Source organism: Poecilia mexicana, unplaced genomic scaffold (assembly GCF_051168715.1).
Source record: "Poecilia mexicana isolate PSO_F unplaced genomic scaffold, ASM5116871v1 scaffold_9, whole genome shotgun sequence".
Classification (NCBI taxonomy): Eukaryota; Metazoa; Chordata; class Actinopteri; order Cyprinodontiformes; family Poeciliidae; genus Poecilia; species Poecilia mexicana.
In genome coordinates this window covers 24,838,819-25,060,682 of record NW_028263378.1, presented here as the reverse complement: position 1 = coordinate 25,060,682, position 221,864 = coordinate 24,838,819, and the positions used below count along the sequence as shown (strand labels likewise).

Below are 221,864 nucleotides of genomic sequence, written 5' to 3'. Positions count from 1 at the left end.
CACGGATACTTTGTTTCCTTATGAATGATTCCACATCTACTATTGGCTGGACTCCAATGGGTTACACAAGTAAAGTGAGTGGTAGATAGTTTAGTAAGGGTAAAAGAAAGCTCACATCAAAATACTAGGGATTACATTACACTGCCATGCTATCTATCCCTAAGAGTCAAAATTAGAGAAATGAATGAATGTGGAAAATGACAGACGCATACCAAAACTCTGTCTTATCTTTTAAATCATCTCAGCACTTTTCTCTCAAAGCTTCACTGAGTTCCTGAGTCTAGGGTATGTAAAGGTGGAAAAACAGAGGCCCTTTCATCGCTGCCCCAGAATATCACTATAAATTATTTCTGGCCATACAAAATCCACGGGAAGCGGCTACTGTGTGAAACGATACAAACTAAAAACATAAAAGATTACATTTCACGTCCAACCTCAGAGTGAACCTCACATCTCCAAATATAAACAATCTAAGTAAGTGGAATTATTGTCCCCATCCAGAAATGTTATTTTTCAAAACAGACTTTAATCTCTTTCGGTCTTTGTCCTGTTTGCAGTAGGGATTAAATTCTCCTGATTACTTTTAGCATTTCTGGCACACTTCCCAGCTTCCAGTGAGTTAGGAAGTAAGAAAGTTATCCTCACACAAGAAGAAATCCCCAACAGAAACTCTTTTCCTCCAAATGATTTTCTTTTTATCCAGCCAGTTCCCTCTATTTATCTCAACATGCAGTGAAATATCACATTAAGAGGAACTAAACAAATAAAAAATGAGCTCCTGTGAGTCTATGGTTTTATAGCCACTGTTGTCTTGACCTGTGCCTAAAGGGGATCAGATCAGGTTAAAATGAAGCTGAAGAATCTCCAGATTACATCCACCAACCAAAACTTCTCTTCCAGCAGAGGTTTGCTGTAAGTCTGGCCTTACCCATAAGTATCATAAGTATGTCTTAATCGAGCCCAGAGCCTGTCCTAGTTTGAAATTCATCTTTTATGCAGAAACCAAAGAAATGCTTTCTCTTGAACACAGGCATGAACTCAGAAATACGTGATGCCATGCAGATGGCGGCGAGGGCATTGGACATGAGCCTAAAATGTCTCTCTGATGGAAAACCAATAAGAGCGAGCAGTTAGGGAGTTAGGTTTTCTTTTTTAATTTTTTTGCAACTTCTTGGCAATTGTCACACTCACTGAGATCAAAAGTGAATTTATGTCATTTTTTAAAAATGCGTCTCATCGGTATAGTTACTGGATTTCACACAGAACTTTTTACAGAGGCACAAATGAAATGTGGGCACATCACAGCCCGTCCCATAGGGCACTTTTCTTTTTTTTTTAACTCGGTCGAGCTGCCAGCACAAACACTTCTCAGGTTGTAACAGTTTTACAGTTTTTATATTGAGATTGGCAAAGCCAGTGCCTCTACAACTCTGAATACCCAATTTAATTTTCCAACACCCTTAATTTTATTAGCATCTGCCTATAGAAATACAGTCATCAATGTATCATTGACAGTAACATGGAGTGGCAGGATTAAGGTTTCTGCTGCTGTGAAATGATTGCGTTTGTATGGTATAAACCTGAATATGTAACGTGGCCTTAGTGCTGAAAAGGTGAGCTTCACTTTTAGCTTTGTCCAGGAAATTTTTGAAATGCGTTTTAAAGTGCATTTATTCTTTAAATGCTTTCTAGCTTCATCATAGAAAAGCTCCCAGAGTCTCAGCGTTGTAAATCCACCTCCAGGCAAAACAGCATCAGAGATGTTCCTATTCCCAAATTCTGGATACATTTCTCACTTGACACAGCTTAAAAATCTGCAACAAATGTTCATCAAGCCATTTAATGTACAGAATTATTAAGCAACAGAAGATATCACATAAAATAAAGGCCAATCTTGGAAGAAAACCTGTTGGAGGCTGTAGAAAAGTAAAAATCAATTCAGGGGTAAAATGTAATGGTTTAGATCAAAAGCATAATCATTTAGTAAAATGGTCCAGTTAAAAACCCACATCTGGCAAGACTTGAAAAGTGTTGTTCACGTCCCGTCTTTCTCCATTCTGACTGAGCTTGAGGTGTTTATGCCAAAAAAAGAAAAAAAAAAAGAAAAATTAGGATGCGTTTCAGTCTCCACAAAGTCAAATCTGACACAAACTCACCGTTTAACATTTTCAGCTTTAACTGCAGCAAAAGGTACCTGTAGTTTTATAGAACATGAAGATAAATGCATGGCACAACATTCAGGTAAAGAAGTTTTGCAAAAAAAATCTTTTACTTTATTTAATGCAACGTTTTGTGTTGACCGGTCATTAAAAAAAAAAAAAATCCCAATAAAATACACAGAACTATATGACTGTAACATGACAACATACGGAAATATTTACCCTTATGCTTATGAATGCTTATTATTACGAATAGCTTTGCAAGATATTGATTGATGGCTCATTAAATTTAAAATAATTCATTCTTATTTATAAGCTGCTACTAACGGGACTTCAAACCCCATAAATCAGGTGAAAAATAAAATGATAAAATTAGTGGAGTTGGGAGGGAAGGCACTTCGATTAAATAGGAATACATTTCTCTGACACAACTTCATGCCAAAACTATATAAACTATAGGAAATTTACAAGCTGAGAAAGCAAAGAGAGGAAATTAGAGCCAGCATGTTACATGTTGGGATCCTGATGGACAGCCCTGCTGTGGTGTAATTGCATGCCTGCTGCCAAAATGTCTCTGCCTTTATTCTGGTAATGAGGCCAGACAGCAGGAACACAGCATTTTCTACGCAGCTTTTTTGACAGCCCATGGAGAGCAATGGATTTATTGCAGCTTAAAATTGACACATTAATTACAAAGTGCTAATGAAGCACTAATATCAGACTTTGATGTGGGTAAAACCCAAGGTGCCACCTTATGCCAAGAATTTTTACCAGCGAGATCAAGTGAAATCATGAGGCTTTACAGCACAAAGTCAAAACAGTTTAAGAAAGATGAAGTCTGTCCCAGATTTCACCAAGGCGGAGACAGGATGCACACTACAGACAGTCCTTCAGATGGACTTTTTACCTCAGAATATTACTTTTAAGATGTGAAAGTAATGTTGATCTTTTTACACCAAATTATTTTTGACAATTTTAAAAAGAAAAAAAAAACTTCAAGTCAAAATAATAATAATAATAATAATAATAATAATAATAATAATAATAATAACATAAACTGGAAAAGTTTTATGGGGTTTTCTGGAATTGTACTAAACTGGTTCAGATATTGTTTGATTATTGAATACTACAACATATCTTACTATATCTGAGCCTTTGACATACAACTTTTTAAAAACTGGCACTTAACCAGACCTGAAGAAGCAAAAGACTCCCAAACATCCCAAAAAAAAAAAACCTACATGTGATTATAGACATTTTAGTAAAGTCTCATGGAAAATCAGCTTATTACACACACACACAAAAGTGCAAGAACTAATAGTTTCCTGTCAAAACACGACTCAGAAAACTGGCACATGCTTTTATTTTCACTAGGCTACTTTATACCCATGGTGTCTAAAATGAACTAGGTAATTGAAACGGATTAATGCTGCTGCCACAGTCCTGACCAACATTAGGAATAGGAATATATTATTGATATAATGAATCACATTATGTGGAGTCACTCCCTATTTGTAAAAGGATACAATTTAAATTCTAGTAGAGGATCTGTAAGGCCTCAAATGATTGTGGGCCTAAATGTATTTTAAAGTTGATGATCCGGTACGAACCACGTAGATCCTTCAATTAATCACAGACCAACTCTATCAGTCTCCAGAGGACGAGAACCAGGCAGGATTTAGTCTCTATGCTCCACAGCTCTGGAATCAATTCTCTGAAAACTGGAGCTGTGCAGAAATATTTGCTTCCTTTGAATCCAAACTGAAAACATCACTGTTTTCACAAACATTTCCATAAAGATTAAAAGATAGTGTTGTGGGTTCGTTTTCATCATCACTTATTCCTGCCTTCACCTGGCATAATTAATTTAACCTTTCAGAGTGTGAAGCTCTAAACGTTAGGCTTCATGCTGCAGGGGTTAAACACTAGCTGCTGTTCATGCATCCTCCACATGGATTCCAGCGCCTGCGTGATCTCCTGAAGCCTTGGGCCCGCTCCAGTCAAGCTGGCCTACTCATCCTTTAGAGGTGGACTCCAAATAAAACAGCGCGGCTCGGCCAAGCAAAACCCACTACAGAGCTATTTTCCACCGTTTGTGTGGCCAGGCAAAACACGAGGAGACCATTTTACCCCGCTCCTTCCCCAGATCAAGAAACACTAGATCAGTGAGACTGACGAAAAGGTCCAATCAAGACACTATCGGGGCCTTTCCTAAAGCCTCCCACTTCCTCCGTGGCTGTAGGTGAGGAGCTTTACCTAGTCCTGCTCCTTTCCGAGTGGGACCGCCGCTTCATGGCCTCGGCGCAGACAGGGTGTGTCGGGTGCGAGCCGCCCGAACTGAAAACATTTGCTTTTCAGCTCGTGTATTTTATTTCCTCCCACTGTCTCAGTCGGACACATTTCCTCCATATTGACAACATCCTGTGTTCCCACATGGTGTCAAGACGTTCCAAGGGACTTGCCAGACATTCTCCTTCGCTCCGGCGCTGCACTGACCTGTTGCCAGTGTGGCACAGGGGCCTCCGCTGCTCATTCAGGCTGACTTTTCAAACAAGGACATCTCAGTAGCGGAGTCCTCAGGGCCTCATGGAGGGTCTCAACTTGACTATCTTCTTTCAGAGAGGACTGAAGGAGGCAGCAGATGACCCTCACCCAGCTGCTGGAAACCCCACACCAGCTGGCTGCTGTGAGAGCACAGGAAAGCCGTGGATTAAAACACCGGCAATGCAGAGTTCTCTGTGACTTTCAGGCCACCTATGCTGAATGAAAAACTCCTCTGCAAAAAAGTAGCATAATGATGAACATTATGTAATATAAAGAACATACTGCATTTAAAACTCCTGGATCACCCATAACATCTATTTATCCAGTACAACATAGAGGATTATTATAATGTGAAAGAAAAAATATAACATAGTTTATTTAAGTTTATGTGGGACATAACAAGTAGCGAAGTTATTCACATTTACCTCAAAATCACAATTACATTTTTCATTACACTTTATATTGAAACATTACAGCAGGCTAGGTTCACTAAAAGACTTGCTGCCTGAAAGCTGCAGTATGTAACTTTTATGAAGAAAAATGTATTTTTTACATATTTGTTGAAACTATCACTGTGTTATAACAGTATGAGACAGACGGAAAAAAAAATCTAATTCCTGTCCCTATACGGTCCTGCTGTCATCTGGGCAAATACACTGCTCTGTCAGAAACAACCAATAAGAGCCAGGAGGAGGGTCTTATTGCTATCAATAATCCGTGTGTATATGCTGCTCACTCCCTCCCCTTTGCGCTTTGGTACCCTGCAGCTGGTCCACTGCAATGGAACTTGTCATGAATGCTCAGGCAAGTTAGCATGGCCACCGATGACGGTAGATAAATACTAAGTTATTTCTCTGCTATCAGCACATTGAGCAGTGGGTACATGAGCATGATTGACAGTGCTAAGACCCTCCTTCTGGTTTTGGTTGGTTGTTTTTGACCGAGAGTGATGCATTTCTGCAGATGGCAATAGCAGCTCACTGAGGATGCAGAGGAGCTTTATTTTTATTTATTTTTTTTTTTTTTTGGTCACAAATTATGTCTCAAATATGTAAAAAAAAAAAAAACATTTTGTAAAAATTTCATGCTACAGCTTTAGATGCTATTTCTTGAAGGCAAACTTAATAAAAAAGGGTTTGTTCATCATCTTCTGTACCTAATTTAAAAATCAGATTTGGACTTGCAAACAGAAAACTTGAGCAGTCTATTTTAGAGCAAAGCATGTGTCAAAACGGCCCAGTCAAAGTCCAGACCTAGATCCAATTGAGAATCTAAGGCGAGACTTGAAAATGTTCACAGTTGCTCAAAATTTAATCTGATTTACCTTGAACTATTCTGGAAAGAAGAATGGGAAACACCTCCAGCCTGGATGCGCCCAGCTGGTAGAGACTCGCCTTTAAAGACTTGAAGCTGTAAATCAACGGCAATACGCAACATACCTCCAGATGTTTTTAACAGCTCTAAAAGTTGTCCCTATTCCTTGTAGTATTCTGCAATTGTAGTGTTTATTAAATCCCGATTAAAATGCGTGCAGTTTAATAAATCGTTGACTTGCATTCTACTTCCACGTGGACTCAGATTTTCATTCTTCGCTTAGATTTCAAAACAGCCACACAAACCTAAGACTGAGCAGAGGAGTCTTCCAGAGCATATTCTGCTGTTCAGTGGTAAATGTTATTCAGAATTTCATTCTGGAAATTCTTTCCATGCTATATTTTCATTCGAGTACGGCTCTGCCTTAAAAACTCATGCAGGCCCCGCTCCACTGCCCCAGTGTGCGCAATGAAAAGAGTCTTTATGAACCACTGACTGACTCATTCTTGAGAATGTCAGCAACACCCAAACAAACAAACAATTTTAAATGTCTGTGCACATTATCCACCACAAAGGATGCCTTTTTTCTTTCTTTTTCTTTTTCATTTTTTTTTTTTTGGTTTTCCATCTTTCTGTCTCTGGTGGAGCGTGCAGCAGATTCCACAGAGGCAGTAATTTTCTTTAGAGGTTTCATTTAATTTTCCTCACTAATAAACACACCTTGAACATAAATCACTTCTCTGCTTTTCTTGCTGAAGCAACGGGGCTCTTAATGAATCAAGGGCTTGGCAACATCTCTGGGGTTTGATAGCGGTACGGTGAAATGACGCATTGTTCTGATTTGCACCTCAAAATGCCCCACGGTCATTTACTAATCCAAATGCATGAACCTTGAGGTGTGCAGGGGGGAACATTAAAGCAGGAGTTGGCAAATGGTGCAACAGCAGCAGGGTGCATAATTTGGTTGCAAAGCGAGCCCAGCTATGGAGTGAAATAGTACAAATCGCTCCACAAAGTGCAGAACTGTGACTTTCTGTGACCGCACATCTGCTAGCTGAGGTGTTTGATGAGGGAAATTACGCTGACAAACGTGGCATGCATGAAATATACTGCCATCAGTTGATGGAGGGAGAAACTGGAGTTGGGGAGGGGCTGTGTAAACTAAACTGGTGTTGGCTCTCCAGTCAGCGAGAGGGTGACCAGCCTTCTGAGGGAATAGTAAGGGGGAAAAATAACAAGATATACCGACACAGCTTCCACTGCAAGAACAGAAACTAGAGAAGGAGCGCGAGTCTGAGTCGACGTTTAATAACCCTACTCCAAAAACTATTCAAATAAAATTATTCCTCAGAAATTGGCATGACGAAAGGATATCAAAATTGACAATGCTGGAGATGTTTTAATCGTTTAACATATTTATTTGTTTATTTTCAAATGTGCATTTTAAAGGGGAAGTATTGTGTATTTTTCTGGTACATAGTGCCATTTGAAACACAATCAAGCAACTGTGTTATTGTCAGTTGTTATATAAATGCTCTATATATCAAATATGACATAAGAGAAATTTCACTTCATAATGTAACACCTGGAAATTTGGAATCTGTCTCTTTAAGAAACTCTGGCTATTTTTGACATTCCACCTCTAGGAAGACATCACAACATGGCTTCTCTATTAACCCTTTAACATTTGTACCAGCATTTCTCTGAGAAGTAGCTCATTTAAGAAGCTCAGCAGTTGTGCAGTTCCACCAGATGTTTGCTAATTGCTACTGGCTAGTCTGAAGGAGCTGAGTGTGAGTCATGGCTGCTCTGTGAGGTGGAAGCTTGAAATCTGCAGCTCCCAGGAGGAGCTTTGCCTTGAAGGCGGAGCTAGATCCAACCTGGCGTTTTGCACAGCTGAATGGTTACCGTGGAGATTAAAAGATTTCTCTAACATGAATGAAAGAATCAAGGCAACACTCCATGTATGTTTTTGATGAGGGAATCATAGCATGATGTAAAGCTCAAAAAGAGTCAACTTTACAAAACACAGCACCATTAGAACAAGCTAAGGAGAAATTTTAAAGAGAAATTTTGGCATTGTTTGCAGTAATGTTTGCCCTAACTGTTGTTGGAGGTTTTCAGTAAAAAACAATTTGTGGTACAGATTTTACACGGGGTTACCCATACTATGTCTTTCAACTGCAATCTCCGGATTTTTCTAGACTCAGGATGACTCGAGCTCAGACACAAACAGCGGAAATGAGTAGAAACAATAAATTATGACTGCTGAAATAAATAACTAGAAATACTGTTTTGTGCAAATCGTTGTTCTCTTGTTGTTGTTTATCTTGTCATTTCATTGAATTGTACAGACCACTGGTCAACGTCTGATGGTTTTGTGCACATGAATGCATTGACGAGTGAAACTGACAAATTGGTAGAAAATAAATACAATTTTAAAAAAATATAAAATTTGCCCTTGAGGGGAATTTAAAAGTTGACTGAAGGGTCGCTCCCTAATCTTCCCTCTCATTTTCCACTCTGCCTTTTGTGTGAACCTGCCTCAGTTAACATACAAAAAATCTGAATTAGCTGAGAAAATTAATCACACGTAGCAGTGAAAGTAACATTTGTTTCTCATTTCATAATATATCTCAAACTAGAAGTCGTTTTTGCACACTGCGCCAGAAACGTCTGTGAGCATCTGCTTTGTGGATGTTATGGGCCGAGGCTGACAGACTGATTCCTTGTCTTTCCACTCTATATGCCAAATTATGCAAACCAAAAGCTTGATTCAGCAAACAGATTTTACAGTGTAGTTCTCTTCAAATAAATCTCAGCCTAATTTAATTATATGTATCCTTCCCGGTGTCTATCACCACCTCTTTGGGGAGTTGGAGTCAAAAATCTTAGCCTAAAGTAACATTGGGCATTAAGAATATTTGACCCTTCTTTCAAATGCACTTGTTAGATGAGATGCATTTATTGTCTTGGATTTCTCTCCTTCTCCCTCCCCGTCCAAATATTCTTTTTGATGCCACCAAAAGAATTTGTCAGTGTTTGTAAAAGCAGTGGAGCGCTCGTACTCAATGAGCAGGATCGCTATTTTCTCCCTCTGGCCGATGCGTCACGCTCAGTCGATCATTTCCCTGCTCCTAATCCCACCAGTAATCACTAAGAACTCTGGGAGATTCACCTCCTGGTGGTTTAATGTTACACATGCCTCGCTGGACAGCATGAAGGCACAAAAAGTAGCATGAAGACATATAATTAATTTAGAACCGCTCCATGATTAATCACTTTGAGAAGCAGGAGTTTAGTGATCTGTGTTCACCTGCTGGTGGGCTTGAATTTTCAAACAGAGACAGAAATCATTCAGACTGCAAAGGTGTGAAGTGTATAATCTCAGAGTCGTAAAAAGCCCACACAGAAGTTCAGTATGCCTCTTAATTCAAACTTGAAGTGGAAGACATTCAGTTTCTAAATGAGGGAAGTAACCGGAGAAAGGCAGCCCCTGGGCATTATGGCGTCATCGCCGTGGCGATCTTTTGAAAATGCTTGGTGTTGCTTTTGTGTGCGACTTTCCCCGAAGGATTAAGCTTTGGTTTCGTCAGACAAAAACACATTCTCTCATTAAGGTTTCAAAGATTTTAGCAGAGCCTAAATGTTTTGCTTGGAAGAAAAGGGGTTTGTCTCGTAAATCTTGGTCGTCCGTGGAGAGTAAACACAAACGTCAAGTTAAAATGCAACCAGCATTTTACTGAAATGGCCAGAAATTCCTGCAGCCTTTTCAGTGTTGGTCTCTCAGCCTCTTGGCAGCAGGCCCGACCAACTTCTGTCATCAACGATGAAGGACTTTCCAGTTCTTTGTTACTCTGCCCTAATCTCTCCACTCATTCTCATTGACTGTCTTTATTATGCCACACAGTTTACAGTCATGTGAAAAACTTTGAATACTCCAATCAAACATTCAGTGGTCTCAAAAAAAATGTTTACACGTCAACGACTAATCTTTAATTATCCTTTTGGGGGGGGGAAATCTGATATGTTTGTAGATAAACACAAAAACATAACCTGGATTTTTCTTTATTAAGCAAAAGATACCAATGAAAATGCATATTTTTGTCTGACACTTTACTCTTGTTTGGTTGAAACAACTTCAGAAAGTTGCTACTTGTAGCCATGAACCAGTCTCTTGGTTGGTCCAACTTCTTACTTTCAGCTTTGAGAAGTCTCTGACTTGGTCCAGGAATTTCCTTTTTTTTTTTTTTTTTATGCTTATCCATTTTTGGATTTCTTTGTGTCCATTTCTTCTTCAGCTTAAATTTTTTCACAGCTGCTCTCACATTTATTTTCTTCAAGTCCCCTCTGATATGCTTGAAAAAGGGCCAGCTCTTTGCTGCAGAAAAAGAAAAAAAATCCCCAAACCATGACACTTCCACCTCAATGATTCACTGTTATTAAGTTCCTTCCCAGAATGCTGTAGTTGGTTCATTCCAAACAGGTCTTCTGTTTTTGTGTCCAAATACTTACCGATCTGTCCAAAAGAAAATAAAACATTCAAAACGTCCCAATCTTTGGACACATTTTCTATCGACATTCTTTCTGTCAAACTTTATGGCCGTTTAGTTGAGCCTGTGATGTCCTTTGGCTTCTCGGAGAAAGAGAAGAAGAAAATAACTAAAAATAAATAAATGATTATAGATAAACAGATATTGTTTAAGTGACTGAAAGTACTTTCACTGTTCTGTATTTGATTCATATACTTTTAGTCATCTCTGCTTCTACAGTCATTGTTTGCTTTAATTGACTTTCTTTAGCACTTTTCTACTTGTAAAATTGGATTGTTTAATTCCTCTCAGATGCAGCTCAGATATTTCCATTTTTTCCCCACACCAAGTCAATCTCTGAACCAGCGGAGACCGAAAGGACACATCTGCAGCAGACATGCAGACGCAGAGCTGATGATTACAGCAAGTAAAATCACTTATTACTGTTCTGAAAATGAACAGCTGCAGCCGGCAGCAGGGACAACAGTATTTACCAGGATGTGTTCTTGTTTTTTTTTTTTTTTTTCTGTGACTGGAACGGTCCAAACGTTTCTCAAGGTCAGCATATTGATTGTTCTTTAATCAAGAAAAATAAGTGTGACAGTACACAACTGGCACTTTTGGTCTAAGTCTGCAAAATTTAACAAGCTTCACTTTTCGGTGAACCGCTTTTTGACCAAAAAAAAAAAAAAGGTTTCTGTCCTAGAGAGTTTCAAACTAAGCCAACCTCTTTAAATGAGGTATTTACCTTTCACTCTAAAAACAAGGGGGAAAAACTGGGGGGGGGGAAGCCCAACACCCGCCTGTTTGCTCTGCAGCTGTTTAGTCAGGTGCATAAGCTCTAATTAGGTCTTTTTCTGCTTAGTCTGTGTGTTATTTGTACTATAATAGAGCTATAAACTGTTTAAAGCTGTAGGAATATCACACTGCCTGTGCTCCCAACAAGAAAAAGATGTGACTTCAAATTGGATGCCAACTAATTTGCAAAGCTGACTGGTGGTCTGACGGATGAAAAGATGCAGAGTCAGAATCTTCTCTTAATAATTAAAGCTCCCTAATCAACTGGTTGCCATAAAGACTTTTAATGAACCACTTTACAGTAATTTTGCTTTACAAGTTTGCCTCAATGAGCAGAGATGTCGAGACAGGCCTACCCGTCCGGTCACGGGAAAAAAATCCCACAGAAATAAAGGCACGTTTTATGAGAACAAGCTGAGTCTTAACAGGCAAGCTGTCAGGGACATTTCCCACCCAACGCACGAAGCAAAACTCACAATGAGCATTGCGACAGCTGGTAGAGTTTTTGGAGGCCAGCAGCAATTTATTCATATGTTAAAAGACAGAAATTTCGACTGGAGATCAGAGGGGGGGCATGCTCTCAATGCAGACGGCAGATGTGGGGGAGAGACAGTCGGGAAGCCACCTTTTAATATTCAAGGTCCTGGCAGATCAGAGAAGCAGCGCCAACTTGTAAAAAAAAAAAACAACATTTTACGTGTTGGTGCAAAAGTTGTTAAAAATCCCAACAAATTCCTGCCAATCAAGACTGTGATACAGTCTTACCCTCGCTGAGAGTGATTCAGCTGGGTTTTTGAACTGAAAGGCACCATTAGTTCATTCACAAATCCCTTGCTGAGAGAGAAAAACGAAGCCAGCAGCACTGAGACGGCCTGAGTCACAGCAAGCGGACTGGTTTACAGCCACTCTGTGGCTCCAGGACTGATGTTCAGAGAGATGCTGCGTTCAGAGACGCTGCTGCAGACTGACCAACACGACCTTCTCTCTCTCATTTGATCTTCTCCAGACTCACAGGCTTGACAGCAACGCCCGTGTGTTTCTTGCAGGGGTCTGGAAGCCATCAAGAGCAGTTCTGTTTGGGTTACCTTCTGCATTTGCCTTTCTTGTGATGCTGCGGGAAACGAAAAGTTCAGTCTAATTCTGTAACGAAACCCCTATAGGCACCGTGCGGTCTAAACCAGGACAAAGTTGTGCACAGACAGAAAACGTGTAATCTTATTTGTCTGTCATCTTAAAGTCCCTTGCAAAGCCTTAATGGCTCTTGAATTATTTCACCACAAACGTCAAAGTATTTCAATGGGATTTTATGTGACGGACTAATACAAAGGAATTATTAACTGTGAAGTGGAAAAGAAAAATGGATTTTAAGTTTGTGCTTTTGTAATCAATCCCTTCCACTCTGATTCCCCTAAATAAAATCCACTGCGACCAACTGACCTTATTAAAGTCACGTAATTAGATTGAAGTGCCATTAAGGACATAGTTGGTCTAACCTAACAGATGTTTCCTGGTCACAAGAAGACGTGTAACTGGGGTGAAAGTTCAACTTTCCAGCAGAACAACAACTCTTAGCATCCAACAAGAGATTCAAAAGTGTTGTTGTTTTTCAATAAATGGTGGACAAGATGTTAATTTGTAGATGCTCAACAGCCATGCAGCTGAAGTTGCATTGCAATGTGTTTTTTTTCCCCACTTTGCATTGATAAAGCCACCGCAACATGAAGTTTTTGATCATAATGAAACAGAGGATTTTAAAAAGTACAAAGGGCATGGATATGTTTGGAAGGCAATGTACTGTTTGCATTGAAATGCTTCTTTTCATCAACTATGAAGCGAGATAATTTAGCTAATTTAGCACCAGCCTCCACATCATGCAGAAACAAAGCATTCCAGGGCTCAGCTCCAGCCTCACAGGGGTTTTCTGCTACGTCTGTCAGATCTTAAGTTGCTTTTACCCGCTTTGCTCTGGAAGAACATACTTCTAAGCAAGTCGATTCTTGTTGGTTGAGCAAAAAACACTTTCTTTTATTTTCATAATTATTTTTCCTTTGTGCCCTGCCAAGCAGGCCTAATGAGTCACTCAGGAAACAACACCTGCCATTTGGCTGTGGCTTGCTTCCCTTTCATCTGAATGAGTCCCCAAACGGCTGATTCACTCAAATGCTTTAATGAACCTTCAAAAGTAATGGCTGGACCTATGAACAGTTTGACACAAAGAGGCCAATAAAATATCTTACCGCAGCGTTGGCTTTAATGCAGTCCTTGTTCAGACTCGGGCAATAGCGAACACAGACAGCTATGTAAAATATAAACAGAAATGTAATAATTATATAGATTTTTTTTTTTTTTACAGCTTTCATAGTATGAATTGTGCAGGGTTTTTGTGTGCCAAATGAAAGTTGCTCAGTTGGTCATATGGGAGCTTTATTCTTAACTTAGATGCTTATTATTTTTATTTTTTGTGTGTGTGAATACAAATTGGGAAGGTGTTGCCTTTACTGCTCTCTGCAGTTTTCTCTCTCCCCTGTATGTTTGTCCAGGTGCACACGAGGTGTACGTATTAAAGCCACTTTTATGACTGAGCGCTCAACCAGTTTCAGTTCTTGGCTCACCAGCGCTGCCGCCAGAAAAAGTTTGGGACAGAAAACAAACCAAAAAAAAAAAAGGGTTCTGAGCAGCGAATTGAGTCAGTGAGAAACTCAAACGATGGTTTTCAGCTCGACTGGAGTGTTACTAAGTGACTGTGCCATGTGTTGCAATATCGAAACATCAATTCACTTAGAGCATACAATTGAATTTGCAGCAGATGTTTTGCTGTTTTAATTTGTGGCTTGAACTATTTACTACTTGATAAGAATTACAGTGTCTTGCAAAATAACTAATACTTTGCATTGTATATTTTACACAACCACGGACTTTGCTGTAATTTTGTGGGACTTTAACCCTTGTGCATGCGAGGACTGAGGCAAACGTAGAGGACTGTGGCAAATGATACAAGTTTTACGGTTGTGGGGTCGCTTGGACCCCATTTCTAAACACAAGGGTTAAGTGATGCAACAGCTCAAAGACCGTCAGATGAGATGGAGTGCTTTTGTGAACAGCTATTTTCAAGTCTTGACCCAGGTTGAGGTGAACTTTGACTGGGCAATGCAGGCTAGATTTCTAAAGTGCAAGACTAATGTCTCAGCAACAGATTCTCTCACTTGGGTTGTAGATATTTGTTGCCCTTGACAAAGTTATGAGCATCCTGTCTGAATATTGTCAGACTTTCTTTCCTGTTTAAGGCGAGTAAACAGTCTTTTGCAAAGTGTTCAATCCTTGGGATATTGTTTTATAACCTAATACTGCTTTGTGTATTTCTTGGTTGGTTCGTTATTGTTCTCTGCCAAACACAGTTATACGGTTTCGGATTGCAGTTGGATCGAAGTACAGACAGAAAGTTGGAATTATCACTGAACACGTATTTAATAGAAATGAGGACTGTGGAGCTGCAGCAAACAGGCCAAATGATTGAGGGAAATATCAGAGTAGATCACTGAATACCATGGAGAATAATCCAAACGGAAGAGCTTACATAGAGTGGGAGAGGTTGAAGTGACAAAGAAACCAGAAGAGCTAATTATAGGTGAGTAGGGGCAGCTGAGGAAGATAACAGGCAAAGTGAAATTGGGAGATATAAACCAGGTAAGAAAGCAGGCTTGACTGGTGAAGATAAATAGAGGAATGAGAGTAATGAGCATAAAAGATCTGAAACTAACAAACTAGTTAGGAACAGCAATAACAGGAACTTCAGTTAAAAGAATAAACCAAGAAGCAAACGAATAGATGAAAGAACTGATCTAAGAGAAATCCTAAAACTTTAGCATTATAGCACTCATAGAAAAAAAATGATTAAATTTTTTCCACCTTTTAAGGCAGCTGGTTGCACTGTAGATTTCATTTTAAGGTGTCTCTGTTAAACGGGCTGATTGGAAATGCATATCATACTTTTCAGATTTATCGATAACACGCATTGATAATTTGCGCCTGTAACGTGACCAAAAAAAAAAAAAAAAACACACAACCTGAAAAAGTTGGGGTGTTTTGTCAAAACGCAAGAAACGCTGACAGAAACCATCGGGTCGGTGACTGTCTGCGTGAACGGGTCTGGTGAGAAGGTGAACAGAGGCGTCCTCTCAGGACCATAATAAAACCCGACCTGTGGGCCCAGCTGGGGAGCCTCTGTGCCAATCCAAACATATTCACTTCTAGAAGTGTGTCAGCAGGTTTGTAGTACACCTTCACTACGCCGCATTCCTGTTGTAAACGAGCTTAAGGCTGAGGATGTGGACTTATCTTATAAATTTTAAGTATAATATTGTCAGCAGGTAATGATTTTTTTAAAATTGTTTATATTTCAATAAAGTTGTAGATTGGGGATATCCGAGCATGCCAACCAAAACACCAACCAGCGCAGCTCCTGTTTTGGTAAAGGTCTACTGGAGAAAGCAGAACATGGTTTCAAGAGTAAACATAATTAAATCTGAAGCCTCCGAGACGAGACTACGAGGACAGGAGGCGAGAAACGAGGAGGAGAAACTTACACTGACTCCTAGAGGTCAGAGCAACATGCAGGAGGTGCACACATCTTTTGCAAGTTTAATTAATTTAATTTCTTTGGTCTGTGGTGACTGGAGTTTAAGCGACGAATCCAAACTGGCCACTAGGTGTCTCCTGTCACTGCTGACTTCCACAGAAAGAAACGCTTGATAATTCTGCCAAGACCTAAAGTGCCCCAAAGTGCAGTTTGACAGACGAATGAGAGACAGAGATGCATACAAAACTTAGAAAGGCTTGAGAAAAAGCAATAAATAAATAAAAATAAAGAAACAAAGAAATTATCCTAAAATTATGAAGTAAATTCTTTTAAATTTGTGGGGAAAATAAAACTTCTGCTTTTCCTAAATTAGCAAAACAGCCATGGTCTTCAAAAGACTTTCCATATCTCTTTGTGCAGTTGTTTCCAAACTGCTGCGTGGTTTGAACTGTTGTGTGCAGGACCACATTCATCCTTCATCTAATTACATTTTGATAGTCACATAAAATATGAAAGATGGCAGAAAAACCAGAGAGCCTACAGCAAATAAAAATGCATACTTTTTTATTTATTTATTTATTTATTAACTATTCTTCTGTGTGGTATTAAGCTGAGATTTTATTTTTGTCCATATGTCAGTCAAAGGAGTGTTTTTGTATGACTGCATGAGTTTATATTTAAAAAATCATTTGTTGCAGGCGTATGCCACTGATGCTGTCGGACGTGACCAAATGTAGGAGAAAAGTACAAAAACAACAAGTTGTGTTTGACAGGGTCAGACCAGTTAGCAGCATTTCTCTATCCAACCCCACCAGGCCTCTTATTGAGAGTTTCTAATCAGGATTGTGCTTTGTGTGACAATCTAAATCATGAATTGCACGTCTTTCTCATGTCCTCTTGTCCCGTTCTTTCTTTTAGTGCTGCTCTGCACAGCCACGTATAGTAAAAAACCATCTTTTTCACTGCAGCCAATCCTTCTGCTCGTTCCGCTGCCAGGTCTTAAACAAAGCTAAGGAAATACCAAAACCTCCGGCTCTGCCAGTCGGGATTCTGTTTCATGCCTATCCAGTTGTTCCTGAGTAGATTTCTGTGCAAATGTCACGGGCAAATACAAACTCACAGGAGCCAGTTCATATATTGATGTCTGACCCACTCAGTCACAAGCTAGGTGAGGTGACTTTCAGAAACGAGTCCGGGCTGTGATCCACCTCCACCCTCCTTCTGGACGGAAAACGTCCAGGGCGTGGTGTGAGAACCTGTCGCCCTGCCAGCCTGCAGCCGCTTTGCACGGCTCCTGCATCCTAATGGCCTAAATTACAGCTCCGCGCCTCATGCCTGCTTTGGCAGATGAGGGCAGGGTGGCCTCAGACACCTGAGGGAGGCTGATCACTCCTGGCTGCAGTTAAACCGCTGGGTAGAGAAACAATCCTTCTTCTTTCAGGGGGCTGCTTTGTTCACGAATACCAGCACCGCTGTCATCTCTGGAACCGGGCCAAGCATTTAGGGTGTGGACTTGTTTTCATGGCACTAAATAGCTTTATTCTGACAATCTGGCATGTCTACCCAAAACAAAGATGGTGATGAGCTCATAAAATGGTTGGTGAGGGGTGATGGGGGGATGCTAGGTTTTTAGTTACCTCCCTTTAGGCAACGAGTAAAGTCATCAGACTTCTAGATCAGGGTGGCAGTGATACTGGGTGGTGAGTAGAGGTGGTTTTTATATTAGTGGTGCTGTGGGCAAAGCGCTTGTTCTCCAACCCTTCCCCTCCCCCCCACCTCACAGAAGCCCCACCCTCTGCCGACCCACTCATAACCAAACACACACACACACACACGCACACACACACACACATATGCACGCACACACTCCATTGACAAAGTGTGTTTGAAATAAAAACGGTTTTCTGGCATTTATGAGTAACTCACCAGGGACGTTAAGAGACTAGACAGAGACAGGCCGACGACTCACTGCATTAATTAGTCAGCCTGGTCGTACCTCGGCCTCAGTCAGCGCTTGTCCAGTCTAAGAATTTTTGATTTTGAAACAGAGGTGATTAAAAATACTCCAAATTATTTTAGAAGAGTAATAACGCCCTGTTTAAGAGGATCAGATCCTAACCTCATTGTGCAGACCCAAATAAAGTGCTAAATGCACACACATCGGATAGACATCCACTCTATTGACTCAACAGCACGACTTGAAAATTACTTCTTTTTTTTCAGAGCGCTCTTGGTCTCCCTCCATGCTGCACCACTCTGGGTGAAGAGCCTCATGACGCACCACAAGCCACCAATTTTGTTAGTACATTTTGTGTATCAGTCAACACATTTGGGTCACATCAAGATCATGAATGTAGTCAAAGGGCTGCCTTGTGACAGAATGTATTGACGAAACTACCCATTAAAAACATGTTAAAATATGAATAAAAAGCTGTTTCTGCATTTGGTGAGTACTTCTTGAAATTAGATATTGAACATCTTTTCATATTGAAGTAATTTGGCAGCATACAGAAAAAAATCCCTTTTTGATTTATTTATTTAAGTTTATTTGATAGGGACATAGACAAACTGAACAGAAAAGCACCTCCATGTTTGGTCACAGTGCTTATAGCAACAGCTAATTGTCCCTATGGGCTTTTAAACTGAATGATAAAACTATATTTAAGCACACAGATGTTATCTTGTTACGTGTTCCTAGAGTCTAAGGCCACATAAAAAGCTACGATGGGCCAGATTTGACCCTCAGGCCTTGAGTTTGACACGTCATTTAATGGGTCGGTGGAATAGATTTTTTTTGCTTTTGTTTTCTTGGAGTAAGTGGTACTGCTTCAACCTTTAACAAAACCTCTTCATGAATGGATAAAATCAAAGAAATGCATATTTCTCATGCCTGGCTGTATTTTACTGACCTTGTTCAGCATCGTTGACCATTCCCCACAAACGTGATGAAAACACCTGGCACAGCCTGTGATGTGGATAAAAAGAGGGTTGAAACGTTTTTAGGGCCCAGACAATATGTATGTTTAGGAATTTTTATTGCTCTCATATCTGATTATCACCCCACACTTCTGGTTTAGCATTTATATGAGTTAAATCTGGAAGACTGGTAACCAAATTCTTTGTCTAAATTAGGTTTTTCATGTCGCGACAGCTACTCCTTCTGTAGTCCTGCAGCAGATGGCCGTCTGGACTGTCCCACATGCAAGATGCCCAGGAAAATTGGCGGCAGCTGTTCAGATCCTCACCGATCTGGAGCAGATCTCAGACACTGAGTGGGTTTTATTTTTTGTTTTGCTTTTGGTGTTTGAGCAGTCATTGCTCAATTTGTCTTTAAACATGATCTGTCTCTTCGTCACTGCGTCACTTTGGAGAGGAATACGGACGACTGGTGTGGCTTAAAGATTGCATGTTGGACCACAAGCAGGCCTTCTTCCTGCCTCTTCAGGATGTTGGTTATCCTGTGTGGAAGCAGCTGAGAAGGGTGCTGGGCTTCACAGGCGGGGGGAAGAGGTGAGGGGATGGACAGAAGTCAGCAGGACAGGATGGAGGGGGCTTACCAGACTCTAGAACGAACGGCCTTCTGACATATCAAACCCTGTAAGACCTATAGATGCTAATGAATCATTTTTCACAGATCTCTGCAGACAGAAGTAAAAAAAAAAACTTTTGTAATTTCAGAAATTCAATGGACACGCGTACAATGTGCAATTCTTTACTCTTCTGAATGTCGAGTGGGTTCAGTCTCCTCCCTACAGAGCCTTGTTCTGTTCACAAGGGTGGGAGCTGTCTGAGAGACACTTGCAAATCTTGACTTGAGAAGTATGTGCAGTTGGTTGTGGGAGACGTCCCCTCTTCCGCTGGCATCTGAGTCACGGCATAGCGAGCGGCAAATGTGTCGAGAGGCATGCATGCAGCACACACGCGCTCACGCAAAGAGCAACCAGACAAAGAAGCCAAACAGATCGAGCCAAATGGAGAGATTAAACGGCTCAAAGTCAAGCGTGCGTCCGTGTGAAAGTAAAAGAAAAGTTCCAAGAGGAGAAACCTGGTAATTATCGCTTCAGAAGAAGAGATGTCTTTGCATGTAGTGCAGAAAAGTCCTTTCCTGTCGTCCACATGTGTTTGACATTAGCCACCCTGTTGCCAACGTTGGTGGAGACTTTCAGAGACCACTTTGGGGGCCTTGTTGAAAGAAGCCCGAAGCACAAGAAAGTCTATTTATAGACCCCGGATCACAGCGGGCTGCTGCTTATTAGTTGGGTTCGTTATGAGAGGGACAACATGAGAGGAGGACACAGTGCTCTATAAAGTAAAACCACCCACACTTTCTGTTCACGTGAAGGCCTCTAGTCTAAGTTAGACACTTATAAAAAAACAGTGGCTTATCAGAGTAACTGCATGGGATGCAGCAACCTGGTTAAAAATGATTTTATTAACTAGGTACAGTTTTGTTTTAACATGTTACTCTTGCTTTCTAGCCATAAACGATTGAAATTACAGTTGATTTTGGTGCTGTAAAGTTTGTTGCTAAGTTTTGTTAGATCAATGGAGACATTTTAAAATGATTGGTATTGTCTCTGACTAAACTTCTCGATTCCTGCTGTTTGTGATTTTGCCGTGCACGCCGCAAACTGTGGAGTTGCAATTTGCAATGCAAATATTGCCTGCCTTTTGTCGCCACTACGGCTTGCAAAATTGTATTGTAGTTGGTGCAAATTGTTTTGTTCAACTAACAATTCTTCTTGTGGGAGAGAAACACAGCAGATGTGGTTTTTAGAATAATTTAAAGTTTTGGATCCTGAACAGATATCTTGTATCCTAGAAATGAGAGCAGTTCATGTTCTTTGGATTATATATAACAAACACTGTACCAAGATCTGACGTCACTAAACTGTGCAAATGTTTGCGTGAACCCCTGACTGTTTCCAAGCAGATGCATGATTTTAATGTAGCATCATGCTTAGACTCTGAAACTGTAAATACTCTTAAAGTACTACAGTATCAGTATTTGGGACAAATTATTGCTCAGAAAATAATTTAAAAGTGAAACTCTGCGCATTTAAGAAATATAAAATGCTAATTTATCTCTCACATAACATGAGAAATCATGCAGCATCATTCTGGTACAAAAATATAATCTGTGATTCAATACCTTTCAAATTATATTTGATAATAGTACTTTATATGTATATTGAAATAGTTGAGTAAATAAATGACTGGTGTAATTTGTATGAATGTATTACAGTACAGATGCATTATCACAGCATACAGTACTGATCATAGTAATAGCTAAACAGGCTACATCAGCCATGTCAGCTGTAAGTTAATATTTAAAATAAGCTAAAGAAGAATGTGTTGTGGGGATTAAAGTGCTAAATAGTCTGCCATGAATCGGTCTGCATAATGCCAGATTAAAATATGCAGTAATAACATGTAATACGTTTTTGTGATTTCAGATCTAAAGTTTACCAATGTGATGTGGTGCAGCTGAAATATTTGTCTGAACTGTAATTTGTCTGTGGCTCCAACATGGAGGAATACTCTCTCCAGCAAAAACCAAAGAATAGCAAAATACTCCCAGTGTCAGAATCTCTTCGCAATCTAGATCCTTCCAGGGTGTCAATATGGCTCACAAAAATGTGCTGAGCTCTGCTCTGGCCAATGAAAGTGGAGGGAGGAGGGTGAATGTGTCTATGTGTGGTGAAACGTTTTCTGTGTGAACATGTTTCCATCTGTGGGAATCTCTATCTGTGTCACAGTGGGGGCTTAGGATGAGTCAGTGAGACCAGAATGTGAAGAAAGGTTGGAGACAAAACAGGAAGAGTTCAGTCTGAGCAGGCTTTCCCCAGGAAGCATTTAAGTCTGTTATATTTTCATTCAGGGCTGCAGGATTTATCTGCCTACTCATGCAGCAAAATGAGACCATTTTAAGCTGTTATATTTGCTCTGCTTTGTGCAGGTCACCCATCAGTCCACCATAGGGTTAGGGTGACTGTGTAATGTTTCCTCTGGATCAAGATAAATACATTTATTTGCATTATGTAAATCACTTCTGAGTCCTGTCCCTGAGATCTGGGAGTGGAGATTAATAAGCCCAGTTTTGTTTTGAAGGTTTTACTCAGAGCAGCAGTTGTTCCTGCCCAAGGTTTCTCCAAAACCAGAAACGTACCAAAACAAATAAACCCCCATTAACTCCCATTAGTGAACACGCCATACCTAGGTACAGCCAAGGTGCTATTACTGAGGAAAAAAGTCTCAAATTAAGCTCTGAATAGCTGCTTAAACATTTTCAACAACATGTCAAAACATAAGAGACTGAGAGAGAATCTGACCTTCAGAGGATAACAGAAAGGCTAACAGTGTTACTGCGGAGCTATCATAGAGGTCCTGTATTTAAGAATATTGGGAGAATTTTAAATGGAAAATGGCCTTTAGTTGAAAAGCCCTCTATCAAGTCCAGAGGACTCCAAAGCACTTTACCCATTCACACACATATTCACACTCCAGGAGTTTTATAGCTAACTGTAATAATCGCTAACATCAAAGACAGTTTGACATTTCAACTCTGTAATCATTTTGCCCTTTTTCTTATGTAAATAAAATCCTATTTTACAGCAGTGACTGTATTTTACTTTGTGACATCACTTCTGCTTATTGTAAAAATTATTTGAATTGCTAGAGCAATGTTTTACATGCTGTTCTAAAAAAAATCAAGGTCTTCTGCCTGCTCATTATGGACCTGCTCTGCCAGAAACAACCGATCAGAGCTAGGAGGAGAGTCTTAGCGCTGTCAATCACCCTTGTGTACACGCTGTTCACACTCTCCCTCTTGCACTCTGCTATGCTATCGTTAGACCTACACAATGGAGTCTGTCATGACTGCTCAGGCTAGCTAGCATGGGTAGCGATCACTGAGGATAAGCAGTTTTCCTGAAATGGTAAGTTGTTTCCTTGTTGGTGAAAGGTGCTATACAAATGAAATTTGATTGATTCTCTGCTATTAGCACATTTTGCAACACATACATGATGATGATTGACAACTGCTAAGACTCTCCTCCTGGAGGAGGTTGTTTCTGGTTGTTTCAGACCAGGTGCGATGCATTTCTTCAGTCAGTAATAGTAGTACTGGAAGGAGGAGCTTCACAGATTATCTGTCTCATATTAAACTGTCACGACATGATGACAGTTTTAACAAATATGTAAAATAACATATTTTTCCAAAAGTTACATTCTGCAGCTTTAGAATTAAAGAGGAATCCACTATGATGCTTCAAAACAGACATGGATCTCCATCAAAAACCACATCAGCCTTCACCTTTAGGGAGGCTGCTGCGGTAAACTCTACAGCCATAATGCCCCATCGCAATGAAAACAGGAAAATGTTGACTTTTTCAGTAAGAGAAAAAAAAACTTGTTTGCATGTAATTCTAACGCTCACCGATGCACATAGCATGTCCGTCTCATTAAATGTCAAGGAGCTTTCATTCACGCGGAAATACAAGACAAGGTCAGTTTTTGTCTCAAGAGGGGAAAAAAATAAATAAAAAAAAACAGCGACTGCAATCAGGGATGCTGCCGAAAGACACAAAGACGGATTCACGGGGCGAACGGAAACATGTGCGCAACACATGGCAGAGCTTGAACAAAGTGAGAGCCATGGGCTGGAGAGGCCCACTGAGACTTGGCTACAAACAACCACCACACATCACTTACATACAAGCACACCAGGTTCCTTGTATTCTCGCCCCAACCCTTCGAAGATTCACACTCTAATTTTTTACAGGTGCTCCTCGATGCGCACCCCTGATTGAGTGCATGTGCCTGATGTGGTGATAAGGTATATCCGGCGCCTGCGTGTGAAAGTGCCTGCAGAACACCCAGAGAGCTCAGAGGACCCATTACAGCTAATTGCCTAAATAAAGCACAAACAACAGGAACTACATAGCTGTCATTCAAAGACAGCAAACACGGAAACGACTCTTTCTGCGCGGCAGCCTCGCTCCGCTCCCTCGTTGCACCTCATTCTTTGTTCCTCTCTGATCGCTCAAATGTTTTAAAAGCTGGCTCTGGATCTCTGGGCTCCTTGTAAGATGACAGAGAGACTGTTGGAGTTGATTTAAGCTGGCCTGAAGTCAGACTGCTGAGGCTGCTTTTTTCAGCTGCAGGGTTTCCCCTCCACCTCTTCTTGCTGTGGTATTGATGGAATCTTAAAGATGCTTAGAGCCAGATGTCTCAAACACAGAGGGGAAGAAAGCAGAGAGGAAAAGGCAGACTAAAGGCCCACACAGGGCCTTTAACATGCTTCAGCTCTCTTCAGGCTCGCAAAGCTGTGAAGCATGTGTCCCGCTTATCAGGGAGCTGAAGCTGAGCTCAGGTCCATCCAGGCAAGAAAGAAAATCTGGATGTTGTAGAGCCTAAATCTGGCATTTTGCAGTTTGGGATAGATTGATTTAGTTAATGCACGCACACACACACACACACACACACACACACACACACACACACACACACACACACACACACACACGCATGCACACACACACACAAAAAAAATCAGTGTTTGTTTTGTTTACTTGCAGGGTTTGCAAAGGCCTTCCATAAGGTACCAAAAGGCTTTTTATGTTTTCATTGGAGTTTGAATGTAAGAAATCAACTTAAACTAGTTTATATCTGTGAAGTGGAAGTGAAGTGGGACTTGGTTTTGATTCCCCCCCCCCCAAAAAAAAAAACCTCACAAAAACAAAAATGGTGTGGTATGTAATTATTACATGCCTGTTACTTTGATACCCTTAAATAAAATCCAGAGCAACCAATTCCCTTTACACATCACATAGTTAATAAATGGAGTATTATTATTTATTTTTTTGATCCAGCAATAGTGCGTAATATAATCTCAATATGAATCCAGCTGTTGAGGCATCAGAGGTTTGTTAGAGAACATCAGAGAACAAACGCCACCATGAAAACAGGAAAACAGCAAATCTGTCAGGAATAAAGTTGAGGAGTTGCTAGGCTGTGAAAAGAATATCCAAAGTTAGTTTTCAATCTATAATCTGAAAATGGAAAATTAATGGCATTACTGCAAACCTATCAAAACACGGCCTTCCTCCTGCACTGACAGACCTGGCAAGGGAAGCATTTATCTGAGAAGAAGCCGGAAGAAAATCATGTTAAATGCAGATGAGGTGAACCAGACACCTGTAAGCTGTGCTCCTCAAAAATCTGACCTTTATAGACAGGAAGCAAGAAGAAAACTATTGCTGGATCAAAAAAAATAAATAAAGAACATTTTTGGAGTTTGCCAGAAAACATGCAGGTGAAAGAACAATTGTGTAGAAGAAGATGCTCCTTTAAAGTTAGACAAAAATTTTGCTTTTCGGCTTCCAAACATGATGTGTGTTTCAGAAAGCAACTTTCATCGGGATTCTTTTCCTAAGCAGGAACAAAGAAGCTGGTCAAAGTAGATGAGTTGGGTTGGAGCTCCATGCATGGCAATCCTGGATGAAAATATGTTGGAGGATAAGAAATGTTAGAGTGTGGGATGAATGCTCACCTGCAAGGCAATGACTCTAAATATGCAAACAGAGCTACATTTTTCTGCCAAGTATTTGATGGGCTACACTGGCCTAGTTAAAGTCCAGCTCAAAATCCAAGTGAGAATCTGTGACACAACTTGAAAACTGAATTCTAAGACAAGCAAAACTGATTCTACAAAATGCAGACTGAACACACATATAGACCAATAAAACCTTAAAATCCTTTTAAGTTCCCATCTACATTAAGAATAAGCACTACTTTGTGTTTGTCCACCACATAAAATCCTATTATAATACATTTTGCACTTGCAGTTCATTTCAAGTAGAAGTCTAATCTTCCTGCTCACCCAAATCTTTCCTAGTATCTGAAAATGTTCAGAACACAATCTGGATATTTTAAGGTTTTAAGGGAGCAAAAACACACAGTCCAAGTAAAACACAAGATTTTTTGTTGTCTTCTGAGACTACGCCTTCTGAGTCTCCTCTGATCTTTTCTTCCCTACAGCAGCTTTGATTGTACAGGAAGTGCAGCTTTCTTCGGATTGGCCTAACATTAAGGTGTTTATTGTCCTAACCCCAAAAGAATCAGCATTGTAGACACTGAGGAGGACAAAGTCCAGGGCGTTGGACCTTGGGGACACGGGAAGCAAAACAGAACCGGAGTGGATTGTATATTTGTTTAGTGTGGGATGTAAGGCTGCAGAACGAGACGATCAGACGGACTGAAGGGAAGGAGACTGGTTCCAGTGGACCGATGGTCCTCCACTCATGCCTGGGCACCTCATCATGCTTCTCCCAACACTAGACTTCCTTCCCTAATTTAGGAAGTATCTGGCTGGGGTTTTGCACAGGCATTCCGATGGCTTTCACACACAATGCAACATAAAATCTGCTCAGTGCTAAATTCTCCGAATTGCTTCACCATATGTGTAAAAATCAGTTGGCACGCAGAATGAAAAGAGCCCGCACATGGCACCTTCCGTGCCTTCGTATTGGAGCAATAAAAAGGAAAGTTAACAGCAAATAGTGTGTGTTCCTCTTCTGTAAAATATCTTGCAGGGACGTTAAAGTTCTCCTCCTCCTCCTCCGCGGCAGCGGGGAGCAGAAGGCTGCAGGAATGTGCTCTGTGCACACACAGGCACAGAAAGGAAAACTCAGACGCACGCAAAAATATAATAAAAGAAAAAGCTCAATATTTTAATTACATTTTTGTGCACAGACAACATATTTGTACTTTTATGTTCTCAGAAATGAGAGTGCACCTGCCAAGATACACTGTGCTGCTTTTGACCGCAGTTTAAAGCAGCAGCCTACATGCAGACTGTGATAGAGTTTATATTATTGCTGTAAAAATTGCACTTTCTTGGGCTTTTTGAGCAATAAATCTAAATTCATTAACCTAATTTCTTAGTGACATTTATTTGATACTAAATGCTCTTATTTCTCACATCTCAGCTTTCAATAATTAAAAACCCTGCAAATAAAAACGATGAATTTCACATTTTAGCATGCCAGCCAGCATGCAATTAAATGTATGCAATCACAGTTTGCATAAACATCTGAATATCATTGTATAAAGTTATATTTTGAGTGCATCATATGACTCAGGTTGCGCTGTTTACGCTTGCTTTGTTAAAGTTGCATGGAGTCAGATGTGCTGCATAGGAAGAGAGGATAAGTGGAGGATGTTGAATGAGGTGAAGTTGAGGGGAAGTGCGGTGTTGGGTGACGAAGACCCTGCGGACGTCTCGCGTTACTCAGAGCGCTTTGATGCAGAGTAATATTTGGTCTGTAAGGAATTTGCTCATTTGTCTTTCGTTACTGTTTTAATTGCTGTGTCTCAGAGGCTTTGTGTAGCATATAACAGGACAGTGCAACGTCAGTCTGCAGGCTTTCCTACAGCAACAGCAGACAGTCAGCTGACAGAGGAAACAGAGATTTGGAAACAAGAACAACAAACGTGACTGATCAGCCCTTAATATAGCACGGTTCCTGTGTGAATCAAGGACCGAACTTGTCCCAGACAGAACTAGTGTGTGAGCGCTGATGAGGTCAGGTCTAGTTTTCTAAGGTGTTCCACAAGGATCTGTTCTTGAGCCACTTATGTATTAAACAGTTTTTTTCCATTTTTATGCTGTTGGCACTCCATTTTATCTACACATAATCATGCACTTTGTCAGATCTAACAATCTTTTAACAATGTTTAAACCCTTGGACGTTATTAAGATAACCACTCTTTATTGTTTTCCAACTCAAAATTAAAGTCTTTGCGTCTCCCATCTGTAATGTTTGTCAACAACACAATAAAATACACACATTTCTTTTAACTGTGTATTTATTTGTGTTGTATTTGTTGACGCCTCTCTTAAAGTAAAGGGTGAAAAGGAACTTAGAGCAATTGATTTTCACAAAATGACCCAATGATACCAAAGATGCATCATGTACCTTCTGGTGTTGAAATATTGAAACTGAAAGGGAAACTCACAGCTTCACTTACTTTCTTAGTAATGCAGCTGATAATTCACTTGAAGGCTCTCATAGAATATTGAAATTGAATTAGAAGATAATTCACAGATTTTACAGAGAGGATCTTTTCGCACAAAGTAAATAAATCACTGACGCCACAAAGCAGAACTTTGTGAGTTGAACACCACTGGTGTCAGGATAGCTGCACTATTCAGAGTAAAACCCCATCAGACGTGATGCACACACTCCAAAGACAGGACAAACATTTATGTTCTGAAATAATACTCCTTCCATTCTGCACATCAAAGTTGTTTTTCAAAACTCCAGCACCCACGGTAGTTTGGAAAGATGCACCGTCATACAATTGCACATCTGTTTTGCATAAAAGTGACAGAGGCTCTAAAGCAACTCGTTCTGAAATCAGCTCAACACGGCCAGAACTGAGCAGGTGAAATCTCATTATCTGAGAAGGATTTTGTGCAAAAAAAAAAAACCCAAAAAAAACTATCCTTACTTGTTTAAAAAAAGCATAGTAGGGTCCCCTTTAATTAAAATAAATGAAATTCAAACCCACTCTGTAAATAAAAGCGCTGTGCTGAGTCGCTGCAGGTGGAATTAATTGTAATTATTTTGAGACCACATTCAGCCCGAGCCAAGGAATGATCTGTCTCATTAAGCGCACAAAGGCCTCACTTAGTGACCGAGTACAGTAACGACTTGAAAGAAAGAAAAAAAACCTCAACGGGCCGAGCTCCTGTGTTGCTCTCCTGCTTTTCTCTCAAATTAAAGCCATTTGTCTTCCTGAAGAGAACCAGAGTAAGATTGACAGAGTTTAGCGTTGGAACAACAGCCGTGCCCAGATTTGTTTCGCAGGCCGCGGCCAAAAAGAGAGTTAGACTTTTAATGGGAAAATTCTCCCTGTTATATTGAAGTGGATTACAAGTGAAGCCAATGGGATAACGACTGTTTAATATATTTATCGTCCATGTCCAGAATAAGATGGAAAAGGGGAACATAAATAAATGGATTTATGAGGTGAATTAAAAAGTCTCAACAGTGCTCCGCCGTGAACATGTGTTTTGGTCAGCGTCAAAGGAAACGGGGCACATAAATTCCCCCGGGCTGCTGTCCAACTCAGATATAAACCGACGATTTATGCATTTGCCTCCAAAGTTGCTCTAAACACAAGCAGGGCTACAAAACACGAGTGCAATCAAACTTAAGGAAGAGAAAGCTCGCTGTGTGTCACCGACAGAGACTCGCTGCTCGAAGATTAGAGCCGTGGCCGCTGATGAGGAGCGCAGCGAGGGGAGCCATGCATGACGAATCCTGAAAGCAAGGAAGACGGACAACCAGGAGGATTTAGCTGCTCTGGAGCAAAACAGTCTGAGAGGAAAGAGGTGGGCGAGAGGGGACTTTACAATCCACTCACTTCTGTTACATTAATCAGGAAGATCTTGAATTTCAGAACTTGAGCCCAAGCCACGGCCTTTCTGATGAGGTAAACCAAGGTGAGGCTTTAATTAGACCTGGGACTGACAGTAGAAATGACAGACTTCTCCAGATAAAGGGCCTTTTACTCCCTCTATCTGATCAATCAGTCCATGTTGCTACATGAGCTTGTGTGAGTTTCCAGCTTTTGATCCGGCTGCCCCACCGCTCTCAAATCTCTGCTGAATTTCGGGCTCCGGATTGAGCTGACGTTTCTCGATGCTTTCATGTCGGAGCTTGGAGACCAGAGTGGAAGTATTAAAGCTATTCAAAACATGACCTCAATTTATTATAAGTCATCTGTTTCCTATAAGAGCGAGGTAATTAATGGCTGTAGCTGGGGGAAATGAGAGGCTGAGCAGATGAGAGGCAGAGAGAAAACGGGGAAAGCGGAGAAGCGTTAGTGCGGCTTAGGCAATTAGAGGCTAGAAGGGAAGGAATACCTACTGGGACTTGTTTCACATGGGATTACCGCTCAAATCAGATAAGGCAGCCGCCTTCAAAAATCGTTTGCACTTTCGCGATGTTTTGGATTTAGATCAATTTGCGGCATTTGTTTGGTGACGGGGATGAACAGAAAGAGAGAGGGAGTTCCCTCTGTGTTTACTTCAACCTGGGAAGAAGAGCATGTGTCTGTGTGCCTCTTATGACGGTAATTTTCCTCAATTCCTGCGAGATGCATGGAAATGATTAAAGGAAAACTGGCCTCTGTGGTAGCAATCAGCAGGAGGAGGTCTCAACTTTCTTCGCCTGACATTTTTCTTGCACCTGGTGCATTTTGGGAGCAATTTTAGACAACAAAGATGTGCAGTGAGGGACGTGTGCAGCACTCTGTCTTTATTCGCATATTTTGTACATACATGTTTAAGCTGAAGATGAAGATAAAGAGGAATAGAGGCCAATAATTTCAATTTTGATCTCATCTTGTCACAAACTTCCATGTTGGCTTAACTGCGACCAAGATGTTTTGTGACTTCTTGGATTTAGAAAGTTAAATATAAATGCCTGCCACACTGTTTAGATTTTTAATGGGAAACGTTTCTAAAAACAATAAATAGTTTCCCTTCCTATTCGCTACTTTGTATTACGTTGTGTTACTATTTCACGTAGAAGTGCGAACCTTAATAACCTTAAGAAGCTCAAGGGCTATTAAGACATTTGCAAATCACAAGAGCTGGATCCAATTCTGCAAGGAAAAGTGTGTCATACCTGGAGACTTTGGTTCAACAAACAATCTGCCAGCTCTCTGGAGGAAGTCTTTGTTCTCTAACGATTTGTTCACCAGCTAAAGTTCAGAGGAGCTCATAATCGAGAGGGAGTTAGGAAGCAAAAAGAAAAGTATCTAATCTTTGTCCACATTTGCCTCAACAGACCTTTAAAAACCCACAAGCTGCACAGCTTTTCGCAGCTGCAGCTTTTTCAGCTATGAATGCTGCCTTCCAGGTACTGCGGCCAGTCTTTGGTTGTGGCGAACACGGAGGCCGAGATCCCAGACGATGACTGATTTACCAACTGAACGGCCAAACATACGTTTTTACAGCTGGATCAGACAGAGGTGGAAAACTACAATAAATTTGGATGTTTGGTGAAACTGTTTAGTAAAGAAGTCTGAGGGCGTTCTTGCTAAAATAACATTAAAGTCCTTTGAAGTTTTGATGATTTCTTATGTCCCCCGCCAGATGATTTACTATTCCTGATGTCAGACTTAGTAAATTTCCACTGAAGAGCTGAAAGTTAACGCTGCTGCCTTGATGCATCATGTGGTAACGTATCTGAAAGTCAGTGCACTTATCAAGAGGTACAATTTCAAATTTTCAATTTGTCGTCAATTTTTTTACTTTCTGGACACTATTTGAAAAATAGCTACATTAAAAAAAGTATCCTCATTTCAAAAACATGCTTTGTAATCTGATAGTCTGGGCAATTTTATGGCAGTTCACTATGAATGTAAATATTGTGCACAGCAAGTATCCAAACCCTTCAAATTTGACACAAACTATGCAGAAGACTTTGCAACTTGTGGACGACGGTACTCTGGTCAGACCTGACCAGAAACATAACACTTTTGGCATAGATGCAAAACACTATGTGTGGTGGTGGGAAACCAACAATAAAAATCACCCACAGTGAAACATGGTGGTGGAAAAAAAACAAACACAGGATTTGGGAATGTTTATGGGAAGTTTTGGCCATTCTTCCAGAAGCACATTTGTAAGGTCAGACACCGATTTTGGATGAGAAGACCTGGCTCAAAGTCTCTGCTCTAATTTATCTCAAAAACTGTTCTGTTTGGACAACAGTCAGCCCAGTCAAGTTATTTCTATGCAAAACACTCTTATCCATGCATTTTATGTCAAGGTTTGAATGCTGCTGCCCTGCCATGGAAACCCATTCCACACTGGACAGGAAACAGGAAGTTTTGTTTGAGAGATATGTGTCCTTTCAGGAAGAAACATTGAAATATAAAGATTTCTTCCAGTTTCTGTCAGGAGCAATTAGTCTCACCGAACACAGGACGTCTCATGTCCGGGTTGTTGGTTTCAGTGCAACCACAGAAAACTTGAGTGTGACATATCACATGTTTAAATCAATTTAAAATTTTAGCACATCCAATATGGAATGTGTGTCTGGGTGAGATGGTTTTATTCTTGAGTTTTATACTGTGTGATGTAAAGATGTACCTTTGTAAACGGAGAATTCAGCAGTAACCACGTTCCACCTAAAGAGGTCAGCACCGAGATGTTTTAAGGCAGAACTAAACAAATTTACACTAAAATGCCCAAAAATTGAACAGAAATATAAATATATAACCCTAAGAGACCCCAAACAGCAAAAAAAAAAAAAAGATTTTAAATACAGTATATAATTTATTGGAACTACTCTGTAATAAATAAATAAATATGAAGGTCAATTAAAGTAGGAAGCATGAAGTAAAGCTCTACTGTTGTAAATTCACTGGTGTATTTTAACTATATTGATTTATTTATTATGCTATTTATATATTTCTGTCAGTTTTGGTCCTCCATATCCACATGCTTTTATGCTTCAGTATCACCGTTTTTTGTCATTTAAAACATATTTAAAAAGCCAAAGTTTTACACTCTCATTTCAGTAAATCCCACATGTCAGTTCTCATTCTTTTTTTTAATATTTAAAAAAATTTTGGACTCATCAAAAATACAAAAAAGATCACTTTGGTATCAATTGTCTTCACTAGAAATCAAAAACAGGCATATATAAGAGCTGCTGAAGCTGTCAGGGTTGGGTTAGTTTGTTTATTTCGTCACACACAGATTCAAGGTCACAGTGAGATCCGGTTTCTCTAACAGTTGACATTGTTGATAAGAAATCTGGGAAATGCAAACAGAGTTTCACTCCTACCCTCACCTTTTAGTCACATATACACAGAAACCCTCACATATCAGCAGCAGCAGCAGCACTACCACCACAGCTGCCACTATAGGTTTACACTGTTTCTACAAGTCAGGTGAGCTGTGAAATTGTTATGAGGTTTGATTTATTGTCTGTGTAAATGGCGGATTCCCATGTTTGCTCGAAGCTCCCTCACAGTCTCTTATCGCAGAACGGAGGCGGTTACACATCCGTACCCACCCAAAACACAAAGTCACACTTATAGCAACCCGCTGCCTCCTCTCACGCCGTGTGTGTAAAGTATTTTTGGTGAGAGCCTCAGGTCTTACAGTCGATGCACATGCAGGATATTTTTTGCACAGGTTCCCCGTCGGGATTTTCTGTTTTGAGCCTCTGGCACCAGCGTGTGCCAGTCAGTCTCTGGCTCTCTGGTGTCTGTTGCTTTTGGTTTGGCTGCACCCACGGACAGCCACATGGGTGTGGTAATAAAAGTCCAAAATTCACGGCAGACTGGGAGCTAATTTTAGCCCTCTCGAGTTGGCAACCAGTAGGGAGGCCCAGCAACAAACATATAGAGGGAAATGAATGTTACAAAGCAAGCTAACAGTTGTCTCGTGTGTGATAGACACTGTGTTTACAGTTCCTCGCAAAAGCATTTGTCCATCTTTAACATGTTCACATTTTGATCCATGTCAACTATTTCATGTAACTGAACAGAACAAAGTGGTGCTTAATTGTGAAGTGGGAAAAGAAAAAGGAGATACAATTTTGAAAGTTTTTTTTACAAGTCAAAAGCTAAAAGTGTTTTAAAGTGACACTCCTAAATAAATAGCACATTTGTTTGCTTTTAAATGTCACCTAATTTGTAAGTAAAGTACACCTGCGACTATATAAACTTTTCTTCAGATTGTTAGCAACACTGATGAACAAACTGTGGTGAAATCAGCCAGGCAAACTAATAATTAAGGATTCACAGATCTGCCCTTTATGGAAGAAAGCAGAAAGTTTTTAGAAGCTACATTAGCCATGGATGTGGTTCGGACAACGCGACTAAAAGATGCTATGAGACCATTTGGGTTGAACTCTACATGCAAAATATTATGTTGGGTGGAAAGTTAACATTAAACATCCTGAGCACACCACATCCAGGAGGAAACATGGTGGTGGTAGCATCATGCTGTGGGGCATGCTGTTCCTCATCAGGAACAGGGAAACTGGTTAAAGTTGATCTGAAGATGGATGGAGCAAAAATCAAGTGAATAGTGGAAGATGGTTTTTCAAAATGTGTGCCCAAAGCTACATTAGGTCCCTTAGGTTTACATTTAAATATATGCATGTGTTTGTATGTCCTAGTTAAAGTCCACACTTAAATCCAGTCATTTATCTGTGGCAAGACAGATAAAAAATTTGATTTGTCTGTCTTCTCTGACTGTCCATTCATGGTCAGACATTGTGCATCCAATGTGACAGAGCTTGAGATATTTTGCAGAAATTATTTTTTTTTTTTTTTAAAAATGGCTTCCAGTCGTAACTGCAGAAAAATGTGCTTTTGCAAAATTATTGACTCACAAAGGCTGAAAACAAATGCGCACCCCACATTTCAGAACTTACATGTTGAAAATGTTGAAAACTGCAATATCAAATATTGGTAGTTACAAAGAAAACTGGGGGGGAAATTCATCAGGAAGAGACATGCTACAAAATACCTCAAACATTTCCAGCTTTATTTACAGCAAAGTGTAGTTGCAATAAAGTTGCTCCACAAAGTATTGACTCTTCTTTGGAGACCATGGTTCTGATGCTATCACAGTGCATATCATCAACAAAATGCTAAAAATGTTAATTTTACTGCACAAAATGCACAACAGAGATAAATATTAGCCTGTTTGAGTTCAACGTCTGCTGTTTTCTTGCATTTTACCAGGGTAGCTTCACGTTTTGGTTTCTGTCTCTGTGTTAGACTGCAGTCAATCTCCCAACTGTGATCTAGAATTGGACAGCCCACTGTCTGCTGACTGCCATGTTGATCCCATTTCGTCTCAATGGGAGTTGCTTTAGCGATTGTAGCGGTGACTAAACTTTCACTCACTTACATTTAGCGCCCTTCTTCTGGTATTTTGACACCAGATAACACGGATCGGTCTGAACAAACGTTGTACTCCTTAACGTCTTTTGATAATCTGTTGCAGGTTTGCAGCTTGCAGCGTTTCTGTCCATCTTCCATTAAGGCGTCAGTCGCTTGATCAAAGAAACTTGCGCTGAAAGTGTAGCAGTCTCTTCGCATGTGTAAGTGGCAGAGGCTCATTTCTGGTGGCTTATAGGCGCCAGTCCTACAGCCACGTGCAGCCGTTAAGATTTTCTCCCCCTGCAGCAGCCTAGCCCAAGCTTGTGTGGTGAAAAAGCCGAGAGCCAATATTTAATAACAAGTTATGTACCGAGATGGAATAAATACAATTTTGGGATTTAGCGCCAGAAACCATCATGGCCCCGAAACGAAGCATTCCTCTCACTGTTTTGGTTTGTGGGCTGTCAGCGGCGGTGGGGATCGGAGCTCTCTGGTGAAGCCCACTGATTCCCATGATGCATAGCAGCGGTGAGGATGTTTACAAAGCTGGTGTTTCTCTTTCCTTACCCCTTTTCTTTTCAATATCTCTGTGTCACACTCTTTCACTTTCTTCCTATCATCTACCACCCCCACATACCCTCCCTCCATTTCTCTATCGTTGAGCTGACAGAATGCAAAGTCTCTGCCTCTGACTTTGCGGTTCTGCTCTGAAACCCAACACTGGCACCAGGTGTCACTTTCCACATGGCTCCAGTACCCACCAACATCTCTGAGCCATGCAGTCACGGGGCCGGGGTGAGTCGGGAGGTCAGGGTTTGATGGCAGGGCTGTAGCTGGGGGCCGTGAGGTGGACCCCCCACTCGTGATGCTTACATAACTTAAGAGATTGTAAGTATAAACTGGAAGGGGGGGACGTATCCCAGGGCAGGCGATCAAAAGGCGTCTCAGTCTGTTTGATCATGGGTTGGTCTGTCAGGTGAACCCTATTGTGAACCGACGTGACCTCCTTCGAGCCCCGCTCTCCAACTCCCCGCTGCAAGGATTCGATTTCAGAGAAGCTCCTGGTGTCGATTCTTGTTAAACACACAGGGGCCTATTAGAGAAGCGGTGGGGGACCAGGTGGGGGTAGGGGAGGAATGGCAGCAACGAAGGACTGCACGAGTGAGAAGAGAGGGAGTAAAACGATGTCAATCAGGGGACGAAGTGAGTGTGAAGATGCCATTCAGTCAGCGTGCTGCTCCTTGTTGGAGCTGCAGACCAAAAAAAGTGACACTCTGATGGTTAATATGTTGAAGGCTGATCTTGCAACAGGATACAGATCCATATAAGGTAATGCGTAAAGCCTTCACCTGTCAGAGAGATGCCCTCATGATAGAGCCGAGCTGCAGGTGGTTAAATAAAATAAAATATCTTCAGAAAATACACAGGAAACTGTGAGTACTTCAACATCGGTATTCTGTTGTGATTCTAGCCATTTCTACACTGTTTTTTAGTGTAACAAAAAAGTTACTCTACCAGCAGAATCGGCTCAACCGAGCATGGAAATGTGAGCTAAACGATCACAGTAGTTTCACCAAGCTGAACCAGAAAAGTTTTCCCAACTGTAGCTCAGATAAAAGTTGTTTGATTCCAGCTTCTTCCTGTTGATGTGCCTTCAGGCAAAGTAATTCACCCCAAGTCACCTATCTCTGCCAACACTGACTAAAGGGAACTAAGTATTCACATTGCTGAACATTTTTGTAAGGAAAAAAAAAACCCCTCCAACTTCTAAATTATTGATCAGTATTTTGTTTTGGTTAATGTCATGTAATCCAAATATAATATATTAAGCTTGCGGTTGTGTGGTGACAAAATATGGAAAAGTTCAAGGGGCATAAATGCTTTAAACAAACACAGATCATACATAACCCACTGTTTAAAACTTCAAAATAGACAAATAGTCAAACTGTGAGGAGTAAACAGAGTGTACACTTGCACATTTAGATGAACAGACACATGAGAAGAAAGAGAGGCCTCCTTGTTTGGAGTCCCAGAGTGCCAGGGTGTTGAAATGCTTTACTAAACCCAGCTAAGAGCAGACCGGTCTGAGCAGCAGTCTGTCTTCAGCTTGGAGCCGCTGCACTGCTGCTCACCTCTTCCCACCACCAACATTTTGGAGCCAGTGGGAAATTTCTCACATCGTACGAAGCACATATGTATAAAGGACGGAAGAAGGCAAAATCATGCAATAAATACTGTATCTTTGTAGGCTTTTGTCCATTTACAACAGGTCTTACCCCCAGTTTCACAAAAGGAAAATCAATTGCCATTGTGACGCATTCAATGGAGTTTGTTCTCGTGACAGAAAAAAAATGTTTGGAAAGCCTTCAGAAGGCCTTCATTGTTCAAAGATCCTGTTGAAGTCCAGACAGTGATGTTGTTAAAACAAAGGTGAGGTGGAGTGATATTGGTGAGATTTTAGTCAAAACGTTGAAAGTGGGTGAAAAAAGTTTATTTTTACTTAAGAGGTGTGAGTCCGCTATGAAACATTTATACATAATGTAGCAATGCAGTCTCTGACACTTTTGTCAACCAATCTTTTCACTTTTTCTTGAATTTTCTACTTAGAGTTATTATATGTTTAGTGTATTTAGCAGTGAAAAAAAATGCAGTAATTATTTTGTGGTTTTAGAAATGTTTTGGGCCTTTGAGAACTTTTGACGTGACGACATTGGCCCACATACCAAAAAGCTTGAACACCACTGGTCTGGTGTGTCCTCTGCTGCAGGTAACAGTGAAAATATGCATCATCAAGATCATCCAATGAACAGACTGCAAGGATTGACATTACTCAACAGGGTTGCACAATTACTAACACAGCCCAGGGGAAGAATACAAAGAACTAGGGCTGAAACGATTCCTCGAATGGTTCGAGTACCTCGATTACTAAAATTCCTCGAGGAAAATTTACCTGCCTCGAAGCTTCGTTAATTTATGTTTTATTAGTTAGCGCACCGTGTTCCGGCCGGGACTTCATTTGCGTTGCGCGGAGCTCTCACTTCCGCCTCTGAGTTGTTGACAAAAGCTAAGTCTCAGCGGCATAAAGTCCAATCTTCAAGATTGGCCCGTGGGGATTTTATTGATTGATGATAATGCCCGACTTTTTATCGTTTTTGGGGAACCAATAAGCATCCTTAAAATGACTGGGGGAATGCCTGGAGTACGGCAGCATTTCTCCTCCGGGGCTGCTGGTTGAAAGCGAACGGCGGGAAGAGCGCTGAGGTGAGCGGATAGCCTGAGCAGGGCGGGCGGCTGAGTAGCTGATGCTTACCGTGTAAATGTAGCTTTACCGACGAACCGCACAATAAATTTCATATCCCGGTCTGAAGAAACGGGTGGCGGAGCGCATCGTACATGGCTGGTAGATGAGTTTCTGAGTGTGACCAGTGAAGGTGTCGTAAATATCCCGTATTGCTTCCCCCGTGTTCGTCTCCCGGTCTAACGGTTCGTCAGTCCGCTGGTCTATTTCCTCCCCTCCACCCCATGTTCGTTCATTCGCCCTCTCCTCCCACTCCAGGCGGCATTTCCCGTATTTTCAAAACCAAAGCGTGACAGGTTAGGTGGCAAGGTGAGTTTAATTAATCTATTAAACTCACTGAAGATGAATACATAAACTAAAAGCTGGATTGTAGACATTTTTTATAAGCATATTTGTGAGCCTGCCTCTTTGTTATTAAATTCCATATAATTTCAGATTTTTCTATAACTTTTCTTCTGGTTAACTTAGAAAGTGAGCTATTATTGTTACAGGTTAGTTTTCTAAACTACAAAAAAGCAACTGTTAGGGATGCTCAAATATGAAAAATTGGACTGATATTGATATCTGATAGTAACACCGGTATTATGCCAGATTTACCAATATTTCATTTTATAATTTTTTTTATCCGATTACTCGATTAATCGTAAGAATAATCGATAGATTACTCGATTACTAAAATATTCGTTTACAACAGCCCTACAAAGAACATCAACAGCTTGCTCAGCGTTTACTTCACAGGAATTGTTTTTGTTGGGAAGAGTAATGATTAAATGATCCAATGCTACTGCAGCAGTTCATCAAACCCGACAGAGAGAGGCCTCTCTTTCTTCAAAAGAGAAGAAAGATGATGTATTTCAAAAAGAAAAGATAAGGATCTGATGTGTTGTCTGTGGAGCTTCCAGTCTGGCGATTACAGAACAGAACAGCCGGTTCAACCAGTAATATGTTTTATCCCACTTTTCTCAGATCACAGGAAATAATTTACTTTTTCCTCTGGGTTTGAAAAAGTTATCAAAATAAACGGAATGACTTACGAACTTTTTCTGATCTGAGTTTTTTTGTCCTTAATATGGACAAATGTCTTAAGTCGAGACATTTGTGGATGAAAGTCTTGTTCCAATGTTTAATTGTTAATGTCAATGGACAATTGAAACCATGAATTAAAGAGACATGCAACCTTCTTGTCTCTCTGTTTGATAATAAATCAGAACAATCATTTCTGGGTCTAGGTTCTGTGTTAAGATAACCAAACTTATTTAAATTTTAAATTTGGGTGCCTCTTTTTCGTGGACGACCACAGATTAAAGACAACTATGATTCTAACAGGGTGGCACATTTATGCATTGTGTTGAAGTGTTTTTACTGACCGATAGACATTTTTCCCTTTCTAATCTCAAGCAACTGAAAGCCACAGGCTGTTTTTCTCCCTCAACATAGACTCGAATCCAGAGGAATATCATGTCCAATGGTTCATTTGAGGCAACGTGGCAAGACAACAGCAGCATATGACATGTGCTATTAAACCTATGGCTTGGATCCAAATTTTCCGAATAACTATGTTTCAGAAAGGTGATAACAGTTGCGCCCCCCGGCATCAGGAGTGACACCCCCCTCCACCCCCCACGCTCAGCAGTGCTAGTTGTGTCGACAAAGTTCACCTCCCCTCAACTCCAAACACAGCAGCCACATCAAAGCAGCCGGGCCGGGCCACTGTGGCCCCGTGTGCTGGTTTGTTATTCTCCTCCTAAGGTTAATTACAGCTGGGACTCAGGGGCTGCCCGACCATCTGCAGGGAGTTTGAAAGCTGAAGTTTAAAATTCCTGCCAGGCAAAATGAAAAAATAAACAGACCAATCAATCAGTGCGCTGCTAAATTACACATCCCTGTGGTGTGGTTTGCCGAGGCCAAAGGTGAGTTAATGTCTTCCCCAGAAACTAGCCTGACTCCGTCAAGGAGCGCCTCCGACGCACCTCCAGAGTCCAACCTGGCCATTTTTGTTTAACGCCATAAGGTTATGCAAGGCCAATTTAACTGTATGCATGGAGAAATGCCGCAGCATATATCTTCGTCACCTATTATTTTGACTTTGCAGATCTGATGGATGGTGCAGAGATTTACTTTACAGGGTGGAGAAAAGCAGGAGAAGAAAAGGACTGAGCCGTTTAGTAAAGAGATTTTAAAAAGCACTCAATGAGAAGGTGTGACGAAGAAGGAAAAGACTGAGAATGGAGGGGGTATGGAGGAATGCGCTTTATGTCCCAGGCTTGCTTTCTATACCCTGAGTCGTGCCATTAGTCTGCAAGTGGCGACAGCGCTAGGTTTGGTGTCTGTGGAGGCTCTCATTAGGGCTAAGAATAGACTGCTATTTGTGTTTGTGTAACTGAACTGCAAACCTTTTTGGGGGTGGGGGGTCTGTTTACCATGGATGGGATTTATGGTGAGAGCACAAATGAATACCACACGTAAATAATATTCACTGCCACCGATAGGTTGAGTTATTTCTTCAAACATGTCTTTGTCCGCTCTTCCCCTTAAATCCTCTGTTAAACAAAATGCAGCATTTTGTCGTTCTGGTGCCCCATACCTTCACCATCTGAAATCTCCAACGAAATGTCTTCTCCAGGTTTGGCGCTCTCGTACTGTATAAAACTCAAGCTGTTTTGGAGTTAAACCAACCACAAGAAGTGTGTGTGTGTGCATGTGTGTGTGAATCACTCTGAAGCTTGTGGGTCTGTGTGCCACTCTTCAACTTTCCCAAACCACCTCTGTTTATTCTAATAAGGCACAGCGAACCAAAAGAGAAGCATTAACAGGGTACAGAGCTGAAGTACCCCTCAGTCTGTATTTATCGTTCCAATATGGAGAACAGGCGTGTCTAATTGCTTGAACAGCTATATGTGTGTGTGTGTGTGTGTGTGTGTGTATGTTCCCGTCTTGGGTCTGTGAGTACACTGGCTGAATTGAGAAGCGAGTCCCTTGCAGAGCACCAAAACCAGCCTCACATGGTTTTAATGCTTCCTGCTTGTTGTTTTATGTGTCTGCAATAAATGAAGCCACATGCTATCACTAGACCTGTATGCATGTGAAGAAAGTATTTGTCCCCCCGATCAAGCTTGGCTCATTTGGATTGACTCACGACCAGAAAGATCAGTTAATGAATCAGTGGAAACAGAGGCATCATCCCTGCAGCCATTGGACCTCCTGGGAGCCTCGTTGGACCAAAAGGTCTCTCGGCGCCTTCAGGAGTTTGGGACCAGGATTCACTTCGAGTCTTGACGTCAGAAGCGGAGTGTGTTTTTGTTTTGTTTTTTTCTGACGCAAAACGGGGTGTGCCTCGGTGACACTAGCTGCTGCAGGTGTCACGGTAGCGTCGTGAGTCACAGTCTGCGTCCTTTTCCAGGTAGACTCCCTAAACCCCGCGGCTCAGCTGGGCTGTGTTTCTGTGTCGAGCTCCCGTCAAGAGGCATCAGGCTCGCTGAGTTGCCAAACTCCCTCTGTTCTTGTGCAGACATGTTTAATTTTGCACACTAAGAGTGCATTCACACCAGCCCCGATTAGTCCGCTTTAATCGAACACTGGTTTTGTTTGTTTGTGGAGGTGTGAATGTGTCATCAAACTCTCGTACACCTACAAATCTAGGTCTCGGTTTGAACTCTGGTGCGGTTCAAATACATACGTGGATCCAAGCAGACCGGAGACAAAAAGCAGGACTCTGTTACGAGGCATTCTGGGTAAATATGACCAAAACAAATGAGTGAGTCTAGAGCTAGCAGGAGAAACGGTTCGTGGTCTTTTACCAACGACAGAAGAGAAATCCTACAATCGCGAAAATTTGTCTCACCTCCATTTTGTTCACATTTTGTGAACAAAAATGTACTCGGTGTCTTCTTCAGAGGTTTTTATGTTGCTTCCTTCAGTGGTTCTTAGTGCAGTGCCTCCACAGGCCAGGGGGGGAAACAGGTTTTCAAACCGTACCAGCTGAAACTGTGACAAATCTTGCAACTTTGGTCCCCAATTTAACTAATTGGTGTGAAAACTCTCTAAAGTACCTTCTAATATCTGCACAGACAAACCATCCAACTGAACCGCCAACAGTAAAGGAAATCATAAATAACTGGAAGAAACACATTTAGAGAATAGATGTTGCGTGATTGCCTAAAACTGAAGGGCTGGATTTAAATCGGCTGAAGTGAATCAGATATATTTTCAAGATTTTACTGTAAAATATTGAGAAGAAGAAGAAATGATTTGCTTTCATCAAGACTTGAGTTATTTAAAATCGTCCTTCACTAATTTATACTCGATTTATACTCACTAATTTATACTTATCATTCGATAAGAATGATTGCATAAAGTTTCCCGTTTTAAAAAGAAGGTGTACAACTCATGTTTTAAAATCTGAAGTTGTAGCTGTCGTGTGAAAGCTGAAAATGCTGGCCATTTGTAATTTTAAGACAGATGAACTAGCACGAAAAATTATTTTATTTTATTTTTCAGAGTGCAAGACAGCTACTTAAACGGGCCTTTGGTTGACTTCTCTTACACAAGTCAGAGTTTTTCAGAAAAAAAAAAAAAAAACTCTTGTTCTAAAAATGATTTGTCCTGACAAGTTTATTATGGTCTGATACTTTTGCTAAATGCTTTTGGGGCCAGTCGTTTCATGCATGCAAGCGCTTCACAGTGTGGTATTCCACTGATTGCACGAGTTGTGCACCAAGAACGATAAGATTAATCTGTGGCAGACAGTCGTTCTGCTCTCTGTGGACCCTTCGTCAATCATCGCGTTGTGGGCTCAGTTCAGATGAATCATCACACACACACATGCACACACGACATCCGACTCACTCAGCTGCACCCCAAGGAAGAGACTCCAGTGTCTTGGCAACAGCAGAGTGATGGCTTTAAATATATCTATCAGTAGCATCAGTAGTAAATTCTCATCATGTTTATTGCCTGTGAGTGTCGAAGGAGCAGACGGCTAAAAATGCGTCTTTTGAAACTCCTTGACTCATCAGTTTCCCACCACGTTGCTCTCCTGCTCTGCCTCAGTCATCCAAAAACTAATAAAAGTTGAAGTAAAATAAAACACCGACCTGTGTCACCTGAAAGCTCAGGAGCCGCTCTTCTCGTGACTGTTTTATGTGACGATGAATTACGGTGCTTTTCAGTATTTAAACCCCTTGAGATTTATCACATTTCAAACTGATTGTGTTTTATTGGGTTTTTGCATGACAAGGACTGCAAAGTGGGAAGTAGATGGTGGTCAACACATTTTACAAACAAGAAACTGAAAGGTGTGGCATGTGCTTACTTTTTGCCCCATTTACTCTGACACTCCCAAATATGATCCAGTGCAACAGTGTGTGTATAATGTCCTCATAAACAGAGCTGCTATAAAAGCTTCACACTGATGACTTTTGGCATTAATGTAGATCATTAAATGTAGCAGGTGTGAAGGCTGTTTAATTATGCTTATGAAATGTTACATCTTGTCATAAAATATAATTTTCTGTTTGTCTTGAATTTATAAAAAAATCAATCTGAAGAATTATTTTATTAATCATTTTAAAATCCCCTAAGTCCTAATTAGATTTAGAACCAAAATGGGAAGTGATACTCTATGCAGAAAAATGAGCAAAATAAACGTTACAAAGTGTCATTTAAAACTGAAGTGTCCGTTTTAAATTACACTTCATTTAAAACTGAATGAATTTATTTCTAATAATATTATATTTCAATGATAAACTATGTAGCAAAACAAAAAGTAACATAAAAACCCCTAACATAAAACTTAAGGCTAAATTGTAAAGGAAATAGAATGAATTTTCAGTAATAGCTGATTCTGGTTGGTTTCTCTGAACCAGCTTAAGCTCCTGTTTCATGTTCTGCCATTTGTCTCTCGTTCTTTGGCTGCCTGGATCGTCCATTTCAACTTCAACTTCCTGGAGACACTGGAGTCTGCAAAGTCTTAACATCTTGGTGGTTCAGAACCAGAGGAACAATTTCACTGGATAAACTGGATTCTGGTCTCTGCTGCAAGTGCAGAAAGGCAAAACCAACTTAGCTGTTTTGCTTGCTGAGAGTTGCAGTGATGTGGCTGTTCAGCATGAGCAGAGGAAGGAGATGTCTGTAGCTGCTTCGCTAGAGAAACCAGTACACAGTGTGTGTGTGCGTGTGCGTGTGCGTGCGTGTGTGCGTGTGTGCATGTGTGTGTGTGTGTGTGTGTGTGTGTGCGCGTTTGTTTGTTTGTAATACCTTGTGGGGACGATTTTCCTGACATATACTACGTTGTGGGGACCAATTGCTCCTTGTGGGGACCGGAGCCTGGTCCCCACGAGGGGAAACCCTGTTTTTGGGTCAGGGGTCAGATTTAGGGCTAAGGTATGAATTGAGTTTTGGTTAGGGTTAGGTATGTGATGGTTAGGGTTAGGAAAAGAGTAAAGGTAAGGTTTAGGCTGTAGAAATGAATGGAAGTCAATGGAAAGTCCCCACAAAGATAGCAAAACAAACGTGTGTGTGTGTGTGGGGGGGGGGGGGGGTGTGTGTGTGTGCGTGTGTGTGTGTGTGTGTGTGTGTGTGTGTGTGTGTGTGTGGCAGCGTCTCTTTTTGGGAAATCTGTTATCCAAAGATTCTGTCTGCAGAATTTCAAGGGTCAACGATTATTCTGCTGGAACACAATCACCAATTTCCCAGACGGTAGACCGACTATATCCTTCGGATCCAGGGCTTCTTCAAAGATGCAGTACCTCACTTCTCCTCCGGGGGACAAAGGTGGTCCCTTCTTCGTCATTCTGAAAACTTTTTCCAGTGTTGGTCAGAGAAGATTAATAAATGCACATACATGTGCATTTGTATGTATAAGGTCACTTTTCTACCAATCACTGAATGTAAGAATGGCTCATGACGCATGAGTTGTTAAGGTGAACTAAAAGCATTTAAGTCTTAATTGAATTATTAGAACTTTGTGTACTAGTTCCTATGAGACTAAGCTCAGGTGCAATGTGTTCCCTTTTTTAATCTTTTTACAATCGTGAGGTATCTGGACCTAAATGGGACCACCAGTAGAGATAAGTGGTACCACATCCTTTACTTCTCTCCGCAAAAGCATATACATAAACCTCAAATTACACGCAGGTTACAAATGAAGCATAAAATGTGGAAAAAGCCAGCCTCTAGGCTACTGTAGCTTTTTCAACATTTTATGATGCCATACCTATAAACGATGCACGAATGTAAAGAAAACCCAAGATGAGGGGAAAAAAATAACAAAAAGTGTTGACCTTTGACTTGCTGGTGTCTGTCTCTCGTTTCTGCCTCTAAGTGTCGCCCCATAAAGTGCGCTCCACTGGAACTCAGTGCCTCGTAGATAATTTCTTTACACCCGAAAGGAAAATTTCTCTGAGAGAAAGTTCCTGAATAGTCGCGGGGAGGCAGAGTTAAGCAACAAAATGTCCGCATACATCTCTCATCTCAAAGGCCCCGCGCTCTGCCATGATGGCTCTCAATCTGTCAGCGGTCGGCCCGCGGCTCCGGTGGCTTCAGGTTACCCGCTGAAATGCAGGATTTCATCAGCAGCGCTGCAGCCGTAAATTGATGCAGATGGGAGGCAGACGAGAGAAACTAAAAATCATAATAAGATGCCCACATGACAAAACAACCCACACTCCCTCTGCAGCTATAAGTCACTACTTTTTAATCAGCCATAGAGAGGGAGGGGGGGGGGGGAAATGAACGTCCTACGCCAAAAGCTGCACATTAAATTCATTAGCTGAGCTCTTTGAGCATTTCAGTGCATTCGGAGTGGTATTTAAAAAGTCATTTCTCATTGAGTCGAACATAAAACTTGAGGGCTGTCGTTTGAACTCCGCCCCATCCCCATTTTCTCTGCGGTATTTGGGCTTTGTGGAGGATAAAAGCGCCCTGTGAAAACGGATCGAAGAAAATGGACCACTTGGCTCGCAGCTCAGAGCGGCGAATAGCAACGCATCCCTCAGAATGCCTCCTCTCCAACTCAAACAGAGCTCCCGGTCGAGCGGCAGAGCTTCGCTTGCCAGAACATGCAGGGCTCTTTTATAGCTTACATATGCAAAATCCTCGCCACAAATTCCATGTCTGGATGCTCAAGGGCTAACCTGAAAATATTAGCTTTTGTTGAGCGAAAAAGACCCTTCGAGTGGCCTCTTCTCCCTCTGCCTCCGCCGCTATACCTGTCTGACCACTCTGAGTGGGCTGAAGGAGGCACAATGTGTTTGCTCTGCGTGTTGAAGCCTCCCCGCATGTCACGCGGGGTCACAGTGGACCGGTGGGACAATGGTCAGAGTCCAACCTCAGCTCCAGGCCCACCCAGCTGAACAAACCTGCCGCACAAATCCAGGCTGAAGTTCCAGTTTGGGTTCTGTTCAGCGTCTCCTTTAATCGCAGCTGGAAGGATTGTAGGAAACAAAAGTGCAGCAGCTTGCCTGCACAGAACTCCACTGGGTAAACAGTATTTTTGGCTTTTCACATCGAGTACAGCTGAAGGGTGTGCTACTGTGTGTGAAATGTGTTATATTTTAAAGGGATAGTTTGACTTTCTAAGGGAAGTTCTGTTAAAACCTCGTGAGAGGGAATTACCTCGTAGGGAACGGTTCTCTTAGCACGTTCCCTCAGTGTAAATTCAGATTAGTAGGTCAATCTACAGCTAGATTTAAGTAACCCCAGTCCATAAACCAAAGCAAACCTTTGCCACTCTAAAACAACTCTAATATCAAAAACGTAATTTTTCTACTTTCTACTATCACCATGTTTGATTTGGACAAAAACATAAAAAGAAACGAATTATGGTTTACATGGAAAATGGATGTAGGAGGTAGAAGTTCACTTAAACTCTATATCTATATCTATCTATATATATATTTTTTGACACCACTTTACTTTTAAAAAATCAAAACAAATAAAATTATGAGAATAAAGTCATAAAATTGCAAGAACAAAGTCATAGCAATACGATAAAGTTGTAAGAGAATGAAGGCGCCCTGCGACAGACCGGCGACCTGCCCAGGGTGACCCCGCCTCTCGCCCTCTACTAATATTAGCATCTTATCCCAGTTTAATTTGCGAATTTGGAACAAAAATTGGGCAGGGTTTTAGACTTCCATCATCCTGAGGATTTATCCACCTTTCTATACACTTACTGCTAAATGACATGTTTCTCTGTGGTTAAAGGAATTTTACTTATAATAACTTACTTATAAGCTCACTTCAGTGTATTTGAACTGATAAGTGGCGGAACATCTTTGTCAACATACTTGTCTGGTAAAACAAGTACTTCCTTTGTGTCCAAAACAAATCAAAGTTAGGAACCGGATCATTTCTTCAGTCAGAGTGAGTCAGAGGACTCCATCACAAATATTGTGATTGCACTGGTTGACCTGCTTTTTTGGAAATACCTTCCTGGGACGTGGTGCGTTTGTGGAATAAGTTTCACCAGATTATTGTCTTCCATCCTGAAAATCCTCAGCTATCACCAATTACCACCAGAGACACCTGTTTGTCCGCTGCTGGCAGAATGAAATCAAACCGCAGTAAACAAAATAATTCTAGTCAAAGTAGTGTGCAAACATTGAAGGTGTTAACCATAGTGCTTAACTGAGCTGTGTGCAGTCATGTGGGGACTGCGCAGTTGCCTTGCAGCGAGAAGGTCCATGTCCAGCACGCACCCCGCCTCTTTTAAAACACATCTGTTGGTAAGACTGAAAGAATTTATTTTTTTCTTGTAATCTGACTCATCATGAAACTGAACTCAAGCTGAAAATCTCTTTACGATTTCAGCTTCAGCATCTTAGCTCACTCAGTGAACTGCACTGCTTCCCGGCTCCTGCTCGTCTTTCCTCGTCGTCTTTCTTTTATGCAGAACAGCAAGTCCACGTGTTCCCTTTCCATACTTACACCAACACACTTGCATGACTAAGCTGAAAGCTACAGAGGTGCCTTCATGTTGTTACACTGAATGGGAGTGCAACAGAGCAATTTCACTCAATCGTACAAGTCGGGGCAAGAGGGATTTTTTTGTTTTTTTTTTGGTGTGGCACTGCTAATACACCCATTCCACACATCCCGGTTTGTTTCTTTGCTGCAAGTGTGTCCCTGTGTGTGCACAGGTTGAGACACGGGGATCTAAACACAGCCTGTTTATCCACAGCTGTGTTGAGCAACAGCTCAAAGATGCATGGCTCTGAAGGCCTGAGGCCAGACACCAGCTGCACAAAACAACAGCGTGTGTCACTGCAGACGTGTCTGACTAACAAGCCTCCGTCAACGGGAGACCGAAAGCTCCGTCAGCACTCTGAGATTCTCGAATCATTTTTACAATCCATACTTATTGCGGGCACTCGTTCTAAAGTGAAGCGCTTTCGAATGGGATGGTCTGATGAATACTCCCCCAAACGTCTGAAATGTGTTTTTGTGGATTTTACGGGGCAGGTTTCTTGCATATGTCTGTGCAGCAGTAAAATCCGATGTCGTTGACAGTACGTTAATTAGCTTCATGGGAACTGGAGCCCACTGGTGGACAACTGACAAGACCGTCTCCTGAAAGCCTAATCCTTCTCTTTCAGCTTAGTACTTAATAAAAGCTTCCACTTGTTAAGTAGAAGTTAGCTGCATGGCTGACTTTGAAATGAAGACAAAATCCATCTCTTATCTTTAAAATCCAACAGGACTTTCATTCAAAGGTATTAGATAAACACAGTTTGGTGATGCACTCTCTGTTTGCCACTTAAAACTACCCCTGCACTTGACCCAGTTACCCAGACTCCATTATTGCTCTGTGTTTTTCAAAGACAAATGTTCAAGTTTCCAAGAAATTCACCTAGTCAATAAGTAATTGTGTGCCTGTCCAAAGATCTGCTTTGACATGTTGACTTAAAAGCTGTTTACATGCAGAAACAAGGAACAGAATTCCAAGAACTTATCTGTTTCTGTTTTGGTCTGTCAGCTGCTGTTTCACGTTTCTTAAAATCTAGCTTCACATATTACGAGAATCGTTTTTTTTGCGAAAAAGTAAAGCGTACGGCCGTCACGGGTCCGAGTGGCGGCTTGAACCTGCTTTCCAGACTGACAACTGTTAAATGAAGCCCACTAATGCTGACAAAACCTTTAAAATTTTATTTTTTTTTGCTGAGTTTAATCAGTAAACAGGTTGGAATGTCTTGCAGCTGCAGCCACTTCAAACAATCGGGAGGTGAGTGATTCTGAGTGAGTGATTCAGTTGATTTAGTAGTTTTGGAAAATGCTGCGACGTTTCTGTTTATTTGAATGAATTTTTAAAACAGCGCTGTGTTAAGAAGCTAAGTGTAAAAAAACTGCTTTAAATCAGATTTTGTAAGTTGCAGAATCAAATGCCAAGAAAGGTAATGATGGCACATTTACGTGTCGTTGAAATGCAAATTAGATGCATAACGGTGTGAAAACAAAAATCGATGTTGATTTATTGTTTAAAGAAGAAGTGAATGCATCCAAAAGATCATGCCATCCATCTATTTAAGGTGACGAAGCTGCAGCGACGCGGGACAGAGTCTAGTACAAGTTCTGTCACCAGAGTGCATCTCGTTGCGGTTCTTCTGCTTCCTGGGCAATGATTAGTTTATGAATAACTGTCCACATGAACTTTCCAACCACAGGCTCAACCTGGATCTTCTGTACTCTGTTTTTATTGTTCTACATTTTAGAGAAAAAGGGAACTGCAGAACTGCTGATTGCTCAGGACGGATGGCAGATCTTCGATGCAGCGTCCAACGCTGCACCCAGTCAGTGAAGAGAATTCAGCAAGACTTTGTCTACATGCACAGATCAAACTTGCACAGTTAATCCATAACAAGTCGGGGAATTCCTCCTTAAGCAAAAGATCCAATCAGGTAAGTGATGGTTAAATAGATTAAGCAGCAGAGCTGACTCATTCAGGCAGACCTTTCAGAAGATTAAGTCAAAGGAGTAAAATAACTTTTTGACTTTTTGCCTGCGGCCTTTTCCAACATCTCTTGAATAAATATTTGTTTAAGGTAAGGGGGAAAAAATGGAGTCAATTATCTCTTATTACGATGTCAACCTTTCAGAATTTGGCTCATCACGCTGGCAAGCATGCATTTGTAAACAAGAGCTTATGATTTTACACACACATATACTGAAGCTGGAGAGAGTTTTTTTTCCCCATCCCCGTTGAAGGCAAAAGCAGACATGGGTGGTCCACACTTGTCATTCCATCCCCGAAAGGCAAAAAGGCAAACACAAAGCACTATGGGAAATATAACCCTCGCTGATGGCAGAGCACAAGGGGTGCTGTCTGCTTGGCAGCAGCACAAATCACTTTGGATGTGGGAGTTTAAAGTGTTTCCCAAGCAAGAGAAAAGATACTGCAGGGAATAAATCCCCATGTCACTCAAGAGGAAATCCCGGTTTGCTTGATATCCCTGTAACCGGGTCCCAATCGCAGCGGTTCAATCCCAGGGTAATAAATATCGCGTCTCTGTGGCGAGCTGCTGTCATGTTTACATTCACCTCAGATTTGTTGGATCAGATTTGGTGCCCTTAGCTACCTGCGCAGAGCTAACACTCACAGCCTGAGCAAACACGCAGAAAGCAAACAGGCTGGGCTGCTCCCAGGAATAGAGTGCGGGGCTTGTTTACACCGCAGGAGCACAAAGAGCGCGGTGGAAAGGCAGCAGCGTGTGGACAGCATCTGAAGGAAGACGAATGGGACAGAAACATAAACAGCCGGTGTCCCTCTGTCCTCTGCCCCCGCTGTGACCTTTCCTGCGCTCTGCGTTTGTGCGTCCGGCTTCTCAGCGTGACCGCCGCGCACCTCCAGCGGTCAATAAATAACACAGAGGATCAACACTCTCGCACAAAGCACAGATTACATCTCCGTCCTTGTTTCTGTTTTATGGTTTGGACACCAGCGACACTGCCCGCACACTGGTATTTGTTTAGTATTTGTTTGACAGGACGGTGACTCATGTGCGCCAGGCGTATCTCAAAGCGGAGACAGACTATTGACTGTCTCTCCCCGAGTTTCCCCGCAGAGTATGGATTGGCATGTGAAGCCTTATCGCTTCGACAATCGCATATCTCACTGCTGTGCGTTAAGCGGAGCAGGTGTTGCGTGTACCTATCGACCGCTTCGCAGAAAGTTGCATGTGAGCGCAAATGTCAGAGGAAGTGGCACGCAGGTGAATCACTCTGATTACAGCTGAGAGTCAACGAGCTGCTAGCATGCAAAGCCAGCAGCTGTGGAGCCTGAGGGGCGGCTGCTGTTAGGAGGTCACCGTGTGCTATGCGCTGATACGCATGCGAACCGATCCCCTCAGAAAGCCGAGAGGATGCGGCTCCGGAAAATGTTTCTCACTGAAAACAAACCAAATTTCAAAGCTCATCAAAGCTGGGGGATGATCAATAAATCCCGTTGTTTTTCCTGACTGATGACATTTTTCTTCCACATGTCACGGTACACGTGGTGGGCGTTCACACAGATCACTGGATCAGCGGTCTGTCGAGATTCAGTGATGTGAATGAACTGTTATCGGTCCAAACAATGGCAAAAAAAAACCCTCCTATGTTAGAGTTTATAATGGCGTTCCAACAGGTCTGATACCTGGACAAGTACTCTTTGTTTTATATATACACTGACTAACACTGGATACATTTATAGTGCTATGTTGCTTATGCTTCATCAGATTTATCCAAAAAGACTTTAATATCTAATCAAGTCATCAAACTTCAAACCCTAAAATCTTGAATAAAGTTTGTTTTTGGAGTTAGACACATTTATGGCCCAATTACCCTAAATAGGATTTCTAAATTACATTTTACTAAAGTTTTTTCAATGAAGATTGAACTCCCAGCATCAACGTCCATTTCAACGACTTAACGGCTTACTTATTGTTACATATAATATTGACAGATCAAGAACAATCCTGCTCTGAGTAGATTACTGTGGGGCCACATTGCTGAGAAACCTTATACATGAAGCACAATCTATTTCTAACTCCCAAAATACAATTTAATTCATCTGATTTATTTGAATTTGTTTTATAATTAGATTTTATGAAATTACATTGTGAATCTCATTACAGCAAAGCCCAAGTATTCACAAGTACAAGTCATGTTTTGCAGTTGTGGAATGGTGAGGTAGACGCAGTAGACCCAGGTAGTAGAGAAAATGATGGTTTAATGACAATGCATAAAATCCAGGCAGCACATGTGAGCAGAAGGCAAGGAGCTCAGAACTTGTTGCAACTGGAAAATACTTCTAGAGACAATGGAGGACCCGACAAGGAACAAGAGACACAGGTGAGATTAAATACATAGAGGGTAATCAGGGGAACGAGACACAGCTGGGATCAATTAAGGGGGGCAACACGAGACTCAACTGACACAGAAACTAAAGTAAACACACAGAAAACTCAAATCCTCACAGTTAGAGACCACAGCAAAACCTTAAGAAACTGAAACACCTGAATATGCCCCTCTAAAAATGCTTATAACTGCCTATTGGTATAGCTTAATACGCATTTAAACCCACAGTAGAAGCAGCCCTAGCATTAGAAGCTAATATCTACAGTCTTCCTTATTTCTGCTCATGGGGATCAGCCAATCAGCCAATCAGTGCCACAGAAAATGAGCTGGCGTTCCTGGACTGCCAGCCAGTAGCATGTCAAGTTGCATTGCACCAAGGCATTTCCGCTTCCTAATCTTTTGAATTTTCTTTTGAATGCTCTAGATATCTTCTACAAAATAAAATCTGTGAATAGTCAAATTCTCTGCAAATAATTTGGAGTCATGTTCCACAGAAAAATCACAGGTGAATCCACGAACACTGAGCTGTGAATAAGCAGAGGCCCACTGAGCATCGACTATATGCATTAAGCTAACTGATTTGGATTGAACTGAACATGATCCTAATGACTTGTGACGTTGTGATGGATCAACCTTTAGATCACAACCGACTAAGGGAGAGAAACCTTGACGGTGACTGAGAAAGCAACATGGTGTGGACTGTCTTCTCCATTTGGGAAGCATCTAAAAAACATTAAAACCAGATGTTACCGAAACCCCACAGATGTGAGGATTCAAGGCTGAGATCTGGATGGCATATTTGAAATTTGCCGCCCCCGACCACCACGTAGCTAAAAGGTTCCTCTTCTACTGAGCAACCTTTTAGCTCAGTAAAACAGGAGTGCAGCTTGTTTTTTATGAGTACATTGTGTGAAAACAGCACGGAGGACGGACACCTATGTGAGATGGGGAGGACTCCTGGCTTAGCGAGCGAGTGTGTGTGGAAACCACAGTGACGTTCCCCGGCAGATCAAAACAACTGTCCTGCCAGGACGGGCCTCTTTGTGGTTTGTTTACAATAAGAACTTTTCCAGACAGCAGGTGCGCACGCCTACGTGCGCCGAGAGCAACACGCCTCCAGAAAGAATGTGGACTGCGCTTTAAAAATGTGGACGTGAAAAACCGAGGACCGATTCCAGCGCACGTCCGTTTTTCAGCTGTGGCAAGCAAATAGGCCTGGCATCACCTGTGACCTGCCACCCGGCCCCAGCAGCGTCGCAGCAGAACAGGAACCACGAGTCAGGCGTTTTCACTGTGACACGTTTTAAAAAGTGAAACGTCTAGGAGATCAAATAATAGGACGGGTTCTTTTTCTTTTTGCGTCGGTCCTGGTTCTGCCTGTGTGTGTGCAGGCAGGACAGCTCTGAGACAGGAAAGGATGATGGAGCGCCGCACAATGATTCATCAGCAGACAACTTGGCTGTCCTCCCCTCGACTCTGTCTCCGTCCCGATCTCTCCTGGGATCTGAAACCCTCGACTGAAGAAGTCTGATTGCAAAGCTCCTCAATCATCTCCCACAAAAACGCTAAAAGGTGCCTGCTCAAAAATGCAGCGGGTTTGGCAGCCGCGGCGGAAAGGTCACGGGTCTGAGGAACTTTTAACTGGAGGAATGAGAAGTACAAAACAGATATCCAGGCTGTTATCCTGAAAAATGATTGATCGCGGCCTTTCAGAGAGTAATCCAGCTGCCTGATGAATGAAGGCACATGGAGAAAACATTGAGCAGGCTCTGTCACAGCGAATACCTTTTTTTTTTCTTGCCTGTGACCCGTTAAGCTGACTCCTTCTTGGTGTAACATTCAATAAGCAAAGACATCAAAAGCTTCGTTGTTACAAGTCGCCTCATTACAGTGAAGTCTTGAAGCAAAAGTTAATTTTAAAAAATACAGTCACTCTTAGTAATGTTTCAACTTAGGGGACACAAGATGACTTTTTTTTTTTCAAATGTTGGTGAACAAAGGCTTTAGTTTGTATAGATAAAAGCTTTGGTATATATAAGTTCTAACTTTAGACCTAAATGGAGCATCACCATAATTTGTTCCTGGTTCATTGTTCTCCAGCACTTTTCCAGTATGTTAGGTTGTTATTATTCATTTTGGAAAGATTAACAACACGTTTCCACCCCCCAAGAACCAGAGGTAGTTCAGAACCAAAGCTTTGGTTCCATCCGTCCACAGCAGTGTGAAGAGACTAATGTTCATGTAACACTGAATCCAAACCCAGCAGAGTCACTACAGCCTCTTCCTGAGGTTTCCCGACTTCTTCATCTGCAGCTTAGACGTGCTCACAAACACGCTTTCTCCCACAAAAAGCACGCTCGAGTGTGCCGAGGCTAATCTGTACCAGATCCCAGCACAATCCTCCAAATGCCTGAGGATCGACATGATGGCCTGTTTAAGATGGAGCCGATGACACAAACACACACCTGACTCGCAGGGAACGGCAGTAAAAACCTTGCTGTGCTGCTTCCTGCTGAGGGCTCCCAGTCGCCGGCGCAGAGGAGGCAAAACATTTCCCTCCAAACATGATTGCAGCTGCACATGCTTATGAAGGATGCCATTAAGCACACGCACAACCCAGACAAACAAAGAGGTCGTAGTTTATACAGGACACTGGAGGAAGCATCACACACTGATCTCCCTGAAAGGTCGTGGTGATCACCATGGAGAGCTGGTAGACCATCAAGAAGCTCAGTCAGCTGCTTCTATGCTGCCTTTCATGTTTGTTCTGCTTTAGAGCGGCGGCGGCAGCGAGGAAGAGCACCAGCAGGTACAAGTGGGAGCAAACCTGCGACAAAAGGTTGAGATCTTTGTCCCGTAGAAACCCTGGTGATTTCTGTCTGCTCAGCTCTGTTTTCACTGCCCTGCCTGCGTGTGTGTGTATGTGTGTGTGTGAGCGTGTGTGATTTTCTGTGAGTGGTGTGCAACACAACCTATTTGGTTACTGGTGGATGAAGCGTTCCCACCCATCTCCACCCAGTCCTGAAATACACCAGTCTGCATAGTCAGACACACACACACACACGCACACACGCACACACACACACACACACACACATGCACACACACATAGAGGAACTTCTTAACCTTCCTCTTATTGACTTAATACAGAGAAGATAAAATAAATGTCCAGTAATAATCGCCACTTCTGTTTTTGTGCGGCCTTTTTGAAGGAGGAGCGATTCGATTATAAGCAAATAAGAAAACTTTCTATATCAGATGTTCTGAATGTGGCCACATTTTAATTCTTTGATGATGCTACAGTGGGTTTTTAAATCCAGGCTTGAATAGAAATGAGTTTGAGTGCTAAAGAACATGAGTCTCATGTTAATCCACTTGCAGAGGATCCAGCTTTGCACAGGTGCATCTTCATAAAACAGAGAATATTTGGAAAGTTCATTTGTATTGGAATGATGCACTTCTATATGATACAGATGCACTGAACACAGTGACATGTTTTATGCATTTATCCTGTTCATTTTTGATTTCCTAGAAGAATTTATTTTGTAGGAACACATACAGTTTTTCATACAATGCTATCATGCTTATATAAACACAAAGTCCTGACTCGACGGTTGTCTGACACAGAAACCCTAGTGAAGCTGGTGTGTTCACAAAAAACTGCGTCCAGGCACGTTAGGGGAAAGTTGAGTGGAAGGAAAAGTCCAGTAGAAGAAGCCATACAATGAATTGTAATCTCATTCATAGTAAGAAACTCTGTAGCTCTGTGTGTTAGATCTTTTATTTTGTCTTTTGCTGACACGTTTATCAAAGTTTATTTTTAATTAAGAAAAATGGAAAAAAAGAAATCAAACAGCCTGACTAGATCTACTGATATACATAGCAGATAGATAGATAGATAGATAGATAGATAGATAGATAGATAGATAGATAGATAGATAGATAGATAGATAGATAGATAGATAGATAGATAGATAGATAGATAGATAGATAGATATTGCATAAATTAAAAATGTAGGCTAATAACTATAAAGGTGGTAGCTAACCAACAGCCACCTGGTTCATTTGTTTACAGCCTCCAAACTGCACAGCGGGAGACGCGCTCGCCCCTGTCGGTGGTGCGTGGAACTGATCCAGATCATGAGGGGCTGGACTGGATCCAGGTACGAGAGAGAGAGAAAGAGAGAGAGAGAAAGAGAAAGAGAGAGGGGCAGGCTGATCAAGAGGGAGCTCTCCTCCTGAGAGCACACAGTCCGCTGAAACACTAAATCAGTGCGGAGCGAAGGAGAGGAGCTCATCCAGATCGATGCCAGACTCACGCTTGGATTTTTTCTTCTTCTAGAGAGTTTCTCTTTTTTTAATGAAGAAAAGCGACATTAAAATTGCGTCTCCTGGTTTATTTTCCAAAATTTGGAATATTTTTCTGGATTAAACTCGAGCATTCTCGACGCGCAGGTAGGCGCTATAATTTGAAGAGAAATAAATGCAGTGTAATAACTGGTTGAATCTCTGATGTTTGAATCTCACTTTCTTCATGCAGAAACCTTATTCAGAAGTTAAAAGGGATTATTTCTTCTCAGCGCGCCAGTTTGGGGGAGATTTTCGCAATAAAAGAAGAAGAAGAAAAAGAAGAAACCTGCAGGTCCACTTTGTCTAGGGGCTTTTTCCAACTCTGCTGTCCCAGAAATGGTGGGGCACCTACATTTACAAGCGATGGATGAGAGCCTCAAAGGAAAGAACCGTGAAGGGCTGCTCGACAGTCCGGACTCGGGCTTGCCCCCCAGTCCCAGTCCGCCCTTCTGCTCGCTGTCTCCGGCTCTGATCGAGTCGCGCTCCGGCGGCTGCGCGACGCCCGTCGACAGCAATCATGGATGTTACAGAAAGGAGAGCAGAGAGGGCAAGCTGGTAAGAAACCACTCTACTGTCTCATCTGTGAGCTGGTTATTATTGATTTTTTTTATTTTACAGACACCTAAATGCAATTTTACTGTGATTTACTTCATGATAATCATGATAATGACAGGTCTGACGGGGGACAAAGTGAAAATGTGAGAGGATTTTAGCGTTTGAACAGAAACAGACGTTCAAATCAGTTCCCTCTCTCACATCTGGAAGCTCTCTCTCTCTCTCTCTCTGAATTCCTAAGTTGCAAACCTCTGATCTGGCTCTCACGGTGGAGATGCCACCGGCCCCTCATTAGGAGGCATCAGGGACATGGGGTCCGGGGCCTCCAAGGTGTCCCCTCCAGATGAGACTTTCAATGGCTTTTTTTTTACTTTTATTATTTCGTAGCAGACTAACATAAAGCTCCAGCTTAACTGAAAGTGAGTTTAACACTAACCAGTGATTACTAGAGATTTTTGCTTGGGATTTTCTGATGAATCAGATGCAATCAGTGGGCCTTGTGCTCTCCTGCATCTGTACACAAACCCCTCAGGAGATTTCTGTTGAAACCTGTTCCTACAGGCTAATTGCTTGTAAAACAGATCTGGACCTCCCCAACCTGTTTGCAGAGAAGCAGCGTGCACCTCCTTTAACATTTCCAGGCTTATTCTGACTGATCCGTTTAACCAGAAATGATTTGTTCGTCCTCTTTGACGTCATTAAGTAGAAAAATAATAATAATAATTTAAAAAAATAGTTGCAGGAAATTACAGCTTCCAATTTTAAATCATATCCTTCCTAAAGTTTATGGTTCTTTTAACGAGAGACCAGAGAATTTGAGAGAACCCCTCCCCTACCTGTTGCTGCTCAGCTGGCTCAGAGAAGTCTGTTACAGAGAGAAATTTAGCTAAAAGTGAAAGAAATGAATAACATGCATGCATGCAGCACAACGTCGTAGAGGTGTGCTGCATATTTTGGTTTTGAAACGATACCAGAACAGAGCCAGTATTGCTGATACCGATACAGATACCAATACTTTCTAAGTTTGAGATATCATCAGACTTCTGACATGTAGGTGTTTTTGTGGTTTTCTCTTTGAATTATTTTGTTGAAACTGAGGACAGAATTTGAACAAAGCTTACAGGCGTCTACAAAATATGTTAGTAATGTTTGAAGATAAACAAACAATAGAACTGAACAGATTTGTGTGCATCTTTTCCTCAATAAGCAAAGTGGAAAATAAATGATCTTTTGAGAGAAAATTTAGAAAAAAAATATTTTTTTTGAGGTGGTGTTGAGAAACTGAACCGCAAAGTCTGAAACTAAAGTATCGATGTTACCACGCTATTATCAATCCAATACCGATACGGACTTGGTATCGATATTATAAAATTTTTTGACAATTTCTGTCAAACATTGTTTCTTTAGTTAAGATATGATAATCATTTTCCAGTTGTTGCAAAAATAAGTTGAGTTTCTGTTATGTGAGTAACAGGAATTTGGGTCATGTTGTAGCTTTATGCCATGCAGAAACATTATGAGGAAATTATATTATTGATTAGTGCAATCATTTGAATCTCATGAGCGAAATCAAAGTTACCAAACATGCTCTAATCATCTGATATTATTACGCTCCAGACACGCCTTATTTGGGAGTAAACGACTTCTACTCATTTGGCTCTGCGATCATCCAGCAATGCTTCAGAAAAGCAAAAAGACGCTGCATTTGGTTTGTACTTCTAATCCTCTGAATGTTGCTGACGCTCTCTGCACCAGCAGACATTCACATGCACAAATCAACGTTATTCTCCCAGAGATGTTTGCTATCAATTATCCACAGAGTCGGTGCATGTTGAAGCACTTATTCAGCTGAGGACGGTCGCCCTCTCCAGCCCTCTGCCTCCCCCACCAAATAGAAATGACAGGATTTGATTAATGGCAACTGCAAACGTTTTCTCGTTTTCCAAAGTGAACGAGAATGAATTTTAACGAGGCATCCCGCAGTGACCCGTGTGTCACACGCCACCCCTTGGGGCGGATGGTGAGGGAAAGTCTAATGCAGGTCACTCCCGGTTCCCGAAGCCTCCCGGAACATGCCTGCGCAGGTCCAGGTGACGGCTGAAGTGTGTGAAGGAGGCAACAGAAAAGCAGAGTTTCTGCAGCAGAGCGTCCGTCTGCTGGAGCCTGACAGGAAACTCTGAATCCTCTGGAAACTCTGGAAGCTCGGATCAGTCCGGCTCTTCCAAATGTCAGCCTCTACTGGACTTGGCTCCCTTTGTGTGTGTGTGTGTGTGTGTGTGTGTGTGCAGTACACGTTTTACACATTTCCTGGTGTGTTTTTGTGTTGTTTTCACATGCCGCAGAAGAACAATCCCCTTCCTCCCCCCACCAGCTCTATTTTGGGGTGCAGGGGGTTTGTCCGAGCAGCAGCAACCTGTTGCATAAGTGTTTGATGACCTCCAGCTTCTAAACACAGATGAATGTTCAGACAGCCCATCTGTTCACTAACCTGGCTGACGTTCAAGGTGTGTAGATACCAAACAGCTTTCTGTTTTTCCACACAAAGATGTTCATAACTTCAGATGCATAGACGATGTGTGATGATCTGGTCAACTTTAAGCCAGATCAACACCTTTTACTGCACAGATTCCAGATATTTCTAGACTTCTCAGTCAGTTATGTTGATTTTGCATAAAACATAATAAAGTTCACTATGAGTTCATGGAAGATATTTCTATAGTAGGCAGGGAGGAAGGAAGGTAGTGAGAAAGGCAGGAAGTCTAGGATGGAATGAAGGAAGAAAAGAAAGAAGGAAGGAAGACCACAGAACGAGAAGGCTGTAGGACCCATGTCAGGAAACAAAAGGAAAGACAAAAGGAAGATGCATAGGAAAAGAAGGAAGGAAGTAAAGAAGGGGGGCAAGACGAAGTTTGAGGGAGGAAGGAAGGAAGAAATGAATGTCTAAGAAAAACTTTACAAAACAATAGAAGCAAAGGATGGAAGGGCTCAAGGAAGGAATGATGCAAAGATGGACAGAATTAAGGGAAGAAGAAGAAAAGCATGGAAGTAGGAGAAAAGTTGGAGGAAGAACACAGGGAAGGAAAGAAGTAATGGCACAAAGAAAGAACAAATGACACGAGAAAGGAAGGAGAGAAGATTTAGAGAGGAGGATCAGGAACAAAACCTGGAAATACAAACAATTTTCCAAATTCCTGTTTCCCTTCTCCATTCTTCTCCAAAAACTGCTGAAATCAGACTGCAGCCTTTTCCAGACGGCGTGGAAGCGGCACTGCTCTGAGTTTCGCTCCAGGCCGAAGGAGAGCCCTGAGCTCGCGTCGAGTTTCATTACTGCTCCTAAATAGTTTCACGCACTTCCATCAAATTCAGAGCAAACACAGGATGTAAAGTCAGAGGCTTTTGCCGTAAAGAACAGCCGGCAGCTGGAAATCTGTGTTTTGCTTGGCGCCGCTCCGCCCTCAGCGGCCGGCTCTGCATTGTGCATTGTGCATTGTGTGAACTCTGGACTGCTCAGCTGCAGACCATTTATTCTGGGCTTCCAGGCGGGGTTTCTGCTTTTGTCGAGGTGACACGCTGCCTTTAGAGGTGACTGCCCTCCTTTCACCAGTGTTTGCTTTGCCAGAAATCTCTGCGGAGAAACAGCCGCACCGGAAGGCCCCTCTGCTCGTGCTCGTCATCGTGCGTGCCGCAGGCAGCAGCAAAGGGAAAGCCGATCGCACACACCCGTACAGCGTGTTCAGGTCACGGCAGAAAACGAGCTGCCTGTCGACTCGCTTCGTTCGGGCCTCGGCGGCGAGTCCAGCAGCTGCACCGCAGCTCAGAGAGGGAGCGCTGCCGCCCTTGGCCTGCTCTTGCTCGTCTCTTCTGGCGGCATGCGCGGCCGGGCCACGGCATGTGACGGCCTCCTGTGTGTGTAACCCGAGAGCTGCAGAGAGGCAGATCTCCACCAACCAGAGCACTTGTACCTACGATGTGGGACAATGTCAGAGAAATACTTGACTCTTACTTGTCGCAATAAGCAATACACCGATTAATCGCACAATAAATTAAAACGAGGTTAATAATTTCCTTTTCCATGATTTACTGTTTCGTTCTCTTTTCTCTTCTTCTACCAAAAACTGGATGTTAAAAGTCTTCAGTCTGATGCTTTGGTCTCAACTAGCCCCTTGTTTTTGAAGGACAATTTTGTTTACAGAGACTTTATAATTAATTTTATTTGTTGTTTCTGTATCTTGTTTATTTATTTTGGATATTTAAAATGTCTTCCAGTTCAAGTCTTCAATGTTCACTAGAATTTAACGTTTATTGATCTTTAACAATGTGTTTTTGCATTAATATATAATTTCTCGTCTCAAAACAACATTTATCGTTTATCGCAATAACTTCCAGGACAATTTATCGTCCAGCAAAATTTGTTGTTGTGACCTCGCCTGCAGTCTTACGGTAGCTCGCAAAATTTTCCCCTTTAACCTCTTCGTGTTCCCACTTCAAATTACAACCGCAAAGATTAAGGTATTCTGTTGAGATTAGTATTCAGCTCCCTTTGCGGTGCTACCCCTAAATAAAACCCAGTGTAGCCGGTCGCCTTTAGGAGTCTCCTCAGCAGTAAACAGGGTGCTCCTCCTTTGTGTGATTTAATCTCGGCATAAATGGAGCTGTTCTGACGGTTCAAATGGCGTCACAAAGCAGACAGGTCAGGCAGAAAAGCTGAGGAGAAATTTATGACAGGGTTAGGTTATAAAACAATGTACCCAGCTTTGGTGTGGAACAGTGTTCGATCAATCACCTCGAAAAGAGCAAGAGAACGGTACAGCTGCAAAACGTTCACCTGATGGGACAAGCTGGGCAGGGAGCGCTTTCATCAGGAGAGCAGGCCAAAGGTCAGTGGTGACTCTGGTGGAGCTGCAGAGACATAGAGCTCAGGTGGGAGAACCGACTGAAAAAGAAGTTATACATTTTGTCATTTACCATGAAGAATTTATCATAATAATTGTTGATTTGTTGTCGTCCTGACAAATTTCAGTTGTTGATGGTAAATAAGATGAAAACTAAAACAGACATGATCGTAAATGTTATTTTTGATTTCTTCTTAAGTAACAGCCAAACTGTTACTTAAAAAACAAGTAATAAAGGATTTTATCATAATCTTTATCATGATCACAATAGTACCACAAAATGCCACGCTAAGATCCATGTCACCCACCTCTGGTCCAGTCTGCCTACTTTACGTGACCTTCAGCATTTTTAGCAATGTCATCTGCGTCGCACTTAAGAACTATTAAAAATAGTATCGCACTCTGAGTAGTCCTTTGTGATGTGCATATTGCAGACACTGATACCGCGATACTCACAATATATTGTGCAGCTTTAACCGAGAGTCTGTGCAAAGACATGGAAATCGATGCACACAGACACTTTCCTCCCAATCTGACTGAGCTTGAGCTATTTTGCAAAGAAGTAAGGTCCAATATTTTTGACCTCTGGAGCAAAAGCAAAATCAGAATAAAGTACAATCTAATTTATATCTGTTAGGATGAAATTTGTTTGGATCTGTGGAATTGGTTCTTGACCACAGTCTGATAAAATCTGCTGCTACCTTTATCTGTCCGGTAGCGATGCAGCTACTAGCATTCATCTGGTTTCCTGTCTGCCTGTTAGCCCTACATGAAATTCTGGAGAAATCCTCACAGTTTACATTGTAATTTTGTGGTTTCTTCAAATGTTCCCCACTGGGTGTAACTAGGAGCAGAGAGGGTGACAGGTTAAGCCGCACGCTGAGCTGCATGTGGACAGTTTGACTGACGTTAAACACAACCCTTCTAACAGAAGCCTTCCCTGCTTTCTTTGCAGCAAGTGGATTGAAAATAAATCTTAAAAAGAGTGTCTGTTCTCAGATTGTTGAATCTGAAATGAAAAAAAAAAAACCCTGGAACTTCCTCATTTTTTTCAGTCTGCTGCTTTTTGTGTGTGTGTGTGTGTGTGTGTGTGTGTGTGTTTAAAGACTAAGTGATCCAAATAAAGACATCTTCAATACTTTACTCCACCTCAAACTTAAGTTCTGATTGTATTTAACTATTTACAGCTAATAAGATTTATGTAAAGGCCGTCATTTTGATCTACTTTTTTGAAGTGACGTCCGATTGGTCTGTCATTAAAATCATTAGAGGCAGCCAGAGCCGCCATTAAAGGAAGGCCAGGTTAAGAAAACAGAAAAATAATCTCCAAGCGAATGAGCAAAGTGAGACGGAGCAGCACGCGGCGTCTCCACCGCTGGTGCGGTTGTTGTTTTAAACTTTAGCGTTGACCTTCCCTGCTGATCTTTGCTGTGTCACTTCTCTATCACCTCATTACCCGTTTCCTTCACTCCACTCGGCTCCGAGCGGCACCACAGACACGCTCCCTTACTTTTCTTGACATTTTTTCCTCTAATTTTATATTAGGCAAAGGCTAGTTTGAAATTCTCAAAGTGTTACCTTAAGTAATAACGGCCGGGTTTCACGATGGTAAGAAATATCAATACCAAACACCAATTGCTTGTGTTTCAAACAGAAAAGCATCGATTATTCCTTCTGCTGGTAATATGAAATATGGCAATAATTATTACAGTTATAGTCATGCTATGTACATCTGTGGAGGAATCCAGATATTTGCATACACTAATAAGAAACATAACATTTTGTTTTCTCTCTGTCTGATATTAGAGTAAACTTTATCTGATTTAGGTCAGGTAAAATTACCAACATTATCACAATTTACTATATCAGAATATTGAGAGATGGAACTTTTTTTTTTTTTTTACTATTTAATTACTTTCTTCAAAGTCAGAAGTTTACAGAAAAAAAGATTATATGCCTTCAAACAAACTGGGAGAGCCCAGATGATGATGCTCTGCGAGCCTCTCTCATTTAACACTTGAGTTAAATGTTTTGTTTAAGCAAATATGTAAACATGGACTGAAATGTCACGCAGAGAGGAAGAGGTTATTGCTCCAATAGTCTCACAGAAAGTCAGATCAAAGTTTGCAAATCCATCCAGGGACAGATATGAAGATTTTTGTCCCAGTCTTGGTGCTGGATGGATTGGTACTTTTCAAAATAGCACATATGCCAATGCATATATGTTAGAGATTAAATTTGAGGTTCAAATGTGCTATTTTAAACATTAAAGTGCAATTAAAGGAAAACTGGGAAAATAACACAAATCAATGAACGAACACCCTGAATATAATCACCTTACTAAAATAATGGCCAAAGTACATTTTTGCCAGAAGACAATTTAGGCAAGAAAGTCATTTTATTTTGGGAGGTGGGGTGGGAGATATCACTTAGGCCATTGTTTAAGAAAAATGATGATATGCAGTAAATACATCATGTAATCCAAAGAACTCACGCCGATTTAAAAGAAAGGAATCGTGAACACAAGTTTGAAGTTGCTTCCAAGTTTAAAACTGGAGAGATTTTACAACCAACTGAATTCACCTTTCTTAAAAGCATATTAAAAACAACGTACCGGGCTTCCTTCCAGAAACAGGTGTGGGATGGGCAGTACTTTGAGTAACCCAGTAATTGTCTCTGGGACCTCATTGAAAGTCTTTAAAACGTGGGAGTATAACAGAAAATTTGATTAGTTTGGAGACTGCTAACGCTACTGCCACCTGCTGGCAGAATAAAAGTTTTTTGTGGTGTTTAAAAGGAAGAAATATTAGCTTGAAAATATAATAAGGGCAAACTTGCTGGATGAGTGCTATGACAGTTCTCCCCTGGGAGTGTTTGCGGAGTGGGGGTGGGGTCAACGGGGTTGTTAACCTGGGTAGTTCACTCTGTTGAAACCCATCAAAAAGGCTGCATTTCTCTTCTTTCTTTTTTTTTTTTTACAAGAATTTCTACATAAAAAGTATTTCAACAGGTCTTACATGGAGCTGTGAGAAAGTGAGTCATGTTTTATTTTTTTTCCCACTTCCCACAGCTGCCCTACCTCCTGCTGAACTGTGCAGGAACAGACCCGAAGTCTCGCATGCACCCGGTGTTCTACGGAGAGAGCATCGAGGTCAACACCAAACCGGAGCAGGAAATCAAGTCAGTCATCATGCAGTCGGTTCTCTCGCTCACCTAACCGCCGACACGTTCCTAAACGCTCCCCCCTCTCCCTTTCAGGTGCACGTCTGCGGTCAAGTACGACTCCGACAAGCACTACCGAGACCGGGTGGTGTGCGCCCCGGTTCCCATGCCCACTTCCTTCAGCGAGACGGTGGTGGCGGTGCAGAACTGCACTTGGAGAAGCTACAAGACGCAGGTGTACCTGGAGCCGCGGCAGAAGCCCGTCAGCTACCAGAGCACCACCATCATCTACCCAAAACACGCCAAGAACACTTACCGCACCACCCTCAACTACAACCCCACGGGCGCCCGCCGCTGGTTCGTGTCCACGGTGCAGCTGGAGTCCAGCGAGGACACGAGCCCCTGCGTCATTTACACAGAGGACCTGTAGGGCTACATGGCGCCATCAAGGGGACTTCATACTTCATTTGAACTTTTACCTTTTTTAAAAAAAAAAAAATAGTGTGTTTTTCTCACGATAAGGAATTTGGACAGATCCACACCGAAAGAGAAGTGCTTGGAGTTTTAAACCCCCGCTCTTAATCTGGGAGTCAGAGTATTTTTGATTTTCTTGAATGGGGCCGTTGGTGCTCTGCAGCTGCCCTGCAGTGACTAATGTCTTATTTAGTACGAGAGCTAACAAGCTCAGGGCCCGTGCTCCCCCTTCTGGTGGGACTGGAGTCTTGGTGACGGTAACTTTCAGATTCCTGGTGTCTGTATATAGAGAAAAGGGAAAAAAAAAAAATAGACACATGCTGTGGATTTTTACCCAGTCATACCGATGCAAAGTGTTCTGAATATGGCTCTATTGCACTTGTTTTCTACATGTCGCAGTTCCCTCAGAGGACCTGGCGTAGTGGTGGGGAATTTCTGTGCTGCGTCTGAAAAGTGGACCAAAAATAGTTTATTTCCTTTGAGTAACTCCATACGCTGGAGACCAAAAACTCCACAAGCGACCCTGAGCAGCATCTCTCCTCGTCAGCCGAGGTGAAACTGAGGACCCGAGCACACGGTGATCTGAAACCCACGCCAGATAATCACCAACTCAGCTTACTATTTTGAACTTGGTAGACAGGATCATATCTTGTTGGCGCTGAAGGGCTGCGATGAAAACGGTGGTCACAGAAATTAGGCTGACTTAGTTTTATTTATTAAAATGTAGAAACTAGAATTACTTGGGACTGTGTGGCTGTAAGACTACATTGTCTGAACTTAAGGGAAAAGTGGAGGGAAGGGCCATTTAGGAAAGGTGAGCTTATTTCACACAGGAAATAAAAACTAAAGACAAGGGAGCAAATTTATTTAGTATGAATCCAGAACAGTTGGGCACAGAGGCTAGCAGCTAGTTTGAGAGGAGCTGAGACCAAAGCTAATTTCTTCCATTTTAAAACAAATTCAACAACAGATCATAGTGGCCAATGCAAAAACTCATTTATAAACTATTTAAATCATGTCACGTTTGAATTTACATCAATGACTGTTCGGTCGGTGGAAGTGCAACACCAATAAGCTTCCTGTGGAAAACAGATCTGAATGGAACGTGACTCATCTTTAGTAATAACACTAAATTTAAACTTAAACGCTAATTTAGCGATCTTGACTCTGCTTTATTTTTGTGCCGTATAGTTACCCTGACCTGAACATGTTCTCTGCTCAGTACATGTTTCATACAGGAAGATCACTGGTAACGGACCGCCTCCAACGAGCCTCGTCACGTGAAAAACCACCCAACGCAGTCGGGACAATGTTGCCGTTAGCTTCGTTCTTCAGGACCAGCTAGTCTGAGAGTATGCTAAATAAAGGCACCAAGAGAGTTAAATACATTTAAGACAATCATTTACATGTAAAAACTCCCTGATGTAATGTGTAAAATAAATGTTGAGGTTTTTGAAAACAGAAAGAACTTAATTGGATGTTAAAACTAATATTACTTGCAAATCTTATTTTATATTCCATGAAATTATCGGTGTGGAGCCATTTCTGATCCAGTGTGTGTACGTAGTTTTTGTCTCCACATCCAGTATGTCCAAAGCAGAGCCATGAAGCCACATGAGATCTCCCCATTTTATTTTATTTTTTCAGGTTGCTGAATAGGACAACTATTCAGACTTTACCTCCGTGGTGTTTTATTACAAATATGTATTCCTCTTTTCTGGTGAGGTTTGGAGTTTGTCTTTTTTGTTGTTTTTGTAGGATTATTATTATTTGAAGTGGGCATGAGATGCCAGAGAAAGTGCTGTAGCTACCAGAAGGTGCTGCACACTGCCACACAGCTGCCTGAAAGAAGGCCAAAAGGAAAAAAAAAAAAGACAAGTTTGGCTGCTTGGAAACTTGGGTGTGGAAGCAAAGGAGTGGCACAGATCACTTGTGTTCACACATCATCATTTGGGAAATTAGCATATAAATCTGGGTGCTGTTGCCATGGTAGCACCGCATTTTAACGTCCTGGCCCATGCCTAGTTTGAGGGAACCTCCGGGTCAAAGTGGAGGCAGTGCAGTGAGACGGATGGCACTGAGGGGACAACAGTATGTAGATAGAAAGAGCTGAGAAAGAAGAAATATTTGCAAAGAATGAATATGTAAGAAAAGGGAAATAGTTCTCGCTGAGGTTTTTGATTTTTCCTACCAAGCCAGAAGTTCCTGGGAGGTTTGAGTTCGCCTTGAGTTGACGGTCTGTGAGACGTTTGGTTCTGATGGAAGAAAGCCGACAGATCTTATATTTAATACCTTGGTGGTTTTATGTGTGATAATTTTCTCTTTTTTTTTTGTCTAACACTTGACATAACATTTGATACTGTAAAATATTGTCCTATTGTATATGTGGCATCAAGGCACTTCATAATTCTCTTTATATTTTTGTACGTCAATCATTGTTCCAGTTCCAATGAGAGGTATTATTTAAGAAGATGTATAACCTTAATGAATAATAAAAAAGAAACAAGCCGATTCCCAAACCGTTCCAGCTGTTTGAGTATTTGTTTTTGAAACGTGGAAACTGATGAGCTCCTATCAGTTTCACCCCAAATAAATAAATAACTTATGTCAGTTCAGTAAGTTAATACAGAATAGTAACATATTTTAGCTGTAAGGAATATTTTGTTGATTCTCCACAATCGTGGGGTTCGCCACACTTCAGAAGTGTGGACCCAGAGTCTGTATATCGAGGTGCCAGTGGTACCGAGTGCACAGGCATTAATATCAGACTGCAACTAAAACAACAGCAGCTCATGCAGCAGAGCAGTGGCGCAGAGTTTTGGACCAGCGCCTCGGGTCTCTCTCCACAGACGCTCACATCATTGTGCCAGTTAAACAGGACTGAGGCGCCCCCTGGTGGAGTGGCGAGGAACATCAGAAAGCACGATTCTCTGGTTTCACAAAACAAAAACAGTTAAAATTTCCTAAAGAATGACATAGGTAATCTACTTAATACATTATAACAATTTTATTTGTTGTTTTGGTTTAAGTATATATTTAGCATTTGTTCACCTTCTTGATTTCTGATGTAGCAGATGCTCTTCTGGCCTTATTTGATCTTAACTAGGAACTTTGAGTGGCAGCATCAGCAGTCAACTTTATGTGGACATAATGGCAACATCTTAAGACATCAGCTGGCATGCAAAGGTGTGGGAGAAAATGGTGCAATGAAATGACAGCGACAGTTGGGATAAAGCTAACTTGGTTGCAAAATTGCTTTAAAAAGACTACACTTTAAAATTGCCGTGCCTATCACAAAATAATGTTGAGTTGAAAAGGTGTGTATGAGCCTTGGCTCAGTTGTACCGGTTCTGTCATAAGAAATGGTTCACAATTCAAGCAAGCTAATGTAGCAATCTTGTGGAAACACCCAAAGACATGTGACCCAAATCTTAAAGTTTGAAAGGCAACTGATAACTTTTTTTAAATATACGTCTTTGAAGTAATAATAAAAACATATTTTAGCATTTCTTACCAACCTAGAATAGTTAAAGTTTAGTCTGATATAATGACAGACAATCAAGAAGGGGGGAAACAGGTTGTATTTTTATCTGGTTTCAACTTCACTGTTCAGGCTCTTCTGCACCCGGCTGACATAAGTGCTGTATTTTGGTGCCATGTGATGCTTTTTTTTTTCTTTCCTTAAAGATCAGAGTTAGATCTTAACCTATCATGTATGTTTTTTCAATATGCAAAATGTTGCAACATTTATAACAGGACTAGAATACAGTTGGATCATCAATTCCACACTTTATGAACAGTTTCCTTATAAGAGCTCAGGAGTTTTATCTGCTTCAATAAAAGAGGATCCCGCAGAATAATTCGCTTTCCAAATATAATCTGACTGAAAGAGTTGCTTGCACCGCCCCCTGCTGGCGCTTATCTGTTATTACTCCAGACCAGGGGTCACCAACTCCAGTCCTCCAGGGCTACCATCCTGTAACTTTTAGATGCGTCTCTGCTCAAACACACCTGGATCAAATAAACTGCTCGTTTCCAGCCTATTGCAGAGAGGAATGAATGCTGGTGAGGGAATTCAGACATTTTGGAGCAGAGGTGAATCTAAAAGTTGCAGGACGGTAGCCCGTGAGGACTGGAGTTGGTGACCCCTGCTCCAGACCTTCCCCGTTGAGCCAAACTCAACTAAACCAAGAGGTGAGAAGAGAACAATGAGCCTAAATCCAGGTAATGCAGCTCTGACACCATGACTGGCAATAAGCTTTTTATTTAAACATTAAGGCAGTGTCTTTTTTTTGTGTGTTTTTCATGTTTACACTGCTATCCACAAAGCTTGCTGGTGGGCATGTAGAATTTAACCATGTGAATATTTCTTTTCATAATACCACCCTTGAAGCAAGCCACATAAATATTTACATCTCTTCAATTCTATATACAATCCTTGATATTATACAGTGGGTTATAATAAAAAAAAAAATATGCACAAAATGGTTGAACAATGTACTGTTTGTCAATCATCCCCCCGCCCCCTTTCTCCTACGATTGGACAGTCCAGATTTCGTCCTTTTAGGTTTTCAATGATTCATTTCATTCTGCAAACACAAGTGTGCAATGAGAAAAAAAAAGAAAAAAAAGTAAGAATAAACAATATATATGGATGCATGTTAAAAAGTCATTTCAGTGTACTTTTAAAAACAACACGTTAGTCATCGCTTTAGGGAACAGCTGGATATGGCTTCGTCTGGTTTTAGCGTCACATTCCAACGTTTCAGCAGTGGCAACGATGAGAACACACACACACACACACACACACACACACACACACACACACACACACACACACACACACACACACACACACACACACACACACACACACACACACAGAGAGAGGGAGAGGGAGCGACGACGTGTTTCTGCCTCTACTGGCCTCAGTAGGAGGAGCTAAAGCACAGCTGAGAGGACGGGCGAGGAAGAGGAGGCGGTCCTATAACAGTCAGGTCTGCGCTGAGATGAGCTAAAAAAACAAAAGAAGAAGAAAAAAAAAAAGACACCAGAGAATCTTCTTGAACGTCTCGCGCAGAAATACTGCCTTGAAAAGGTGAGACTAATTTAGCAGAACCGCCTTCCCCTCCGCTTCCTCCGACGCGCACAGAGAAGGGAGGTGCAATGAAGTACACTTAAAATAGTTTACAGGTTAAAAGTGAAGAAAAACTTCAGATGGAGGTCCACGTAAGTGGTGCAGGATGACTGAGTAAAACCATTAAAGCTAAGGCAGTGGGGGGGGGAGGGGAATGACGGGGAGAAAGAAAAAAAAAAGCGAATACATTAAAAAGGATAGCAGGACGTTTGATTAAAATCCGTTTGAACCCTTGCGAAGCAGTCTGCAGGGGGGGGGGGAGTAAAAGAAAACTTGTGCGTCATTTAATGAACTTCAGCACTAGAATTTGTAAAATAAATGGCACTTAACACTAAGAATATCTCTTAACTGTACAAAATCTGCCCGGATGTGGAGATGTATCCACGCACCCCCCACGAGGCAGTAAAAGCTCCGAGATGGGACTCCAGCCGAAAGATGGCTTTGTTTTTTTGTTGTTTTTCTAAAATCTCCTCTTTAATGAAAGGGAAACTCCAAATTCAGAGCTTTTAAACTCGTTCTCCACTCCGACGTGATTTGTTTTTCTTTTCTTACTGCGAGCGGAACAAGAAGCAGCGAGACGCCTCCGCAGTGGGACTTCTGCGCCGCCTCTTTAAAGAAAGAAAAAAACAAAATGCCATCGTGATCACCTCGACAACTAAGTGCTTTATATGCAAAGAACTGTTCTGACAAACACAGACATGGTTAATATAAAAACAAAAACAAAAAAACAGCAAGAAAGTGTCACTTGCCTCAGTGCCATCCATCTGGCAGCTCCTCCCAGTTCCCCCAACACACACAGATTCATGACATCAGCAACGAACCGCTTAGTTTACCCTGTAAACCTCTGATATGATCCCACCCCACCTGCCTCAAACCCAACACCCCCGCCCCAATACATCTTTGCAGATAACAGACGACAAATGACACCATCAAAAAAAGTTCACCACCAAAAATGTACTAAAAAAGTCGCAGCTCACGAAACACAGGACTGGACTGACAGTTCCAGAGAGAGAAACAAAAAGGACCAAAAGCGAGGGGAAAAAAAAGAAAGAAAGAAGAAACCAAGATGCTGTTTCTCCTCCTGTGTCCTTTTTGCTTGTGTTCTTGTAGTGGTAGCGGACCGCCGGCACACTGAGCTCGCCAGGAACAAAACAAGAGGGTTCCCCCGCTGTGAGAGTCGGGTCCAACATGGCGTCGTTACAGCCGTGTGCGGAGGCGTGAGCACGGAACGGCGGCACACGCCGAGCGCACGATGCGTCTGTGTTGATAAGGCCAGTGAGGAATAGTAGTAAAAAAAATAAAGAAGAAGAAGTGATTTGTCCTTCAGAGTAGTACTGGAGTGAATGCATAACACGTAAGTGCGAACGGACACACAGAGCCACAAAGATTCGTCCTCGTCGTCCAGGGAGGAGGACTGCTTCACGGCGAACAGCGGCGGTGGAGGGGGGCGGGGGAGACGAGGCGCAGGACTGTCCTCTGAGTGTGTGAAGCAGTGCGTTTTCTGGTCACTCGCTGTCGGACAGGGTTTCATACTGAGAAACAAGCAGAGGCTTGGGCTCCTCCTCCCAGGGGCGGCCCTGGCCGGGTCCGGGCCCCGGGCCGCCCTGCTGGCCAGACGAAGGGGAATGGGCTGAAACTGTCCCGCTGGGGAAACGCATGATGAGCGGGCTGTATGGAAACGGGGTCGGAGTTGAACCTGAGTGAGAGGGGACAAAATACAGTTTAAAAAATGGCTCGAAGGCGACATCAATGTGAGTACCGCTGTAAAACAGGATTTTAATTGTATTTTTTAAGACAAATTAAACTTTAGGTTTTAAGCTGCCATTAGCATGGCTAGCATAATTAAGACTACCGTCTGTGTGGGTTTTCTACAGAATATAATGTAAACCATTCATTTTAACTTAAGATTTTCAAAATGGCTGATAACATTTTCAATTACATTGAGTTTAATGGAAAACAAAAGGCTCAAAATGATAAAAGAGAGTAAAGCTGCTGTTCTCCGGTCAGCCTTCCTGCTATCTGCTGAAAATCAAACTCTCTCTCTCACAGACATGTCTCAAGATACGCCGCAGTTTCCTTTTAAATTGGCTTTTCAAGTGAATTCAGAGGTAAAAAAAAAGAAAAATAAAGCCAACATCTTCTTAGCTCAGTATCTACCTACTGAGCAACTTTTCCCGTTTAAAGAGAAACTTTTGTCCCTATTGCTGCAAAATAAAACTCACTCAGAGCCGCAAAAGTGATTTTCTAAATATGTACTACTTAAAATGTTTTATTATAAAAGCTAACAAAAGTAAAATAGGATTAATTTATATTTTCAGATTTATTACCAATGGAAAAAAAAAACTGTTTTGTGTTAGTGAGGTGAGCCTTTTCTAAAAACATGAAAATTAAAGTTATATGGTTTGAAGCTAGTCACTTTTAAAAGCCTGTTGTAGATGTTAAAAGCAGATTTTTGTATGAAGACATAAAGGAAAACCCATAAAATGGCCAAAATAAAAAAACAACATTTTGATGAAAACCGTATGATATAATTGCGTCAGTAAAACCTCCAAGTCTGAATGTAGATTAACAGTTAAAGGTCATAAATAGTCTTAATTTCATGCATCTATCTGGAAGCGGCGTGCATTGTACCTGCAGACAGAGGCCGGTCCTCCCACACCCGGTTGGTGAGGGGCGTCCGCCGGTTGCAGTCTCCCTCTGAGTGGACAGACGACACGGACGAGGGACGCTCGCTGCCGGACAGACCCGGGCCCGGGGACTTGGCCTTGCGTCCGTTAGAGCGCCCGCTGCTCTTTGAGGACTTGGAGCCGCCTGCAAACAGAGGAGGAGAAACTCTGATGCTCTTTGGATGAGTTAACATTTAACTATTTTAATACATATGCTAAGTAACATGATTTTTTTTCTTACAAAGCTGATTAAATTATATATCCAGTTACCAATGTGTATTACAGATACCAAAATAATGGTAAAGTTAAAGTAATAAATTCTAAGAAGATCTTTGACGTCTTCAAACTAAATTATTCCACGAGGAATAATTTAGGTCATGGATGAAAGTCCCTTGTCCAAATAAAACATTTAAAGAAATGTTTAATGTCATCACAGAAAAGGATGAATAAATGGTTCAGCCAAGAAGTCATACATTTTAAATTGTTCAATTTAAAAAGTGAAATTTGTTGACTCTACATTTTGATTACACACTGATAAATTTAGGGCTTTAGATCTGTTAATGATAGCTATGGCTTACAGCTAGTAAAAACCAAATAATCTCACATTCTCAAAAAAGATCAATAACAAAAAAAAAGGATTTTTAACAGAAATGTCAGCTTCCTAAAAACCAAAACCCGGTCGCCCCACATTATATGTATATATAAATGTCCGGATGTCTGCTTTTCATTAAAAGATCATAAAAAGTCTTAATTTCATGCATCTAAAATTTAATTAAAATGTCTTGAATTCATTATAAAAAACTTAAGTTGGGCTTTAATATGTTCATAACAGGACTTAAACTTTGCTTTGACAGGATGATTTAATCTATTTTTTTTTCTTGCAAATCTTTTCTGTCAGGCTAAAGTTTGAGTCGCACTCACAACATTCATTGTGACTCAAGACTGTTGAGGCTACTGCTAACTAGCTGCTAACATACACTTGCTAGCTAGCAAGCTTGATTTTCGTCATCTGTCATTGGCAAGTTTTGCGATGCAGGTCTTAAATTCCACTCAGAATGGTCTTAAACATTCGTATGTTTGAGTTAGTGAAACCTGCAGAAGCCCTGGTTTAAAAACAGCGGCCCAACGCGTGAAGCGTCCACTATAAAACAAGTGAAGAGTGGCACCTTGTGAGAAGGAGTCGTCAGCCCGTCCGTCTGCAGACATGGCGGGACCCGTCGGGTTAGCAGCGCTGGACGGGGAGCGCTCCTCCGATGATTCATCGTACTTTCCCATCAAGGCCTTTCTGATTATGGCCTCCAGGCCGATGGAGTTGCCAGATGCTTCTGGAGCCGGGTGGCTGCGCACACTCACAGGCCCTGGACGGGAACGCAGACGCGGGTTTTTAAAGCGAAGAAGCAGTTTTTAACCAAAACCAAACCGAGCTCGCCTCATTTCCGTCAGAACACAGCGGAGTCTGAAAACACTTTAGTGTGAGTCAGTCTTCCTATTACACAGCGTACCTGCAGTAGTGGAGGCTGGCATATTAAAGATTTCCGTTCCTGGCTGACCGGCATCTGGAATCACAGAGGAATCGGTTAAGATCGACTGGTTCTGGTTTTTAATGGGTTTCATCCGTACGCCGAGGCGAGGCTCACTGAATTCGGCATCGTTGCCATCGCCCGTCCTCTTCTTGATCATCTCCTGCTTCTTGGACTTCACGATAGCCGACGTGTTCTCCGTCAGCTTGCTGAAGAAAGCTGGAGGCTGGGAGGTGTTGGGTGGAGAGCGGGAGCCGAGCCTGGCGGTGGAAAACCAGACACACTTAGAATCACTTAGTTTAATTCCCATCTCTGTTTTTTTTGCTGATGACCTGAAGGCTGACTGGAAGCTCAGAAATCAAATCTTTTTTCTGTTTAGTGAAGGCACCATGCTAAGTGCTTTTACACAAAATACTGCAAATCTATTGTTTTTGCTTTATGGCAGCATGAAATATGCAATGTGCTTCTGACTGAAGAAGCCTCAAAATGACTCATTTTCTATACCAGTGATGTGTTGAAGTATGTATTCAGGGAAAAGCAGATCTACAGAAGAAGCCATTTAAGAGCAAATAGAATTTCCTAAGAAAGATAAGACTTTCAGCAGATAAAAGCGATAAAGAAAAAGTTGTTCAGTTTTCTCCTTTTGAGTTTTCAACAATTTCTTTATAATGAAAGATGTTGCAAATGTGTGTACATAGCAGGGACACAAAAAAGAGACTTTTCAAAACCGTTTGTTTTGAAAAGTCTTACACACTCACCCTATACTGGTCTGAAAATAAAACTATTTGAGCAGAAAAAACAAACAAACCCTATTTCAATAACCTTTATTAACATATAAAAAATAAGACAACCTTCATTTCGATCACACAGATCAAAAACTGTGTAATTGAACAGACCTAAATGAAAATTCAAGCCTGGTCAAGGATGTCCCTTACCCTTGTTCCCCCTGCTCATTGGGGTAGGAAGCCCCTCCCTGGACGTCGGGCTCAGAGCTGGATGCGGGAGGAGACACCGGCTCAATGCAGTCATTGGAAACGGGGGACGACTTCTGCTGCTGTGGAGATCTACAAACAACACGGTTACTACATGTGATGCCGTGTTTTTTAAAAAAAAAAAAGATTGTCAAAGTCCGGCCCACGTTTCCTACCTGTCTCGGTTACATTCCCCACTAAAGCCCTGTGAGTAGCGGGACGCCTGAGCAGACTCCTGTGACGTGGGGGGGGCCTGGGAGGCACTGGATGGACGGGTCAGGTCCAGAACCGGAGAGCCGTGGTAGCTCTGCTGCTGTTGTTGCTGCTGCTGCTGCTGGCTGTCCCTGTAGTCTTTAACTATCACCTCCTGGACAGAAACATTAACATGGAAGACATTAACGTGACGTTTTTAATTCATCTCGTGGTTGTGGTTCTTCGCCGTGGCCTTACGCTGATGTGCTGCGCCAAAGTGACCACTCTCTGGCTGCCTTTGACACACGGGGATGGGGGCTGTTGGCCTGGAGACAGTCTCTCCTCTGACGGGGGTCGATAGAGTCCTTGTGGTGCTGCAGAGGACCAAATCCACAAGTGTTAAGAACACGCACACATCTGAACCTCTCAAAGTTAGCTCAGACTTCCCTTTTAAAGCAATAATAATAAAAACATGCACACTTTGAAAAGTCTTCACCGTTTCAGCGGGTTGCACCAACAGGTGACGAGCCACAGTTTTCTCTTCGTGTTTTTTTGCGTGAACAGCCAGTAAGCAGAACTTTTGGCCAGAAGTGACACTAAAATTAACTGGTTTTGCATCAGTGACTCATACAAGTAGAGTGTGCACAAAAAAGAAAAAAAAATTTACATCGACAAATATACAAAAGACCACAAACGGGTTGAGCTAGTGCGTCTGTGAAGAGCAGGATCCAAAAGGATTCACTGAAACAAACCTGAGATTCATGTCAGAATTCATTTATTCCTGCTTGGCCAAGTGGAAATAATGGATCCAGCACAGTTTTTAGAAAACGTGCATCGATTGGAGTTTTCTGACCGATCACTGATGTTGAAAAGTCACTAAATATAGATAGCACAGACGTGACATGGTGAGCTTCATTGCTCACTATGTTTTTCTTTTTCTGACATTCCAGCTGGACCAACCAAACCCAAGGCATCGACATGACCTGTGCCTCTCGGCTGCCTTTCCCACGAGTCTGTGAATGCATCCCAACAGCAGTGGGATCATCTACGTCCCTACGAACTGATGTGAATAAACCGAGACCGCTTAAAACAACTCTTTGAATTCAGCCATGAATAGTTAAAGCCCCCAAGTGCCGTCCATGTAGTCCGAATGACTGAAAACTACCAAGTGTAAAGGAGAGTTTGAGATGTGTGGTCAAAATCCAGGAAGAAGTTGCACATCGGTAGTATGCAAGTCTGAACAAAACTCAAACCATTTAGTAAAATATGCTTGTGAATTTAGACAATCTGATTTTAGTTGCATTTCAGTTCACCATATAATTTATATTAGTTTTATACTGAATAAGTTTTGTGCACATTTGTAACGGAAACAAACCTAATGATCAAATCACCACTGCAGGAGTGGGGCTCCTTCGTATCTCGAGCGACACCAAACTGGTTTCAAGGCACTCCCATGAAAAAAGAAACCTGAAGCAGACGAAGCCGGCTGCAGCTCTTACCGAGTGTTCGGATGTCTTGTTCCTGAACAGACATTGGTTTGTTTTGAGTCTTTTCTCTACTCGGTGTGCCGCTGTCCTCGCGGCCGGACGGGTTGTCCGACTGGGAGGGAAGCAGACGGCCTGCGGACGGGGGGTAGGAGCCGGGGTAAATTCCTCCTGGGCCGGGACTGCAAAGCTTGGGGTCGGATTTGCTGGAGGCGCCATGCTGCTCCTGCAGGTGTTTGGGCAGACCGCCCCTGGATTTGCCTCCATCGCGATTCTGCTCTTTGGCTACGCTCGAGTCCATGGCAGATTGGTAGGCATCAGGTGGCACACCCGTTTTTTGGAAGGAGCCATGGAAACCTGGGTAGCGGGATGCTGAGGGAATGGTCCTGGTAGGAAAATAAAACAAAACAAACCACATATTTTTGCATTTTATTGGTAGAAAATGTTATTATAGTTTTAGCACAACTCTGGCTTACCGTAACACCGACGGGTGTTCACTGACAGAAAGACTTTTGCCTCCGGTGTTGTGCAGCACGCTCGGCCTCTGCTGCACGTTGTCCTGGGTGCGGGGAGACACCGGGGAATGCTGGTGGCTGTAGGGCTGGGATGCAGGTCTGCCGCTGCCGCCACCGCCGCCGCTGCTGCTGCTGGACAGGCTGTGTTCTGTACCTGAGAGACACACATTCATGTTACTGTACAAACATCTTCCCACAAGATTCAACCTTTAACACCCCCTTTTACTCATTCACATTTTGTTACAATCACCCAACTTCAATATTTTTTACTGGAAATTTATCTGATGGATGTAAATATTGCATAAGTGTGAAGTGTGGAAGGAAACAGGCATTTGTTTTTCTAATTTTTTCCCCCTTTTACAGATAAATCTGAACAATCTGTGATTTCAATTCATTTTTACATTATATCATTTAATACTGTTATTATTAATGTCGTATGATGGTTCTTGACATTCTACAGCAAGGACAAGGTAAATCAAAATATAACAAGTAATTTTGGTCATTTTACTGACCTGACAAGAGAAGTTTAGTCTGATTTAACTTCAGACAGTGTCACAAAAATATACATGTTAATAGGTTTGTGAAAAAATCTGGTTTCAGCTGTAAATAACGTTTTCCAAATTTACGCTTTGGATCAAGTATTAGATTGTAATTTAATACAAATCTGTGAAGTTTGAATATCAAACATTTTCAAGGACTTTATGCAGAAGTCAAGCACTTTCCAAACCTTGAAAACACTTTGAATTGAAATTCAAGAATCCTCCAGGTTTTCAAGCACCTGTACGATCCCTGGTTCTGTATCCAGCCATCTGTCCTCTGATACTCAGAGAAGCAGTTGTGGTTTGATGAGACCAACATTTTACTGCCCAACACTGAAGATAATCCCCAAAGGAAACTCCAGTCATTTTCCTTTTACTTCACAACTGTGTGCGTCTGTGGTCTGATCCGCCACATAATACCTCCATGAAGCACATTTTGTGTTTGGAACGTGAGCAAACACAAACTACGTTTTTAAACACAGACTAAGGCAGAAAAGCAGAATCGTTCAGGTACCTGGTCGCCAGATGGGGGCGTGCTCCACATTTCCCAAAGACCCTCCCCTGTCTCTGTCTCTATCCCTGTCCCGATCTCGGTCCCGTTCCCGATCCCAATCTCTCTCTCGTTCCCGCTCCCGGTTTTCCCGCTCCCGCTCCCGTTCTCGGTCCCTGTCGCGGTCTCTTTCCCGCTCCGACGACGACGCGCTCTGCATTTTGCTCATGTGTGAGGGGCCGACTGAAACGACAAAAAAAAAAAAAACAGATGAGGGAAAAAGTAATTTTAAACGGATAAAAACATGATATTATTTTGTCAGGGAGATGCTCATAATAAAATGGAGGCGTACCAGGAGAGATGGATGAGCTGGTGTAATTCCTGGGAGGGAATGCGGCGTTTGTCCCAGGGATGTAGGTGATGCGATCCATCGGGGAGCCGGCCGCCCCTGCAGACGGAGGGACCAGGACGGGTAAGTGCACCTGAGAAAGATCAATGATCCCTGAGGAGAGGAGAGATGAGAGCCAAATCAAGATGCAGCTTAATGAACAACAAACATACAAAGCCTTAACAAACTTCATGTAGTGACAGTCCAGCAGGCTGATTTCTTTATTATAAAATTTTGTAATGAAAGAAGAGTAAAACACAGGTTGTTTTTTTTTTAAGTACAAGGAAGTTAGTTTATTCAGCGCTGCACTGGGGGGTCTGTGGTGACTCTTTGGACCTTCAGTGATTCTTAATAATAAAAAATAGTTAAGAACCAAATGTTGTTCATGTAACAACTGTATTGAATTTCAACATTAAAAAAACCACAAAGTACCTATAATATATTTTTAGATATTTTTTCTTGCCATTAAGGTGGAAACCACATGCTTTTTTTAGAATTTTTTTTTTTTTTTTTACACAATTTCCACAAATAACGCCCCGTAGACTAAAATGTATTCATCCTGTTTTAGCAAAAGTTTTAGATTTTTCTTTTTTCAAAACCTAAAAATAGAAATAAAATGGTGGTTCTTTCAAAATAACATTTCCTACAGCAGATAAGTTGCTTGTTTTCTCTATTTGTGGCTGCAAACAAGTTTCATTTAGCTGGACAGAGGATAGCAAAGAGAGCAGACTCCAGAAGAATGCAACAAATAAAAAAAAGCATTTCAGCATCTGTAATGCAGCAACACAACAATTGTTACAGAACCACTCAAATAATTTAAATAGTGCCGTTCAAAATGCAATTAAACAAAAGCTAAATTAAATGTACTCCTATCTTCTCCTTTGCTGAGGAAAATATTCTTGTTGCAAAAATACTAATGATTAGGCGAGTCTCCTTTAGTTATAAGTTATAGCTGGATAATCACATCATCGTTTTAGATTCATCAATGAAGCTGCAAAATGAATATGAATATTCCCCAATGCAGGCGCAAGTGGACCTCATTGTAACAACATCTTATTTACCAATGCATGTTGCATCACAAGCTCTGACGAGGTTTTTTTTAACACGCCAAGTGCAGCAACGATTGTTGAAAAGTGGCGCTGCTGAACGGCTAATTTTTACAGTAAAGAGGCTCAGCTCTGCTCCAGACTGGAGGTGCAACACGCCACTGCAACACGAATGAATAAACTAAAAAAGATCTGTTAGATAATGAGTTATCCAACAAGAGAGTTCTGCAAACTCTCTCCTATGCAAAGATTCTCAGTAACAGTGACAAAATGAGAAGATTTTAAATTCATATCCTTGCACTGGGCTGTCCTTTCATCTTCCCTCTCTCCCTTGCGTGATTTCATGACATCAGAAGCCATAAATGAGCATAATAAACATAAAACAAAGGCAGACCAATTCAAAGGGTGGTTAACCTTGGCACAATATCCGCATTACATCAGCAGCTCTGCTCTCTTTGTAATTATTAACCACTCAAATGGTCATATTTGTCGATCATTTGCCAGTGCAAAGGAATCAGCTATTTAAACAATGAGAAAGTAAAACGATTTACTTATGCAACCGTGCAGCTGACCGACGGAGACTGCCGTCAGGTCTCATGTAAAACGATCCTGTTTGGGTCTGATTTCTACGATTTGTTCTCTTGTCGGGCAGCAGCTCGTGTTCCCCTACAACAACAAAGGTCGCCTCGTCTCTTTTGGTCAAGCAGGGGGAGATCAGCGCCAGCTTGTTTGCATCCCCGACTATCAGATCAAACCCAGGCTGAACGGACATCGCCGTTGTTTGGTAAAAGGTAACCCTAACCTGTGTCTGTAAGCGTAGAACGCCAGATTCGGGTTTCAATTTGCCAAACAACCTAAAAATAGTCCAAGTGCGAGTCAGAGAGGGGACGGGACTGGGAGCAGCGTTGGCCTTACCGCGCTGGGCACCAGCAGAGTAGGACAGAGGAAGCGCCTGGTCTCGAGGAGCGAGGCCTCTGAGCAGGTCTGAGCGCTGCTGCGCAGCCATGGCGGCGGCCGCGGGCCACTGGTGCATCTGCTGCGAGGTGATGTAGTCGTTTATCAGGGTCTGACGGTTCTCCAGGGCCGTCGTGTCGGGGAAGCCGCGGATGAGGTAGGGGTACGGGTGAGGGTACGCCGGGTTGGGAGCCAAGTGGGAGCGAGGCAAGTAGTAAGCTCCTGCGAATAAAGAACAGGAAATGTTGAAAATCATTCGTAGTCATTTAAAGTCAGAGATGAGATATGAACTGATTGTTTTCTCGGGTTGCATTCAAGTGTTTCTGCAGGTTTCACCAAGTCAAGTTTAAGGCTTTGTGAGCCTATTTTGAATTCAATTGAAGACCTGCATCGTGACAGAAATGCACAGAAGAATATTGGATATTTTATGTTGGAGTAGCGTCAAGCTGTTCTGCACAGAATGTGCGTAACATCGTGTGGGTCACAATGTTAGACGCCAGTGGCGAGAACAAATGTTGTCCAGCCAACTGGTGATACATTTACACTTGCATATGATGGACAAAAAAACCCCTGTGATTTACCTGGGTCGATGGCGATTCCACGAGGCAGCGCCGCGGGGTCAAAGGTCAAGGGGATGCGGTACATGTCTGAAGCTCCCAGGCCGGGCAGCAGCCTTTCGTAGGCCTGCTGATCTGCAACGCTGGTGAGCGGCGACTTGGTGGCCCTCATCTCTCTGGGAGTCGGTGTGGCTTTTCGCTCCTGGGAAGAATTCTTCCCAGACCCTGAATCAACAGGAAAAAGGAAAAAAAAAGAAAAAAGTTTGGAATCTGGATTTTATCAACAATAAAAAGTGACATATTTGACTGTGGTCTCATTCACTGCCTGTTACGAATAAAACCTTCGTTAAAAAACAAATAAAGTCACTGTTCCGTCTCCGTGTTGGATACGCAGAGTTCACACACTTTTCTCACAGGAACATTCAAACATTTTCAACGCAAGTTTTCCAGCAGCACATTTTGGGAGAAAAAGACAATACAAACAATCTTAAAAAGAAAAAAGTTTCACTTTACTATTTTAAGATGTCAATTATTACTGTTTGTAGTGTCTTGTGATAGTTTTTTATATCCTACAGACAAGAAAAACAAAACACCCAATATACTCAAATGGTCCAAGAATAAAAACCCTTCAATTTCATTAACGCCGTTTAATGTGCTCAGTATAAGCCAACCTTTATTTAAAAACACAGATAGATTAAGTCATGTAGAAATTAGGAATGATAAATATTCATTACACAAAAACAATCCAAACAAATGACCTTCCTGCTCAGATCAAATGTTTGAAAACACACAAAGAAAGTTACAACAAAAATGTTCCTGCTATGTTCTTTGGCTTTTAGCAAGTAGAAATAAATTTGTTCATTCCAACTAACCTAAAACAAGAAAAGTTCAGTCTTATTTCACTTCAGACAGTGAGAAAAAAAAAAAAGTCTGTCCTTTTTATTAGCTGCATGAAAATATCTAGTTTGAACTGTAAATAATGTTTTCCAAATTGAAGCTTTTAATCAGACATTAGACTGAACTTTATTGCAAAACTGAGAAGTTCGAATATCAAACACTTTGAAAACACAAAACTGAAAAACAAGCCTGGACGTTCCCACCTTCGTGTTGCCTTTGACTGGCTTCCCTGGGCAGCGGGGATCCACGATGCGACGGTCCAGGGTAGGGGGTCCGTATAGCACCTTTTTCCTCGTACCCCATGGGGCTGTGGTGCGCCTTGCCTCCCTGCTCAGAGCCCAGGGTGAGCGGAGAAGAGCGCGGTATGGGGCTGGCCGTGCTGACCACCGCGCTGGGCCGACCCTTGGGCCCCTCCTCATACCGACTTCTGTCGGGACGCATCTCCAGGTGGGAGGCTGCATTGTGGTAGGAGCGCGGCGAGCTGGCGATGATGGAGCGGACATCGTGGCGTTTCCCAGAGCCGGCAGGATCCAGCTTTCCGGCTGCGCCCTGCAAGAAACCCACCAGCTTAGGACCACATGCATCTTTACTGGTCTATTGTAACTTCAGATGACAACAAAAAACTGAGAAACACATTTCAAATTTCTAGTTAAAGCTCAACATCAACTTCAGTTTTGCTGCAATACATTCATTTTTTTATGTTCTGCATAATATTTGGGAGCAAGAAAATAGCTGTTAAGATTGTTTAATCATTAATTTACTCCATGTTAAATAAGGACAGCCACACACCAGTTTGATATTCATTCAATAAAATTATATGACTGCACATCACCTCATATTTATACGTGCATTTGTTCCCCGGGTTCAAATTACAGGTCTCATAAAGTTAGTTTGACATACATGTGTCGGAAGCATTCCAGCAGCCGTTGAGAGAGCAGCAGATATGCAGGCCATTAAAATTCAGCTGAAGGCGTATTTTAACTGCGGGTTCCTGAAAGTTGTTCTCCAGAACCTGACTTCCTGGAACCTTTTATCTATGCACGCTGTTCTTTTTTTTTTATGTGCGTTTCTATTGTCGAGTCTAAAACTGGGACTGTTTATGGAGATCAGGCCTTCCTGACGCTGAGCAGGAGCAGCGCTGCGGTCCGACGCCGCGGCAACGTCAGAGTTCAGAACGTGATTGAAACTACCGACATTGAGCTAATACAGCATTATTACATCTGAGATCGTTTCATAGAGGTCATACTTTAAATCCTGCCACATCAAACTGTGTGAAAATTTAGATTTTAAACAAACAATTTTATAGGAAGAAGCGACAGACTTTACAGGTTAAAATCCAGACTAGAGGCTTTTAACTCTCCATTCCTGTGGAGATTCTGAGCAGATATAGAAATCTGCACTTTGTTTAAATACAAAATCGCCACACTTAGTGAAAATATTTAATTAAACATATTCAGCAAGAGCATCTGGGTTTAAATGTGAATAGAGGAGTTATTTATTAATACCTCAGTGGGGAAAATTCACATTTTACAGCAGCAAAGCAAACAAAATGTGCCCTATTGCATATAAAAGTATCCAACAACATAAACAGTGGTATATTAATAAAGTATCTACAGATAAAATCAAATTAAATTTATTGGAAACCTGAAAATCAGAGATTTCTAAGTATAGAATACGATTTGTGGATATATTATAAAACATGACCAGCTGAGGGAGGAGATTCTTGCGATTAAACGCAGGATATTTTGAGTCAGTGAGAACTGTTCTCTCTCTCTCTGTTCTATTTTTAAGCAGTTCAACATGACAAGCAGTTCATTTCAAGCCTTCTTGCCTTAGTAAGAGTTAGCCATGATTTGGTCGTAACCCGGTGGGTGTGGGTGGGTTTTTCAGCTCTCAGTAACGGCGCGTTCAGAGCCGAAAGAATCCAACGGATGTTTGGTTGGGCTGGTCGCTGATAAAGCCGATCCAGCTGATGAATCAGCCCCCAAAAAAGAACAACGAACACATTCCTAGCCAACTGTGGAATGATGCGTTTCACCGTCAGGCGCTTACCTGCGATATGATGCCCTCCTTGGATGATTGTCTGCCCTCGTCTCTTGGAATGAGGTGGATGGAGCGTCCAGGCTCCTTCACCGTGGGCACAATGCCCTCTCTGCCCTTCATCGGGTCAGAGAGGGAGCCGGCGCCACGGGGCGGGGACGCCTCTCGCCTCATCTGCTTGGCTTCCCTCCTCATGTAGGCATCCTGAGCGTCGAGATGGCGGGGTATACCTGGAATCAGAAGGTTACGTTCAACCCATTTCTCATGTAGAAACAACGGGCGGTACGTTTGGAGTGCATTTCAAAGCATCCTACCTTGAGAGATGGAGCCTCGGCTATGATGAGCGTCTTTGTACGACGCGTGGTGAGGGCTGTCTCTGTCGTAAGGCATGGCACGGCCGATGAGACCTGAGGCAAAGGTGGAACAAAGCACAGCAGCAAAGAACTTAGACGCTGTTTTTCACTGTGCTGTTCAGACGTTTTAATAAGACTCCAGAGAAAGAGCCATTGACTGGAGGGGTTTTTTTCCAGCTGTCTGGTTCGCAGAGAACATTGCAGCGGATGAAAACTTTTTTGATCCCGTGTGTGTGTGATACGTTTAGAAGTGATGCGGCGGACATATTCATTTATACAGGCTAAGAGTGTACGAGTCTCCAGTGTGTTTATCAACAGTATGAATGTTTTAAGTAGAAATATTTCAGTCATGTTGGATATTTTTCTTTTTTTTTTTTGTATGAACACAATGTTAAACTCATACTGGCTCGTTAACATGTCTCACTGCTGAATGCTGTATCAGTCAGAATAAATATCAAATGAGGTGTTTGAGCTCGCTCCCGTCTTACCTTCACAATTGGTAGCAGACAGAGCGTCTCTCATCGGCAGCCCTCTGCCTCCTTCCATGACATCATAGGATCGCTTCAGACCCAGGATTTCTCCAGAGAGACCTGAGCCTCGGCCGTCTTCTTTGGGAGTCTGAGACTGCGGCCCTGTGATGTTTGTTCACACGGATCCGGTGTTTTATATAAACAGCTGAACACCGAGTGTGCAACCTGCCAGGTCAGCAATCTTATTACTTAAAGCCCGTGTACTCACGGTCATACGAGAGGATCTGCCCGCTGACGCCCTCGTACAGGATCTGCCCTTTAGATGGCGCCTCGTCCCGCTCCCTGTCGGCTCGGCTGGAACTGTCCTCTGAGATCAGACGTGATATGGTTTCTCTATACAGCACATCTGCTGGTGTCCCCTGGGATGAAGAGACAAAAAAAAAAAGAGGCATAAACTGTGCCGTCTCTGCAAAAAGCAGCAGCCGCAGCCGGCCTATGACTTTGGCTAGGGTTAGTTATTATGCCGGTGCAGAAGGAACCACCGAACAACAAGCGACCATGAATAGTTAGGTTTATTACTCCCAAACTTGTTTCTTTGTATGGTACCGTCTTTAAACCCTTCATGCATAGTGGTCACTACAGTGGGCAGCTATCTAAAAGTCATTTTATTGTGCTTCTTGTGGATTTTTATGTTATAAATAAAAATATAAATGCATCAGTGGACATCATAAAATACACCATCAACTACTGGCCATCAGCTGCAAATGCAATAAGTTATTTTTGTTAAATCTAATATGGCTGACAGACAAAAAAGCATGCCGACCGACCCGGTTCCTCCTTCTACTGTAGACGTTTCTTCCAGGTCAAAAAAATATTTTGACATCAGATAACCCCTAAAGAAAAATACTACTGATGTATTTTTCAAATAACAACTTTAGTATTTGGAGAAAATTACAACTGATCACCGAAAAAAAATAAGATAAACATTTTTTTTACACATTTTTTTTCCTACCTTTTTTATGCCTTAAGAAAACCAAACAAAAAAAATTGAAAAAAAAAAAATAAAAAATCCTGACACAAAGGATAATTCATGCATAAAAGGGTTAATGACAAAGTCTTGTAAAAAAGATAACTTCAATTATTTATTTAGTGACATTTTAGACAAAAAACAAAAAAAAAATCAATATCGGTCAAAATCGGAATTGGCAGGTGAAGCTTTTAAAGATCGGCGATCGGTCAGAAAACTACAATTGGTGCAACCCTAATAAAAACCGTGTGGGAACCACGTTATAATATTTACATTTGGCCATGTAGGAATAAAGGAGTTCTACAATAATTTCAGGTTTGTTTTCATTACATTAGTAAATTATTTTGGATCCTCCTATTGACCAGCACACAAGCTGAATCCATTTGTGGTTTTTAGGCCCCTACCAACATTTTTGGGAAATCTTATAGATAAGGACTTACATACTCTAAAAAAAACAGCATTGTAGTGTTTAAGCAATGCTAGCTGTGCTAATCCCAAAAACAGCTTATAGAAGATACTAAAGACTATTTAAAATATCAGCTCTGTAACGATTTTGTCAGTTACATGGCGATAACTCTTCATCTAATAAAAATCATTTATCTTAAGGGAAAAATCCGAGATCAGAAAATGATTCATCCCTGGAACCATCACTGGAGATGATTATGGGCTTTAAAAGCAAGAGGAACAAGATGAACACCATCCTGATGCGAAAGGCAGGCGCTGGAGGAAAGTAGCTGTGTTTCCAAAACGCAGGAAGGAGCTCACCATCAGAGTCATTGACTTAAAGAAGCCAAACAATCTTATACAGAAGCCTGGCACTCCACTGAGGTCTGCTCTGGACAACATGGAGCCGTCTTCAGAAACCTTGCTAAACACAGTAGTCTACATTGTACACGTCTTTGTGTCATGTTTAAGCAGTTTCAGACTTCTACAGCTCATTTCTGCCCGCAGCAAATATCTTACACATCGTTTTAACCAGACAATGTGTTCAATCAAAACATAAAAATGAACACGAATCTCTGAAGCAAAGCTCCAGAGCTTCTAAACGAAGAAAAGGTGAAGCGGCTCGAAAGCAGAACATAACATTCGTGAGTCTAAACTAAACCTTGAATAACATCACTTGTGCTGGGCATGAGTCATATTTCTCCATGTTCTGATTGGTCAAGAGATGATTGCATGAGTGGATGGTGAAAAGGAGAGACAGCAGTTACTGGGAGAGGCCTTATAATCTGCTGGCTGCAGCTTTTCCAAGAAGTGTTTACCAAAAGAGGGGGGAGAGGGGATGGATGTCTGTTTACAAGGTAGTAATGACTAAAGCAGTCCTCACCTGCTCTCCAAGAAAACCTCAAACACACACACACACACATCCACCTACTAATCTGTCAAGAGTCGCGCTAAACAAGAGGATGAATTTTCTTTTTTTTTTTTTCGCCTTTAATGTTGGCGGATGACGGCCTCCTCTGTGCTTGTTTGCTCTCCAGTGCCAGTTGGATGCGACACCGGAGTGGGCCTATCAGTGACCAGGTTTAGCCAGCATCGAAAGTACACGGATAAATAAAAGAGGGAACAGATGCGGCACAGCGTGTACCCGTTGCCACGGCTACGGATCCATTCAGAGCTGCGGTTATGTCACAGCGCGGCGGAAATCCAGCATCAGCCACCGCCGCACATGGTTTGCCGTTTGACCTCTCACCAACTCTCGTCTGTTTCTCTTGCATCACAGGAGCAAACGTTGAGAAAAAAAAAAAAAAAAAAAGAAGAAGAAAAAAACGCGCAGGAGCCGCTTTGTGTTTGACAGCAGCTTGTGTGTTCAGAGGGCAAAAAGCTGAATTGGATTTTTTTTTTTTTGTGTGTATGTGCATTTTTTAAGAAGTAGCATAAACGATCAGAGGATGTGGGCGGAGTGCGAGCTTGTCTGTGGCGTGAACCTTAACACGGTTTTACAGTGTTAGTTTCAATTGGCGTCGACTGTCAGTCTCAGGTAAATCACATTAACCTCAGCAAAGCTCTCTGAACTGCAGAGTCAAAGAACAAACAGGACAAAGTGTGGCGCGCAACAGGTGCTCTCATTTTTAAACGCGATTTCACATTATGTTGGGAGGTTTTCAAAAAGAGGAAGAGGACAGTCAGCCACAGGACAAAAATGAAACTCAAGCTTGTACTGTGTCAGCACAATATTTATAATGCGCAATCGTGAGGCTGGTTGCTTTAGAAATGGCGTCAGTAAATCCTTAAACTTAAAGAGACATTCTTGCTCTCATGCCAGCCAAATAAAACTTTTCAAGAGTCGCAAAGTCACATGATTTTTAAAAAGTTGTACATAAAGTGCATAGCTTCCAACTTAAGAAAATCTGATCTAAAAACCATATTACCAGTGCTTATATTGTCATACTTTGTGAAAATTCAGATGAAATATTTCAGGAATAAAATGAAGAACCGCAAAAACCTTCATTCATTGTTATATCTAGCTTTAAAAATATTAACTGGGTCTTTTTAATTTTTTTGCCAAACTTTTTAACAGCCACTGTAGAAGGTCCAAAGTGTCACTTGTGGCTCTGGTGGTTGCAGATCCCTGATTTAGACCGTTTCTGTGAGACCAGGTGTACATTACTCCTCTCTTTCATACGAATAGTTTTAAATAGTCTGGCTTGCTGGTCTGAGGTCACCTGTGTGATGGAGCCCCCTCGGTAGGAAACCGCAGACTCTGGGTGTATTCTGGTCCCAGGAAGACCTTTGGTGATGCTGCCTCCTTGGACGCCTGGAGAAGAGAAAGATTTCATAACAGCTGAAGGCTTTTTTTTTTACTCTCTAGAAAAAATAAAATAAAATGAAAAGGTTAATGAAATACAGTGAAAGTACAGTTAGAACCTCCTCGAATAGGTTATGTATAGCATTTAATAATTATTAAATTAAATGCTATACATATAAATTTGACAGCTTGAAATTGGCCCCTGTCTCTTTAAGAAGTTCCCGCTCTCTACATCGTGCCATTTTCAACCGTTCTTAAGAACGTTGCACTGAGAAGGAACTCGGATAATGAGCTCAGCAGATGTGCATTTAGTCCAGGTGTTTGTTAATTGCTGCCGCCGCTAGTCTGGAGGAGACGAGTAGGGAAGGCGGGGGAGGGGGGCTCTGTGAGGCAGAAGCTCTGAGAAGCGTTAGCTGGATAGCTAAACAAAGTCACATGTCCAAGCCTCTCCCTTCCAGAAACACAAACAAACAGCAACAAGATGGGAATAAAAATCTGCTCCAATATCGGCTCAGCTTCACTTATTGGATGGATTCTGATACGTTATAAAATGACAAACATTGGCCGATTCTGATGCTAACATAAATGTATTGTGCATTTCTAGCAAAAAACATTTTTCTACAATTTCCGGATGTTATTCCTACAAAACCACAAGTATAAAAGCACAGCTCCAGGACCAATCAGTTGTCTATGAATGCATAATAAAGTTAGGAAGTATTTGCACCCACCACGAGCAGAGGAGTTATCATGAGGCGGCCCTGGGTTTGATAAGTTATCAGGCTGGGAGGAGCTGTGAGGAGACAGCTGCTCCTGCTTCACCACTGGGAAAGGACCTGCTGCGTAATGATGAGCAAAGTCAGATCACAATGTCAAAAAATAGAAAAGTATGTAAAACTATTTAAAAAGAAAAAAAAAATGAACGCAATTGAATTCGGTTTTGGTTTTACTCACCAACTTTCTTCTCGATCCAAGACAACCCCATTGGTGCGGGAGGCAGCTTTGTGTGATCCAGCCCGTGGGCCGATCCATGCAACTGCACCGGCGTACCCTGAACACACGCACACACACGCATACACACACAAACACATTAGGTCATCAGTGTAAAATACACCAATTACTAGACCTGTCAGGGTAACGAATTGAATTGGATAATAAATTGTCCCAAAAGTTATTGTGATAAACGATAAAACTGTTGTTTTGGGGCCATTTTCAAGTGATATAATGGGAATGGGATAATAAAACAAGAAAACATGCTCAAAGATGAGTAACCTTTCAATTCCAATGACCATTTAACAGTGGAGCTGGAAGACATTTTAAATACCCAAAATAAATAAACGAAACAGAAACGACAGATAAAATAAATTATAAAATCTCTAACGAAAACTGTCCTCCAAAAACCACAAAAGCTTTGCTGAGATCAAAGCTTTTGTCATACAAGTTTTTGGTAGAAAGAGAGAGACAAGAAAAACGAAAAATCATGTGAATGGAAATTATTGAGCTCGTTTTATTTTATTGTTTATTGCGACAGGCCTATTCAATTACATCATCACTGCTCTTGCTTTTAAAAAATGTTAACCAATATCTCAAAAAAATAATTGCTCGAAACATCAAAACTGAGTGTACACCGTATTTGTTTCTGCAACTCGACTATAAAACTGCTTATCTCATCGTTGTGGTGAGGTACCTGCGTGATGGAGCCTCCAGGCTTGTTAGAGGAAATGAGCGGTGGCGGGTCGGGCATGGAGAGGGGTCTCACTGCCGCTAACCGCACGCTGTCCTGTGGCAGACCAGCAAGCGAGGGGAGGCCTACCTGTGGGAACGCTGGGAGACGAAACGATAAAAGTTATCCTCTGCTGGTGAAACAGAGCAGCAGAAGCAGACGGAGAAGATTCCTCACGGTTGAAGTGGAGCAGGTGTTGGTCGTGGCTGATCTTGGCCATGTCCCGCGGGGCCATGGGATACGGCGAGAGAACCGGGCGACCCATGCTGGAGGCCCTGAGGTCGTCCGGACCCAGGGCCTGCTTCTTGGCGTCGCCGTGTGGAGAGAAGGCTCGGGACTTTTCTAAAACATCATCACATGGAGGGAGTCAGCACCAAAGTAAAACAGGAAGCTGGACTACATCTAGTCTAAGGGGCCCTCCTCTGTGCTGCTAAACCGTCACACTGCACGTGTGAACTACCACTACTGCTGCTGCTGCTGCTCTGAGAATAGTTTCTTCTGTTTATATAATGAACTGAAATCTTTGCCACTGATAAAGGTAATACAACCCTTGATGCCACCTCATTCCCGCAGTGACTCACCTCTGAATTAGCAGACGTGCGTGCAGAAAAAAAATAAAATAAATACACTACAACCAAAACCTTGAGCTATAGAGTTGTAGAAAAACACATCCAGGAGTCATGACAGGCACGTGGCAGGTGAACCTGATCGCCTAAAAAGCCTTTGAAGGGAAAGTGCAGCGCTGCAGCCTCTTAGCATTTTTCTGTTGCATGCAAACGTATCTGCACAAACTGCATTCACCACGTAATGTTTAGGCATGAGCTGGTATGAGATTCGTGTGACGCGAGTTAAAATCAGACAATTTCACAGAATTGTGTCATTAAAAACTTCAAAGCAAAATGTACAACATGATCAAATTGATTTTATTTACAACTGAGCAGCAGATGGAGTTTGCGGTCATTCGGTCTTAAAGTAGTTGCAGAGTTTGGGTGTATATGCAGGCTGATGGCTACATATTTCTCTTCATTTCATAAGTTAAAAACACAAAGGAATGCTGTCTGAAATATATTTTTACCGAATTAAGAAAAAACCTGAAGTGCTAATAAATCCACTAAAACTTTATTTGCCTTTTTCCAGTCAAACGTTTCAGAAAATGTTTGTGTCGTTGACGACAACCTTAGAGAGCACAGATGTGTTGCAACTAAGTAGTTGACTGTCTCTTTTTTAAAGCTGTATTAGTAATGGGTGGTATTTATTTAGTTTCCACACAATGACTGTGCTTTTCTTTCAACAAGAAATATTAACAGGGAGCCAAATTTATTACGCCTGAAAACAGAAAAAAAAAAAAAAAAGAAAGAAAGAAAAAAGAAAAAAAAGAAAGTGCAGGATCCGTCTTTTCAGCCAGTTGACTGTCAGGTCGGAAAATGGCAGAGCTGTGTTCCCCTATAATTCAATTAGCTGGAGAAATCCCAGTCAGTCCAGCATTTTCTCTGGAATTTTATTAAAATGACTTGAAACTGCAAGAGAAGGATGATAGAAAACATTAAAGGTATGAACGGCTGAACTTTTCAAACCTCGGTACCGATTACAAACGTTTTCTGTCCTGAGATTACAAAAAAAAAAAAAAAAAAAAAAAACATGCAATAACTTGGAGTCAACATTTGAACGGTTGGGTAGAAAATGCCTTCATTTATCTGAACTAATCTTCCACAGAGTCGCATACGAGCCTGACTGTAAGCTTGCTGAATGAAACTATATTCCCTTCTGGGTCAGTAGCAGCACCAGATCGTTCATCAGACCCCTTCTGTCCAGGAGTGTCCCAGAAACAGTTAAAGGCCCTAAACAGTGGAGAACAGACTCAAGGTCAGAGCCTCTAGAACAGACCTACTTAATAAAAGTAGATCAAAAGCCACTAGAGCTGCACGCTGAGCAGGATTTTAATGTACCCAGTTTTTTTCTTTTATTCAGCATATTTATAAATGTGTACCACTATAAATAAATGTATGAATACCTGAGTGTAGCAGGTCATGCAGACTAGGCTTTGAGCATTTAGCTGTAGGGAGGAACAATAAGGTCTTAAAAAGTTACTGATATCAACAATGCGGAAATTATCTGTCATACTTTTTTAATTTAATAAGGCTCCTACACATTCCCAACAAAAAACCCCAAAAGAACAAATGCTTATGGCCATGACTTTAACACGTTAATTTTGATAGATTATATATATTGAAAAGCTTTAGAATATTTTATGCAAACAATCCTAAAACACATGAAAACCGAATGGGTACAAGCATGTGGCACCAGTCTGAACAGGTTATAATAAAAACAAATGTCTTTGTTGTTGAGCTCATATGTCTATTTAGTCAATAATGTAACAACGAATGGGGATTCTGAATTAAAAATGTTGCTTATTTTGTTGATATATAGAAAATGAGATTAAATAATCTCATACGATGCAATTAACCCAGGTTAAACATTTTAATGGTGTCTCACCACTGCAAATGGTGGTCACGGTATGGAAGCCCAGAGAGTCCAAACAGTCACCTTCATCGAGGTCAGAGCTAACAAGTTGAGAACAGCAGGCCAGCTACGGGAGCAGATAGCCCAGCTAACTGATCAGCTAAAATCAGCTTGGTCTCTTTTGTCCAATATAACTCCGTTAACAAATAAATGTATTCAAACATTCTTTATTATGTCAACATTCAGAGAAGGATAAATAAATATGAATAACATTGTTATAGGTTTGTTATTTTTAGAAGCCTTGGGAATAAGAGTTGCTTTTCTGGTTGAAATAGGAGTGATTAGATTGTGTTACGTGTTTCAGTTTCCTTGACTTTTATGATCCTATGGTGTTGTTTTCACTCAAAGTTGCCATGCTATAAAAATCTCATACCAGTCCATGACTAACACAGAGAGAAATTGGGTAAAAAATCCCAACAAATATGTTTGTGGGCTCGTGCAAGTGAGCCTACATTTGACTCAGAGCGAAAACAAACCGTTCCGAGCCGCATACCGTCTTTTTCGCTGGTGGAGGGGCTTCGAGGGCGAACTCTGGGGCTGCTGGTGAGAAGACCCTCTCGCTCTCTGTCTGCCTGAGGGGCGTAAGGCTGCGGTTTGCCTGCTTGGCCAGAAGGCTGCTGCTGTTTGACTTCCTGAGAGGACTCTCCGTGAGCCATGGTGATCTGCTCCTGGTACAGAGCCAAGGCGTGGGGGGGCTGCACTGCTTTCCCACTCCGCGGAGTGCCCTGCACAGAGGCCTCTGGCATCTTCACAACGAGAGAACACAGAAATAAGACGGTTACATACAAGCGCCAGCTCCTCCCAGGCACCGACATATGGCTGGGCTGCTTACAGTATCTGATCAACGTGATAGCAAAAACTCATCTCTTATTTCTTGGCGAGCTAAAGTTTCACTAATCCCTGGCATCTCGTTTCTGCCCCACAAAGCAATCTATCCCATCATCGTCCATCTGGCTGCCTTATCTTAAACAAATATGACTTCACCATTTCACCTGCTGTAACCGCTTGATTCTGCAAGTTGAGAAATGGGGACAGCGCAGATACGGCTGCAGAGATAAACCGAGCTGTTTTTAGGTACAGGACACAATCTTGCGTCTAAGCCCCAAAGTCGTAAAGGCTGAGATTTTCTACAATCATTAACCTATTAATGGGAAAAAATAAATAAATAAATAAATAAATAAATAATACTAGCACAAGACACTGCAGAGCAACTCACAATAGGTGGTATAGCTGCAGCCCTCTGTTTGAGCTGCTTCAGGTCCATGGGCTTCTGCAGAGACGATATGACCCCGTCGTGGGAGAAGTTCAGCAAACTGGGGCGTGGAGACGTCATCCTGTAAAACACACAGACAGAAAGTATTAACAGGCCGACGGGGGATGCAACGTTTCCTGTTTACTGAGCCTGCAAACAGATGACTAGCGCCATCATTTAAAGTGCCTGGTTCTGCTCGTTTTAAACATCTGCAACTGAATTAAGAGTATAGAGTCTGATCAATTTAATAGCTTCTGAAGCTCAAAAACCAATAAAGTTTAAAGATACTCTGAAGTAGGCAGGTTTTAAATGGATTTAACTCAGAGGTCAAAACTTGTTTCTTGGAAGGCTGTTAAGTTAGATAACCTGGAGGATGCATGAACGCTTGTGTCCGCGAAACGTCCCGACTACTGTCCTTTATACAAGCTGAGAAACACAACAGCGTAGGAACAGTTGATTATTAGACCCGGCACAATAACATGTCGGCAACAGAGGAACGCACAGACAGAAAAAGGAAATAACACACCAATTAATTAGCCAGAGATAGAAATGGGACAATTTTCCTTTCATTGGCACTCAGCAAGCAAAATGCTTAAAAAAAATAAATAAATAAATAAAAATCTTACTGTTCACTTAATACATGAACAGACAACATGTTCTTGAATGTGCTTGTTTAGAGTTGAGCAAAATTAAAAACATTAAATAAAGGTTAGAGATGTTTAACCCCGTATGTTCACAGTTGGCAAATCCCAATCTTTTCACAAAAAAGTTCAATGCATAGAACCAAATCAGATACGTATCCAACGGTTTTAAAAGCATCTGCAGTCTGACTTTTTTCCGTCAAAGACGCAACATGAATTATTATTCTGCACCAGAAGAAGCCAGATGAAGTAAATCTGAATGTAAACAATGGTTGGAGTGAGCAGTGTCAACTCAGCTTTCTTTTTTCTTAGCTTCCTAGTGTCTTGTTTTGATCTCGTCACAAAACCGTTGGCTTCCATTGCTAAAAAAAAGTAAAATAGATCCACAGACGAGGGCATCCATTATTACCTGTGTAAACAGTGCGCTGCTGTGTGACGTCTACATTCTTTTTCAGTGCATCCGTGTCGCTAAGAGCTTGTAAAGGTTCACACAGAAGTCTGACTGCGGTCGCATTTCATTCGTATGATCAACCATGCAAAAAAATAAAGTGAATAAAACAATCAGATTTCAGCAAAAATAAAAATTGGAATTGCGCATCAAGACCAGCCCTGTGTCAGTCATTGGTTGAGGTTTTGCTGCAATTAACTGTATGCGCTCTCTCTCTCGTCCTGAAAACCGACTCATCTGCTTGTCTGTGTTTCTAAAGGAGCCTATTGCTCTTAACTTTTTATCTTTCTCCAACATAGGAAGAACTGCTGGATCAGTGCTTCGTTTCTTCTTTTGTGTGCAGCGTTTGCTCCGACTTCTCAAACTCGAGTTGATCCTTCTTCCTGCTAAACGGGAGTGTCCCTTTCCGCTGTCGCTACATGCAAGTTCATCTTGAGGGATTGCTACAGAGCTAACGCTCGTTGCATTCGAATGTCCGCTGTCGCTAGATGCTCATCCAGGAGAAACGTTTTCTTAAATCTGAATAAATCAATTGGAATGTATTTACTTGATTCTGAAACGGTATGATTCAGTTTATTTGACTTTTTATTGTAAATACGACGTATGTTGTGAATTGGTGCTACATGTTGGTCAGATTTTCCTGATTATTTAAAGCTTAAACATAAAAGCAAAGACCGATTGGGAGTTTGCTGCTCAAGCCGTCAGGATGTTCATTACGGCCTTCTTTGGGAGGTATTTTAGTGCCGAGGGAGAAAACACAAGGCCGCTATTTGTTATTTATTTTTGAACCAACATAAATGGTGGTGAAAATTGTTGGATTGTTGCAGTAATGAGGATTTAGGAGAAAACTCCAGGCACCAACACTCGGTGTACTCAGTAAACATTAGAAAGGGTAAATCGGTTAAACAAAGCTGCTGGGTTTTATGAGCTCTTAACCATTATGCTTCATGAAAACGTAGGATTTAGAAATGTTGGAAAAGTTTGACCTGAGCCGGAAAATATTTACAATCTTGGACATTTTACAGAAAGCGGTCACATGCAACGATGCTAGCTGTGCTGCTGCTCACACCAATTGATAAAATAAAATATATATATTAGAAACAGTCAAAAAAGATATGCAACGTCAATCCGATTTTGACTCATCATTTTGGATTGAGCCGTTAAATTTACACATGGTGCAACATGGCCTCTGCCTATAAATGATGAATGACCGTTCACAGCTGGTACATCTGCAGAGCTGCCAATCATTTTCTACTGTCTGCAACAACCTATCAAAGTATTTTACCATAATTTTCCTCAACAAAACCACAAAGTCAACAGCAGAAACTTATCTTAAAATCACCGTTACAATCTGAAACCCCAAGCCTCCAAAAGCCACAAGTTGTAGCAGGATAACAGACGATGATTGTGCAGTTTATTCATATTACCTCTGACAACACAATGGCTTAAAACAACACTAAGGGTATCTTCAAACCATATTATCCGATAAACGCGGTTTGATTGGGGATAAAAATTACAACATTTGTTACACTTTCAGCTGATGTGGTTTGCACTTCGTCAAACTAAAATCTTTAGAAAAACCTGTTACCCTCTCGCCTGTAGAGGCGCTACACCGAGAGCAACTTCCTTCTTCAATGTGAACAAAATTGGAGTAGTGGTTGTAGGATTTCTCTAGTCTTTGATAAAAGACCACGAGTCGTTTCTCCCACTAGTGCTGGACACTCATATCTGTTTTGGTTGTGTTTACCCAGAATGCACTGCGCTGCAGTTTGCGTCCTGCTTTTCCAGGCAAATGAACTGGAGTTTGACTAAAGCGGACTAAACAGGGCTGGTGTGAATGCTCCCTTAATGTTCAAGTGAAGGATTTCTGAATCGAAAACCAGCAGACGCCTGAATTCAGAAAATCGGGATTGGACAAAGACCCAATGAACATCGAAGCATCTCGAAAATTGAGATGAGCAAAATCAAGATGAAACCTCAAAGACAACTGCACTCCATACTCTGCCAGAAAAAGACTGCTGATTCTTGCATCTGTGGGGAAATAAGTGTATTATTACTGCCATTTCTCAACCAAAAGGCAAGCTTATTCCATTTCACAGAAGAGAAATTTTGACTTCCAAGTAATTTTTCTGAGTGTGCAAATGAATACAGAGATTATCGGGAAGGCAGCTCAGATTTGGTGCACATCAATAAACTGATCATAGCAGCTTTTTGCATTGTAGGCATTTTTTTATACAGTAAAGCTCCACTGAGCCTTTCTAAAGCAGCGATGATACAGATCTTATTGCACCAGCAGTAAGCAACGTATGGTAAAGATCTAAAGTGTATGACACATCCACAAACATCTGAACACAACAAACTGATTTAATGACACACTTTTAAGCTCACAGCACAAGATTACTAAGACAAATACACACACACACACACGCACAAACACATTCCCTCCCTCCTATTGTTTGCTTTGGCAGAGAGGGCAACATTTCCCTCAGCTCTGCCAGTACACGCAGTCTGCTGTCATGGAAAAAAAAATTGAACAAACACTGCGCTGACAGGACTAATCATTCCTCCCACGAACTTTGACACCCATTTGTTCTGGCCTCATTCACAGACTCACTCACACACATCATATATTCACGGTGTATGTATATATATATGTGTATATATATATATATATATATATATATTTATATATATATATATATATATTTCACAGAAGCTGCTATGATTGATATATATATATATATATATATATATAGTTTTTCATTCATTCAAAGTGGAAATAAAATCCGTGGTTGATAGGAAGGAGCAACCTGTGGCACACACACAAGTGGCTGGACAAATATGGTTCCCCTGCCGTACAGTGTAGCTAGGCAACTAATGCCACTTCAAAACCCTCGCTGCTTTGTTTTCTAGTGTTTGCCGTGGTAGACCAGAGAAGTAGGACACCCAGAAAGATACTTCAAAAATCAGCCGCCCTTTGACTAAAATAATAAACGAGGAAGGAATTTAAAAAGGTTGTATAATCAAGCTTTCTAAATCCAGTCCTAAGGGAGTCTCACCTTTTCTTATCTGTGTTATCCGTCTCCTCCACCTCATCGGCGCTACAAGTGGCACTAGAGTCACTGTCCCCATGCAGACCTGCTTTGGTCAGGTGCTCCTTCTTGGAGCTCTTGGAGGTTTTAACTTCCTCCTTCTCGACTCTTGGAGGTTTCTTATCTGTGGCATCGCTGGGCGGTACGGGCTGCGGCTGTTCCTTGTTGGGATCCCCTGTTTCGGTCTTTATCTCCTGCTTGATGGCCGACTCTGCCTCCTCCTTGACGGGAGGCTTCTCGTCGCCTGCCTGGTCGTCCTTCCTGTCCTCGGTGTTGGAGTTGCCCTTCGGCCTGCTGGTCCCTTCCTCTTTGGCCTTGCTGTCCTCTGAGGAGTGCGGCGAGGGCAGGCTCTCTGTGTCCGAGCTGTTGTTTGCTCCACCTGGGAGACAGTGGACAAAAAGATGAACAGATTAGGATTTATACTGTAAATCATTTTATGTCCCTCTAACCCTTTTCTATTCCATCCTCCCCCCCATCTCCATCTGCTAGGCCAGATTCTTCACAATGCCAGTCTTCTGACTAATCAGGTTTCAGGGTACAATAAAGGGGGAACATAAAACCATTTGTGGCGATGGATGCAATCTCCTGAGCATTCACCACTTTGCTGTGGAAATACAGCACATCCAGCATGTTTCCATAAACAACTGGATTTGCTTTCTACTGTTTTAGCTGCTGAAACCGATTAGTCATACAAAGGTACTCAGTAAGTTTAGCTGGTAAATTCTGCACCGTTAACAATTCACACGCCTCTCATGTCATGAACACGTTTAGCTTAAAGTGTTTCTATAATTTTGCTGGTTTTACTTCCACAGAAAGGCAGATTGCAAGCCAACACCTGATAGTTTATAAAACTACTGTTCAAGTTAACTGACGTACTGGTGTTGGGCATCGCCAACTAAAAGGTTAGTTGCGCAAACCTGAAGCTCTTATCATAAACATTAGCTTTGCTAACGCTAAAGCGAGACATCCAAATGAAATTTAAAGGAAGCCAACGCTGAAGCACCAACTTTAACTCAATTTATAGCTACCCATGAAAGATCACAACCTTTAAACACCATTTTAATTTGACATTATATGTTTGATTACATGAATTTCATGCGCTATAATGCCCTTAGATATTGTGTTTACGTTTATATCTTGTTTTCCAAAGTCCATATGTTATTTTGTTACAGTATGTATGAATAAAGTTATTGGGGAAAAATGAGAAACTAACTGTGAGGAGAGGAAATAAAACTGCTAACCCTTCACCTCTTTCAAAACAAAATGATTAACATCCAACTACTTGAAGAAACAATAAGTCGATAACCAAAACTTCAACAAAACTCTCGAACTTTACTCGACTAAAATTTTGCAACACAGTCCACTAAAATAGAGCTTTAGAATTTATCCTTAATAATTAACTTAGGGGAAACTAAGTGCACTAAATGTTTTCAAAGTTAGCTAAAAGCACTAAATAAAAAAATTTGCTCTGGTATTGGCAAATTATTGGAAGAGTGCCCACAAAGGCCAAAATCATTCATGTCAATGAAACCATTTATTCTGAAATATTCCTGACAACTGTCACTGGCTTTGTAAATAATACAAAACAAATCTCCTGTGCAAAATGTAATCTTACATTTTGCGCAGGAGATTTTTTGCTCTTGAGCAAAAACTGATGAGTAAGCTGAATTCTGCCTATTCCTTCTTGTGCTGCAAAGATGTCTGTTGGGACTGAGGGTCTTTAATTTATGGTAACATTTTAGGTTTTGTTAAAATAGCAACACAAAAAAAATTATTTTTGAAAAATACTAATTTACATCAAAAACAAACCATATGCAATTCTCCTTAGTTTACAACAACAGCATCGTTCGGGTATACTTCCCCTATGAGACCAACAGAAAGGGAAAAAGAGAAGGCTGAAGGATGCCACATGCTAGCTAACACTACGACACAAATGTTGGGAGCAACATAAGAAGGCCAGCAAAACTCCTGTACCTGCAGCACTGAAGTAGTAAACCTTCTGGCGGACAGAAGCTAATGCTAACTGTTTAAATATTACCTTCACGGTCACAGACAACTCAATGACTGTGTTCTGTCAAGATGCATTTCCCAGTGTCAAAGTTCTGAATCACGCCACTCTCCGTTCTACTGCGGTACAAATTAACATTAAAAGCAGGAAAGTATTTAGTTGCAGCTCAGTCTGCAACTAAATACTGTAGCAACAAAACAAGCCAGTGTGCCCCTGTCCATTACTCCTCCATTTAGTTGTAAAGGCATTGGAGGCTAATGTGGCTAATAATAACACAGGTTATGTCTGAGCCAGACTGAAGCTGACAATTAGAGCAGTAAAAAGGAGAAACTCGTAGCAACCAAACCTGCTGCAGCACTTAATCACTGAAGAAAAATTACCAGATTTTACAGGGACTACTGCTGAAGAGATATACATGGATCAAATCCTTGCTTACACTATAAAAAATAAATAAAAAAAAGATTTGGATGCACCAGATCCATGTTGGTTTTGAACACAATTTGTTTTAGCGTGGAGTGATCCTTTTTGTCACTCAGTGGTGAAATTTATTCACATCAATAGCAAATTGAAAGGCAAATGGAAGCACAGAGTAGAACACGACTAAGATGAAATAAAAGTGTGATTGACTCAAAGGCACATAGGATATAAACAATTATACTGCTATCTCGTCTACCACTTTGCAAAACTCAGAGAAGACAGTTTCAATTTCTGTTTGTTTAAATGAGGACTGAATTGTCCCGTACTGTTGAAACTTAAAATACTGACATATTGCAATTAATCACATTATAGAGTATGAAACCTCAGCATTGTGACAACTCGACTATACTTAATACTCCTAATTAAAAGAAAGTTTTGGGAGGGATCTTGAATGTTGTTTTTCCCCAATTGCATGATGTTCCTAGGAATAATGTACCTTCTCCATCTTCAGGCGCTTCCTCTTCGTTGCAGCTGGCTCCTGAACCCTCAATTTCTTCCTCCTCTGCAGGATACGTAGCGCTCGCCTCTTCATTCTGCGAGGCTTTCCCCCTCCGACGGGCCTTTCGCTCCTTCTCCTGGGTTGAAACAAGAACACGCTTCACATGCAACCCCAGAGACGCAGTCAAAGTACAAACATCAGCACTGTGGGAAGCAGGTATGGCTTCCTTACCGATTTCATTTTATGCTGCTGCAGAATCTCATCCAGTTTCTGCCTCTTCTTGTAATTGAAGTAGAAGTTTTTGCACTGCGACACGGTTTTCGATCCCACCATCTTGGAGATGGCGGACCAATTCCTACCATACTGGAGAAGGCCTGGAACCAACAAGTGGACAAGTGACGAGATTAGAGAAGGGACTTTGTAGTTAGCATTACCAGCTAAAAATCTGCAACAGTAGAGAAAAGAAAGGAGGTTCTCTCTGTGAGGAGGCAAAACCATCCCTGTAAGAAATGCATCACACAGGAGGCCAGTTTTGGGTAATCCATCATCAGTAATAAGTCCAGATGGCTTAAACTTTCTAAGCATAGCAGTCTGCATCCACAAAGTCTAAACGATTAGGGCATAATGTGGTAGGTGGACCATCAGTCACACCAGCAACTCTCCCCATTGGGGTCACTTTGTGTCATATTTCTAACTGACTTTGATGTGACCCAATTCCAAGAAACCCAAGTCCTTTACCCAGTCAAGCACATGATTGTGTCTTACACAAGAGTCAACAGGCACCCGCTGGGCCTGAGCTGTGATGGATCAACCTGTCAGGAAACACACAAGCTCCCTTACGCGCACACGTAAACAATCAGGGAGCATACATGCTAAAAAGGGGCTACAGCAAGCGATCGCAGTGTGCAAGTCCCAGTGAGAAAGACCGTGCAGAATTTGCTCCAGTGGCCCTCCCTTTTAGAGTCTGCAGTTAGCCAAAGGCAGCTCATTAACTGTGTGTGTTGTAAGAGGCTTAGTTTACACCACCCACTTGCTTCCTGTGCCAGCCTGACAGGTCTTGGCAACAGGACAGGATTCTTGAAAGGTTGTTGGGGGCGGTGTGAGGGAGGAGGCAGCGGCGGCGGCAGCGGTGGGGGGGTGTTATTAACAGGCACGCAGCCAGCACATCTTGGGATAACCTTGGACATGGGTTCAGAGGTCTCTGCATCTCATCGCTTAATGGAGCCGGTAAGGCCAGAGGAAGCTGCAGGAGAGGGAAGGACAGCTGTTTACAGCCCTGTCACTTCACTCCGTCAATCTGTCACAGACGCTGAAGCTCCCTCAAACTAATCAGCACTAAGATTATTACTAACAGCTGGCTAAAGAGTTGGACTACTGTTTGCTCGGAATTTCCGCAATGAAGCTTGTTGGTAAATTTTTGTTCCAAAGCGAATTTACGACTAGAGATGCACTAAGAAATCGGTTGCCGATCGGTTTAGCAATTCACCGGCCAACCGAAAACTCGTTAACATTTAAACTCGGGCTATCTCGCTTTGACAACCGAGGATTAAAAGTAGCTTTCTAGATTCTGAAAGCTGGTGCTTATGCCATTCCAATAAATAATTTCCAACAGCAGGAAGTCATGTAAACTTATTTTGGAGTCACAGTAAGTCAAAACTGGGTCAAACATGGTCCAGTTGAAAATACTTTCCTACAAAAGTGAAATAATCGTATCAAGTGATAACTTAATAATTTGAGTACGAATGAGTTTACTACTATTATGAAATGGTATTATGTAGGTACAAATTAGCAAAGGGGTGACCTGAAGTCTGAAACAACCTGAAGTCTAACCAAGCTCTTACGGGTTGCACTGACAGTAACGCTCTTCAGTGTCGACACCGTTACCGAGTGAGGAAGAATCGAAGCAGGATATTTTTAGTGCCGAGTTTACAAATGAAGTCAGAGGAAACACACCCATGTAGAAAACAAATCTGTATTTTATACATTTAAAAGATAACAGGAAGTCTTTCTATTGCAAGGCAGCTATCTTCAATACTGTTGGAAGCATTGAAACTTTGTCATGGAGCCCATCTAGATTCAAAAAAGTTGGCTACCATTTGGACGTCTCAGAGTTAAAATAAGGATCTATATTATCAACTCCAGCTCTGAAGACGTGCCGTCTTGCAACATTTATATGCATCAATGCTCGAACACGCCTTAAATCAATAGTTTTTCAGAATCTCGCCAAGATCTGCAGAGGCCATTCAGGTGTGTTGGATCAGGGATGCATCTAAAAGTTGGAAGACAGGACCTCTCAGTTTTAATGATCAACTCTAATTATTTTGTGTTTTAATTAAGAGAACCCATGTTTAAGAGCCACTGCTCCCAATGCAAATAATCACATAAATAAATAAAAAATACTTATGTCAGGGAGTCTAGAACACATTTTGAATTATGTTCATGTATCATATTATGATAAACTTTTTAAGTAGAGTATCAAGCAACACAGGTATCACAGAAGCCAGAGATCGGCAAACAGCTGCTGGAGTCTTATCGGTGCATCTCCACACAAAACCGATTTTTTTTCTATTCTGTCTGTAGGGGCATTAGATATCATCTGAGCACAGATCTGAGCACTAAAAGCAAAAACAACAAGTATTTGCTGTCAATTTTCCTATTAAGGTTAATTTAAAAAAAAAAATCATCAACAAACACGTGCAATGTTGCAGTTTGAAGCAGAAAAGCCTTTCTGGCAAAGAAGAGAAATCAAACCAGTTGCTCTAACTCTCTCCATGAGGACCAAGACATGTGACAAACACACATTAACCTTTTACAGCCGTCCCACAAGCAGATAGCAGGGGGGATTCCTTTGCCCTAAAAGTACCTCGTTACCCAACATGCTCAAAGGCACCATTAGCCATCAAATATGCATATATAAAAAAGTAAGACAAATTCTTTGGAGCAGCATGCATTAAAACTAAAACAGAAAGCAAAGTTCATTTACAGAAAGCAAAAGGTCACTTTGTCCGACACCCTAGCTGCACAGTGTTGATTTAATCATAAGCCAGCACACAATACAAATCAGCTCTGGTCGACTCAGAAACTTAGCTGCCGCAGGAGCACACATGGCACAAACATCCAATAAGCAGCAGCCATGCTGAAACAGGTGGTGTCTCCACACCCAATCACAACACTCGACTTCCAGTAGCTCCTCCCCGAGAAAGTCCAATCAACACCTGGTGCGGCCAGAAAGTTGTTGTTCCTGTCTGTCACATGCCCTGTCCCTTGCCTCAGTCGTGGATTTTGCGGCCCAGCGGCGGAGCAGTTCTGTCGGACGCTCTGGTCTCTCTAGAGCCCCGGCTGGGCGGCTCTTCTGGGGCTGGGCCTTCCGATCCAGAGCAGAGGAGATGAAAACAGCTCGGTCGCTGTGCTCTTCCTGCCAGCTGGCTGGAAACTTGAGCCGGTGTCAAGTTGACATGCTCCGAAATGGCACATGCTCCTCTCTCTCTCTCTCACACTCGCACTCTCCTTTTTCCTCCCGCTAATGTCGTCCCAGCGCTCCGGTGAGTGCTGCTGTGCTGTGCTGCGTCTCTTCCCCCAATGGCGGTCGTCTGAGAAGACTTCCACAGGAAAGTGGGACTGTGGGGCGGCGCTCTATGCTCAGCCTTTCTCTCCCTCATCTGATCTCTCCTATCTTTTTTTTCTTCTCTTCCTCCCTCCCTCTTTCCGTCGGTCTGTCCCGCCCCCTGCCTTGCTCTGCCAGCAGGCGCGCCGGCACGCACGCACACACTGGAACAGACAAACGCATGAGTGAGTACAAACTCGCTAGAACTCCCCCACCGCCACCGCCGCCGCCGCCCCCACCCTCCCTCCGTCTCTCTTGTTAATACACTTGCACACAGACACAAACACACATTCAGGCAGTCCAAGAGTAAACAGAGAGCAGCGAGGGAGAGGAAAGAGATAGAGAGGGAACCCAGCCACGGAGCCAGAGAGACAATGGAGAAAGGGAAAGGAAAGGATACAGAAGTGGAGAGTAAGAGGGGCACACAGGCAGGAGAGAGAGAGGAAGAGAGAGAGAGGAGTTGATGTTGATACCATGAGAAAGCATAAAGGCTTTCACATTTTTCCTGACTGACCTGCTTTTCATCTTGAATGTGACCTCTTCAGTTTATAACAACACAGAGTGAGGGGGAGAGGGAGGAAGGGAGACCGGGGGGCGGAGGAGGGAGAGAAAAGAGGTGTTTGCCAAATCTTCCACAGCTCTTGCCAATCTGGGCCGCTGCCATCTTCTGACCCAGAGACAGGAGCGAGAGACGAGAGCGGCGGCGGCGCAATAAAGAGAGGAGAGATAGCGTGGCTTTCCCTGCCTGCTGCTCCTTTAAATGGGTTCCTCCTGCACCAGATTAGTGCACCTACATAAACCCCCGACCAAGACGGCTGCACTCGAGGCTGAGAGAATGCAGACACAATGGTCGCCAAGGGTTTATAGTGACCAGAGGTCGGAATAGGCCAGTTTTTCCCCTTGAACGGCAGGTAAATTTCTGAAAAACTCAGAACTCCCACCATCTGCATTACATAAAAACAATCAACTGCATGCATTTCGACGTGCTTTCTTGAGTTTAACAAAAACTAGTGAAGGTCAGGGAGACATATTTTATTTAGGGGTGTCCTGATGCCACTCTTTCACTTCTGATAAAGATGTTGCAGCTTTGAATATTGGCCAATACCGATAATTACACAATTAGATATCGACACGAATCATACATAGTTTTGTAATTTATATTGTAGTGGGAAATGTTAGAAAAGGCTTGATCAAGTGATATCAGTGTAACAGAGCACAATATTCAACAACAATAGGAATGAGAACAACTGATTCATTCATTATTAACCAGTTGGTCTGCCTGCTTGTGTCCAAGATTTTAGATGCAGGACAATATATTCAGAAACTCGTTTTTGGCTGATAATTGATTTTGATATCAATATCGGATTGGGACACTTCTAGTTTTAATAGTTCTATCATAGAACAACCTGCACATTTTGGACTCTTATTTGCACTTTTTCTATAGAAAACAAAAGCCAAAATCTGAATAAACAGTCCTCAATGAAAATCTGAAACCGGTAGCAGCCAGGAAAAATCTGATCAGTGCAAACCATCCAAGTAGTGTGGCAGAGTCGTTGCTTAAGGCTAAACTGGCTGGCAACAACACGCCGGAGCGCTGATGTTCTGCCAAGAACAGTAATGTCATTATTCAGATCTGGTTAGCTCAAGGGGATAAATACAATAGCATCAGGACACCTAAGCCTCTTTAAAACATATACATATCAAGCACATGACTTGGAAGAGCTTAATTCAACACTGTGCAGAAACGGGCCGAGGAAGGCAGCGACGTTCAGCGTCTCGGAGCGACGCGATCCCTGTGGGCGGGTTAGAGGATGGTTGGTAGAGCTGATGAAAAACATTAAGAGCAGCTCCTCCTCTCCGGCTCTACTGAACTGTAGCTGGAGTCCTGTGTTTGTGGTTACATAAGCCCTTCATAGAAGCTCTGCTTCGACTGAGCTGCCAGGCTAATCCTCTGGGATGGAGTGCCCCACTAATCCCACGGCAGGAGAATGGAACTGAAGACATTAACCAGGATTACTACACAGGACCGTGTTCAAGCAAGGCCAGCGGCAGTTATCACTAAATAACCTCGTAACTCACAGAAAGAAAAAACACACATACACACACTTACTAGGAGACACTACCTAAAGCTGAGCAGATTTAAAGTCAGTTTTGGTTGATTTAAAATGGAGGACAAGGACTAGTAATAAGAAGCAGAAAGGGGTCACACCAGACAAACTCAGGGTATCTGCAAGTCAAATTTCAGACTTTTCAACGCCACCTTGAATGAAATGCATGACTTGTGAACTATAAATATAAAAGATGATTGGAGGATCCTGCTGTATTTCAACCAAGCATTGCAAAAGCCTCTGTAGCGCCAAGCTTAAAACTTTTGTTTTTTGTTTTTGTTTTTTTTTTTGCATTGTATTGGTTGGCAACAGAAGTAAGCCAGTGGTGAAAAATTAATGTTGTCCAGCCAACTGGTGATAAATTTGCACTTACCCATGGCAGACACAGGAAAGCTAGCCAGCTAGCGAGGGTACATTAGCGGCTAATTACCGGTAGCCTCAACCACCTTAAACCACAGAATGCAATGAAGATGTCTGCATGAGACTCAAACTTTTACCAGACAGAACAGCCTGGTACAATTTAAGATCATCATACATAAGGACAATTTACAATTTATAAAACAAATTTATGACATTTTAAGGAATTAACTTTAAATGCATGAATTTAAGACTTTTTAAGGATGTGCGGACACCCTGAGTCTAACCAAATACATATGAACGGCACCAAAATAGCTGCCTACTCAGGAAATCCTGACAGATGTCAAAATTTAGAACTTTAAGTCTGACATAAAAAACAAGAGATGACCGATCCATTGCACACTTTATATTGGCTAAAAAAAAAGGCCTTTCCTCGCTAAGCACTAACAGGTAGAGCTATTCCCAATTCTTCAGTGCATTCGGATTTTGATTTTCCTCTGTAAACAAAACTACTTTGGCCAGCTTCTGCATCAATAACATATTTTAAGAAAAAACCCTGATAGATGTAAGAAGCAATTAAAACTGTATCATCTGCAGCAGTGGCTCCTCATGTTGATCCTCAGAATCCACTGTCCCTCATGATTTAGACGTGTAGCAAATGTTAATGGAGTACAGAGAAATTATTATTATACTTTGTACCATGTTACAAAGTGTTGTGTTTTGGATGTTTAAGACAGCAAAAAAATGTCAACTTAGTAATAATTTTGTCCTTTAAAAAAAAAATCAACATAAATAAATAACTACTGGTCACTTGATATTGTTCATATCTTCACAGAATTCTTGAAGAAAAAGTGGACTCAGCTATAGTTTATGTAACAAAAACCAGATATCTGAGATGAAATATTCTAGCTGGTGCATCTCTAGATTAAGACAGACATTTATTCCACATAGAATGGTGAAAACTTACTAATGCAAAAAGTCAAAATTAAATAAAATTGTTAAATACAATATGATAACTAAACATATTTGAGGGAAATCATCAGCAAAGATCAAAGAATCCCACATAGAAAAGCTGTATGCAGAAGAGCTTGCTGAATCCGAGAAGCTCAATCAATCAGTAACTGAGGTTCAACCAATATACAAATCAAATACTCTCGGAAACACTCACACGCACGCACACACACATGCACACACACGCACACACAGAGCTAGTGCTGAGGAAAAGCGGGCAGGATGGCAGTGACCTCTGCAAATCAGCCATAGGCTTTTGGGTAATCTTCAGTCAGGGACAATAAACAGCCCGAGTTAATGACTGCTGCATTCGCAGGGGCTTGCTGATAAGGGACAGACTTTACAGCCTCCCTGATAAAAGCCGAACCGCCTTGACCCACAGAGAAAGGGAAACGGCTCCAAAGAGCAACAAACGCCTTTTCAGGCAGACTGAGAAGCACACGCACAGACACAACCTCGCAGCACGTGGCAGCTGCCGCCTCTCCAACAGGAAGTTACACCCGCGTCGGTCGGCAATGCTTTCAAACGGCGCTCGGGCGGCTAACGCTCATTGATCTGACGACCTCGTTGCAATGCACATCAAAGCTGCCGGAGCGAGAAGACAAAAAGTTTGATCTGCATTACCTTTTTTGGCTGTTTCCATCTCTTCTTCAGTCCAGCGAGAGCTCTCATTCATTTCCAGATTGGCTGTCAAAAAAAAAAAAAAAAAAAATAGAGAAGCAGCGAGTTAGAGAAGGCGGGAGGAGGCGGGGGAGCGGGCAGTTGTCATAAAGTCAGTTAGGGAGTGACTGACATTAGGAAAGGAAGAAGAGAAATGAATTGAAGAAGGGGGGGGAAAATAAAAGGGTGGTGGAGAGAGGGGGGAGGGCAGCTTGCACTGAAGCACTGCAGCTTTGGTTGCTAAGGACTATTTGTTTTAGATGGAGGAAGCAGGAAATCCAAGGAGAGAAGTCAGTTAATGATTATAGACATAACAACTGGCTGCTTTCCCTGCATAGGCTGTGAGCCAGGCTGCCAGGAGGGCTGCAGCCTGCACTTATACGTCCTCTGTATGGACTCAATGAAGGGCACAGTGGGCCGGTTGGCAACGCTAACCAGCAGAAGACCAAACAGTGGCAAGGGTGGGGCAGCTTCCTGCCAGCCGCCCCCCACTCCTGTCCTCCTCCTCCACCCTTCGTCACCTGGGGAATCCCTGTGACTGAACCTGTGCCGCGGGAACGACTGCGGCATGCACACATAACTGCTGAAACATCACAAATCCTGTACTAGCCCGGAGCTAAAGCGTTACATGACTGAATTACTATCTGAGGGGGTGAGGGGGAGGGGAATCTAAGCAGGAAAACACTGCTGAGCACGACTATTTGTTCTTAAGTAATACTTCTGTTTTTGAGGCAGGAAAACTTCAGACGGATTTCATTTGAGTTATGCCAATTATGCGTGTCCCTTTTGCTAAAGAGTTTGCAAAAGAAAACAATGAGAACGGAGGAACAACAGTACACTCTGGTGGTTCAGAACATGAGGCTACAAGTAGATCAAAGGTCACCCTGTCTGTCTGTCTCGTACCACTGGTGTTAGAACTTCTACGAAATTTTATTTAATAATTAAAAAATACAAACTTTTATTTTTTGCCATGTATTCTTAATGGGTAGCCTCTAGTTAAAGACTTCACAAATTGCTCTCTGAGGAAACATTATCACTGGTTTGTCCTACACTTTCAGGATTTTGTGTTTTACAGAAGTTACTTTTCAAATTGCAACATTCATGAGTTTTAGTGAAGATAAAAAAAAAAAGAAAAGAAAATGAGAGCAGGCTCATTTGTGCCAACCTAGCTCGTTGCTGAGCGGCGGAGTGGTGGTCTCCTCCCCTTCGCTGTTCATGGAGCGGGTATCGCGACCTTTGCGGCGGCCCTGACTGTTCGCTGTTCGTCTTCCCTTGAAAGCCACAGTGGGCTCTTTGTCCTCGGCATCTTCTCCAGAAGTGTCATCCCTGCATTTTAGAGACGGCGACAGAGTCAGAAATGCTGCAAATGAATAAAAGTCACAATCAAGAAGGAATTTCTTTTAATTCTGGACATTTAAATAGTTTCATTTTCAATATAGCAATTTTCCCAAAATGAAGAAAATCCATACAGGTTGAAATAAAATGTACATACACAAAGATATACAAATAACTTGCAAATGTATATGGTTGAATCTTAAGCAGAAATCAGAAGCTTTTTGGATCCATAATTATGTTTCTGGCTGGATATGGGACCACTCCTCCGTATCAGAATAGGTATAGTTAATTTAAACCAGTATTGTCTGGCAGGCCATACAATATCGATTTCATTTTCTACTTTTTCTACTATAAGCCAGTTTCATAATAGGATGTGGTTGGGATCCTTGTCCTGTCAGAACACCCATTTCTGCCATATTTCCAACCATTTGTCCCAAACCATAATGTCCAACACAGAAGGACAGACAAATCGGTGGCATCAGTCAGAATCAGAAGGTCAGGCTTTAAAAAAAATCTGTGTACGACCAGAAAGCTGCAATTAGTGCAAAATTGTTTTAAAATGGACAAAATTTGAGGCTTCTACAGTACAACGGTGCCAGGAACATCAAAACTGTTGTTTGAGGGGATAAAAAAGGCCAGACTAACCACCTACGGTTCAGACTTTAACCTTAGTTATGGACAATCCCGAAAACGCAATTCCTCTGTCAGAAATGCAAATAATTAAAAAGAAACAAAAAACTATCAGTTCTGCCAAGAAGTTTGCTCAAATATCAACGCAATAAAAATAATTCTAGGCATTTAATCCAAGTTTGTTTGAAAGATTCAAGTCTTTTGAGCACAAAATAAATTAAAGCAATAAATTCAAACTAGAGAACCCTATTCTTTTCTTTATTTTAAGTTATCAAATTGAAGTTAAAATACACATATTTCTGGGCAATCTGAAAAGACTGTGAAATCTTGCTCAGCAAGAGACGTTGGGGAGTAAACTGTGATTGTGTACGATATGCCTACACCGCTCTTTCATTCTTTTTTACTCTCAGGATAATTTATCGCGTGTCGCCACAATGGCATGGAGGAGATGGCAACAAAGCTTCAACCTCCTGCTCCTCCATTCATCTTCCTCCTACTCCATTAATCTTGCCAAAGGGAGCTAGTAGCGCTCTAAATATAGGCGAGCCAGCTGTGCCACGGGTGACAGGCAGGCAGCAGGGTGTGCAAAGAGCCACAGAGTCCCCAGGCCTATCCTCAGAGCAGGGAAGCAATGGCCACTGGTTCATCAACATCACCATCACCATCTTCTTTTTCAGCCCAGATGCTTATAAATATGGGCTGGCATTGCTTGAAACAAACTGCAGGATACAACCTCAGCTGACAGCATAATAAACAACCTAACCGCAGACACAGAGATTTTAGTTCTCAGGCAACAGAAAGCCGTGATATTCCATCTGTTGTTTTTCATCCTCTGCAGGAACCCAGCCAGAAAACATTCGCTCGTTGATCACTGCATCCACCTGTCCACCCACCCAGTGCCACACACGCACACACGCATGCACACACGCATGCACACACGCATACACGAAACATGCAACACACAGTGTCAAAGTGACACCTGGTTTAATTATGGAGATTATTTTTCACAAAAAATAAAACACAATCCAGGATTAAAAGAAAAGAAAAAAAGAGAGACATAAGCTTCGAACTTGTGGGAGAAAGAAGATCTGGCATCACGATAAGAATCGGGAAAGGAAGCAGAAAGAAAACATCTGCCGGAGGAGAATAACCGGGCTGTAGGTTTTGAAAGAAATAGGTTTTAAAATCCACTCTAGCTTTCCAAAATATATCCTTTCAATGCTCCATCATATGTGGCATGTGATTACATTATTTGGGTATTTATGAATAAAAACTGACTCAAAAAATAACATTGTAACAACTGACAGGATACAAAGATATGCAGTGTTATTTATTTCACCTGTCAGTGGTCATAATGTTGTGCCTAATCAGTGTACAGGGTTATTGTCCTTCTGCTTTCACACACAAACCCCAGATAGTGAGTTGTGTAGAGCAGTGACTACCTATTTAGCAATAAATTATTCTGACAATTAATCGGATTTAAAAAAATATTCTACAGATTTTCTTTTATTTAACTTCAAGCTATTTTTATACAATATTAGAAATACATTTTGAAAGATGTAAATAAATAATTAAATTTCTTTCTAAAGAAAATAAGCATTTTGCTGCCTAAAATGCAATAATATAGCTTTCCTTTGGCGAACTTCAAGCGTGTGAAGCGAAAACTATAAAATTTGAGAAGAACTTAGTAGAACATATTCACAGATTAAAAGTTTTCTTTTTCATCTTAAATGCACATATTTTTGCAGTTTTGGCAAAAATTACTCTTCTGAATATGTTGCTTTTTCAGTAAATGGCCTTTTCGTGTACTCCAGTTAACAATTAATCAATTACTGAGTTAGTTGACGATTATTTCAATAATCGATTAATCGTTTCAGCACTAGAGTCGTGTATGTAAATACTGCACAGTAGAGGTGTGCCGATCGATCGGTCACCGATTTCCGTGAAAAAGTGTATGATCGGTGATCGGCAATCATTGGCTCTTGTTGCCGATACCGATCACCTGCTTCTCATTTCGCAGCCTGCCTGTGCAGCTGGTCTCCTCTTTCCTTCACTCTGCGCAAACGCGCAGCAACAAATCCTAAGCGATGTGGAACTATAACACACTGAGTGAATGGGGAAGTTTGCGTGTTGCGGCGGAAAATTGAAGCACGTCAAAATGCATCAACACAACGAAGCTAATACGACATAAAAACAGTGCCATACTTGACGGAGTTTGGCTACATCGAGGCTCACTGCAGTAAAAAAGACATATGGAGGACCAGATAGCAGGTAAAGCAGCGCACAGCTACAAACACTCACCCGGATTAGCATGACGGTCAGAAAGCTAAACAAATAACCTGGAAAATTATTTAAGTCTTCGAGCTGCGATGTAAGACGCTGGTTCTGCTCTCGCTGTTGAATCGCTGCTACGCTACAGGTAGTAATATTTGACAGACGGAGCTTCGCTTCTTCTCCACCTGGTAGTGACTCTCACACCGAACCTCTGCTTAAAGCTGCAGCATCTAACTTGAAAAAATACATTTTACCTACATATTAAAACTTTCGCTGTCCTAACATGAGACAGATAATCTCTAAAAAAATAATCGATCTCCTCCCTGTTCTGCATAATTACTCCGCTCAGTCAGAAACAGCCAACCAGAGCTAGCAGTAATCAGCTAGCCGCCATGCTAACAGGAAGTTTTCATTCAGTAACTCTGGATTGTTTATTGTAATGGATCCTGTTTTTGCCTTTGAATGTTAAGTTTTATACTTGAACTTTTTGGCAATGTTGAGAGGTTTTATTTTGGCTCTTTGCATTATTTAGCCTCTTCAGAGCCTTCATATGTTATCAGTCTGTTAAAGATAGTATTATCAATAGCAGTACAATTTGCACAATGCCTGTTTTGTTTAGTTTTCTTCTTGGAAAAAGTTATTAAAAACAAGTTTTTGTCTAAATTAAGGTGAATTCATGGTTCCTTTTTCCACATAATGTAACCGGTAGGGTTTATGATAAAAAAAAAAATAATAATTATGTGATCAGTATTGGTGATCGGTATCGGTGATCGGCCCTCATGGGTGATCGGTATCGGCATCGGCAGGAAAAAACCTGATCGGCACATCCCTACTGCACAGTACTACAGTTCATCCTGCCCACTTCAACAATGTGAACTATTAAAAACTATGCATCAGGCTACAGATGATCTATGGGCAACAGCAGCATATGCAAACCAACAGTGACTTTAGAAAATCACTTAAATGTCACCAGGAAACATTTTCTGGTGACGACAGTGAAAAAATTTTTTAAAAAACACATATAACCCCAGGAGCAAATACTTAATACTTAATGCTATCCAATCAGTTAGTGGTATATTTTTGATTCATTATGCAGTTCTGACTCGAACTTTAGTTTTTGACAAAGTGCATGTCAGGAAATGAACAAATTTCTTAGCTTTAACACGGTTTTTCGGTGCCGAACACCTTTCATTTCAGGCACGATTCAGAAGAACTCAAAAGCGGCTCACTTCATTCCATCCTCCTTGTCTTCAGCTTCATTTTTCTCTTCGTCTCTCTCCCCCTCCTTCTCTTTTTCCTCCTTCTCCTTGTCGTCCTGGCTGTTCCGGTTCACTTGTTGCTGTTGTTGCTGCTGCTGCTGCTGCTGCTGCTGTTGTTGTTGCTGCTGCTGCTGCTGCTGCTGCTGGCCGTGCTGCAATTAAACAACAAACATCGGAGTGCTCCGGTAAATTTCACATCTCCAAAACATTTCACGGCTGAGCAGGTAGTGGATTTTAACTGTTCGTATTCATTTCAGAGTGAATTCTGTAAAAAGCTTCGGGTTATAAATATCCAACGCGCCGGTCGCCTGAAGGAAAAAATAAATAAATAACGCGTCTCGTTAAACATCTTGAACCACCTTCAGCTCGACAGCGCGAATCATTTAGAGGAAACATGTTTCATAAGCGAAGAGAAAAACATTTGTTTTGATGGATAAACACTTTAGACCCTCAGGTCACAGCACCTTGTCGAAACAATTATACCCTTAAGTATTTAAATAATGATTGCCTCCATTTCCACCGCTGCTTTGGCCCTGATGAGCCCATCACTCTGAAACAGAATTAATCTGGACTAATCAGGCTGCCTGACCTTTTCTAGATTGCTGCTTAGCCTCATACGTGTGCTTTCTAATAAACTGAAGCCTTTTTTTTATTAGCCTCACTAGTAAAGGGGTTTTCTTAAGGCTACAGAGAGATTCATCACCTTGAATTATATTCCTATTAGCTAAATTTATGCTCATGATTAATCGTTGCAAGATCTCTGCTTGATTTAAATATTTAATATCTAAAGTGGCATTTTTTCCACCCCGACCACATTTTTCACAATCTATTCATGAGCAAACTTCAAGTCGCATCATAAGTTAAGGTGCAACAACATCTCCATTCTCTGGAGATCTTACCCACAAATATTTTTCAAAAGTTCGATTCTTCAGCAAAGATGCAACGTTTAATACTTTACCTCCAAACGTCACAAACTCCGGTCGACTTGGCACTTAGACGAAATGACTTCCCCAAAGTAAGTTTCTGAACAACATAGGAACGAGAAAAACAGCCTTTTCTGTCTCGAGCGTATGTGCAGAATCTTCGTTTCGCTTCAATTCAGCTACAGAATGCCCGCTAACCTTCAAGCAAAATCTACAAATTGTCATAAGATGTAAAACAAAACAGGATATGAGAGTTCCGAAATTATAGCAGAGCATTTCTGCTGTATAACTGCACCCAGAACCACTTCCTCACCAGCTTCCTGCCTGTCTGGGGTTTCGGGGTTAGAGTTCAGACTACTACAGCCACACACTCAGACCAGAGAACCTTCTATGCTGCATTATCTTATTAAATTCACAATTGGTCTCTGCTAATAGCCGTCTTTGCATTAGCTGCTTCATCCAGGGAAAGACAAGCTGCCACCGTCTACCGGCACCAATGCATAGACTGACTCATAGATGTTTTATGGTAAGTGAACGTTAAGTGGAACAAAGGTCTCTCTCTTCCTGTATGTCATCACTCAGGCCCAGAAACCCCGTGAAATAATCTCCCCAGGGCTGATCTAGTGACCGCCCATAGAGAGGGACAAAGCACTTTGACTCAGTTTCTATCCGGCTCATGCAATGTACAGCAATGCACTTTCACTTCCTCCTCTGAACGCACCTTTTCCGTCACAGTGAGCTCATTAGATGTGACAAAACATGTGGAGCGAACGTCAAAGCGCAGACTTCATCAGGAAGGCCAGGAGACGTCACAATACGCATAGGATGAAAAGGTCGTGAGCAAATTAAAGTGTAGCCGTTCCCACTGCGTCTGATGAATGGCGTCAGATGAACAGGCACAAAAAACGAGTGTAGAAATGTAATTAGCAAAACTAAATGAGCTTTGACAGACTTGCGGACTTTTTGAATATCTCGAACTCTTAAAAGTCTTGTCAGACCAAGCTTACCTTGTTTTAGGTACGTCAGAATAAGCAAAGCCGACGTCACAGCAAGTACAGAAGAAATGAGTCAAAAATGTATTTATTGATTCTTCAAAATCAAAAGTTTACGTAAATGTTCTCACTGGTATGCTTTTTCAGATCTGCCCAAATTCTCTAAAGGACTGATAAGAGTTTTGTGATGGCCACAAAAAACCATCGACTTTGCTGGCCTTCAGCCACTTTGCAACCACCATGGCTGTGTGCTGAGGTCAATTTCCTGTTTGCGTCTCAACTTTAACATCCAGGCTGAAGTGTGTAGATGTTACTTCAATATTTCCACCATAATGTTCTTTCTTGACAATGTTTTCTATTTTATGAAGCATACCAGTTCCTCCTGCAGCAAACTATTCCAACACAAATGCTGCTGGCACTCTGATACTTCACCGCTGAGAGGTGTTCTCCTTTTTGTTTTTCTTTTTTTTCTTTTTTTAACAAATATAACAATGGTCCTTATGCCCAAACAGTTGCATTTAAGTTTCATCAGGCCACATGACGTTATTCTGGGGTCAATTCCCACAATTTGGACCAAAATACATTAATCTCTGTGACACAGAACTCGTCTTCTTCCTGATATGATGGTTGGTTAGTCTCATCATGTCTTCACTACAACGTATAATTGTTTGAACAGATGAACACGGCACCTTCAAGCATCTGGAAAATCCTCCTAAGCATGAACCAGACTGGTCCAATCCGCTTCCTGATATCTCGGATGATTTCTTTTGACTTTCCCCATTGTGTCAAACATGAAGGCAGCATTTTGAGGTGAGGCTTTAAAGTACATCCACAGGTGCGACTCCAAGGAACTCAGATGTGTCAGTTTCTAAAGCCATAACATCATCATCTGGGGTTTCCCTTGTTGGTTGGTTAAAGAGGCCGTTATCGTTCTTGAAGACATTCGTAAACACATCTGTGACGTATTCTTTCCCTCATTATTTTTGGTGTTTAGTAAATGGAGATTATTTTTGGTGGTTCAAGAGGAATTTGGTCTGAATTTTCCTTCCAGTTTTCAGTTTTGCCCTACATCGCATCATTCTGTCACATAGAGAGTCCGATAAAGCCCACTGAATTCTGTGATTGTGGCATGACAATATGTGAAAAAGCTCCAAGAATATAGTTCATATTTCAAAATCCTGTAGTTCAATATTTTACAACACGCACAAAAAAGGTGTTTTCACAAATGTTTACGAAGGTTGTAAATGATTTGCAACATTTTCCATGCTGTTCCTCTGCATATAAGTGCAGAACAGCTTTCTGTTAATAAAAAAAAATCATCAAAAGATATGTTGCTAATTTTTGCCAAGTGTGTTTAAGAACAGGGAATATCATGACTTTCAGAGTAGTAAGTTACATAGTAAATAAGCTTCATATCCACCAGCTAATGACTAGCGACAGCAGTATATGCATTCATTTTCAGCTTTGGGAAACCTGTACATGCACACAATATTAACATAATGTTTCCCAGTCGGATGAAAATGTAATTTTAAGAGGTGATAGTACCAGAGATCTCCCTCGGCGTCGGTTCCTCCGCACTATGTTCTTGTAGTTTTCATTCTTTTTGGTCAGGTAGTAAAAGAGCACACACTCTGCCACCGTCTGGAATGCAAATATAAAGGTTTTCACTTCCTCTGAACACAAAATCACTCCAAAAATAGCAAAAAGAAAAAAAAAGCATTTCATACCTTTCTCTCTAGAAAAGAAGCAATCAGGCCAAAGTTTTTGGGATGCTGGATGAACCTTTACGAGGAGAACAAAGCTGATCAGTTTTAAATCGTCTGAGCTTCCAGAGTAAGACAACAAAAAAAAATCACAACATAAAAAAAGAGAAACATAAAAGTTAATTTAAATCATCTTAGATGCGGAAAGAAACATCCCAGATGACAGTTACTGGTGAAGGCAGCAAGTGTTTGTTTTTGGCGAGTGTGACCCAAAGAGGAAACTAGAGCTCTTTGTATGTGGGTAACTTAAAAGTCACCAGTTTTACTGTGCGGTCTTGATTTAATTTGGTAGCTCCAAGCCTCCTTCGAGTTCTCACGAAAGGGGAAGATTCACTTCCTTAGCAAAAACAAAACAAAAAAAACAAAAAAAATTTATTTGTTACGCAAATTTTAAAGGGAATAATGACACGTTAAAACTCGAGGCGTAAGACGCCGCTGCCAAGAACTTTGTGTAAGGAGCTTAAGTTGACTCATGTGGCATTTGACCAGAGAGAAAAATTTTTACCGGTAATAATTACAATAACTGGGAGGGGAAGAAAAAAAAAAGATTTTTCTCACTTCTCTCGGAAAGTGTCCCTCTCCTGCTCGCTCCACATGTTCATGACCTGCCGGTCCTTGTAAACCTTCATGGGGTCGTCCATCAGCCCGTTCATGTTGATGAACTTGATGCGCTGCTGCTCGGCGTCGAACAGCATAGGGGGGATGACGGCCAGCTGCCGCATTTGCTTTTCCGTGTTCTGCACGTGCCACATAGATGGGAAAGAGAAAGTAAAGAAAATCCTGGATTTTCTTTGCTAAACAGACTTCTCCTGAAAGAGAAACCACTTCTGTTTTTGTAATGACATGGCCCCTTTTAAAACCAGTGAATTAATAGGAGAGAAGCCAATGATTTATTTTCTGTTTATAATTTAGTCATCAGCACAACCCTGTAGGAGTAGAGATGATTTCTTTTCTTTAAAATAAGCTTTCTTAGATGTTTTTTTCTTCTTCAAACCTGAGTTTAATAAATACAGAAAGGAAGAATGTTCACATATTTATTTGCACAGTTGTGGTTTCTAGTGTCAAGGAGAAAACCAGAAGTTAATAAAGATGGTTTTTTTTATATTTTCAGTTAAACACTGTTATGTATTGTAGAGTAAAAAAAAAAAAGAATATAACCACTGAGTTCCCATTATGACCAGTCAGCTCTACTGCTGACTAAGCAGGTTGTGAAATGCACTGCGATCGATATCAGGGCTTGAAAAGAACAATGAAATGATGCAACACTACAGTGTAAGCAGTTTGATAAACTTAAGCAATAAAAAATCTTTAACATAAGGCTGAATCTTAGATGGCAAATGAGAGTGAAGATGTTAAAATGGGAAGACATTCAACTTTACATTTCCACCCCAAAATGTTAGAAAACGAACGTGAATCAACTTGAAACCTCAAGAAATGTTTGATTTTATTGACATTAATTTTGTGTTGTGGTTGCAAAAACTGTTTCCTTTTGAGAACTCCACAGTTTCCCCAGTCAGATTTTCTCCAATCATATTTTGGACACAAGAACAGGCAGTCGTAGATAAACTGTTAAATCCCTTTGATTAATTGCAATCCTTTAGAGATCTTGGAAGGAACCAATGATTAGGGTGATGGCATTGAGGCCTTCCAAACTCAAAAACAAAGATAAAGCCATCAAAAACCCAAGTGGGAACAAAGAAAAAAGCTGGTCAGTAATAAGAATATGAGGAAGATTTAATTGCTGCAATGCCAACAAAGTTTTTCTTTTCTAATGACTGATTGATTATTGAATCTTAAACAAGCCGTTATTAGTACATTGTAGCTTTTTTCCCTCACAAAACTGAGAGCAAGTCTATGTTTCTTACACTTAATTTATTAATACTTACATAAAAGTTAGATGACTTCATTTGTGTATTTGAATGTAAGCACTGTGAAACAATGAGTCAGTGTGAGTGAGTGGGTTTAAACTGAGATGTGTTACATCCAAATGCTGGAAATGTCTGGCAGCCTGCCATCAGAAATCTCCATCATTGCTTCCTGCTGCATTAGAGAGAACTATCTGTTTACAAGCCTGTTTCCTAAGGTAGAGTTTTGTCTTGCTAAATTAATCTTCCTGAAGTAAAAATGAGAAATATTCTTGTGAAAACTCATCCTTTGATTTATTTTATCAATTATTTTTTACAAAATTACAGTTTTACAGAATTATTTTTGCAATTTAGACTCTTAGCAGCAAACTGGTTCAAACTATATCATTATATATTATTATATTAATTAAATAAATAGTGTTTTAACTCAGTTAGGGTTGAGCAATTTGGCTTTAAAGTAAAATCCCTGATTTTTTTATTTTATTTTTTTACACGCCAAACTCAATTTTAGATTTTAGTAAAAAAAATAAAAAATTCTTCGCTTCACTGCTGAAAAAGAAATTACAAATGACAGAAAATATTTTCAATCTTCCAGATAAACAGAAGCTGTCAGACAGGCTTGTTTTGACAAGACGGCAGGCCTTGGATCCTGATAGCATGAACTATGAAATCCCAAAATATCCAGATTTTCCTAAAATTTATTTTTTCAAAAACAAAAAATTTGATCAATCAATAAAATCAATTTCTTGCCCGGTTCCACTGTCAGCTTAACAAACTTGAGGTTTAGATCATATTTAAAGGAGAACTCTACCAACAACAAGAACTTTGAAGCACAACATGGAAACTAGAGAGAAACTGATTGTTCTGGGTGACGAAATGTATAAATGGTTTAAAGCCACATGATCTGTGGTCTCCATGGATTGTTAAAAAAATTTAATTAAATTAAAAACAGGATGTCTGAAAACTTCAAAAATAAGTTAAAAGTTTGTAACTGAGTGTAAGGCCTCCAAAACTTCAACTGCCTACAGATTAGACAAAGTGAGCATTCTGAACAAAACTTACCTTTCTCTTGCAGACTCGCATTTCAACCCAAACAGTTGCCAAAGGGCAATTTCAGGTGGGGGTCAAACCAACTTTAACAGAAAGAGCTTACCTCATGCTCTGATATTCCATCAATGATTTCGGAGACTTCATGTTCACTGCGGGCTGCGGATGAGGTGAGGCCACCTCCTCGCTGCCCAACGCGGCTGCAGACACACATACACAGAAATCCTGTTGGTGACTCTTTGGAACGGCGGCCATAGCAGAGCACTGGAGGCGGTCGCGCTCTGCTGCGCGTCTGGAGTGAGATCCCACCTCTGCATTCGTTCCTGCATCTCTCTCTGCTTGCGGATCTCTGGGAACTGCTTTTCGTAGTACTCCCGCACTTTGCTCTCCTTGGCCCGGCGCCGCGGGTTGTTTTCAATGCGCTCCACTTTCTTCTCCCAGGCCTCCATTAGCTGGTCATACCGCTGGCAGAACTTCTGCTCCTGCAAGATTTTAATCAAGAAAATAACTCGGAGGAAGCAGAGCGACACGCTGAATATTCCAGGCCAAAAACGATTAATCAAATTCATTTAATTAATTAATTAATCATTAATTTGATTAAATAAATTTGATTAATTAATTAATCAAATTCATTTAATTAATCGTGATTAATTAGTTTAATTGTAATTAATTGTTTATTGAAATAATCGTCAAGTAATTTGGTAACCGATTAATCGTTAACCGAAGTATCCAGATTATTATTTTTTTTAAAAGCCAATTCATTAAAGAACGTACTGGGAGCAGTAGATAAGCTAAAACAATTCAAAAAATTTGAATTTAAGACAAAAACTCTTTGGAAATATGCTCTATTAAAAAATTCTTAAGTGCCATAGTTTCAGCTTAAGTCAATTAATATTCTGTTAAAAAACACTCTAAGGACCTTTGCCTATCTGATTTTAAGTAAAAAACAAAAAATAAACAGCTTAATAAACAGTATTTCTTTAGCTGTAGACTCATCCTTTGTGACGAATGATCAATAGCACACTAATGGAATGCTCTTTTATTTTATTTTATTTTTTTAAGTAATCAAATTATTTTCCTCTTTGCATCACTTAAAAAAACTTATTAAAAAAGCGTAAAAAAGCTTAAGTGGTTAAATGAAAAATCTGCAGAATGTGCCAATTTTATTTATCGGTCAGAATAAGCAACAGAATAATTGATCACTGAAATAATCATTAGTTTGCAGCCCTAAAATGTTTTATGCAGAGTGGGGATTTGGAGCAGAGGTCTGGCAGACAGACGGTGCAGTTTTCCTGCCTCCATCACAGACATCCTATTAACCCTGGTGGAGACATGACCCTCAGAGGCCCCATAAACTACACGGCGATATCTCTGCACATACAGCTGCCTCCCCCACAACATGAGAGGAGAGGAGTGGAGACACTAACCCATGGCTCAGACTTTCATTCTGTCTTGCATCAAATACGTTTAAAAGAGAGGAAAAGCATCGATCTTGCGGGCATTTGACGGCTGATTCACAAAAATCTTTCACTTTTACAGCCATGCTTTTTGGATTTCATTTACCGACGCCGCCAATCAAAAAACATCAACGTTTCAAAAAGCTCACTACGGAGTTTGGCTGAAAATTAATTCAAAAGACATGGGGAAATCTTTTTCTATTCGTTTTCTGCTTTCCCAGAGACCTGAACAGAGCGTTTTATCTCTTTTTTTTTTTTTTTTCCTCCACTCTTCGGCAGGTCTAAAATGGCCACTCACTTCGAGGAGCAGCTGGCCCGGTTTCACACCAGTCATCTGTCATTGGCCAAGTCCCAGCTGAGTCACAAACGGAGTTTTCTACTTACCCACTGCTTACGAGCGTGATTTCTCCTTTTGAAATACAAGATGAGCTTCTTCCTCATGGCGTGGTTTCTGCATGGATAAAAGAGGAAAATTAGGAATAAACCACATGACACTGAAACAGAAAGAGTCTATATGTCAACGGCTGGACTTTACGTTTGTCACATCTTCCTCTTCGTGTCTATTGAATGTTTTCCCAAATGATTTTATTAAGAGATCTCATGTGACAAAACCAACACAAAGCAACATGCTGGTAGATGATGGATGATTTTCAAGGTTTTGCAAAGAAAATCTGAAAGGTGTTGAAATTAGGGGGCTCAAATTTATCATGATATCAATAGATTTATTGCGACAAGTTTAACTGCAACATCCCTAAATAAAACACAAACGCAGGCAGTATGTTTTGTTTTAGTAAAAAATATCAGCAATTTTTGTTCCACTTCTCAATTTCGCAAAACTTTAACTTTATCTAACTTTAACTTTATCTAGCTCATACAAAACCCCAATGAAAAACGATATACATTTCATTGCTGCTTCCAGATAGTGTGAGAAACATTTTGACTGCTATGAGGCAGCGTATTCGCACTTTTCAACCTCAGTTCTTTGTAGCATGAATGGTAAATAAAAAACAATCTTACAATACACTTTCACATGAACAGAAACAACTCCGGTCCTCAAGTGCAGCCGCTCGATAAACTCAATCTCGCTCCTGGGTGGAAGGGACAGCGAGGGGAGCCAAACTTATAAAACTTGTCTGCGTTTGGAATGGCCAGACTCGCAGCTTCAAATAAAGGTCAAGGCCAGTAATCTCCTTAGGCAGCTGCTCGGTTTGTCTCTTTCTTCGCTGCAAGACAAGGTTTTATTCCTGACACTTAATCTGTCACTTGTAAGGTCATGCTCTCCACTGATTAATGTAATCTTAGTCTATGTTAGACACTTCGGCTGAGCTGCTGGTTCCCGCTGGACCAAGGCAAGGACACATGACTTACAAAAAAAAAAAAACAGAGAAAGGGTGCCATCCATTGGTGCATGAGGTAATCTCAACATAATATGGTTTTTATGAAGGGGAATGAACATGCAAAGACTTGCCTCGTCTAAAAAAAAAAAAAAAAAAAAAAAAAAAAAAAAAAAAATCAGATTTCTAGAAATAATTACATATGCTGAGCCATGCATGAATTTGGAGCAGGAAAAATAACTGTAAATCCAGCTGCATAGAGGTGATATACCCATGTTGTGCATAACAGGTGAGAACCTATCTGTTGAAGCGAGCACACACACGCACGCACGCACGCACGCACGCAAAAATTAAATCCAACCCTGATAAAGTAGATCTTCTCAAAAGACAGAGATGGTATTGTCCTCTGCACACCAGATGGCAAAAGACGAGATTAGCAGCCCCATAACCCTGCAAAAAGGTTCCCTTTGTCCCGCTCTAAGCACGGGCGCTTTCTAAGATATCGGAGAACTCTGTAATTTGGCATAATACTTTAAAAAAACACGAGAGCTGAAAGATTCATTATATGCAGGCTTGTGATAGATGTTTTGCAGTTGTTTTTGCTCAGGCTTGCTAGATGAACAAAAAATAAAGGGAAAAAAAAAACGGCCTGAACTTCAAAGTTCTGTCCTCAGCGTGTGCAGTTACGCAGGGATGTCGGCCTACTTTTCATCAGCTGACTGTGTGTGTGTGCGGCATGCAAACCGGGAGGAGGGGTTTGGGCTCGCAGAGATCCACAGAGATATCGGTAGCCATCGCTGCCGGCGGGGATCAATGCCAAACTTATCAAACCGGTTAACAAAACAAAGAAGCTAATTGTGTTCGGTCAAACTGACACGCTGGGATTTAATAACGCGCGCACAAAGACGGAGTGAAAGCGGTTTTCAGTTAATTGCTTTGAGGCAATAATACTGATCAAACGGCACGGGGATCAAAAGGAGTGAAGACGGCAGTGAGCGGTTAATAGTTCAGGATTGTCTTGTGGTATGCCGCTGTGCCAGAGCTGCACTGTCAGTGGTGGAAGAGAAATCCCATGACAACCTTCAGATGCGTCTCCATGAGTTAAAATCTTCTTAAAAAACTTCACATGGATGAAACTTTTAGTCACCGATGCTGCTGAGGAAAAAAAAAAAAAAGAATCCTGCTTTTAAAATCAAATTTTTTTGGTCACCAGATGAAAATTAAATGCAACATTTTCCGTCAAATTATTTTTTTTAATAATTTGTGATTCTGTAACACAAAAAAAAGAATGTCCATGTCTGAAGTCCCATGTAAGAATAGAGTTTAGGAGAACTCCAAGGCTTCGTTCACAGCAGGTGTTGATGCTCAATTCTGATTTTTGGCTGAAATCCTTTTTTGTTGTCATTGAATCCACTAATTAAACTCCACCACAATAGACATCACACAGCAGCTTACCGTTTACGAAAGTAGCAATGGATGGATCCATTTACAGAACGATTTTAAAGTTTATTCACCAATGGGAGCAGACAGCATCGTCACAAGATCATAAGGCGAGGGAAGCTAATAAAAAAAGAAAGCAAAACTAACAGCAACGTCCTTTTGTGGAGCAACAACGGCAACTTCTGTAGAAAAGTCTGTTTGGATGCGTCGTCAGAGCCAAGAGTGGTGGGGTTGTGACGTGATTAGGCCTGTCACGATAACAAATTTTGCTGAGCGATTAATTGTCTAAAAAAATTATTGCGATAAACGATATTGCAATATTGTTTTAAGACCTTTTGACACTGATTTAATGTAAATGACGTAATAATGCATTTGACTTCCTACCATAGATAACACTGGAACTGATAAACTAAATAAACAAAAACAAAAACAAAAATAAAATGGATTCTCAGTCTCCATTAACAAAAAACATACTTGAATAAAAACTAAACAACATAAAGCCAAAGTGAAAATAAATACGGCATTCAACCAAAAGAGTGCAGATTATGAAGTCTGTATGTGCCCTTCAGTAATCACTAGATTTAAATAGAGAATCTGGGCACATCCGACTACCTAATGCAGTAGTTCATACTACACGGTGGGTTTTTTTTATTTTTTGCCCCCATTTTCTTAGAACGTTGGCCGATCTAAGATTGTCGCTGGTGAATTTGGCTCACATTTACCTACTGTGAGAACGTAGGCTAAGTCACTGCAGAGTAAGATCGACCTGTCACGATAACACATGCTGCTGGACAATAAACTGTCCCAGAAGTTACTGCGATAAATGATAATATTGTTGTTTGAGACAATTTCCAAGCAATATAATGTAATGGCATAATAATGCAAGAGCACATTTTCAAAGATCAATATATTTTACACTCTTATGAACATTTAACACTGGAACTAGAAGACCTTTTAAATATCCGATATAAACAAACCAACAGAAGCAACAAATAAAGTGAACGATAAAGTCTGTCAATAAAATTGTCCTCCAAAAAACAAACCAAAAAAAAGAGCTACTTGAGACCTTGAGAGTTTTGTCATTCAGGTTTTGGTATAAAAAAAGAGAGTGAGAATGTAAAATGACAAATCATGCAAATTAAAACGATTGAGCTTGTTTTAATTTATCATGCGATTAATTGATTTACTGCTTGTTGCGACAGGCCTAAGATGACTAAACAGTCGACGAGTTAGAAATCTGACAGAGTACTCAATGACTAAAATAATCATCAAGTACAGCCCGAGTCATGCCCACATGTAATCCTGACTGATGCTTTATGTTAGTAATCATGGCCACGAACACACAGGAACTGCTCGAGTTATTCTGACATGCTGTAGTTGATTATCTGGACGTCAGAATATGACGGTCGTCCCTAATTTTGATATTTCTTAAATAGTCCAGCTGTTTCCTCCCTCAGTCACATGCCGCCATGTTAAACAGTCTCATGAGGTCCGTTGTCTGCTGCTCCTCATCTCTTGTCCAGAGATCACCTCCATGTCGTTTTCTGAAATCTATCCCAATCTCAGAGAGTCAGCGGTGAACACATGCAGACGCTGGCCACGGTATGACAAATTTATTTGTTTTACTTCATTTAACACCCAAGTGTAAATTAAATAAGTGTTAGTCTGGCCCATAACCTTGAAAATAAACGACTGAAAATGTGCCCCGTTATTAACACTGCATCTGTAAGTGATAATTATAATCACAAGCCAACAAAATAGGCACTGTGGTCAAAACGCGGAAAGTTTCTGCAGCCTTAAGTTACATTTTAAAGGTCATCAAAACATGAGAGCGAGCCCTTCTTCGCATCACATGATCATTCTTTAAACCCGGTCTAAAACAAGGGTAGACCACAGAGTGCATTTGTTTCAATAAATCCTTCCTCATACTAAATCAACACGTAATCGTGTAAAACTCTAAATATGAACATCCAACATGTTTGTAGAAAACATAAAAGCCAAGAGGAGACAAGAGTTCCATAGCCCACCCAGTTTTTTTATTATAAAGCCCAGTTATGTAGCCCTACAGACCTAATTACATCACAGCTGTGTTGTCTGAGTGAACAAGATGTTGCACACTTGACACTAAAGGGCGGAGTGCGACACACGAGCATGACTGGACATTAAACAGGCAGCTGAAATATGATTATTCCCACAAGTTTTACAGTTCAACGTGGGCAAGTCCTACATGATGGGCTCCAAATGTCAGAGAGACAGAGTTACCAAGCAACAAAGCAACAAATTTTTCAACAACGCCGAGTGAGCGTCTTCGTGGGAAAGCTTCTCTCTGTCCTTGAAGTGAACATCGGAAATTGGCCAACGTCTTACCCAAGGACACAGTGACACAGAGGGACAAGATGCACAGCAGGCACTGAGGCAACCAAGAGTTGTTAGAAACAGCAAAATCAAACTTTAAAAAAACACTATTATTAACTTATTGTGGATATTAAATTATTAGGGATGCATGACACTCCAATAATAAAGTCACTAGCATCAACCAATGTTGGTAATTTTTTTTTGACTTATTGATAGTAAAGTGATTTCTAAAACTGGGCTAATATTAATAACTATTAATAACAGCTATCCGTTTCCATCTAATTGCCATTTGTGTGTGTATTTTGGGAGGGGCAGGAGTTTGGTCATGTGGGATTTGTTTGAGCATAAGAAAATGATGGTGATGCAGCACAAGACTGTGGGGTTTTTAAGCAGAAGCAGAGAATAGTTGTTTTGTTTTTTTAATACAAATCCAGGAATCTTTATGCATTACAACATATCCTTCCTCCCTGCATCACTGCTCCCAACAATATGTGTTTACATCCCTGCTGTCATTTGCAGTTTTTCTCATTTAAAATAAAAATTTCTCCTGATATTTGCATTTTTCTGTTTGTAGTATTTTCACTTCTTCCAATAGCTTTTTTAAGCACAAATACACATGCACATTTTGCAATGTTTTTTTTTTTTAATTACCCAACTCAGCTGCACAGAGTCTACAGTTTTCATAGCTACACTCGTAAATTTACAAGTCCTTACTGTACAGCAAGTTGTTCTTAATTCAGTTTATATATATATATATATATATATATATATATATATATATATATACACACACACACACACACACACACACACACACACACACACACACACACACACTAGTCAAGCTATCTGCCCAGGTAGCCAGTCTGTAGTCAGCTGCTTAACCAACATGCTGCCAGCAGCTTCTAAACTATCATCTTCAAACAGTACTACCTCCATAAGAGGGATAGGTGGCGCTATACTGTCTAGATCTGATCAACAACATGCAACAAGTGAAGGAAGGCTGAAGTGCTACCTTACGAAAGGGAGAACACCAATCGCAGCACTTTCCCTGCCATCTCTTCTAAAAAAAAAAACCCTTCAAAATATACAAAGAGTATGCTAAAATTGTTAATGCTCTTGAAACCATTACTTGCCATAGTTGTGCTACGACACAGCTAGTCGGCTGATTTCAGATGTCGTCAATGTATAGTTGAGGATGCAATTCATTTTAAATGAACCAAACATTAGATAAATACTGTAAATATGACAAATGTGGAGAAAGACTTACATCTTGATGTTCTCATGGTATTGTTTGGTATCAGATGGCTGATTGTACAGAGGCTGCAACAACAGGACAAAAAAAAAAAAAAAAACAATTGAAGAGGTTACGAAATGGCAAAAAAGCCTAAATTAGTTTCCTCAGTCATTTTTAAAAAATAATTAAACATGTCATCAATTAGAGAAGTAATGCAAAACTTTGGAACTAATGAAAAGAGGTCAAATAATTGGATCTATTTTTAAGCTGAAGTTTCACAGAATGAACGCCCCCTGAGGCAGAGCCGAGCTCTGCAGCAGTCGATTCGCTGCTCTATGTTTAAAAATTTAAGGAGAGAAGAGCACACAAAGACGAGAAGAAAAGTCCACGCAAAGTAAAAGTCGCTACTCACCAGTTCCACTCTGGGTCCCAGCCCCTCCAGTATCCTATGAGCCTCTTCTGCCTTTTTCTGATGAGAAAAGACAAACAGAAGTAGCACATTAGCCAGCTGCCATCACCACGGCAACACGGGGAACACGCTCACTAGATCACCAAGGCAAAAAACAAAAAACACTGCTTGCTACAAAGGGTGGACGGGGCTGGATGCATGGATAGATGGAGAGCTGGACCCGCTGCCTATTATTAGAGCTTTTAACTCAAGCTGGGCCACAGCTCCTTGCCTCAGTTCTCTCTCTCCCTTCTCTCTCTGTTGCTCTCTCTCTTTCTCTCTCTATCTTCTCCAGCAAGAAAAAAAAAAGAGAGAAAGATTACTCACCTCCACTGAGCAGAGAAAGGTTAGAGAGAAAGAGCAGGCAGGCATGAAAGCAAGTGGGAGTAGACTAAAAAAGTGGGAGAGAAAGAGGGGGGAAAAAAAGAGTGGAGCTGGAGGAGTGGAGGGGGACACTTCAGAGCTGGAGAACAGAGATGTTTGACCAGTAAGGAAAAAGTCAAACTAAGACGGGTCTTCTCTGCTCGTCCTTACATAAATATTTGGCTCCAGCAGACAAATGTGTATACGTCTTTCCAAAACTCCAAAGCAATATTCTCGCTGTACTCTTCTCCTTCATTTGCCATGTGCAGATGCCCTTGGTGCATGTAGTGACATTTTACAGCTGATGACAGTGACGGAGCGGGCCGGGCCACATTTCCGTGGCAGCTTTTATTTCTTTATATTAGGTTAGGCTATTTTACCTAATGCTGCTTAAATATCCTCAGCAGACTTAAAACAAGTTGAACTCTAATAGTTAGACAACTGTCATGTTCAGAGGACATACTATAAATACACACATTTCTGCATGACCGCCATTGCTTGATGTCCAGAATCAACAGCAGAAATCGGTGAGCATTTATCGTATCGTTTCTCATTTATTGTGACAAACTTCTTAGAGGAATTTTGATTTATCATTGTCTTGACTAATTTGAATCAATGATATTAAATTTTAAAAAACTGCATTATCGGAAATGTTATTTTTACAATTTTCTTCACTGTTTCACGGGAGCATCAAAAAAAACATATCAGTAAGATCGAAAACACCGTGTGCAGTTTAGACTTATAAATCTTACTTGTTAAATAAGTGGAGTCTCAGAGAAGCCTATTTTAAATTGGAACGTTTTCAACATTTTCCGTGCTATAAATGTTTTGCCATGCAATCACAGCCGTAAAGTTATCTAAAAAAGAAGCAATCATTTTTTTCAAATCATAATTTTTATCGTTATCACAATAGTATTGCAAAATATCACAATAATATTCTAAGTCCATACCGTAACTGTGCTAATAGAAGGCAAATATCTTGTGTGCATTTTCGTTTTTCCATTTTAAAGAAGTTAATTTAGCAGGATTTTATTTTAATTAAAGACTTCACATTAAATTTGACACTGGAATGTTTTTTTTTTTTTTTTTTTAAGTTTCTTGAATTGTGATCAAGGGCCACAGAAAATCATTCCAAGAGCCACAAATGGTCCACGAGCCGCACTGTGAGCACCCCTGGCCTACATCCTCAGCTACATGTTTTTAATAGACATGCTTCACTGCAGGGAAATGGTGATAAAAATCATGACTATATATCAACTCCACATCATGAGTGAACACAAGCTAGTTACAACTTGGTCAAAAGTGAGGCGAAGCTTTTTGAATAAAAGCCTTGTGCTTCCACCGAACAAGGAAAGAAAAGAACCACAGCCTTACACAATGCACATGTTGTACATATCAATTAAATGCAAATGTTGCTTCCTCATCATCAGTGAGTAGGTGTAACAGGCTGCAGAGTATTGCCTCAGAGAGCACGCTCACAGCAGCAGCACTTAATGAGCAGCAATTATTAAAAGGAGACTTTCATCCTCCGAGAGTGGAGGGAGGGAGGGAGGCTGGAGGATTTCTCTTCATTTCCGAACTGTGATACTTTCCTCTAATTTGAAAACAAAGCTGTGAAATACTGAAGTAGCTTCAGAAGAAGAAGAAAAAAAAAACAAGAAAAAACAAACAATATCTATGGAACTAAAGTGGAGAGGGGAAATGTGAGGCAAAACATTGTGGTTTTCCGTAAGAGTGTAATTAATTAAAGTGCTGGTGCTTCGTTAACATCATTCATGTTTGTAAGCAGACAGAAGTGAAGAGGCTGAATTTAGCATTTCAATCATGCCCTCCGGTGGTGGCACACAGATTCACCACAGCGGCGCTCGCATTATCACCGCTCGTAAAGTTACGAGCCGACGGAACATTTTCTGCAGGTCACATGATCCGACTCCAGCAAACGTGAAACCAGATTTCTGGGATTGATTCTGCGGCTTCCCTGAGTGATTATAATCCCAAACCCCCACCAAAGGGAATCCTGGGAACAAAAACAAGGAAAAGGGACAAATGCAGACGGAAAAATACCAAAAAAAACAGCAACGCTAGTTTTACATCGAAAAGACAAACACAACGTAGTCACAGGAGGTACATGTCTTTTCACATCCCCATATCTGTGAGGATTGTTCGCCAAATACAGGGAGAATGAACATGAACTGAGTCGTCTGTGGGGGGTCTGATGATGGGGCTGAAAGAGCCTGTGAGCCCCAAAGGGACAGATGACAGTGTGGAGACAGGAAGAGCTGAGGCTGAAGTAATTCCAGCCACGTGTGTAAACACCATGTGCAACCATTTCTTTTTACAACACAATATGCCCCCCCCACCCCCACCCCTGCGCACCCCTCCTCCCTTGAAGACAACTCAAATTTAGCATATCGGATCGCGACAATTAAACAGCGGCGCGAGCGCAGTTGTAAATACCAGAAATGCAGAAGCGATGAGCAAAGCAAGAGCGTGTGACTTAGAATAGAAGCAGCTCGAGCCTGGTTTGACCGCCACAATGAGGCTGGATGGCAGCAGGCCAGGGTGCATCATGCAAGTCAGAGGGAAGTGTTACAGAGGTTAGACTGCACGCTCGAGTCACTCTATAACTTGCACCATCTGCCGTGTCCTCCTGTTCCATGGAAGGGCTGCGTTTTAGCTGACCACAGAAACAATCAAAGTCGCGCGCTGCGCTTCTTCCTAAAGGGTTTCCGACGGCATTTCAGCGGTTATCCGCCGTTTCTCTGAGACACACAGCAGTGCAAAGTAAATTTTATTACACACAGCGAATGCCAGAGTTTGGGCTGAACTATAATTGTCCATTTTGAGTGAATTGCCTGCACACTGCACTGCTGTCCAGCATAGATGTGCAAAATTACCCAGCTTAAAATATATGCTGGATATAAAAATAAAAATAAAAAATTTAAAAAAATCACAAGAGGCTCTTCAGAGTTTCAGTTTTGAACTCAATTCCTACAAAGAGTGAAACCCCAGCTTTTAACCACAAGGGGGACTGAGAGCACTGAGAATCACTGCAATGCTCCGTGGTTCATCTTCTGCACACACCTCAACTTCCTGCGGCGAACGTTTCCTGCTAGCTTTTACGAGGCACTGCTCCATGAAGAGGCTGATTAATCCGAAATATTTTAGAGCAAAGATCAAGGGTTGTGTCAGTGCAAACGTGAGTCACCTTCTACTGTGTGTGCGCCTCTCGGAGTCAACTCTCTGATTCATCATGTTTGCCATGTTGACCTTTAGTAGCATATTCTTTCAGGCAACATTCCTACCTTGCACGGCAGTAACAAGTAAGAGGGGTAAGGTATGACATGAATACATTTTGACAAGCTTTGAGATTTGTTTTTTTTTTTTTTTTGCTTTGTTTTTTTAGATTTATCTCACAGAAAGAAAAAAAAAAGTATGACAGACTGCTGCTTTTCTGGGGAGGCAGCATGTACAGACAGTATTTACTGTGCAACCCGTCACGCGGCAGCCGTGAAAAACAATATCACGGCCCCACCTTTCAACGTAATGAATACTCTGCGAATGTGATCGAGTGTGGCCATATTGAAATACCCAGGAATATGGGTCAAAGGAGCAAGGCAGCAGATTAAGCACGCCTGTTTGAGTGTTTGTCTTCCACTTACTCGGTTCTCATCGTAGATGATCTGCACCAGGCTGCGGTGCTTGGCCTCACTGGGTGGCGGCGAGATGGGCCTCACGGGTTCGTGGGGCTTGGCGGCTTCCTCCTCCAGCTGTTGCTGCAGCACACGCAAAAAAAAGATCAGATAAATTTTCCATTATACGTAATGGGGAAAATATTAAAAGCCGACGGTTTTTGTTTACAGATATTTCTGTCACAACAACAACTGTCGCTGGATGACAAATTGTCCCGGAAATCGTTGCGATAAACGATTATATTGGCATCTTGAGACAATTTTCAACTAAGATAACACTTTCTTTAATTTCTAAAGAGCATTTAGCATTGAGACTGGAAAATATCTAAAAGATCCAAAATAAAATCAACAAAACAGTTGAAACAAGAAGAATCAAAATGGATTATGAGGTCTCTGTAACCAAAATTATGTTTCAAAAACATATTCAGCTTTGACAGGGAAAACAGGTAAAAGTGGCAAGAAGCGCAAACTAACTACTTCATACTGGGTGTCAAATGTTGGCGGGGCTTCTCAAAATGCTGAGGGGAGCATCTCTAACGATTGTTGTCCACGTGGAAATTTTTGATCTCATTTTAATTCATCATGCGATTAATTGATTTTGCTTATTGCTTTATGTGACATACATGAAAAGTGACGCTTATAGAATGTAGGTTATGGCTACATATATAGAGCCAAGACTACTCTTTCAAATAACTAAAAGCAACAACACAACATTACAGCTTTGGAGATAAATCTTTCATAGGATGGTTCAACTTAATGGCAGACGTGTTTCACCGTTGCTGCTATTCACGTGGCACTGCACTCTGCCACTTAAGAGTATGTGTGATCAAGGAAGGGGGAAAAAGAAACTGAAGAACGAGACCAAACATGCCACATTTATGGAGCTACATCAAACAATGAGTTAATATACTCTGCAGCAAAACTGAATTTGATTAGCACAAGACTGCACAAAAAGAAGGCAGACATATTCCTGATTCAAATGGCTTTTCGAGCAAATAAAATCGATGTTTACAGTGGGAGCGTAGAACGAGTGGCACCGCGTGTGCATAAACATAAAGGTACGGAGGGAGAAAAATATCAAACGGGGAACTGTGATAATGGAAAAAGCAGATGAAACAACAAGGCGGCTCTGAATGTGCATTTTGGCTTTGGATTAAAAAAAAAAAAAAAACACAATACATAAAAATAAAACAAAATACTTAATTGATCAATGGGTTCAAACAAGACCATAATAATTAAAATAATAATTAACTGAATGAAAATGATTAAATACTAATAAAATATTCAATAGCTACAGCCTTATGTGTATTAAAGAACATATTCACCAGCTTGTGCCAGGGATCAGTTTGTATTGCTGCGAGTCACAAAGTCATGACTTTAAAACCGGGGGGGGGGGGGGGGGTTGAAATACATTTACATCGTCTAAACGAGCCCATAAAGTCGTCTCCTTATGCAAGTATTATTATGTTTATCCAGAGCGCCATTACAGCTACAAACTCAGAAGATTTATGTCAAATTATTTCCATTACCTCAAACAGATAAGGTCTAGCAGCTGTGTTGGTGTAAGAGAATGACGTAATGCAACCGGGAAGGTTTTAATAGTGATTTGAGAAAATTAGGTTAGGTGGTTATTTTTGACTGGACATCCGATGTGGCGTTAGATGGCATTTTTACCCCAGCAAGGATAAGAACCGTAAATCCAGTTCAACTTGAAGTTAAAGTTCTCTAAGGACAATAAAAGGCAGTGAAATTACATGTTTACAGGATTATGAGATTAGCCAGTAAGTGAAAGAACTACAGGTGCACCGAATGCAGTTTTCTGGCTGATCACAGATCTTTAAAAACCCCAACCTGCTGATTCCAATATTGACAGATGCCAAATGTTTTTATAACTGACCCTTTCAATGACCCAACACACTTTCAATGTTCTAACCTTACTTTACTGAAAATCACTGAACAAAAACCTCGAAACAGCTACATGCAAGTTGTTAATTTATATTTTTCTCAAAGGGAAATGAAAAGTTTATACGCATTGGCGAGTCCGTCGGTCAGCCCTCAGAGAAAAAGTAGACAGTGGCTGATTTTCAGACGGTTGTAAAGGTAGATAAGTTTGGTGGATATGATCGACATCGGTCTATCACCAGTCACAAAGGAATTATGGAAATTGGAGCTGACCCATTGGTGAACACTATAAAAACAAATTAATTACTGGTAAAAATATTGCAACCCAGGTGGGGAGCTGCTAGTTTCAAATCCAATACTGAAGTGCAATATCAAAACTGCAAAGGATTGCATAGATGTAATATTTGGTAGACTGAAACATTACAGTTGACATGCATTCAAACTCTGGAAAAGTGGAAATGTAAGCAGCAGTGAAGCGGATCTGGGTTAACTACCTTTGAAAAATGTCAGAATAATATTGCAATGTCATGTTTTCCCTCATAATGTGCAGCCAGAAAAATCCAGCCCTATTAATTCACAGATTTCTGAAAACACCAACTAAAAACTTAGAAGTGATATCTACACAAGAATCGTTTGACAAAAGCTTTAATGCCAGTAAATCAGGCTTCCACTGCGCTCTGTGAGCAATCGTTAATATAGAGACTGTCTTAATATTTTAACTTTTATGTACCCGCCGCTCCAAAAACAACTCTTGACCACTACAATATGGAAACCTTCAACTACATACAGGAACATTTAATTGAACGTATTGTAATGGTGTAAAATAAAACGGATTTGCTTAACTAAACACTGAATAAAAAGTGACCTTCAGAAATACTCACAGGAAATATTTGGATAAATTTACTGTAAGCTGTGAGTTGGGGGGGTAAAAGCAGCAGAGTGTATGTATTCAGCTGTGACCAGCTATGTGGAAGCCGAGTTTGGGTGTCAAATGCCTCGTTTCCACTGAGCGGTACGGCACGGGTCGGGTAGAGACGCCATTTTATCCGTTTCCATCGTAAAAACGCCGCACACCGTTTTTGGGTTCCCTTCAGTTGTAGGAACAGTGAGGTTAGGGCGAAGCTACTGGTGTCACACAGCACAGTTCATTGATTGGTGGACATAAAAACGAGACATACTAGAGCATCACAGTTGCTGTCACGCTAGTATGACGCCATGTTAGCCGTTTGGATTTAACCACGTCTGAAAGCAAGAGTTCAGTTAGTGGCGGAAATGCTCTTGGGAATACGCCCAACGAGGCAAAAGGGTGCTGCAAAAACAGCTAATCTACATGAGCCTTCAGAGCAGGGTGGAGTAATGGTGGCCTCAATATGGTCCACACATGAGCACAGTAGGTTGGCTCATCTTGTGCCATAATTTCCCTAGTTGAGCATCTGGTCAGGCAAATTCAGGCATTCCCATGAAGACACCCCCGTTCCTTTTCCAAACCCACCTCAGAGTAAAAATAAAATAAACCAACCATCATGACTTTGGCTGACACACTGGCTGAAACCTAACCTCTGCCTCCTGCCCGTTCACTTAATCTGCCAGAACTCTTTAAAAAATAGTTTATCATGCCGCTTAATTAGTGCAGATGTTGTAATGCTCAGCCCGAGCCGGACTGTAATAATATCCGGAAAAACATTCTCCATTACGGGAACCTGAGAGGTGGATGCAGATTTTTTCTGAGAGCAGCTTTTAATCATTCAAAAGTTTCTTCTATTCACCGAAGAGAAAAGGATTCCTCGTTTTGTCTTTTTGGTTAAAGCGTAAATATTCTTAAACGACCTGATATTTTCCTGTTGGTGTGTTCCTAAAATCCATTCTTGACTGAAGGACTCATCATTAACTTTGAAGTTAGCAGTTCTATCAATCCATTTCCAAACAATAAGAGAAATGCAGGCAGAGACATGGCTTCCAACAGCGACCCAGGCAGAATGTCTCAGGTCAAGTTTGGCCCTCTGCAGTGGGGGCCCTGCGGCTTTCAAGTGTCTGAAGAGTTCCTCCTGGCTTAGTCCAAGTCCTGCTTGGCTTCTGCTCTCCTCCACCAAGCTTTGATGAACCTCTCCACAGGGCTTACTTGCTCTTCCATCTCAGGTGTTCCTCTCTGTGCTCGGAATAATTAGCTGTGAAGCCAGACTTCAATATTAACTTGTATTTGTTTTTATTTTTGCGCCTTTTATTGTTATATCTACTTCTATTTCTACATTTAATTTTAATTTCTTTTATTTTACAGATTTATTCTCATTTTTGCAGATTTTTTTAATTAGATTTTTGTGTTTATATATTTGTATTTTACATATTTATTTTACCAATCTCCATTTTTACACAATTATTTTTATTCTATTTTATATATGTTTAATTTTTACATATTCACTTTATTTTAATTCATTTGGTTATTTTTACACATTTATTTTTATTTCTTTATTTTTTTAGAAAGTAGTAGTCTGATGTAACAGCATGTTTGATGGATGAAAGCCAGTTTATTCAAACTACAGCTTCTTTAGAAAAACACTACGCAGTCCGCTGGGAGTCAGCGTGGCAGGACTGGCGGTGATATGAGCGGTTTCACAGTAACAAAATGTTCACCATGCTTTGGCTCCCTGAAGGAAGCCGTTATTTATAGCTTCATATATATTTAACTGATTTTTCTCCGTAACAAAAAAAAAAAGCAAAAGGAAGAGAGGGAAGAAAAGCAGATGTCGAAAATTGTTCAGCATCATCAAAGTACGGCAAGCAACAAACCACAGAAGCTTGAATGAAAAATTCACTCTGCAGTTCTTTGCAAAAGTATTCACACCCTCTAAACTTTTCCACATCTTGTCACGAAGTCCAATCTAGATCCTACAATCACAACTACAGAGTGACATTTTTGTCTATTCCTCCAAAATCACTCAAACTGAGTGAGATGAGATGAAGAGCGCAAGTTGAGCAACATATAAAACCCTGACTTTGACTGAGCCACTCTCATTTGATCTAAACCATAACATTGTGCTGGAGTTAGGTGACCTTCTTGCCCTGGTTTCAAGTCTTTTGCAGCCTTTAACTAGATTGCTTTCTTGATTTTCCACCTATCTTCCCATCAACTCTGACCAGCTTAAATGTCCCCACTGGGGGAGGGAAAAAAAGCATTTCCACAGTGTGACCCTGCCAGTTCTAAAAGGTTGTTCAGGTTGTCAGGTTTTCCGTCATAAATAGTGCTTAGGATAAACTGCAGCCTAATTTAGGTTGATCGAACACGTAAAATCATAATGGATCCAAATGGCGGTTAATGACTGAAAGGGCAATCACAATGGAATGAGAATTCACTTAAAAAAAGATGTCAAGACAAAGAGTTCACATGGGAAATAAACACTCAGAAACCCAGCTCAGAAATAGGCAAATGGTATAAAAAAAATCTACTCAATTCACAGGCTTTATATCAAATCAGAAATAATATCACATTTTAAAACACGACTATATCTTTTGATTTAGGAACTCCGACCAAAGCCATAATTATAAAAAATGAATAAGAAAGACAACAGATACTCTCAGTATTTCAACACATTTTCTGCTTTCAAGTTGCTAAAAAAACCAATCACTAAGATAAATCTTATTGATGAATATTAAAACTAGACGAAAAGATGATAATATCGACACCATGGCTGCCACAGAGATGAAATTCTGGAACCACAAAGCGACCAGAAATGATCTCCAACCAGATCGCACGGAGCACCGACCTGCTTTTTGCGAAGCTTGCAGATCTGCTGCTCCACCATGGTGATCTCCCTGTCCACACGTTCCATGTTCTGAATCAGCTCCTCCTTGGAGAACCGAGCCGGAACCAGGTCCAAGTCGGTGTCCATGTGGACTGGGCTCACCGGTGAGATGGGCTCCAGCTTCCCGATGGCACTTCCACGCTCCTGTGAACCCCAACGTAGCAAAGGTGAACATTATATCGAGCTGAAGAGGGAGATTTTCACAAGTAGAGAAACCAGAAGATATGTTTGAAAGAATCTGTAGTGAGTGATGAATAATTGAGTCAAGGTTTGGAAGAGAAGTTCTCACATTTGTTTTTAAATCAATAACGCCATTTTTTACTGATTAATCATCAGAATAATCAATAGAATAATTGATTACCAAAACAAATCGCCAGTTGCAGCCCTACTCTCAAACTGTTACAAATATTTAATTAAGATGTGTGACACAGCATTAATTCATGAAAGCTGACGACAATATTAGTTAGTGAATGGACAAAATGCAAAACAACATAATGGGCACGCTTGTGCAGGAGGGCAAGAATCCATTTGTTCCCGATGAGCAACTGTGTTTGTTCTGATGTTATAAATATATGAGGCCACGATGGAGCCAGTCCTCCGTACGAGTGTGTGTGTGTGTGTTTGTGTGTGTGTGTGCGTGCGCGTGTGCGTGTAGGAGTGAGAGCCATCCAGCTTGGGTTTTGTTCTGCGTTATTTTTAAACATCTGAAATGAAGGTTATGTAAGTGGGCTAATCTGGACTAGGCAGGCAGCATTACAGCCTTGTAGACCTGCTGTGATTGAAAATGTCAGAGCCAGAGGATGTTGAGCGGCTGTCCTAGATTAAGAAGCCCACAGTTGCCAAAGTCTGTGAGTCAGAAACAAACAAACACACACAAAAAAGAAGAAAAAAAAATGTCAAACTAGGAAAAAGCACTCGCGGGATGTTTTGACTTTGTCTAATCTGACAACCCCGAGTGTGAATCAAGGCACCGTTCTCGTAACCCGTGTTGAAACTCAGCATCCCGGAAAACAACTGAGGACAGATTAGAAATCCTAAAACGTTTCACTTCTGCTTATAATTCCAGCCCTGACTAGTTTTTTAAATTAAAAAGATTAAAATGTATCTAAGGATAAACAATAAAAGTTATCCGCTTTTTGTTGACTGGTATGTTCAGCCAAAGAGGGAGCAAAATGTTTACCTGTGTATCTGAGCCATGTTCTGAATTCAATGTGCAACAACTTAATGTGAAGCAGTCAGCACGGAGTCCAGGCAACATCTCTACCTCATCCTCACCTTTTTTCTCAGTGGAGATTATTTGAAAAGCAATAATAATAAAAAAAAACCAACTTTGAAACTTGAAGTGCAAATAGCAGCAGACCGTCTCCGCCTGTAGATTCTGGCGTACAGCAACAGAGCTGTTGCTTCTGGCCGCCTGTTTCCCATTCTATATGAGTCATGCTCCAGGCATCAGCTTTGTCAGATACTACTGGCTCACTCCCTCTTTTCCTGTCAGTCTCCAAGTCCTCCCTTTCCCCTTCCCCCATTATCTATGCCTCTCTACGCCTGCCCTTTGCCACTTCTTTACGTTGCTTCCTGCATTCTATCAAGCTATTGTATTGCGCTCTTGTTCCAAGCAGTGATTGCATCTGACTCCACTTATGTAACAGGTTTACACTCTTTGCTGCTTTAAGGGAAAGCACAAGGATTCCTGAATACCCTCCCCTCGCGCTCCTCCTCCTCCTGTGTTATTACTGTATCTATTTACCATTCTCTGGCGGTCTGCCTCTCCTGGCAGTTTGAGGCACTCTGTCATGTCAGGGACGCCTCACCATCAGCAGCTCCGCACGGCAAGCAAGTCGTTCTGATCTGCTGCTCGCAGCTTCATCCCCTTCAGTCTTTTGAAATCTAGGTCAGCTCTATTATTTATTAATTGCAGTTTCACAACTCCCTTGGTTTTTCTCCTCTGCTGCTCCAAAGATCCATCTCTGATTTAGAGCAGAATCCTCTTCTGCATCCCCTGCTGCGACAAGTTCAATGAGATCCTTTAGGTTTCTTAAAGAGTCTAGTCGGATTATCCAAATAAGTTAAATCTTAAACAGATACGGTATTATATTTCAGGGGGAAAAAAAGAAAAGAAAAAAAAAAAAGAGGCAGAATCTACAAGGATCGTCTTGTAGGGTGTTTTCAGACCTGATAGTCTGGTAGACGCAGTTCGACTGGCAGCCAGAACTGCAATATTTGTTACATGGTGCGGTTCATTTTCACACTGCACTGTGTCAAATGATCTAAACCCCTTTGAGAAACCTGTTCCTATCCTCGCCTGTGGTGGCGCTGCACCAAGAACCGCTGAAGGAAACGACACAAAAACCTCAGAAGACACGAGCGTGACTTATTTCTTCGCAAAATGTAATGGAGTAGCATCAGATTTTAGCGGTTTTAGTAGGATTCCTCTTTTGTTCTGGTAAAAAGACCACGACAACAGCGCTAGACTCTTGTGATTGTTTCGTTGCATTTATCCAGAATTCCCTTTTTGGCGCGGTTTCCAGTCCGCTTGGCGTCTAAATATGCGCCAGAGTTCACTTCAACCAAAATGAGACCGAGGTTTGAATTTTTTGGAGTTTGATTAGATATTCACACCTCCCAAAACGAACCAGACTTTTCTAGGCAAATGAACAACAGTTAGATTAAAGCAAACTAAACAGGGCTGTTGTGAATGCACCCATAATTCCCAAATCCTCCAAATTAATAGAATATAGTTAATATCAGTTCTTACGGGTGAATTCAGTATGATTCACTAAATTGATACCATACGTTTTACACGTTTCTCACCTTCGTCATGTCCTCAACCCCTCCGAGAGGTAACGGCTGCCGGTGGGACAGAGGCCTCATCAGAGAGTCCGATCCCATCTCCAAACGAGGACGTTTGATCTCTGCATAGTCCACCTCTGACTGGCTGGGGGCCTCCGGCAGGTAGATGTGCTCATAACGGATGTGCTGCTCTTGTCCTCTGAAAGGAAGATAAGACAGTTGTAGCAAAAAGGTTTTTGTGCTTGGTTATTGCTTTTTACTAATTAACACCTAATAGGCGCTGGACACAAGCTGCGCAGAACTTTAGCGTTGCCATAGAGATGCGGTTATATTTGTGGACGAGTATTCTTTCCGAATACAGTCAGACGTGTTTTGCAGTTTAAACTACAATAAAAAAAAAAAAACATCACATAAGTGAGCTGGATGGTATTTCATAATAAACTTATGTAAAGAAAAATAAAATAACAGAATCACGGCCCACTGTACCGAACTGATATGCCATTTGTGAAAAAAGGGAACAAATGGTGATCTAGCCTGATGTAAACAGTGTTTTGTTTATGTTACTGTTCATCCAGACTGGCTTCTCAGGAGAAGAGTCATTTTGTTGTGCTCTGCAGCAGAAAGCTCATAAATCCAACTTGTCTTTGGGTAACTTTTCTTGTCATGAAATGACAGAGGATTCATGGCAGGGAGCTTTTGTTGCCATTCATTCTCAACGTCAGCTTAGCATTCAGCATGCTAAGCTGGTACATCCCTGCTCAACGCAGAGATGTACCAGAGTGCATTCAATTATATTTTTAAATGACTGGTATTAGAGTTACAACACCCCTGGTTTAAAACCAAGCAAATACTTATTGTTGATTTGAATGATTTAACGGACCAGGACTCTGCATCAGCAAATGCCTTCATTTAGACGAAACCCTTGTCATGTAGGAATGACTCAGTGAGATGGACACTTCATTTAAATTACAGCCACGGCACACATTCAAATCAACAGGAACCAGGAGAAAAATAACCAAAAACAAATTAAAATAAGCAATGAAAAGGAGTTCTATGCAGATGTTAAAATTCACTTGATGATTAGACGCTGATACTTTAATTAAGCCACTTGTTAAATTGCTTTTTGTTCTTTCGAACCAAATGGGTTTTTTTTTTTTTTTACCCTCGACCCCACCCAGGAGACAGAAGCCATAAGGTCAAAGCCCTTGCTGTCAGTGTCAAATTGGAGGCGGCTTGTAAAAAGAAGAGAAAGAACACAACCATAATTGCTGGTCGAGGCACACAGTGGTGTGGTCTGTGGTTTTGTTCTTTCTGTGGAGTTCAGTTATTGAAGGGAAGGTGTAATAATCAATAACACCTAAAAACTGGGAGACATTTACAAAGAACGTGCAACCAAAGGGACTGTGAAGGTGTTTACTGTGTGTATTAATTAAAGCATCATTTTATTAACCCTCCTGTTGTCCTCGGGTCACTTTGACCTGAGGACAACAGGAGGGTTAAAGCATCAGTGGGTGACTTTAGTAAAAAAATGTATGGTGTTTTTTTTTTTTTTTTTTTTTTACATATTTGCTAAAACTATCCCGTGTCGTGATAGTTTAGTATGAAACCCATAATCTGTGAGGATGGGAGGAAGAAAAAAAATTGAGCACCCCTGACTTCTCCCAGTGCAAACCAGAAACAGCCAATCAGAGACAGGAGGAGGGTCATAGCGCTGTCAATCATGGCCACGTGCGTGCTGCTCGCCCCCTCCTTCTGTCTCCTCTTTGCTATCTGCTAACACTTGAATGTTAAGACTAGTTAGCATGGTCACCAGTGAGGCTTTCCTGTAAGAGTAAGTTGTTTCTCTGTCATTAGCACATTTAGCAGTGTGTACACAAGGTTGATTGACAGCACTAAAACCCTCCTCCTGGCTCTGATTGGTTGTTTTTGGTCACGAGCGGTCCATTTCTTCAGACAACAAAACTAGCTCAGGGAGGAAGTGGAGGAGATCGATCTTTTCACAGATTACATGGTGACACTTTTAATATATATGTAAAAAGCATATTTTTTATAAAAGCTAAATACTGCCGCGTTAAGCCCAAAGATAAAAATCTTCCAAAGATCTGGCCCATGTCCGACATCAACATGGTGTGTAATTGCCTCCCCGCTTTTGACTGCAATTTCTCACTCATTTGCTGGAACACTTCTGCATCTCCACTTACATAATCACATCACCCAACTCCAGCCCCCCCTGACCTATCCCCCTCTACCTCCTGTGAGCATACAGAATAATCTCGCCCCCGGGGAGGATTTGTCTGGAGGACAAGACAAAGATGTGTGTGGAAGCTGGGGGCAAAGCTTGAAGAAGGGGGGGGGGGAGCTCATCACAACTTCCCTCAACAGCTCCATTACTTTCCTACTGGTTTGGGCCGCGCTACACAGGAACAGAGAAGGTGTGTGTAGACAGCAGCCTGTTGTTGTGAGAGTGTTTGTGTGGTGGCTGATCTCTTCACTGCTCCCCAGAGGAGCAGCTCTGCAGCTGTGTGTAAAGCCAGGGATGGTTAACAGAGAGAGATGCCTGGCTGAGGTAGCCACAGCTGGAATGAATGAAACCTTACAAAGAAAGTACAGGAAAGTACCAAATGGCCCAACAGCCTACTACCAGAGGACAATAATGGTTTCAGGTCCTGTGTGGTAATAAAAACTAAATAAAGGAATAAATTATGTATGTTTTGGTGGAAATCAATCTGATTTTGGGATGCTTTGTGGTTTATGAGGAGAGATGGAGAAAGGAAATTAAGCCTCGATGGATCATTAGGATTGGACCAGTTACCAATCTCGAGGTATCTTGAGGTTTCAGCGAGTTACTGCTTCAAAAAGCTCTCAGGTTTTCCATCATGCTGCTTCGACGACTTAAAGTCTACTTATTAATGCAACAGAGGCATTTGCTACAGCAATATGGAGAACAAAGTTACAGCATGTACCTTCCCCAGCTGCTACCAGCCAGCTGGCTACAAAAAAAAAAAAAAAAAAAAGGTTTCTACACATTTCCCACACTTATAAAGAAATTAGATCAGGCTGTTTGGAAATACTTCTGGTTGCAAAAAACAGATGTGGCCGACAGCCATATTATAGAAGCTCAAAGAGCCACTCCCATTACTCTTACAAAGATAGCCACATCTGCTGACTAATGCACGTCTGCTCAGCAACTGACTGCAGGTTATTAGTCAGCAGACAGTCTGACTAATGAACCATGCTAATATCAGTTTCTAATACCAGCAGTGTTGAGCTTTAGACCAGCAAAAAAGACATAATATTCTGTACAATAAATGCTTTAGCAGGTGTTTTAACCATGTTTTCTTAATCAAAACACATTTAAAATTAATAGTCAATATAATGTATTGATTTTACAGCAGCAGAAGTAAGTGCTTTAAGTTATTACTATAACTGTAAAACTGCGATAAGATTACTGTTAATGCTGCATGATATGTCGCAAATATATGTGTTCATCCAGATATTAGATATTTGTCATTTCAGTTAGAAATGCCTGGAGTACAATAATTGTAGGCTAATGTATTTCAAGTGTTATGCTAAAGTAACTTTTAGTCAATGGTCACAGAGTGATTGAAGCACAGAAGAAGAAAATAAGCATATATATTCTCCCAGATATCATTGTGGCAATATCTACAAAAATCACCTTGACAAATTTTCAAATATCATGCAGAACTAGTTATCGTACCGTAAAAATATCATTTGGGCAAATGCCTAGTGTGTAATATTTTACATATTTTCCACAGAGCTTTAGAAAACTCATATTGATAATGGGGATGGATTTCGCACACAATTGTGAAACAAAATGTTATTGATGAATTCTTGATTAAACAGGATTTCCCCAAGAAATCTAGCTAAGCCCAGATATATTACCTAGCTTAACTCATCTTTGCCATCACTGTCATTGGTGAATAGAAAAATAAATTAATACATGAAAAAAAATAAAATAAAAAATAAACACTTAGTCTGGGGATAGGGACAAGTAAAGCCTGGTGGCCCGCCAGGCTTATAATACACTGGTTAGAAACCCTGTTTCATTAATGTCAATCTAAACAAGAAAGAAAAATTTGATTTTTAAAGATAAAAAACAGTGGTGTAGAAATGGACAACATAGGGACTGATGATGGAGGACCAAAGAGCAGAAAGAGAATTTAAAGAAGTGTAGCAAAAGCAAATGAGGGGGATTAGCAGAGCTTTCTATGGAATGTCGTTTGCTGGCCTGGAAATTGTGCCGTCATACAGCAACAGTCTTTTAAGCAACATTGCACAGGTCTATTGTGTACGTATGCAAGCTGTGAAATATGTGGACACACCCAACTGAAAAAGTCAAGTGCACCACTGAGTCTGAACCCGGGATCATACCACAATTTTAAAGATTAATTGTGGTGACTGAGCATTTAATTGCAATCAGAAATAAAAAGGTTCAGCAAAACAACAAACTAAATTAAAGCTCCGCGGAGCCTCAAGCGGCCCTCGCAGCCAAGCGCCGCTCAAGCCTATAGCCACCGCGTATGTTCCAGCACCACCTCCCCCCAGCCACCGCCTCCCCTCAGCACCACCTCCCCCCAGCCACTGCCTCCCCTCAGCACCATGTCACCCCAGCCACCGCCTACCCCCAGCCACCGCCTTGCTCTCAAGGAGCTGCCAAACCCGCCCTGAAGATAGTCACCTGTCATGTTCGACATTGCTCCCAGACAATGCACAAAAATCTGGTGTAGATCAGCTGATATCGCAAGGAGACACAGGTGTTTGATTAACCTGGGTGCGCAGTGGAGTCAAATTGCAATTAAACTCTATTGGGCTCCTTAGAGGTTCACAAGTGTCACTCATAAAAAGTCTGGAGCAAATGGGATGATGCGTGTGTGAATAAGAGATGATCGTTTGCATATGGCGAGGGACTGCCATCTGGCCACGCCTCCACGGGTCAGTAGGCATTTACAGAGTTCATCTTCATGTCATTTTATGTCAGTCTGCAAAGCATGAAACCCATATGACTTAGAGAGTAAAAGTCAGACATACAGTAGAAAAAACAGGTGACTTCCTGTCGGAAGTGGGCGTGGCTAAGGTGATGTCATCAATCGACCACCTAACTGTGATGAGGTCTGGTCTATAATGAGACATAGAAAGTCTGATGCAGCTCTGACCTGGCATTTGGAAGTTATTTCACATTCATGTTTCATGGTGTATAGTCAAAGTTTGGGACTTAGCCACGCCCCCACGGGTCAGTAGAGTTCATCATGGGAGAGTTCATCATCATGTCATTTCATGTCAGCCTGCACAGGATGAAACCCATAAGAATTAGAGAGTAAAAGTAAGACATACAATTGAAGAAAGAGGTTACTTCCTGTCGGAAGTGGGCGGGGCTAGGGTGATGTCATCAATCGACCACCTAACTATGATGAAGGCTGGTCTATAATGAGACATAGAAAGTCTGATGCAGCTGTGACCTGGCATTTGGAAGTTATTTCACATTCATGTTTCATGCTGTATAGTCAAAGTTTGGGACTTAGCCACGCCCCCACGGGTCAGTCGAGTTCATCATGGGAGAGTTCATCATCATATCATGTCATGTCAGCCTACACCGGATGAAACCCATATGACTTAGAGAGTAAAAGTAAGACATACAATAGAAAAAACAGGTGACTTCCTGTCGGAAGTGGGCGGGGTTAAGGTGATGTCATCAACTGACCATCTCAATGTGATGAGGGGTGGTCTGTAGTCAGATATAGGAAGTCTGATGCAGCTGTGACCTTCTATGTGGAAGTTATTGCATCTTGATGTTTCATGGCGAATAGTCAAAGTTTGGGACTTAGCCACGCCCACATGCTTTGACATAGAAAAATTCCTACGATAACTTTTCATCTTTAATGTCTCAAGTCTCTGCTGACTGAGTTTGAAGTCTCTATCTCAAAAGCTGCAGGAGGAGATAGATCAGATGCGATGTCTATGAAAAAGAGGAAATGGCTGATTTTGATCCAAAATGGCCGACTTCCTGTTGGGTTTGCACCATGGCTCCAAGAGACTTTTTTGTAGGTCCTGACATGATACACATGTGTACCAAGTTTCATAATTCTAGGTTAAAGCATGGCTTGGGGCTGATCATTTAAAAATTTCTAGGGGGCGCTGTAGAGAAATTAGGCCACGCCCATCAACGACTGTTATGGATTCCTGTTCGTGGATGAATAAGGATGCATCCTAGTGAGTTTGGTGCAGCTGGTCTGAATGATGTGGAATCTAGAGCCAAACGTATGGCGGCGGCGTTCCCTCTGCTTCGCCGCGCTGCCACGGCCACGCCCTCTACTGAAAACTCTTGGCGCTTTAAAGCAAGTGAGACCAACATGTTATCTGTCATCCAACACAGAATCATCTTGATTAGGTCGAGAGAGCCAGAGATGGAGCTGTACAAGTCAATAAAAGGCACTTCCTGTTCTGAGGGGGCGGGGCTTAGATGACGTCAGACTATGACGACATAGGATCGTCAGGCATCCCACCAGGATCACTCATGTCAAGTTTGGTGCAGCTGGGCACAAGATTGAGGAATCTACAGCCAAACGTATGGCGACGGCGTTACAGGTCACTTCGCCATGCCGCCACGCCCACCTGGTCCATCAAAGCCAAACAGGGTTGGAATCCATGACACACCAACATGTTTTCTGTCTGTGGACACAGTTTCATGTTTATTAGGTCAAAGGGGTCAGATAAGGACCGTTCACAGTAAAACATGACACTTCCTGTTGTCAGGGGGCGTGGCCTAAGTGATGTCATCATTTGACCATTGGGTGTTGTAGGGGACCCGTTGATGATCAATCACTGAAAGTTTGGTGCTGCTGTGAGTTTTGTTGTAAAAGTTATAACCCTTTTATTTTTCATGGCGACAAGGTGAACTTTGACCCCAGGTAACTCCATTTAGAAGAAAAAAAAACGCAAAACTCTGATAACTTTGGATCGGCCATGCCTTATGAACGATCTGACTGAGTTTGAAGCCGATCGATCGAAGTCCCTAGGACTAGTTCGAAAAAATGCGAACCCTGTGAACGGCCAAAATCGGAACTTCAATCCAAAATGGCCGACATTCTGTGATACTTGCACTATGACATTAATTGTAAATTCTGAGTGTCTTGGGGAGCTGTACAAGTGTACCAAGTTTCAAGTCTGTACGATAAAGTAAGTGAATAGGAAAGGGTCTTTTGAAATTTGCTAGGTGGCGCCCTTGAGCCGTTTCTTGTGCGATTTTTCTGGGGACCTTAAAATACGTAAATTTTCACCGGGCTCTATGCCCCCGCCAAGTTTGGTGAGTTTTTGAATATGATAAAGCCCCCAAAAAGCCAATTTATTTTACGGAAGAATAAGAATAATAATAATAATTAAAGCTCCGCGGAGCCTCAAGCGGCCCTCGCAGCCAAGCGCCGCTCGAGCCTATAGCCACCGCGGATGTTCCAGCACCGCCTCCCGCCGGCCACCGCCGACGCTTGCGCGCCATGCTCCATGCGATCCGCTTTGATGCCTTCGGTAGAGCTCCCTGGCGATGCACCCAAAATCTGGAGCAGATTGGGCCATGTAGAGAGGTGATACAGCTGTTTGATTAACCTAGGGGGTGCAGTGGAGTCAAATTGCAATAAAACTCTATTGGGCTCCTTAGAGGTTCACAAGTGTCACTCATAAAAAGTCTGGTGTAAATCGGATGATGCATGTGTGAATAAGAGACGATCGTATGCATATGGCGAGGGACAGCCATTTTTCCACGCCCCCACGGGTCAGTAGAGTTCATCATGACAGAGGTCATTATCATCTCATTTTATGTCAGTCTGCACAGGGTTGGAATCCATGACACACCAACATCTTTTAGAGTGTAAAAATAAGACATACAGTAGAAAAAACTGGTTACTTCTTGTCGGAAGTGGGCGGGGCTAAGGTGATGTCATCAATCGACCACCTAACTGTGATGAGGGCTGGTCTATAATGAGACATAGAAAGGCTGATGCAGCTGTGACCTGGCATTTGGAAGTTATTTCACATTCATGTTTCATGGTGAATAGTCAAAGTTTGGGACTAAGCCACGCCCACATGGTTTGACATACAAAAATTCCCGTGATAACCTCTCACCTTTAATGTCTAAACTCTCTGCTGACTGAGATACAGCTGTTTTATTAACCTAGGGGGCGCAGTGGAGTGAAATTGCAATTAAACTGTATTTTGCTCCTGAGAGGTTCACAAGTGTCAGTCATAAAAAGTCTGGTGTAAATCGGATGATGCATCTGTGAATAAGAGACAATAGTATGCATATGGCGAGGCACAGCCATTTTCTCACGCCTCCACGGGTCAGTAGAGTTCATCATGACAGAGGTCATTATTTCATTTCATGTTAGTCTGCAAAGGATGAAACCCATATCAATTAGAGAGTCAAAGCAAGACATACAGTAGAAAAAAACAGGTGACTTCCTGTCGGAAGTGGGCGGGGCTAAGCTGATGTCATCAATCGACCACCTAACTGTGATGAGGTCAGGTCTATAATGAGACATAGAAAGTCTGATGCAGCTGTGACCTGGCATTTGGAAATTATTTGACATTCATGATTTATGGCGAATAGTCAAAGTTTGGGACGATCCATATGGCCAGGGACAGCCATTTTTCCACGCCCCCACTGGTCAGTAGGCATTGACAGAGTTCATCTTCATGTCATTTTATGTCAGTCTGCAAAGGATGAAACCCCTATGAATTAGAGTGTAAAAGTAAGACATACAGTGGAAAAAACAGGTGACTTCCTCTCGGAAGTGGGCGGGGCTAAGGTGATGTCATCAATCGACCACCTAACCGTGATGAGGACTGGTCTATAATGAGACATAGAAAGTCTGATGCAGCTGTGACCTTATATGTGCATGTTATGTCACTTTGATGTTTCATGGCGAATAGTCAAAGTTTGGGACTTAGCCACGCCCACATGCTTTGACATAGAAAAATTCCTACGATAACTTTTCATCTTTAATGTCTCAAGTCTCTGCTGACTGAGTTTGAAGTCTCTATCTCGAAAGCTGTAGGAGGAGATAGATCAGATGCGATGTCTATGAAAAAGAGGAAATGGCTGATTTTGATCCAAAATGGCCGACTTCCTGTTGGGTTTGCACCATGGCTCCAAGAGACTTTTTTGTAGGTCCTGACATGATACACATGTGTACCAAGTTTCATAATTCTAGGTTAAAGCATGGCTTGGGGCTGATCATTTAAAAATTTCTAGGGGGCGCTGTAGAGAAATTAGGCCACGCCCATCAACGACTGTTATGGATTCCTGTTCGGGGATGGATAAGGATGCATCCTAGTGAGTTTGGTGCAGCTGGGCTGAACGATGTGGAATCTAGAGCCAAACGTATGGCGGCGGCGTTACCTCTGCTTCGCCGCGGTCCCACGGCCACGCCCTCTACAGAAGACTCTTGGCGCTTTAAAGCAAGTGAGACTAACATGTTATCTGTCATCCAACACAGAATCATGTTGATTAGGTGCAGTGAGCCAGAAAGGCAGCTTTCCATGGAAAAAAAAGCACTTCCTGTTCTGAGGGGGCGGGGCTTAGATGACGTCAGACTATGACAACATAGGATCGTAGGGGACCCTACCAGGATCACTCATGTCAAGTTTGGTGCAGCTGGCCTCAAAATTGTGGAATCCACAGCCAAACGTAAGGACACGGCGTTTAGGGTCACTTCGCCAGGCCGCCACGCCCACCTGCTGGATTCAAATGAGCTTGGCTTGGAATCCTCAACACACCAACATGTTTTCTGTCTGTGGACACAGTTTCACCTCGATTAGGTCAAAGGGGTCAGATAGCGACCGTTCAGCGTAAAAAATGACACTTCCTGTTCTCAGGGGGCGTGGCCTAAGTGACGTCATCATTTGACCGTTGGGTATTGTAGAGCATCCCATGATGATCAATCACTGAAAGTTTGGTGCTTCTATGAGTTTTTTTCAAAGAGTTATAACAGTTTGATGTTTCATGGCGAATCGGTGACCTTTGACCCCCGGAAAGACCCCTTCAGCAAGCCCGAAAACGCAAACCTACGATAACTTTGGATCGGCCATGCCTTATGAACGATCTGACCGAGTTTGAAGCCGATCGATCGAAATCCCTAGGACAAGTTCGATCAAATGCGAACCCTGTAAACGGCCAAAATCGGGTCAAAATCGGAACTTCAATCCAAAATGGCCGACAATCTGTGATACTTGCACTATGACATTAATTGTAAATTCAGAGTGTCTTGCGGAGCTCTACAAGTGTACCAAGTTTCAAGTCTCTACGATAAAGTAAGTGAATAGGAAAGGGTCTTTTGAAAGTTGCTAGGTGGCGCCCTTGAGCCGTTTCTTGTGCGATTTTTCTGGGGACCTTAAAATACGTAAATTTTACACGGGCTCTATGCCCCCGCCAAGTTTGGTGAGTTTTTGAATATGAGAAAGCCCCCAAAAAGCCAATTCTTTTGGCACAATAAAAATAATAATAATAAACAGCACGAAAACAATAGGCTCTCGCAGCGCTTAGCTGCTCGGGCCTAATAATAATTTACAGCACAGTTTCAATAGGCTCTCGCAGCGCTTAGCTGCTCGGGCCTAATTAGTTACAAATAATGTTACAAGTTCCAGGATTCATTAAAAAGTGGCATCTCTTTGGTTTAAGAAGTAAATTTGTTTACAATATAGCCCTAGTTACTGCAAGAGAACCAGCCAAAAAAAAAAAAAAAAAAAAAAAGAAAGAAAGAAAAAGCTCTCCCTCTCTTCAGGAGCCAGGGATGATATTCACTGGATATGAAGAGGTTGTCATGAATGTTGCCTGGAGTGAGGATGAAGATGGAACATATCAAGGAGCACTACAGAGATTATTCTGTTGTGGGTTTCTGGCCTATAATTAGCTTACATTTCAAACATTAGCAAAATAGCACATTGCTGCTTTGCATTCTGCGCACGACGAGCAGGGAGGAGGTGAAAATCCTCGCAGAGAAAAACCCAGACCAAGATCTTTGAAAGTTCTATGTGAACAACAATCAGAGTAGTTCAAGTAAAGAGAGAGAGAGAGAGAGTTACTGAGATGTATAAAAAAAGACGAGCACACATCTAAGCAAAGCAAAGTCTAAAGGATTGCCAAGGCCAGAATTACAGCAGAATTCAGAGTCTGAATGAAAACGCAGAATGTGGCCTTCAGTTTGGATACTAAGCCTTCTGAAGGAATGGAGAAAGCCTTAGACATTCTTCTGAAAGACTGCCCACCCCCCGATGCATGCCAGCATATAACTGAGGCTCTTTTTCACAGATTCTACAAAGAAATATGGGCTAGAGGTATGCACTCTTTTATATATATATATATATATATATAGATGATGGTTTTCTTTCATCTACAAAAAAAAAAGCTAATTCCCTGCTTCACTGAAGAAGTTACAGGAAGGCATCTGTAGTGCAGAAACATGGACCGAGTCATTTCTGGGAGGCTGCCAAAGCACAAGTGACTGAATGAAGTAGGGCTGTTGTAAACGAATATTTTAGTAATCGAGTAATCTATCGATTATTCTTACGATTAATCGAGTAATCGGATTTAAAAAAATTATAAAATGAAATATTGGTAAATCTGGCATAATACCGGTGTTACTATCAGATATCAATATCAGTCCAATTTTTCATATTTGAGCATCCCTAACAGTTGCTTTTTTGTAGTTTAGAAAACTAACCTGTAACAATAATAGCTCACTTTCTAAGTTAACCAGAAGAAAAGTTATAGAAAAATCTGAAATTATATTGAATTTAATAACAAAGAGGCAGGCTCACAAATATGCTTATAAAAAATGTCTACAATCCAGCTTTTAGTTTATGTATTCATCTTCAGTGAGTTTAATAGATTAATTAAACTCACCTTGCCACCTAACCTGTCACGCTTTGGGTTTGAAAATACGGGAAATGCCGCCTGGAGTGGGAGGAGAGGGCGAATGAACGGAAGTAAGATGGGGTGGAGGGGAGGAAATGGACCAGCGGACTGACGAACCGTTAGACCGGGGGACGAACACGGGGGGAAGCAATACGGGATATTTACGACACCTTCACTGGTCACACTCAGAAACTCATCTACCAGCCATGTACGATGCGCTCCGCCACCCGTTTCTTCAGACCGGGATATGAAATTTATTGTGCGGTTCGTCGGTAAAGCTACATTTACACGGTAAGCATCAGCTACTCAGCCGCCCGCCCTGTTCAGGCTATCCGCTCACCTCAGCGCTCTTCCCGCCGTTCGCTTTCAACCAGCAGCCCCGGAGGAGAAATGCTGCCGTACTCCAGGCATCCCCCAGTCATTTTAAGGATGCTTATTGGTTCCCCAAAAACGATAAAAAGTCGGGCAGTATCATCAATCAATAAAATCCCCACGGGCCAGTCTTGAAGATTGGACTTTATGCCGCTGAGACTTAGCTTTTGTCAACAACTCAGAGGCGGAAGTGAGAGCTCCGCGCAACGCAAATGAAGTCCCGGCCGGAACAAGGTGCGCTAACTAATAAAACATAAATTAACGAAGCTTCGAGGCAGGTAAATTTTCCTCGAGGAATTTTAGTAATCGAGGTACTCGAATCATTCGAGGAATCGTTTCAGCCCTAGAATGAAGTGTGTCAGTGAATCAGAAGCTGGTGGGTAGCATTTGAAGTATGGTGTGTTTATTTCCCTGCGGGGGCCGAGACCCAGAGTTAACATGCTGACGGGCGAGGCTAATAGCCATTAAGCATCGCCGGTGTACAGATTTATGTATTAAAATTCAGACTATAATCCCGTCTGATGCTTAAAGACATCAACAAAAAAGCCCTACGTTGCTACAGAGTCACTCTACCATCTGCTGCTACCACTGCCATCAATCCTGGAGGACTCGGTCCTGAAAAGCAGCCACTGCTCCAACACCTGGACATGAAAACAATACTCGGAGCTCATCGCTTGCTGAACACCTTGCGTCTTTTGATGCATGCAAGAAAATATTGAGAGAGAAAGAAACTGATCCGAGGAGACATTTTCTTGTGATGCGTTTCTCTGCGAGTCATGCAAAATTCACATCCTGCACATGAATCATTCATAGGTGCTCATCAAGTCTTGCCCTCGAAAACCCATCTCTATTTAAACGGCGCAGAACACTGCCAGGTACAAGCCCCAGGTATGCAGAAACAAAGTACTATTCATTCGCAATTTACAGTTGGTTTACTGAAGATGGAAAATCTCCTCAGGCCCCCATTGCCCTGCAGAAGCGTTTGACACAACATTATGAAAGGAGAACAGCTCGCGGCTACCAATTACATAAGGATTACTCAGGGGAAGGCGGGGGGTTAACGGGCAGAGGCTTTGGTAGAACAATGCTGCAGAAAAATGCAGATGGGATGAGGCTCTCTGTTCAGCAGACAAACCTAAACACAAACTGATTTGCTAGAAATAAATCAAAGCAAACCGCAACATTTTAGCACCAACGAGTTGATTTCTGACCAGCTACATCGACGTTGTGTAATAAAACACTAATTTCTCTTCAGAACAATTACTGATGGATAAAAAAATATGGTGCCACAAACTCGTTGGGAACAGAAATAAACACCACAAACACCCTGAATTAATGGATATTTGAAACAGTGAAGATGCAGTCGGTTTCATAAATTACATCTCGCCAGGCACAGACTGGGGATGAGAGGACAATCAAAATTTTTGACAAGTATCTGTAATGACAGCTATTGTACCCACTTGTTGGTATACAACAACTGCAAACTTCTTACTAAAACTTCAGCTGACGTACACAAACAGAATTGTGACATGGGAGCCATCATGCATGATTTTCTAAAACAAAACTTTTCACTGCAATTACAGCTGAAAGTCTTTTGGGGAACGTCTCTACTGTCTTTGTGCTTTTCTAACAAATGAATATGCATTGACCTAAGCAAGAGGTGCACAACTCTAGTCTGGATTCTACATGACAGCACATAGAAATTTGTGGTTGTAAAATACAAGGAGTATGAATACATTTCAATGAACTTAACGAGTAAACTGCTTCTACCTTTCATTCCCAGGCTGGAACTCTGAAAGTAAGGAAGGCCGACGGCGATGCGGCTGGGCCAGATGAGAGCTGTAATCCCTGGCATGATGGGAGTGGTAGTCGACCAGTCCCACTTCCTGGAATACATAAAGAATTTACACAGTTTATAACTTTATTAAAATCATCCCATTTACATTTATTTCTGTAAGCCCTTTACATGTTTTATGACATATATTCTCAAGCCAGACACATTTCTCGCGTAACGTTTAGCAATTTCCAATTCTCTTTTATCAACTGGCTTCTTGGATAAATAGGGTGAAACATGCAGCTACAGTAAACCTGTGCCTTTGTCATTCGGGAGCTGCAGGACACAGCCCATCAATCCGCATCTGGTTGCGAATGTGATGACAAGTGGGAGCGGTGGGATTAGCAACAGGTGTAACTGTGGGAATCCCGGGGGATAAAGATTTGAATTCTCCAGTCATGCAACAACAAAGCAAGTTTCGGCAACACTGGAGCTCATGAATACGTTCACCGCTCAACAAGAGGCGCGATCGTTTGAAGCTGCTCCGCACATAATCCTGATAATTAGGACATGTTTGCAAAAACATAGAGAAAGGCCTTTATGCGACTCCACAACATGAACTTTAAACCCAAAACATTTAATGAGGGGAAACCGTTCCGGTGTGCCGCCTTCTAAACTTAGCAATGTTTCTGTTGGACTGAGGCCCTCTCCGGTTTAGAGAACCACTTTGCTCTCTAGATTTTCAATGGAGGTGAGAGAGTAACAGAGAGAGAGAGAGAGAGAGAGAGAGAGAGAGAGAGAGAGAGAGAGAGAGAGAGAGAGAGAGAGAGAGAGAGAGAGAGAGAGAGAGAGAGAGAGAGAGAGAGAGAGAGAGAGAGAGAGAGAGAGAGAGAGAGAGAGAGAGAGAGAGAGAGAGAGAGAGAGAGAGAGAGAGAGAGAGAGAGAGAGAGAGAGAGAGAGAGACCCTCCGCCCCCCACTCCCGCTCTGTTCTACAAATGTTTCCAACTGCTGGAGGTGGGTGAAAAGCCCCTTACCGTGTGTGGCCGCTGCAGCTGCAGGGACAGCGTGGCAGGGTTGTGCAGGTGCCGTGAGTCCACAGTTCTCCGGCCTGGCGGCACAGACTGGGGATGAGAGGACATGCTGGCACCGCCGCTTCCTCTACAAGCAGGGAGAGGGTGTGGCTGTCAAGAAAGTGCCATGCATTATGGGCCGTATCTTTTAGCCTGCAACCTGTAGTGAGAAGGGAAAAAAAAAAAAAAAAAAAAGAATTGAGAAACCAGAAGAAGGCTCGGATAAAGCATTGTAGACAATAACATGAAAGGAATAAAGCTATTAAACTTTCTGTTGAAGTTGAGTAAGATCTTAGTGCGACCTGGCAAGTACCAGCTGACCACCTTGAGGTTTAAGTGTGCGTGACTATCTACATTGAATATCGGAGAATCATCACCTTCCTACCACAGCTGCTTCCCCCTTCCACCGCTTCGAAGATACAGGACTAAGTCCCTGCACCTGCTACGCTCAGCCCCTCTGCTACTGCCCGATGAATGGCCCACTGTCCTGAAACTGCAGACTCGCATGCAAAGATCACTTGCAAAACTACAGACAGCAATCAGAGGAAATTAAAAAAAAAAAAAAAAAAAAAAAACTCCTGGCCAGATAAGACACATGCCCTGAATAAAGAAAAAGCTACTTTTTTTTTTTGCTACACATTATCTAAACCACTGAACCAAGCTGAATGCACACATCAAGCAGTGTGCAAGATAAACATCCAGGCTCTGACCTTTAACACATTCAGAACTACATGCTTGAGAAAAGGTGCACTAGTGAGAAGGATGTCAGTGGCAAAACTTAAAAAGACTAAAACGTATGATTTTACCGTGTCAAGCACACAATGTAGGTGATTGCACCTCACAAAGGTTGCACCTACGTGATTCCGCCGAGATGCAGAAATAGGTCCTTACAAAGTGTGCAGACTTAAAAAAGAGAGAGATACCGTGTAACAAAGACGTACAGATTATGGATAAACAGCAAAGCTCTCTTGGTATGGGTGTGCTGTGGTGGCGCAAGGGTTTAGCACAACCCACATATGGATGCCTTAGTCCTCGATGTGGCTGTTACAGTTTCGATTCCCGGCCTTGGCGACCTTTACTGCACATCTTCCCCCTATCTTATTACCCCACTTTCCTGTCAATTAACTATCAAATAAAGGCCACTAGAGCCAAATAAATAAAAAAAAAATAAAAAAATAAAATATATATATATATATATATATATATATATATATATATATATATATATATAAGCTCTCTTAGTAAATTTGGGAAAAAAACAAAAAAAATCAACTAAATTGTCAATGGGAGAAATTGTAAAAAAAAATTTCTAAACGTGTAAACTCTTATTGACTGTAGGTTTGTAGTCCATGCGCCTGCCTGTGTTCCCTACAAATTCCTACAAAAGTTGTTGAGCAGCATTTTCTATGATATAATTAGATAGGTCTGTGGTTAATTCAGGCTGTGTGACGGTGAGAGAGAGAGACATTTTCAAGAGGTAGCAGAAAGGCTGTATTGAAAGTTGCCTGATTTTTTTCCTCCTGAACTTCCAACCTATGTCTGTTATGCTGGATTGGGAAATGTTGGCAGGAAAGGTGGACATTTGTTGTATCGTTTATTGTGATAGCGATGAATTTTGATTCATCGCTATCACAATAAATGTAAATTAATGATGTTTAAACCACCCCCAAAACTGTCTATATTGTTGAGACAGTTAGTTTTACTATTTTTCTCCTCTCTTTCTTTATTGAGAATATCAATAAATAACAATACATTTTACAGTATTATTACATGCAGTTACTGTGAGCAGTTTTGCAATACAAATCACAATTTATGTGACTGGTGTCCTAAAGAAGCACATTGCAAGCCGGTATGTTTTTCAAGTGCAGTTCTGTGTTTGAAAAACAGTAATAAATAGCTCATATTGTCACTTTTATCGTTATCACAATAGTACCACAGAATGTATAATATGTCCATATTGCCCACCCCTAGTTGGCAGCCATTCAAAAATGTCAGAGTTAAGATGATAACAATCCACAGGCTTTCACATAGACTGTTTAAGTAACGCTGGCTATGTTAATCCCTCTTGCTAGTAAAAATGCCACGTCCAAATACATTTTCACTGTTTTAAAATACAATATTAGTCAAACGTGCTGCACTAAAGTGAGCTGCTTCCACTTCAAATATTACATTGGACACAACCATTTTTAACAGTGGTTAGGTCTGTGGTTAAATCCCCTTCATGTTTCCTAAAGAGAAACTAACATAGTTTAAAAAAATGAATGTTGTCCGTTCAAAGCCTTAGAAAAGGCTTTGAAAATCATTAACAACATTCTGTTTGGTGTGTCTGTGTAGGTAAATCAGGTCAGATAGTATGATTTTACTGTGCAGAAGTCTTGCACATTATATAATCCCTATTATCTCAAAATGGAGTTATGTAGTCATGGTGCTACAGTAAATATTTCAAGAAAAAAATCCTTACAATGTTTTCAGGCTTAAGAAAATATACAAGAATTTAAAATAAAAGGGAGGAGAGCCGTTGTGCAACAGAGCGCATAAAAAGATTTAACTCATACCTAGCTTTCGAAACAAAATAAAAAAAGAACCTATAAAAAATGTTGAAATATGTAAAGAACTGAACTGAAATTCAGCAATGTGAACGTGAATCAACATTTTAGACAGAATAAACCAGATACTGAATCCTATTTCTCCTTCATGCAACAGCTATTGTTTTTGCTAGCATAAGTAAAACGTTTGTCCCTGCTCTACAGTTTCAAATTACCATCTATGTTCTATAATATAAGGAATTTCAAACCCTTATTAACCTAACTGAATAATTTATTCCAATATACCCAATTTTCAGAGCAGGAGACTGGTCTCCATTCGACCGCGTAGTCCAACCGTACTTCCTGAAAATCACTGGTATCCTGCTACTGAACATTTCACGCTTTAAGAAATCTTTATGCTTTGCTTTTGGATCTTCCCTGAATAGAAACAATATGTGCTCAATAAAATATATCAGATACAGCACAATCTTCAGTCGTCCAGCTTGTGGCTGTGATGCTCCCAAGCAGACATGCATGCATGTAATAGTACTAGCAGGCTGACTAAGGCTTGTGACGTGTCCCTGCTGCTCTTGCCAACAAAGAAATAAGGACTCCTGCCATTTCTTTCAGTCTCTGACGAGTGACGCCTTGCTCCCTCTTCAGGTTTCGTTGCCATGCGAGGCGCACAACAGGAGGCAGAGTGACAGAAATATGGACCAAAAGACTAACTCCCTGAAGTCTTGACAGCACAGCCAAGTGTTCTGAGTGGACTGCAATTGTGCCCAGTGACAGAAAAGCTGCCACTCCCAACTCAGCCTTCACTGCCTTGCTAGATGACAATTTCAACCCAGGGCACTATAAAACCGACATTATTCTACACAGACTAAAACCCAAAAAGTATTATCACGCCTGTATTTTTCAAATCATGAAACTAAAGGTGTCTATGGTCCACTTGGCCTCTACAACCACGTTTGACATTGCACAGAGAAAACAAGAAGGTTCTGACTTTTCTAGTTGCTGCAGAAGCTTCGTACAAAACAATCAACACCCAGATAGAGGTTAATCGATTTCAGCTTTTTCACAATAGCACACAAACAACTACTAGCCTCTCTTTGACCTACTTGACAATTTGCCCCTTAGCCACGAGAAATCCAATCTTTATGCAACTAGTTAATGCACCACAGCCAGGCAGTAGTAGCATGAGGTAACACCAAAACTCCTCAGTGTGGAAGTTGCTGCTGAGAGAAGAGGACTCAATGCAACTCGTCGGTTCCATAAAAAAGCAAATCAAAAACTGAGACCCAGAAATTTATTTTGAGAGAAACCTTATTTCCGAAGAGATGTTGCAACTTTATCTGTGGTTCAATCAGGATGCAGGAGAGTGCGACCTTAAAGGAGATAACAAGAAGGCTAAACGGAGAGCAGCAAATCTGCCAATTTAGACGTTGCAGTATTCTTCTACTTCAGGGTAAGACGACGACTTGCTCCAGGCTAAAGCATGTCAGACAAAACCTGTTTAATCTGTCAGCTATGTGAAGAAGCAGCTGCTGAGAAACACTGAGTCACTATGAAACGGTTTCACCTTCTAAACAATGTTGCTGTTTGCAGACAGTCTACTTTCTAGGCAGGCACACAAGGGAGATCACTGTTGGGCTCGAAAGAGCGCCAGCATGGCCGCCATGAGAAGAATGCATCATTCTTCTCCATGACAACAGACAAATGTAGCATAATGGAGGCCTGTCACGATAACTTTTGATGGACGATAAATAATTATTGCGAGAAGCAGTAATATTATGAAGACCCTTTTCAAGTGATACGTTGATAATGGCATAATAATGCAAGTACGCCCTTAAAAACCAGTAAGTTGTAAAGAACACTCCAAACTGAAACTGGAAGATATCTTCAATAGCCGAAATAAAATATAACAAAAAAACAATAAATAAAATTAAAATAAAGTATTTTCAGCCACAACCATCAACAAAATTGATTATGATGTCTCCAAACAAAATTGCCTTTCAAAAGCTCATTTTAATTTATCATGAGATAAATTGATTGCTTAATGCTTAGAATAATGTGACCCACAAATATGTGACATTACTCCCATTTTAGGTCACAGGTTTTGCATTTTGTTGCTAGAATAATTTTCATATTTGAATTTTCAAGAACCTCAGAGTATTTTTCTCCCTCCCACCACGATTCTGCATGAGACATCCTTCATGTTGATTAAGTTGGGTGAGAAACCTCAAACCCAATCAGTACTGTGTGCTTTGGCTGCTGATTTGCTGATGTGATATGGACTTTGTGGGGATCCTGGACTTGGATAAGAACATGCCCTCTTCAGAACCGTTTGATAACTGGTTTTCGAGACTGAGGGGGAAAACCCTCCATTTGGGTTTGTCCAGCTTTCTTCATTTCTGCCATTCTGAAGAAAAAGGTTGTTTTCCATTCCACTTTGAACAAGATTATACCAAACATCCTCTCCCTGCTGTTGATGGACCATGTCAGCCTACACACGGCTCACAGCACCAGCACTTGCATTGAAGAGTATCCAGTATCAACGCTGGGTCAATACTGGCACACGCTGCCAGCGGGTGACCCCTGGACACCGCTGGCAGCCAACTCACTGAAAATTCAAATATCCAGGCATTTCAATTACTGAGTCCAGAGAGATTCAAGGCCTCTGATATTAATGAATGGACTCCCTGCTTTCTACTATTCCCCATGCTTTGAGAGCTAAACAGATCAGAAGAGACGAGGACTTTTCCACTGGGGGTTGAAAAAAAAAAAATTTTGAAAACTCATCAGTAAAAACGTGTTAATATGAATTAGTTTCATATTAATAAATCGATTCAAGCAGCAAATTTGAGTGGTTTTTCCTTAGAGGTTGAGCAATGTGTTCTTATCTCTGATAATCATTGAAGTGTTGAGAAACAGATCAACTCATTGCTTTACATGTAGGAAGGAAAAGAATTTAAGTCAGATTGACGATGAGATTGTTTATATACAAGTGAACTAAATTATACTGTAGTGCAGTATTATTTAAAACAGCACAGTGACCTAATGGCTGCCAATGCTCTATGGTTTAACATCCATCGGTCAGAACATTCCTATCAGTTAGTATCAATAATCATAATCGGCCAAAACTGGTGTTTGTATGTGAAAGTTGAAGAAAAACCGAAGATAAAAATGCAGTAAAAATGTTCCCATCAACTTATTTCTCTTTCTCACCGTTTATGTTTTAATTATGTTTTTTAAATCCCTTTCTCACATACTGTTTTTATTTTAATTCTGTAAAGCACTTTGAAATGCCTTGCTGCTGAAATGTGCTATACAAATAAAATTTGATTGATTGATTGATTGATTGATTGATTAATCTAATAGAAGTCCATATTCAAAGTACGTAAACTGTAATCATGAAGGAGTATTTCTTAGTGGATTACTCAATTCAAAGACCCATTTAACATTTTAAGAACGAAATCTCTAGAACAATGCTGATCTTTTCTCATTTATTTTTATGTACTAATGCAAGGTCAGCAACTTCCACAGTAGGTCAGAGTTCCTCACAGTGATTTCTTTTAAAGTTTCCCAACCGTGACACACTGAATAATACCCTCTACAAGATGTTTTTATAGTGCAAGATCAGATAAGATGCAAAGGTTAGGGTGCAAATGTGCAAGCTGCCATTGTCTCAGTCTAGCTTACAGTTTTTTGGGGGTTTTTTTTGAAGCACAAAGAGGGGCTCTATATGCCCTTCCTTCCTGCTCAACTGTCACAGACACAAAGTGTCACTTGATTGCCGTTACGCAAAGAGCTCCATTACGAAAGGCTGAACATGGTTCTGGCTTTAAGACACAGAGGAGCTCTGTAAACATGGGCTCGTAGAGGCCGCGAGACGAGAGAAACACTACTCAAAGTCTCACACAGACTAAAGAAAGAGAACATCCTTTGTGCTTAGTCTAAACTCGGCTTCAAATATTTTGTGAAACGCTTACGCTTCTTTAGAGCCTCTCAGAGCTGCGAAAGTAAAACAAAAAAAGCAGAATATGCTGATGCAAAAGGCATCATTTCTAGAGGGAAAAACAAAATAAAGAAAAAGTGAGGAGCAAAAAAAAAAAAAAAAAAAGAAAGAAAAGAAAATTTTTGTCTAAAGCTGCTCTTTGATGACAATCCAGTCCAGAGAAGTTCCCTAAAGGAAGAAAACAAGCCCTAATGCAGTCACAAGATCTACACAAGACCGAAGGATGGAAAACTGAGAGCGCCGACACAATAAGAGAAATTTGACGTCCACTTTGAGGTGGAATGGGACCTTCCAGACAAGAGGCTAAACACATGCACTGGCACTGCTACAGACACCCACAGGCAAGTCGATGGCTCCCAGCCAGCGCGGCGAATGAACCCAGTCACCTCACTCTGCTGCTCCGCTCTCTTCTCTTCCACATAGCGAAGGGCCTCAGCCTTCAGCGGTGCGAGCCAATATTTCATCCGCTTACCTCCCCACCCCCTCTCTACGCCCCGCCACCCTCCCGCTCCATTTTAGGAATGGCTGTGGAAATACTAGCACAGAGCGCACAGACAGCTTCCAGCCTGCCAAGAAGAGCAGGAGGCAGACTTCAAACAACAGTTTAATTCCACTGACATAAACACTAAATCAAATCTCCGTCTAGAGCGACCTGGTAGCTTCGCAGCCCAGCTCTAAAAGCTACACCTCAGAAAATGTTTGGGTTTTTTTTTTTGTGTTTTTTTAAATAAAGTCCAATATCTAGAAATATGATCCTGTTAAACATAAATAACCTTCAAAACGGGTTTTGACGCTTTGGGGTTTTCAGTTCGCCCGCTACGATACCTCCAGTTCAAGTTGAATCATCAATAAAGTGTCAGTCACGAAGGACTGCTTTAAAGCAAACAAGTTAGCCTGGTGATTATGCGATTTTCCTTGTTACCACTAAAGTGATGGATGGTATATGAGACATTTATGTGGTGGTCGTGAACACTGGCATAAAGAGTTGGAACTGCAAAACATGGCCCGGCAGCATTAGTCATACCTCTGTGTGTGTGTAAAGTAATATAGTATTATTTCAGGAAAACCTGACGACTTTAATCTGCACTTGCATAACTGGCCTAAATCCGTGGACTGCAGAATGCTGTAGGCTGCATTCTTTGGATTTTGTTATGTCATTCATTTCACACCTTTTTTTTTTTTTAATCTGTGTTATTCCATTTTTGCCAAACATTTTCCATATATTGTTCTCGCCTTTTACAGTCCTGTAAATGAGATGCCAGAAAAGGTTTTCTCTGCCTGTATGAGTGAAGAGTCACTCTGCTTTTCCACCTTTCCCTCGCTTACAAGCAAAATAACTTTGGTTTGGAAACATTTCCTACGACAAAAAAAAAAAGAAAAAAAAAATGGCTTTGCTTGTATGGAATGTAAAGCAACAGTACTGCCCCTCCCCCACTTGTTTCAGCACACTGGAGAAAAACACATCTAGGGGTTTAGAAATACTTCTGCTGCCACTAATAGTTTTGAAGGGGGGAGTATTACCCAGAGTGAAAACTCTTCAGAGCAACTAAGAGTGTTTCGTCTTATTGCACAAATTAAAATCCAAGTCCTTCTGTTCCCATTTGTCATTTCCCCCTCCCTTGCCTCGTAAATGTCGCTGTCGCCATCACCAAGTGCATTAAGCATTTGTTCGTCCATGTTGCTGATTACAGATGAAAAGTCGCCGACAGATGCAGGCGTGCTAACGGAGGCTAATGCAGCAGTTGTAGGTCTGAGGCTGTCGGCTATGCGCTCTTCAGCCTTAAGAAAAATCTTGTAGTGAACCAGGTTCTTTCTCAAGCCAGATGCGTTTCCTCCGCCGCCATTGAACTTCACGTCGCAAATATTGCAACGGGCATAATCTGCATCGCATTTTGAAAAGTGGAGCCATAACTTTGAGCATTTTCTATCGGCCATGCTTACTTTGTTTACTGAACTAGCGGCTGCTGACGTCATTACGCTCTTGCGCGTGCTATGCTGCATTCAGGACAAGCATGGAAAATGCCCTGCTCTTCCTCCATACTGTCACAATGATGAACTTGTACAAGTACCGACCTTATTCGGTTCCCCGTTAACTGTAGGCTGGTCTACCTGAGCAGACAGCCTGACTAATTAATCAAGTAATATCAGTTTGTTATAATCATATTACTCTACATAAAGTTTAATGAAAACATTTTGTTTTTTTGTGGCATTTTTATTACAGTAATAAAAATGCCATTTTAGCTGCAGCATAAACAGTTGCTTTTCTGTCCCAAAAGCCATTAGATCATGCTTAACATTTTTATTCTCTTGCATAAATGCTTTGACCCCCCGAAACCATTTCAACTTTCTCAAGATTATTGCACGCCAAGTCTTTCGGTCATTCATGCTTCCCATTGTGTGCGTAAAGCTGAACTGTTTTATGCACACAATGATCTGTCAGATTTTTCTCACAAGCAAAAAAATTTTTTCCCACATTACTTTCTCACTCATTGAAGATGGATATTACAACCCTGGCAGAAATAGATGAAGTCAAAACTTTGACAATGCGCAGCTAGTTTTTTTTTTTTTTTTTTTTTACTTTGTTGCAAAAAGAGAGGGGGGAAAAAGAGAAAAAGAAACATGTGTGACAATGAATCACTGTGCATGAATCAGCCTGTAATTTGCATTTCTAAAACAAATGCATGTAGAAGTCAAATTATGAAGATGAATGAAGACATCAAGGTCTCAGGAAAGAAATCTGAACACAATGTGGAGAATAAAAGAAATGAAAGACAATGACCAGAAAAAGGGAAAGAAATAACTTTGAAAAAAAAAATAGGATGGAGGCAAGATTTACAGACTAACATTTACAAAAAGTCAAATATCCAGCATTAGTAAAAACCTAAACATAAAAAGTTAGAGTGCTAAGTGTAGATGGTAGATGACTGGAAGAAAGGAATTTTCAAAAATCAATCTTGAATATGAATTGGCGAAAAAGAAAAAAAGACATAAATGTCGACAGTTATTGATTATCTGAAGCCTTAGATCAGCACAGAAAGCTGGGAATGTATACACCTGTCATTCTTTCAGGTCAAAGTTTGATGATAATGTCTCAGAGTGATGATAACATTTTCCAGAGAGTAGAACAACTTTTGATAATTAAAAAAATATTTACCACTTCTAGGCAAATGTATGACTCACTTCAAATCACTGCAGACAGATGCCAAACACAGCTCTTCAAAAAAAAAAAAAAAAAACATGTTAAAATGTTAAAGTTACCTAAAACGTATGATTTCTACCAGTAAGCTGACCACAGTAGCTCTGTGTTTAATCATATCTCTGATTCTGTTAATTTCTGCTGATGCTCTCATGTTGTGAAAAGTAACAATCCTCACACTAAGGTATTGGGGGTTTCCAGTCATCTTTAGAGAAACTTTTCTAGTTACCACGATAACAAAATGTTTTTTGATAAATTCCCCTTACGACATCTGGCCAACAGCTGGAGCTAAATTAAACTGGAACTGTATGGTACAGATTAAAAAGATAGTTTAATATCTTCTAACCTGATCTAACATCAACCAGAATGTTAGAAGCTGATTGGTGAATACCGTGTTGCTCATAATCCGAAAAAAATTTCTTCAATAGGATTTCTTCTTTTTATATTATTAAATCTTCACATTACACCCACCCACATGTGCAGGTTAATCCGGTTTCCTAGATGTGTAATCCATAACGACTGCTGCGTTATATATGAAACAGACTCCAAGAAAACTGGAAATCCTTCCCCATTTTCAAACCATCAAAGTCAGAGTCTATTTTTTCTTTGCTTCTCAGTCAAACTGACACATTGTTCTTTCTTACGAGTTGTACCCCCAAAGATTAGATTTAATATCCCTCCTAAGGACGAACATTTGATGTGAAAAAGGAAGAATTATGAAGTGATTGAAGTGAAATGGGCTATAAGATTCAGGGGCATAAAAAAAATAAAAAGAAAAACAGATTTGAGGAGAAACATTTGAAGTTTATAAAGCGGTGCCCTAGAGAGCAGAGCTCATGAGCGGAGGGGGCTTCCAGGAATCAGCCCAGGAATGTGGCACCCTGTCAGGTCTCGTAAGGATTTATCTCCCTGGAGCCTCATTACAGAAGGGCCCTGGCAAAGGAGGCTCACACTCGCTTACCCTTTTCTTTTACTCAGCCCAGAGCTCAGCAGTTAAACGCTCACAGACATTAAACATTGTTAACGGACTTGATTTTTAATACTTTCAGAAAAACACTTGAGTGTTTTTTTTTTTCCTTTAACCGTAAAAAGGTAAGGATCCTGTTTTTCATCACATTGAAAAAGTAAACACTTGTCACCCAAAGATCTTATCAGGCTAAAGGAAGGAGAAAAAAATAGATTCATATATTACAGCTTGTACAGTTTCAGCACACATCATTTCAATTCATCAAACTGATTAACACTAGAGGTGCGCCGATTGCAGTTTTCTGGCCAATCGCCGATTACTTATCTTTTAATTCCGATCGATACCAATTTTGTTTTGTCTGAAATGTTGCTCAATGTACCAAGAAAATTGCTGAGTTGGCAACAGTGAGGTCACTATTTTTAATTATAAATGTGCAGACATAACTTGGAGGGCTGGTCTGTCAGTCAAACCTTTCTCACTGGAGAGCAAAATAGGACAGTGGTTGATTTAGACCTTTGCCAAGATCGGCTTCATACGTAAAACAAAAATTAAAAAAAAAAAATAAAAATCAGCCAGTCACTGATCTCCCAAAATTAAGGACACCTGCACCCCTAATTAACACACCTGATTCAGATTAATTTAAAGTATGAATACTTCAAAAAACAAAACAAAACAAAAACAGGGGAATGTGCCTTGAAGACCAGGGTTGGAAAACAGAGAAATGCATCTCTGTATTTTTTTTTTTTTTTAGACTGATGGAAAATGTCTGATTTGGTTGGTAAAACTAGCTATTAGTGACAACAGACACACAATCCAGTCTAGTTTTACACAATTAGAATTTTTGTGCGGCGTAATGACGCGAAGACACTAAATTAGAAAATAAGAATCACAGGAACATGATGAGAATTCAGCAAAATTTCAGAAAAACTAATTTTCCACTTTTATTTGTTTAAAAACAGCAAATCAAGTAAAGAATCTGTCATCTGTGTGTAGAACAACTCAGCCCAGGTTCACGGGTTCCCATTTTGAGGTTTTTAAGCCTAATGTCTAATTCTAAGTGTTTGAATCTTTTCCTTCTGTGTTTACACAAACCCCCCCAAAAAAAGATTAAAAAAAAAAAAAAAAAAATCACCAAAACGTTTTAAAAGTTTACTGAAACGGTCCTTTAGCTCAGCACCGATGGAGCAGATGCCAACTTCAGCTTGTTCTCTGCCTCTTACCGTCTCCGTGTCTAATTACTAAATGTCAAGAGAAACCGTAAAGTGCTGGGGACTTTTTCACCAGCAGATAGTTTCAGCCGGTCTGATGGGCAGCTGGTTTCCACAAACAACAATGTGATGAATCAAAAAGTACTCTCTTTCTTTTTACAAATTAGTCAATTGGGAATATTCAATTTAATGGTACCAAATTTCAAAGGGCTCTAAAGGGGGGAGAAAAATATTTCCTTTATACAGTCGTAATTAAATGCTTTTGATAAGACAGTGGGAGTTGAGTACCCAGAGTTTTACTGGCTTTATAGAGCACATTTCACAACCCCTGTCCCAAACTCCTAACATCTATTGCTGCACACCACCAGTCAGCTGACTGAAAGAAAACCACTCGTGTTTCCTTTGTTCAGAAAAAAAAGGAAAAAACATCTGATTGGATACATTTCTATTCACGAAAAACACAGTCATGCTTACAAACTAAAAGAGCACCTGCCATCATTTCTGTTGACACAACGTCGTTTTAAAAGCTTATGTTATTCTACAAAGACCAGAAAAAAGTTTGCTATTCTGCAAAATAAGTGTTTGAAAGCTAGTTTCAAAATGAGTAGGCGATTAGTCTACCTTGTGCAGGACAATAAAATAACTTCAATAACTCATCAAGAAACAGAAAATATTAACATAAAAGGCTGAACTAAAAATTCAAAAAGGCAGGGGACAGAGAAATTTTTAAAAACTTGTATAAAATTTTTCCTAGTTGTATTTAAATACATTTACATTCATAAATTGTACTGTAATTAGGGTATATACATCAGTATATAAACAGGGAGCATCAATAGTGTCAAAAGTGTCAATAAACCATTAAGTTCTGTAAATCATAAGGGTATTCAACATCTAGCTAATATTAATCTCTGGGGGAGGGTAAAAAAATAAATAAATCATTAAGCCTACTCTTTATTTTGTATATTTCATGCCAAATGCACAGTTTCCAAACAGAAAAAGGTCATCACAGTTTAAAGTTTATACCATCATACATGGCCTCATAAAAACACAGGAGACAAACAGTTCAGTATCAGGTCAGTGGCTTTTAACATTGTCAAACTGTAACAAATATCATTATACATGTCACCCAGCCCCAAATATGTTTTTCCTCAGGAAGCGGCTGCTGTCATGTGGCACCGCTGACCCAGTTTCAACTTTAAGATTTACGTGACATTTCCAGATAAATCATGGTGTGATGAACTAATATTCAACATTTAGCACTATTCACAGCAGCAGAAGCTAAACTACACGAAACACAATGAAAAAAGAGGAAGTTTAAGTACAACAGCCGAAGACATTGGGAAAGTAGCACAGTTCATTTACAAGCAGAAGGAAGTAACATCCACTGCTTTCTGGTAAAACCTACGAATACTGACGGCACAGTTAATGTTTGTTTCCTACACACACTGGCTACCGAAGGGAACGGTGTGTGTTCAGGTTCCAAGAAGAACGCAAAAACCTACTTAAAATCAAATCCAATCAAATCACGATTTAAAGCAAAGTAGGCTTCCGCCCCCACCCAAACGAAGTGCAAAATTAGGTGACAGAGAGTCTGTAAAAACGCAGCAGGTGACATAATCATTGGCTGTGTCAGCTTGATATATAGCGCAGCTGCAAGCATGCAGGTGGCTGGCGCATTACCATTAGGGCCAAACATTTGACAGAACATCCTCACACCTCTAGGCTGATCTAGCTTTTACCTCTGCTCAACTTTCACAAAGGAATCCTGTGGTCACAACAAAAATTGGCAACTCAAGACCTGTTGTGGGAAGGGTGAACAGCCACAGTTAACTCTGACACGGACAGAACCCGTCTGTTAGACAGAGGCACAGCCGACGCTTTAAAAACCGCAACCTGTCTCACCGTTTGTAGTTCAATCTGTTCCAACGCAACTTCCTCTGCACAAACATCACAGGCACAGGCAGTGAGGACGGCGAGCATTTCTAGACATGATTCTGAAACCGATACTTCAACGACGAGTAGCGGTTTGACAGTTAGGTTTGGAAAGACTTGTAGAAAAACTGGTGTCAACTTCACAAATGGGGCATTTCGATTGCGCAATACATGTATGTGTAAGCCTGTCGCAATAAGCAATAAAAAAATCAATCACATGATGAATAGTAATAATAACATCCGTTTCCATGACTGATTGTTTTATTTGTGTCTTTCTCTCTTCCTACTGAAGGTTGGATGACAAAAGGTTTCAGTCAAAAGTCTTTGTCTAAAGCCCCTTTGGTGAAATTTTGTTTACCAGAACTTTAGTACCCATTTTATTAGAAGTTAAATGTCTTATAGTTTCAGTGTTAAATGTTTGTTAGGAATTAAAATGTATTGATCTGAGAAAGGGTTATTAGGCCGTTACCATTATGGAGTCAAAAACAACAATTTTATCGTTTATCACAATAATTTCTGGGACATTGTATCGTCTGACATAATTTATGGTGCAGTAATAGATGGTTTAATAAGACAAGTTTCTTTCTCTAATGAGATTCCATGATGAAATAGGTGAAAGGTAACTGTAAGTAGGTCACATAATTTGTTTTAAATGGATTAGATAAGTAGCACATTAAACGTTACACAATAGTCCTAAAATATGTTCAACTATGAGAAAAGGAAAGAATTCAAGTTTATTAGTTTGTGTTATAGGGTAGCATAGCATTTACAATTTTTCTATCAATAAAAAAAGCAATACAATAAGTTAGATAGATTCTATTGATTAAAAAAAATGCAAATCATGAAAGAACCCTTGAGACATACGACCATATGCCTTCATCAAGTTGACAACAGATTTATGGCGGTGTGTTGAGGGTGCAGCGGTTTGTAAACGAAAACTCCATTTGCACGCCTCAGAGCTTTTCACCAAATGAAAAGCAAGAAAAGGGAAACGCAAAAGAGGATTTGGTTTTATGGAGCAAGAACATTTAGGTTTTTAGTGGATGGGGGGTTTAAACTCCGCGTGGATTTTTCTGCTGTGTGCGGGGGTTTTTTTTTTTTTTATTAAGATGTGTTGGATTAGTGAGCCATACAGCATTAAGCTTAGAGCTGCACAACATTAGAAAAGCATAAATACTTGACTAAATACTGTTACTGTCTTCCTGCATTGGATTAATTGCAGATATAGACCTTGGATAGTGATGAGTCCATCCTGCTTCTGGGAAAATAATCAAATTCATTGCTTTCATTTCAACAGCAGTGTTTTATAGAATCAGCTGCATCCAGCTGGATTTGCTGATTTGGCAAAGAAACAAAGTAATTGTAGTTTCTGAATGACTTTATTAAAACATCACGAAAAATATTATCACCTCGATTACAACACTTCTATAAACAGCCAACATTTATTGCAGTCCACGCAGTTCTTGGCTATATTGATTTTGGGCCTGGAGAGAGTTAAAGGAAGGCACTTTCTAAACAAGTTACCAGGGTCATACTGAGGTTTTAAAAAGTTGTGGTCTCAAAATTGCTAAATAAATTACCATCCAATAAAATGTCTTTAACGAGATTCAAGGCTAAGTGAGTTTATGTTTATAACTTCATGCATACACCGGGCAGTCCAAAGTGTGTTACACTAAATCAAATGAGAGGCATAAAGAAATAAAAAAAAACACTTTGAAAAACATTGGATAAAAGGAAACAAACATTAATCTCACGCTTCAATCACCCAGCAATTGTGCAGACAGTTCATTAGCGAGACTATTTGATCAAAAGTCGCAGTAAACAATGTTTACAGTCCTCATTTAAAAAAAGAAAGAAAAACAAAGAAGTTTCTTTAAAAAAAACAAAGTTGTCAACAATGTTGGCTAATTAAAATATCCAGAAAAAGAATCGATTCTAAGTAACACGGCTCCCAATTGAAAACACGCCAGCAGAGTTTCCATTTGCGACATTAACTAGCTCACCACTCTGAGCTGCATCTCACACTGGGTGTCTGGGTGTTCCCAGTGCATTGAAGAGCTACCAGCTGGAAGTCACTGAAGCATGTCTGTGACCACCACAACACTCATCGCCCTCGGTGCAAAGAGAATGTATGTTGTGGGAATTCCTCCCAGGAAAGTGAAAGCTTGTAGGATCAAGATTTTGTGGATACCACAAGAAAAAAAAAAAAAGGTGTAAGGTTTGTCTTTTTTAAATACTGTATAAATCTCAATCCAGCTTGCTTCAGCACAAACAAAGTGTCAAGAATTTTCTTTTCTTTTGGGACTAATGAACAGGGACACTGGCGGTCTGGCTGTACAGTACCTACCGACGCAGTCGTCAAGCTGCATCTGTGATGTACACCAGACCCCAAACTGTGTTTCCTGCACAACCTACATTCCCTTCCCACCTCAATAACACTGCGTGATGGTACATAAAGTTAAAAATAACGTCTGTTATTGCAAGATTTAAGCCAGCGTCTAAAACGCTAAACATGTGTTCTGAATGTAACCATTTATTAGAAGCCATTAGCACTAAATTATGACTTTTACAACATTTTGAACAAACTTTTAGCTTTAAATAACTTATTCAACAAAAAGAAAGTTATGCTGAGCTTCTCGTTGAATAAGTAAAAATACCGCGGTATTTAAAATCAAAAACGAATATAGACAATGTTTACATAAGAGTTATTCCTACTACTACAAGAAAAACTTTTTTTTTTTCACAGTCATGTTAACTACAACATTGTAATCAGGAGTTCAACACAAACTTAAGCCAGGACACAGAACAAACAATCCCATAATTCGGTTGTAATTTTCAAGTGCTTATTGTGGAGAATACTCTGCCATTTTGGCTCCTTTGAGAGCAACAAAAGCACAAGAAGCTAATATTAGTCTGATTAATTTATTAAGCAATTTGCTCCCGTAGCCAGCCTGCAGTTGGCTGCTTAACAGACGTGCAGTTTCTAGCTTGCCAGCAACAGTTTTAAAAAAGTGTTGCCTTCAGAATAAATAGAACTTCTTTAGTTAGCAAACCAGAACTTCCACATAACTGATTCTTCTACTCATGTAGGCAAGAAAAAGCCATATAAAGCAATAGGTGGAGGAGGGGCAATGCTGCTGTACCTTCTCTGACATCTCAAAAGTATAATATAGTCATGATCACAAGCAATTTGGGACAATAATTCTGTTTGTATGAAGTGATACCAGCACTGAGTCAATGCATGACGCAGTGCCTTCGCTTCCCATAATTATGAGGGAACAGTACCAAAACACCTTCTGTTCACACCGACAGCAGGAAAACACTTTGACCCTGACAAGGGTACCTGCAGGGTTACCGCAGGCACCACCAACTCAACTTTAAGACTTAAGACCATTATGAACTGAAATTAAGACCAATATCTGCACAGAAATGTGCAAACTTTGTCTTGCCAAAAGGTGATTCAATTACATTTACTCAGGTCAGACGCAAAAAAAAGCTAGCTAGCGAGCAAGAAAAGTTATCCTAGAAGCTAGTTAGTCGAGATGTCTGAGTGCAACTCAAACTTTCGTCTGACAGAAAGACCAGCGAGAGAAAAAAAATTTATAGCATGCACAAGATTAGTCCTGTCAAGACAAGATTAGTCCTGTCAAGACCTGTAATAAAGGCCAACTTACTTTTTCTTAAATTAACTTAAGGCATTTTAAGGACTTAATTTTAGATGCATGAAATTAAGACTATTTCTCATTTGAAATAATTGTCAGCTGATGACTAAATCCATAAGATTATGTTTACTGTGAACCTGTTCCATGGCTGTGGAGCTAAAGCTGGCTGTGGCCGTCTGTCCTTCCAGCATGTTCTGCAGTCAGGCGATACCCTCGACATGAAGCGCCGATGTCCTCATTACATCCTGGGCTTCACTGTTGGTAAACACACTTTAGGAGGACTGGGGTTTCTGCCCCAATATTACCAGTGGGCCACAATGTCAAAACTAAGGTGTTAACTGCATAGGTTTTTTTATTTCTTGTTTAAAAAAACGCATTGCTTAACCTCTAATTAAAATGAATACATTGAATTTTCAGACCAATCTTTTGCTTCAAATTTAAAGTGTGGCTGTGTGACTGGGCATAATTCTGAATACATTTAATGTTGAGTTCAAAGTATTTTTATTTTTTAACCATTTCACTATAGAGGTGTGCAGACAGATTCATCTCTCTTCCTCTTAACACATCGACGGGAAACTTATCTACAAGCCTGTCCTCTCAGTCCGAGCATTAAATCAAAGCATAATCACTTCCTGGATAATTGACTTTTCCCCATGCCGAGTGAGCAAGGGGAAACGCGACTCATTTGATTTGTAAGCCACTTAAAGTGCTTACTTCTCACAAAGAGCCCCGAATAATAAATGGAGCGACTCTCCGAATGTCGCACATTTATTCCTAAATCGAACTGTACGTTCTATGCAGATATTCTAAGCATAATCCCTGCAATAAACACCGAGCAGAGTCTGTGTGCTGTAACAAATTGTGCGATAGCCACTGAAAGCAGATCTCTACAGATCACCCAACAACATTCTCATCATACTACCTTCAACACACAAATCCTCAAACTGACACCCAGTTATGCAAAGCAAGCAGACAAGTTTCAACATCAATCAAACTCAGAGTCTTCCAGTGACATCCTTGTGTAGACACAAAAAATTGGTGTGAAAGTTTGCATTACAAGCATAAGGAAAGAAAACAAAGGATACAGGAAACAAGGTTGTATTTAAAAGGTGCTTGCTATTATACTGAAACGGAAATGAGTTGAACTGATGAAGTTATTTTGGTAAATCATTGAGCTAACATTAGCTTAAGGAAACATCTGTCAATCCCTCAAAAAAAAAAAAAGAGGAAAAGAAAAGGTGATAAATACCACCGAGTCCTCACACAACCTTCGTCTTTAAACAGAGAGAGCAGACCAAAACAAATATTGCTAAAATAAAGTTATGCAGACAACAGGACAATTTTTACAGCCCGTTTGCTTCGCTGCAAGTGATGGAAGCAGCAGTGTGAACGATTGGGTCCAGCGGAAAAGTTACGACCTCCTGTAGCGATAAACTTGCACAGCAACATCCAGTGGACAACAATGAAAGAAAAAGCTGAACTGACTGGTTATTAAGGGGATTTTATAGTTGACGGAAATGACAAAACAACATCGCTCGCTTTCAATGTGCTAAAAACAAACTCTGAAGTTCCTCCTCAGAACTGAGAGCTATATGGTCCTCATCAGTTAAATTTATGAACTTTTGTCGTTTGCTTTTATCTATAAAATAGATTTCATGGGAACAAAAGGCAAGCCTGTGGCCTACTTTAATATAAGAAAGTAGCATTAACATCATTAGAAAGCTTTTGACTGTCCCATTAATGTATATGAAAATACATATACGTCTGTATTATTTTAATTTACCATCTAATCATGTTAGGATTGAAATGATACAGTCAGATTCCAATGCAGGTTTCAGCTGTATCTCACAGGATCTCTTATTGTTTATACAGAGTTGGTGTAAAATGCTCCAATCCAGGTTTGACAATCTCTCTAAAGAACAAAAACACTTAAAATGTAAATTTGCTGTTAGAATAAAAGTTTCCTGAACTTCAAAATGGGTTTTAAAGACTCTCAAGATAAAATTATCTCAATTCAGTTTAATCTATCAAAGCAGCTTATAAAACTCAGCCCAGACTCACTAAAAGCTGTAAAATGGTTTCACAAGATGTTGTACAACAAGGTTTCGTTACATTCCTAGCCTCAGCACCGAGGGTGATATCATTACCGTCACAAATGGGAATTTTAATTTCATTCTTGCTGTATTTTTTGTTCTTTCTGAAACTTTTTAACAGTTTGAAACTCATAACAGAAGAGGCAAAAGAACAGGCTAAAATCTTAGCTTCGTACCATGACGCTCCAGCTGCAAAATAGAAATTAAGATTGAAAAAATAAAAATAAATGTTGTAGCATGGAAAATGGGAGTGTCCTCCAAGGCTGAGGGAGCGGCAGTCACAACCTTAGCAGGTGTGTACTTCAGCAGCTCTTGTGGTATTGAGAAACCAACTTTATCGCAGCCCCATGAGTTCTGACTTGTGGGATCCTCAATACTTCCAAGTGTACGACATAGACCTAATCAAACGTTGACTGATATTACGCCATCGTCCAAAGATACTTCTGTAAATAATTATTAAGACTCCGATGTTCGCCTCCTGATATCTGCTGACCATCTTGTCGATGTAGTCCCGACATTCAGCTCCTCCATTCTTAGCGCCAAGAAATAAAACTGAAGAGTGTACTAGTCTACTGTGGTGACCTACTTCCTCTGCACTGCTACTTAATTATTGAAGAGCTTTGAAATGTTCTTCTGTATGGGAGCATGCAACCCGAGTGCCTCCGTTTGTCGCCCATGAAAGCAGCAGCACAGATCTTTCCATTTGTGCATGAGAGGATGCCAGGCACCGTGTACATTGCGACTGAGTGCGTAATCAAGCTTTATTGCCCGGATACCTACAAGTATCGCTCCCGGTTCGATTTGATTCAGAAGGCTCAATGATGAATTCTGGTTGAATTATTGACAAAATGGCTCAGAGGCGCAAACGTTATGAAATTCGGGTCAGGGTTGATGGCAACGGGATGCAGAGAACCAAACCAAAACGTCACTGATTAAGTCTGCATGTCAATACATGTTACACCTCCCAATAAAAGCGCACAAGTCTGTAATTAAACCTTGACAAATTTCATCGTCATCCATACTTTCTCTGCAAGCTCAGCAGCCCTGAGGCGCATGCCCTCGGCTGCCACCACAAACACAATTTAATATGAAAAGAAATTCACACGTTCTTAATAAAAACCTGAAATAAGAGACAGAAATGGGGCCCATAGCTGTAGCCTAATCACAAACAAGAGTAATGTCCTATAGCATGCCGTCATCTGCATTGCGTAACAGAGTCGAGTAAATCACTTACCACAGAGCCATTTCTAATCTCTGCTAAGCTGGTATTTGGCGTTCATTTACACGGTTCGAATATGGGTGACTGGTTTTAATAGCAACTTCTCTTCATCGCAAAAGAACTCAAAGCCTTATGTGTAAAATAAGACTTGCTTCAAATGACACAACTAAGGACACGCTGCATTACTTGAACAGGAGAAGTTTAAAAATTTGTCTCAGAGCAGCAAGGTTTCTAATCTGGCTTTATGAAGCAAGATCTTACAGTCAGCCAGAGAGAATTATCTAATGGTTTTACAACTTTTAAAAGGTGAAACCAAGAGCCTGATTGAACTGAACTTCAAGTAAGCACTGCTTTCCCACATAGAGACAGCACTTTCTCTAGTACAGCTTCTGATGGATGCTTTTCTGGTCCAGCAGGTCTGTGAGTACTACCTTATCAGTGCAAAAATCTTGACAAAGACAACCACAATTTAAAAAAAACAAAAAACAAAACCAGAAGTAATTCCAAATATCTGAATTTGCCTTGCTGTACGAGTACAAGCATTTCCTAAAGCTGCAGTATGAAACCTTTATAAAAATTATGTCTTTTACAGAGATGAAACCATCACTATATTATTGCAATTTTTTTCACACAGACAAATCTGTGAAAAATTGTCCTCCTTTGCCTAAAATAACTTTTTCACAGGTTGTCTGATGTTATATTGCGACGACATGGTGACAGCTTCAAATAATATGTTAAAAAAAAACAAACTATGTCATTTATAAAAGTTACATACTGCAACTTTAAACCAGCTGACCAGAAGAGCAGCAAACAAAGAAAACATTTGATCTAAAATCCCTATCAAAATGAGAGAAAACCTCTACTGGTTTAAAGCCATACTTTTTTTTTTTTTTTACAACTTTGCTACCAGCAAACAATTATTTAAAGAAAAATAATGGGTACAGGGGAAAACCTGACCATGGTACAGCTTCATGTTCTTTGAAATTCTGGTCTGCTTTACTACTAGTGTGTTGAATTGAGTTTTCTGGAAGAACAGATAAATTCTTGGCTGCTTTTGAGATCAACACCATGACAGATGTGAAACCAGTCTGACCTCCAGACCCCATTAACCTGACATGCCCCGCCCCTCTGAGGGCTCCTTACTAACTATAAGGACAGTGTTGAGGCTGTAGGCTGGCCGACCCACACTGGAGGCGACGTGGATTATGCATTAACCAGTACGAAAGATGATTAGTTAGCTGGTCAGAACCACAGCCTTTCCATTTTGCCACAACACAAAATAACACACCTGCTCATCTTCAGCCCACTTGTTACCACCAGAGCTCATCTAGCGTTGTGTGCACTTCAATAGCCCTTTGACTACAAGTAATATGAGATGCAGCAACAGCCCTGTTTGATCATAATGTGCTACCACATTGAGTCACACACACACACACAACATTCCTCAGAAACAGAACCTCCCAGGTGCATCCCACTAATGAGCAAGATCCACGCTCAATTCAAAACTGAAGTGTGGATTTCACACACATGGGGTTACAGGAGGTCAGCCTGCTTTGTGACAGTGGGAAATACACTTCATCTATAGATACATTAAGATTATGACGGATAGCATGTAACTGAAGCAAACTCCAAATATGAGAAGATTAACGCCTCTAATTAAAAGCAAGATTGAGATTGGAAAAACCGTTGTAAAACATTTGCTGGACAAAAGAAAAGACGTGGAATTGCGCTTTGGTTTCAAATCAGTTTTAATTAGAAAATAAAGCGATCGGACAGTTCAGTGAATGACGACCTATTCACATTTTTTTTAAATGAGAAAACTAGCAATTTGGTATAAATATTAGGATCAGAAACAATCCTCACAAGCAAACCATTCAATAAGCAATCATATTGCATCTTTTCTTTTTTTACATCTTTTTATTTTAATGAATAGTGGAGTTAAAGAACCATAAAATACACGTCTCAAACACAAGTCAACTCAACTATATTCAACTACCATTGACTGTGAGCAAGCTGGCTCCCCCGATTAGACCAAACCTCCTGGTTATTGCAGTTCTATATGACGCATTCATACACCAAACTATACGTATTTAGAGAGACAGAGAATTACTTGAAATTGTCAGTTGTCAAAATAACATTTTGGTTTTTACAAATAGCTCATTTCTAACTATTCTGAGTAAACGCAGTGGGTGACTTGCCCAAGACATCATACTGTGAAAAATAGTTGCAGACTTGAGTCAAGCAAGTATGGGACCTAAAAGAAGCTGAAAACAGCAAATACATGACACACACGAGCGTGATCTCATTTTGTGGTTCCTCCTTTCCCATCACAGCTGTTGGGCTGTCGTCATCTTCATTACAGCGGCGCAGATGGAACGACCCAGAAAAGTCAACGTGGTTAAATGAGGTGAGACTTCTTGATAACTCTATATGCCTCAAAAATAACGGCTTATCGTGTCGTTTTTTTGCACACAAAACTTCTGTTCTCCAGCACCATCGATAGTGTGGGAAAAGCGACGAAAAAATGAACGATTTACTAAACAAAGCCTAGCAATTTGGTATAAATATTAGGGCCATAAACAGGCACTGCCATTTTTCAAACAGTGCACCTGGTTCATGTTTCAGGCCCGTTTGTGCAGGAGACAAAAACATGTGTGGCCATAATGATTTCGTTTGTAGGTTTCTTTGTTGAATGTTTAAAATTGAAATCTAAATGATAGATTTGGTTGTTCCTTTGTGTGAGGATTTGTTGCTCGGAAAGGGAAACAAAATCCGCTTTGCGTCACATTTTGGCTCAGAAAACAATTCATGCGTGTGACTGATCGTGTGTTTCTGGTTACGGTGGAGGAAAGGGGAAAAAAAATAAATTATATATAAATTATTGGCCAATAATTGCAGAACCAAAATAATTCAGTTGTTAGGCAACAACAGGAAGTGCTTCGGCTGAGCAGTTTTGCTGTCAGTTTTTAAAGCATTACTTGATGCAATGACATTTACCCCACAACTAGACACCAGCTGTTTATTGGTATCAGTGGACCTCTTTAAAAAACTGTAAGAACAAACTGTTCTTACAGTGTAAACTTTTTTTAATGATGCTCCAGAAAAAGTGTTGGAGTGAACAGACTTCTCTTTAGCTGTATGGAGCACAGAGTAGAGTAGCAACGCTACTCCCACACTTGCACATTTTAAACTAAAAGAGCACCACACATTACTCTTACTGAGATGACATTTGGCTACGAGTGGCTTCAACCGTCAGCAGATAGCCCAACGACAGCTTGGTAAACTCCCAGTTTTAATCGAAACAGAAACTTAAAAGTATTACGTTTTGCACATTTCCTGGAACCTTAATGCTGGATTATATTTTCTGGCTTCTTATCCCATGTCTTCCCAAGTCAAAATATTAAAATAAATGTCATAGCATGGTAATAAACGACATGTTAAATTGTGTTATCCATTTTCGCTGGTCAATACTATGAAGCTTCAGTGTTTTTACTCCGGTCATCAAACAGAAGAGTCTCTTTCCGCCTCATGCTTCCCAAAACACAACTCAGTTATCCCCACTGTTCTGGCTCTACTTGTCTCATTAGTTGCTAAGAAAAGTATTTTTTGTGTGGAGTATTTATTTTCCCTTTAACAAACACCAACAACTGGTCTAACTGTTCCAGTTCAGCCATGTTTTTTTTTTGTTTTTGTTTTCTTTGATTAGTGGCTTGAACTATGAATGGATGCTATAAATGTCACCGAGACAAAAAAGCGCACTGATCAAACCTGACATCCCAAGCTGCCGTGAATAAACGTTATGTCACTACATTTTTAAAAACTGACTGCCTAGTGTCTCCAAACATGGGATTTAGTCAAAGTTCTGATTTTTCCAGAACAGACATGTTGTTCAGCAGATCTCACAAGCTGCTGCTGCCATGCTCACACTGTCACACAACACACTGTGTGCATTGACAGGCTCGCTAAAAGGATGTGCTACAATGTATTACAACTAGTCATAACCAATGGAATAAACTGTAGAAATCAGTCAACATGAACATTTTCAGCAGACAAGTGAATTTGGTAAGTCAGAAAGGTTCGGCTGCAGTCAGTGGTGAACTTCAGACGAGCTGTACGTTTGAAACGACAACAGCGGATAAAGTGTTTTATTTGTGACAAATTACACAAATTGGAACAGGGATTTAAAAAGTTTTAAACTGAGTGGGTGCTCATTTCTCAATGAACAGCCTTTAAACTCTGAAAAACTAACAATGCATAAATTTGAACAAAATTCCTAAATTACACTAAATTTACACAGTATTCCTAATTGTTGTGCTTTTTTCCCCCTTTGTAGCTGCAGTCATAATTTAAATTCTTGGTTTTTTTGTCTTATATTTTCTACTTACAACATGCTGAATAGCCTTTTATATAAATAAGGACTTATTTTGATTTATTTATGTCATGTTGGCAAGACAGACCTCTAAGTTAAATCATACTTTGACACACATCAAATCTTTCTTTTCATACACCTTTTTAATTTTGTGACGTGTAAGAAATGCCTAGATTTGCCAGTTCAAAAGAAATTCCCAAAAATACACTTATTTTTTTATTTTTGGATTCAACAAAAAAAATTTGAAAAAATATTAAGGTGAAAAGTATGATGATTTATGACAGCTCTATAATTAGGTGTTTTGCTAGGAGCAAATCTGCAGCTGCTGTTTACACTCAGCTGCAGTGATTACACTACTGATTGCTCCATGCCCTCAAAAAGATTTTTTTTTTATTTGCGACCGCAGGTTGCATTCTCAAGAGTTTCCAGTGGCAACGCACAGTAAGTATAACCAGAATACCATTGATTATCTTCTGCTTTTTCTCCCCCCCTCATTCCTGTTAGCAACACAGCTAGGGATTACTGTTGAAGTTTCATTCTGATAGCACCATGAAGGTTTTTCCAGAAGATCTGCTAAATTATTTAAACTGAAGAAAATGTGCAAGCTAGTTGAAAATCTATTGATTTAATATGTGAGAACAAGCTTAGAAAATTGGAAATAGCATTCAATATTCATAATGTTTATGTTGGATGGGGGAGGGGGAGCTTTTGGATCAAAGCAGAAACTGAAGATGTTTTTGTTTAAAAAGAGCTACTAAACTGACATTTATCATAAATCACAAAAGAGGCAGGACATTCATGATAAAATGTGCCATGATCACACGTTTAACATTTTGCTGCAAATCAGATTGCCTCAGAATTTCAGTTCTTTAAACCGCTGTAGCCATCATAACCTTTGCCCTTTTACAAATATAATCCTGGTGTCATGTAAAAAGTCTTCTGCTTTTTCCAAGTGAAATCGTTCGTTTTGACATGAAGGTCTTCTGAAAACTGTTGTAGCATGCCCACTAAGACGTATTACGTAACTAGTGTCCAGCAAGTGCAATGAGAGCCAGAATGTTAACAGTGTCCATGCAGCTAAATCAAAACATATTCTTTTTCCCATTTTACTCCAAGCAATACAGAATAGCATCTCTCAGTGTGATTCCTATTGCGGCTCGACGTTAGCTTCGAATGTCATCATTAAATCGGTTTTAAAAACCACAGCACATTTCCGACAGCCATCCAGTGTACGCGTTTAGGCATCAAATCTGAGCTAACCACTCAACTGATGTCTACTTCTATCTTACGTCACTATATTTACAATTTACTACAGCCATAAATCCAAACTTATTACCTGCTAAGTAAATTTAAAAAAATAAACAGAATTCGCCTTCGACCACACACGAAAGACAAAGTTCATTGGGTGAACTCGTGTGGATTCTTTGTTTACAAACTCACACTGAACGTTATTTTGTACATCCTAGATAGCAAGCTAAGCTATTTAACCAAACACAAATACAAACTGGGGCATGTTGGAAAGTTGACAGTACTTTTTTACGGTGAATATTAGAATTGTTGTTTGCGGGGTGGTGTTTTTAAAGAAACAAACGCAGCTGTTTAATTATTTATTTTCAAGAACAGAGGCGCTAGCTCCTCGTCTGCTCTGACAGCTAGCCTGCCTGGCTAGCACTTTAGCTATTTGCTAGCTTAGCCTAGCCATGTAGCACGTGTTTGTGATTTATAAAATAATTAACGAGCTGACGGTGATCAGCTAAACGAGAAGACTGTTAGTGTCCGAGGACCCAGCTGATTTAGCACTTTGTAGACGCTTCAATTCCACTCGGTTTAATGCAAGGCGCGGTTATAGCGCAACGCATAGACTCAGAAAAAGGTCAATAATGCTATGTATGTTTGTTCTCCAAAGAATAGCCGGACCCCGTCATCCAACAACAGAGCAGACCCCCAAACCAATGGACAGCCAGCAATGCAAGCTAACTAACCTTAGCGGCGGGGCAGGAGACACCATTCGGTGGTAACGATGTTCAGTAGGTAACGTCCCAATCCTCGTCAATCGATCCAAAGTGGCTTACAGGTACACTTGCTTCGATTGAAAGTCTCGCCAGAGAATTAATCCACAAGAAAGTGTTGTTTTCGTTTTCATTTACTCCGTTAGCGGATTTCTGCGGTGTCGAACCAGTTCCTGCACAAGTAATGCTACTCCCTGAACCGCTGCTGCTCAGACCATTGCGGGGCTGAACCGCCTCTCTGGTTCTCAATAGGTCCACAGGCTCCATCGCTCCTCCTCCTCCTCACTGGAGGACCACGAATTCCCATTCCGACAACAAATTCACCCATCAATCTGCGCGCAGTTAAAGAAAGTGATTTTTTTTTTTTTTACAAGAAAAATTCAAAATGCTTATTTCTCTTAACAACTCATTGTTTTGTGCATCTTATTTTATTTTATATTTTTTGGAGGGGGATAGGGGGTAGTCTTTTAATAAATAATAAATGTTGTATACTGTTTTAATTCAGATGTGTGTGACGTGATTTGAGTAGATACACAGTTGCATAAAAACTGAACCAGAAATTATGTTTCATGAGATGCTCACAGTTTGGTAACCTGCAGCAATAGTCACTTTATTGACGAAAAATTTTAAACAAAACTTTATTACATGATATTTTACTTAAAACAGAAAAGCAAAAATTATTCCTATTTCTGATTAACAGATATAATCAGTAACTGTTATTGACATTAACAGTTACCATGTCCAAGATAATTATTTGTTGTTTAGAATAGCATGCAAAACTATAGAATACATAATTCAAGCACATATTTTGCCACAGCCAAATCTTTTTTATGTGTGTGAGAGAGAGCCTCGTTTCACCCAGCAGGGTGAGGGTCAGAACTGGTGTTATCTACACCACAACGCTGCTACTTTCTCTAGCATGTCATCTAACAGAGTTTAAGTGAAAAAATATCATATTAAATATTAACATTATTTTAACCTACATAATATTTACTTTTACCACAAACTGTATGGTTCATCTTTACAATTTAACACCTTATTAAGAGGTGTTATAACCTCTTACGTTGTTAGCATTTCTAACTATAAGATTGTGGTTCCTGGGAAAAAAAGGTCAGAGTCTTACAGAATATAGAAACTCTACGGTGTGCAGATGACCTGAAGTGTTTTATCTCAGAATTCACAAATGGCTGGTAAAGGAATTACAAAGATCACCAAGGGTTATGGAGCATCTACTACAGCATTGTTGGGAAGATGATGCCAAACGTCATGAATTCTCGGTGAAGAATGCCATCTCGGAATAAGGTAAAGCCATTCTACACAGGTGGGGCAGGGATGTATGGTGGCACACTTAGTAGCACTGTGGCCTTGAAGCAAGAAAGTGATGGGTTTGAATCCTGGACTGGGTCTTTCTGCATCGACTTCTCCCTGTACGTACATGGGTTCTCCCCAGGTACTCTATCTTCCTCTCATTGCCCAGCATGAATGTTAGACTGATTGCCCTATCTAAATTTTGAGTATGAACACGATTGTTTGACACAAACTAAAATCTCTCCTTATTCAAACTTCTATGAGCCAATTAAGGTAGTTCGGACAATTTCTGCCTCCATTCGTAGGTGATGGCCAGACTCGTCAGTCACCGCAAGATTCACTCTTGGAGGTAGTTGTCAATCCCCCGCGTTTGAACTGCAGCTCCTCTTGTTAGGATTGAACAATCTGGCAAACAAATGAGTGGACGCCATATTAAACAAAATTTATTTTGTTAGACTGCCCCCACTATGACGCAAGAACAACCCCCGCCTCTGCTCCAACGTGAACTCTGGGTCAACTCAAGCACAGACTCGCCAGGAACTCTACATCTGTGCGCCTCGACTCCCGTGGAGAAGTACAAGCTGTGAATACACCAGTTTAACATTGAAGGATAGTTCTCCGGTGATCCCAGTATCTCCTGCTGCGTACATGGTTGGTGACTGTACCCAAGTCAGTGGCCTGCAAATGATCTGAAACCTTTCAATCGGCTTCACGCGGCTACAATAGCTGCTAAAACCACCGCCCATGCTGCAGCATTTGCCGTCACAGTCAATCTTTTGCGTAAAGAAAAGAAATGGACGTCCGTGAAAAAAAAAGATTAAACAAAGAAATGCACAGTTGTGTAACATTCTGACATGTTTTGACAGACTGCAGCAATCAGCTTCAATTCATTTTGTGCTTTAAAATGTTTGATTTCAATTGGTATTTGGCACACAAGTAACTGGAACACTTCAGACACGCCGTATCTTGAATTAAATCTGAGAAAAAGCATACCCTATTATGTCAGATGGGATTGTTTTCCTTCCCTGTCTGTTTCTTTCAGCTCTGTGGGTTTGGGAGCGCTCCTCCCTCAAACCATCTGTAAAACCACCATCTCCTCACTCAACTATCAGAGCAGGAAAGATAACTGTTTGTTTCAGCTGTGTTATCTGGACCTAGGCGGGTGCCTGAATAATACATCCGCCTATCTCTGCCCCGGTTTGCAGCTCAATGATAAAACACAAACGCTTCTCACTCGCCAGTTTTGATATTCACAGCTGTGGTCATCTGCAGCCAGATGAACAGAATAACCACCTCGAGATCTAGTAAATATTTGGACACATTTTCACGATTGCTAAAAATGCATTTTGCAACCCAACTCATTGGAGGGGGGTGGGGTTGGAGACCTGAAATATCTCTTTCCACTAGTTACAGGAATAACTGGAGTGGGTTGTTTTAACAGATCCAGGAGCCACATGAAAGGCAGCGCTGAGAGTGACTGCATCAATTAATGGACTTTGAAGATTTCAAAGGGCGTCAGCTGTAGGATGCGATGCAGACAGAGGTTGTAGTTATGAATTAAAAGATGAGCAAAATATCCTGAAGGAAAACTAATTATAGAGTGGAGCAAAACAGGCATTATAAAAGATACTGTATCGGTGGAGCTTTTCTTCAACACTGCCGGTGCACAGAAAAGCAATTCTACGGTTCTCTCAGCTTTCTTGCTTACCTTTGGAAAAATTTATAAAAGGCCTGAAAATATGTTAATCTTTTGTTGCTGTTGCATAAGCCCTCACTGAAAACTGTTTATGCATTTCTGCCTACAGGTAATCACTTAAGTCCTTCTGCTCTCTTTGGCTAAACATTTTGGATCATCAATGTTGACCTGAAAGACCCCAAACTGATTTATTTTTGACCCTTTTTTAAAAAAAGCTCAAACATGTCAAAGACTTCCTGAAAATGCTGCGATGCAAATGTGGAACTAGTGATGTTTTTTGAAATAAAGAGAATTGTTTAATATAGACTCAATAAAGAGACTCAAATAAGGTTAGATTTAACTAGATTATAAGAGTTAATTTTAGCTGATAACTAAACATAGCTAGCAGCTAAACTAGCTGTTAACCAGTTTAGACAGTTAGCAGCTAGCTAAATTAGTTAGCTGCTAACGAGCTAGCAGCTAGCCAGGAGTTTTTCTGTACAAGGGATGTCAATAATTGTGTCAGTATACGAGAGCTTTTTGTTTTGCTGTCGTGGATAGTACGAGGATGTCTTTTGATTCAAATACTCATAGACATACTTCCCCCAAAACAGTACATATTTAATCTATAATTGCATTTTCTGATGAAAGCGATACTATGTGTCACAATCTGTTACAGCCGTATAGAGAGATAGCAGCTTTGCTGTGCTGTATCATTTTTGCAGGGTCCTAATCCATTTTGCCTCTGCTGGCATTTATTATCGGATGAGCAGACTTGAGTCAGATGGCCCTGGGAAAACAATCTTTTGTTCTAAAAGATTGTGTCAGAGGGGAAAGCGAGGAAGGAACCTGCTTGCTTTTCTTTCACAGTTTTGCAACATCAATGTCCTCACCGTATCAGTCATCGGCCCGGGTTTACGTTTCACAGTCAAATATCAGATTCGCAGCCCACAGGACTTCACCTGACTGCCTCTTAACTCGCCACAACAAAGAAAGCGCTGCGAGCAGAAATGGCAGCACCTCACAGAAGAGCGCAGAGACTGCCTGCATTGTTGGAATTCCGGCTCGACTTCCTGAGTCTCGCCGCACCTGGTCAACTGCCAATACGCGGTTTTCTCTCTCTTTTCCCTTCCTTCTCTCCTGCAAAGATCACATGTTGGCTAAATGTTGCTGTTAGGACATGAATCGCTCCAGCTTCACATTCTTCATCTATTAAATAGGTTGCATCTCAGAGCTTACCATATTTTTTCTATCACAGAGAGTGAATGATATTTAGTTTTAAAACTGAAAAGAAAAACAAAAAACAAATTGGAATCTGTTCTGGTGTCCTTTTAATTTGCCCTTCAGATGATTAGTATCAGTTGTCACTCTCTCCTGTGATGCTTATCCTTTAGTGATAGATTTAGATAATGATCTGCGTGTCGCAGTTTCACGCATTGTCATTAATTGTTGCTTGAATTTCCTTTTTTTTCTTTTGTTGTCCGTGGCTGCCGGGAGCATGACAGACATATTCACACTTGTTCAATATCCAAGCGCACCCCTGTAATGAAGCTGGCATCGGCACTGCCGTTCTGGAGCTCAGTCAACCATCTGTTAGCCTGCATGGATTCACGCAGTGTTCAGTAAAGTGGACATTGTATGGATGCGTTCCAACATGAATGTCAAGCAATCAGTGTTCACCAGAAATGAGCAAAAAATAAAAAATAAAAAAAAAATAAAAGTCACTTCCATCTGTTTTTAATGGAAACACCTTTAAGCAGACAATGCCTCACCAGATTTTATATCAGATTCACGCTACATACTGTACGGTACATTTCATGCACAGAAGAGTTTTGTGGATTTTTGTGTGATAAACCAACAAAAAGCAGCTTATAATTGAGAATGGGGAAAAAAATGATACAAGTAAAATAAGAAGTATTTTTAATTTTTTTTTGTAATCAGCTCCCTACCAATCTGTGTTGTTGATCCACCTTTTGGTGGAGGGAATATTGTGGTGGTGGTGGTGTGTGTGTGGGGGGGTTATTAAATTTCTCCTCCTTCTTTTTCTTGCAAAAAGAGTGTACACATACATTTTAAAGTTTTGGATTGGATTCAGGCCAGAACTTTCACTAGAACATTTTAAAACATTAATGTTCTTTGATCTGAGCCATTCGATTGTAGCTCCAAGGTCTGCTGGAGTATGCAGCTCTGTCTAGTCTCACTTCTTTTGAATCTCTAACATATTTTATTCAAGAATTATGCTTTAACTCCATTTATCTTCATCTCATCTCCGACCTGCTTTTTCCTGCCCCTGCTGCACAAAAGCACCACCACATAATGATACTGCCACTACCATATTTCACCAGGATGACAGTGTCTTCAGGATTGTGTGCAGTGATATTTTTTCCTCCGCACACACCTTCTTTAAAATGAAGGTCAAAAAGTGTCACTTTGGTGGCATCTGACCAGAGCACATGCTTTCCTGTGTTTGCTATGGCGCTTCCAGCAGGCTGCAAACAGAACCTCTTATAGCATTTTTCAATAATGAGTTTCTTCTTGCCATTCTTCCATTAAGGGCTAATTTGTATTTCCTGTCAATAGTTTCTCTCACCTAAACTGAGGATCTCTCCGCCTTTTTAGTGACTTGTCTAATTAATGTCTGGACTGTTAGTTTAGGTGTCATATCTTGGTACAGTTGTAGTTGTTCCATACTTTGGCCTTCACAGAACAGTGGAATTACAAAAAGATTATGTTATGTATAAGTCAAGTCAGGTGAAGTCGAGTTTATTTGCATGCCACGCTTCGGCAACAAGGCAGCTCAAAGTGCTTTACATAATAAAAACACAACACGATAACCATTTATATTGGGGACTGCAAACAAGCGACAAACATCACATTTTGCCAAATGCCATCATGAAAATCATCAAGCGTAATCACCATCAAATATATTAATCAATGTTCCAGTTGCTGTTAATCAAAGGCAGCTCTAAACAACTGGGGTTTTAACTTTGATTTAAATGAACTCAGAGTGTTCTGGAAGTTTGTTCCAGGTAAATACATGGAAAAAGTCAAATCTGGGATTGAACCAATGCATTGAACATTTTCTTTTATTTTTTTTGTACAGAAACGTGGGAAACTGTGTATCATTTTTCTGCTACTTGACTTTTATGCACTACTTTGTGTGGGTCTGTTCCATAAAATATATTGAAATCTGTGGTTTTAATGGAATAAAATGTGAAAGTGAATTCTCTGGAGAGGCACAGTTACTCTAGATGTTTCACTGTTCGCCAAAACATGATCAGACAGCACAAATAGTGAGAACACTGGTGCCTTGCTCAGACTAAAACAGGACAAGGTGTTGCAAACCTTCCCAGAAAGTCTACGGAGGCAAAATGAACCTCAACAGATGAGATATTAAAATGATAAAAGAGCTAAAAATCTGGTAAAAAAATTAAAAGAATCTGCATACTGATGATCTAGAAACCATTTCCAAAAGCAGAGAAGCTGAGCATTGATGCTTTGTTGATGTTCAAGCAACTGCAAATAAAGAATTCCTCCCGGTTTTCTCAAGGACAGATCCAGTTTTGGCCGCAACTTTCTCGCTGAGTGGCTAAGCTGTGAGCCCAGAGGTGAATTGTTGCTGATCAACCAGCTCAAACACAGCTCAGCAGGAAGTGCTGAGCTGGATGGACTGGCATCAAATGTTAAAAGCCAGCCAGCGCTGAGTCCCCTCGCCGCTTCAGAGCACAGAGCAACCTCTGCAGCCCTTTGTCCATCTCAAGATGACCGACACAGCCTCACATCCTGACCCTGACGAGGTTGAGTCGACTAGAACTTGACAAGGTCCAGTCCCAGGGAAGTTAGGTTGACAGTACACCTAATAATTTCCAGGGAAGAAAGAAAGGAGAGGGGTGGTGGGGAGGATTGATTGAGGTGTACATGGGTTGCCATGACATTTTAGAACAAGGAGAAAGGGGAAAAAAGCAGCATTTCCAGAGGGAGGACAAAAAGACGGGAGTTCGGCAGGGCAGAAAACCCCCATAAATAAAGCTAATGAAATGGCAGTTGAGTCTGAAGAGAGGTGGAATGGCTGGTTGGCTCTTACCCACAGTCTGATTTATCCTCAGTGTCCATGTGAGCACAGTGGGGGGAACCCATTACCTCACCCCATCAATAACATCCTACGGACAGGGAAAAAGGTCTGCTTTCCACACCAACACCCACCCCGGGGACCTGATCGGTGGGCTCTCCTGGCGGGGGTGGGGGGAGAAGGGGCGTAATGTAGTCACACACATAGAGAAAAAATATCTCAGTTTGGAGGGGCGAGAGAGGAGGGGTCCACCTAGGGTGGCTCAACATATTGCACAGAACGCACTCAGCACTTCGCCGCCGCTCATGATCACACGCGTGTGTTTTATGGGCCGAGGAAACCAACGCATTCTGTCTTTTCCCACGTGGACACGCTGTCTTTGTTCTCGTGGCGTGGGCAGATAAATCCACATTCTGTGAGTCGGATGACACAGGCAGCAATAATCTGAGGGAATGACAGCACACTTGTAAATGGTGGGCTAAGATTCGCCTCATTCATAAGCAACACCATGGATAAATCGGAACGGTGCAGGTGTGTGCCTGCTCAGGACTTTAATGTGCTATAAACAGTGGAGGATTTTTTTTTAAATAGAATCCCATTTAAAGGATGGGGGGTGAAAACTAGACTTTTTTTTTTATAGCTACATAGAGTAAGAATAAGAAGATAGTAAAGCTTTAGAAGTGTTTTACCAGAAATTGGGTGAAATGTCAATTGAGCTCACAGTCTAGCGAGAGCAAACAGTGCAGTGATAAGAATAGAGCTCAGTAGTACCGAAGTTATCTCTGCAGCTCATCTCTTCTCCCGCCCTCCGCCCCGTGCGTGGGTGTATTTGAGAGTGATCTCTCATGTGCTTTTTTATTTTTTCTCTCTCTCAGTGATATCACAAGACTGTGGCAGAATGTGTGTGCAGGGTTCCCAAAGGAGAGGCTTTTCAGCATCACGGCTTCACAAGAGGAAGTCCCACACTCAAACTAAAATTCACATCAGTCACTCCCCATCTTTCAATCTGCATTTTATTCCACCCCCAGCCCCTCCATCCGCTGCTCTTTCGCTTAGCGATATGCAAATGTTTGAGCTTGATCACAGATTTGAGAATTTCACTTCCTGAATTAAGCCAAGATTTCAGATGAGCTCCTGAAAAAAAAAAATTGTCAGACTTTCAAGGCTTTAGAATGTTTAACCTGAGAGAATATTGTGTTGAGTTTCTAAAAAAAATAAAAGGAAGGATGTTGAGTCTCTCTTTGAAGAAGTGCTTATCAAAGCATTTCTTCAAACGCAGGTGAAAAGCGAAAGTAGTCACACCCCTTCAACTTCCCCATGTTTTTGCTACATTACATCCACAGACATTCACACTTTGTTCATACATTAGAACAGGGGTCTGCATTATTATTATTATTATTATTATTATTATTATTATTATTTATGACATTCACAGGTATATGAGCAACAGGCAGCCAATAATTAACATAATTCTAAATATATTGCATCTCATGAACTTTAGTTTTTCTTATTGTGGGTTAATTTTGGAAAACAAAATGTAAATCTGTAAAATGTTATGCATTCCTCACAAGCTGTTGTCACGTCACAGCATACCAGACACACAGGGCGCCTTTGGCTGAGGAAAATGCAAAGTCAGGCAACACAATTACTCCTATGGCTTATGATCGACAGGGTGCAACTATTTTGTTCGCAGATGATTGTCCAAATGGGAAAAATAACATACACACATAGTACTTTCATTTGATGTATTACAACAATTGACCAACTGCTTAAAATAGAGTTTAAATAATTACTCATGATCTAGTCCAGAGTTTAAAAATACTAAAAACTGTTTACCTTTCACTGAGAGCTGTTTGGCATGGAAATATATAACATGCCAAACAGCTTTGAAGGTATATATTTACCTTCTCTCACCTTCCCAAAATGCCAACAACCCTGGACATTTAGTACTAAGGCAATAATACCAATACATAAATCATTATTTTATTCCACAAACCAAAGGGATACTACACCAAGAATTATCATGCATGTGACAGACACAGATAGAAAACTAATGAATTAGCGTCTTAGAAAGTCAAGTTCTACAGAGCTCTGAGAATTACTCATGTATATATGAATATATTCATATCAGGTGTTGAATCAAGGAAACATCTAAAGCATCCACATGTGGAGTGCTCGAGTTGGATAACTAGAATAACTTAAATGAAAAAAAAAAAACAAAAAAAAAAAACAATATCCAATATCTCAAAGCCTATTCAGTAGCCAACATCCTGTTACTGTTTTATTTTCCCCATCGCCTTTTCACAGTAAAGGTAATTAGCAGATCTGTAAAATATACAGGGCAAGGTCATGTGCGCTCCAGCTTTTGTGAACAACAAAAACCCGATAGCCAGTGTTGTATTTGTCTAATATGACACTGGCTTTTGTTACATAGTGCAAGTTAGGGTTTGAATTACGGCATATGACTGAATAGGAGCTTTGTTTCTCATGATCTAAGGTTTCAGGTTTTGCTCTTTCTTTCTTCTCATCTGGAGCCTTGAACCGGTTCACTTCTATCAAACTTGCCTGTTGCGCGTTGAGAGTTGGTACATTCAGTCCATCCTCCTCACAAAGGAGAGCATGCTCCATCCAAGGCTTTGTTTCATGTTTGAGAGGGAATGCAGATCAGACCTAAAGATATTGTTGAACTTGTGAAAAAATACTTAACTCTGTGGATGGAGTTAAGGGAGGCGGGGTCTCAGAATTTGGGAAAAGGGAAAATCTGTCATCACGGCAGAAGTTGCGGAGTTAGATAAAAGGCTCAACACCTGGAATGAGTAAGATTCTTCCCAAAATGCCAACAACCCTGGACATTATGGAGTTATCATGGTTTACGCTCCTCCATTTGGAGGAGGTGACTCAAGTATCAGGTCAAGATTCTTCCTGGGAGTCTCCTTTTGAAAGGTCTCTGGACACTCTGCACCTGGAGGAGACCCAGAACCCTGTAGATCAGGGGTCCCCAAACTACGGCCCGCCTTCACATTTGGTCCGGCCCCCTGAACAATACCAGAGAGCATTCAGATTTTTTTTTTTCATTTATTGTATTTTCCGGTTTATATGTGGATTTTTCTTCAACCACTAGGGGGCTCTTTAGCAGGAAGTGTGTACTATAAACTGTGGGGCGCATTGCTGCCATCTGTTGGACTTTTAGGGAACTGCTTGACTTCTATGTTATTTAATCAGTACGGTTATTTGCTAGCGGTAGAGCAGATGAACACTGTCTGTTATGACCGCCGCATTCCAGGTTGAATTCTTCGAAGCGATGCCTGTAAGTAGCAGCTTATACTTCAAAACGACCCTTTATGTTAACATATGAGAAATTAATATGTTAAAGTTACATTCCCTCAATGGAATATATACTAGTCAGTCCCAGTGACCGTTTCACTCATGGGTTTTGCCCATGTGCTCTCTGGGTAGAAATCAATCGAGAAACGCACCTGCACACCCCCCACCCCCTCAACAATCTCCGGGCCCCCACCAGAGAAGGGAAAAGTTATGTGGCCCTCACAGGTAAAAGTTTGGGGACCACTGCTCTAGAAGAACTATATTTCCCCTCCAGGGCTCGAGGGACTATTTATCCCCTTTAGGCCAGAAGGGATATGTTATTCCTCCAGAACCCACAGGGGTGTCCAAAGTCGGTCCTTGAGGGCCGGCATCCTGCATGTTTTAGTTCTCTCCCTGGTGGTAGTAACAACCTCCTCAGCAAGTCAATGTTATCCTTAGGCCTTCTAAGGAGCCATCATTTCATGCAGGTGTATTAAACCAGGGAGAGCAATAAAACATGCAGGATACCGGCCCTCGAGGACCGACTTTGGACACCCCTGCACTAAAATGACCAAATATCCCTTCTGGCCTGGGAGAACCTTAATGTCTCCCAGAATGAGCTGGTGAATGTCACTGGGAAGTGAAATGTGGGGTTCCCTCCTGGACCTGATCTCGGATAAGCAGACGACAATGAAAGGATGGATAAATTGTCCCACGTGTTCTTTATTCTTAAGTTATTTAAACCAATGGAGACATTCAAACATCTTTTCAGGCCATACCTTGGGCTTAACAGTGCCTCAGTTGTTAGCAATGGTGCCTTACAGGATCATGGCTTCCAAAGTTTGCATGTTTTCCCTGTGCACAGTTGTCTTTTCCTCCCCTATGGTCTAAAAGCATGACTGCGAGGTTCATCGCTCTCTGTTTGTGCATGGCTGTGTGTCTCTGTATTACCCTGTCATGGACCGGTGATCTGCAGGTTGTACTCTGCCTCTCATTCAATGACAGCTGGAGAACAGCCACCCCTTGATCCTGCAAAGATAAGCAGTTATAGATGAACAGTGGGACGATTGAAATTCTTTTCATTACTTGTGTTTCGGATAGGAGTAGTGAACTATATTTTCCACAAACATGCTACAATAGGAAAATACACAATTTGAAATATCTACAGTACGGTTCTCATCGTGAACATGACGACAGACTCCTGGATTTGCCTTTCAGTCGCTGTCCTGCTCAGGAAGAAAAAGAGCAAAGTCTGTGTTGCTGGCTGCTGATTGTCTCCTTGAGGAAGAGAGAGACATGCTATTCAGCAGGTTTAGACTGGCTGTGCTGACACCAAGGTCAAAATGTGCAAACCTCTGTTTGAGAAAGAGAGAAAATAGCCCATCAAACAAGCAGCAAAGCAAGTGCTTGCGTCCTGGAAACCGTTGATGCAGGAATACTGGGTCCTCTGAGAATAAATGCTGCTCTGTAAGCACCTACAGCCTTCCCAGAGCATGTTCTTTTTTGTTTCCCTGACCTCAACTTCTGCTCAGCAGCACAGAGCGAAATAAAAACCCTCAATGAGTGCCTTAGAAATGTCTTTTTCTTTTTATTATTACTTCTTTGAGCCAAGCTGAATCTAAGCAGATTAGATAATCCACCTCGCATATCAAAGATTTACTCTAGGAAAAACCCAGTGCCAGAGCTGTCAGACGGCGTTCACGAGAGTGTAATCAAACCCTTATTTTACGTAAATTCTTCTAAAACCATGTAGTCCCTATGTACCACCTCGCAAATCAGAGGGTCGAAGTCCATTGCGGTTAACTGTAAGAGCTGCAGAAAAGAAAGGCAGTGGAAAAATTCATCATATGGGAGTAATAGATGAAGAATTTAGCATTTCACTACCAGAGCTGGTGAGTCACATCCGATCTGAGAGAGTCATGTCAGAAGTGGGAGAGTGGGAGGCGTGTGTGGGCTGCAGAAATATGATATAGAAGTGCAGATCCAGCGTGTGAGCGCTCTCTCTGGAACACGCAGAAATGAATCCGTCCACCTTGGAGTGTCCTCAAGGATTTTCACACGAAGGCCGTAATGTGCTGGGAAGACACTTGCAAAGGGCCTTGTGTGACTGAGAGGAGACTGTGACTGACTGTATTCCTTGGTACATCAGGGCGCTTGTGTGAGATGCACACTGAATGTTAATGCAGTGTTTGACTTGGACTTTTGGGGCTCATGCATCATCATGGGACTCCCAACAGCCATTATCAAGGATTACCATTGCAACTGCAGGTATGCTTTCATCACAGTCCTCATGCACTTTTTTATAAATTTTCTTTTCCGCCTCATCCCTTAACCGTCCCCGATTTTGATCCTCGGAGTGATCGGTGCCCAGCCAGGTGGCAAAAATGTGCTCATTCTACTGTGTTTCCTTCCAGAGGTCAGAGGGGTTCTGGGTGATTAACACACAGGATGTGACCTTTAATCCAATGGCAGCTCCTTTCACCATTAATCTCCCTCAGCCAGCATTCGGCTCTGATAATGGCACGTTAATTAATGATGCTCTTTTGAGACGGCATGAGCCAGTGTTGGAAGTTTCTAGAGAGAGAGCCGGTTATCGCCTCGTACGTTTTCTCAAGACATTTCTCGAGGGAACGGCCGACGCAGACACATCATAAGACCCGTTTGACAAAGTGTGCCGCTGCCTGCTTTGGTGGCACACGAGAAAAGTTGCTACAAGGCTAGTTCGCCGTTCTGTGCCGATGATAAGGATGTCAACGCGTGTGATTTGACGCCGCGTGTAGCGTGAAGGCATGTTCTCGTGAGCAAAATGTCAGCTGTTCTATCTCATTTCTCTGCGTATCACTCGCTGCAGCTCATGCATGTTTAATCGCGTATTTACATTCGCTTGCACTCCGTTCCCACAAAGATTTTCGAAGGAGGAGATCGGTGCTCAGCTGCAGATTTTGTGTACACTGGATGAGTCAGAGTAATATAGAAGGGAGGCAAAGGCCAGGCTTGTCTTTGTCTGGAAACTGTGACAGGATTTATGGATCTCTGCCTCAGAGGGGAGGCTCCATCTTGGTGTGTGTGTGTGTGCGGTGAGAGGGAAGGCAAGGTGATGTCTGCAGAGCCCTTTGTCTCATTTTCCTTGTAAAGTTCAGGCACTAAATGGTAATCAACACTGCCATCTCTGGCCCCAAAACATTTTTATTATTATTATTTAGATTTAATGTATCGAATCATTTCTTTCCACTGCAACATATTCAGTCAGACATGAAGAGATTTGCCTCCAACAAAATAAAGCTCCTTTATTGTTTCGTGACCAAAGCAAAATGACTCAAAGCTCAAGTCTTTTATAAATGTGGCTGTTTTTCTCGTGTGGATGGCAACTCCGTGAATTTTGCGCAGATTTTCTTGGAAAAAATATCAAAAACCCGTGTCTACTTGCCTTAATAACCTGGCCAGTCATCAGAAAAAAAGAAAGGCTTGGAGGATGAGTAAGTACAAGTGCACTTTGAAGAATTCCCAACAGGTGAGTGTGCATACTTCTACAAGTTGCTTCTTATTCTTTTCAGACTGCCATTACTTCACTGAGATTATGATGGCATAATAACTTTGAGCAATAACAAAAAGATCCTGCAGTATCACGACATCGACTCAGTTGATTTAAGTAGGTGTTGCTCCTTCGGTTTCCACACAAACACTCCTCTTTCCTTCTTCAGCAGACATTTTCCAGACAAATTTGCGCTTTTTGTGAGCAAGTGGGAATAGTTGGAGCCATTTCTCAGCCAGACGAAAATCAAATGATAAAGAATCAAATTTTTCGACGTAATTGAGTCAGTGAACACATGGCAGCTTGTGATTTGTATCCTGTCCTCTAGCAAAGACAAATGATTGTTCTGACGCTCATCACTTCATCCCCGGTGTTGGATCCACTCTTCTTTCAAGATTTCCATCTCAGTGGTTTTGGAGAACGTTGCCTTGTGTTTCTCCTCTAACCTTGGCCTGTCTGCTTGGATTATGGCCTGAAGAATTGATGTCATCCAAGCCTGGCCGTGGTTTCCGAGTGTTGTCTGGGTTTATGGTTGAGGAGCAGAGAAACTCTAAGAGGCTGCTAAGGACTAGTTGGAAAAGAAATGATCGAAAACTGTTTTGCCAGATTTTGCTCCAAGCCGCAGTGAAGGTGATTGGGTAAGCCTGAAGTTGCTTGACATGTTATAAACAAAAATTAGGAGAAAAAGTTGGGAGATCTGTTATAAACAGTCCATAAAAGGAGGTGATCAATCTGCAGGATCATTTTCTTGAAGAGAACCTTCAAAGAGAATGCCACTTACTTGCAATTTGGATAATTTGTTTCATAGTTGGTAGCACCATCGCCTTGCAGCAAGAAGGTCCTGGGATCGAACCCCGGTCTGGAGACATTCTGCACCATGTTTGCATGTTGTCTTTGTGCATTTGTGGGTTCTCTCCAGCTTCCTCCCACATTCCAGAAACATGACTCTTAGGTTAATTAGTCTCTCTAAATTTGAGTGTAATGGTTGTTTGTCCTGTGTTGCTCTGTGAAGTTCCTGGCAACCTGTCCAGGTTTTATCCCACCTCTCACCCAAAGACAGCTGGAACTAGGCACCTGTGACACCCCAGGTATCGGCAGATAAATGGATGATGACGATTGGGTAATGGATCGACCGATGAATGACATGTTTGTACAGACGGCGGAGAGAAGTGGCGGTATGGATTAATTTCACCAAACCCACACAAGAGACATGGTGCCATTTGGTACACAGTTGTACCTTTAGAAAGTGTCACTTGTCCTGTATTCTCTGCCCTTCACGGCTGACTGGGGTATGAATCATTTAGTGCAAAAGAAAGGAGAGCAAACTGAAAGAAATGATCATGTTATTGTGACAATGAGACATGAGTATGGCTTGGGTTTAATACCTGAGTTAAAGTATGGCCTTTGTGCCTCACCACATGTGGTCGTGAGATGCTATTTCAGTTTTCACATTGCTGTGAAACCATCCTGCAAATAGCTAAAGGTAATGCTAAATGCTCTCCCCTCACATTTACAATCTGTCTGGTTTTGTCATAGGCTAGCATCCCTAAAGTCTTCTGTCACTTTGTGCAATCACACGTTCCTCTGGATCTCTTCTAAGCCTAAATGTGCAACAGGGCCACATTTAGGCTTAGAAGCCTAAATGTGGCTTCTAAGCATGAATAGGTATACATGCCTGACCTACAGCGTAATGCTGCTAAGCTTTAGCTAAGTGGGCGTCTTAAGTGAGTTAACATTGACATATACGTACAGCTTTTCAATGTTCGTGCAAGTGAACGATTGGCTTTTCAACACTTGTCTGGACTCATTCAAGAAGTTCACTCACCAGATGCCACCTATCATTTCATTTGTTTGTGGTGAGTTATTAAAGATAAGCTTAAAAATGGTTTTGTCTTCGGAAAATAATACAGTCCTATTATTAGGGCCAGTACGGCAGTATTAGTGTGACTGAAACGTCTTCCAGGAACAAGAGTAAAAGTCCGGTTGACTTGTACATTTAGGGTTGACTAAGAATCTCCACCAGCGTCAGCAACACCATTAGAAATAATGCAAAGTAAAAAAAAATAATAATCTGTTACATCTCTTGAAATGGGATGTAACAGTGTTTTTTAGAGTAGCACTGGTGTACAATTGCAGGTCAATCTGAGGCAAGCTGTTAGACAAAGAAGCAACTAAAAGAAGCCAAAAACTGGGCCGCAAATAATCTGGCAAAACAAATGAGAAAAAATGGAGCTGGGAGACAGAAAAGATAAGGACCAGGCAAATAACATTAACACTAAAATTACTACTACTTCTGCTACTGTTTCTGCAAATAATTCAGAAAACAAAAATTTGCATATTTAATATTGTGAGAACACCAGCTTTTCAGGCTGAATCCGCCTATATTATCATCATCATTATTATTATTACTATTATTATTAGTATAGCTATGGAATGGGTTGCCTCTACATATTAGATTTGAATAAAAGAAAACATACAATCTTTGAATCCTTTACCATTCACTTAACAATTACATTATGTGCTACTGGTCTATTACATAAAGTCTAAATAAAGATATTTCATTTGCAATAGGACAAAAACTGAAAGGTTCAACAGATATTAATTTTTTTAGGCATTGTTTCTGCTGTTTCAGTGCAAAAGCCTCACCAGTGGTTCTCTTCTCCTGCACAGATATGCTGCAACGTTTAGTTAATTGTCCTTTCCTAATGTGTTTCTGTGCTCATCTGTATGCAACGCAGAGCTACTGACTATTGATGTCCCACTCAAGAGAAAGTGAGGGAACGGTAACACTGTTATAACAGTTTTTCTCTCTATTTGCTTTTCACAAGCCCTTGTGAATTTGAGGAGGGGAAAAAAAACAAAAACCCAAACCCAGATGTCATAGTGTGCCATTCAAAAATAGACAGCGCAGGAATTCAATAGGGAAATCAAAGTTGCTGTAATATTTCTGTCTGGACAACAGAGACAAACTTATTGACCCCATCAATCTATAAAATCAATGACAGCCTCGCCACAGGCTAGAAGTAACACTCAAAGCATTGTGCGTTTCTAACCGTCAAAATTTAGCGGTCTTCTGTGGAACATCATGGGGTTTTTTTGTTTGTTTTTGTTTTTTTTTATACGCAAACCACCATATGTGGCAGCTTTAATAAAACTTGAGCTTGTAGCAGCTGATGCGATTCTTCAAACCAGTCTATAAAGATCACATAAAGTCACATAATCACAGTGTGGGGGTAGATGATTGCACTCAATTTACCTCTGACGCCTGGGCGGAATAAAACGTCCACATTCTAGAGCAGAACAGTTGTCCGAAACGCCGAGGTTGTGATTGCTTGCGATGGTTGACTGGTAATCTTTGGCAACACGATTTACGAGTCATGAAAACATGTCTACCCCTGACAGACTTCTTCTGGTTTTGGTATTTTGTTATCCTGAAGAGTTTTGCATCATTGAAAAAAAAAAAAAAAAAAAAAAATTATATATATATATATATATATATATATATATATATATGTCTATATATCTCAGACAAAGACAATATGAGTGAAAACAAAATGCTGTTTTCTAATTATGAATACATTTATTAATGAAAAAAGCAATAAAAATCAAGGATGCCCTATGTTAAAAGGAACTGACTTACCTAATAACGTGACATGTGACATGCTTGGCAGCCATATAAACTTGGGAGAAAATTTCATGCACTCCTTTTTGCAGACTTGTTTTAATTCTGCCACTTTATAGGGGTTTGGAACATTAATAGGCTGTTTAAGTCCAGACTTTGACTGGGCCACTCCAAAACCTTCATTTCATTGCTTTATTTTTCAAAAACTATTCAGAGGTGCACTTCCTGGTGTGTTCTGAATCTCTATCCTCCTACAAAATAGCAAACAGACTAAGAGTAATTGAGCATTGGATCAGTTCATGGTTCCAATAGTCATGGTGTTCCAAACCATCATACCATCACCAACATGTCCAACTGTGACAAGGATCCTCATTCTCTGAAAGTGTATTATTTTTATGCCAGATGCAACACTTTCCAGAAGGTTCCTCTTTTGTCTCGCACAGCATATTTTCTGTATTGTCTCTTGGGGATCATCCAGATGTTATTTAGGAGAGGTGAGACAGTCCTTGGAGCAGTTTTCGGTCAGCAATGGTTTTTGCTTCACAACCCTCTGATTCCCCCCCACCCAGTCTTGGTCTGTTGAATCACAAATAATGACCCTAACCGAAGCAAGTGAGGCTTGCAGAGCTCTTAATGATGTTCTGAGTTTTCCTGAATGAGTCACTAAGTAAATTTCCTGGGAAGGTTCACCACTGCTTCATGCTCTCTCTGTTTGGGGATAATGGCTCTCACTTGGATTCACTGGAGTCCCAAAGTCTTAGAACTGGGCATGAAGCATTTTCCGGAGCGAAAGATGTCAGGGACCTTGTTTCTAATTAGTTTATAGCTTAAGGTTAGTCACAGTTAATTTGTGATTTGAAAGGGGAGGACAATTGCTTTTTGAAATAGGAGCAGACTGCTTTCAATTACTTTTTTCCTTCACGATGATGAAGACTGCATTTTGTATTCATGCCCTCTGAAGAAGGCTCATGTGGGAAAAATAAAAATAAACTTCTACTAGTTTATAAACGAATGGACTGGTTAATCATTCCAATACGTCCCTGAAATTGAGACGGTGTTAATGTGGGAATATTCACAAATGATGCATTCAGTTCCTGGATGATTTAAGCTGAATGGCATCATGTTTAAGATCCAGATGTTATGGAAAGTCTGCAACCAAAGAAAGGCTCTTGTGCTTCCGACATAGCCGTGTATTTTTCATCCATGTTGATATTCCAAAGCCTGCAACATGCAGACTGGGTGAGTCTTAAAATCTAGATTTAATTTTTTTCTTTAATCCATGCACCTCTCTAAAAACGCAGGACTGCAGCGTGTGCCAGATGAGAAGACTAGATGTATTGAATCTAAATATTCTCACTCCAACAATCTAAATCAGTAAATAAATAAAGGTTTAAAAGTAAACTGTGAAGCTGAGTAATTTCTCGAGCGAGATTCGAAAGCCTTGCAACAGTCTTTGGGGGGATGGAGGGGATGAAACAAAGGCATGAATTGCTTTTGCTGTTCCTATTGAGAACCAAATATCATGTCAAGATTTGCAAAAGCTTTTCTTGCTATCTAAAATTCCAAGTGAACAGTATTACTGGCAGGCTGCTATGGGGGTGGGGGAATAATGCCAAACTGTTTATTGTGATTTAATAACAATAAAGAAAAAGCCATCCATGTACTAACCTCAGCGAAGCATTGGTGTAGAACTGTAAGATCATCAGCTTTCAGTAATATGCAGTCCTCTGTATTATCAGCACTGCATCGAGCAAAGTTCCTCTTGTGTTCAAAGATACACACAGCTGGCACAAAAATATGAGTTTGATAAGCAAAAGACGACAGAATTTTTTATACAGTGGGCCACAGATTCTGGAACTGTCTTCCTCTGGACTTGAGAGTGGTGGACTCTGTGGTTTCCTTAGGAAATCTGATTAGAGATGTACCTTTGTAATCAGATTTTGACAAATTTCTCTGCTTTTTAACGCATTCTTATGTCTTGGGTTGTTGTGTAAATGTATTATGAAGTACTCTGTGTTTTTAAAATCTTAAAAGGTTTATTGCCATAATTTCACATGAATTTGATAGAACAAGTTATACTAATTTTTTTTTTGTAACTTTAACCTTGTGGTTCTGTTTTAAGCTAGCAGCTTTTAGCCTAATAGAGGGAGAGAAAAAGCTACAATCTCCTCTTTTGGAATTTTTATAATCAACTCAGATTTGCTGCTCCACTTTGACATTACCATTTCTTTTTTTTTCTCTTGCATCTGAATATAAGCAATTAGAAAGGTTTATCTTTGTTCTGTCTGGATGTTATTTGTACATTATACATTTTTGTGGGGGCGGGAGTGCAATGCCTGGAATGTTACAGCCATGACAGGAAACATGTGTGTTGAGGATGAGGGGGTCGGTTCGTGCAAGATCCTGGAATTTGCTGCCGCATGCATGTGCGTGCATGGCAGCAAATTCCTTATACTGCAAATTTTTGGCAGCGTGGATCATTTTTGCACAATGATCCAAATAGCTTCACAGCGCAAAAACAGAGCGGATCGTTTAAAAATAAAACACACAGGTCATAAAAGTCATCTGCCTCTGCTTTATTCCCTCCTCTGAGTAAATATCACAGGGAAACCAACCAGGGCCGGGTGAGGCAGAGGGATCACTTCAGCATTGCACCTATTTCGGCAAAGAACAGCCACATGAGCTAAAATGCAAACATTCCAACCACAAATACTTGTGAAATCTAAATGTGAGCCTGAGTGACGCAGAGGTCATTAACCTGAGAAAACGTTCTGCTGGTCTAACTGCCTCAGCCGGAACGGTCTGCCGAGGTGCAGACTGGACCCTTGTTTCGAAACACTGGAAGGCATGTGCACGCATTCGAGTAGCTCAAGGCAAGGTAGGGTGTGTTGTTTTGTTTTTTGTTTTTTTTACTGAAGGAGGCTAGGAACCAGCAGTTGTCTTAAAAACTGTTTTGACACATGGAAGAGGGCTAGTCCATTTGGGTCCAGATTAAGCAAGCTGTAAGGTGGACCACATCACACTCTGTTTTTCCCATTTAATTCAGTCCCTGCTTTTCCAAGCGCTTTGCAAAAGTATTGATCTAGTCAACTTTCTCAAATGTTGTGACTATTCAACAACAAACATTTCAACTAAATGTTATGTGACAGACCAACACAAAGTTTTGCTTATCTAGAGACAAAAGATTTTCTTACTTCTGCATCGCTAAACAGCTCAAGCTCACACAGACTAGACAGAGGTCATCTGTGAACTGGTAAACCTTCACGCTAGTCTCAACTCTTTTGCAGACTAACAGGTTTTCTTCCAGAGTGTCGCCACAGCTTAGTGCTGCCTCCAAATGGTTTTACAGTGGAAACGATGTTGTGGAAAGTCCACGAGGAGCAGGGTTTTAGCTGCTGCTGCTGTTGATAACTATGTTCTTCATTAGCTGTTTTTACTATTTGTGCTTTGATGCTTTCTAAGCTAAACAAATGCATTTCTGGTTGCCGGGTTCCTCTTGAAAAAAAGGTTGTAGATCTCAACAAGGTTTTTATCTGGTTAAATAAATATTATTAATATTATTAAGTTCATCTTCCATAACATCCGCAACACATATCAGATTGAATGTAGGTCAAACGTTTGCTTTTGGTATCATCTGACTAGAGCAGCTTCTTCCACATGTTTGTCATTTTCCCTACACGGCTTGCGGTGAATCGTGGCTCTGTTTCAACAATGTCTTTCTGTAAGCCTCTCGTCCGTGAAGGCCAGATTTGTGGAATGCACAACTGCTAGTTGTCATCCTCTCAACAGATTCTCCCACCTGTGCGTTACATAGTATGTTTCCAGTTACCATCGGATGGGCCTCTCGCCTGCATCTAGTGCTTACCGTCTCTTTCCTCGATCTTTCAATTTCGGTGACTGGGTTGACTGGCCGCACTAAGACTTTATTCGGAGAAAGGGAGGAGCGTTCAAATTCGCACCACACTTTCCACATGTATGTTTGTACAAAGGAAAACCATTCATCTACTTGCTTCCCCTTTGCAATCATTTGCTCTGTTTTATAAAACCCCAATAAAATGCAGCAAAGTTTGTTGTCCAAGGGGTACGAATACTCTTGAAAAGCACTTTACGTTCAAATCATTACAAATCGCTCTGCCACAGTGGGTCTTTTTTCTGGATTGCTATGTTCCTGTACGTGCTGCTGCAGCCAATCTATAATGTTCTCTGCCCTACGTGGCCATCGGGTGGCAGAGGCTGTGAGCGAGAGCTGGCTGCCGAGAGCGCCTGCGAGCATGTCGATAACGAGCCCCAGCCTCTCTAACAGAATCATTTACTGCCCGCGGGGCTTGAAGACGAAAGTGGAGTGTGCATGCCTGCCTCTAACCTACTTAAGCCGCTCGCTGCACAAATGGAAGTGTTGATCTGCAACATGAGAGGCCCTGGTGAATTCCTGCCTGTAAGCAGACTGACCAGAATAAATGTATGAGATTAATGCCAGAGGAAGTAATGATGGCGCTACAGTGTGTGCCTCGTGCTTTGCGTCATTATTTGCTTATGTCAGCATGCGAGTCCCAGAGACATAATATTTAAGAGAACAGTCCCAGCTGTCAGCGATGCGTTCTTGGTGTGTTTAGTCTTGGACCGCGGGATGATCCAATCTGTTGCTTTTATTGCTCAGAAGGCGGCATTGTGGAAAAAGTGGAAACATGACAAAGAACAGTAAAAAAAAAAAAAAAAAAAAATACTTCACTGGCTTGGGTTAGGGTTGCTGCTGCTGTACTGTTAGCTGAGGAAGCTATAGCATAGTTTCAGTGTCTTGAGTTGGCTCCTTAATTCTATTTGTCTCAGAGGGGAACCTCCCCCCAAACCTCTGACACACATTTTTAAAGAGCTTTGTTGAGCAAGTGAGGGAGGATGGAAGAGGAGTGGCGGGGTGTATAGGCTTGTACTCCCAACTCTGAGTCCGGACAAGACACATAAATCACAGGAACATGTACACAGACACACATATGCGTGCAAGTGCTGCTATGTCAGTACTTGAGCCCAGGTGTCTATTTTAGCCTTCCCTGGTTGGAGAACAAATGATAAAGAGAGTTGTGGGGTGTATGAAAACGAATAGGAATGGACACAGTTATTAAAGGAGTACTGTATTTAAACTTAAACTGATGCCAGTGTTGTGGTGACTTTCTTATTTGCTTGTAAGACACTATCAATCTACTGTAAATGATCATTTGTTTAATAAAGCATTCTGTAGCACAGCTGCCTTGCATTACACTGGTGCAGAAAGAAAAGCTTTCATAGTATTATATTAAATATCCTTTGACTGAAGAGGCATGTTGACATATTGAAAAATAAGTTAATAAGCTCTCAGAGCACACATATGCACCATATGCTGAGTGACCCAACCATAACACCACTCATTTTCTAACAACGCTACTAAGAACTTCTGTCTGCACCAATGACAATTCACTCGCCTCTGGATGCTGAATGCTTGAAGTGGCTCCAAAGAATAGCAGTCCTACTACTTTCAAAGGATTTCCTGCGAGGTTTGCCGATGATGTCGCAGAAACTCGACATCACCGTTCACAACTCCTTCTGAGTGCCGATTGGCCAGGATGAAATGCATCCTGAGAAATCAAGCTCAATGGGATAAATTCTAGATGGAGGACTGAAAGGAGATGAGAATCAAATGGATTTCTATAGGAATGTAAATTGTTTTTCAGACTTTACAATTTAAAGCATGAGACTTTATCCTAGATTGTCTTCAGTCTACTTTGCCCATGTCTTCTTTGCGCATGAGCCAGTCGTTTGCGACTGGCTCATGTACAGCTTGTTTCTACCACATGACTTATCGCAGAAATAGATCGAGCTTTAGCAAAAAGTCCAAAAGTGGTCTGCAAAAGGAGGAGGGTGGCCGCTCTGCCAAGGGGACCAGAACCAGGAAACTGGTGAAACAATATGAGGAACCATATGGATATAATCAAACAATGGTTACTCTTGTTCCAGTGCAGTACTAAAGTGTGAATTCTACACACTTCATCTCAATACACGCGCAAAACACAAAACAGATCCGCAGCAAAAGAGATGTACAAATGCCACCAAACTGCACTTTACTCACTCACTCTTAGACCCATGTCATGTTTTTGGAATGACCAAACTATGTGACAAGGTAAAAATAGTGTTTCAACATTCAAAATCAGAAGCTGTCTGTGAAATATTGAGTAGATTTAAAAGCAGCTTTATTAACAATAACTACATAAGTATTCATTGTTCTCATCATTTCTATGAAATTAGTGGTGAATTTTGGCAATATATTATTTATGAGGTGGTCAAATGTTCTGACCTCAGTCTGAGTAAAACGTCTGAACATTTGACATGCTTTTCTCTTTTGTCCATTTGGTAGCAGATTTTTCACATCCCATGACCTAATTTTAGTCGCTTCTGCTGTCAGACAAATTGACTCTGGCAAGACTTAATGATCAACTTTGTGACCAGCTGTCCATGCATGGCCTGTGGCTGTACACAACTCCAAACCACCAGTTCTCCACCTTGGTGCCTGATAGTGATCCATTAATGCTCTTGTTTGTTCAGATGAAGCTTCTTAAAATTTAACCATGTTGCCAAGTTGTTGTTTTTTTATTGTTTTTTTTATGTCCTCCACATCAATCCTCTTCCTATAATCAACTATCTCAAATGAGCAGAAACTTTTTGCGTTTCAGAAATACTCTTTGGTTTGTTTGTTTTTTGCGATTTTTAGCATTGCATTGACCTCAGGCTGAACTACCTGGGATCTCCTCTCGTGGGAATAATGGAAGTTGGAATGATGGATTCTATATAGTTAATGGATAGTCTTCTCCAGATTGATGAGATGCAACAATTACAGATGTCGTTTCCACTCTGCCTCACATTCACAAGTACCTACATGCTGCAAACTAGCAACAATCTAGATTTTCTGTTACGTTAGAGGCACAGAAGCTTCCCAATGCTCATTTAATTAAGTACTGGAGGGCATCAGGCTGCTGCATACCTTCTTAATTCCCTTTAAGACACTCACGCTCTTGGTCATTTGTTCATTTGAGGCTGCATTAATTTAATTTCAGGCGATTTTTCCTTTTGTATGTCTTCATACACAAAACCTCATAAATAACAGTGCGTGTATTTGACATCATGACGAACATTAATGAAGATGATCTAATGGCAAAGCTTGACCATGCCATGCTAGCGGCCTATCTTCTATTATATATATATATATATATATATATATATATATATATATATATATATATATATATACTACATTGCCTTTGGTCATGTAGGCTAAGATGATGTGGAAGCACTTTCTCCAGTCCCACTGGACATCGAGTCAGGAACAAAAGGCTTTCTACACAGAGTATTTCAGCAGGGGAAGAGGGAAGGAGGCGGATGAGGTGAAGAGATATCCATGAGGGCAAATCTGGACAAGATCAATGGGAGTGACAGGGAGTGCAGGAGGCAGCAGGAGATTCAAAGTAGGCCAATAAATAACATCCAAGTGAGGCAGCAACTGCCTCCCTCTCATCCACAGCCACCCCATTCCACGTCAAACCCCCTCGGCCCCCACTGACGGGGCCCCCTTGATTGCTGGGCTATGAGCCGGGAGGGAGGGGGTTTGATGGCCCCCGGCTGTACAATACACTTCTCATAGAGGGCCCTCGCTCACCCCTTACTTCCATTTGTTGAACATCCATCTTTCAGCATGTGCGTGAGTTTGTTTAGGGGGTGGGGGCTTGGCGGATGAAGGGTTGGGGGACGGGGAGGATGGGGCGTGTGCATTAACTCTGGCGTGGGGGGTGTTACGGGGTCTCCTATGTTTTTTACATCAGCTACCCTTCCAGCAGAGACCCATCCCCCAGAACACCACGCTATCTTGCTCACATTTGCAGACCACCAGGCTCTGCGTCGTGGTTTCATTAAGTCCACTGCTGGGTGGTTTGCACATCGGCCACCTTGGGCGTTTGCTCTACAGAAACTGTAAGGCTTTCAAATATTAAATATGCTTCAGTGTGGATGAAAATAGTTATAAAGTAATATAGGAATAAAATCAATTTGTGTGCAATTTGATTTCAGTATAACTGGAGAGATTAGAGAGCCAAAGAAGACACCAGAGAGATTTGGCCTTAAGTTTTGGAGAATTTTAAAGTGGGGACATTACAACATGAGGAATATTGTGCATCTTTTAGTGTCTGACATCAGAAAATGCAAAGAGTAAGGTACAACTGTAAGCTCACCTAAATTGACAGGTCAGACAAGGAGCGACCAAAACTGTGACCAACCAAGTGGCAAAAAGAAAGCAAAAAGTCTCATTCTCAGTTTGCCACAACATGTGAAGGACAAATGTGGAAAAGCAGGTGCTCTGGTCAGATAAGACCAAAATTAGCAAGGGAAAACACTGAGAATACTTGGTAGTGGTAGCATCATGTGGAAAAGATGCTTTTTGTTCTGCAAAAGACTAGAAGCTCTAGACTTCAAAATTGATGTTCACAGAGTAATTCCGCTAAGGGAAAAAAGAAAAAAAAGGTAAAACCTTTACACTCTAGATGTGCAAAGCTGGCAAAAGAGGGCTGAATGCAAATGGATGCCACGCTTTTCAGATTACATGTTGGCCAATAAAAAATATTTTTTTCTGCTACTTCAGAAGCGTGCACCAGATTTGTGTTGGTCTTACATGTGAAATCCTAACAAAATACATTGAGGTTTGTGGCTACGACATGAGAAAATGTGAAAGCTGAAAGGGAATGGGTGCTATTGCAAAGAACTGCACCTCCTTCATTAACTCCGTGTTTGATAGTGAGGCTAAAGCCATGGGATATGCTCTCATTTCTATCATTTCTCTTGGATGATTCTAGACAACCCCTATAGAAACAGCTCAACATGACCAACTTTCTCCTAAGCTCCAAAACACCTCGTCTTTTAGCAAGAGGTCAGATCATGCATTTAAATCATGTGTAATGTGGTGGGGAGAAGCAAACTGAGTTGATTAAATTAAAATAAATCATTTTGTTTACTGAATCTCGCTAGTGGCAATGAGGCTATTGTGTTCTTATGCTAGCAAATTGCTGCTTCTTATGAAATTTTCCTCTGCGGTCGTTTCTTCACTTCGTTTGACATGAAATAGGAACTAGATAAGTTGCGGGTGACCCTGAGGCCAGGGAAAACCGGTGGCGGTTTTCTTTCATAAATTGAATCCTGGGTGTCTCCCCCCGCCCCACTACCACAACTCCAACAAAATTTGTGAAAACATAACTTCTTCAAATTTCCTGGTTTTGCCCAGCTAAAGGTAGAGTTCAGACTCGGGGGTAACTTGTGACTGACAGCAAACAAAGCCTAATCTCTCTATTGTTTGCAGCAATAGGGGCTGCCTGTATAAAAATAAAAGTAATATGAAACTTTCTTTTTTTAAATATGGTGTTTTTTGCGCCCCCTTTTCAGTGCCACCCTGGGCAACTGCCCATACGGACCATATCAAAAAAATGGCACTGGTTCCAATTGTCTGGAACATCTACTCCGGGGAATTTAGGGACGATGGAATAATGGATTCCAGATTCTTTAAAAATGTTTTTTCCCAGATTGACACATTCACACATGTCTGAATGCTGGAAACCAATTACCTGCCAAAACGTTCATACAGATATATGTGCACACGCTTACTAATTACCAATTATGAGCATCAGCATAGTTGATCCAACCAACATCCTAAATTTAGTCCATAATACTGCAGCTATTGTTTTGTTTTACTTTTTGTTCATATTATCAACCAAGTTCTTCTACCTTCTATTTTTTGCCTTTCTTTTTATTTACATTCATATGCGAACTGCATTTCCTGTCTTGGAGCTGTTTTGGTGTGAGTCAATGATTGAAGGAAAAAAACAAAAACTCTTATCACTGGTCATCAAAACTCCCACACACGTCTGACTCACATCATGTAGTCACCAACCCTCCAGCATCTCCAAAGTTACGCTTCGAAAAGTGGAAGGCAAATTTTTCTCCCAGGGCGATTTGCATTTATTCATCTCCGACAACAAATGTACTGTATCCACTCCACAGACGTTTTGACTATGTGTGGGTTTGAACAGTGTGTTTATTTCTCAGGTTCTGTTGAAGCTCTAAGTCTTTATGTCGTTTGACGTATTTGGCTAGCTTGTTGTGAATCCAGTGAACATCTCTTCAAACCAATCACACTCCGCATACATAAATATTAAAGATCACTGTGAAGAAGCTGCCTCTGTGATGAAGTTACAAAGCGAAGTTGTGTTTTAAATGTCCCATTTTAAGAAAAGTTACCAAAAAGTCCCCTTGAAATGTTTGATTTTCATTGCCAAAAATACTCCAGACACAGTATCACAGTTGACTTTTTCACCCTGAATGTACTGATATTTCCATAGAAATTGGTTTTAGATGGTTGCATGAGATAAATCATTCCCCACCAACACTTTGATCAGTACAGCCCTTTGGTTTCCCATAGCTTGAATTGTTAACTTGGATACAGATTGCAATTTATATTTCTAAAATCATGTTGGCAATAAACTCTAAGGAACGGCACATTAAAAGCACAATTTCACCAACTTACCAATTCCTACTTCCTCATGTGCAAAAAAAGGATCAGTAAGTTCTGACCCAGTTGTCAGACATTTCAATATGGCTGCCAGTGAACTATGATGAGACTCATTTTAGTCTCTTATACACAGGGTTGAAAGTAATTTTAAATTCTTAGGGGTACTAATGATAAATAAAAATATAAAATATATATATATATATATATATATATATATATATATATATATATATATATATATATATATATATATATATATATTTTTTTTTTTTTTTTTTTTTTTTCCCCAGGGACTCACTGAATGGTTAACTGAAGGGAGCACAATCCTGATACAGAAGGATCCCTCAAAGGGTTCAGACCCATCCAAGTATCGGTTAATAACCTGTCTCTCTACAACATGGAAGCTCATGTCAGGCATCATAGCGGCTAAGATAAGTGGGCACATGGATAAATACATGAGCACAGCACAGAAGGGCATCAGCATAAATAGCAGAGGACAGAGACTGCAAAACCCGACACACCAACCTGTGCAAGGCTTGGATTGATTACAAGAAAGCCTTTGACTCAATGCCACACACTTGGATCATTGAATGCTTAGAGATGTACAACATCAATAGGACTCTAAGAGCCTTCATTGCAAACTTAATGGGGCTGTGGAAAACCACCCTTGAAGCCAACTGCAAACCACTTGCACAACTGTCCATCAAATGTGGCATATACTAAGGAGATGCTCTGTCCCCACTGCTGTTCTGCATAGGCCTGAACCCCCTCAGCCAAATCATCAACAAGACTGGCTATGGATACCGACTCAAGAATGGGGCCACAATCAGTCACCTCCTCCACATGGATGACATCAAGCTGTACGCCAAGAGCAAGCGAGACATCGACTCACTGATCCACACCACCAGGATCTACAGCACTGACACTGGGATGGCATTCAGACTAGAGAAGTGTGGTCGGATGGTCACAGAGGGAAGGTCATCCACACAGAAGGGGTCTCACACCCAGAAGGAACAATAGTAGACAATGAGGACAGTTACAAGTACCTGGGAATACCACAAGCAAATGGCAACCTCGATGAGGTCACAAGGAAAGGAGCTACAGCCAAATACCGCCAATGAATAAGGCAAGTCCTGAGAAGCCAGCTCAATGGCAAGAACAAGATCCGTGCAATAAACAGCTATGTTTTACCAGTAATCAGATACCCCACAGGAATAATTAGCTGGCAAAAGGAGGAGATAAAGACCACGGATGTTAAGACTCGGAAGCTACTAACCATGCATGGAGGGTTCCACCCCAAATCCAGTCGCTAAACACCAGAGCAATAGAGGCTCAGATCTACCACACCAGACAAGACCCAAGGTGTAGGTTGTGCAAGGAGGCCCCTGAGACAGTCCAGCACATAACAGCAGAGTGCAAGATGCTGGCAGGGAAAGCGTACATGGAACGATATAACCAAGTGGCGGGCATAGTGTACAGAAACATCTGTGCAGAATATGGACTGGAAGCCCCGAGATCAAAGTGGGGAACACACCCAAATGTGGTGGAGAATGACCGAGCTAAGATCCTGTGGGACTTCCAGATCCAGACAGACAAAATGGTAATGGCGAACCAACTGGACATTGTGGTGGTGGATAAACAACAGAGGAAAGCCGTTGTGGTGGATGTAGCAATACCAAGTGACTACAACATCAGGAAAAAGGAGCACGAGAAACTGGAGAAATACCAGGGCCTCAGAGAGGAACTGGAGAAGGCCTGGAAGGTGAAGACCACAGTGGTGCCTGTGGTCATCGGGGCCCTCGGGGCAGTCACCCCCAAACTGGAGCAGTGGCTCAAACAGATCCCAGGAACAACATCAGACATCTCAGTCCAGAAATGTGCAGTTCTAGGCACAGCCAAGATACTGCGCAGAACCCTCAAGCTCCCAGGCCTCTGGTAGAGGACCCGAGCTCAGAGGATGAAAGAGACCACCCGGGGTGGGTGAGAAGGGGATTTTATATATATATATATATATATATATATATATATATATATATATATATATATATAAAGAAGGGGGTCACACTTTTATGATCCAATGATTGGTTAAAACTACCCAATTACTGTCTTGACAACATAACACCAGAATTTGGGTTAAAGACCCCGTGGAGTTTCATTCTATGCATGTGTTGCAGACTTACTCATGCCTGAGAGGCAAGTTTGCAAAAAAAAAAAAAAGTAAATAAATAAAAAATACACGTATATAATCATCCTCAGGTCTGCTTCAGACAGTTGGCACTAATCCCCCTCCTAGTCACAGTGGTATTTGTTAAACTGAGTCATGCAGTGAGGTGGTTTGGGTTGGGAAAATGCCACACTAGAGACAGAAGCTGAAATAAGACAACCTCCAGCCCGCAGGTAACGCATGACGCATAAAATTCTTCAGCTGTATATTAGGTCCTAAAACCCTGGAGCTCACATTGGCTCCATTCCTTTGTCTGTTATTCGAGTCTCCATTGCTTGCAGAGCCATGTTTTGTATAATCAGCTTTTCCACAAGATTATTTTTTGGAGTCACAAAACTGGAGAAACTTTTACAGAGAGAGAGAGAAAAAACAAAAAATTCCTACGCTAATGAAAAAGCCTTTTCATAAATTCCCCAGGGGAACTTGACCTTGATTTCTTGAAAACACTCTTTAGTCATCAGGGGAGTCAAACTCCAGTCACTGAGAGGAGCCAGTGTAATGCAAGTCCCAAGTCCAACACACCTAAATTAAATGACTGAACTACATTCTCATGCACTCAAGTGCTGCAGTCATGCTAATGACCTAATGATGTGATTCAGGTGAACTGACAGAGAGACACACCTAAAACCTTTTGAGTGAACTTTAGGTAATGGTTCAGTTTGTTCAATTTTAAAGGCTGTGGGTTCAATTCTCACTTTTCCCTGTCACATGTGCCTCTAGGCAGCTACTTAACCCCATGTTGCCCACCAGTCTGTGTGTTAGTGTGTGAATATCTGAGAGTGTGACTGTCTCAAAAAAGTGGTTCTAGTGTAGAGCAGCAAGTGCAGTAGGTGTGACTGGAACAACGCTATATATATATATAAAGTCAGTACATTTTCCATTTCCATCCATTTAAATGCAACAATTGAGATCTGGTCCATACATTTTGTATATCAGCCTGTCCTTGCATGGTGCAAGAAGGATAAGTGCATAAAAAAAAAAAAAGTAATTAAGTCGTTTGATATTTATTTGTCAAACATATAATGAAATAAAATTGCATTTCTCTTGTCCACTGGATCCTCATGAAGCACTGTCTCTCTTCAAATGTAGGAGAGCAGTAACCTGGGCAGGTAGCAGCTGAAGAACTCCATGTAGTTTCATAGTTAGGAGTTATATTAGCCCACTGGTCTTCTACGGTGACCCACTGGTCAATAGCAGGTGATATTATGCACTATAGAAGCACACCACTGATTTGCACGGATTAGATAGCACGTCCGCCCACGAGTAGCAAAAATCTCCCAATACTTGAGACCTCTTCTAAAAACAAACTTAACATGCATTAATATGCACAGTGGAAACCACTTTAGCGCTATCCTTTCCTTCCTTATCTCCACTCTTGGCCAATTAGTGCCAAGGAAAACGAATCGCATGTGAAGTAGCAATGTGTCTAGATATTTCAGCTTCCCAAGCTGTGGTATCTTTTGAAAATTTTAGAAAAAAATTGCATACAGAAAAAGTTTCCAAGAACAACTTGGATTTACGTTCCACAGATAAATAATCCACTAACCGGTGAGTCCGGGAATACTGAACCGTGAATGGATGGAAGTCCGTTGCACTTTCATTACTGCACTGGATTTTATATCAGACATTCCTCACCTCATCAGCGCTTTTTGCAGTAGGACCACAGCTTTTTGATCAGAAGGCCTCCCAAAACAGCTACCTGAAAAACATGTTGCTAAGGAGATAGTCAAAAACCAAAGCACAGCAGCCTCTTTGTTCAAGCTGGGTGTGTTCTGGTGGGTGTAAATAATCTGTCCTCCCAACCAGTGGAGAAACACTAGCAGAAGAAAGCAGTGGTATGCTTCTTTCTTGAAAGGGGGCGCTCTAAACACTTTACTGCGGTTCAACTGGCATCCTTTCCAATCAACTCATATCCTCCACACTTTTGAAAAGCTTGCCATGCTTCTCCTCTGTGTGTTCTCATTTGGCCCGCAGTCAACCACCCAGCTCCTTCTCTTCCACAAGTCATTTTCTACCATTGCATCATCAACGGTAATCCTTATCTACATAAGAAAAGCCTCTGCAGTAGCCTATAGAACCAATTTTAAACATATTTTTAGGGCATATGTGGACAAAGCCATTCTAATCTGAGGCTTGACTCATAAAAAAATATCATTGTACAAAGACTGATGATATTTATGTCTGTTCTTTGAGCTCGATTGGCCTTATTTTTGGAATGCCTATGCCTCTCTATAAGCAAAAAAAGCGATTCTAAAGAGTTTAGATGAGTTTCCAGCATTCTGCATTAACAGAGGAACATGATTCGTTTAGATGTCGGAAATTCTTGGTTGAATTCAGCATGTTGCATAACTGTGGCTATGTCACAGAGTGCAGCTGAGGTGACATTTTCACGTTTTATCATGTTGCTTCATTGTCCACTTTTATGGGACAGACCAACATGTAGTTGCACATGTGGTGATTGTGAGGCAGGAAAGAAATAAAACGGGACCTTTGAAAGGTATTCCCAAAAGTTTCTAAAAATGTTTGCTGTGGATTTGCATCCAGCCCCCTTCATTATGACACCCCAAACGAAATCAAGTGCAACTAACAACCCTTCAGAAGTTGCCCCAGTTCGTAGAGTTCCCCTCTGTGTTAGGTGAAGTCTTTTAGAAAGACCTAAGGCTGCAGCTGATGGGCAATTAAATTGTGTTTAGCTATTTCCCAAGAATACAGAAGAAGACAATGGGGCTGACAGGAAGAGCAGGGCCACACCTAAAGCAAGGTTATCGCCAAGACTTAGAGAACGAGAGAGAGACAGGAGGAAGAAAAAGACTGCCTATTTAGTCACATCACAAGGGAGCTTGCAAGGAGGAATTAAGCTGCTGAGTGTAGGGAGCTGACAGAAGTAGACAGAGAAGAATAAGCAGATGCAAGAGAGGGAGTAGAAGGAGAGAGAGGAGGCAGACTTCTACTGTAGATCTCCACGGTATGTTCTCAAAGTGCCGAGTGACACTTCCCATCACCGTGTCAAGGGAACTGGAGCGTGCCAGCTCTGGCTCTCTCTCACCCTATCTTGCATGCAGAGCAATTACCACAATCCCCCTCCCCGCCACCTTCTTCTTTGCAATTCAGTGAAATGCGCCAGCAGACCTGTGACTCATCATTTGGAGTAATAGGCCTGTCCCACATCGGCCTCAGGCGCCTTCCGGCTCGTAGGAAGCTTGAGGAGCACAAGGAGATCACTAAACACAGCAAAGGGGTCTCGTCTCGTTACGTAAGGCTGGCCATCATATATAACGCCTCCATGTACGTAGTAATAATAATAATAATAATAATAAATAATAATAAAAAAAGAGGTGACTTTATGGTCACTTGACGTCAAAGTCGCCGCCGCTTGCCCGAGGGCAGCATGTGGTAGCGAAAGTACAGCTGGCGCCTGATGCCATTAAGTCTTCAAGAGGAAAAAACACCAAAGCGATGCATACAAAAAGGACCAACATCTGAAAAGCTGCTTTGTCAGTGTGAGCCACGTAAACCATTGTTCGAAGCAGCCTTGTGATGTGTGCTAAAAAGGGGGTCGCGGTTGGTTGCTGTGGCAACCTTTCCAAGAAGCCAGGCCTCCCTTTTTGTTTTGTTTTTTCTCTTTTTCTTTTTTGGGTGTTTTACAGTACCGAAGATCACCAGCATCATCTGAGGAGAATCAGTAAGCACGGGGCGAGACCCTGAGACTGCGTGATCGATGCCTGAGCACAGACAGAGGGTGACCCGCTGAGTGCAGTGTGTCGGCCTGAGCGATTGAGCTCGTCTCTTAGGCAACAACTCTAAGCCCTTGTTCCACTAATAACCCCCAACCCTGTGCTGTAGTTGTGTCACCACATGCAAGGGTGTAGGAATGAGTTTATCATTGGGCTGGGGGAGACACATATTGGAAACCTGACAGATCCGTAAATAGCTTGAGCAGAAATGTATTTAGCACGTCTGGGGTCTGCTGTCACTGTGACGAGGAGGGATTGATACAATAACTGAAACAATGTCAACATATTTAGAACATTAAAAATAATAAAATAAAAGTAAAAACTAGACGAGTAATAATATCCACTAATGCCAATTCTGAGCTGCAGGATTAGCTAATAATTTCAAGAGTTTGTGGCAGCATAATGCTGTGATGCAGATTATATTTATCTGACCTGACAGATGGATGCAGCCGGGCTGCTGGCAGTATTTAAAAGAAAACACCATGACTACACGTTCTGCTAAAGGCCCTCGGTGTCTCAGAGGTCGGGTTCTGATCCGGACTGTTTTTCTCCCTCAGCATCTTGACGGTGATGAAAAACATCCTTCCTTAGGAAGTTCCTCATCCTAAGGAAGAGGAAAAGCAGCAGATTACCGTACTGACCCGGTTCTGGAGCAGTTGAGCAGCCTGACGGGTTTACCCCAGTGCCATCTCCTCCTTTGTGACGGGGGCTGGGTTCCGGCTGGGCCTTCGTCACGCTCGGAACTAGAGGCAGAACCGTCTCGGGAAGCAGTTCCTGCAGTTACAACCACACACAGGCTCGGCTGGTTACCATGGCAACCAGAGCGAGAGGAAAGGAGGCTCGTTGGCCATGGTAACCTGAGGATGAGGAGGCGAGATGGTTCCGGGTCAGGGTCCACCTACATGCCCCGGTCCAGCAGCACTGTCACCAACTTCTCCTTGCTGATCATCTCAGCCAACAGGCTGGCCAGCTGCTTCTGTACGTGGTGGACCTTCCTGCAGACAGAGGGACAACCGGGTCACTGGACCAGAACAAGAACCAAACCATACCTCAACCAGTCCTCGCTGTCGGAGATGTAGAGCCTGTACTTCAAGGAGCACTCATTGGTTCCAAGCTTCGTTAGCTTAGATTACCAACTTCTGCTAGTTGAAGGAACCGGGCCAGAACCAGTCAGAACCGGAACCAGCCACTCCACTGAGCTTCGATCATCAGATTAAAGTCAGGTTAAAGGAATATTTAATGCTCCATCAGATTTCTCATATTTTTGATCCTTAATTCACTCGATGCACTCTGGCTATTCTGTAGAGCCGGGCCGATCCGGGCTGGGTCAGAACAGAACCAGATAGCTGTATCCTGGTCATCCATGTTTCTTTACTTACTTATGAGACTTGTGTCTATTCTCCTCAAAGTTCAGCAGACCTGAAAACACAGAGGAGGTCAGGGGTCAGCTGGTGACCTCCACCATGTCCTGTCCTGCTGTGGAGGGAAGCCGGTCTTATGTTTTTCTGCTTGGTCCTTCTTGAGTTGCTGGTAAATGGCAGTGATGGTGTCCAGCAGCACTCTCATTCTCTCCATGGTGCAGACAGAAACACAACGCCATCGCTAAAAAAAAAAAAACCCAACTAAAACAAACCCAACCCACCCTCTGCAGCGTCCTTCCCGGTGATCGGCCTTACTTCCTGTCCTCGGGGTGTGTCCCGACCTGCTGTGTCCAGGTGACAGTCAGCAGGCCCTCAGACAGGAACTTGCTCTTGATTTCCTGCGTTGTTCTCTCTGTGACATCCAGAAAACCAGAGATCTGCAGAGATATTCCCCGACAGCCAACAAGGAACCACCTGAGTGGACTGGCAGCTGCAGCCCGACCAATCACAACCCAGAGATTAAACTCTACGAAGCAGAACTATGAAGGTAAAAACTATGTGTTCAAGTTAGAAGGAGTTTGTAGATATTTTTCAGTTTTCAACTAAAACAGTTCAGAAAAAGTAAAATACACAAACTGTATTCTTTGAGTTACTTTAAAACATTTTTTTTAAATTTTTGCCACAATTGATCCAAAACAAATGGTGTAAACTGTCCGTGCAATAAATGTCTTGTTTATAAATCACTGTGACAAAGTCTGTTCTACAACCACAAAATAATATTTGTGTCCCACTCAGTCCAGAACATTCAGAGCAAAACTAATTCACACATATTTATTAACTAATTCACACACATTTTAATTTTTTTTTTTCTTAAAGACACGACGCAATGCATCAAACTGCTGATGCTAAATGCTGTACATGCCACACCTGGTTTTTAGTTCACAAGCTGATTATTTAGTTTAATTAATACGCTAAATA

The 221,864-nt window shown here is 41.2% G+C and overlaps 2 protein-coding genes and 1 long non-coding RNA gene across 6 annotated transcripts; 2 read left to right on the top strand and 1 right to left on the bottom strand.

Annotated features, from left to right (window-relative positions):
* Positions 1-47,994: 47,994 nt before the first annotated feature.
* LOC148157722 (uncharacterized) lies at positions 47,995-50,536 on the top strand. The gene is made up of 2 exons (XR_015764286.1): positions 47,995-49,372; positions 49,860-50,536. It is a non-coding gene; the product is annotated as an uncharacterized LOC148157722 (long non-coding RNA).
* Positions 50,537-56,649: 6,113 nt separating this feature from the next.
* rflna (refilin A) lies at positions 56,650-68,434 on the top strand. Its single transcript, XM_015003747.2, has 4 exons — positions 56,650-56,937; positions 57,023-57,387; positions 65,350-65,459; positions 65,538-68,434. Exons 2-4 carry the CDS (start codon positions 57,169-57,171, stop codon positions 65,869-65,871), a joined length of 663 nt encoding a protein of 220 aa, XP_014859233.1. The 5' UTR covers positions 56,650-56,937; positions 57,023-57,168; the 3' UTR covers positions 65,872-68,434.
* Positions 68,435-70,163: 1,729 nt separating this feature from the next.
* ncor2 (nuclear receptor corepressor 2) lies at positions 70,164-185,930 on the bottom strand. 4 transcript variants are annotated; one of them, XM_015003724.2, is made up of 46 exons: positions 185,462-185,925; positions 158,255-158,450; positions 157,216-157,331; positions 143,172-143,349; positions 140,322-140,504; positions 134,632-134,745; positions 130,571-130,627; positions 130,192-130,244; positions 124,177-124,243; positions 122,645-122,817; positions 122,442-122,535; positions 119,982-120,160; positions 119,388-119,442; positions 119,206-119,301; positions 115,716-115,897; positions 111,413-111,573; positions 110,212-110,274; positions 102,739-102,881; positions 102,505-102,643; positions 99,551-99,962; positions 95,367-95,484; positions 94,644-94,896; positions 91,808-91,972; positions 91,595-91,731; positions 90,862-90,958; positions 90,639-90,743; positions 89,828-89,919; positions 86,403-86,553; positions 86,153-86,296; positions 85,626-85,718; positions 85,324-85,541; positions 83,475-83,820; positions 82,399-82,599; positions 81,779-82,039; positions 79,782-79,931; positions 79,454-79,672; positions 78,362-78,554; positions 77,901-78,271; positions 76,660-76,775; positions 76,386-76,576; positions 76,174-76,302; positions 75,356-75,498; positions 75,221-75,274; positions 74,885-75,076; positions 73,684-73,863; positions 70,164-72,748 (listed from the first exon to the last, which is right to left on the bottom strand). In XM_015003724.2, the coding sequence occupies exons 2-46, from the start codon at positions 158,357-158,359 to the stop codon at positions 72,558-72,560; spliced, it is 7,080 nt and encodes a 2,359-aa protein (XP_014859210.2). In that variant the 5' UTR covers positions 158,360-158,450; positions 185,462-185,925; the 3' UTR covers positions 70,164-72,557. The 4 variants fall into 4 exon arrangements, with proteins under 4 accessions (XP_014859210.2, XP_014859209.2, XP_087865169.1 ...); XM_015003723.2 differs by having other exon boundaries at positions 90,639-90,746; positions 185,462-185,924; XM_088009043.1 differs by lacking the exon at positions 185,462-185,925 and having other exon boundaries at positions 90,639-90,746; positions 158,255-159,459.
* Between the last annotated feature and the right edge of the window lie 35,934 nt (positions 185,931-221,864).

Excerpts from the sequence above, each read along its gene's own strand:
- rflna (XM_015003747.2), top strand. The coding sequence starts at position 57,169 with ATGGTGGGGCACCTACATTTACAAGCGATGGATGAGAGCCTCAAAGGA. Across the intron at positions 57,388-65,349 it reads AGAGCAGAGAGGGCAAGCTG|CTGCCCTACCTCCTGCTGAA; the intron begins GTAAGAAACCAC and ends CACTTCCCACAG. Across the intron at positions 65,460-65,537 it reads AAACCGGAGCAGGAAATCAA|GTGCACGTCTGCGGTCAAGT; the intron begins GTCAGTCATCAT and ends TCTCCCTTTCAG.
- ncor2 (XM_015003723.2), bottom strand. The coding sequence starts at position 158,359 with ATGTCCTCTCATCCCCAGTCTGTGCCGCCAGGCCGGAGAACTGTGGAC. Across the intron at positions 120,161-122,441 it reads ATGGAATATCAGAGCATGAG|AACACGGAAAAGCAAATGCG; the intron begins GTAAGCTCTTTC and ends TGGCACGTGCAG. Across the intron at positions 102,644-102,738 it reads AGCAGCATAAAATGAAATCG|GAGAAGGAGCGAAAGGCCCG; the intron begins GTAAGGAAGCCA and ends GTTTCAACCCAG.